The sequence below is a fragment of the Durotheca rogersii genome, assembly GCF_024521655.1.
Source record: "Durotheca rogersii strain YMJ 92031201 chromosome Unknown GGS23scaffold_3, whole genome shotgun sequence".
NCBI classification, from domain to species: Eukaryota; Fungi; Ascomycota; class Sordariomycetes; order Xylariales; family Xylariaceae; genus Durotheca; species Durotheca rogersii.
This window is the reverse complement of record NW_026251234.1, coordinates 463,562-725,441: the sequence shown is the minus strand read 5'-3', so window position 1 is coordinate 725,441 and position 261,880 is coordinate 463,562. Positions and strand designations below refer to the sequence as shown.

The 261,880-nt window shown below is 53.6% G+C and overlaps 71 protein-coding genes across 71 annotated transcripts; 37 read left to right on the top strand and 34 right to left on the bottom strand.

The window, feature by feature from the left end:
- Positions 1-20,842: 20,842 nt before the first annotated feature.
- Positions 20,843-23,074, bottom strand: GGS23DRAFT_593337 (uncharacterized protein; the record flags this gene model as incomplete). Its single annotated transcript, XM_051518025.1, has 1 exon — positions 20,843-23,074. The coding sequence occupies one exon, from the start codon at positions 23,072-23,074 to the stop codon at positions 20,843-20,845; it is 2,232 nt and encodes a 743-aa protein (XP_051375305.1).
- A 601-nt stretch (positions 23,075-23,675) lies between these two features.
- GGS23DRAFT_278504 (uroporphyrinogen decarboxylase) lies at positions 23,676-25,282 on the top strand. The gene is made up of 3 exons (XM_051512524.1): positions 23,676-23,974; positions 24,070-24,111; positions 24,228-25,282. Exons 1-3 carry the CDS (start codon positions 23,920-23,922, stop codon positions 25,229-25,231), a joined length of 1,101 nt encoding a protein of 366 aa, XP_051375304.1. The 5' UTR covers positions 23,676-23,919; the 3' UTR covers positions 25,232-25,282.
- On the bottom strand, positions 25,283-27,045 carry GGS23DRAFT_615149 (uncharacterized protein). The gene is made up of 3 exons (XM_051520702.1): positions 26,020-27,045; positions 25,874-25,950; positions 25,283-25,694 (listed from the first exon to the last, which is right to left on the bottom strand). The coding sequence occupies exons 1-3, from the start codon at positions 26,661-26,663 to the stop codon at positions 25,456-25,458; spliced, it is 960 nt and encodes a 319-aa protein (XP_051375303.1). The 5' UTR covers positions 26,664-27,045; the 3' UTR covers positions 25,283-25,455.
- A 453-nt stretch (positions 27,046-27,498) lies between these two features.
- Positions 27,499-28,343, bottom strand: GGS23DRAFT_615137 (uncharacterized protein; the record flags this gene model as incomplete). Its single annotated transcript, XM_051520701.1, has 2 exons — positions 27,820-28,343; positions 27,499-27,718 (listed from the first exon to the last, which is right to left on the bottom strand). The coding sequence occupies exons 1-2, from the start codon at positions 28,017-28,019 to the stop codon at positions 27,499-27,501; spliced, it is 420 nt and encodes a 139-aa protein (XP_051375302.1). The 5' UTR covers positions 28,020-28,343.
- A 1,119-nt stretch (positions 28,344-29,462) lies between these two features.
- On the bottom strand, positions 29,463-30,092 carry GGS23DRAFT_278460 (uncharacterized protein). Its single transcript, XM_051512523.1, has one exon. It carries the CDS (start codon positions 30,053-30,055, stop codon positions 29,558-29,560), a length of 498 nt encoding a protein of 165 aa, XP_051375301.1. The 5' UTR covers positions 30,056-30,092; the 3' UTR covers positions 29,463-29,557.
- An 879-nt stretch (positions 30,093-30,971) lies between these two features.
- Positions 30,972-33,107, bottom strand: GGS23DRAFT_278416 (uncharacterized protein). The gene is made up of 6 exons (XM_051512522.1): positions 32,512-33,107; positions 32,335-32,401; positions 32,202-32,281; positions 31,883-32,151; positions 31,529-31,826; positions 30,972-31,461 (listed from the first exon to the last, which is right to left on the bottom strand). Exons 1-6 carry the CDS (start codon positions 32,865-32,867, stop codon positions 31,185-31,187), a joined length of 1,347 nt encoding a protein of 448 aa, XP_051375300.1. The 5' UTR covers positions 32,868-33,107; the 3' UTR covers positions 30,972-31,184.
- Positions 33,108-39,543: 6,436 nt separating this feature from the next.
- Positions 39,544-40,129, top strand: GGS23DRAFT_278378 (uncharacterized protein). Its single transcript, XM_051512521.1, has one exon. It carries the CDS (start codon positions 39,639-39,641, stop codon positions 39,975-39,977), a length of 339 nt encoding a protein of 112 aa, XP_051375299.1. The 5' UTR covers positions 39,544-39,638; the 3' UTR covers positions 39,978-40,129.
- Positions 40,130-41,714: 1,585 nt separating this feature from the next.
- On the top strand, positions 41,715-42,309 carry GGS23DRAFT_278356 (uncharacterized protein). Its single transcript, XM_051512520.1, has one exon. The coding sequence runs from the start codon at positions 41,777-41,779 to the stop codon at positions 42,269-42,271; it is 495 nt and encodes a 164-aa protein (XP_051375298.1). The 5' UTR covers positions 41,715-41,776; the 3' UTR covers positions 42,272-42,309.
- A 2,544-nt stretch (positions 42,310-44,853) lies between these two features.
- Positions 44,854-51,148, bottom strand: GGS23DRAFT_278347 (uncharacterized protein). Its single transcript, XM_051512519.1, has 3 exons — positions 46,266-51,148; positions 45,114-46,211; positions 44,854-45,051 (listed from the first exon to the last, which is right to left on the bottom strand). Exons 1-3 carry the CDS (start codon positions 50,994-50,996, stop codon positions 44,935-44,937), a joined length of 5,946 nt encoding a protein of 1,981 aa, XP_051375297.1. The 5' UTR covers positions 50,997-51,148; the 3' UTR covers positions 44,854-44,934.
- On the bottom strand, positions 51,149-51,964 carry GGS23DRAFT_278339 (uncharacterized protein). Its single transcript, XM_051512518.1, has one exon. The coding sequence runs from the start codon at positions 51,787-51,789 to the stop codon at positions 51,301-51,303; it is 489 nt and encodes a 162-aa protein (XP_051375296.1). The 5' UTR covers positions 51,790-51,964; the 3' UTR covers positions 51,149-51,300.
- A 5,698-nt stretch (positions 51,965-57,662) lies between these two features.
- On the top strand, positions 57,663-59,236 carry GGS23DRAFT_278248 (uncharacterized protein). The gene is made up of 5 exons (XM_051512516.1): positions 57,663-57,779; positions 57,872-58,164; positions 58,217-58,364; positions 58,412-58,784; positions 58,832-59,236. Exons 2-5 carry the CDS (start codon positions 58,000-58,002, stop codon positions 58,866-58,868), a joined length of 723 nt encoding a protein of 240 aa, XP_051375295.1. The 5' UTR covers positions 57,663-57,779; positions 57,872-57,999; the 3' UTR covers positions 58,869-59,236.
- Positions 59,237-60,604: 1,368 nt separating this feature from the next.
- GGS23DRAFT_278280 (uncharacterized protein) lies at positions 60,605-61,546 on the top strand. The gene is made up of 3 exons (XM_051512517.1): positions 60,605-60,994; positions 61,076-61,184; positions 61,299-61,546. Exons 1-3 carry the CDS (start codon positions 60,853-60,855, stop codon positions 61,453-61,455), a joined length of 408 nt encoding a protein of 135 aa, XP_051375294.1. The 5' UTR covers positions 60,605-60,852; the 3' UTR covers positions 61,456-61,546.
- On the bottom strand, positions 61,547-63,974 carry GGS23DRAFT_615123 (uncharacterized protein). The gene is made up of 2 exons (XM_051520700.1): positions 62,914-63,974; positions 61,547-62,803 (listed from the first exon to the last, which is right to left on the bottom strand). The coding sequence occupies exons 1-2, from the start codon at positions 63,707-63,709 to the stop codon at positions 61,656-61,658; spliced, it is 1,944 nt and encodes a 647-aa protein (XP_051375293.1). The 5' UTR covers positions 63,710-63,974; the 3' UTR covers positions 61,547-61,655.
- A 919-nt stretch (positions 63,975-64,893) lies between these two features.
- On the bottom strand, positions 64,894-66,034 carry GGS23DRAFT_551187 (uncharacterized protein). Its single transcript, XM_051515331.1, has 2 exons — positions 65,175-66,034; positions 64,894-65,077 (listed from the first exon to the last, which is right to left on the bottom strand). The coding sequence occupies exon 1, from the start codon at positions 65,828-65,830 to the stop codon at positions 65,333-65,335; it is 498 nt and encodes a 165-aa protein (XP_051375292.1). The 5' UTR covers positions 65,831-66,034; the 3' UTR covers positions 64,894-65,077; positions 65,175-65,332.
- Positions 66,035-67,002: 968 nt separating this feature from the next.
- GGS23DRAFT_602884 (ATP phosphoribosyltransferase) lies at positions 67,003-68,261 on the bottom strand (the record flags this gene model as incomplete). The annotated part of the gene is made up of 4 exons (XM_051519390.1): positions 67,003-67,376; positions 67,442-68,032; positions 68,101-68,135; positions 68,245-68,261. 4 exons carry the CDS (start codon positions 68,259-68,261, stop codon positions 67,003-67,005), a joined length of 1,017 nt encoding a protein of 338 aa, XP_051375291.1.
- A 1,858-nt stretch (positions 68,262-70,119) lies between these two features.
- GGS23DRAFT_551175 (MFS general substrate transporter) lies at positions 70,120-72,845 on the top strand. The gene is made up of 6 exons (XM_051515330.1): positions 70,120-70,491; positions 70,568-70,593; positions 70,654-70,965; positions 71,033-71,104; positions 71,158-71,848; positions 71,905-72,845. The coding sequence occupies exons 1-6, from the start codon at positions 70,403-70,405 to the stop codon at positions 72,359-72,361; spliced, it is 1,647 nt and encodes a 548-aa protein (XP_051375290.1). The 5' UTR covers positions 70,120-70,402; the 3' UTR covers positions 72,362-72,845.
- GGS23DRAFT_277922 (ribosome biogenesis protein SLX9-domain-containing protein) lies at positions 72,817-74,241 on the top strand. The gene is made up of 3 exons (XM_051512515.1): positions 72,817-73,018; positions 73,070-73,761; positions 73,823-74,241. The coding sequence occupies exons 1-2, from the start codon at positions 73,016-73,018 to the stop codon at positions 73,667-73,669; spliced, it is 603 nt and encodes a 200-aa protein (XP_051375289.1). The 5' UTR covers positions 72,817-73,015; the 3' UTR covers positions 73,670-73,761; positions 73,823-74,241.
- Positions 74,242-76,858: 2,617 nt separating this feature from the next.
- GGS23DRAFT_602881 (cysteine proteinase) lies at positions 76,859-77,860 on the top strand (the record flags this gene model as incomplete). The annotated part of the gene is made up of 3 exons (XM_051519389.1): positions 76,859-76,997; positions 77,138-77,187; positions 77,255-77,860. The coding sequence occupies 3 exons, from the start codon at positions 76,859-76,861 to the stop codon at positions 77,858-77,860; spliced, it is 795 nt and encodes a 264-aa protein (XP_051375288.1).
- Positions 77,861-79,239: 1,379 nt separating this feature from the next.
- GGS23DRAFT_277729 (DUF1640-domain-containing protein) lies at positions 79,240-80,574 on the bottom strand. The gene is made up of 2 exons (XM_051512514.1): positions 79,967-80,574; positions 79,240-79,785 (listed from the first exon to the last, which is right to left on the bottom strand). The coding sequence occupies exons 1-2, from the start codon at positions 80,359-80,361 to the stop codon at positions 79,356-79,358; spliced, it is 825 nt and encodes a 274-aa protein (XP_051375287.1). The 5' UTR covers positions 80,362-80,574; the 3' UTR covers positions 79,240-79,355.
- Positions 80,575-82,357: 1,783 nt separating this feature from the next.
- GGS23DRAFT_277716 (clathrin heavy chain) lies at positions 82,358-87,976 on the top strand. The gene is made up of 4 exons (XM_051512513.1): positions 82,358-82,606; positions 82,684-83,055; positions 83,123-87,355; positions 87,416-87,976. The coding sequence occupies exons 1-4, from the start codon at positions 82,520-82,522 to the stop codon at positions 87,770-87,772; spliced, it is 5,049 nt and encodes a 1,682-aa protein (XP_051375286.1). The 5' UTR covers positions 82,358-82,519; the 3' UTR covers positions 87,773-87,976.
- Positions 87,977-88,544: 568 nt separating this feature from the next.
- Positions 88,545-92,367, top strand: GGS23DRAFT_615109 (uncharacterized protein). Its single transcript, XM_051520699.1, has 8 exons — positions 88,545-89,086; positions 89,180-89,351; positions 89,479-89,753; positions 89,854-90,038; positions 90,158-90,272; positions 90,438-90,763; positions 90,860-90,943; positions 91,044-92,367. Exons 1-8 carry the CDS (start codon positions 88,969-88,971, stop codon positions 91,998-92,000), a joined length of 2,232 nt encoding a protein of 743 aa, XP_051375285.1. The 5' UTR covers positions 88,545-88,968; the 3' UTR covers positions 92,001-92,367.
- On the bottom strand, positions 92,295-96,213 carry GGS23DRAFT_277569 (pyruvate carboxylase). The gene is made up of 6 exons (XM_051512511.1): positions 96,131-96,213; positions 96,045-96,076; positions 95,866-95,985; positions 95,742-95,803; positions 92,617-95,658; positions 92,295-92,557 (listed from the first exon to the last, which is right to left on the bottom strand). Exons 2-6 carry the CDS (start codon positions 96,055-96,057, stop codon positions 92,450-92,452), a joined length of 3,345 nt encoding a protein of 1,114 aa, XP_051375284.1. The 5' UTR covers positions 96,058-96,076; positions 96,131-96,213; the 3' UTR covers positions 92,295-92,449.
- Positions 96,214-96,446: 233 nt separating this feature from the next.
- On the top strand, positions 96,447-97,184 carry GGS23DRAFT_277663 (uncharacterized protein). The gene is made up of 2 exons (XM_051512512.1): positions 96,447-96,852; positions 96,879-97,184. Exons 1-2 carry the CDS (start codon positions 96,568-96,570, stop codon positions 97,077-97,079), a joined length of 486 nt encoding a protein of 161 aa, XP_051375283.1. The 5' UTR covers positions 96,447-96,567; the 3' UTR covers positions 97,080-97,184.
- Positions 97,185-108,157: 10,973 nt separating this feature from the next.
- GGS23DRAFT_277170 (UPF0041-domain-containing protein) lies at positions 108,158-109,297 on the bottom strand. The gene is made up of 3 exons (XM_051512509.1): positions 108,889-109,297; positions 108,561-108,633; positions 108,158-108,429 (listed from the first exon to the last, which is right to left on the bottom strand). Exons 1-3 carry the CDS (start codon positions 108,959-108,961, stop codon positions 108,189-108,191), a joined length of 387 nt encoding a protein of 128 aa, XP_051375282.1. The 5' UTR covers positions 108,962-109,297; the 3' UTR covers positions 108,158-108,188.
- GGS23DRAFT_277205 (Sm-like ribonucleoprotein) lies at positions 109,270-110,679 on the bottom strand. The gene is made up of 6 exons (XM_051512510.1): positions 110,573-110,679; positions 110,489-110,497; positions 110,336-110,407; positions 109,972-110,280; positions 109,833-109,920; positions 109,270-109,764 (listed from the first exon to the last, which is right to left on the bottom strand). Exons 1-6 carry the CDS (start codon positions 110,594-110,596, stop codon positions 109,634-109,636), a joined length of 633 nt encoding a protein of 210 aa, XP_051375281.1. The 5' UTR covers positions 110,597-110,679; the 3' UTR covers positions 109,270-109,633.
- A 280-nt stretch (positions 110,680-110,959) lies between these two features.
- GGS23DRAFT_277125 (ribosomal protein L5 domain-containing protein) lies at positions 110,960-111,948 on the top strand. The gene is made up of 3 exons (XM_051512508.1): positions 110,960-111,138; positions 111,195-111,333; positions 111,399-111,948. Exons 1-3 carry the CDS (start codon positions 111,136-111,138, stop codon positions 111,773-111,775), a joined length of 519 nt encoding a protein of 172 aa, XP_051375280.1. The 5' UTR covers positions 110,960-111,135; the 3' UTR covers positions 111,776-111,948.
- A 6,556-nt stretch (positions 111,949-118,504) lies between these two features.
- On the top strand, positions 118,505-119,654 carry GGS23DRAFT_615089 (uncharacterized protein; the record flags this gene model as incomplete). Its single annotated transcript, XM_051520698.1, has 1 exon — positions 118,505-119,654. The coding sequence occupies one exon, from the start codon at positions 118,505-118,507 to the stop codon at positions 119,489-119,491; it is 987 nt and encodes a 328-aa protein (XP_051375279.1). The 3' UTR covers positions 119,492-119,654.
- On the bottom strand, positions 119,655-123,278 carry GGS23DRAFT_277093 (DUF917-domain-containing protein). The gene is made up of 2 exons (XM_051512507.1): positions 121,346-123,278; positions 119,655-121,284 (listed from the first exon to the last, which is right to left on the bottom strand). Exons 1-2 carry the CDS (start codon positions 122,903-122,905, stop codon positions 119,818-119,820), a joined length of 3,027 nt encoding a protein of 1,008 aa, XP_051375278.1. The 5' UTR covers positions 122,906-123,278; the 3' UTR covers positions 119,655-119,817.
- A 1,587-nt stretch (positions 123,279-124,865) lies between these two features.
- GGS23DRAFT_277028 (NCS1 nucleoside transporter family protein-like protein) lies at positions 124,866-127,084 on the top strand. The gene is made up of 4 exons (XM_051512506.1): positions 124,866-125,150; positions 125,239-125,316; positions 125,387-126,652; positions 126,719-127,084. The coding sequence occupies exons 1-4, from the start codon at positions 125,012-125,014 to the stop codon at positions 126,922-126,924; spliced, it is 1,689 nt and encodes a 562-aa protein (XP_051375277.1). The 5' UTR covers positions 124,866-125,011; the 3' UTR covers positions 126,925-127,084.
- Positions 127,085-131,831: 4,747 nt separating this feature from the next.
- Positions 131,832-136,537, top strand: GGS23DRAFT_602872 (glycoside hydrolase family 13 protein; the record flags this gene model as incomplete). Its single annotated transcript, XM_051519388.1, has 2 exons — positions 131,832-132,061; positions 132,121-136,537. 2 exons carry the CDS (start codon positions 131,832-131,834, stop codon positions 136,535-136,537), a joined length of 4,647 nt encoding a protein of 1,548 aa, XP_051375276.1.
- Positions 136,538-137,997: 1,460 nt separating this feature from the next.
- On the bottom strand, positions 137,998-139,083 carry GGS23DRAFT_276983 (uncharacterized protein). Its single transcript, XM_051512504.1, has 3 exons — positions 139,046-139,083; positions 138,600-138,946; positions 137,998-138,517 (listed from the first exon to the last, which is right to left on the bottom strand). Exons 2-3 carry the CDS (start codon positions 138,869-138,871, stop codon positions 138,214-138,216), a joined length of 576 nt encoding a protein of 191 aa, XP_051375275.1. The 5' UTR covers positions 138,872-138,946; positions 139,046-139,083; the 3' UTR covers positions 137,998-138,213.
- Positions 139,084-142,777: 3,694 nt separating this feature from the next.
- Positions 142,778-144,298, bottom strand: GGS23DRAFT_602871 (HET-domain-containing protein; the record flags this gene model as incomplete). The annotated part of the gene is made up of 2 exons (XM_051519387.1): positions 142,778-142,804; positions 143,084-144,298. The coding sequence occupies 2 exons, from the start codon at positions 144,296-144,298 to the stop codon at positions 142,778-142,780; spliced, it is 1,242 nt and encodes a 413-aa protein (XP_051375274.1).
- A 1,767-nt stretch (positions 144,299-146,065) lies between these two features.
- Positions 146,066-147,743, top strand: GGS23DRAFT_276754 (alpha/beta hydrolase fold-3 domain-containing protein). Its single transcript, XM_051512502.1, has one exon. The coding sequence runs from the start codon at positions 146,336-146,338 to the stop codon at positions 147,476-147,478; it is 1,143 nt and encodes a 380-aa protein (XP_051375273.1). The 5' UTR covers positions 146,066-146,335; the 3' UTR covers positions 147,479-147,743.
- Positions 147,744-148,389: 646 nt separating this feature from the next.
- Positions 148,390-149,828, top strand: GGS23DRAFT_276736 (xylose isomerase-like protein). The gene has a single exon (XM_051512501.1). It carries the CDS (start codon positions 148,894-148,896, stop codon positions 149,782-149,784), a length of 891 nt encoding a protein of 296 aa, XP_051375272.1. The 5' UTR covers positions 148,390-148,893; the 3' UTR covers positions 149,785-149,828.
- A 535-nt stretch (positions 149,829-150,363) lies between these two features.
- On the top strand, positions 150,364-152,285 carry GGS23DRAFT_276813 (taurine catabolism dioxygenase). Its single transcript, XM_051512503.1, has 7 exons — positions 150,364-150,742; positions 150,796-151,072; positions 151,144-151,407; positions 151,469-151,590; positions 151,651-151,729; positions 151,794-151,820; positions 151,884-152,285. Exons 1-7 carry the CDS (start codon positions 150,490-150,492, stop codon positions 151,996-151,998), a joined length of 1,137 nt encoding a protein of 378 aa, XP_051375271.1. The 5' UTR covers positions 150,364-150,489; the 3' UTR covers positions 151,999-152,285.
- Positions 152,286-153,383: 1,098 nt separating this feature from the next.
- GGS23DRAFT_551098 (uncharacterized protein) lies at positions 153,384-155,578 on the top strand. The gene is made up of 2 exons (XM_051515329.1): positions 153,384-154,153; positions 154,233-155,578. Exons 1-2 carry the CDS (start codon positions 153,698-153,700, stop codon positions 155,247-155,249), a joined length of 1,473 nt encoding a protein of 490 aa, XP_051375270.1. The 5' UTR covers positions 153,384-153,697; the 3' UTR covers positions 155,250-155,578.
- Positions 155,579-155,759: 181 nt separating this feature from the next.
- Positions 155,760-157,746, top strand: GGS23DRAFT_276661 (alpha-L RNA-binding motif-containing protein). Its single transcript, XM_051512500.1, has 3 exons — positions 155,760-155,982; positions 156,111-156,569; positions 156,648-157,746. Exons 1-3 carry the CDS (start codon positions 155,947-155,949, stop codon positions 157,479-157,481), a joined length of 1,329 nt encoding a protein of 442 aa, XP_051375269.1. The 5' UTR covers positions 155,760-155,946; the 3' UTR covers positions 157,482-157,746.
- Positions 157,747-159,267: 1,521 nt separating this feature from the next.
- GGS23DRAFT_593305 (uncharacterized protein) lies at positions 159,268-159,826 on the top strand (the record flags this gene model as incomplete). Its single annotated transcript, XM_051518024.1, has 3 exons — positions 159,268-159,392; positions 159,490-159,581; positions 159,657-159,826. The coding sequence occupies 3 exons, from the start codon at positions 159,268-159,270 to the stop codon at positions 159,824-159,826; spliced, it is 387 nt and encodes a 128-aa protein (XP_051375268.1).
- A 484-nt stretch (positions 159,827-160,310) lies between these two features.
- Positions 160,311-161,714, bottom strand: GGS23DRAFT_276650 (terpenoid cyclases/protein prenyltransferase alpha-alpha toroid). The gene is made up of 2 exons (XM_051512499.1): positions 161,209-161,714; positions 160,311-161,113 (listed from the first exon to the last, which is right to left on the bottom strand). The coding sequence occupies exons 1-2, from the start codon at positions 161,576-161,578 to the stop codon at positions 160,488-160,490; spliced, it is 996 nt and encodes a 331-aa protein (XP_051375267.1). The 5' UTR covers positions 161,579-161,714; the 3' UTR covers positions 160,311-160,487.
- Positions 161,715-165,873: 4,159 nt separating this feature from the next.
- GGS23DRAFT_615085 (uncharacterized protein) lies at positions 165,874-168,979 on the top strand. Its single transcript, XM_051520697.1, has 3 exons — positions 165,874-167,013; positions 167,099-167,875; positions 167,938-168,979. The coding sequence occupies exons 1-3, from the start codon at positions 166,401-166,403 to the stop codon at positions 168,663-168,665; spliced, it is 2,118 nt and encodes a 705-aa protein (XP_051375266.1). The 5' UTR covers positions 165,874-166,400; the 3' UTR covers positions 168,666-168,979.
- A 394-nt stretch (positions 168,980-169,373) lies between these two features.
- GGS23DRAFT_276457 (ribosomal biogenesis regulatory protein) lies at positions 169,374-170,442 on the bottom strand. Its single transcript, XM_051512498.1, has one exon. It carries the CDS (start codon positions 170,130-170,132, stop codon positions 169,488-169,490), a length of 645 nt encoding a protein of 214 aa, XP_051375265.1. The 5' UTR covers positions 170,133-170,442; the 3' UTR covers positions 169,374-169,487.
- Positions 170,443-170,687: 245 nt separating this feature from the next.
- GGS23DRAFT_602864 (mitochondrial ribosomal protein) lies at positions 170,688-172,168 on the top strand (the record flags this gene model as incomplete). The annotated part of the gene is made up of 2 exons (XM_051519386.1): positions 170,688-171,315; positions 171,390-172,168. The coding sequence occupies 2 exons, from the start codon at positions 170,688-170,690 to the stop codon at positions 172,166-172,168; spliced, it is 1,407 nt and encodes a 468-aa protein (XP_051375264.1).
- Positions 172,169-172,897: 729 nt separating this feature from the next.
- Positions 172,898-175,643, bottom strand: GGS23DRAFT_602863 (DNA replication licensing factor MCM7; the record flags this gene model as incomplete). Its single annotated transcript, XM_051519385.1, has 5 exons — positions 172,898-172,975; positions 173,056-175,036; positions 175,096-175,220; positions 175,273-175,532; positions 175,595-175,643. 5 exons carry the CDS (start codon positions 175,641-175,643, stop codon positions 172,898-172,900), a joined length of 2,493 nt encoding a protein of 830 aa, XP_051375263.1.
- An 870-nt stretch (positions 175,644-176,513) lies between these two features.
- On the top strand, positions 176,514-180,331 carry GGS23DRAFT_593299 (AAA-domain-containing protein; the record flags this gene model as incomplete). Its single annotated transcript, XM_051518023.1, has 2 exons — positions 176,514-176,636; positions 176,729-180,331. The coding sequence occupies 2 exons, from the start codon at positions 176,514-176,516 to the stop codon at positions 180,329-180,331; spliced, it is 3,726 nt and encodes a 1,241-aa protein (XP_051375262.1).
- A 961-nt stretch (positions 180,332-181,292) lies between these two features.
- GGS23DRAFT_276411 (kinase-like protein) lies at positions 181,293-184,663 on the top strand. The gene is made up of 3 exons (XM_051512497.1): positions 181,293-181,320; positions 181,624-181,738; positions 181,969-184,663. The coding sequence occupies exon 3, from the start codon at positions 181,993-181,995 to the stop codon at positions 184,543-184,545; it is 2,553 nt and encodes an 850-aa protein (XP_051375261.1). The 5' UTR covers positions 181,293-181,320; positions 181,624-181,738; positions 181,969-181,992; the 3' UTR covers positions 184,546-184,663.
- Positions 184,664-184,977: 314 nt separating this feature from the next.
- Positions 184,978-188,251, bottom strand: GGS23DRAFT_615061 (telomere length regulation protein-domain-containing protein; the record flags this gene model as incomplete). Its single annotated transcript, XM_051520696.1, has 3 exons — positions 184,978-186,869; positions 186,923-187,357; positions 187,423-188,251. The coding sequence occupies 3 exons, from the start codon at positions 188,249-188,251 to the stop codon at positions 185,107-185,109; spliced, it is 3,027 nt and encodes a 1,008-aa protein (XP_051375260.1). The 3' UTR covers positions 184,978-185,106.
- A 480-nt stretch (positions 188,252-188,731) lies between these two features.
- On the top strand, positions 188,732-190,158 carry GGS23DRAFT_602859 (uncharacterized protein; the record flags this gene model as incomplete). Its single annotated transcript, XM_051519384.1, has 3 exons — positions 188,732-188,954; positions 189,038-189,334; positions 189,389-190,158. The coding sequence occupies 3 exons, from the start codon at positions 188,732-188,734 to the stop codon at positions 190,156-190,158; spliced, it is 1,290 nt and encodes a 429-aa protein (XP_051375259.1).
- Positions 190,159-194,025: 3,867 nt separating this feature from the next.
- On the top strand, positions 194,026-196,453 carry GGS23DRAFT_615056 (uncharacterized protein). Its single transcript, XM_051520695.1, has 4 exons — positions 194,026-194,503; positions 194,555-195,070; positions 195,125-195,515; positions 195,599-196,453. Exons 1-4 carry the CDS (start codon positions 194,030-194,032, stop codon positions 195,958-195,960), a joined length of 1,743 nt encoding a protein of 580 aa, XP_051375258.1. The 5' UTR covers positions 194,026-194,029; the 3' UTR covers positions 195,961-196,453.
- On the bottom strand, positions 196,454-200,250 carry GGS23DRAFT_615042 (muts domain V-domain-containing protein). The gene has a single exon (XM_051520694.1). It carries the CDS (start codon positions 200,035-200,037, stop codon positions 196,684-196,686), a length of 3,354 nt encoding a protein of 1,117 aa, XP_051375257.1. The 5' UTR covers positions 200,038-200,250; the 3' UTR covers positions 196,454-196,683.
- Positions 200,251-200,898: 648 nt separating this feature from the next.
- Positions 200,899-201,839, top strand: GGS23DRAFT_551064 (uncharacterized protein). The gene has a single exon (XM_051515328.1). It carries the CDS (start codon positions 201,107-201,109, stop codon positions 201,482-201,484), a length of 378 nt encoding a protein of 125 aa, XP_051375256.1. The 5' UTR covers positions 200,899-201,106; the 3' UTR covers positions 201,485-201,839.
- A 680-nt stretch (positions 201,840-202,519) lies between these two features.
- GGS23DRAFT_593291 (DUF221-domain-containing protein) lies at positions 202,520-205,282 on the top strand (the record flags this gene model as incomplete). Its single annotated transcript, XM_051518022.1, has 3 exons — positions 202,520-202,648; positions 202,710-202,874; positions 202,946-205,282. 3 exons carry the CDS (start codon positions 202,520-202,522, stop codon positions 205,280-205,282), a joined length of 2,631 nt encoding a protein of 876 aa, XP_051375255.1.
- A 717-nt stretch (positions 205,283-205,999) lies between these two features.
- Positions 206,000-208,027, top strand: GGS23DRAFT_615026 (uncharacterized protein). Its single transcript, XM_051520693.1, has one exon. It carries the CDS (start codon positions 206,157-206,159, stop codon positions 207,744-207,746), a length of 1,590 nt encoding a protein of 529 aa, XP_051375254.1. The 5' UTR covers positions 206,000-206,156; the 3' UTR covers positions 207,747-208,027.
- GGS23DRAFT_276237 (TRAM/LAG1/CLN8 homology domain-containing protein) lies at positions 208,028-209,364 on the bottom strand. The gene is made up of 2 exons (XM_051512496.1): positions 208,828-209,364; positions 208,028-208,689 (listed from the first exon to the last, which is right to left on the bottom strand). The coding sequence occupies exons 1-2, from the start codon at positions 209,167-209,169 to the stop codon at positions 208,309-208,311; spliced, it is 723 nt and encodes a 240-aa protein (XP_051375253.1). The 5' UTR covers positions 209,170-209,364; the 3' UTR covers positions 208,028-208,308.
- A 1,986-nt stretch (positions 209,365-211,350) lies between these two features.
- Positions 211,351-213,066, top strand: GGS23DRAFT_593288 (uncharacterized protein; the record flags this gene model as incomplete). Its single annotated transcript, XM_051518021.1, has 7 exons — positions 211,351-211,474; positions 211,557-211,629; positions 211,703-211,818; positions 211,892-211,934; positions 212,000-212,181; positions 212,256-212,508; positions 212,568-213,066. 7 exons carry the CDS (start codon positions 211,351-211,353, stop codon positions 213,064-213,066), a joined length of 1,290 nt encoding a protein of 429 aa, XP_051375252.1.
- Positions 213,067-213,525: 459 nt separating this feature from the next.
- Positions 213,526-215,486, bottom strand: GGS23DRAFT_276173 (carbohydrate-binding module family 66 protein). Its single transcript, XM_051512495.1, has one exon. It carries the CDS (start codon positions 215,213-215,215, stop codon positions 213,653-213,655), a length of 1,563 nt encoding a protein of 520 aa, XP_051375251.1. The 5' UTR covers positions 215,216-215,486; the 3' UTR covers positions 213,526-213,652.
- A 2,106-nt stretch (positions 215,487-217,592) lies between these two features.
- Positions 217,593-218,652, bottom strand: GGS23DRAFT_276114 (uncharacterized protein). Its single transcript, XM_051512494.1, has 2 exons — positions 218,229-218,652; positions 217,593-218,168 (listed from the first exon to the last, which is right to left on the bottom strand). The coding sequence occupies exon 2, from the start codon at positions 218,133-218,135 to the stop codon at positions 217,617-217,619; it is 519 nt and encodes a 172-aa protein (XP_051375250.1). The 5' UTR covers positions 218,136-218,168; positions 218,229-218,652; the 3' UTR covers positions 217,593-217,616.
- On the bottom strand, positions 218,642-221,652 carry GGS23DRAFT_276103 (uncharacterized protein). Its single transcript, XM_051512493.1, has 4 exons — positions 221,049-221,652; positions 220,955-220,979; positions 220,422-220,904; positions 218,642-220,333 (listed from the first exon to the last, which is right to left on the bottom strand). The coding sequence occupies exons 1-4, from the start codon at positions 221,513-221,515 to the stop codon at positions 219,089-219,091; spliced, it is 2,220 nt and encodes a 739-aa protein (XP_051375249.1). The 5' UTR covers positions 221,516-221,652; the 3' UTR covers positions 218,642-219,088.
- On the bottom strand, positions 221,615-222,279 carry GGS23DRAFT_551042 (uncharacterized protein). The gene has a single exon (XM_051515327.1). The coding sequence runs from the start codon at positions 222,043-222,045 to the stop codon at positions 221,791-221,793; it is 255 nt and encodes an 84-aa protein (XP_051375248.1). The 5' UTR covers positions 222,046-222,279; the 3' UTR covers positions 221,615-221,790.
- Positions 222,280-222,956: 677 nt separating this feature from the next.
- GGS23DRAFT_276092 (putative short-chain dehydrogenase/reductase) lies at positions 222,957-224,393 on the top strand. Its single transcript, XM_051512492.1, has 3 exons — positions 222,957-223,002; positions 223,076-223,982; positions 224,034-224,393. The coding sequence occupies exons 2-3, from the start codon at positions 223,203-223,205 to the stop codon at positions 224,079-224,081; spliced, it is 828 nt and encodes a 275-aa protein (XP_051375247.1). The 5' UTR covers positions 222,957-223,002; positions 223,076-223,202; the 3' UTR covers positions 224,082-224,393.
- GGS23DRAFT_276080 (FAD binding domain-containing protein) lies at positions 224,171-226,037 on the bottom strand. The gene has a single exon (XM_051512491.1). It carries the CDS (start codon positions 225,931-225,933, stop codon positions 224,308-224,310), a length of 1,626 nt encoding a protein of 541 aa, XP_051375246.1. The 5' UTR covers positions 225,934-226,037; the 3' UTR covers positions 224,171-224,307.
- A 2,331-nt stretch (positions 226,038-228,368) lies between these two features.
- On the bottom strand, positions 228,369-230,998 carry GGS23DRAFT_551037 (MFS general substrate transporter). Its single transcript, XM_051515326.1, has 6 exons — positions 230,081-230,998; positions 229,721-229,884; positions 229,629-229,649; positions 229,363-229,544; positions 228,886-229,308; positions 228,369-228,833 (listed from the first exon to the last, which is right to left on the bottom strand). Exons 1-6 carry the CDS (start codon positions 230,614-230,616, stop codon positions 228,564-228,566), a joined length of 1,596 nt encoding a protein of 531 aa, XP_051375245.1. The 5' UTR covers positions 230,617-230,998; the 3' UTR covers positions 228,369-228,563.
- On the top strand, positions 230,995-232,908 carry GGS23DRAFT_275774 (FAD dependent oxidoreductase). The gene is made up of 2 exons (XM_051512486.1): positions 230,995-231,930; positions 232,019-232,908. Exons 1-2 carry the CDS (start codon positions 231,168-231,170, stop codon positions 232,747-232,749), a joined length of 1,494 nt encoding a protein of 497 aa, XP_051375244.1. The 5' UTR covers positions 230,995-231,167; the 3' UTR covers positions 232,750-232,908.
- GGS23DRAFT_275796 (uncharacterized protein) lies at positions 232,826-233,886 on the bottom strand. Its single transcript, XM_051512489.1, has 3 exons — positions 233,460-233,886; positions 233,079-233,407; positions 232,826-233,015 (listed from the first exon to the last, which is right to left on the bottom strand). The coding sequence occupies exons 1-3, from the start codon at positions 233,647-233,649 to the stop codon at positions 232,902-232,904; spliced, it is 633 nt and encodes a 210-aa protein (XP_051375243.1). The 5' UTR covers positions 233,650-233,886; the 3' UTR covers positions 232,826-232,901.
- A 793-nt stretch (positions 233,887-234,679) lies between these two features.
- On the bottom strand, positions 234,680-236,197 carry GGS23DRAFT_275794 (uncharacterized protein). The gene is made up of 2 exons (XM_051512488.1): positions 235,519-236,197; positions 234,680-235,359 (listed from the first exon to the last, which is right to left on the bottom strand). Exons 1-2 carry the CDS (start codon positions 236,048-236,050, stop codon positions 235,022-235,024), a joined length of 870 nt encoding a protein of 289 aa, XP_051375242.1. The 5' UTR covers positions 236,051-236,197; the 3' UTR covers positions 234,680-235,021.
- Positions 236,198-236,709: 512 nt separating this feature from the next.
- Positions 236,710-241,370, bottom strand: GGS23DRAFT_602849 (Hydantoinase B/oxoprolinase-domain-containing protein; the record flags this gene model as incomplete). The annotated part of the gene is made up of 12 exons (XM_051519383.1): positions 236,710-236,833; positions 236,945-237,307; positions 237,398-237,540; positions 237,611-238,030; positions 238,093-238,454; positions 238,506-238,634; positions 238,685-238,743; positions 238,798-238,870; positions 238,928-240,334; positions 240,403-241,004; positions 241,059-241,267; positions 241,326-241,370. 12 exons carry the CDS (start codon positions 241,368-241,370, stop codon positions 236,710-236,712), a joined length of 3,936 nt encoding a protein of 1,311 aa, XP_051375241.1.
- Positions 241,371-241,612: 242 nt separating this feature from the next.
- Positions 241,613-242,664, top strand: GGS23DRAFT_276025 (uncharacterized protein). Its single transcript, XM_051512490.1, has 2 exons — positions 241,613-241,909; positions 241,976-242,664. Exons 1-2 carry the CDS (start codon positions 241,709-241,711, stop codon positions 242,327-242,329), a joined length of 555 nt encoding a protein of 184 aa, XP_051375240.1. The 5' UTR covers positions 241,613-241,708; the 3' UTR covers positions 242,330-242,664.
- Positions 242,665-243,002: 338 nt separating this feature from the next.
- On the bottom strand, positions 243,003-243,652 carry GGS23DRAFT_551004 (uncharacterized protein). The gene is made up of 2 exons (XM_051515325.1): positions 243,463-243,652; positions 243,003-243,358 (listed from the first exon to the last, which is right to left on the bottom strand). The coding sequence occupies exons 1-2, from the start codon at positions 243,523-243,525 to the stop codon at positions 243,131-243,133; spliced, it is 291 nt and encodes a 96-aa protein (XP_051375239.1). The 5' UTR covers positions 243,526-243,652; the 3' UTR covers positions 243,003-243,130.
- Positions 243,653-244,841: 1,189 nt separating this feature from the next.
- Positions 244,842-246,031, top strand: GGS23DRAFT_602848 (uncharacterized protein; the record flags this gene model as incomplete). The annotated part of the gene is made up of 3 exons (XM_051519382.1): positions 244,842-245,142; positions 245,241-245,718; positions 245,818-246,031. The coding sequence occupies 3 exons, from the start codon at positions 244,842-244,844 to the stop codon at positions 246,029-246,031; spliced, it is 993 nt and encodes a 330-aa protein (XP_051375238.1).
- Positions 246,032-246,546: 515 nt separating this feature from the next.
- GGS23DRAFT_602847 (DNA mismatch repair protein-like protein MutS) lies at positions 246,547-249,625 on the bottom strand (the record flags this gene model as incomplete). The annotated part of the gene is made up of 9 exons (XM_051519381.1): positions 246,547-246,989; positions 247,042-247,190; positions 247,235-247,509; positions 247,555-247,955; positions 248,015-248,102; positions 248,158-248,427; positions 248,478-248,518; positions 248,568-248,889; positions 248,939-249,625. The coding sequence occupies 9 exons, from the start codon at positions 249,623-249,625 to the stop codon at positions 246,547-246,549; spliced, it is 2,676 nt and encodes an 891-aa protein (XP_051375237.1).
- A 687-nt stretch (positions 249,626-250,312) lies between these two features.
- On the top strand, positions 250,313-252,320 carry GGS23DRAFT_593274 (YVTN repeat-like/Quino protein amine dehydrogenase; the record flags this gene model as incomplete). The annotated part of the gene is made up of 6 exons (XM_051518020.1): positions 250,313-250,534; positions 250,609-251,226; positions 251,284-251,738; positions 251,828-251,861; positions 252,022-252,060; positions 252,141-252,320. The coding sequence occupies 6 exons, from the start codon at positions 250,313-250,315 to the stop codon at positions 252,318-252,320; spliced, it is 1,548 nt and encodes a 515-aa protein (XP_051375236.1).
- A 4,446-nt stretch (positions 252,321-256,766) lies between these two features.
- On the top strand, positions 256,767-260,257 carry GGS23DRAFT_275558 (glycosyltransferase family 20 protein). The gene is made up of 4 exons (XM_051512485.1): positions 256,767-257,029; positions 257,271-259,254; positions 259,312-259,975; positions 260,031-260,257. Exons 1-4 carry the CDS (start codon positions 257,007-257,009, stop codon positions 260,069-260,071), a joined length of 2,712 nt encoding a protein of 903 aa, XP_051375235.1. The 5' UTR covers positions 256,767-257,006; the 3' UTR covers positions 260,072-260,257.
- The last annotated feature ends 1,623 nt before the right edge of the window (positions 260,258-261,880 follow it).

Here is a 261,880-nt window from a genome sequence, read left to right as displayed (position 1 = left end):
CGTTTATTTTACCTAGTAAGACCTAAGCCGTAGATAGTACGTACGCGCTAAAAGTTAATTATAGTTTAGGTATATAAGATCTAAATTAAGGTATCTAATTAAGACTAATATTTACCTTAGCTTAGATATAAGTAAATAAGACCTTTATATTATATAAGGGGACCTTAGGAAAGATCGGAAAACCTAAACCCGAGGTAGATAATTAGGCGTTTCCGTTTAGCGGCCGTTTAACTACTCCGTAAGCTAGTTAGTTATTATGTATCTATATTTTCGAACTTATCTTCGAACTTATTACGCCTTACTTAAGAGATAAGCTTACATTTTTCTTAAGCTTATAAAATAAGCTTATTATATTCTTTCTCGATAAACTTATTATATCCTTCTTTTTCGAGCTTAATTTAAGATATAAGTATTACCGTAACTTCGGTTACTACGTAATATTAGGTTCCGTATCCGAGTAAGCGTACGAGAACTTACTATAGAAAAGGGTTTGCCTTTAAATTAAGGCTAGATATTAAAGTAAACGGCTTTTATATACGGATTATTAGTAGTCGGCGTCGAGGTCGTATTACGCTTTAGTTATTTCTATATGTCCGAGCTATTTAATAGGTTCTCCGAGCTACCTAATAGGTTCTCCGAGCTACGTAATAATATCTTGGATATTATCCGTAGAGGATTAATAAAGGATAGCGTAATATCGCGATTAGGTTTCCATACTTACTTTAATATACCTATAGAATAGTTATATCTTTTTAATACCGCTTTAGAGGCTCGTAATAACGTCTCCGAAACGCTTTAAGAGTTTTCCCCGGCGTTATCGAGATCGAATCTCCTCGCGCTTTATTCCCCTAGGCTCTTTCGGAATAGGCTTATACCCGTATATTAATCTTACGCTTTTTTTAGTTCTTTCTTTAGGTAACGGCGTAGGCTACCGAGGAAAGTTAAAGAAGTTAAGAGGGGGCCGACTTATTTATTACCTTTTAAAGCTTAAATTAATAAACTTTTCGGGCTCGCCCTTAAATAGGCTAAATATATTATTTAGTATATTTATAGCTATCGTAAGAAACGATTACCGTTTACCGGTAGACGCCTTTCGAACCGAAGTTATAGTAAACGGAAAATATATAGCGTACGCGTAGGTCGATAGCCTTCCTAGTATAAGCGTTATTAATTAAAGTAGCGAGATAGCTTAATACGTATGGCTTTTTAAGTATAAGAAAAGGAGGAAAAGGAGGGGATAAAAGTACGGAGTCTTTTAGTAACGAAGAGCGCGCGTATATACGGTATTAGTTTATAATTTTATAACCGTTTAATTATTAAGAAAATTACCCGGTATAAATTATTCGCTATAAATAAACGTAACTTAGATTACTTCTTCTCGTACCGTTATAATGTCGTCGTATTATTAAAGCGGCGACGATATTATAACGGTACGTATTAAAATATAGATCGTTTTAATTACGTACGGCTTTAGTAATACGAGGTAACTAAGAAATAATAATACCGGTACCGATTAGATTAATAATAAGAGGAACTAGTATCGGGTATTCCGGTATAGCTTCGGTCGTTCTTATTCTTTAAAGGGTATTTAGATAGGGTTTCGTTAGTATTAGTTTTAGTATAATTCGTTAGGGGTTTATATATAGTAATTAGTAGTTTTTATAAGGGTTTAAAATTCCGCTTATATAAAAGATAAGTAATGTTTCTAGATTATGATCTAAACCTTACGACCCGCGGATCGTAGCTAGAAACTACTAGACCTATTAGGAGATAATTTCGTATGGTTACCCTAGGTACCTTAGTTTCGACGGTAGTAAGTATCTATTATTTAGGTAGCGCCTTAGGATAGGCTTTACTATATATCCTTTCGGCCTTCCTTAAGATATAAATTATTTTAATCGCGTATAGCTTTAGTAGTATAACTAAGTAATAATATTACTAGCGCCGATTAAGGTATAAAAGGTAACGGGTTTCGTTAGTAGCCTCGGTATAATTCGTTAAGGATTTTATATAGTACTTAGAGGTCTTATATCGGAAAAGCTCGTTTAAGTTAACGAGTACTTTAGAGACGCTAGGTCGTCTTTTACGGGCGGGATCTCTTTTTTATTAGCTTCGAGGATAGATTAATTCGCGAATCGTATTAAGCCGAGGCCTGAAAAAGATTAACCGGATAAAATATAATTAAGCTAGTATATACGGTAGTTATCGGGTAATCTAGCTATAGGTAAGGAGGGAAATGAGTTAGAGTAGAAACGGGAGGGTAGGTTAGTTATATATTAGGTTTACGCTTCTTAGGCGAACTAAGGACGACTTAGGAGGTAATTACGTAAAGTATAAAGAGGTAGGCGGTAGTAGGGTAGTTTAAAGTCTTCTTTTATTTAATACGCGTTTAACCGAGAGCGACTTAGGATATAAGTTTATCGTAAAACCTAAGATCTCCTCGTTATCTTCGTTATTTTATTTTCTTTAATACGTTAAGAAACTAACGCATTTACGGTATAAAGATAAATATATTCTACTTTATGTTAGATAATTATTATATTTTATTAATTTACTTACGTACGTTATCTTACCCTACGCGTAGATATTTCTTTAATTTATACGGTAGGTTTAATTAGGTAAGTTAAGTCTTTCTTTAATTAAGTCGCGATTCCTAAGCTAGATCTTCGTCCGTTTATAATTAACCGGAGAAGTTAGCGTTCGGATATATAGCCTTTAACTAACTAGCCTAATGTCGATAATAGCGACGAAATAACTATAATATGGTAACTAAAAACCCGCTAAATCGGCTAAGACTAGTTAACTATCGAAACGAAGGGGATATACGCGGGCCTCGTTATATTAGAATTTAAATATAGAGAAGTTAATTACGCGTAATTACTTTAGAACGATATCTAATTAAATAATAAGTAGTAATAGGCGTTAATAGCCTTATATAAAACGCTCCTTTATAAGTATTACGATTTCTTTCTAACTTCGTAATATCCTTCCGCGGATTAGGCGCTCCGGCGGTTAGTATCTAAGTATACTATACCGGTACGGATATAAAGGCATACGATATACTCCTTTCTCGAGCTATTACGCTACCGGCTCCCGTATTCCCTAGAGTATTTACTAACCTTTATTTACTTAGCCTATTCGATGGTCGCTTTATTATACGAAACCGTACCCGCTTTCGCGAATACGTAGATAAAGTATTTAAGCGATATAGGAAGATATAGAATAGCGATCGAAGGAGATATTCGGAATAAAGAAACCTAGATATCCGTATTTCGTTTCTGGTATTCTAAAGTATCCGATAAAGTACTTATTACGGGACGGATATATTATTACTTTGCGATTCTCGCGTATACGAACCCGTTAAAGTAACTATATTACTATATTAAGTTTCTTTACGTTCTTATTCCTTTCGGTCGTACTCGGGAGTTTATAATAATATTATTCGATTTAATTCTCGACCCGATTCCCGATCCGATAAACTCGTACTCGGGAACCGCGATTAATATATTTATAAAGGTATATGGGATTTTATTTAGTAATAAGTACTCGGATAACTTTTAATCTATAATTAATAGTTTTTTTAATATGCTAAATAATAAAATCGACCGGACGTAGATGGAATTAGGGTATGTTTTTCGTCGGTAGCTTCGTATAGATCTATTCGCTAATAAAGACTTTAGGTATTATATAGCTATCTCGAATTATTACGTATTCTTATCTTACGGTTAAGGCGATACCCCCGAGGAAATTACTAAGCTTTTAGAAGCCTTTAGAAATAAGCCTAAGTTATCGTTCGGAGGTACGGTTACTTTAATAAACGGTATATATAATATTACGCTCCGTAAACTTAAGGGCCTTAACGTAAGTATTCCGTAGTATATCGTAATTCCCTTAGACCTTAGTAATAGGTTTAGGAATACCTTATAAATATAACTTAACGTTAACCTAAATCGTAATTTAGGTACTTCCCTTTCTCTACGTAGTTATGGTCTTTATATATTACTTTATACTTTACCCTAACGCTATATTTATTAAGAAAACGAAGACTTTTCCTTAGAAGTTAGTTTTTCTTTAACTTAATCGTTTCTTTTTCTCGTACCGAGACTATACCTGGATCTAAGAGGAGCGGTTCCTTAAGTAAGATAAAGAGCCCCGCCCGTTACCCGAGGATTTCGCGATAAAGGATTTAGTTTAGGCCGATAAGTACTTCCCTTTCGATTAATTTTTAAACGAAATTAACGACGATAAGAGGTACCTTAAAGTAGCTTCTATAATGGATAATCGTAAGGAAAGGGTTTTATAGCTTAGATATCGTATCGCGAAGTTCGGTAGCTAGCTTATTTACGACGAGAATTCGTATTAGTTCGGGGTTATTCCTTAATATAATATTAGGACCGGTAATAGGAGCGGTAGCGACCCCGACTCCTAAGAACTTTTCTTCGGTTTTAGTTTTACGTCGACGGATAGCTAGATTCTTTTCGTAGAGGTACCGCCGATAAAAATTAGTAAATAAACTAATCTTTTATAATCCGTTATAAGAATAAAATTAGTTTCATTTAACCCGTCTAAGGAAATAACTAAGTTTTATAGTATTAATATATCCTTAGAGTTATTTATCTCTTATAGTTAGCTCCTTAAGGTACGCCCCCGGTAGGGCGTACCTTCTCTTTCTTTTTCGTATAGTATTATTCTTTTAATATATACCATTTTACCTAGCGAATAGCTCGTGAAACTATAATAAAGCTATACCTTAATTCCTTAGGTTCCGTTCGTAGGTAGGTTAAAGGCTTAATTAAATAAGTTAGTTAGGCTAATTAAGCGTCGTTAACGGAAAGATTTACGCGAGGTTTCGCGAGCGCTACTACGTCTCCCGACGTAAGGAATTAGGTTAATATATTAATAACGAAGAGTATGTATTTATAATATAGAGATATCGAGAATACTATAATCTTTATCGTACGATATTAGGCCTTCCGCCTTTCTTTAAGAGGGAAATCGCGTTAAAAGCGTTCGAGTTTATTAATACGGGCCTTCTTATAATAGCGTAGAGTCTATTTACTATAACTAGGTTAAAAGCGAAAGAAAGGGACCGCTTTTTCCGCATATAGCTACCGTAGGCTTTAAGAAACGCCCGTCGCTTTAAGCCTATTATAAATATTTACTAAGAAGAGGAGTTACGTATTAACGTAGACGTAATTTTAATACGCTTAGGTTTAAAGAGACCTCCCGATATATATAATCTTCGGCGTAGAGCTAAAAAATAATCGGAAAAGCTAATAAACTCGGATATTATCTTATATTAAAGCTAATTACGGAAGCGTTTTTATGGGAAGCGTTTCTATATCTATATATATATTACTTATCCTTAAGAAAGCTAGCTAATGTCGTAAACCCGTAATCTAATACTTTACTTCCGCGTTTCTAAATAGTCGCTTTAAGTTAGCGATATACCTACGCGATTTTAATTCTAGCTTATGCTAACCCTAACGGTATAAAATATCGTAAGTAAAAAGATAGATAATACGCGTCGTTAGTCCGCCCGTTAGAGGGAATTTATTTAAAATAATTAATACTTCTATAAAATATTGAAATGCCTTTTCCTAGCTAGACTTTATATATCGTAACTTCGTAACTATGATATATAGGCGTAATCTTCTTATTTTTAATAGAGTCCGCCGGGATATAACATTTAAATAAAGTTTACTAAACTTAAGGAATCGTTTTTAAGTAAATAAGGACTTTATTAGAGATAGTTTTAAAAGATATTTCGCCGAAGATTAAGCTAGGCCTTTACGTACGAGCTATATTCGGAGTAGTTATTTAACGCGTAACGGCTTATTAAGCTTTCGTAATATATCGGTAAGTTCGTATATTAAATTAAATAAATTATCGAATAAAGGGTTCCCGTATTAACCTACCGTATATTTCTCGAGGCATATAAGTAACCCTAGGAATCGGCTTTGAAACGGAAAAATCTTACCGCGTAAAATATATATACGGAAGTTTATAACCTCTTCGGCCGGCGTATTATAAAGCGGTTATTATATACCGAAGGCCTTTAACGCCGTACCTTATCGACCTTACGTTACTTTACTTAACTTACTTTACTTTACTTACCTTACTTTACTTTATTTACCTTACTTTACTTCGCTTACCTTACTTTACTTCGCTTACCTTACTTTACTTCGCTTACCTTACTTTACTTCGCTTACCTTACTTTACTTCGCTTACCTTACTTTACTTCGCTTACCTTACTTTACTTTACTTACCTTACTTTACTTTACTTACCTTACTTTACTTTACTTACCTTACTTTACTTTACTTACCTTACTTTACTTCGCTTACCTTACTTTATTTTACTTACCTTACTTTACTTTACTTACCTTACTTTACTTTTATACTTATATGGTATCCCTATCTATATTATTTATATATAGGCGGCCTTAGAAATAAAAGGCATATTACGTAACGAAATAAGGCTATATACCGAAGGCGTATTAGATTAATTATTAATAATATTCCTAGCTATATCCTAATAGCGTTACGTAGGTTATATTTAATATAAGTAAGTATATTACGTTATTACCGGTAGCGCTTCCTATCGATTTATTACTCGTTACTAGTAAACCTACCTACCGAAGAACTCCTTCGACTAGCTTTATAGTAGTACTATTCCTTATACTATCGAGCTCTTTAACCGAATGATTTTATCGTTAGATATACCGGGCTATAACTAAATATTTAAAACGCTTGGTTATTAAACCCGTATTAATTCCATACGAAATCTACTTATTAAATACTCGATATTACTTAATAGAAGTAATAGCTTCGATAATCCGTAGATTCGTAAGACGTAGTCCGTTAAGGCTTATTAATTACCTTATTACGTCGTACTTAACGTTTATTTACCGAAATATATATTTTTACTTACCGAAACCTATATTTTACCTAGCGTTATAGCTATACTATAGCGATAGCGGAGCTAGATAATATATGATCGAAATTCTTAGTTAATTCTTCGGTAGTTATTAATAGGGAGATATTAAAGGACCTTAGAATAATCGACATTATAAGCGGAAGCTATCGGCTTTAATGTAGTAGCTAAGCTTATAATATCCGACGAAATACCTTATAAAACTTAAGGTTTAAACGCGAACTTATTTATAAAAACTCTCGGAGCATTATCGATTAATTAAAGTAGGTTTTTAAGAGTTAGAATAACTAAGGAGATATTTATATTACCGAATATTTAACGAATCTTATTAAGGAATCGATTTACCGCGTTTATTTCGAAGAAAATGTTAAGTTATACGTACCTTAGAAGATTCTGGACTCTTTTTAGACTAGGTTAACGAAATCGGCCCCCGAAGTCGGTAGGGATAATGGAAGCGTTAAATCTTATCGAGTTCGATCGGGAGGCGATCTTAATTAAAAGGCGTATAATAACGTTAATTTATTACTACGAACCTTGGTTTACCTGCCGAATATTTAGAGGAATATAATAGCTTTATATATTTTTATGATTTCTTTATCGCGATTTATAAACTATCGGGACTATCGGATAAACTTTATCTTTCCCTTTTCTATCCTTATATATATATTATTATAATTTAATACGATAATATTTATTTTTAAATAAATATCTTACGGAACTTTATATTTTAATATTAGTTTACGCTTAGAAAGGGCTAGCTAAGCTATTACCGCCTAATAATACGTTATTTAAGGGGTAGTTCTATCCTACGATAATATATTATTTCGTTATTACTATATAGCATTTTAATATAAAGTAATACGTATTCTTAGACGGGAGAAATTAACGGCTATAGAATACCGGAGATACGTTAGAGATTCGTTTATATAGTTATCGCATTTAATGACTTAGACAGCCTAGTTACTCCTATATATTAGGGCTATAAGGGTCGCTTTAGACTTAGTTATAAGTCCTAAATAAGACGCCTTATCCTATCGATAAAAGCCGTTCCCGCTAATTTCTTAGCCTTTTAACCTTAAAGTATCGGGTTATTACCGAAAATTAACGTATAGTCGCTTTAAATGTAATAAATTTCCCCTAGGAAAAATGTTAGTAAGTAATTTAAGGAAAATACCGAGGCGGAACCTACTATCCTCGCTAGAGATTATTCCTTAAGCGCGGTACCCCGGTAGGCTAGCGGTCCTATCGAATATCTTATAGAAAAGTATAATAAAGGAATTAAGGATTAATAAGAATGCAAGGGATATATATATTTACCTTTCGTTTCGTCGGACTACTTAGAATACGTTATATAAGAGCCTATATAAGGTTCCCTTTCCGGATAGCTCTATTTATATATATACGTACTTATACTTTTATACTTTTATACTTACGTACTTACGTACCTACGTACGACTTAAATATAATTAATAAGAATTTAACGCCTAACCCCGAATCGTTTCCTTAAAACGGTACCCCGTATTCCGTATTATAATATACTAGGTTTTATTAGAACGTATATAATATCCCGTTAAACGTAGTTTTAATCTAGTAGTCGACCTATTAAAATAAGGATATGGCTAATTTACCTAAAAAGGTAAAGTAAAGTTAGTTAAAGTAAAGTAAAGTAAAACTAGATACCGAGGTAGCGATTATAAGCTTGCCTTTTACTACTTTACTACGTACGTTAGCTTAGCTTTAATTAACCTATTCTAGCGGCTTAAAGCGCTACGTATCCTTAATATGGTTCTTTAAGATCTCGGTCGTCGTATTAGCGCCTTAAACGATATTATCCGGCGCTTAATCTTAGCGAAAAGGTATGTTTAGTCGTTTTATTATCCCGTTATATTTACCTCTCGCCTTTCCTTCGGGCCGGTATAGCTTACGGTCGTATATAGGCTAATATATATGGCAGGCCTTTAAAGCTATGCCTAATAAGATATCCGGTACCCTTTAACGAAGGTATTATTTTAGTTTATATTAATTATTAAGAATAATAAGTCTTATGCTAGCTTACGTATAAAAAGAATATAAAGGATTCTATTATTATTTAATTATTAAGCTTAGGCTATATTCCGCCTTATTTAGTACGTTATTAGCTATACTTCCTAGTAATTATTTCTTATATTAGATTCTATTTAACCTATATTAAAATATAGGATCGTACGGGTTTTTATACTTATTAACTATGCTTAGGTAGGTACCTCCCTAACCCGATTAATAAACTATATATATACCGACTTATTTTTACTTTATGCGTATCGGCGCGCCGATAAACCCCTAAAGCTAACTATTATTATAAGCCGGCTAGAACCTAGGAAATTATAACATACGATTATAAGTATAAAGATAAGGACTTTTAATTAACTATTAATATTAATAGGATATAGTAATTTATATTACTAAGAATAGATTATATATATCGTAACCTATTTAAAATGCTCTAGGAAATAATAAGGGGAGAGATATAAGTCATCGAGAATAAGGTAGTTAGTTTTGGAATACGGGTAAACGCCTTAAACGAAATAATGCGATAATATAACGAAGGAATTACGGAACTAAGCCATAAGTTAGATTCCGTAAGAACTAGCCTAAAAAAATTTACTTTAGATATTATTACCTTAGTTAATAACGGTAATAGAAATAATAAGGAAGTAACGGAAGAGGGAATTAAAGGCCGATATATTAGTACTTCTTTTAATATAAATTAACTTAATTTTAAAGGCTTCTTTAGGTTTTAATATCTACCTACTTATATACTTATATATTTATTTACCTTATCCGCTTATATAGTTATCCCCGTAAGATATTTATATATAGGATATACTAAGGTCCTAAAATTAATAATTTAACTAGGCTTGAAAATATATATACGTAAGTTCTTCTTAGTTCCTATCGGGATACGAATATTAGAAGGCCGTAACTATATATTACTTCCGTTCTCGATCTCCGATTATTAATAAAGCGAGGTAGATATATCGAGAGCCTCGAATTTACCGATAGAATCCTAAGGCTTTCTCGATCCTTCTTTATTCTATATTCTTAGATATTTAGAATCGTCGCTTAAGCCTACGATATTTCTTACGTTTATAATATCCCTTCTTCCGCGATAGTAAAGCTTATATTACTTCCCGTCGAACGCCTCCGGATAAGAGGATAAGCTTAAGGTTTAGGTACTTATCGTTAGCGATAACGCCTTCGAAGTCGGTAAATTAATTAATTTAATAATAAGTAATATACTACCGAACGCCGGCGCGTCCCTTACGACGCTTAGTAGTAGTACGGCGCTTCCGGCGATAGCGCGGAAGAGGAAAAAGGCCGGGACCCGCGGCCCCGCCGCCGACGATAAGCCGTTCCTTAAGTTTATATAGAGGCGCCGGGCGTTAAGATAAGCTCGTTACGGGTTAGCTATAAGTATCCCCGGGTACGCTTAGTAAAAAGCTTAATATAAAAACGCTCGCTTTTATAATATACCTTACGTATCGTAAAATATTAAGTAAAAGAGTTCCTAGCGGCGTTTTTACCGAATTAGTTTTACTACCGTTTTACGATATTTAAATACCGCTTACCGAGTTTTATTTCTCGCTAGTACTTATCGAAAAGTATATAACTAACGACGACGTTATCGAAAGCGGATATAAGGTAGTAAATAACCGCTAGCCGTTAGTCTTTCCGCTTCTAATAGCCGTAGAAAGCGTAAGGGTAGGTTATAGTACCTATCTTTATTTACCTTTACTTACGTTCTTTTATTCGTTTGCGTTAAGTTATTAACGCTTATTTATAAATTATATTAAAATATTTTCCGTACGCGGTATCCTTTTTATTTTCGGCGAAAGCCTTCGACGACGCTACGTAAGGGATAATACGATTAAAATACCGCTACGTACCCGCGGCCCCGACCTTATTTCTTACGGCGAATATATAGCCGTATTTTTACGGGAGCCGGACCTTTATCGCTTGCGTTACGGGCTAGTAACGCGCGACGCTTAAGGGCGGCTAGCGGTATACGATCCCGCCGACGTTATTAATACGGTAAGCGACGCGGCGGCCCGGCTTTCTTAGAGTTACGGTATCGGCGCGTTACCGCCGTAAATAGATAAGTCGAGAAAAGGAAAGATAAGGTTAAGAAATAGGTACGATTCTTTAAATGATAGAATATTATATTACTCGACGCGGCGGCTATGGAGATTATATTCGTAGCGGCCGCTAAGCTTTCCTCGCGGAAAGAGGAAATTAAACGCGAAATTTATAAAATAAAGGAAAAGCGTTAAATACGACTAAGGTTAGGAACTAACTCCTAGTAAGGGTCTTTTAACGCTAGGCTAGTAATAGTTTACGTCTTCCGTCCGTTACTACCCGGGTATTACTTCGTATTTCCGATAGTAAACGTATTTTACGATATCCTTTATTCCTTTCTATTAAGTTCTTAAAAAATCTAGATAGAAACTTAATTAACCTAAGTAAATACTTCTTTATCCGCCTGAAATTAGGACCCTGGAGCTTTATTTCGTTTGCATTTAAAATTCGACGTATAATACTAAATATTTCTTTCCGATATTCCTTACCTAGTTTAAAAGAATAGGAAAAGAACGAGAATAAAATGACATTTAATATCTTATTTACGGGAAGTACGGTTTCCTTTTCTTTTATATACTTGCTTTAGGTAAGTACTTATAAGTACCTACTTAAGGCTAGAAACGGGGTAATATATTATATCGCGTAAATAAATATAAGTTTATTATAATAACGACTTTTATTAGTCCTTAATTTATCTTTACTTCTTCTTATACGATAGCGACCTATATATTTATTACGTTTTACCGAGCTACGGTTATCGGAGCGGTAGTCCTTAATATCGATCTTACCGAACCGTAGTAGCTCTATATTTCTATGAATACGCCGACGAGTTTCCGATATTATAGAGGTACTTAAGGATTTCAAAGAGCGTATAGAGATATAGGATAAGCTACTCGGTAACGAGAAAGAGGAAGACGGAAACGGCTATAACGACGAGGACGAGGAAAAGTAATTACTAAGGCTAAAATATAGTCTTAGTTTTCGAATATATATAATAATCTAATTTTTAGGTATAAGCTAGAGAATATAATTATTTTAATTACTTTTATACTTCCTTTTAAAACGAAATAATAACGGCTTAACGTTAAAAAATCGCGCTAAATGCGGCGCTACCTTAGCCCTAGGACCGGCTAATATAAGCGCCTCGGCGTTTATTCCCGAACCTTATATATTCGTCCTATACGCGAAGGGTTTAGCGTACCTTATACCTTATTTCTCGAGGCTAGTTAAGGGAAAACGCTTTAAGTATTCGTAGTAGGGTATATATTACCGTATAGTATTTTTATAGTAAACTTTTAAGATAGAAGTTTCGTTATTACTATATGTTACGTAAAGAGCTATCTATATATAGCTCCTTACTTTTTCCTTGGTTATTCGCTAACCTAATCTAGCTCTTAGTTCGCTTATATAATATAACTTATAGCTCCTTATTATCTATATATAGGTAGCTCGTATTTCCTTTATTTATTTCCTTCCTTTTTAAATAATTAGTTAATTTACCTTTTTCTTTTTATATTTTATTACTCTTAGAAGTAACCTTAATACCTACGTAGCTCTCCCGATTTACGTAATATTATATATATATATAACTCGAATAAGATCTCTCTTTTAAGGAGGCCTTCTTCGTTTATCTTTAAGCCGTCTACCCTTAGGCTTTTCTTTCTAATTATTAATCCGGGTATTGCGACGAAGTTTAGCTTTGTTTTATACTCGCGTTTTAGCTACTAGCTCTATTAATCCTAAGAATATCCGAGGTATTAGTTAAAGCTTAACCGCTTATTATATATTTATTCCTTTACTTCGCTTTTGCCTTTTGGTTATACGCTCTATAGGTTCGGCCGTGATTTTATTATCGTTTTTACGGCTCCGTTTCTTACTCGCTTTAATCCTCGTACCTAGCTTAGTTTTACTCGACTTTAACGCTTCCTCGGCCGAACGTATCTTACTTAGGACCTATTATACCTATAGTCGTTAATTAGCCTCCTTAGTTATAGCCTTTACGTATTACGATACTTTTAATATCCTTTCGTTTTCTAGTTACTTTTAGTATAGCTAAACGAACTTAGTAAATTCGTTTAGTTATTAATACTCGAAGTTAAAATACTCGATCTACGTCGTTCGTTTATCTTATTACCTAGGGTCTTCGAGGAGCTTAAATAGCTAAGTAAAACCGTAGTTAATAAGGCGGCGGTATATATCTTCGGTAAGCTTCGTAAATCCTTTATTACGAATCCCCTTAAGGCGCTTTTACTACCGCCGACGGTCGTTTTATTCCTTTTCTTATTCCTTACGTATAATACTTTCGAACTCCGGGTCCGTAGTAATTTAGCTAAGCCCTTTAGAGTCGAAGTAGCGCCGCTTCTCGTCTAAAAAAGAGGCAAAGTTATCTTCGCTCGTAATATTAACCCCTCGAGAAACCCGCTATCGTTTTCGAAACCCCCCTTAACGAATTAGCTATCGCGAAAATACCCCTAGGTTATTTAGAGTTAAGGCCGTTTTATTTCCGAGCTACGGTCGTAGTATGTTTTTATACGCCTTTAGGTTCTTATATATTTCGTTTAAAGTCTTTAGCGAATACGTTAGCTCGTTATTATCGTCGACGAGCTTATAATAATAATAAATCTAGTATTTCTTACTTATCCTAGGCTATAGAGAAAGCGATAGCGGCCTCGTAAATAGTAATAATATAACGGCGAAATTTCGTATCGTAGAATATCTTCCTTTAGTTAAGTCGCTTAGCTTAACTATAAGCGTAAAGAAATCTAAGATTCGCGAGGCTTTAGTTAATACGCCGGTATCGCTATATATCCGGAATTAGCTAATAAATACGAAAGGAAATAAGGCTTATTACCTTAGTTTTTTCTCGAGTTCCGTTAATTAAGTATTAAATATATAGTTTTAGTTTATAATTCTAGAAATATCGAATACGTTTCGGATATCTTAACTATCTTTTATAAACTAAACGAGCCTTAATTTATCGAGGGTTAGAATTCGTTCTACGGAATATTACGAGGCTATTAGTATATATTTCGTCGAGGTATATAGCGCGCTTACGGGGGAGTCGCGTATTATATAGGCGGGTATTTACGATAGAGAAAAGAAATAAAGTACGCGGGAAATAACGCGAATATTATATCGTTATAAAGCCTTAGCCCTTTGGTTTATAATAGCCTAAAGTACTTATATAAATACGTACCGTTATCTCTGGTTTTAGTTACCGTTTAAGCCTTATATACCTTTACTAACTTATCGTAGCTTTATTTATAAGGTATTTCTTACTTTAAGAATAATTATTACTACTATTATATTACGTATTTCTATTTAATTTATTATATTTACTAAAGCTATCGTATGTTATATGCGATAATACGTATATAAATTAGCGCTTTTAGTTTAAACTAATAAAAATAAGTTTTAAACTTTAATAAATACTAAAAAGGTAGCGTCGGTTATCTAGCGATAAAACATTCTATTCCGTAGCGCCTAGGAATAACTCTAAAGCTATTAATCCGTTTAAAAACCTTTTTATTTCTATAATGATTTTTATCCTAGAACCTTTAATCTAAGTTAATTTAATAAGTATAGGTAGTAAAGGGAAGTAAGTTAGGCTTATATTTTTCTCTTTTATAGTATTACGTTAAAGGTATTTTTATTTATACGAGGTAGCCCTAATAAGGGTAAAGTTAAAGGCGCCGGACCTTAAACTAGGCTAAGGTTTCCGGAAGTCGCGGTCCGTAACTCGGAGTCGTCGTTATTAAAGAATTAAGAGGCATTATTAATATTAAACTTCGCGAAGAAAGAGTTCTTAGGGTTAAATATTTTATCTAACGTAACGAATACCTCCCGGAATAACGATAGAGAAGATATACTAAACCTATAGAGGTCTTTTACGCTTATAGTTACCGAATTTCCGATCGATATTTTTAGTAGCGAATAAGAGAAGGGATAGCCGTTTATCCTATGGTCGGTTATATTACCGTTAATAATAATACGTAGCTACTCGCTTTTCGCGTACCGATTACCCCGGTAAACTAATATCGCTTCGCTATCGTTATCGTTCTTATTATAGTCGTTTTCGATAGAATCGAAAACCAGGAGATTAATTCTCTAGGTATCTCGCGAGCCCTCGGGTAATAATAACGACTTATTATAACATTCTTAAGCGTTCGCGCGTATTTTTAGCTTAATATATAATATCGTATCTAAAAATATACGAGCTAAATAATCTTACGTTTTCTCGAAGTACTTTTCGACTTAACTACGTATATCTTTATATTAAAGCTTACTATTTTTATCGTATATCTTCCCGCGGCTTAAATAACCGTATAAGAGCTTAGTAATTACTATTACTAGCTCTTAGATATCGATAGCCTTCGTATACTTACTCCGCTTCTTTCCCGAGGAGCCTTCGTCGAAGAACTCTAATAGGTAAAAGTACGGCGTCTTAATAATAATTTCGAACTTTAGCCTTTCTTTCGAGACGCTAAAGTCCCTTAGTTTAATATTAATAATATCGGGACCGCGATACTCGATAAGAATGTTTCCGTCGTTAATGTTTCGGTATATAATCGGCGGCTCGAGCCCGTAAAGATATATTAGCTTTAATAAAGCTTATCTTATAATTTAAATATATTCGAAGCCCGAGAAATACTTTCCTTACTTTAAATATTACTTAAGTAATTTACCGGCGAGGTATTCGAAGTATAATTACGAGGGCGGTCTAAGCTCGAAGTCGAGGAGCTTAACGATATAAGGCTTAATAGATTATTAAATTATAAAATAAACGCGGAGAAGGGATAAATATTAATATAAGAGATCTTTTCTATAAGTATAGCCTTATTCTTCTATGCCTTATAAGGCTTTTTTAATCCTTTTTTAGGCTCCTTAAAAGCATATAACTCCCGCGTTATAGCATTTTAAATACGATAGATTATTATATAGCTTCCTTCGCCGAGCTTTTTCTTTAATAAGACGTTATCGTTAATAGGCGTATATATCTTATTAAGGAGACGCGTTACGGAACGGATACCGAAATTATCGAAGGTTTTATTTAGGCCGGCCTTGCCGGTACGGAACCTATTAACCTTAACCCTAAAAGCTTCGGAGTTAATGTTAAATGTTTTTACGACGACCTGAAACTAAAGCTCTTACGTAACCTTAATTATAATTAGGCCTTTTTCTTTTAAAAAATCGTTTCCTTTAATAACTTAATTACGATTATTCCGCGCCCTTTAGTTCTTTCTTTTATATATAATAAACGTTCCCGCTTTTAATTCGAGGTTTCGTACGATAAAGTAGTAGTTATCGTTAAAGGTAAAAGAAATATAACGGAAGCTAACCCCGGGGATTATAAGAAAGGTAAAATCGGCCTTAGGGTCCTAGCCTTTAATAAGGCCGTAAAAGGTCGTAGGGATTTAGTCGAGGTTTATCTTTTAATAGGTTACGTATTCGAGGCTATCGTATTCCTTAAGCTCTTACGTCGCCTCTCGGTCTTAATAGTTATAGGCGAGCTAGGGTTCTATAACGGCTAAGGGCTAGCGCTTCCGCCTTTTTACGATATAACGATCGTTATTTACGCCTAACTTAATTACGAAGTTTACTACGTCGAAGCTTTCGGTTCCGATAACTAGATATATATACGTTACGAAGACGGTATTTTTTATCGTAGTAAGTAATTATAATTATAGGAATAACGAAGTAATTAATAACGGATAAGAAGGTATAGGCTTAAGGTAAAGTATGAATTCCTCGCTACTACTATTTCTTTTTATTCGCCTTTTAAATAAGTACGAATAGGAACTATAATTAAATACCTTAGTATCGTCGCTTCGGCGAATAAGTATTATTTAAGCGTAATAACGTAGCGCTTCCGAGCCGCCGGTATTAATGCTTTTATACTTAAGCCCCTGATTTCGGGACTTTATAAGTACCCCCGGATTTTCCCCGGATCCTTTCCTTCCGATAATATTCTTTTAAGGTAGGAACTAACGATCCGTAGCGTTTTATTTCGTCTTACTTACCTTTTATTATAGTTATAATTAGGTTATATAGGGAACGGGCGAATATTTCTTAACCCTATAAGCTCGTCGTTTACGGCTAATACGAGATAAGGAAAGCTAATCCTTTTAAAAAAAAGGACCATACGTATATTCCCTATGGAGCTCGAACGTAAGAATGTCGCGATATAGCGTAAACGACTTAGCGCCTCTTATTCGACGGCTAAGCTATTAGTAACTAAATGCTTAATAATATTATAATATATATACGTAACCGACCGACGTACGTAAAGGTATACGTTTTAGTAGCGGTTCCTTTCGTAGCCTCGCTACCTTAATCGTAAGGTACGTAAAACGAGTTAAAAGGTAAACCTAATTAATTAATTAAAGGTATAAAAACTAAACTATTAAATATACGCCTAAAGGATATAAAACGCTTTAGAGTAAATATCCTATAATTACTTATTTATTAGTTTATAAGTCCGTACGCTTTTATAAGCGCGCTTATTATGCTTTAATTAAACTCTATCCTTATTCCTTATTCCTCGCTTTAATTACTTTTAAGGCGTAGATACGGTAGCGAGAGATTATCGAATAAGTAACGGATTATTACCGGCGTATTCCCGTATCGATCCTTTAGAAAATCCAGAAAATTATATAGCGATAGCCGTAGGGAACTCTCGCGGGAACGCTACTCGGCGGGATCTTTCGTTAGGAGTTAAAGGTAGTATTTCGTCGCTAGAATTAGGTCGTTTAGTTTAGTAGTAATATTTTATTAGTTCGAAACGGCATTAAAAAAGGTATCCCGGCGTAACCTTAAATTCTAGCGTAGTTTATTAATCGCGTAAAGGATTATACCGATAACGTATAAGAAGAAGGTCTCGAGAGAGATTAATTTTAACTTAATTAAGATCCGCTTATTCTTTTTACGGTAATTATTCCCGATAATCGTATTAGGGTTTATCGTAATAACGGTTACTACCTTCGATAGCCTTTTTTCCTCGAGTTTATTAAGAGGTAGAAATTTATTCGAGAACCTCTTAATCTCGGTCTTAAGTACGGCGATAAGGCTAGCGTAATTAATAAGTACGGGAATAGACGCTATGGTAGGAAAATAAAGTAAGGTATAAAGTAAAATAAAGTAAGAAAAGTAAAGTAAAGGAAGAAAAGTAAAGTAAAGTAACGGGGTAAAGGTATTTAAATTAGGCAAATAATCTTAATAATATACGTAACATTAGGGCATAGGTATTATTAGTATAGGTAGTCCCGTAAATAACTAATAAACGATAAGTAATAATACGGGCCACGGAATTTTTTACGTATATTATCTATTTATAATTCGTTTCTTTCCTTTTACGTTTTAAATGGCGGAGAGATTTTATGTACTTAATTTCGTTACTAATGCTTCCGTTTTTAGTTACCTCCTATCTCATATACGAGTTATGTGGTAGGATAAGGATCTATCGATACTATATTAAGTACTATTCCCCTCTCTAGAAAGGATTACTATAACTAAAAGTATTTCTATAGTTATACTAAAGCGAATTAAACTTAAGATACGATATAGGTATAATATAAACATTATATTAATCTAATAGCTCTTTCTAAGAATAGAATAGCTATTTTATATAATATCGAAAAAGTAATAAATACTTACTTTATTAAGGTAATTACACCATAATACTTATATTAAATTATAATAAAATCCATATCATAACTTTTACTATAAGTACTTTATACTTATAGAAAGCGTTCGTTTATATTATATCATATGAAGGTCATGTTTATACTGTGTTAGTATTACAGACATAGTATCGATAACCCCCCCCCTTTCCCCCTATGGTATATATTGCCCCAACCTGGGCACGTAACGTTCCCGACTTGATATAGCCTACCTACCTATCTCCTACAACAGCGATGCGTGTCGAGACAAGCTGAGCCGATCGACAGCTACGTACGTCCTAGCCCGGTATAGGCAATATGCCCGACACTGAAGAAAGAAGGATGCAGATCGGCATGAGATAGTTCGCTACCTGCCTGTGAGCTTATGTCGTACGAGCGTGTTGACGCAGGTCTGCAGACAGGTTAGGAGGTTAGGTAGGTAGTCGACTGACTCCCCTTCCCTGGCCGCTTACTCGTCGGGTCCAGATGTGGATGGCAGCCACCGCGGGTCACCGGTACAGCGCCCGGGTTTTCCATAGCGTTGTACATACCTAAGGTACATACCACCCTAGAGGCACCACCGGTTGTGATGTTGTGAGGTGCTTACGGTGGTTCTGTGTCGAGGATAGAGCCGCCTCAGCTCTCTCTACCTTACCTACCTAGACCTAGCTACCTTTGGAGGTAGGTACCTATATGCTATCAGTACCTGGGATAAGGGTACGTGCAAGATAGGGCCTCCTGGTTTCCGGTGGGCGCCAGGTTGGGTACCTCCGAATACAACCTTATGTAGGTACGATGCCATGGACAGTCGGACGGGAGATCGACGAGCGATTTTCTTAGCCGTTACCAACCCTTCTTAGCCTCCTGTCTTCCAAGAACTCTGGTGGGGCCTTTATATATTCCCCTATCCGTCTTGTCTCCTCGCCTAGTCCTCCTCCTGCAAGCTTTCTCTCCGGGTCACATCTAGAATTACGTTCGCCAGGCCCATCGGTACCTTGGTATCTTAGGTACCTGGTAGGCATGTATGTGTCCAATACAAACCAGGCTACGTATACCTAATTCACGGGGTGCACGCCCAACACATGTGATTCGAAACCTGTACATGCCTACCTACAGGTAGAGGAGGAGGAGGTAGGTAGGCAGAGGGATGGATGGATAAAGAGTAGGCAGGTAGGGATAGTATATGTATACATACGAGGTACACGTAAGTACAGAGGGTAATTATGCGCGTATGCACGTATGTAGGCATAACCCTGGCTGAGTGGGCGCCACCCCTCCCGGGGACCCGGGTAGGTATCATGGGATCGTGGTAGGAAATATGTACAGAAAAGACGTACCGCCTCCCGGCCAGTGGAATTCTGTGGCGGGGGGAGTGAAAGTTGAGAAGACAAAAGGACCACCCGGCTGGGCGGTCGGCCTACCTACCCAACATATCCCTCCTCCGTTAGCAAATCCTACTGCTACACCGAGATCGCGCTGTCTGACTCGCATCGGAGTTGAGCCATCTGAGCGGCTGCTCATACGCTATCAGGTACGGTACTTTCGACCTCAACGTCCAACGGCCTAGCCGGCTGATCGTCCCCGGAGCCGCCGTCGCGCGCCTAAGAGTCCAGGTACATATACGACCTGACCTACCCGGTCGACGCGCGTCAACAGCACACGGGCTTGTAGCCTCCTCCGTGGCGGCGTAGCGTAAGCAGAGCACGGATATAGGCAGGCAGCAGACGGCTCTAGTTTCCTGTCGTGCGACCGACGGCGATGTGATAAATGTGCTTGTGTCCCTCGAATGGAAATAGCCTGGCCTGCCCCATCACCGTCGATCGCGCGCCCTCTTCGGCGCATATATTAGCGAGGCCCGGTCAGTGGACGCCAGACAGCCGACGAGCCAACCCGCGAGCGCCTGGCTCAATATATGACGTAGGGAGCTTATATGTCGCAACTAGCCTCTCCGTCGAGCCTCCACCGGTTGAGCCGTGCTTGCACGCAAGTACATGCGGGAAACGGCGTGGGCTGGCACAGGGGCTTCGATTGATCGGCGACCAGTCGGCCCTAAACACGCCGGCGATCTCAGAAGTCGGACACCTCCGCGAGCCCCCTCGTCGAGTACATACACACGTAGTTCGAAACCGTTCTACTACTGCTGCTGAAAGAGCAGACGCCGCGCGTTGGAGGCTCTCCATCGGTCGAGACGCTCGCTTATCCTCAACATCTCGTCGTAGCCGTCCCGCTGGCCTAGCAGGCGCAGATACCACCGTAGCCGTGTGGTTCTACCCGGTCGGCCCTCGTCGAGATCCCTGGTGATGTTGTAGAATAGCGCCTTCAGGACTAGAGTTGGCAACACCGGCCCACGGGTCCCCTGGAGGTGCATAACACAGCGCGTGATCAGTGCCAGCGCCGTTCTGTTTGTGACGGTCCGCGACTGCGCGAAAGCCACTGACAGTCTAATCACCTTGTGCAGCTGGCGATTCGTAAGACCTCTTCTCCAGTCGCGATGCCCTCTCACCCCACGTCTTCTCGGAAAGCGGGTGAATATGTATAGCACACCTAAGATTTTTTCGTGCCGCAACGATCGCGAACGCATGAGGAGCGCCAAGGCTTCGGATGAAAAGTTTGCCCTCCAGAAGTGGGATGAGCCCCCTTTGCCCTTCTCGCTGAGAGAATACAAGTTTATCGCTAGCACTGGGTCGCGTGCGCCGATGGCGAGATTGGCTAGGGGCCTAGCTTGGCTCCTCACGACATTCCTCAACCCTTGAGCGACACGCATAATATCCTGTTCTCGACCGAGGTCGTGGAGAAATTCGCAAAAGCGCTTGACATGGGCAAATTCTCCTCTCCGCCACAAGGAGAGGCATAACCAGCCGTACCGCATCGTATTGTCACAGCCTCGTACATCCTGGATCGCATTGTACAGACCAATCATATTCCCGAGGGAAGAGCGGTTCCGGACCAAGTACAACTCGCAAATCTCCCTGTTGGTGAGGGGGACAGCCCCCGTGCCGGCTTCGAGTTGGGAGCATACTCTCACCAGATGATCGCTGTCCACGCCTGGCAGTCTAGCTAAGAGTAGCAGCCAAGCTAGACGCATTTGGGCGTAGTCTTGCTCTTTGTCGCGTATGTATGCCAACAAATTCTCGTCTGTGTGTGCCGACACAGACTCATCTTCGTATGTCGACATATACTCATCTCTGTACGCCAACACATACGCGGTGCAGCTTTCTAGAATATGGAGGTGATGGGTCGAGTTGAGTTGCCTCAAGGGTTTGGCGATACGGTCGGCCTGCCGGACGATTTCGACACGGCTGCGTGTACGTTTCGCCGCCGCTATGTAGGTGTGCAAATTTGCTGTTATGCTCATGGGCATCCTGCCCAAATAGCTATCAGGTATGTTTCCCATGGCATTTGTAAATATGCCAATGGCGTTTATCTTCAAGTCGGAAATCCGGTGCAAGATATCGCACCAGACGATGTGGTCTAGATCACTACGGCCGTCGAATCCGTGGCCAGATAGGCCTTTGATGGTCGCCCGGAGCATTGCTAGTTTAGCCGCATCTGCTTCCTTCGGATCCAAACATCTCCCGGAATCAGATAGTTCTGTATCTATCCCCAATTGTATCGCATCCAAGATAGAGCAGATAGCCTCGCCAGAAAAGAGGAGACGAGAGACGCCGTCGCACCAGCTCTCGCAGAAATCCGCAAAGGATAAATTGGCGGGCGCCGTCGGGTCTCCGAGAATACCATCTAACGCCATCCTGACAACATCTTCCTGGGCAATTCCCGTCCCCCAGATGACCTTCGGGGCCCGGTGCCCGGCAGCCGCCAGCAGATTCCGCCAATGAACCTCGGACGTGACCCTGGTATCGACCACGGGCGCCGCTTGCGCAGCCTGATCCGGGGCTACGCTACTCAAGACTTCGCCTGGCGCTAGGTCTCCGTCGGGGGCGCCTCGAGCTTCCACACTGGGCCGATCCGCGGGAGACGCGGGAGGTACGCCGGATAGCCAATCGGTGACGATCTGCGTCAGAGTAGAATCTGACGAGGTCTTGGCGCGGCTTTCTCGAAGCCGCTCGCTTGGTGTCGGCGGCGTCCACTTCCATTGGGTCAGATCCGCAAGGCTTTCGAGCCCCCATGGGGGCGCGGCGCATTGCGGCTGTCCGAAATTGAGCTCCCCCATCCGTCTCCTTCCCAGGCGCCTCCTATTCTCCATCGGCCCGGGGACGGAGGAGCCGTGGCGGGCAATCTTCCTCGAGACCATACAAAAATGTTGGAAGGCGGCGCTGAGGAGGGCGTCGAGAGTCCATATTCCATCGTGTCGCGGACGGAGTTGTCGATGGGCAACCCGGCAGTATTGCGCGGCTAGGGAGGACATGGAGGGGGGGAGGAGGAAGGGCCGACCAGAATCTCTCTCGATTAGAAGGAGGTAGGCTGAGCAGTCCGGCTTGAACCATCTCGACCGGACCGGACGTGGGCCATATAATGGGGGGCTGGTTGGCCGGAACGGCGCAGCAAATTGCGTCGGCTGAGCCCTGGGGGGGAGGAAGAGATGGGAAGCGCACAAGTTGACAAGGCGGATGGAGAGTGGCCTTGCCTCATAAACACCTTTTTCGCCATAGGAACTTGACGTCGAGATGAGAGAAAAACCCATTCCCTCCGTCCTATTGGTGGACTGGGCTGAAATCGTGCCCCGCCTTACTCATACGGGAGATAAGATATCTTATTAGGTACCTTGTTATTCTGATATACCCTATCTTAGGTAAGATTCTGTAGGTCAGGTACTTGTGCCAACGAGTGTTCACGTATGCAAAACGATGTACCTAATGTGCCTACGCTATGTCTATCTATGTATCTCGATACTTGGGTATTTGCCAACCTTTCTACAGGCACCTTGGGCACATTTCATTCCACTAATGCTCCCCATGCATCCCCTACGCATCCCCTACGCATCCCCTACGCATCCCCTACCCACCCCCTACCCATCCCGGACGTACCCCTATAATTACACACCCCTGTATGCATCTACTTAGGTTCACAGGAGATCATCCCACGAAGAGCTTCCACAACGGCCGGTAGATCTGGACTTCACAAATAACCCTCTCTACCTACCTCCTCTCTCCGTCCATACCGTCAATACCTACCCTAGCCTCTTATCCCCCCCCTCCCCAAGTTACTTGCCCGCACCCCAATTGGGCTCCCACCGCGTGCATCGTCGACACCATGACCCACGAGTTCGAGCCGTTGACGAACGACCTGATCTTGAGGACGGCGAGGGGTACGCGTCCTTCCCACCCCTCCTTTCGCAGCCCGCCTTGGCGAAGTGGTGGCGTACGAAGAGCTGACTTTGAGCTCCGCCCCTCCCCCCAACAGGTGAAGATGTAGAACGCGCGCCGATATGGATCATGCGCCAGGGTGAGTATACATACCCATAGCCATACATGCCTAACCCCTCCCCCCCCCGGCCCTGGGGGAGGCATCGAATTGTATACGCATCGTCGGCGGCTGACGATGGACGCACTGCTGTGCAGCTGGCCGGTATCTGCCCGAGTACCACGAGGCGAAGGGGAACCGCGACTTCTTCGAGTGCTGCCGCGACCCTGAGGTCGCCTCGACGCTGACGCTGCAGCCGATCGAGCGGTTCGCCGGCCTGCTCGACGCCTCCATCATCTTCTCCGACATCCTCGTCGTGCCCCAGGCGCTGGGCATGGCCGTCGAGATGGTCGACAAGAAGGGGCCGCACTTCCCGGACCCGCTGCGGTCGCCCGACGACGGCCAGTACGCCCGCGTCCTCGGCCGGGACGCCGCCGCCGCCGCCGACGAGCTCGACTACGTCTACCGCGCCATCACCCTGACCCGGCGCAAGCTGCGCGGCCGCGTGCCCCTCATCGGCTTCTGCGGCGCCCCCTGGACCCTCTTCTGCTACATGGTCGAGGGCGGCGGCACCAAGTTCTTCATCGAGAGCAAGAAGTGGGTCTACCGCCACCCCGACGCCACCAAGGCCCTGCTCCAGAAGATCGCCGAGGTCTGCGTCGAGTATCTGGCGCGGCAGGTCCGGGCCGGCGCGCAGCTGATCCAGGTCTTCGACTCGTGGGCCGGAGAGCTCTCGCCCTCGACTTTCAAGCACTTCAGCGAACCCTACCTGGCTTACATATCGAAGAACCTGCCCGAGAGGCTGAGGGAGCTGGGGCTGGACCCTGTCCCCATGATCGTCTTCCCCAAAGGGGCCAACTACGCGCTGGACTCGATCTGCGACCTGGGATACGACGTTGTCGGGCTAGACTGGCTCATCGAGCCGGCCAAAGCTGTTGAGATACGGGGGGTTAGACGGGTGGTGTTCCAAGGGAATGCGGACCCCGGCGTGCTCTACGGCTCGAGGGATGCCATATCGGAGACGGTGAAGGAGATGGTGCAAGGGTTCGGAGGCGGCAAAAAGGGGTGGATCGCCAACCTTGGCCACGGCATCACGCCGCAGGTGAACCCGGAAGATTTACGGTTCTATCTTCAGGAGATCCAGCGACTGACTGCTAAATAACAAGTACTTCTATCTACAATCTAAACTCGCGAAACCCAAGACTGGTAAGATTAATTGAGAAGAAAATAGAGAGTTACTGGCCCCGGAAGGTCTTGTCAAGGTCTATCCTGCTCCTGCGTACGCTATCAATATTGCGCTACTTAAAGGCCGACGCGATAGAGTATATAGGGTAGGCACGTAACTAGGGGAATGCTGCGCATATACAAGCACGAGGGGGGGGAGACCTACCACGACACCGACCAGCCTATCCGCCCACCTAGGCTCCTGCAGACGGCCTGGCTGCCGGGGTTGTCGGGTGCGACGTCGGCCCAGCAGTAGTCGTCGTATTCGTCGTAGCCGTCGTCGGCGGCGGCCCCGTAGTCGCGCAGGCGGTCGCGTAGCAGCTTCGCGGCGACGGCCTTGGCGAGGCCCTGGCCGCGGTACGCCGGCTCGACGTGCAGGTTGCTGAGCGAGGAGTCGGGGCCTGTGCGCGCGTCAGCCCTCTCGTCCAGCGCGGGTTCAGGCACCGCGCCGCCGGCTACTTCCCTCCCCTCCCCCCCCCCCCCTTCAACCGCGCACAGAAATGCGGAGAGGTAGGCCAGCCACGCGCAGGGGCAAGACAAGAAAAAGAAGAACAGGCCTCACGGCACGGGGCCAACGAACCTAGAAGCGCCCAGGCGACGGGCTCGCCGTCGTCCTCGCGGAAGAGCGCCAGGCTCGGGAGCAGGACCACGGTGCGCCTAGCGGGGGGGGGGTAAGCGCGCAGAGCTACGGGGGGGGGGGGGGGCGAGGGTTAGGACCAGACGTACTCCTGGCGCGGGATGCTAGTGCGCGCGAGCATGAGGGGCACGTCGCGGCGGCGCACGGGGCCCCAGCGCAGGCCGGGCGGAGCCGCAGCCGGCGGCGGCAGCCCGCGCGCGCGGAGCAGCCACTTGTCGTAGAGGCCGACGCGGGCGAAGACGGCGCCGCGGGTGGCGAGCGCCGCGCGCAGCGCCTCGCCGAGCGAGCCGGCGAGCACGGCGGCGGGGCCGTCCGCGCCCGCGGCGTACGCGCCGTGCTGCCGCCGGACCTCGCGCAGCACGCGCCACGCGCACTCGGCCGCCTCCTCCGTCTCCGCAGGCGCCGCGTCCTCGAGCGACGCGTACAGCCACAGCTGCGTCTCGGGCGCGCGCGACACGTCGAGGTACGCGGCGGCGAACGGGGCGCCGTCCTCGCCCGCGCGCGCTTCTCCTCCTTCTTGTTCCTCCGTCGCCGCGGAGAAGCCCCCGCCGCAGTACAGCACACGCGCGTGCTCCGTCGTCGCGCCGGCGACCCGCGCCGCGAAGCGCAGGCGCCGCAGTAGTGGTAGCGCGTGCTGCCGCGCCGCGAGGCGCGCGAGGAGCGCCGGCGGCAGGGGCGCGCCGCTGGCCGGGAGGTGGACTAGGACGTCTGGCGTGGGCGGGGCCGCTGGCATGGTCGGTGGCTTCAAGTGGTTCTCCCTCGCTCTAGCGTTTTCAAAGGTGCCGGGAAGGGGGGAGTGGGGAGGACAAAAAAAAAAAGAGATGCTCGGCCCAGGAGGGGGGGGGGAAGGGGGAGAATACGTGAGCGTGGCCCAGATTGGGCAGTTGTGTGAGTCAAGAGGAGTGGCCGTGTCCGTATTCGGAGCTCGCAGCCCGGGCCTGGTGTATCTATCTATGGAGAGAGACGGGGAGATGGGGAGCCCGACGGGTCGCCGCGAACCCTCTATATCCTAATTTTCCAATATGCTACCTACTTGCACTCTCGCCTTTTGACGGGCCCTTTTCTTGTGCCACCCGGACGATATTTCTCTCTGTTAGAATGGATGAGTTAACATTGAATTGCCATCTACTCAACTTGCGCTCCTTTCGTGTGTAGGCATACACACCTACATATAATATAACTCGTCTAACCCCCCCCCTTCTTGTTCTGTTTTCCGCCTATCCGCAATACAACAGTCCATTGCTACTATAATCCCTCCTCCGACGCCAGGTATAAAAGGAAAGGCAAGGATAAGAACGCGCGCCGCTACCCCGCTCTCGCCCTCTCCTCTCATCCCCGTGGTATTCCGTCGCGGGATGTGGTACAGAAGAGATGGGAGCGAAAAGAAAAAAGGCAGCCGTGCAAGAAACCGCGGTCCGGTCTTGCGCACTCCTTGCCCCCCCTCCGTATTGACCGCTCTGCCCTTCGATTAGGCGCCCTCTCCTCAGCTGCGCCATACGCTACACAGAGGGGTTCGTCGCCGCCCCTGCTCCTCCCGGCCCCTTTTTCTTTCGTCTTCGCAGGGCCCCCTAGGCCTTCTTGAACAACTCCTTCGCCTTGGTGGCCAGACCCGCATCCTTCTTCTGGGACCCCGTGGCGGCGGCGGCGGCGCCGCCCTCGTTGCCACCGCCGAGGAGATGCGTCGCGGCCTCCTCTTCGCTGCTGGAGCCGCCGGTAGTCGTCGTCCTGACGACGTTGGCGGCGCCTCCGCGCCCGATATGGGTGGCGAGAGTAGGTGTACGCTCGACGCTGCGGGTGCGTTAGCGATACTACCCACACATACACATACCCAGATATATATATATATTATATATATATATACTTGTAGTCGCGAGAACGGGTCAACTTACGGCTCGACGTCCTGGAGTGCCCGAGTCAGGGCCGGGTCCACGTTGGGCGCCATATTGCCGGAGCCGCCGCGGCCGGTGGGGAAGATGGCGGTCTTGAGCGTCGGCGTCTCGAGGTCGGCGGGCTGGATCTTGGGGGATTTGGCCGAGTCGACGATGTTGCCAGCGCCGCCGCGGCCGGAGGAGGTCAGGTTCCCAGTCATCCTTTCCTTCTCGTCTCTTCCTCCCCCCCTTTTTTTCCTCTGCCCCCTACGAGGCCCTTGTTTGTTGTCCCGAAGGAGGAGGGGAGAAGGGAGCGGTACCGCGCCTCGGCTGACGATTGGTCGGTAGGCTTTGCCGGTAGGCTTCGCGAGTAGGCAATTGACGAGCCCTTGGAGACGGAGGAATAGGCAGACGTAGGCGAAAGTGAAGGCGAAGAAGGAGACGACGAGTGTTATGAAAGAAGAGGATTACCGAGGTGTCTAGGATAACAAAGGAGAGCCTGTTGCGTAATGTGGTTGTCGCGTTCGTGGGTGATAGGTAAAGAACCCTGACGGCTATAGAATGGCTGAGGGAGAATGAGCAGCGGACGGAGGTGGTCTGCGATGAATTTTCTGTATATAGTAGGCACCAAAGAACTCCTCAACAGCCGCCACTCCCCTCTCCGTGCAATATGGCGGGTATTTATTTTTTATTTTCAGTTTGCATCTCGCACTAGACTTCGCTGGAAAAAACTATGTTGTTATAATACACATACCTCGAACCGGCCGCGCTTATCTGCTTGGCTTCAGCTCCCGTCTCTCTCAGCCGCCGCTTTTTAGATCACGGGGCGGATTGAAATTTCCCGTTCCCACTCGACTAGAAGAAGAAGAAGCAGGTACATCTGGTATACATGTATGTATATATGACTATACATAGGTTAGGTAGGTATATACTAATACGTAAGTGACGAGGCGAGTATAGATAAGATAGCTGGGGAAATATGGGTTCGAAAAGAGGGACGACAACCTCTTAGTCTCCCCCGGATTGTTCTTGGTAGAAGCTGTTATGGTGGCACGTAACCAAGGCTCACTGCTGCTAAAGTAGTAGTATCGATAGAGGCGAGATGCAAGTATCCCATACAGGTATATACCAATAAGCAATCCCTCGTGGTGCCCCGCCGGGATCCTAGTTTCAATCAGCAGCGAACGCATCGCTGCGTAGCAGTGAGCTCTCCTGGGTGGCCCCGGCCTTGTCTTTCGTGCATTCATGCATCATCCCAGGTTGCGTCACTGGAGGCCAAATAGACGGAATAGCCAAAACGTAAGAGAAACATCGCCTTGCCGTGCTGCGCTGGTGGGCCGGCACGGGCTCGAGACTCGACTTGCCGCTGGTGCTGCATCCCTCCTCTCTCTCCTCTCTCTACTGCTAGCTGGTGTACCTACTTTTCCCCCGAGTGCCTTTATTGTCCGTATCCCTCCCTCTCCTGATCCGTTCCTTTTTTTTTTTCTTCCTACCTTCGATAGCACACACACACCACAGACACACACATATATATATATATATATATATGCACTTACGCGAGCTTGCTAAATTCGCCAATTGAGATGGTGCTCAATCGCCGTGGCACCTAAGGCATCCAGGCATCCAGAATGGAGCCCTGCGATTGGTCAGATTGAAAAAAAAAAACGCACAACTGTCAATTGACCTTAAAATGCTGTATTTAAGCTGTTTTCGAGTAGCTAGCTTAATTCCTTCAATTCAGCAACAACAGGTTCAGCTTTCAACACGTTTTGTATACCTTACAATTGAGGCGGCGAGGCCCTGAAAGTAAACCGCCAACACGCACATCGCCGAGGGAGATATGAGTGTATGCACTTCGTACCTTGTATGCATGCACAGACACACCTACCGCCCACAGGCACGTACATATTCCTATACCTACAGGATACACATATTCGTTAATGAATACCCTCTCTCTCTCTCTCTCTCTCTCTCTCTCTCTCTCTCTCTCATATGCTGGCCCAAACGGAACCAGCTCGGTGGAACAACCTGTAGGTATGTAGGTACCTAACATATGTAGGTACAATTTAGGTACATATCCCAGCATGTGCATACCGCAAACCCAGGTGATAGGCGGCCGCGAACATAGAGAGGCTGATATCCAGCGGAAGGGCACCCTATATGAGTTATGAGTTATACATTGGGTATACATAATAATAACAATAATGGATAATCCTATCGGACGCCTGCCGGCGGCAAACTGTGCCGAACAAGGCATATCCGATTGACAGGAAACCTTTCACCGTCTGAATGTCTCTACCACACGTAGGTGGTAGGCCACTGGGGTAGGGTCAGGCACCTTAGGAGGCGGGTTCATACACGAGGCACCTGCCTAGGTACCTAGGTACCTCCTAAGGTACCTAATACAAGGATGCAGGTATAACCTCTATATGTAGGTAGGTACCTACCTCTATGGCACGCAGGCGTGATGGTTGGTGGGCATGACATGTACCTGGGGAGGCACCCGTCGTCGCCCCTCAACCTTTCCCATCTACCTACACCAAAGTTCAAGATGCGATCGAAGAGGTCGGCGCATATAGTTTACTCTTCCATGAGACCGGATGATGGCTCTCTAGACAGCTACCGGTGTTCAAAGTACCTAATGTACCCCATATTACATACCCTCATCAGGAGGTCCATGACCCCAGTGCTCGGCGCCTAGTGTCTATTACATAACTCCGCCTCGACGGTGATTTGCTGAGATGAGGTGTCCCATCACTCCCACCCTAGGGTTTCTACACAAAGTGTCACAGTAGGTCGGCAACGCCTGCCATCCTGACCTCGGACGAGCGGGCTCGAGGATCGAATAAGGTCCTCGGCATACCGAACGTTACCTGACACGCCGCCGGGACGCCCGATTCGACCACACCCGAGCACGCACCCTGTCCATCGAGCGACCCCCTCCTTAGATAGCGTGTCCATCGCGTCGTCAGCTCAAGTCAGATTCATTCCGTGCCTAACGTTCGCTTCGTGTTGATGGTGGGTATATTGCAGAACCAATCCCTCGGTCCGCAAGCCTAACGCTGAAGTAAAAAAACCTAGCCATCCCAACGTATGTTGGGACTGAATTGAACCTCGCGGTCCCCCCCCCCCCCTAGGGTTACCAGATCCCTCCCCCGCTCTCACTCTTCGTACTGCAGTGTTAACATGGGACCCACCCTCCTCTCCTTTCCATATGTGGGAGCTGACCCCCTACTTTCCCGCCCACGAGATATCGAGGGGATGTCGGCGAGAGGAGACGCCCCAGTCCCGAACCTATGCGGCCGAGTCCGAGGATGGAGGGGTGAGAAGAGAGGGGCAACAGAGCTGACTTCGTCCTCCGACGCCCGTTGATTAGACACGAAGCTCTACTGGTCGTCCTCGTCGTCGGATCCTCGGCCCTTGGTTCCTTTGCCATCCTGGCCGTCTTTTCTGATCGGGATCTTGACGCCCTGCACGGCGAAGCACTTGCTGAGCGCGGTGCTCTCGCAGACGCCTGGGAACTTCTTGGCCGAGTAGACCTGGAACTTTTCGCTGAAGACTTGGGCGAGAACCGGCGCCCTGCCTCTGTTCAGGAGTTCGGCGTCGCTACCGCTGTTGGTGGTCGAATCCGGCCGTCGTAAATTGATAAACGAAAAACGCAACCTGCGGACATGTGTGAGCTTTCGCACGGAGGAAGCAGGGGCGGGGTTGAGAGGGCCGGGGGCATTACCTAAACCACCCCTCTGTTCGGACGCTGAGATCCTGCAGGATGAACCAGATGCCTATCTTATCCGTAGGGTCCGTGAGGCGCGACGCGCTCGCAGCCAGGCTGCCTATGAGATTCCTCGTATACATGCCATTCGGGGATTGCGTCCCCATCAGACGGCTGTGGTTTATCTGGTGCCCCGGTATGTCCTGGGAGAAGCGGGGGCCGAACATTGGTTGTGATGGCAGTTGCGACATGCCCATGTCGCTTCGGTAGTTCGTAGGATAGCCGTACGGTTGTACTTGTGGTGGATACCCGTAGCCTAAAGAGCACGTAAGAAACACGAATCGAGCACGCGTGGCGCGGAGGCGTGGTTACCTCCTGGGCCGTATGGGTCCGGCTGATAGGGGGGCATCGTGTGAGGATACCCAGCGCTAGTTTGCTGAGCGTAGTCGCGATTGGATGGCACAATGGACTGATATCCATAGCCGGCAGCCTGACTGCCTTCAATGACCTCCCGGAACGACGAAGCTTGCGTTGACGAGATGGAGGGCGACTGCTGCGAATGTTTGACGAGGTTGACCTCCTTGTCGCCATTTTCGGACCAAAGATCGACGTGCAACACGTAGTGTTGGTGCTCGACCTCGCTATCCCAACATTAGCAACGATCTCCGGCGACCGGAGGGGTCCGACATACTTGCAATCCACCTCCTTGCCGGTAGTCTTGTCCATCACGACTAGTCGAATACAAGGTGGAGGAGTAATAGGCCGTCGGTCCTGCTCGGCGTTAGGTTTCCGGCCGGCAGATATGTAGAATGGGATGCACCCACTTTATCACCAAACCCGCACATTCTCGCCCTAAGAGGTTGCTGGACAACTTCGAGTCTAACCCAAATTCTTTTCTTAGTACCGGAGACACGACAGACAAAACAAAGAGACGCAAGGAGAAGGGAAAGGGGGGGAAAACACATGCCTCAGGCAGAGGAGGTTGTTGAAGATCGACGTACCTGTATTTCCGCGTTGCATCGGTGCCTTCGATTGGTTGGGGAGCAGGCTTGTCCTTCTCCTCGGCCCCAGGCTTCGAGGTGAGCTGGTTGGAGCCGGGACCGTTGATCCCGTTCTCAGTTGCGACGAGCTCTGTGCGGTCTCTGGGACCAGGCATGGTAGGCGGGGCCATGTTGGTTCGGGGAGGGGGTATGCCGGCGCGGTGAGGGTTGGTTATGGAGTCCTGCTGGTAGTATGGGTTTGACGGCATGGGAGGAGGGAGTTGGGCATAGCCCGGATGGTGCGCGGAGGGACCCGACATCTCTGGCGGGAAGGCCTGCGAGTGGTGAATAGGCGGAGCCGGATATCCTGAGCTCATCTTGCCTTGGTGTCTTTTTTAATAGGTGTCGCCGATACTAGTTGTTGCCCAAACACGCTCTTCGAGCTCTGGGTAGCGAAAGCGGCCGGCTCAGGCCTTGACGTAGGCCAGCTGGGTCCCAGGAAGGGGTTGAGGCGGGAAGCGTGACCGTTGGGGGTGGAGGGTAGTCGAATAGTCGGTCTGAGGTCTTGGGCCGTAGGGTGAGGCAGACCGATTCAAGGTACGAGAGTAGCGTGCTTAAAAGTGTATAAAGGACGGAGCGTCTGTCCTCTGATAAGGATCCGAGCAACAAAAGATATATATATAAGGACGCACGACAAGCGGCAGAGTGGTCGAGGCGAAGGTCATGTAGTCTCAACGGTGGACCCGACAGGAAACCCGCATTCGAATTTTCCAATGGAACGGAGCAGCAGGAGGCACGCGCGCACAGGTGGGGAGGGAGACAGGCAAAAGAGAGAGGGAGAAAGAGGGAGGTGGGAGGGGCCGTGTGCGTGTGCGTGTGCGTGTGCGTGTATGTATGCGTGCGTGCGTGTATGGCTCTCGCTCTCTGGCTGAGAGGAGGAGCAGCAGTGGTGGGAGTGGTGGGTGAGGAAGAGCGAATTGCCAGCGTGCGGCCGTCCCCAGTTTGTTTACGATGCGATGGGTGGAGGGCTGGACTGGTTCGGTCTGGCTCGGGTTCGTCTGAATCGACTTGGTTCGGCTAGTTGGGACGGGTCGACCTGTCGCGAGGCCGGGGAGCGGTGTCGTTCGGGTGTTTCGCGAAACGTGGTAGGAAAACGAGAATAGAAACGACGGACGGCCAGAGACGTCAAGACAGGACGACGTGCCGAGGGTATGGCACGTATAGCAGGTCCTGCGATGTAGGTATGTCCTGATGTCGGCAGGTATGTGGGATGTATGCGGTGTGTGGGAGGTATGCGATGTATATGTATGTAGGAATATGCATGTAGGCGTATGTATGTGGGTATGTACGTGTAGGCAGGGTGCCTCCCCTGGGAGGTAGGTAGGTGATACTTAGGTAAGTGTATGTATGCCTATGTGCATGGAGGGCATAACGAGGCAGCGAACGTAGGAGGCGGGCAGCTAACGGCCTAGGTAGGTAGGTAGGTAGGTAGGTAGGCAGGCAGGCAGGTAGGCAGGCAGGCAGGCGGGCAGGCAGGCGGGCAGGCAGGCGGGCAGGCAGGCGGGCAGGCGGCACGAGAGAGCGTACGGCGTGGCGGGCGGCGTCGTGGCGGGTTTGTATGCTGCAGAGGTCCTCGTCGTTGCTATCGTCGCGTCACCAGACACCTTACTCATAAATCCAAGATGGGAATACCATACATACGGCGGCCAGTCCAGCAACCCACCGGGCTGTCTCGAGAAGGTAGGGATGCTGGTGCGGCCCAACGACGATGGGGGCGGAGACGAGGAGGAGGAGGAGTGGGCGAGTTGGGACTGGGTGCGCGGGTGCGTGTGTGTGTGTGCGTGCCGGGAAGGAGTTGACCTTGTGCCGAGAGAAGGGGGACAGACGACAGCGAGAGGCGCAAACCTTAATAAAGCAAGGGCGCCACCAGTCTATTCGCGGCAAGGACCGGGGCCGGTAAGGTGCATGTACCTACATACATGGGACGAGGCAGGTACCTTAGGTACCTACATTATGTATGAGTATAGAGGTACATACCCTCAGGTATGTGCGGCCCATACTCATAAGCATAGTACCTACCTCAGGTACCTACTCATAGGGAGGTAGTAGGTACCTAGGTGGGTAGGTGGGTACCTGCCACGGATCCCAGGGGACAGGGTAATGTCTGGTACGGAAAGGCGGGTACCTATCATATGCTGTGTGTATGGATAGGGTGGGGTCCTGGCCTGGTGGGGGGTGTGGGCCCAGCACGCCCAGAGGCGCCTAACCTAGCCTGACCTAGCCTGTTTGGCAGTATACGTACCTACGTATGCCCGTACGCGGTATCGATGCATGCAGGTATGCACATTACCTAGGTATGCATATACACGCACCTGCAAACAGGTCCATACTATACTCAGTAGCGTGGGACCTTAGTATGGAAGGTTTGCATGGGCAGACGAAGAAGCTGTGGAAAGTCCCGTAGCTCCTACAATATCTGCCTCCTACCTAGGTAGGTACCTACCTCTACCTCTAAGGTACCTAAGGTGGGCACCTGGTATCCAAGGTAGGCCTGCTGTCCTTCACGAGCCATCGCACTGGTCCCAGGTAGGCTAAGTAGGTGCACAGACAACTCAATATTTAACTACATGTATGATATAATACCTATATATATATATACGTGTGTATACAGGCATACCTACCTATATACGATACAAAAGCCATATATATATGTGTACATGTACTCCGTACCAGCATTGCTATTCTACGCCCTATGTACATACCTACCTACCTAGTCATCCCTGCAGCCCATCCGCCTGGTGCAGATCGCGATAGGTATGGGCACGGGATAAGCCCATTGCATCGGAGCTTTTGCACCACGATGGTGGGTTCGCAGGCAACCTCTACCTACTTGCGGTAAGGCAGCCCGCTAAGCGCAACCCACGTGTATGAGTAAGTGGTAGCAGATCACATCGAAGGCAGTATAGACAGTCTGGCTTGTGGGAAATATACTAGTAATGACAGCTCCCGCTACCCAAGTTTTTACCGGCATTTTAGCTCACAGCACTGCCGGGACTTGAGCCTGATAAGCTCAAGAGCCCACACATGCTGCGAGGTATTAGGCAGGTATCTGATGAGCATACGATGTGCTAATTTCCCTCGGCGAACGTGAGCCGCCACACAAGGTACGGCATCCAGCCACGCTTTGTTTCCTGCTTCTCAGGCATCTCTGCCCAAGGTAGGGAGGGAGGTACCTAGGTAGGTAGGAGGAGGGTAGGCGCCTACACCGGTAGAGATCGGACCTTGGACGGAGCCGTGTAAGGCGGGCTTATGTAGGTAGATCCCGCGTTGCTGCATCCCGCTGAGCAGATACCTACCTCTCGCGGCATCCCATGCGCACACCTGAGGCTCCTAGAAGATGCCTACATTAGGGTTATTGAGATAGGTAGGTAGCTAATGTGAGCGGGAGGTGAGGGCACCTACCTACGTACCTACCTACCCGAAGGCAAAGGGGGAGCTTAATGTACACCTAGGTATGGCATCCCGCACGATGTACCCGTCGTCCTGTTCGTGTGTAGAAATCCCGGTATCAGCCCTCCATGTGGCTGCGAGTTATAGGTAGGAGGTGCCGAATGCACGATCTTACCTTGCCGAATGTACGATCTTACCTAGGTAGGTATCTACCTATCTACCCGCTGGTATCGTCAAATACCTCAGGCACCTATCGAATCCCCTCGGCGAACGAACTATGAGTACAGACACACGCCGTATTGGAACACGTAGGTAAATCCGCTAAGACCGCTTGCGCCGGCGACCGCGAACCGCCTGCGCTATACTAAGCTGTTTGTAGACGTTGTTGAGAGCGCGAGCGCGCCGGCTGATTGGGTGCCGTATTCCCGGAGCCGACTGTGGAGGAGGATGACGGCTGCGATGCTGATAGAGGGTATCCCACTCTCCTCTCCGGCCTCCTTCACTAAGCGTGCTCCTGTCGCGACGGACGCATAGGTACCCCATGTGCTGCCCAACCCAGAGAAGCGATGCCTGCTGGTGCTTATGCTGTCAGACTGCCACTCCCCCATTGCCCATTCCGCAGGGCGTCGTAGGCCGCGCAAATGCCGGATCGTGACGCGACCGAGGAGGCCGGGGCGAGAGTGCGGAATGTGACGGAACATGACTCGCGGCACTGGGGAAGCGAGCACCCGGACTGCTAGGCAAGTCCATGTGCCAGCGTGAGCAGACGTGATGTAGGGGTATAAGAGCAGCAACTATAGCAATAATGATGATAATAATGCTATGCTATTATCAATAGTCGTATCATGCCAGGCATGTATTGTACAAATTACTACGTAGTATGGATGGTAGCAACGTCTCTCTCGCCCTCGCTCTCAACTCTCTTCGCACACGCGCTCTCTCTTCTCTCTTCCGGCATACCAGATGTGACGGCCAGGTTAACCCAAAACTGCCGGCTAAAATTAAGGCACGCTGCCGCCCTCACGCCAGACAGAACTCTCCAGCGGACTGACTGACTCACTGACTGACTGACTGACTGGCTGACTTACATGCATGCATGCACGCATGCATACACATTACCCAGGCATGTAACTCGTACCAGCCGTAGCAGCTCCACCGTCTCGACAAGACCCGTGGTGATGGGTGCGGGTTGTCTTTTTCTCGCCCGTACCAGGTATACATGCCTATTATATGTGGCATATATATATATATATACCCGTATGTATATGTATGCATTCCTGAGCGTTGCATCGCGTTGACCACATGTTTAAGCTCGCTCGTGGCGGTCTGCGTCTGCTTAGAAATGGGACCAGCATGGGTGTACCTATGTGATATACCTACCTATGTGTATGAATGCCCACCAATATACACCTAGATAGACCACCAATTTACGCACCTAGCAGATGCCGTCCGTCCCCCGTTTACCGCCAACGCTTTGATCCCTTTCCTCTTTTTTTTTTCCCCGGCAATTTTTTTGGGGGGGCGCTTTGAATTGTTCTCGCAATTGCTGCCTATGTAGTACCATACCATAGAGTAGAACAATAGAGAGTTAATTATAACCCTCTACCACTTCTTCTTCTCCTTTAACTAATTGCATTTGGGTTCTAATTTTCAGTGTCCAATCCACATGAACACGCAATGCCCCCCCCCTCTCTCTCTTCGCTTTCGTTTAAGCTGCCTTATGTATACAGCTTTAGATACAAGCTACCTCTAGGTGCGGTGGTGGTATATTATGTAGGTATTATACATGCGGTGGCGTACGGGAATGCGAAGGCGTCGCTGCACACGGAAACAGATACAACAGCTAGCTCGTGGGGTAGCACTGGCTCTCCGGTTCTATCCCCTTTCCAGCTGGCCCGAAATCGAATCCTGCATAGCATGACTCGGAGTTGACATGCCCAGAAAATGCGGTGGTACTCACTTGCTGCCTGTTTCTGAGACCCCTGAAGTTAGGTGTCGACCAGGTCGTAAGAGGGTTGACACCTAAGTGGGCAGTAACCTGGGAGACAGACAGACAGACAGAGAGAGAGAGAGAGAGAGAGAGAGAGAGAGAGAGAGAGAGAGAGAGAGAGAGAGAGAGAGAGAGAGAAGGAAGGGAAGGAAGAGGGACGATGCATCGTGCACAACTACAGCCTAGGAAGGCAATCCGTGTGTGTATGTACCTACCTACATACTCTCCTGCGGACCCTGCAATGCCAGGCACATATAGGGCATAGGGCATATATCTGAACTGCCTATCTGGACAGAAGGCGAACTACATACTCCAAACGTATGTATAGACCTGCCTATGTAGGTGGGAACAAGAGAACGACTTCCCGCTCCGTACTACGTATAGGCCAGGCTAGAGGCGGGAGGAGAGGGTTGGGAGAAGAAAAAAAAATGCCCCTCGTACGATATCCAGAGATTGTTTCGGCCTTTCCCCGAGCACTAAAGACCCCGACAGCCCGGACTTCTACCTCACCACGCAAGATTCCCCAGGATATTATACCAAGACGAGGAAAGGTATGCTGGGTATCTTTCTATCCCCTCCCGCTCTTCGTCCTTCTCTTCTCGCCTTCCTTCCTTCCAACGCTCGTCTGCTAGTTATGCCTATATGCGCGTATGTGAACATGAAGGCGAGAGGGGGAAGTAGATGTGTGTATGCACGCGTGCGTGCGTGTGGGGACAGCAGGAGTCGGTTGACCGACCGACCCTCTGGCCGAATCCTATGCTGATACAACACGGTAGAACGGCCTCCTCCCTCGCTCCCTCACCCCTGGGTTCGCTTGGAGGCCCGCATACATCAAATGCATCGTGCATACATCCATACATCGCATTACAACTCTGCGATACATCCCATCCTGCGGGGCTTGCCATCTGCTGTCCCCCCCGCCTCCCCTATCCTTGAGAAGAGACATGCCAATGTCGACCCGAGAACAGCTGGCCCGGTGGCGTCGCTGGGCGATTATGTAGGTACACAGCGACGCCGCCTTCTTAAGCCACCCGACTTTTCGGGACCGCTCATGTAAGCATGTGTGTGTGCGCGTGTGAATATGTATGTTGTATGTACGTAGCAGAGAACCTGGGTCATCGAATCTCTCCCCTTCCCCCCCCCTCTTCTCTCAATCCCCCATCCCCCATCCTCCCTCTCTCCTCTCCGCTCCTCCCATCCCATCCCATCCCCCTCCTTTTCCCTCCCTTCTTCCCTCTCCCATCAGCCAGCACAAGCCAAGCTTTATTTTAGGGCACGGGACTTGCTCGGCTAGCATCCCACTGTTGCAGTCGATGTCACCATGCTATCTCGGCCCTTGCCTACCGGGTGCCACAGCCTGGGGTCTTCTAATACCTAGGTATCGTCTGTCATTTTTCTCGTCTCCTGCACATCTTCATCCTCCCTCCTCTCAACTCCTCCCCCTCCTCCGTGAATAAGGTTTCCCGTCGCCTCCGCCGAGCTTCCGGCTTGTCGCTGCTCCCACATGCAGGGACCCAGGCAAGGGAGGACGGGTGAAATACTTGTACGTGCGGATAGACGATATACCTACGTATAAGCAGATGGGTAGGCAGGTAGATAAGGCAGGGATGTAACACTTTATCTTTTACAGAGACCCCCGAGAAAGTTCGCGATGTAGGGGGGGAGGGGGGTTGTTTTTCTTTCTTTTTTTTCATCGCCTCACCTGCACATGTCCCTGCTCGTAATAAGAATAAGCCTTCGGGTATCATTACTCTGCATCTATTTCTTACGAGGGATGTTCCCTACATACGATGCATGCGTGCTCACCCGTCGTCATCATCGCCATCGTCATTCACAGGTACAAAGCGCTCGTTGCCAACGTTTATACTCATACCCTACCATTTACGGAATACATACTCACTGGATGTGGACATACCGAACCTCCCCAACATCGCATTGCATCCCGACCCAGGCCCGAGTCTCGAGGGGTCACGATCCGTCACCGGGGCTAGCTGGGATCGAGTGGGGATCAAGCCGGGCTTACTTTACTGACGCTGACCGTCCGTGAGTCTGTCGTCTACTACGCACATTACCTGTCTGCTCTCCCTCGCTTTCCCATACCTACGTAGCCCACCCCTCTCGCCCCCTGTCTCCCGCCTCACGTTGGCGCTTTTTGTTTTTCTGCTGTGTTCCATATATCCTAGCGTCGAGCATCCGCACCAATGTAGTAGGTCATGTTCGTTGTCCTACAGAAACTAGGTGAGCAGGGTTAGGCATGCAAACGGCTGGATGCCGACATACGTACACGTACGCATGTTCTATAAGTATTATTGTGTGTAGGTAGATACCATACACCCGCACATAGCTATATATGTACCGACGGTACATGGCGGTCAAGTCGGTAACTGGTCGACTGCAAAAGACCTCGCCGACCGCAGATGGATGGACCCCGCCTCATGCGGGTATGTATGCAGATAGACGACCTGGGGTTGACGCATGGGACAGAGAGAGAGTCGGTATCCTCAACGCACACACCTATATGTACACACATACCCAGACATACCTACGTCCATATCACATATACCTACCTACATGCCTCATATGGCATGTAGGTATATGTATGTACTTACGTTGTATTCACATAGAGGAACCCTTTAGGCAGTGGTCCGTCTCGTCCACTGACAACTGAGTGCGTACGCTGTATGTGCATGCGAATAGCCATCGCCCCCTCAGGGCATCAGGCCATCAACCGCTTGGCATACATAGCAAAGCCAGATTTGTCATGTCAAACCCACGCGTTCAGATCGTCTCCATTTCCATTCTTCTTCTTCTCCGGCCTGCCCGTGCGCGGATCTGGTTTTCGCGAGTCGGGCGTGGACCGATCTGCCGCGGTAAGCCAGGTCAGGAGGTTACGCCGCCTCGTACCTACATACATGCCTACATACTTGCTATCGACTGTGCATATACATATGTACGGATGGGCGTACGTGATGTAGGTATGTAAACATATATGTGTATGGGGTGTGTTCGATGTGTGGCGCGTATGGATAAAGGGCAGGTATGATTATCCATGATTCTCTCACTTCTTCATCGCTCTCTCTCTCACCCCTGTCATCCGTCCAAAATGCTCGGCCGTGCCGTGCCGTTGGATTTAAACCCTGGAGGGTCGGTAGAGGTGGTGTAGTTCCGTGCATGCGGGTTGTTAGACATCGGGATCTTTCTCTCATTTTCTTACGTTCTTACGTTCCCACGATCGTCCTCATCTCAGCAGGAAAGCTTTCGAAAAGTAAGTTTCGTAGAGATTGTTCAGCCGCCTCGAACGATGCTTGAAGACATCAGACCATCCACGCACATACGTACGCACGCATACGTACACACAAGCATACGCAAATACACACAGTCGTCCCATTCGCTATGCCCAGTTCACCTACCCGCAGGGCTTAGCGGCCCGTTTTGGTCCTCAGTCCTTGGCGCGCGTTAAGACTACATGGCGATGCACTCTCAGCTACCTAGTTAGGCATGAGACAAGTAGGTAGGTGTGTGTTCATTAGGTACATCAAGAGAGAAGAGTCCATATACCTACCTATATGCCTACCTACGTATGCCGAGTATGCGGACCAACCAGGACTTGTAGGCTAGACCGACAATTACCTACTGGCGACAGTCCGCAAGCCTTCACACAGCTCATACGTAAAACGCCATACGAAATGGATACCGTAGATGGCCTAAGGCGTTATATGTATACCTATATGTAGAAGTTCCGGCAGCTAGTAGCGGGTCCCTCTAGCCTACAGCCTCGTTAAAGATCTTCGCTGCGCCTCACCGAAAGAGATCTCGATAGCCCTTTTAAGGTATGTTGGTAGGTGTATGGGGTGGTCAGCCTTACTGTCCATCTACACACCATGCAGTACAGATAAGATAAATTCCCGGGCACGGAATAACAAAAATAGTAGTAGCGTTGGCGACGACACGTTCAACCCAGCACCAACTCGACATGCCTACATAGGATGGCGGCAGGACGGAGCATGTTGGCATAGGCATACCTACCTACTACCTATTGCTACCTACCACCTCCCCAGTCACAGGGCATGTAACTTGCAGGGCACACATACCATACCTACAGGTAAGCGTGGAGAAGGTAAGCAATCCGGTAGGCAACCTGCCATTCCGCAAAGAAGAAGGACCGGAGAAGACAGGATGACGGTGACTGGGGGCAGCCGGAGGGGGGGTGTGGGAAGAGCAGAATGGTCGAGACCAACCCATATCCGTGCCATACCATCCCGACATCCAAGCCAACGGGATCAGCAGCCGCTACATACCCGAGAAGTCGGACAGAGACGATACCATCGATTCGGTACCTAGCCCGCTCAACCTAGCATGAGCCAAGCTTACTGCCTGCCGCATCAGGTGGGACGGCGACAGAGAATAACCCTCTTGGGCGTGCGAGTAAGCCCAGTAGGTAGGGAAGCATAGCTGTAACGTATAGGGCAGGCAGCTATGCCGTACATAGACCCAACACTACCGAGATATACTATAGGCACGTACGAAATGCAGCGACGGATCCTCTCCCTGCCTACCTCTCTCCACTTGCCCGCCCACCATGTCCAGTTTGACCTCTCTTTCTCTCTGTGTGTCTTCTCTCCCTCTCTCCGAAGCCCCCGGCACTGTGTAACGGGGGCCCTCCTTGCCCTCTCGGCAAGAGAGACGGTGCCATTGGACTGGGAGCTCGTCGCTGGAGAAGAAACCCGGCCATGCTAACGCACCGGCACTGCCTTCCTACGTGCTTTACTTAGTATGGGCATGGCGAGACAACGGGTCCAAAGCAAACATCACCTACATATCTGCCTCACCTACATACATACGCGCGAGCGTGCGTGCGCACGTCCATCACCCCATCCTCGCTCCACCGCGAACGGAGAGGGCCAGGACCAGGGAGGAAAGGGGGGGAGAGGCCGGCGTTGCAAAAACACGCAAGCAAACAGGGAAACAAACAGACAGGCGGGAAGCAGCTCGCTGCCCGGCAGGCCGCGAAGAGAGCAGGCTGCGGGTACGTGGGTATTGTCTGCCTGCCGAAAGCACGCCGGCCACAGCGCGTTGGGACGCGGGCGCGAGCAGCGAGCGAGCGAGGAGCGCGAGACGGGACGAGCAAGCCAGGCCACGCCCCCCCGATCGGGGAAGCCGGCCTCGCTCGTCCCGCCGAGCCTCACCCTCCCGTTTTTCTGGGGCCACGCGGCCGAAGGTCCCTCGCGTCCGCGTTGCCTCTCCCCCGCCTGTGCCTTTGCCTTGCCTTGCCTTGCCTTGCCTTGCCTCCTCCTCCTCCTTTCGCGCAGCTAGTAGCAAGTGATAGGTAGCTATGGCCGCAAGTACCATACATACGCAGTCAGTCCTCGGCCGAACCCCCCCGCCCCCTGTCTACCAGCCACATCCCTACTTCCCCTCCGCTTCTCTCCCCCCTTTACGCATATGTGCGCGCACATACACGTAACATGGCGACCTCTTAACACGTTCGCCTAGCCACACCACCACACCCCTTCCCCCTTCCCCCCCCGCGCCACTCACCGCCCTCCCGTCCCATCCATCTCGTCCAGACCGAGCCAGCCAGCCAAGCCAGCCCATCCCGTTCCCGCCCGCGGCGAGCCGGCCGAATTCGGGAGGAAGAGAGAGGGGGGAGGGGAGCGAGCCAGACACGAGGGCGCGGGAAGAAGCGGTGGGCCCCCGCGCTCGGGTAGACGCAACCCCCCCTCCCCCGGTTAACTTCTTGGTAGGTCAGGCAGGCGGGTAGGTAGGCTGCGCCGAGGAGACGTAGGTAAGGAAATTACCTGCCTACCCGCTCCCCCCTTACCTGCCTGGGTGCCTCACACGCACGCATACATACATGCTCGCAGCATTTACCGTAGACCGCCTGCAAACCCAGTTATGAAAGTCGCGGGAGGCGCGGGACGGAGAGAGAGCTAGAGACCGAGGGGAGGGGAGCACGTATATAGGTATAGGCAGAGAGAGACGTGTGGAGGGGAGCCTGAAGTGAAGGAGACAAGCGGAGAACTATGGAAGCTCTCGCATAGAGTAAAACCCGATACCGACGACCGTGTACGCTCTTTTCAAGCCTGCTACGCACTAGTCTTCCCCAAGAGGCACATTCTGGTGACCAGCGGGTCCTATGCGACACCAACCTGCTTGCTCTCCCTTGTCCTTACACCTTAGAAGTATGCGGGGGACTTTTCCAAGATGCAGGAGTTAGTAATAGCATGCCATCACGATTCCCTCTCGGAGACAATGGATATAGATGACTTATTATGAATTTTTATTAGAACTTTGTAGGTGCTGGGACAAGAAAGTAGCTTATAATATCGGCCACCCTGGACTGGGTCGCTGAGATAGAGAGCCCTCTCCCATCGCCTCCTAACCTCTCCAATTCCGGTCCCGTTCCGTTTTTGCCGCAAAAATTCCGCATCTAAGTGGTCAAAGGTACATAGAGGCGATCGAAACCGAGACCAACTGTCCATGCTCGCCAGCCGCCTATTGAAGAGGCAATGTGCCGCAATTGTGCAGGCTCTAGAGCTGAGGGTGCCGTCCTAAGAGGACGACAGCACGGGAAAGAAACGAAGTGTTTTTTTTTCGGGTAATTTTTTTGTCGCTGAGATCCCTTTCTTCGCCGTCCTTATAGTTTGTACTCCGAATCACGTCGTATCCCGTTGCGTCGTACAGCAATAGTAGTAGTAGATGATGCCCGACCAAAACGAAGAAACGCCATGCTCGCCCGCGCCTCGCCCAACAGTGCGCATTGCTGTCTGAGCTCTTGCCGGAGTTTTGTTACATATGAAAGTAGACTCAAGAAGACCTTTCCAAAGGGACTTCTCTACCATTTCCTTTTTTTGGAAAAAAAAAGGGGGGGGGGGAGGGGGGTAGTCAAATGACAAAATAGTGGGTGAGGACTCAGCCTTCGTGGTATCGCAAGAAGTGATATGAGCAGGAACCAACAGACGTGTAAGAAAATGTACGTGTAAGACAATAAGAAATCATTCGATCTAATCATCTGCCAACTTGGCGAAATGCTTGGACCATAGCCATCCGACTAGGTTGTTGGGGTCGTCCTGGTTTTTGGCGAGCCACAGCTCGCCTTTCTCAGCTATGACATCGAATATCTATTGACGAGATTCCCATTAGTGATTTACTTTACGGCAAATTTGGGTCTAGATGCACGAACCTCTCCCGCCTGGTACGTTAGGTAAGGGTACCCGGCTTCATGTTTAGTAGTTTCAATGTTAAATTCGAAGAGGGAGGCTGCTAGCCACAGGACGTTGTATCCGTTGATAGGTTGCCTCTCTCGGGAAGAAGCACGAGATGAGGCTTGAGATGGTCGCGGAAGACGTTCTTGGCTATCAGACGGGGGCAAGGCAGACTGGAACAGACCCGAGTAACGCTGGTTATCGGCCGGTTGATACTGCGAAGTATACGTGGAATTGGAATAGTGTCTAGAGTGGGGAGTTGACTCCATACTCTGCCTCGGGAAGCCGCTACTAGAGTCGTGGCTCTGCCCCGTCCCGGGACGGATGGACGCCGTACCAATAGATCGAGAAACACCGGACAAATCAGGAGTATGGGGTGAGCCGGAATTCGGTCGCCCCTGCATGTTGGCACCGGTATAATAATCGCGATAGTAGTACTGGTGGGGGCTCGGAATAGAAGCGGAAGTGGGCGAGATAGTGAACTGGCCGCTATGACGCTTCATGAAGTCGGGCGTTGGCAAACTCGGGGCGGCGTCGCTGCTCAGGGACAGCCCTCGACCGCGAGCGGCCAAGAGCTCGGACGGTCGCGGGCGGAGCCTTGCAAAGGACTCGTCCGTGCTGGTCGATTGGGATGGCCTGCCCTTAGAGGCCGGGTTCACGATGCCAATCGTATTGATCTGTTCGTCTTGAAACTTGTAATCGCGGTGGAACGTGGACAAAATATCGGACACCTCTGGCACCTCGGAGTCTTCGAGCACTACCCTAACCTTCTCTTTCCAAATAGCAAACCATTTCGCCTGTATGTTGACGAAATTCCCAAGGCAAATATTGCCCACTTTCTCCGTTAACGCAGAAAGCTTTGGCAGCTCCTTCTTCAAAGCCTCGTTCAAGGCTTCGTACTGCTCGATGAATTCAGAAAGTTGTTTGTCGATCTTCTTACCGCTTTTCTTTAGTTGGACCGACTTTTCATAGTCTAATCGGCGCTTGGCCCTCTTTTTCATAGCGAGGGACGGATTTCCGTACGACTTGATCACAAGCTCGAAAGGCTCGATGACCTGCTTTCGAACTTGGGAGAGCTAGGGGTGCTGGTTAGTCTCAACGGTAAACGAATGGGGCGGATTGTTACCGACATGATGCTCTAGGGCAACCTTTTCAATATCTCTCATAGATACGTTAAAGCGAACCCATTTGCTCTCGATCTCGGGGTGAGGCGAGGGCTGCAACCGCATGACGAGTTCCATTGAAGAGAGATATTGCAGGAACTCGTGGACGTATTCGGTCACCTGCCTCGTGTAAAATTCGACATCCCGTAACACAACCTGAAGTCGAAGGTAGTCGTCGCCGAATCTCTCGTGAAGTTTGAGGTACTCTGGATCTTCGGGGGGCTTGTGGGTTGCTTGTAGCTTGTCAACCCTTTTTCCGAATGCCCTGGCGAACCCGGCCCTGACGTCGGACTCTTTGCGTTTTCTACCCACTATCTGCCCGACTAGTTCGAAATTCTTCTTCGTCTTGTTGATTTCCTCTATCGCGTTTTCTAAGCTGGTCTTGGCGGACTCGAGGAACGGACGATCCGGGTGGTCTGTCGGCGTTTCGTGCAGAAGTTGGATGAGAAGATTTGGGTACTTGGTGATCCTCTGCATTGGTTTGATAAGGAGTGAATCCAGATTCCACGCCTTCGTCAAGTCCCTTGCGACCTCGTTGCATTCGTTCAACCAAACTTTGACCGTCGGGTCCTCCTGAATCTGAATGAGGCGTTTCGCAGCATGGTCGCTGTTCTTGAGAAAGGTCTCATGCGCCACCTTCATCTTCTCCACATTCCGAATGAAAATCGGCCCAAGCGATGTCTGTCGGTCCCTATCGTCGTTTAGTTCTCCCGTGAGAGGCGTCGATGCCGCCGGCGACGCGATTGAGGGGGCGGTGCCGTCGGATGGGCTCGGGGACTCTTTCGGCGGTGGGGTCCGATGCACTCTGGGGGTGTATACACTAGAGACGCCTTCCTTCAGTTCCACCAGGAATTCTGAGTGAAATTGTATGATTTGATCGGTGTTGCGAAAAATTAATTTGATCGTCTTGTCGTCGAGTTGGGGGCAAGCCTCTGCCGTCCCCTTGTAGATTTCTTCGACGATGTTCATGTCCCTGATGAAGAATGCTTCGGTGTCGATGAGCTCCTTGATGGTTTCGAGACGCGTGAAGAGGCGTTTTTTCTCCTTCGCCGAGAGTCCGGTACCGTCGTCGGCTTGGTCGATGCTGTCCGCCAACGTCTGGCGGCTGTCTAGAACAGAGCGAGTAGAGGCTTCATAGGAGTTGGGGTAAACGGCACGAGAGACTGACTCAGATCGGCTAAAATCCTCACTCTCCCGGTAGGTACCCATCGAGAACACGCTCTGGTCATCTTTCCCGCCTTGCACATAGCTGCTAGGCCTCGTTTCGTCGATGTATTCGCTCTGTGGGGCGGAACTGGAGGCATCGCGGAGAGAGACCTCATCGGGAGGTGGGGGCGGCGAGTGGTCTGGTAACGATGGGATAGAGCAGTCCTCATGATGGATATAATCTACGACAAATCCACCACCCGTGTTGAGCTCCGGAAGCTGGTGTGGTCTGTGGTAGGCTGCTTCTGGCTCTCCAGAAGGTCTACGAGGAGGCATCTCGGAGCTGCAAGATGTGTCTACGGAGCCTCGCCCCCCCTGGTATACCCGTGGAACGGAGCCAGACTCCGAGACCGAGTGGTCGCGGTAGGATGGGTCGAGATTGGGTAGATCCCGGTTCTTGAACTCATACTCCGAGTACGCATCTTGGGTGTTAAACGAGAAGTCGGTCCAAATCGTCGTTTGACTCGTTCTATTCGCGGAATCCGAAGTTCTGGGCACCGCGAGACTCGGGACCGTGCCCATAGTCTGTCGAGGTTCTGTGGAGAAACGAGGGTCCTCTACACCTCGTTTCTCCGAGTCTATACCATTGCTCTCCGGTATTTTAGGGCTAGAAGCTTCCGGAATATTTTGCGTGGAATCCTCGACGATTTGCCCGGCAAGAAACTCTCTAATCTCGGCTTGTTTGAGCTGCACATCTTTGTCTCCAAAATCTTGGGTGCTGGAGAAATTCGCGAAGATCGGTCCACTACCGTCTCGTGTGGAGTGTGGAAAACTCGAATCACGACCAATGATCGTTACTTTCGTTGGATACGGTTGAGATGGAAGTGGCTGTGGGGAGTACTCGTCGTCGTCGCCGTCGCCGTCTTGGTATGCGGTCGGAATCTCACGGCTCGTACCGGTCTCGTTCGCAGGTTGCAGCCTGGCCTCTACGGAAGTATTTAAGGAGACGTGAATTGGTATGGGTAGCTCGTCGTCGTCGGCGCATTCGTCCTCGAACGGAGACCGATATTCCGACTTCGGATACGTTGGTCTAGAGGGGCTGGTCTCGTTGCTAGTCTTGCTTATGTCTAACCGTATAGAAACGTTTTGCAGCGGAGGCTCCGTTTGTGGATCGATGTCAAATTCAGTAGTGTTCGAGATTGCCGAGGGCGGTGCCTCATCCTGATCCTCAGCCGTTCCGGGAGTTGGAAAACTCCCCGGTATACCGAATGTTGGGGAATCTTGCTGGACGAACCCGGGTGTTGCGGCCACGTCACCTGGGCGATGCTGCACAAGGTTCGTGGCGATGGTCAATGCTGCTTGATCGGCTTTGGGTGCTTCCGTATCTGTTAACTTTTGGACGTCATCACCGGCAAGCTCTTCCTGGCTCTTTTCATCCCGACGTTTCCGCTCGGCCTCTAATCCGAGCTTTAAAGCCTCGGCCTCCTCCTCCTCTTTTCTTCTCCTCTCCTCATCCGCCCTCTTAGCTGCTGCCCTCGCCTCGCTTTCTCGGATGGATTTCGTGTATGACCGCTTGATCTGGGCCCGTCGTGACTCGAAGTCGATCGGGCCCATAGATATCTTTCGTCGTCGGCCCTGGTCGTTGGATCTCGTCCCCGCTCTCGAGTCGACGCGCATCGGCGACCGGCCTCTCTCGACGGCCTTCATTCTCGAACTCGTGGTGGTCGCCGCAGATACCGGTTGGCGCGGTCGTGAGCTCCGCAGTGGCGGGGACGATTTGGGTGCCGGTGCTGAGATGTAAGCGTTGAGTCTTGTGCTACCGTTTGGAGTAACGGATCCTAGCCTATTTGGCCGTCGCGTTGTGGAGCTAGAGCTGCTGGAGGGCGTCTTGGTTCCTACGGTCGGTATCGGCTTGGTCATTTTCCCTGGGACGGGAGGGCGTTTGCGTGTGGCTGGTGAGCTCGACCGCGTCGACGTTGGGCTGGAGGAGCCCGAGGGAGAATTGAATTTCCGCACCGAGACCGGCAGTCTTGAAGCTGTCGACGACGGACCCCGATCTGTGTGGGGTTTTGAGCGCGGCTCTTGGGGCGCCTGCAACGGTGCTGGTACGAGACCCTGCCTCGCTACAGCAACGTCGCTATGTGACCGGCTGTGGGCCTTGGTGGGCCTCGGGGTCTTCGTATCGGTACGGTCATGAATCGCGGGTTCCCCTTTCAAACTACGGTACCAGTCACTCGGCGAGGGGGGTTCGACGTCGGTATGGGATAAGCTTCGCAGGTGCAAACCGCTCGGCGTGCGCAGGTTGGAGTCCGAAGTCCGCCTTGGTCGAGTGCGCTGGATCCCGTAACCTGCCGCTCCGGAATTTAGTTCGCCGGGAGCGATCTCGCCGAAGAGGAGAGCGCGGGACAGGGGCAACGGCGGGATCGAGGTGGGCGAGGTGGGCGAGGTGCTTGGGGATAGATTGCTCGTCGATTTAGACGCCTCGGGGTGCGAGCCGACCGACACTCGAGGCTTTGCTATTCGGCTGGCAAATGATTGGGAATTATTGGATAATTGGTCCTCGGACACTGATTTGTTCCTGTGTGTGGCCCGCGTCGCTGATGACCCTCCTGTTCCAGAAGAAGAAGAAGGAAAGTCACGCGTCACGGCCGACCGCACCGCTGCGTAGGATGGTTGGCCATTTGTCGGAGAGGAGCCACTGGCTCCACGGTACCCTGCGGATGACGAAGATGTTTCTCTGGTTGGAATGCGTGGGGCGGCCTTGCGGGCTGTAGGGTTACTGCTGGACTGCACCGCATTTTGGTCAAACCTTCGCTTCAGGTCCTTTACACTGGGCCGACGTCCGTCGCGGTTCCCGTGCGCCGCGGGGGCGGCTGCGGGTCTCGACCTAGAGGTGCTACCAGGAAGTCTATCGTCAACAGGCGCGGACACAGAGCGCATGGCAGGTTTCGGACCGGAGCGTGTCGAGACCGCGGGGGGGTGTCTCGGAGCGGTAGGGTGCCCGTTGGATCGCAGGGAGACGTTCTGCTCTGGCCTCTGGGAGACGGGCAGGGTCGACGCCATCAATCCGTCGTAGGCCGGGCCCGGCACGACAGACGTGTGGACGCCACGATAAGTCCTATAGAAATCGTCGGGATCTACGACGCCCACGGGCTCGACACTGGTCGCGTTCGCATGGGCGGCGTGGAAGTTGCGTGAGGCATAGGATGCGAATTCCGACGAGGGCGACAGGGTGGGATGCGGGACAAGATTTGGCTCGGGGTCGCAATCCTCGTGGTCGGAGGAGTCAAATGCTGCAGAATTAGGGTTCGAGTGGGCGTAGCGGTCTTGGTGGCGGTCGTGGTGGCGGCGGTGGTGCAGGTGTGGTTGAGGTGGTTGTTGGTCGTGGTCGTGGTCGTAGTCGTGGTCGTGGTCGTAGTGGCAGTCGTAGTGGCAGTCGTAGTCGTGGTGGTGATAGCGGCGTTGTTGGAATCCCGTCGAGGCTGGGCCTAACTGGGATTCGAAATTATGGGCTGCCTGTGTCGCACCAAGGGGTTCCTCCTCTTTCCGCATTTTCTCGACATCACCCAGGCATTCAGGCGCCGATACGATACCTACACACGCACACTACATCTACAATAACCGCGTGCAGAGGGAGGAAAAGTCGTGGGTAGGTAGGTCAAGCCGAGCAAGGGTTGGCTCGTCTTGCTTGCTCTGGTTCGTGGCGTGCCAGGCTACGTTGCCGAATAATCCTTGGGTTGGCCCGGACGCTTCTACGCTAGGCGACTCAGGCCGCGAGCTTCCAAGCAATTGGATGCCAGTCGACGGTGGTGAGGTAGCAGCGAGCAGTGCGTGTGTGGGGGGGGGGAGGGAGGCTTTACTCAGTAGGACGGGGTCGATGGGGTTGGACGGGGCAGACGGTGGTGCAAGCCGTGGTCGAAAGGATTTTCAGAGAGCCATTCGATAAGTCCCTGGGATGACAAGACCGGCCCCTGGCAAGCTCCAAAGCTGTTTGTACGCGTGTGGGATGTCGCCGGGCTGGATGTGCTGGCAGGCTGGCAGGCTGGCAGGCCGGCATGCAGGGTGAACTGGTGAGAGCGAGGAGAAGCAGCCGGACGCCAAAGCACTCGCTTATTTCCTCTCCCTCTCTTTTCCTCCTGTGTCTCTCTCTTCTTCCTCTCCTCCTCGCGAGAGGCCAAGGGGAGAGGGAGGGAGGGAGGGAGGAGGAGGAGAGGGGGGGAGGGCAAGGGAGAGAGAGTGGAGGACGGCAGACGGAAAGCTGGACGGCTGCAAGAGAAGCGGCACGGGATTGGGTATACTCATAATCACTCGATCCTGTCGCTGGTCTTTTCCCTGCGAAGGGCATGTAGGTATGACTGACTTTCCAACTCGCTCTATCCACGCTTCCAGCTTCCACCCGCGTCCCGGCATCCCAAGGAGGAGGAGGAGGAGGAGGTACCGAAACGCAGGTAGGGTACGTGGGAAGGCAAGTACATACCCGCAGTTGGGTACTTCCTCACGCACGGGGAACGCACAGCGAATCGGTGGTGGTGGAGGGCGGAGGGGGGATGAGCACGAGGTACCTAACCGAGCTGGCGGTACAAGGCCCGATCTGCAAATCGTCTCTCCCACCGACCCTACCGACCACATCGCCCACCTCCCACACAGCCTGCCCCGTACCTAGCATCTACCTGACCCGGGCCCCTACATAATATCTCCATTCATGCAATACAGCTACGTGAAAGTCACCTGCGAATCCGCCCAGCCTGCGACGGGAACTCCCAGCAGGTCCTTCTATACAGATGCCCCCCACCCTTGTCTCGCGCACACGCCTGCGCCAGCTGTGGGAGGGCACATCATCTTCGTGTCCGGCATATTAGCTACCCAGGTATGGCTAGGCCGCCGTCCGGCTTCGCTCTTCTCTAGCATCGGCTGAACCTGGCTACGTTCGGTGCCATAATACCCTACCGCAGGGTGTGAGGCAAGCTAACGAACGTCCTAACATCCTCCACACCCAACCTACTACACACTACCGTAGGACGTACATGAACCCCCTCCCCTGTCTGCCCTACATCCTTAACCTGACCCCCCTACTGCTACTACGTTGTATGGACATTGGGAGGCGTGGTGCGTACAGGCAGGGTTGCAAAAAAAAGTTTTTAAGTTAAGTTCGGGCCGAACTTAACTTAACTTAAGCAATTTCGAACTTAACTTAAACTTAACTTAAAAAAAAAAGTTTTCTAGAAAAAAAACTTAACTTAACTTAAACTTTTTTAAGAAAAACTTAAACTTAACTTAAAAACTTAAAACTTAACTTAAAAAACTTAAAAAAAACTTAAATTTTAATAATTTTTTAAAAAAATTCTTTTAATACTAATTATAATTATAATTATTATTATTATTAATATAAAACATTTACTTTATTTTTATTATATATTTCTATATTTATATTATTAAAAAAAATATTTTTAAAATTTTAAAATTTTATATTTATATATTCATTTTTATATTTTTATATTTTTTCTTTTTATTTTAACATTATATATATATATTATAACTTCATATTATATTTTAGTAGTTTAATATAAGTAAAATAGTATTAAAAGAATCTAATAGTAAAGTTTTTTAAAAAAAGAATTTATAAAAGAAATTTAAACTTAAAATCTTAATATTAAAATTTATAATTAAAAATCTATTAATAAAACTTAATATTAAAGATAAATAAGTTTTAAGAAAGGATTTTTAATTAATTAATAATAATAATAAAATTATTTCTTTTTTATATTTTTTCTCGAAATATATAAAAGTATAAAGGTATAAAATGCATAAATGTATAAAAGTCATAAAATTAGTGCATATTTCTTGCATAAAAAAACTTAAAAAAAACTTAAAAAACTTAAAAAAACTTAAACTTAAACTTAAACTTAACTTAACTTAAACTAAAAAAAACTTAACTTAACTTAACTTAAGTAGAAAAAAACTTAACTTAACTTAAGCTGAAAAAAACTTAACTTAAACTTAACTTAACTTAAAAAACTTGAACTTAACTTAAAAACTTAAACTTTTTTTTACAACCCTGCGTACAGGCCTAGAGTACAGAACCCTACCGGTCTCGAGGGCTGGTGAGGTTGATTCAAGGCCAGACTCCTGTGTGTGCTGCCCACCCTTGTCTCCTTCCCAGCCAGGTAAGGTACATGGCATCTGCGATGTGCCAGCTATATGGAATTTACCTCTATCTACGTGCCTGCGAACACCCCTAGGAGAAATTAGGTGTCCCTGTTATCTGCCTTCCATCGTACCTCGAAAATTACGAATGCGAACTTACCTGTACGGATACCCGGGCACGCCCAGGATCATAGGTGTAATCGTAGGTTTACGGATTCCGAGAGGTCCCTCCTAATCTATGAGTACACACCCACGCACACATGAGAGAAGAAGAGGAGACTGAAGAGGAGGGGATGGAAGGAAAGAAAAAACGCCTACACCGGTAAATCGCTGCACAGTGCATAGTAGGCCGGCTACATACCTCCGACCTAGGTGCTCAACCAATTCGCGCGAAGCATGGAACCGCGATGCCCGCCGTGACACATAGGCGCGGGTGTACGTATTGGACGTCTCTAATACGTATATCTGAATCCCCGTGGTTCGCCGAGCGGGTTCTATATTGATCGGGTGGAATCGAGGAATGGATGTATCGAGGCTGTGAGGAGACGGCCCGTCCTCCTGCAAGCCGATCGAACCATCGGAGAGCCTCTGCCGGAGCCACAGCGGGATGGCAAGGCGGATCTACATACATGGCCAGATACAGTCAGAAGGTAATCCTAAAGGGTAGGCGATCGTGCCAAATGTCCACATACGTGCCCGCCCAGTGGACGTTTTCGTTGGGATCAACACCCACCGACGTCTCGGTTTACTACCACCCGCATACGCTGCCATATGCATAGGTAGATATTATGTCGGACGCCACTCGGTGAAGCATCCCGTTTGCAATTTCGAGGCGGGGAGAGTGCCAGAGCCAACCAGGGTTGGGACGCTCGCACGGTGAGCTTGGATGGGGAGGGGGAGTACCACACAGTATATGCCTTAGCTGATCGACGAGATGGTTATCTTAGGTAACTTGCACAGGAGAAGTAAAGGTTGCTGTTAGTATCAGGTGGCAACCCGCCGGTAACTCCAACGGGCTGCCGGAAGTTCAGATGAGGAAATTCCAGCCAACGGAGCATCACCCGAGAAATATAGGAACCTAGGGGTATACCAGCCTTAACGTATACCTACCTAAGATATATTAGGCAGGCTAGGCAGGGCATATACCTGTAGGTACCCTACCCACACATAACATGACCAGAGCGGCGGGAAATGCACTCATACTGCGCTAGGTATTCGTAGTCGGTTTCTTTAAACTCAACCAGACTGTCCTGGCGATAGGTTCGACCGATCTTCAGAAGAGATAGAGATAGAGGCATCCCTCCACCCCCTCCCCCCTCCCCTCCAAAAGGGGAGCCAATCTCAGAATCTTTAAAGGCCTGGTATGTTGAGCCTCGTAACGGCACCACGCAACGAGCCAGCCATCATCGAATGACCCCACAGGCAGGCGAACAATAAGCGATCGGCGCGTACTCTATTTCGTCTTATTCTCCGCCGTCGATGGGCATTGGGTCTTTTGACGTTGGGTGTGTCGTACTGGGTGGTATGTCGGATCGCGATTGGTGCCTAGCAGACGGGGAGATACCTTTTTTTCCTGGGAGAGCGAGTGGGAGAGCGAAACAGAAATCAAGAGACAAGAGAAACCTGGCCAGCTGGCGGTGGAAATACGGCGCCGGATCAGACAGGAGTGCATGCAGCTTGCAGGATTCCGTCCCATCCACTCGCCCGCCCACACTCTCGGAGACTTCAATCAACGAGGTGCAAAAGCCATAATCTACACCAGACCTGTCTCGTCCCTTGCCACGGCGAACCTGCTATCTCGATGGCTGACTTGACGAGCAGGACACGCACGGGATCCATCGCACCACTGGTGTCGGCCGCGTGCCGTGTGAATCAAGCCTCCGTTGTAAGAGGCTACTAGTACTACCTACATACCGGGCCACCTCTCAGAGGGGAGAGAGGACTGGGGATAGTAACGCTATGCCGGACCCCTACGATGGCCGGAATTGAGAGATCCCATTCGCCCGCTGCCGCTGCCGGTTCTGTCTTCTTTCCTGTTCTTTTTTTCTTTACTCGGAGCCAATCCCGACGGATATTGGCAATTAGCACCGGCGCAATGCCCTCGTGTCTTCGTGCCTCTCTCTCTCTCTCTCTCTCTCGCCAGAGCGAGCCTCGGTCGTCATGTGCACATCCATTTACACGCGCATCTCAGGCGTGGCTTAGTCCCGGCCAACGCAGGGCAGCGAACCAATCTGGTATAACAGGCGGCGGTTGGCAATTGGTTCAACGACCCTACGCGATGAGTCAATCAGCTCTTCCTTTTTTTCCACCTCGATGTCTGATGTGAGTCTGGCAGTTGTGATGGCGCCCAACCCCAAATGTGACCAACATGTCGCCAGGCAGAGAGCGAGTTGGCTACCACGTACGTAGTATTGCCATGTCCCTAGGCCAGCAAAAAGTGACAGCCGTCGGGGCTTACGTAGGTATGTGCTCGTGTACTACGTGGTATTACATATTATAGGACGAGTAAGTGAGTGACAAGTCGAGATCGATTGCGTCTGTCCTCTTCGTCGACATGGGTCGAAGCCGGGCACCGGATGTCGTAAATATCGATTACCAACACCCCTACGTAGGTGGCCCTCTAGGAGGTGGTGAGATGCCATATAAATACATCTCTATAGGAGGTATGAGGTACCTGGTATACGTAGGTATATACGATATACCTCTTAGGCACCTTTATATCAGAGGGAGGTATACACACCCCTGTGTATCATGTAGGTCTCTCACGCCCGTCTTCTCGCTCCCGTTTAAATTGACTCGTCGGGACTGAGTTGCTCACATGTGCGGGCGAGCAGGGAACTGCCAGGCTACGCGAGTAATGGCAAATTACACACCTGCCTACTGACCTGGCCGCGGAGAGAGACAGGTATATGGGGTGAGTTATATGGCTTGTGGTGCGGCCGCGCGAAGTGACTCTGCAACTGGGGCGGGAAATGAAATGAGTAATTCCCGCTGTATTAAGTCGCGGGAATGAGGCCGGCCAAGAAGAGAGATTGCGGTTGGCTGCTTGGAAGAGAGCGGAAGTTGTCCCTACGCGACGGCGTTCCATTCCCCGAACTTCTTGATAAGCAGCACATGTCGATAGGACCTCGAGGTACGTTCTATGTATCTAGGTACATCTATGCGGGAGAGGTACCTGGGTGCCTGGTCTTGATACCTGTAGATACCAAACTCTTGCCTGTAATTACCTGGGTAACCCAGGTACCTGACAAGTGATAGAAGTAGGTACCTAACGTATTGAATAGCCCGCGGTGCCGTTTGTAATTTCACGTAGGTGAGTGCAACCGACGCCTACGCCTACGCACAGCCCACTGGCGCCAAAACGGGCAGATGGGCACAATACGGGGCCAAGTCCGTATCTGGACCAAAACTGCCGACCCTAACGAGTCACGCGTATCCATATACCTCTTACACGCGTAGACCACCGTCGAGACCAGGAACACAGCATCAACTCGCCGAAGCGGATGAACTCGGGGTTGATTTATGCGCCATCCCATTTGAAAATTGCCGCCTAAACCGGTAGAGCGTGCAGAGGAATCGCCGGGAAGCTAATCGTTCGATCCTAGTGTCCAATGTCCCTGCTGGACTATCAGATAGCTTCCTCGTCCCGCGTCGTCTAGCGTCTCCGACCGGGACATGAGCATCCACCCGCGTGGGTGGATGGGAGGGAACGACTGCGGCTAGCATACGCGACGAGACTGCCGAATGGCCCGCCCGAGGAAGAGGAGACGCGAGAGCCTCGGGGCCGGCTTGGAAGGCCAACCGCCAGCCAAGAAAGGAGGCACTCATCCCCACCGTCCGACTGAGAAGGCGGCGCCCGAGCACGCCCAGCACTCAGTATTGAACCAGTTCCACTCCCGGGTGTTGACCTTGCGGGAATATGTCCTCGAGGGGCTGCCCGCCGCCTCGAGGCTTCGGAGGAAAAAGGTGGCTGGCGTCGGCGTGGTCGGCAAAGCCCCAGGCCTGCCTGTCTCGGACGTGGAGCGTTCGCTGGGCGCTCTCCTCGACAGCACGCTCGTCGGGATCCCAGAGGCGCTGCAACCTGTTGGGGATGGTCGGTTGGCCCTGTGGAAGAGCTTCTCCCAGCAAGGCGATGACTCCCATGTCACTCTATCGAGCGGCGTGCCGGGGTGTGTCGAGACACAAGCACATGTACGACCCAACCCCTCGCCCTTGCGTCGAACCGATGCGTGCCCGCCCGCCATAGGTGTGTCGCCGGTGAGCTAATATCGAGAAGCTGATAGACTACGTCGTGAAAACGCTGTTCTCTGGGGCGAAGGCCAACACGTGGCCGAAGCATCTGCTCTGCGACGGCTACCGCAGGAACTGTGGCTTCGGTCTGCGCGTCGTTCGAACCAACCCGCATGTCGAGATGCTGAAGGCGCCGCCGTGGCCGCAACTGTTGGCCCTGATGGGCGACTCGGGGGAGCGTATCATGATAGACCTGCTTCTCGACTGTGCGGTCTTCGTGCCCCTGAAAGCAGGCACCAACAATTTCTGCCAAATTAGCGGTACGTCGTCCAAACTGCTAGTACCGGTACGGTCTCCTTACTCATCGTGAGCCAGGGAAGCCGTTGACGGACGTCAAGATGCACCCTCTGGAGAAGGTAGAGGAACGGCCGTTAGGTGACATGAAAAAACCGCCGTCTGCAGTTATTTTCATCCGTAGTCGTATGCTTTATGCAAAAGCCGCGCTGAATGCTCGAGGATTTGTGCATTTTGGTCTCAGGCATATTCGTAAGTCACTGTAGCATCTCATCATTCGCAAGTACTCACTGCGATAGATGTCTTAAATCGGTCTCCTTATGTGTGTCCCGACGAGGAGGGGGAGCAATCGGCTGAGAGCAGTAAACTCATGGCTGCCCAGAACGACGCTCACACACTAAGGGTTATGATGTACATTTTCCCGCGCCAATTCGGACTTCACAATGCCTTCACCTCCAAGGTCAATTTCAAAGAGACGTCCCAGCAGCTGAAAGATTATACCCTGCGAGAAGAAGAAATCCTAGGCAAGTTTGGCAGGCTCAATGATCCGGATACTCGAGTTCACGTGCCTAAGCGGTTAAGGGGGGCCGCCACAGAGTTGGTCCGGAAACTCCAAATCCTACACCAACGCTGTTCTTATTCAGAACTGTTCCAGCATTACTGTCCGGTAAGGTGTCTCAGCCGCGATCGCGACACTACAAGCTGCTGACTGTGTGAAGCTTCACGAGTCGCTTGATTATCGGGAAGTCGAGTTGACAGAAGCTAGTGGCGCCGGCAAAGCCAACGGTAGTGTAAATGCACAGCGAAGAAAGATAGCATTGCAACTTCGAGGCCCATCTTCATTGCCGAGGAAGCCGGTGTCGTCCGTTTTTGGCCTGGCAACCCCATTAGCGAGCGTGTCCTCTTTCTGTCGGTCTGTGTTGAAGAATATCGTGCCCAGGGGTTTTTGGGGGACCGGATCTGCCGCAGCAGACCACGAGAGCAGGTTTCTCAAGCAGGTAGACCATTTCATAGCGCTGAGGCGCTTCGAAGGCATGTCGCTCCACGAAGTGATGCAGGAAATGAAGGTTAGAATTATGGTCGCGTGTCTGCTGGAAAGGGACGGACAGGTCAAGCTAACAGTCGACAGGTAACAGAGATAGACTGGCTCGCGCCGCCGTGCCTCAGGTCGAATAAGACGTCCCGAACAGACCTTGGAAAGCGTCGGGAGCTCTTTGCCGAGTTTCTGTATTTCCTCTTCGATTCTCTCTTGATACCCCTGATTCGTAGTAATTTCTACGTCACGGAGTCGAACAACCACAAGTCTCGACTATTCTTCTTCCGTCACGACGTGTGGCGTTATGTAGCAGAACCCGCGATGGCGACATTGAAAAGCAATATGTTCTCCGAGGTTTCCCTCGCTCACGCCCGCGAAATCTTGGGCTCCCGGACATTGGGGTTTAGCCAGGTTCGTTTGCTGCCAAAGCAGGTTGGGATGCGGCCGGTCATGAATCTACGCAGGAGAACCGCTATGCTGGGGAATCCGAAGGAGTTGGGTCCCAGCATCAACAAGATTCTTACCCCGGCACACACAATTCTGCAACTAGAAAAGGTATGATTGCGTTCAATCAACGTCAAACCCGGCTGTCTAACAGGAACAGGCTATAAACCCGGGGAGGCTGGGGTCCGCCCTATTCGACATCGGCGACATCTACGAGCGAATCAAGTCTTTCAAGGCGAGAATAAACACGCTCGGCGTGAAGAAGCTTTACTTCGCGAAATTGGACGTCCAATCTGCCTTCGACACTATTCCTCAGGCCGCCATCGTCGGCTTGCTCGAGTCTATCCTGCAACAAACGCAGTACCGAGTCTCTACGTATGCTGAAGTTGGGCCCGACCGGGCAAGGCAGATTGCCGACCTGTCCAAAACGAAACCCACGAAGAAGTGGCCGTCTGTGGCGACGAGCGGTGGCGACGGCTCCACGCTCCTACAGTTGCTCGATGCGGGGCACGCTGCTACGAAGAGGAACACGGTGTTCGTCGACTGTTGGAAGAAGCATTACGAGACCAGCGAAGTGCTTCAGCTCGTGGCCTCGCACATCCAACAGAACCTCGTCAAGATCGGCAAGAAATTCTACAGGCAGAAGCAAGGCATCCCGCAGGGATCTGTGCTGTCCTCCACGCTTTGCAACTACTTCTATGCCGATCTCGAAGCGCGCGTCCTCTCGTTCCTCGACTCCGAGGATTGCCTGCTCTTGCGGCTGATCGACGACTTTCTCCTCATCTCCACGGACGAGCCCAAGGTCGCCCGCTTCGTGCAGACGATGCACCAAGGAGTGCCCGAGTACGGCGTAGCGGTGAGTCCTCGCAAAACTCTGGTCAACTTCGACCTCCGGGTCGGCGGGGAGCACATCGCTAGACTAGAGCCCGGCCAGGGCTTCCCTTACTGCGGGGCCTCTATCGACTGCGAGACGCTGGACATGTCTCGGAGCCAGGAGAAGAAGGCGGGGACCGGTAAGCCGTCATCAACCCCATCGTTTGCCTTCGGACCCCAGCAGCTAACGTCGCCCAGGTATATACGACTCGCTTACCGTCTCATTCTCCCGAACGCCGGGACAGCTGTTCCAGCGGAGGATTTTAAGTAAGGCAGACACGCTCCTCCTCCTCCTCCTCCTCCTCCAACCTTGGGGGCCGTGCCAATGTTCCCGACTAACACGCGTGGCGCGTACGCGTAGATGCTTTCCGGATCCAGAGCCAACTGATGTTCAGCGACTCGGAGCTCAACTCGGCCAAGACAACGCTGACGAACCTGTACCACGCGTTTTCCGGCACCGCGACCAAGATGTGGGCCTACGCCCGCTGCCTGCCGCCATCGAAGCAGCCGCCGGCCGCGCTAGCCATCCGTGAGTTTATGCTCTGCCAGGAACGGGGGAGACGCCCCTCGGCTACTTCGCGAGGGTGCGGCGCGGCTAACTCCTCGGCAGGGACGATCTCGGACCTGGTCGCCGTCGCCTACCAGATGCTCGTGTCCAAGACGCGCAAGGCGCGGCACCCGGGCTACGCTTGCGACATCAAGAGGCTCGAGATATGCTGGTGAGCTACGGACCCCCCCCCCCCCCCCCACCCCTCCTTTCCCTCGTCTAGTCTAAAAGCCGCGAGACGCGCCGCTCGCCCGGTCCGCCCGCGAGACTAACCTGGTCCGCGTAGGCTCGTGTACAACGCCTTCCACGCGGTGCTGGCGCGCAAGCAATCCAACTACGGCGAAACGCTCGCCTGGCTCGGCGTCCAGATCGGGAAGCTGAGACTTCGGAAGGACATCCGTCACGGGCGCGTGGTCCAGCTCGTTGCCGGAGGCTGTATATAGCATGGGAGGGAAGCAGGGTGTTAGCCGGCCATTTTCGTGTTATCCATTGTTGTACACTGTGTCTACCGTCCGATGCCGGCGGGATGTATGGCAAGGAATACCCATTGAAGAGAGATCAAAATACCTAATTATTAACCGTAACTACGTTTCGCCCCACCCGATCCTATCCTATTCTACCCTACTACCCTCTGCCGCGCCGCTCAGATCGCGATGCCGGTGTCCCACCAGTGCCCGCCGGCATGCCAGCGGGGGCGGAACCCGGCACCGTAGCGCCAGGCGCGGCGGTCGGCGCCGCGGGGCGCGAGGCCGAGGGCGCGGACGGCGGAGAGCGGGACGGGCTCGAAGAGCCAGAGGCCGCAGCGGCCGAAGTCGTCGGCGAGCGCCCAGCTCGTGAGCGCGAGCCAGCCGGCGGCGAACGCCAGGTTGCCCGCGCGCCGAGCCCACCGCGGCGCCGGCCCCCGGAGGAAGCGGCGGCGCGCGGCGGCGCGCGACAGCCGCGACTGGAGCACGGCGCCCGCGCCCGCGAGCAGGAAGAAGAGCGGCGGGTCCTGCCACCGCGTGTGCGCCGGCACGGTGCTGTGCGACGCCGCCGCGTGCAGGAAGCCGGACTGCAGGAACGCGGAGGCGGCGAGGAGGTAGGCGCGGGTCTGCGGGGCGTAGGGGGGGTTCGTGCCGCTCCCGTCCCTACCACCACCGCCGTTGCCGTTGCCGTCGCCGCCATCGTGGCCGTCCCGGCCCTCCCAGCGCCGCAGGAGCCAGCGGGCGGGGGCCTCGAAGGCGAAGCGGAAGGTCTGGTGCCACCAGGCGCCCCAGAAGCCGGCGAGGCCGCGGTCGAGAACCTGGGCGAAGGAGCCGTCGATGCTGGGGTAGTGCCAGGGGTCGGCGCGGAAACCTAGCGCCCAGCGCAGCGGCGGCACGACGGTGAGGGCAAGGGTGGCGATGCCGAGCGCGAGGTGCAGCGCCGCCAGGATGCCGACGAAGGAGAGCGCAATGCGCGACGCTCCGAGCGCCCACGGCGGCAGGGAGGCAAGGTGCGGCGGCAGGGGCACGTGTTGTCGGTGGTGGGCTGCCGCCCCAGGGGAGAGAGCGAAGGGGTGGCCGAGGTCGTGCTCGGGCCCGAGCACGAAGTACGGGTCCGCCGTCATGTAGACGGCGCAGAAGTCGACGGCGAGATAGCCGGGGAGGATCGCCCAGCAGAGCCGCTCGCTGAGCAGCCCGGCGCGCGTGAGCTGCCGCGTGAAGCCCTGGCGGCTGCGGTGCGGGCCAGCCGAGCTCAGAGGTAGCTGGTAGCCGCGGAGCTTGAGGGGCGGGGCGTAGGGCGGCAGGCAGGAGATCGCCCAGTTCCAGCCTAATACGTAGGTAAGCACACCGGGATTCTGACGGGGAAACTTTCGCTCCCAAGGAATATGAATGACCGCAAAGAGCGCGGGTTGAGCTCGTAGCAGACGAATCTCTTACCTGTCATCCGGAGGTTACCGACGAGATCGAAGGACCAGCCCAACCGCGTCCAGAAGGAGGCGTCGGCGGGGAATTCCTGCCAGTAGTACTCAAATTCCTGCTCAGCGGCAAGCTTGTCGAGGTAGGCCGCCGTTAAGACGCCGTTGTTTTGCAGTTTCAATGCCGATATCGCGTCTAAGACGGCTTTTCTAGGCTCCTCCGACATGGCGTCTAACTCTACGGGTAGTTCTACGTCGTCGTCGCTGCGGTCGTGTTCCTGTCTCGCTCTTAGGCCATGAGGTGGGTTATCATCGACAGTCGTATGGCCACTTAATTCTAGGCTAGACACTCGAGCAGAAATCAACTCCTTCCCTGGGCCATCTCCCGCCAGGCCTCGGCCTTGGCTCTGGCCGTCCTCCTTGCCGTACGCCTTCGCTTCCGTCTCAACCTTTCTCCTGATATTCACCCTCCTGGCGTCCCACTGGGGTCTCGTCCAGACCAGCAAGGTGAAATTCCAGATGATGCCCCAGGCGCCGAGCAGACCGGCGCCATAGGCGGTGGCAAAGTTATCGCTAGAAACGTTGAAGATGGTATCGCAGTTCAGAAGCACGGCGAGGGCGAGAACGAGCCACCTGGCTCGGTACACCCACGGGCGATTCCTGTGCGGTACGGCCAGATACAGCGTCGGCAGGATCCAGACGCCGAGGAAGCTCCAGGGGATCAGGAATGGCCTCTTGGCACCGGTCGAGACCTGGTTCCAAAACTTTGCTCGGTAGATGTGCCGGTATGCCTCCGCTATATCTAGCGGATGGGCCATTATCTTCTTTGCGGGGACTGTGTGGCAAACACGGATCCCTCCCCAGTCGATATACGACGTAGCAAGATATGCCTACCTAGTTTTTGCCTTGCCGCGCCCGAGCCTGATACTCTTAGCTAGGCAAAGGCTGCAATTGGGCCGGATTTGGGGAGGAGGGGAAGGTAGGAGACGTGAAGAAATGAAATAGAACCCAGAAGGGAGTGATCAATGGTGAGTAGGCGGTTCTCGTGATCGGTGACTGTTATTTGTAACGCGGCTAACACTCCGGGATACCTGGGGGCGGGATGGAAGTCGACGACAGGCCGAGAGAAGGAATGGGAAACCCCCTGGGTATCTATTCAGGTACTGGTTAACGAAGGGAAAACATTTACGGCCCCGACCTCAGCTATATACATAGCCGGTAGATAGGCAGGGCCGCTGGGATGTTGACCGAGCTGAGACCACGGCATCATAGTCTCGAAGTGACGGTGTAGGAGGAATTCTGAACATACAAACGGGAGTGATTTGTGTAGACGAATTGAAGCTAGGAGGTACTGAGGTACCTACCCGGGTGCAGGTGGTCAAGGACCTCAGGTAAATGCATAAATACCTAAGTAGAGGTACCTATAAGTAGGCTACCTGGGTGCTAATCGTAGGTTACCTCCTCTAAAGGTATGCGTAACTCGAGGTCGGTGGTAATTAAGAGGGTTAACTGGCGTCAGTAGTTGTGGAAAACAGGGAAAGCTGTTTTTTGGGATCTCCACGGCAAATGCCGTTAAAGGATATATGCTCTATGCAGATAGGGGGGGGGGGGGGGGGTGCTCGGTGCTGCTATAGCCCCATAATAGCTCTTTGTGTCATTCCTGGGCATTTTTAAGCTCCCGGCCGCCATGACGTCAGGCCCATCGCCCCGGGTCTGATGGCACTCTCTCGTCTATCCCCGTATCTTGTTCGCCAGGTTGCAGTGGCGGAGGAAGTTGGCTCTTGGGAGATCTGTGTCCCGGATCATCGCAAGGTCAGGCATCCGTCATCCATGGCGGCCAGCCTGTTCAAACCGCTTATCTGGAAGGCTATGCACTGCATGTCCCATATGTCTACTCGGGAGACCCCTGTGTCCAGATGCAATGGAACCCTGGAGAGGGCTGAGATATGACGATCGCGGGAGCAGCGTTGTATAAACGCCTGTGTAGCCCACATGTTAATCATTGCTAGCCATGACGTAGGCGAGCAGACATCCGCTATAAGATCTAGATCCGTATCACAGTATCTCTCCGTTGCTTGCTTTATATGCCCATACCAAGGCCGCCTAGATGCCCGTAACGAATCGTGGGTATTTTTTCATTGTACTCCATCGCCTCATTAAAAGAGCGAATCTCAGGACCGTATTATGTACGTACCTACATAGTAGAGTATTAATTCCACCAACCGCTTTCCTTTCAGTATGCACTCAAAAGACGAACTAGCCCACTGATGCTGTGGTACGTAGAAAGGAGCCCATCCTTAACTCCCCCCTCCCCCCCTTCTCCTCACCTGCCCGTTCCCGACATAAAACATCACAATGCCGCCTACGTGCCCTGACCGGGCGTGTCTGCCAAATTTCGCAACAAGGCCCATTAACCATTCCCCCCTCCTGCCACTCTACGGTTAGTAGCATGCGTTCACCTCGCCCCTCGCCCGGCTCCTCTCGAACGGCGACGACCGCACGTCGCTTCTCGAGCCGAGGACCAGGCGCCACACCCCCCACGCGGCGCACAGCAGGAGCCCGCACAGCGCGAGCAGCACGGCGCGGCGGAGCTCGAACGCGTCCGCGGCCTCCATGCGCATGAGCTCGCGCTGCTTCGTGTGGTAGAACCAGCGCTCGGCGTCGGGGTCCCCGGTCGGCGCCCCCGCTCCCCCGGCGCCTCTGCTACCAGTATTGCCGCTGCCGCTGCCGCTCCGCGGCGAGACGGGGCGGTCGCGGTCGACCCAGCGGTACGGGTTCGGGGCCGGCCGGAAGAGCAGCCGGCGCAGCCACGCCGGCAGGAGCCACGCCGGCAGCACCCCCCGAGGCCGCTCGGCGTGCTCGCGCACCCGCCGCTCGTGGTACTGGATGTCGACGAGGTACAGCGACAGCAGGAACGTGACGAAGTTGATCGGCGTCATGATGGCCTGGGGAGAGAGAGCCTTGGTGAGCGGGAGAGGGAAGCGGGAGAGTTAGTGCGCCGGGGAGGGGGCGTGTGAAGGGGACGGGAGGGTAAAGGTGGACGCGCGTCCTCGCCATCGGGATGCGCCGAGGTAGGCCGGAGGAGACAGGGCAGGCGAGCCGGGAGCAATATTCGACTGACCTGGTATATTCGTGACTGTTTCTCCCCACCCGCTGCGGCGGGCCGTGAAGGCGTCTTGGTTGCCGCGTTGGGTTCCATCCGCCCTCTTCTGCCGCCCGGAGGTTTAGGTTCACGAAGGGCGTGGGTAGGGGTTTCTGAGCAAACGTGTTCGGGAGTGGGGTGGGGGACGGGGGGTTTTGCCTGAAAGGTGTACACAAGGTCCCTCTCGGTACAAGGGCAACATGTACGGATAATGAGGCCTATGATATTATCGGAGCGGAGTAGATTATATCGCGTAGCTTCTGAAGAGGAAAGAGACAAAGGAAGCGCAATGTTAGGTAGTGCTGGTACGGAGGTAGGCAGGTAACTACCTAAGGTAGGTGTCCCCTATCAGGCACAATGCCGCTACTTTAGGTATCAAACGGCGAGGATTAAAATGCAGGTATTAATAGGTATTTTTGGAAGTAAATAAATAAAGGAACCTGATAGGACTCAGATTTCTCGAGTCGAATTCCCCGGCTAAACGGATACGGCTGGATTACGAACACCTATCATGTCCGGGTGGTGGGCGATGTTGAAAGCATCGTCTTCGATTGGGTACCGTTGTCGACCCCCGTCATGGTCCCCCAGTACCCCAACTATCCGCGCCGTTTCCGCGTGCGGCGCAACGCTCACAGGACATAGATCAACCTCGAGTAAGGTCTCTCGACATCAATAATCCCAGGCGAAGTAATCGGAAGCCTCACTTTAGAATAGCACGCATTCGAGACACCACCGCCATAATGTAGCTTCGCCTGTTTTGCGGGGTTTTCTCTTACCACAGAAGTCCGTACTCAAAGGGGAGGCAGGTAATTGACACTTGCTCAAGCGAGACTTGCTAGCATCGAGGTTGAGAGATGTCGAGGGCTCGGTAATAGGCCCCCATGTCCCTTTTGACCAACCCCTTTCTACTCTCAAATAGCCACCTCCCTGCAACCTTCCCCCCAAGCTTCCCTCTCCTAAATGCTTCGATCAACATCGAGTATTCACGATGTCCAGCACCAAGATGTCTGTCGCGCCAACGAGAGACAGTTCGTCCATTATCGGCGCGAGCTTCTTCTTCTCCACCATAACGCTAACGGCGACCCAACCGTCTTCCTCCAGAGACGTCACCGATGGGGCTCGTCTCCCCGGCGCAATCTTCGTCGTCGCGGCGAGCTTGGCTCTCTCGACGTTGTATTGGCAGATGACGTACCGCTGGGCTGTGATGACACCGCGGATCCGGGCAGCGATGAGATCGACAAGGCCGGGGTTAGACGGTCTCCGCGATTTTATCAACCTCGCCGTCGTGTCAACAACGGTATCGATCGGTTTCAGTCCCGCGGCTTTCATCGTCTCGCCAGATTCTGCGAGGGTCAGCGCCTAATTATAATACCGTCTCCTGTTCCCATTTTGAATCCTTATGACTCACCAACAAGATCGATAATTCCGTCGGCCACGCCGAGGGCGCAGGCAGCTTCAACGCTGCCACTCAACTCGATAATCTTGGTCCGCAGCTTGCTGGTAAACTTAGCCGGGGAGCCATTCGGCTTCTCGCTGGCCGCGTCCACTTCCAGTTCTAGGTCGGCGAAGTACTTCTCTGCCAAGTGGACGAAGCTGGTCCCAATGTTCTTCCCGATCAGGTCCTTGGGCGAATCAAAGGCGCCCTTCTCTGGAACCTGAACCTGCAGCCTGCAACTGCCGAATTCAAGGTCCATGACGCTTTCACATCCCGAACCTTGGGAGTTCCGCTCGCTCTCTTCTTCCGGAGTGATCTCGCCCGAGAAGCGCCGAGCGCGGTGGAGAGCTCGGACACCTGCATCGTGCTCTAGTACCTGATCCCACCCGGTGATGCCCAGGTCGACCCGGCCCTCTCCTACGAAAGTGGGTATGTCGGCGGCCGGGAGAAAGACGAGAGCGATGGGGAGGTTTTTGACCAATGCTATGTCCAGGCGATTCTCCCGTTTGAATTGTATGTCCGCGCCCTCCAAGAGGTTGAGCGTGGCTTGGTTCAAACGGCCCTCTACCGGGTGCGTCAGTCTCATAGGCGAACCCGGCGGGTGGAAAGCGTGGGACGGCAACACAACCTACTCTTGGGGACAGCGAACAACAGCCGGCCTTCTAAGCTGTTGTCGAGGGGCGCGGAGTTAGTCATGGCGAATCATGACGGGAGGAGAGAGAGAGAGAGAGAGAGGGAGAGAACGAAACAACAAGAAACAGCTGGAGGGGACAAACTGGTTAACTAGATCCATGGCCGGGCCCGCGCGGGAGGTAGGCAGACGGAAAGAGGAAAAGGGGGGCGGGAGAGACGAGGGAGAGATATGCAAATATGCGGTGGAGATGTAGACGGCCGCAGAAGCCTTCTGGTTACAGCAGCATAGATCGGCCAATGGAATAGGACTACGTCGGACTTCTAGATGGCGTCAATCGTCTCCTTGCAGCCGCGGTGTCCCACCAGCAAAGAAACTCACATGTTGGCGTGCGTGTGTACCTGTGTATGGCGTGCAAATAAATGGTGAGGTGGTATGCTTTCGCAAGAGCCTGTTCTCTTAATTCCACGCTGGCCTTCGGGGGGCCATACTCGTGGAGGGGGGTTATTTTGTAGATATATTTTTTATTTGCAGCTCCAGAATGATGACGGGTAGGTGTATTTTCAAATTTGTTGAAATGCTTGCTCAAACCCCACGTTCCTGAATCGGAGGTGGGTGGGAAGAGATACGCGGATATGCACATACCTAGATGTGATGGATGGCGGGGCATACATATGCAGTTATGGCGTATGTGATGTGGCTTATGCACGTAGGTACCTCCTGAGGTCCATAGTAGTGAGCAGTACATACTGTGCTGGTTCAACTTCCTCCACCAAGTCACAGTCTCAGATCTACCAACGTGGCTTCTGTCTCGGAGAGCGCGGTAGATACCCTGATTCCACACGAAGGGACCAATGAGATGTGCTATACCGGGCACCGGCGAAAGGAAACGAAGGAACACCTACTACCTAAGGTACCTAGGCAACTTGCCTGGAGGCACCCACCTAATGGTATTACCTAAGGCTACCTAGAGATACCTTGAAGGCAGAGGTTACGTTAGGAGGTGTCTAACCCCTGGAATGATGCCCTACTCGACCCACGCGGGCGCTTTGCCTAAGGCACTGACCTAACGGGTAACTGTCCCTTAGTACTGCCTGTACTGGAGCCACTAGGTGGCCCCCTTGACCTCAGTATAGGCCCGCAAGCGGTATCTGAGGCAGCGTAGCTTTAAATGGGTTACGAGGTTAGGTACCTCCTAAGGTACAGGTAGGTACCTACGTGTACGTACGGGCGGGTACTTGGTACCTTGGGTACGTTAACCGACCCCATTGAGCTGCTGCCTCACAGGCCCCTAAGGACGGACGACGGGCAACCAAGGATTTCCGGACCGATAATAAGTCTTCGTGAGTGTGAAGCTCCGTGACGAGTGTTCCAGCTGCCAATCCCTTGGGTTCGTATATATGAACACCCAAGTGTCCGCTGTTTCGTCCGTCCCGAAGGTACCTTTAGTAACCTTGGAAAGGAGACATCTGGATGGGAGCTCTCAGCTTCACCTCGCTAGAGGTTGCTTGTTTCTAAATATACCATCTGCGATATACCTCTCACATCCAGTACACTTAAGTACCTCTGGTACCTCGTAGTGCCTATCGTAATCGAGATGGGCCAGCTTTGGATAACATAAGACACGTACAGGTCTATAGTATGATAGGCTACGTCCGGCACCACCGCAGCCCGCCCAGGCCTCAGCATTGCATTATTGTCCCCTAACAGTACGCATACTAGGAGAAGGAGAGAGAAAAGGAGATTGGTGTCCTGTCGGTGAGGCCACAGGTCGACTTCCGCTGGCTCCTTTTCTCCCAGCAATCTCCTTTTATGTAACGCCAACTTACGTATGAGTACAGCACAAAGGGCAAGACTCGGCCACCTAACATAGGTATGTAGCACCAGAAGGGCTCCTTATGCTGCCAAGCCACAGTGGGGTCGGTCTTGGTGGCCCGTAGAATCCCTGTCTACCTAACATACCCCTAGCCATATTAAGCGTTGCCAATAATTATGGCTGCGTATTACTTCGTACTCATACACTCCTCGCTCCTATTAAATTGAGCCTACTTCGTGTGCCTTTCGTGAAGCTCACGACAACCCGAGAAGCCCGTCCTCTTCCGCTTCATAATGGTTGCTGCGCCGCCAGGGTAGCAATTAAAAAAAAAAGCAGCGTCAATTCCTCCTCGTCTCACCTCCAGGGATACATGCCTCTGTCCGAACGACGCATCGACGACGCCCTGCCGTTCGCCAACCGCGCCCGGATGCTTATTTCGATCCCGTCGTTGCGCACGGCTGGCTCCTAGCCCGACAAACTGGACGACATGGCGAGATGGTCGGGTCAGCCCTCTATCAAGGGGAGCTCAGAGGCGGTGCGGATGGCCTTGCTGACCCTTAACACCGTCGGCATCACGTACGTTGGCACCCTCCATCGGCGGCCGGGGTAGGCATAGGCGAGCGCTTGCTAACGGGGCCGGGATCGCATGCAGATTCGTCTGGGGCGTAGAGCAGACTTGTGAGTGTTACGATTCCCCCCACCTCAAAGTCGACGACTGACGCCAGTGGCTGCATCCAGACTGCACCCCCTACCTCCTCTCCCTCGGCCTGACGAAGAGTAAAACCTCGTTGGTATGGATCGCCGGCCCGCTCTCGGGGCTCATCGTGCAACCGATCGTGGGCGCTCTCGCGGACGAATCGACGTCGAAATGGGGGCGACGGCGACCCTTTATCATCGTCGGCTCCATACTGTCGGCTCTGTGCCTCCTCGTGCTGGGATTTACTAAGGAAATCGTGGACTTCTTCGTCCCTGACAGCGAGGCCGCGCCGACTCTCACCGTCGCCGCTGCCGTGTTGTCCATCTACGCCGTCGACTTCGCTATCAATGCTGGTAGGTAGCAAGCACCGGCTACGATTCGATCCGCTGCAAGCCGTATTTTTACTGACTGCGCTGCTAGTCATGTCCGCGGCGAGGAGTCTGGTTGTCGACACCCTGCCGATCGAAAAGCAACAAAGGGGGTCAGCCTGGGGTATGGGTCACCTTTCCGCCGGTGTTGTTGTCGTCCGCTAATACGATGGATAGGTAGCCGGATGTCGGCCATCGGCCACGGTATCGCCTATGCGACTGGAGCCATCGACTTGCCTTCGCTCCTGGGCACGTCCCTGGGCGACACTCAGTTCAAGCAGCTGACCGTCATTGCCGCGATCGGCCTCGTACTTACCTGCGGCGTTACGGCCTGGGCGGTGACGGAAAGGGTCCTAATCGCCACGAGACACGATCCTCGCAAGGACGATGGGGGCTTCAAGGTCATTGGCCAGATCTGGTCGACTATTGTCAACCTGCCGCCACGCATACGGGCAATCTGCATGGCCCAATTCTGGGCGTGGATCGGGTGGTTCCCCTTTCTCTTTTACAGCACTACGTGGATAGGCGAGACTTACTTCCGCTATGATACCCCAAGTGAGGCGAAGGACTCGGGGGACGCTTTAGGAGAAATTGGCAGGGTCGGGAGCGAGGCGTTCCTCATCTATTCCATCATTACCTTCTTCGGCTCGTGGATTCTACCCATGGTCATTAGATCTCCTGACGATGAGAGCTACACGCAGCGACCTCCGCAGAGTCTTCGGGGCGTCCTGGAGAAGTTTAATAAATATAAGCCAGACCTTCTGACTGCATGGATGTGCGCCCACGCAACCTTCGCAGGCGCGATGATCTTCGCGCCTTTCGCCAGGAGCTTTAGATTTGCGACTGTACTGGTTTGCCTCTGCGGCTTGTGAGTCTTCTCCGTATCCGTTGCGAGATACGCGTTGAATCTAACGAGTCTCCTAGGCCTTGGAACATAGCGTCGTGGGCACCGTCCGCCTTTCTCGGCGTCGAGGTCAACAGGCTGAGCGGGGCAACGGGATCTGTCGCCTCCCACCGTCGCTCATCGCACGACTCGAACGCGGAACTCGAAGAGATGCACGAAATATCCAGTCCTACCTCCCTTCTAGACCCCGGTAGTCCCCATGCCGCTTCGAAGTCGAGCACGACAGGTCAGCTTTCCGGCGTCTACTTCGGGATCCTGAACATCTACACGACCATCCCGCAATTTATCGGCACCATAATCAGCACTGTCGTCTTCAGCATACTTGAGCCGGGAAAAAGCCCAGAACTGGCGCACGGCGCACAGCCGGAAGAGCAACACGGTACGGACGGTCCGAATGCGATTGCCGTATGCTTGTTCGTGGGAGCCTGCAGTGCCGTAGTGGCCGTATTTGCGACTAGGAAGCTCAGATACCTCTAAGTCTCCCTGTATCAACATTTTCAAGCATCATCACGTAACGTTACGGCATTGTCACCGAAGCACCAAGAAAAAGGAAGAGGGGGGAGGGGGGTTGGCGTGGATATTTTGAAGAGGTAGAGGAAACTTATAATGATCGCGTGGGATTACGTTCTGAAAGACTAAGTAGACGGCGGCGGCGGCGGCGTTTAGGGGGATATGGTGTCAAGGAACAGGTCGGCCAAGCATAGAATGGATTGATTTTCGGGTCGTGTTGATTGCTTCGTATCTTCTATGGCCGTTCCTATCTATAAAAACGCCCCCCGAGTGAGAGAGGACGAAAGATGCGTATCTACTCATAATAATTAGGAGTATGCAACCCGGTATCCTACCTATATACGTAGGTATTAGGTAAGTGCATAGCTCCAAGTACCTATGGTACTTACCCCATAGGAAAAGCACGTATGCATGTAAGTAAAATTGTGCAGCAACTGGCTTTAGGTACGGTCCCACTAGATTTTTGCTCGCCCACCTCTTAGATGTTAGGTGGGTAGCTGCAATTTATACTACGAAAATCCCAGATATCCAACTCGCGACCTCCGACGGGCTTTCCATCTCGACCTCCACAGACTGCTTCTAGTTCCTCTGCTATCTTGGGCGAGGAAATTTGCGGTCATCATGGTTCGTCCCTACAGTTCCTACCACCCAATGCCGTGCTCACCTCTACATTAGGCCCCGGTGGCTCCCTCCAAGCGACGGTCGCTCCGCGCAAAGCTCACCGCCCGGTCGAATTCGGAGCCATACGCGCCACGCAAGGCGCCGCGTCCTGGCGCCGCCGAGACAAGCGACTCGTTCATAAATTCGAAGCGGGACAAGCGGCTCATCAAGCACTCGGCCTTCATATCGCGCATCGAGAAGGCGCATAGCAGGGCGCCGAAGCGGCGGCGGCCCGGCAAGAAGCTCGTGGCCAACCTCGACTCGCTCGCCGAGGCGCTGCCGGACCTGCTGGCCGACGGCGAGACCGAGGAGGGCCTGCGGCAGCTCCGCGAGGGCAAGATCCGGCACAAGAGCCTCCGGTCCCGGAGAGGCGCGCTCAAGAGGAAGGAGAGGATCGTCAAGGGCGAGGTCGAGAGGTTCGGCGTCAGCCTCGCGAGGCTCAGCGCCGTCGCCTCTCAGGGTGCGAAAGCTGGGAAGAGCGGCCCGGGAGAGGAGGGCGAGGCACCGACATCGGCGGCAGAATCGGCTCCGGCCTCGACGGCAAACCGGTGGGCAGCGCTGAGAGGCTTCATCTCGGCGACTATGGAACAGAACCCCGCTTTCGTTGCGAAATAGAGTCGCAAGCACAGCAAAGAGCAGAAAGGAGCCATAAACGCAAGCAAGTCCTGGGTCGTCGAAAGAACTAGAGGAATCTAGGTTAGGATAAGGTAAGACCCGTACCCTTACACGTATCGCCTCCTGCCCATACCATATTTTAACACTCCACAGACGTACCTCCACAGCGATGCCTTAAGCCGCGCGCTCTAGGTTAACAAGACTAGATCCGCGGCACGGTCGGAGTAGGGGCTCTGTGGTTTGGGGTTATGTATCTTGGCCGACCTTAATGGTCTCTCCTGGTTGACGTGGCACGACACGATTCCTTCCTGCAATGGCCGCAGGCAGCGGGACTACTTCTGTAGAGCAATCCCATGTCTCACATATAGACGGTTTGTCTCTGTGGCCGAGAAGTTAAGGGGATGCCTGTGGTTGCGGCCCATTTCTAGGGGACCTGGAACACGTCGACCCTCCCTTTACGGGATGCAAGGCGGGAGGGAAGAGTAAGTCTACAGCTGTCCTTACTCGGGCATCTTACAGGTACCTACCGAGGTAGATATCTAGCAAAAATGAGTATTCAGGTACACAATGGCCCAGAGTCACTACAGTGCTGTCCGAAAGCGATATAATGGAGGACGAAGGGGTCGAATTGTGCTCGCGCACCTAAGGTCGTAACATGGAGAGGCCATGGAAGGGCCATAAGAAACAGGCCGGCGGTCTCGTATCCCTGCCCCGCACCAACGCCATCCGCCCTCGACGCCGGCTACGCCACACACGGACTACCTACGTAGACAACCAGAGTCTCAGAGGGCATTCGAAAAATACCCATGTGAGAAAAAGGTTTGGGGATTGGCCAGGGAAAGAGGCGCGCTCATCTGCAATCTCTTTTCGGTAATCTTCCCAATGTCCGCAGGGAGGGGAACACTATTTGATGCCAAGCTTGGATGCCGAACGCTTGATTTGTGGGGGGTGATGTTGTGTTACTATCGGTACTTGTGTACCCCAGAGAGTTAGGTTTTTGTGTAATATATATAGGCATATAAGGAACCGAGCCTCTGCTTATGTGCCCGTAGGTCTGAGATGACGCATTACTGTCCGGAGAGAGCCTACCGTTATACTCGTATTGAGCTGATCGGGGGCGCCTTCGGGTTCTTCTGAGACGAGAAATCGAGGTGTTAGATGTGTGGGAGAGGTAGCGCCATTGACACGTGTAGACCGGCCCACCAACCTACCCTTCTATTGTCTCTTGACAGGTATCGCCCTGGGTACCTACCTAACCACAATGGCGTCTGTCCATTCAGCAAGGTTAGGTACCGAGGTACCCAATGGAGCAAAGCCGAGGTTCCCCAGCGCCTCTGTTTTACTCATATGTGCTGCGGTGTACCGAGAAAAACAGTGCGTAGGAGGCAAAGAGGCAGAGATATACATGGTGGATCAAGTCCCTGGACATGGCTGATGAAATGTGACGTATTGCATGGGTGTTATCTGTCGGGGGCGCATGCCTGCGACGTTTACAAGCTTCGAGTAGGCCTTGGGGTTACTTGATGCCGATGGTCTGCCGGCCGCAGAGGGTGGCAATGGGACTTTGGTGTTGCTGCTGCTGCTGGCACTCAGCCTCCACGATTCGTCATCTTGCATGGACAGCCTCATCTCCTGGTTCTGAAGGGGAGTAAGGGGGGGGGGGGTTACCTACCTATGTAGGGCGGCCTCCACAGAAGATACGTGCAATTACAGGAGCACCACTCGCTGTCACGGAAGGGGACCGGACAGGGCTGGCTGGCACCCGACCTCTGGCCCTTGCCACGTAAGTACATGTGAGGCGTCGGTGTTGGTGTCTGGCGTGTGTGTGTGTGTGTGATATATTTTTCTAGTTCGTGTCTGCCTGGGTTGGGTGTCGTCGCTTTCTTATCGTGCTTGGCATAGGTGGGCGGCATTCTCCAGGATGCGGAGAGCTGCCTATATCCTAGGTAGGTCGCTACCTAGGTAGTAGGTTAGATAGGAGGTAGCTAGTGGGTTCGGTGGCTAATAGGTTAGCTAGCAGGTACTTAGCTCACTACGATAGATTTCCGGTACGGGTGTGATACTGGCTAGCAGCATACCCGTCGGGAGCACGCAACCATCTGCGGGTGCTTAATATATGGGCGTGCTAGGCGTAATATCGGCCAGCCATGTACCTAATAGTACACTTCCGTCCGGTACAGCCGCCTTTTCTTGTCGCTTTGTCCAAGTCCCCTCTCCCCGCCGTTCCGGCCTCTTTCCCATCCTATTATTGAAAAATCGGTCTGGCTAATATCCATCCCCTTCTCTGCCCCAGTTTCGCTTCCGGGGACCATGAAGTTGATTACCTGATCCGATTTCTCGCCTACCGCCCAGCCTGACCTGGACTCCTCCGTCTCCATATCCACCCTTCCCCCTGCCGCCGCCTCAACTTAAACCTACATCCTTCTCCCGCTTTTTCCAACACCTGATCAGCACACACATATCTGCCGACAAACAACAAGACAACGCGGTCGGTCGGTATCGTGTGTGTGCTCTGGTCAACCCCAACCTGACCTTGGAAGCTCCCTTTCCCCCACTCAAAAGGGAGCTTACTTCGCCGACTCCTTTTTGCCCTACCACTCCGTGCCTCCCGGCATTCTTGCTCGCGATCCCTCTCTATCCGCCTCCTGCATTCCTCGCATCGCGTCTTGTCCCCAGCCCGCTATCCCTACACGGCCATTCCCAAAGCTCGCCTGTTGCCATTTAGGACAGGCTGTACCTTCGTTTTTCCTTACCAGAAAAAAGACAGCACTGCAGCCTACTCGCGAGGAGAGAGGACAAATACGCCTACACAAACTCGCGGCGGCATCCTAGAATAACCCGCGGATTACCTCTGTAACATCCCTGCCTACTCCTAATGGTCTTAGACCCGTTTGTTTAACGACTGTCTCTAACGTATCAGTTATAGCATTAACGCCTCCTCGTGTTTGCGATTAATCATAGAGATACCATCACTATACCATCACCGCATTTCCTCGACCACACACCGAAATCGAAGCGCACCCTACAACCCCACATCCTCGACGTCCCGTACCTTGTTCTTCTGACAAACAGGCCTCGTGCCTGGAGAAGAGAACCGGCCAGTACGCGAACCTAAGAATTGGGCCATCGCACTAGAACACGTTCGCCAACAACCTTCCACAAGTGTACATCAGTCACAGGTCTTTACCCATGACGCTTCGCCAGAGGTTTGCTCGGCGTCTGAATGACAGCGTGAGCCCCCACCATAGAAGAAGCCCTTCTCGCCGATTGCGCTCAAGAAGAAAGCAGCTATCGCCATCGCCCTTGCCTACGCAGCCCTATCTATCGTGTAAGCGTCTACATTCTTGCCTACCACCTTGCTCCCGATGCGTTTGCTAACTAGAGACTTCCTAGACCACGATATCCTCCGTATGCCTCCCCTGGTAGCTCAGGCTTGACCCACGATAAAAACTAACTCGCGATGAAAAGTAACTTACGAAGATGTCAAGGCGCTGAGGAACGACTGGTTAACTGACAATGTATGTCTCCCCACGGTGAAAACCAGGCCACCTTTGAACCTATGCTAACGTAAAGCCTCCGGTGTAGAACATTGCTTTCTGGGAGGAGTTTTTGGAACGAGAGGTGCTCGCGAAGTACCCCCAGGCCCACATCGTCTTACTGCGCCCCTCAATGACATTTCTTCTTATGAAGAACAAGGACACGGAGATGGTTAGGACTGCCCTACCTGATTTTCGACAAATCACCCACATATTTCTGCCTATCAACGACAACCGGAATGTCAGCCAGGCCGAAGGCGGTAGTCATTGGTCACTGCTCCTCGTGAGTATACTCGATGGCGTCGCGTTCCATTACGACTCGCTTGACGGGGCGAACATCGCTGAAGCCTGGGAGGCATCGAAACGCCTGTCCAACGTACTGAACAAGCCCCTGAGGTTCCACCATCTGCCCGATTGTCCACAACAGGAGAACGGAAGCGACTGTGGAGTTTTTGTTTGCATAATAATGCGACATCTACTCATCAAACGCCTCCTATCCGTTAACGCGGGGCAGAAAATCTCCATGAGCATGGCCCACAAAGCTATCGATAGTACAGGAGCTCGAAAGGAAATGCTTAAGATAATCGAGTCGCTACGCAAGGAGGGAGAACGGCGACGACTAACCCCCAACGGCACTCCACCACGAATCGAGTAGGGCACTGGATTGGAGAGAGAGAGAGAGAGAGAGAGACACACACACACACACACACACACGATTAGCGGATACTCGACATGGTAGTGCCTCACAGCATAATAACCCATCTTTAACAGGGTCCCCGTCTCTCCTAGATGCGGAAATTTTAGCAGAAGAGGAGTTTCCGTTGGGCTGGTATGAATGCGTTGGCTGCGAAAGGTCGTTTTGCGGTCGTTTAGCGGTCATCCCCTTTACTATTACTATGTCCCTTCGTCTTCCCCCTCCTGTTGCTGATGGAACAGGTCTGCTCATATGTGCAGATGCGTACGGTACGACGAGCCGAAGGAGACTCATCCCTCTACCTGGGGAGGAGGGAAAACCGAGTTGAGTCTAGACTTTCTTGTGCGGGTTTCTTCCCGCTTAACGAAGTATGAACGATCGCATAGGAAATCCGGTAGTTCTAGACAGTTGTTGTTCATTTACGCACATACAACGCGCGCCACACGGTTCACGAAGGGGGACGAAAGGCATGATGGAGAGCGGAGCTTCTGGAAAGATCTGGGAATAGCATTCGTCGTCTACTCTTGTTCCTTGGGAACTTTTTGATCGTAAGAGAATTTTTTGCTCCCACTCATGTTAGTTTTTCAAAAAGTAAACGATAGTTGTCAATAATTGAGCGATACCAAGTCCCAAATCTTGCGTGGCCGTAAAGCTCCGTGTCTAAATGATAGGTAAGCTTGTGGTCTCCGTAGGGAGTGATCGCCGCGGCCCTCTCCGGGCGTGGATAGATAGATGTGGAGGGAGGAGAACGAATGTCCATCTCCCCCTTCCACTTCCACCGCCAGGCGTCCTTCCGGCGGGTTAGCGTGGCGTGCTTCTAGGTAGACAGGCTAGAGATATAATAGCCCACTGGCTAGCCATGCCTGTTGGCGTATGACGCCGGATTTACGAAGCTCACCTTGGGTCATATTACTAGGTGGGGTAAGGGTAAAGTGAAGTGAGAGGGGATACCGGTAGCTAATGGTCGAGCATGGGATGGCGGTGTGAATGAAGCGAGGAGTCAAACGAGCGTAAATGGACGAGAGATGAATGAATGATTGCCGATAGTTTGGATGGAGGCCTAAAATTACCACGTGGAATAATTGATCCGTGGATGGAGACATATATACACGACTACAAGTGCGACGGATGCTAATGTCGTGTTCACGATGCAGCAGCCTGGCAGCCGTAACGCAGATCATGGGCATCAAAAGGTGTTTGTTTATCGGCAATAGGCATACCTAGGCGTGGGTATGTCTAGACGTGCAATTGATGATACGCTACAAAGAACGCTTAACATTCCGCCGCCTCTTAGGGCGGGCTCCGTTGGACGCGTAAGCAGGCAAGCACATTATCTCCTCTCCCTCTGGTTAAAGATGGCGCGGTGTGTTGATGCTAGCGATCCTCGCAGAAAGGCTCGCCCCTTACCGGAACTCTTTTGGTCGCTCGGCCTCGAGAGCAACTCCCGGGCCGAGGATCACATGAGCAGCCGCCAGGCGCCGAGCAGCAGGGCGGCGAAGCCGGTGCAGACGCCCATGAGCCACTGGAGGGTCTGGAACTTGACCTGCTCGAGCTTCTCGCGGAGGGCGGCGACCTCCTGCTCGATCTTGGTCTCGGTCTCCTTGATCTTGAGCTCCTGGCTGACGGCCTCCTCGCGGATGCGGCCCTTCTCGAGGTTGAGGTCCAGCCGGACCGACGCCTGGGTCCGGCCGATCTCGTCGCGCAGGCGGTTGTTGAGCTTGGTGATGTCGTTCGTCAGCCGCTCGTACGCGGCCCGCGTCGCGTTCGACTCCGTGCTGTCCGCCGACAGCAGCTCCGACCGCAGCTGCGCGAAGTCCACTTTTTGCGTGTACGTCGCCTTCGCCGCGTCCTCGCGCAGCACCATCGTCCGCGTCAGGTTCTGGATGCTACACCCGCGATCGTCCCCCGCCACCCCGGCACGCGATAAGCAAGGGCTTTTTTGGGGGGGGGGACTGTGACGGACGGGAAAAGGGGGGGAAGCGGTTCCGCCAGCCGCAGAACGGCGCGGCGGGATGATGTGGGGGAGAGGGGGAGGGGGGGGAGGGGAGCGCGCGGTGCGGTACCTACCTCTCCTCAATCACGTCGTTGAGCACCTTCATCATGGCGACCGACTGCTCTTCCGTGAACCCCTCGCTCTGCAGCCGCTGGACGAACTTTAGCGTGTCGAAGTGATGATCGCGGCCCCGCGGCGCCGTGGTGTGGAATGCCCGCCTCCAGCCTAGGTTTCGCAGGAGCAGGGACGGTCCCGCCGCCGCCGTTCTCGGAGTGCACTCGGGGAGCTTGGGGGACGAGTGGAATGGCGAGGCTGTCCTGCACGCCTGCCACAGTCGTCGCCTCTGCAGAGGCACAAAAGTCGCGGCCCGAAGCGCTGGTGGAGGCCCGATCGGACCTGTCGTCCAGCTTAGACGCGGGAGCAGGAATTTGGGCACTGATAGAACCGCATTTCCGGTGACGCCCGCCATGTCTAGCGTCTCGTGTGTCGGAAAAGCGTGCGAAAAGTTGCGATTATTTATTGCCTTAGGGCGGCTCGTAAGTTGGGCGCGTTAGTTATGCCATGCGGGATGGCTGGCCGGAAGGGTACGGAGGATGGGGGACCGACGGGGCTTGCGGCCTCGCGATGCTCGGAGCTTCCCTGCACATGCGCTAAGAAGCATCCTAGGTAGGTACCCGTGTAACTTTATTGGGCTAGGTACCTAAGGTACCTCTTGTGGCTTGCCTACGGGGCCACCAACCTGTGGCTGGGCAAGCATGCCCCTCTGGAAAAATTTCTGATATTCTTGTTCGCGGGACTGGGGATTTCCCTCTCCTCTTTTCTCCTCTTCATCCAAAACAACGCAAAAAAACTTCACATTCTCGAGACGCGATATTTGGTGCGAGGTATCCTGTCTCTTAACGACGCGGCGGCCCACGACCACCGAAGTTCTCGGACAGAATGGAGACCAAACTCCTAACGAGCAATCTGGGTGCGGTGCTTCTCGACCCTCTCGAGGGCGATGGGAAGGAGCGCAATGATTGAGCGTACATACGCGCACGTTGTATACGCGGCAATTCTTTATGAGCGTCTCTCGACTGGACCTGTCTGGCCCGAGTCACGCCTCTCTCTAGGACTATCATGATTGCTATGTTCGGTAGCGGGTGCTCGTAGCGATCGTGCGGTCGTTGTGGGTGTCGAGACTCTCTACGCATGGGTATCTGGTGCTGGAAGATATACCAGTAGGTATATGAGGCGTTGATTTATTTCGAGCGCCTCGCCAAATGTTTGATTGCGCGAAGGGAGAGCGGCCCGGACTTGCTACCTCCCTACTTTCCCGCATATCGCCAGAGGCTCTCGTGCTGGACGGTCAGCGGCCTCGTCCCTTGCGTTGGGAATGCTGCCTGCTAGGCACTGCCGTATCGGCACATGGCATTGTGTGAGCAAAAGTTGTCTGCTAGTAGAGAGATAGGTACCGAGCCTCAGGTGCTGGATGTGTATATGGATGCATGGACCTGCGTAAATATCTGCCTATGCAGAGCTGTAAATTCTGTACATGCAGTAGCCTTTGCATCCCTGACCTGGTCTAATCTTGCTTACGTTGATGTAATCAAGGATAATTACACATGAAAGTTCAGAGGGACGTTAGGGTACCTGCCTGGAGGTAGTAGGTACCTCTTACCTGGCATTCTCACCTTATGAGTAGGTACCTACCTAGGTGCCGTCCATGGGATGGACATGCCGCTCCATTGAATCAAATCTTCAGGTCAATAGCTGTAGGGGGTTATAGGTGTAGGTACCCAACCTTGCAGGCTTCGGTCGTTGTTGTCATCGTCATATACGAGGATGTACCTCTTGTTCGTCTCTACGCGTCTTATCTCTATGTGGTGGTCCGTGCACCGCGCTTAAGCTATACTCTATACCTCTGCTGATGCTGAGTTGCCGCTTGAGGTAGGTAGGTGCTCCTTGCGAACAGGTAGCCCGTAACTTCCCTCGAGGAAAAAAAGAGGATCATGGCAAATTACCTGCCTGCCTGCCTGCCTGCCGGCGTCTCCAGCGCAGCTACGAGGGGAGGTACCTAGCCTTAGGTACCTCCTACCCTGGACTGCATCTGCACTGTGTGTACGCGCTTCCCGCACTCATCCGCTTGTCTCCTCCTGGAAATTCTCACAACCACCGCTGAATCAACCACCTTTCCTTCTTTTCCTCCTCGCCCACCTGTCTTGACCCGACCTAACCAGCCTACCGCATCCATCTCTTGTACTATACAATACCTGCTTCGGCCTAATCGTCTTGTACGATCGCCGCCCGTCCCAACCGTCATTGGCAATTCTTATGCGCCCTGCCATCTCGTCCCCCTATCCGCCTCTGCTTCTCGGCCACAATACCGATTCGTCCCTACAGGTTTCTTCTACAGTACGGCGTCTTGTCGAATACCTTCATTAACCCCCCCTTTTCTTCGCACCTCTGGCGGGTTTTCCTACTCATCCACAATCGTATCCACCGGGCAGCACTCGTCGCCAGACCGAAACGTAGTTGCACCACTTCTGGCATATCTATCCGTCCTCGCCCCCATCGTCCCTTGGGCATCGAAACCGCGTCTGCGCTCCGATAATCACCTTCCCGACCGACCCATGTGGCCTTGAACCATGGCGCCGCTTCCCATCTCATTCCAGGAGGTGTTGATGCTTCCCAGTGTCGGCGTCGACAACTCTGCCATCGGATTCAACACCTGTGTAAGCTGTCCCTGCTGCCGTCGTTGCCGTTTTCCCCTTCGCCGTGTAGGTGTCGAGCTGACCTTCATCCCCGCCAGACCTTGGAATCCGACCACTTCATCTGCATACGAGAAAAGAAGAGCGAGACGGCGCAACCCGAAGTCGTCATCGTCGACCTCAAGTCGGGAAACAATGTCACACGCCGGCCGATCAAGGCCGACAGTGCCATCATGCACTGGTCGAAGCAGATCATCGCCCTCCGGGCCCAGTCGAGGACGCTGCAGATATTCGATCTGGACAAGAAGGCGAAGCTCAAGTCGGCAACGATGAATGAAGACGTCGTCTTCTGGAAGTGGATCAGCGACTCGACGCTGGGACTAGTGACGGACAATGCCGTGTTCCACTGGGACATTTACGACAATAGCCAAACTGCCCCCGTTGAGGTCTTCAAGCGCAACGCTAACCTGAACGTACGTGTTCCAGACACTCTCACGTAGACAAGCTTGCAATTTGTGCGCTGACTTCCTGCCGCCTTAGGGCTGCCAAATCATCAACTATCGAACCAATAGCGAAGGTAAATGGATGGCAATTGTTGGCATTTCCCAGCAGCAAGGTCGCGTCGTCGGTAGCCTGCAGCTTTATTCCAAGGATAGAGGCATCAGCCAAGCGATAGAGGGCCATGCCGCTACGTTCGGCACCCTCAGGTTGGAGGGCGAGCCGGCTGATACCAAGGTCTTCTCTTTCGCTGTTCGGACCGCTACTGGCGCCAAGCTGCACATCGTCGAGATCGACCACCCCGAAGGCAACAAACCGTTCCAGAAGAAAGCTGTCGACATCTTCTTCCCCCCCGAAGCCACCAATGATTTCCCGGTCGCCATGCAAGTATCGCAGAAATACGGTATCATCTACATGGTTACCAAGTACGGCTTCATCCACCTCTACGACCTGGAAACCGGAACGACCCTCTTCATGAATCGGATCTCGAGCGAGACCATCTTCACAACATGCGCCGATACTGAATCCACCGGCATACTCGGCATTAACAGAAAGGGCCAGGTACTCTTTGTGTCAGTGGACGAATCTACCATTGTGGATTACCTTCTCCAAAACCCGGCGAATACCGAGATTGCCATCAAGATGGCCTCCCGAGCCGGCCTTCCCGGTGCAGACCAACTCTACTCCCGGCAATTCGACCAGCTATTCAACTCGGGTGACTACGAGGGTGCCGCAAAGGTCGCGGCTAACTCGCCTAGAGGTTTCCTGCGAACTACGGAGACGATCAACAAGTTCAAGAATCTGCCCCCGGCCGGCAAGGTGTCGTATATCCTTCTGTACTTTGGCATGCTTCTCGATAAGACTACGCCGCTCAACAAGACCGAGACCCTGGAGCTCGCCCCGCCGGTCTTGTCGCAGAGTCGCAAGCATCTTCTCGAGAAGTGGGCTAAGGATGGGAAGCTGGACTTTTCCGAGGAGCTCGGCGACCTGATTCGACCATATGACGTGAACTTTGCTCTAGCCGTTTACCTCAAGGCCAATGCTGCTCACAAGGTAGTCGCTTCCTTTGCGGAGCTTGGCCAGTTTGACAAGATTTTGCCTTATTGCGATCAAACTGGCTACCAACCGGATTGGATCACCCTCCTCCAGCATATTGTGCGGACGAATCCAGAGCGCGGTGCGGAATTTGCAACAACCTTGGCAAACCACCAAGGCGGCCCCCTGGTCGATATCGAACGCGTGGTCGACGTCTTCCAAGCACAGGGCATGGTTCAGCAGGCCACGGCATTCCTGCTCGAGGTACTGAAAGATAATCATCCGGAGCACGGCCATCTACAGACAAGACTTCTGGAGATGAATTTGATGAATGCCCCCCAGGTCGCGGACGCAATCCTTGGCAACAACCTATTCTCTCATTTCGACAAGGCTCGGATTGCAAACCTTTGCGAACAGACTGGCTTGTTTCAAAAGGCGTTGGAACTCTACGAAGACTCCGCAGCGATCAAGCGGGTTATCGTTGGGATTCCCGGCACTGCAAACTTCAACCCGGACTGGTTGGTCAACTATTTCGGCCAGCTTTCCGTGGAGCAGTCTCTGGAGTGCTTGGACGCGATGATGAAGGCTAATATCCGCCAGAACCTTCAGTCCGTTGTCCAAGTGGCTACGAAGTATTCTGAATTGCTCGGCCCCACCAATCTCATCGATCTCTTCGAAAAGTACAAGACCCACGAGGGCCTGTTCTACTACCTCGGTAGCATCGTCAACCTATCCCAAGATGCCGACGTCCACTTCAAGTACATCGAGTCGGCCACTCGGATGGGCCAGTTCAACGAGGTCGAGCGGATTTGTAGAGATAGCAACTTCTACAATCCGGAGAAGGTCAAGAATTTTCTCAAGGAGGCCAAGCTTACCGAGATGCTTCCTCTGATTATCGTCTGCGACAGGCACAACTTCGTCCACGACCTGATCCTGTACCTGTACCAGAACCAGCGTTTTAATGCGATCGAGGTCTATGTTCAGCGCGTGAACCCTACTAGAACTCCCGAAGTCATCGGGGGTCTGCTTGACGTGGATTGTGACGAGGCGGTGATCAAGAACCTGCTCACCACCATCAACCCCGAATCAATTCCTATCGACGCGTTGGTGCAGCAGGTCGAGTCCCGGAATCGCCTGAAGCTGCTGTTGCCCTTCTTGGAGGCTACTCTCGCTTCCGGTAACCAGCAGCAGGCCATCTTCAACGCGCTCGCCAAGATCTATATCGACTCTAACAACAACCCCGAGAAGTTTCTCAAGGAGAATGATCAGTATGATACCCTTAGCGTCGGAAAGTACTGTGAGAAACGAGATCCGAATCTCGCGTTCATTGCGTACCAGAAGGGGCAGAACGATCTAGAACTGATCAACATTACGAATGAGAACTCGATGTATCGCGCTCAGGCCCGCTACGTCCTAGAGCGTGCGGACCGGGAACTGTGGGCGTTCGTCCTTAGCGAGAACAATATTCATCGCAGGTCTGTCATTGATCAGGTCGTCGCGACTGCTGTGCCTGAGTGCACCGACCCAGGAAAGGTCTCCGAGGCCGTTGCCTCTTTCCTACAAGCCGACCTCCCGGGTGAGCTCATTGAGCTTCTCGAGAAGATAGTCTTGGAGCCTTCGCCCTTTAATGACAACCCGAGCTTGCAAAACCTACTTATCCTCACCGCAGCTAGAGCCGATAAGGGCAGAGTTATGGACTATATCCATCGCCTGGACGCGTTTAATCCCGAGGAGTGCGCACAGCTATGCATTGACGTCGGTCTTCACGAGGAGGCATTTGAGACATACAAGAAGGTTGGCGAGAAGACGAAGGCTGTGGAAGTTCTAGTTGAGCACGTTGTTAGTATCGACCGTGCCAGCGCCTTCGCCGAGGATGTGGATATCCCGGAGGTCTGGAGCAAAGTTGCTAAGGCTCAACTCGACGGTCTCCGTGTCGCGGATGCAATCGAATCATACATCCGGGCCAACGACCCCCAGAACTATGTGGAGGTCATCGAGGTGGCGACACACGCTGGTAAGGACGAGGAGCTGGTTAAATATCTTCGCATGGCGCGAAAGCACCTCCGAGAACCCCCTATCGACACCGCTCTTGCGTTCTCCTATGCTCGTCTTGATCAGCTAGCCGAGCTAGAAGATTTCCTACGGGGTACAAACGTTGCTAATATCGAAGAGTCTGGCGACAAGGCTGCCGAAGAGAACCTTCACCAGGCTGCAAAGATCTTCTATACTAGCATTTCCAACTGGTCGAAGCTTGCCACAACATTGGTTCACCTTGAGGACTACCAGGCAGCCGTCGAATGTGCGCGCAAAGCCAATAATATCAAGGTCTGGAACCAGGTTCACGGGGCATGCGTTGCTAAGAAGGAATTCCGGCTCGCCAGGATCTGTGGTCTCAACTTGATCGTCGATGCCGAGCAGCTCCAAGCTCTCGTGAAACAGTACGAACGCGAGGGCTACTTCGACGAGCTCATTGATCTTCTTGAGCAGGGTCTCGGCCTCGAACGGGCCCACATGGGGATGTTCACCGAATTGGGGATCGCCCTCTCGAGATACCATCCGGACAGGCTCATGGAGCACATCAAATTGTTCTGGGGCAGGATGAATCTTCCCAAATTGATTCGCGCGTGTGAGGAGGCCAACCTGTGGCCGGAGCTGGTCTTCTGCTATTTCCACTACGACGAGTTTGATAATGCGGCGCTGGCCGTGATGGAGCGTGCGCAGAACTCGTGGGAACATCAGCAGTTCAAGGAGATCGTCGTTAAGGTCGCTAATCTGGAGATCTACTACCGTGCTATTAACTTCTACCTGGAGCAGCACCCCTCGCTCTTGACCGATCTCCTCCAAGTCCTTACCCCTCGCATCGACGTCAACCGTGTCGTGCGGATGTTCCAGAAGTCCGACAACCTGCCGCTGATCAAGCCTTTCTTGCTCAACGTCCAGACTCAGAATAAACGGACGGTAAACGACGCCATCAACGATCTATTGATCGAGGAGGAAGACTACAAGACCCTGCGGGATTCGGCTGAAAATTATGACAACTACGATGCTGTCGAACTTGCCTCGCGTCTGGAGAAGCACGACCTGGTCTTCTTCCGACAGATCGCAGCCAACATCTACCGCAAAACCAAGAGGTGGGAAAAGTCCATCGCTCTGTCGAAGCAGGACAAGCTATACAAGGATGCTATCGAAACCGCTGCCATCTCTGGCAAATCGGACGTTGTCGAGGAGCTACTCCGTTACGTAAGCCTTCTCACACCCTCCCAAGAACGCTGCTTATTAATACTGACCAATTCTACGTAGTTTGTCGACATTGGTAGCCGCGAATGCTATGTTGGTATGCTCTACGCATGCTATGATCTCATCCGGCCCGATATAATCCTAGAGCTCTCGTGGCGTCACGGGTTGAACGACTTCACCATGCCGTACATGATCAATCTTCTCTCCCAGCAGACGAAGGAAATTGCAACGCTGAAGGCAGACAACGAAGCAAGGAAGGCAAAGGAGACTGCCCAGGAGAAACATGAAGATGAGACTCCGATTCTTGGTAATCGATTGATGATCACTGCTGGACCTGCAGCTAGCACTGGAAGAGCATCCCCGGCGCCTTTCGGACAGAGCAACGGGTTTGTCCCTCAACCTACCGGCTTTGGCTTCTAGATGGTGTCGTATTAGGTGCCATGCTATGATCATACCGCTGTCCCCGATAGTTCGGGATATCGCACTATCTGAAGCCGCAAGACAAGTTAACCCCGTCTTCTACATTCTTCCATTTAAGCCCGGCTGTCTAATTATTGCCGTACGGGTGGCACGGCTGGACTACTAAGGGTAATCTTGACGGGTTCATGGAGTCGTCATGGAGAAAAAAAAGTTGGTGGAATTTACGGTAATATGCGAGTTGGCCCACAGGATCTCTCGACTGAGACCAAGGGCGAGACCTCTCTCATTGCTGGAGGATTTGCTTGTAACAGACGCAAAACTAAGGCTAATGTCCCGACAAATCCCCCAAGTCGGATATCTAGCCATCACGGGATCACGTTATTTGTATTTGTATGATAGTACAATGAGATGTTGGTGCCAATGTCGAGTTGGCGGCTTACACATGCGATGAGTAAAAAAAATGTAGCTCGACTACACACGGGTCAGGACCTGCTCTCTCGCAGGTCTGCATCGTGGATTGGAATAACACAGGTAAGTCTGGAGGCTCTTCAGACCGTGCGAGGAGAAATGATCCATTTGTTCGACTTTGTTATCGCTCGACATTGCTGCTTGGGAGAGCCGGATTCAAGAAGACTGGGCTTATCAAGGCTATATTCATACGAATTTACCCTCTCGTCATAATATCCCTGCTCTCACCCCCATATACTACGACCTTGCAGGGTGACGGCAACGTTGGAGAACGGCATCATTCGACTCCGATAGGCTCGCATATCCGGCGTCTCGCGTTCCCCTCGCCTTATCTATCACGCTGCTTTCTTCCGAGGCGGGCTTGGATCGTCCATCACTCACTGCTGCTGTTGGTGCTGCCGTGCTGTGCTGCCACCACCTACATGTCGTATACGCGGGCACGGGGTCAGGTGCCGACTCGTACACCGGCCTGCGAAGCCCGGAGGGAGAGAAGAGGCATGAACCTACCTATCAATTTACGGATTCGGTAGGCGGCTAGCAACTGGTAGATACACGCAAACACACACACATATATATAATGAGGGACTCAGGCGCCCTCTGGCTCGAGCATCCAAGCGGGGAGACGTAATGCAGCCTATGCTCCTCCTACCTCCTTTTGTCCCACCCTCTCCTCATCCTTGTTCTGGGCCTCCTCTACTTCCTGTGCTTGCTTCTCCCTGATATTCGGCATGGTGCTGCTTCTCAGATCCGGCGCCGCGGCGCTCGTGGTGGCGGCTGCGGCTGGCGAAGTGCTCGCTTCTGCTTCTTCTTCCTCTCCCGGGTCGACGTATCAGAATGGGACGACTCGTACGTAACCTACCTGGCGTGGTTATAGGTTGTGCGGTGTTCCCATAGATCCCATCTGGCTAACCTTACCATCTCTCCCTCCCTCTCTCTCAGTCACGCAGCCGGTGTTCCGGACACTCGACTTGGGCTCCATCAAGCCCCTGGGCTGGTTCAAGGACCAGCTCGAGCTCGCGGCCGCGGGGCTGTCGGGCAACATGTTCGACTTCTACCGCTTCGTGCACGACTCGCGGTACATTGGGGGGTCGACCGAGTACTCGGGGCTCGAGTAGGTGTTCCCTGTATTTGGGGGCGAGGCCGCCTGTCTCCCCTGGGGCGCCTCTGTCAGCCCGAACCGGTACCGGGGTTTGGGCTGCTACCAAACTCAGACTAACGACGCGGCCACCTGCGAGCAGCGAGGCGTCGCCGTACTGGTTCAATGGGGTGGTGCCGCTCGCGTTCGGGCTGGGCGACGCGCGGCTGCTCGGCCAGGCGCGGTACTACCTCGACTACGTCCTCGACCACCAGCAGCCGGACGGCTGGATCGGCTTCGAGACGACGCGGGCCACGCGCGGGCTCTGGGCGCGCTGCCTGCTGCTCCTCGGCCTCGTCCAGTACGCCGAGGCCGACCCGGCCCAGACCGAGCGCATCGTCGACGCCATGCACCGCTACGTCGTCCTGGCGCACAGCAGTGAGTTGTTCCCCCCCCTCCTCCTCCCCTTTGTCTTCTCGCGCACGGTCGCGCGGTTGTGGCTGGGCCGCTCACTCTGTCGCGTTTTTTTTTTTTGCAGTGCTGAAGAATAACTTCACCGGCCTCCTCGTGCACGGCAACGACACGTTCGACACGGCCGGGTTCGGCGTCGGCCGCACCCACGAGATGCACATCCCCCTACAGTGGCTCCTCGAGCGCTACCCGCGCAACAACTCGCAGGTCATCTGGGAGACCATGGAGCTCATGATCGAGGGGGGCGTGCTGGTGAGTGATTTCGTATTATCCTAACCCGCTCCCCCTTTCCAGTTTCCCCTCTTCGAAGTTCCTTTCGCCCGAGTTAAGAGAAAAGGAGAGAGGAGAGACTAACTGGGTATGTGTCGCAGTGGGGAGCAGACTGGAGGACGTTTTGGACGGAGGAGGCGTTCCCGAAAGTCTTATACGACACCACTCCGTACAACCTGAGCTGGGTTTTCATCCATGGGGTGAACATGGCGCAAGGTGAGAAACACCGGAAGAGTTGAGGGGGGGTGAAGATATGAAAAAAAAGAAGAAAAGGCAGGGGACGCAGGATGAAAAATGCTCAAGGTCTTGGAGGAGCCTGTCCGTCTGCCCAGTCGCTGACCTCTTGCCACCAACCTCCGACGCGCGGACGAGCAACGACAGGCCTCCGCTACCCTCTCGCGCTGTACCGCAACACGGGGGACCCGGCGCTGCGGCGGCAGACGCGCAAGGCGGTGGACCTGGTGTCGGCGCACCACCGGTCGCTGGCGGGCACGATCGTGGCGGACGAGTACGTGTCGGACCGGAACCCGAGCCGGGGCGCGGAGCTGTGCATCGCGGCCGAGGTCATGTTCTCGGCCGCCTACGTCTACCACCAGCTCGGCGACAACGACGTCGCCGACTGGGCCGAGCAGGTCGCTTTCAACGCCTTCCCCGCCTCCGTCGCCCCCGACTGGTGGTCCCACCAGTACGTCCAGCAGGAGAACCAGGCGCGTTTTCCTTCTTCTTCTTCTTCTTCTTTTCCCTCTCCCCCTCGGCACGCCCCTCCTAACACCCGTCGTACGCATGTACGAGTACACATACAGCCCTGGGCCCGCAACCTCAGCACCAACGAGCTGTGGTGGGACGTCGACTCGTACGCCAACGTCTTCGGGCTCGAGCCGAACTACGTACGCACCCCTCCCCCCCCCTTTTTTCCCCCCCCTCTCGGTCTTCCTCTTCTCCCTACCCCCTTTCCCCACTAACCCCCGCTCCCGCGCGTCCGGACAGCCCTGCTGCACCGTCAACCACCCGCAGGCGTACCCGAAGTTCCTCGCGGGCGCATTCGTCGCGACCGACGGGGGCGCCGGGCTCGCGCACGTGTTCCTGGTCCCAGGCAGCGCGGGCGCCACGCTCGCGGCGCCGGGCGGCGGCAGCAACGCCGTCTCCGTCTCCGCCGACACCACCTACCCCTTCGGCGACACGATCACATACACCGTGTCCGCCGAGCAGCCCTTCGACCTGTACGTGCGGATCCCGGGGTGGGCCGACGCGGGGCGCAGCAGCGTCAGCGTATCCCCGTCGTCGTCGTCGTCGTCGTCGTCGTCGCCGCCTGTCCCCGTATCCCGCGACGCGCGCGGCCTCCACCGGATCCCCATCTCCCCCCCCGCCGCCGGCAACACCACCACCACCACCACCACCACCGCGACGCTCCGCCTCGCTACCGCCCCGCGCGTCGTGCCCCGCGCCAACGGCACCGCCGGCATCTACTACGGCGCGCTGCTGTACGCGCTGGCCGTCGAGCCGGCGCCGGGCGCGCCCGCGCGCTCCCCGCTCGAGTACCGCGCCGGCCGGCCGCTGCCCCCCGAGACGCTCGACGCGGGGGGCCGCGCCCGCGACCACGAGCTGGTGCCGCGGGACGGCGCGGTGTGGAACGTGGCCGTCGACCCGCGGCGCATCCGCGTCGTCCCCGCCCCCGGCGGCGGCGACGGCGACCCGAGCCGCCTCCCGAACCCCGTCTGGTCCCTCGGCGCGCCCCCGCTCGAGCTCCGCGTCGCCGCCGTCGAGATCGGCTGGCCCGTCGTCCGCGACGCCCCCGCCGACCCCGGCACCTTCGACGTCGTCCGCGCCCCCGGCGCCGCGCCCTTCGAGGCCCGCTTCGTGCCCTACGGCAGCAGCAAGCTGCACATGGCGCTGCTGCCCGTCGTCGAGTTGGACGACGACGACGAGATCGCCGGCCTGGAGTAGCGAGCGCCCCGGCCGCGGGAGCTTTCTACGTCAGACCCAGCCAACGTGTTCTGCGCGTATGTAACTTAGCCTACTCGCTCACTCTAGGGAAGGAATACGTGAAGAGGCAAATGGCGTGGGATAGTTGGTTAGACCGATAGTAGCAGCACTAGGAGCAGCTATTCCCAAGGCACATGTTGTTACATTTGAAACTCTGTCGTTCCCGCCATAGCACTCCTAGTTGGGCGCCTCTTTTTTTTTTTCTGGCCAGCTGCTTTTCAGATACCTAGCTTAGGCAGCTTTAGGCTTATGCTGAGAATTCACTCCGACCCGAGTATCTCTTGTCATAAACCGAAGATCCTCTCTCACCACCCGTAAGAAAAGAAAAAAAAACCTCTTCAGTCAATGCCATTGCTCCACTATTGAAATTCGCCAAAGCTACAGGAAAACGATCCCCCCTAGCCTGCTTTTCAAGATTTCGTAATCTTGCACACTAGATCTGACCCGTCGACAGAATCTCCCTCTCGGACCTGAAGGTTTGATACCTTGCCGTTGTGCGGAGCCGATATGACCATTTCCTATTAAAGTAAATTATTAGCACACTCCCAGTTTTCATGTCAGCGATTCCTGGCCTCACCATTTTCATGGCACTGAGAACGGCGAGTGGGTCTCCCTTCTTAACGTCGGAGCCCTCGTGCACTCTCAACTCCACCAAGACACCAGCCATCGGGGCGCCGACCTGGCTAGAATCGCCGAGATCGGCCTTAGGCCGGCTAACATTCTCCACGCTGGCCTTCTTGTCGTCAACGGTAACCTGTCGCACTTCGCCGTTCATCTCGTAGAAAACCTCTCGCTGGCCGGTGTTCTCAGACAGGGGCCCAACGGCTAACAGCTTCAGGATCAGGACCTTGCCTTTTTCTAGCTCCACATGGAATTCCTCGCCGATTTGCGGTGCCGAGAGGAAGTATTTGGTTGGCAAGACGGATAAGTCGCCAAACTTCTGCACGAACTTCTTGTAGTCCTCGAAGACTTTGGGATACATGAGATAGGAGGCCAGATCAGTCTCGGAAACGTGACCCCACTTCTGGGCGAGGTCGCTGCGAGTCTTCCTCATGTCGACAGGGTTGAGGTAGAGGCCAGGCCGCTTGTCGAACTTGCGACGGTTTCTAAGAGCCCTGGAGCGTAGAGGCTCGGGGAATCCCCCATACGGCTGACCCATCATGCCCTCAAGAAACTCAAGGACGGAGCCGGGGAAATCGAGCTCGCCAGCGCGATCGACAACGTCCTTGGATGAGAGCTTGTTGGAGACCATGAACTGCGCCAGGTCGCCCACGACCTTGGATGTCGGCGTAACCTTGACGATATCTCCCAGTAGATCATTTGCGTGCTCGTAAGCTTTCTTGGTCTCGGCCCACTGGGAGCCGAGACCGAGCTGGGATGCTTGGAACATCATGTTGGTCAGTTGACCGCCAGGAATCTCGTGCTCGTAGACTTCGGGGTCGGGACCGACAAGGTGAGCCTCAAACGGTGAATAGACGAGGCGAAGTTGCGACCAGTAGCTGTCGAGGGCGCGAACATGGGCGGGGTTTAGACCGGGATCTAGGTCGGTACCCTCGAGTGATGCGATGATAGCATTTATGCTAGGCTGCGATGTCATTCCAGACAAGCTATCGGTGGCGGCATCGACAGCGTCCGCGCCGGCTTGAGCACAAGCTACCATAGAAGCAACACCAGTACCGGCAGAGTCGTGCGTATGGACGTGGATCGGAAGGTCGGGGTACTTCTTGCGGATCGCGCCAATCAGAATGGTGGCAGCACGAGGCTTCAGGACGCCGGCCATGTCCTTGATACCGAGCACGTCGATGTCCAGCGCGACTAGCTTATCGGCCAAGTCCAGGTAGTATTCGAGATTGTACTTCTTCTTGGGGTTGAGCATGTCTCCGCTATAGCAGATAGTTCCTTCAGCCACACCCCCGGCCTTCTGCACAGCTTTGATGCCGACTTCCAGCTGGTTGATGTCGTTCAAGGCGTCGAATACTCGGAAGATATCAACGCCGTTCTTCTTGGCTTGCTCAACGAAATGGTCGATGGCGTTGTCGGGGAGAGAAGCGTAAGCGACGCCATTCGCGCCTCGCAGAAGCATCTGGAAGGGGATGTTGGGCACCGCCTTGCGCATCTTTCGGAGGCGGTCCCATGGGTCCTCGTAGAGGAAGCGCATGGCGACATCGAAGGTGGCACCTCCCCAGCATTCCAAACTGTACAGATTGTGTAGAGCATGGCTCGTCTCCTTAGCGATCCCCAGCAGATCAATCGTCCGGACGCGGGTGGCCAGCAGCGATTGGTGGGCATCACGCCAGGTAGTATCCATCAACAGACAGCCCTTGTATTGGCGAACTGCCTTGGCGAAGGCCTTCGGGCCCTGCTCGAGTATGATCTGTCTCCATCCCTTCTGAGACGGCTCGGAGACATCAATCTTGGAGCCGTTGTCATCCAGAAGCTGGGGGAGGATGATGTCGCCCTTGAACTTGGGCTCGCCAATCTGGCCCTTGATACTACTTCCATTGACGGCTACGTCGCCGAGATAGGCCAAAAGCTTTTGAGCACGGTTCTGACTGCCGATGAGATCGAATAGCTGAGGGGTATCGTCGATGAACGTGGTCCAGCAGTTTCCATCGATGAAAACCGGGTGGGTGAGCAGGGACGCGAGGAAGGGAATATTGGTCTTGACGCCGCGGATACGGAACTCGATAAGGGAACGAAGGATCTTTCGGCGCGCAATCTCGTAGGTTGAGCCGTGGCATGTGCACTTGACTAACATGGAATCATAGTGAGGCGTGATGACCGCGCCGGCGAAGCCATTGCCGCCGTCGAGACGGACTCCATTGCCGCCGGCAGATCGGTACACCTCAATTTTGCCGGTGTCGGGCTGGAAATTTTTGGCGGGGTCCTCGGTCGTGATTCGGCATTGGATCGCGTAACCTCGCGTGGAGATCCGGTCTTGAGTCAGGCCGAGCTGCTGAAGGGAAGCGCCCGCGGCAATTTGAATCTGAGCGGCTACGATATCAATACCGGTGATTTCCTCGGTAATGGTGTGCTCGACTTGGATACGGGGGTTGATCTCGATGAAATAGTAGCGGTTCTGCTGGTCCACTAAGAATTCGGCAGTACCCGCGTTTCGGTAGTTTACGGACTTGGCCAGCTTGACAGCGTCGGCCAAAATGGCGTCTCGGGTCTCTGCGGGAAGATCCTTGGCGGGTGCGATCTCGACTACCTTCTGGTGCCGCCGCTGAACCGAGCAATCACGCTCGTACAGGTGGACGACGTTGCCTTGGTTATCGCCGAGGAGCTGGACCTCGATATGCTTCGGCTTGTCCAAAAAGCGCTCCACGAAAACTGTGCCGTTTCCGAAGGCAGTTTTCGCCTCCGAGGTGGCTCTGTCGAACGATTCCTTTAGGTTCGCTTGGTCGCGGACCACCCTCATGCCCCGGCCACCGCCACCAAAAGCGGCCTTGATGATGATGGGAAATCCATATTCGTCGGTAAATTTTTTCACCTCTTCAAATCTTTCAACCGCCCCCTCGGTTCCGGGTACCACTGGGACCTTAGCGGCAATAGCTAGCCTTCGAGCGGAAACCTTGTCGCCGAGAGCGTCGATAACATCTGGTGATGGGCCGACAAACTATTACCAACCGGCATTGTTAATCGAGGTTCTACCTGTGCAGAGTGGCGCGCGTTTATTGTGAGCGGCGAATAGTTACTTACGATGAGGCCGGCCTTTTCCACGTTTCGTGCGAAGTCGGCATTCTCTGACAAGAACCCGTACCCTGTAAACGTATCCAGTTTAGAAGCCATTGCCACACATGTTGCCGCTAATCATGAGACCTACCGGGATGAATCATCTGAACGCCATGTTGCAAGGCAATATTGATGATCTCGTCCCCCGCCAGATAGGCCCCGACCGGAGTATATTGGCCTCGTTTACCGATAATGTAGGCTTCGTCGGCCTCTGTACCCCAAGTTAGCAATGGAACAAGGCCCCCATGGCATGGATGCATGTATACGTACTCTGCCTGTGCATGCTAAGGCGATCCTCGAAACTGCTTGAATTAGCCTCCGCCACACAATCAACACGACCCTGTCTCCGAACCCACCTGTATACCGCGACAGTGTGAAGAGATAATTCGTGAGCCTGGCCGCCCTGTTAGTGTTGTCTCTTTCCTTCCCTCGAGGCTCCGTGACACCTCGCACCGAGCGTCGTGTGCTGCCAACATACCGTTCTAAAGATCTACGACGTTGAAGAAACCCCCGCAATTAGTCGTTAGCAGTGTGCAATGCATTTGAGACATTGGCCTGAGATGACTTAAGGGGCCATACACGAATAGCTGTAGAACGGGTTAGTTAAAAGACCGGACATCTCGGCCGCGACATCGCTCTACTTACGAATTTCTCCTCGGTTCGCCACTATACGCAAAAAATCAGAGAGCGATTAGCGAGCTTCACGGTCGCGACTGGGGGAGTCGTAAATCGAATTTCGGAGGCAGTAAGAGACGGGGATCACGACGCACCAAGCAACTTCTTCAAGTGCATAATGGTACTATTTGCGCGAATATGGTGCGTCGTCTTGGCCGGCTTGGGCGCAGCACCCTCCTCGAACGGATCCTCGTTGTCACTGAGCGCGGCCTTGCGGGCTGCCTCCATGTCCTCGATGTCCTGGAAATCCATGGTAGCCATCTTGAAGAGCTGGGAATTTAACGGGCGATGCTCTGTGGCAGGTGGTTATGCCGTCGAGAGTCGCGCGAGAGCTCGTCGGAGTGACGTAGGAGGAGGGGGAGGGGCAGGCTTGTTGAGCCTGACGTCGACGACGGACGGGTTGGTGGGGGAGGGGGCTCACGACCGGAGTGCGAGCTGCGGCTTAATCCAACTCCCTCTATGCCTCTCTCTCTCGCGCGCGCTCTCGCTCTCTTCTTCGTCCACGCTCAGATGTGGGAATTGCCCGTAGATGAATGCAGCTACTACGTAGGTAAAGTAAGCTCAGAGAATAGGAATGAGTGGGGTGCGATGGGGCCGTGGAGCAGTCGCAGTAAATTGAAATACCAGTGACCAGCAGACAGAACACATTACATTGGGATATATCCGACTGGGCATATATATCCGGGAGGGTTTCCTTTGTCTCACCTGGGCAGTATGGTATCGCGCCGGCGACAGCGAAGATAGAGGGGCTAGGAGGTACGTGGGAGAGGGGAGCAAAGGCGAAAGGAGTAGGGAAATTTTGAGGAGCTCTAGGAGCAGAACGACCCAGAAAAGAGGAGACTACGGGCTTCTTAAGACTCTGAGGGCCAAGACTCTCAATGCGGTTTTGAATAAGCTGGGTCGAAGTCCGGCGCTGGTCAGGCGGCACCTCGGATTGAGAGTCTGGGAGGTCGGTAGGTTAGGGGACCTCAGATAGCTGGTGATGCCGTGCCAACTATCTCCCCTTGGAGTATAGCACCCCTGCACAAGGCAACGCACATTAAGGGTAAGCATGCTACCTAGACCTTGTGCATTATAGGTATGAGGTAGGTGGGCAGTATAATGAAGAGGTACTTACCTACGTAGGTACCTCCTACCTACCTTAGGTACCTAAGGCACCTCCAGGTCAGGTAGGCGGAGGGCACCCACCTAGAGGTACCTACAAGTCAGACGGCGGGGGTGCATGCATTCCAGGTACCTGCCGATGGGCTAGGAGGTACTTACCTAGACGGAGGTCGGCGTCGACACCAACGGCTGCTTCCACTACTCCATGCCGTCCGAGGCTATCACGTTGTCACAATGCCTACCTACGTATACCTGTCAATTGCCTCTATGAGCCTAACCCAGGTACTTAGCGGACATAGATAGACGCTACGTGGTGGCAGGGCGAGAGCTACTTATATATAGGTACCTGTGTTTTTTTGGTCCATGTGTGGCAGTCCATACTGTAAAAGGTGTTGAGGGATTACTCCCCCCCCCTCCGGTTTTCGTCTCATCCTCGCCGCAGAGGATAGGCAGTTTTCCCCTCTCTCTTCCCCTCCCCGCCCCCCCAACGAAGTGTTTGGTCAACAAGGTTCCACTAAAGGCACGTACCTTGGGTGCTCAGCTGGGAGGTACCTAACCCAAGGTGAGCGCTTTATCGGGTGAGGTCAGTTCGAGGTGGGAAGCATCGCGAGAGGGGCGAGGGGCAAGAGAGGTAGACATGTGGAATAGAATGACGGATGTGGGGGGGAGAGTCTAGTTGGTGCCGTCGATAATAATAATAAACACATCACAGAAAGGACAATATAAGAAAATAATTCGACTTCTCAGGACTAATCGTCTTGGTACTTAGGATGAAACAGCCAATACGGCTTCCCAAAGTCAGTCCGAGTTGGCCAAATAGGGTAACCTCACATACCTGGAGGCTGCCGATAAATGTATGCAAATGTATGCAACTCTGGGCCTCGGGGGTGAGACCCTGGAAATGCCGTCTGTAGGTAGGCGCCTACATAGGTACCTCCCACCTCCTCCCCCTCTGGTACATTCAAAGAAAATCCGGTGTTGTGGGATATTGTGGAAGATACATTCGCAGGATGCTCAACGGAGTAGACATCTACAACTTATCTCTAAATAGCACACAGCAATTTGTTATATAGTATCATCATGCATATTGCTCGTGGTAGTTGAGGCTAGTGCTTAGGTAGGTGTGCATAAGGAGGTATATAGCATGCGGGTGAAGAGCGCATCACATCTGCCAGTAGCCAGGGGTGCGCTTTGCGACGGCAGAACTTGACACTAAGTATACATCGTAGGTATTGAGCCAAGGCGAAAAAAATTAGTTTGTTAGACCAGACCGGGGCAAGGGGATCGGGACGCCACAATGGACCACCGCCTGGCCCGCGGACGCTCGCAAATTCGTTCGCAGATTCCAGCACACTCAGAGGTGGTTACCCGAGGGTGCAGAAGATGCTCCCCAGCCCAGACGGAAGATAGACATGCCGTAGAAGATGCGGAGGCAATACAACATCTCCTTATCAGCGGCAATCCCGGTGACCTCGGGGGAAGAGATACATGTGGATGGCTACGGTGAAGGGGAGAAGAAAGGGGCGGGGTTTGGCGGGGTAGAGCGGGAGGGGTGTTGCTCGCTTGGATGGAGGGCTTTGAGAAAAGAGGTAGGTACCTACTTGCTGCGTACCTAAGTAGGTGAGGTGGTACTACATGGATGTTGGTGGACACCTTATTTACAACCGCAAGCTTCTGAGCTATTAAGTCGCAGCGATACCCCCCCTGTCTAGAGCGTGCTCAACCTCCGCGGCTCACCACCCACCCTACCTCACCTGCGGAGTGGAGCTGCACTGTCACAGTACCGAGTTCGTCTGCAGAGGGAGACAGCGTATGGTATAAGCGGATGGATAAGGTGGGAAAGCCGGAGCGAGTGTGTGCCCATACATTAGGTACGGAATGAATGGGGGCTGGCCGAGGTGTGCGCACCCGCCTGCATCCACCCAGCCCCTTCGTCGGCCTGAGACAACTGGGGTAAAAGTAGGTTGGATACAGGGTCAACTACTGTCGTGCTCACGCACCACATAGTAAGTATCCCTCCGCCGGCCAATCAGAAGAGTCGGATAACCAGTTGCGCTCAACCGACTTTACAGCCTTTTCTAATGGCTGCAGCGGCCTATAGAGAGAGAGATATTGCCATAGTAACAGTAGCTCGAGAGCGCCTCGAGATGACGGGCCCCTCCTGGGCACATTGTGTTTGCTGAGCTCGGCTACAACACCCTCGTCGGTATATTGCCTACCTATATCACCGGCCGGTATGTAGCTCGCTACGTCATCGCGGGTGCCTGGGTACCTAGCTCGTATTGTCTCTCCACACGTATGGAAAGACGTTTTATGGCTATCTAAGGAACGGGTAAACAGTTAATTAAATTACAGTTATCTACGTAGCCTTTTAAAGCCGTTTTACGTACCTTTTATATCCCGATTAGCCCTCGTTAGGGTAGGGCTTACCCTATGGCTATACGTAACCGATTACGTACTTACGCGCCTATACGCCTTCTTAGCCTAGGTAAGGTTATCGTTAGGCTCTTAAATAACGTAAGGCTTTAATTCCGTAATATTTTCCCTTGTTTTTTTATCTATATGCCTATTTTATTTAAGGCTATTACGGGTCCTTTAGATATAGTAACTTAATAAACCTCTAATATTCCTTCGCCTCTAAGGGCTTCGTAAGCCTATTAGCTACGTTCTTAGCTAATGGTACGTATCTTAGCTTAACGTATCCCTCTTTTACTTCTTACCTTACGTAATAATAGTCCTTTCGGATATACCGCTTTTATTTATTTATCGTAGTTTCTTTTACCTACGTATTCGCTATCGTATTATCGCATCGTAAGGTAATAAGGCCTACGGGTATTACGCCTAATTCCGTAAGGAAATTACGTATTTACGCGGTATCTACTACCGCCGTCGATAAAGCTATATACTTAGCCTTTCCCGAGCTTCGCGCGACTACCGACTAAAGCTTCGATATTTATACGATCGGAGCTCCTGCTATAAAGAATACGTAACTACTCGTTAACTTAGCTATAGAGATATCTTCCGCGTAATTCGAATTTACGTAGCCGTAGAAACCTATTTCGTTATATTCTTTATAAGGGTAATTCTCGTTTAATTACCGATACCGGATCCCTCGGCTTACCGTTCCCTTAAGATATCGTATTACGCGCTTAATTCCCGTTTAATATTCTTATGAAAGGTTATTTATAAAACGCGTTTAGGTCGAGGCTACGTAATTAATATTAGGCTTCGTAATATATACCGGAAAGTTCGCTTTTCTTACTAACGAAGTATACTTTTAAATCTCTCGTAAGTCGGTTTTATCGTTAGCTTCTTTCGGTACGACCGCGTTCCGATTCTTCGGGTTATACGGTAACGGATATGGCTTCGTATCGCCGTAATTAAGTTCCTTTAAAGCCTTTTCCGTATATTATTATTAATCGAGCCGGACGTCTTCCGTAAGAAACGATCGTTTTATCCGGACCCCGAGAAATTAGTTAGCGTTTCTTAGGTTAATTACCTTAACATCCTCTTTAATTATATTCGCGAACTTATAAAGTCGTTCCTTTTTAGGTTTAAATAATAGGAAATCGTTTATATACGAAGCGATTACGTTTCTTATTCCGGGTTTTATATAAATAACGTCGTTTAAGGTTAATAAAACGTAGCCGTATTTCTTTAAGATACCTCTTATACGTTATTATTACGCGGCTTTAGTTTATTTTAAGCTATATAACGGGTTAATTAGCTCGATAATCTTCGATTCGTCGTAATTATAAGTTTATTTCTCTTTCTTATAAGCCTCGAAATATTCCTTTAATATAGGGAATTACTTTATAAAGATTTTTTCGTTTAGCTTTTCGTTAAGGTAAGCGGTAATAAAATCGATCTAAAGGATATATTATTAATAAATAACGGCTAACGCTATTAGCATTTTTTACGATGCTATCCTCGCCGTTATCGCCTTAATTTCGTTATAATCGATGTCTTTTTTCTATATAAATCCTCGGGCGTAAATCCGTACCTTTAATTTATCGAAATTTTCGTTAGATAGGAACTTCTTTTTTAAAATCCATTTAACGTCGATAAAATAGCCGTTAACTACCTCGCTCGGCTATATAAACTTAAACGTATTACGTTTTAGGTTCTTTCGGATCTTTTTAAAAACGGCTTAGGTTTAAAGATTACGCTCTAGTCCTTCTATTACCTCCTTAAAGAGCGGTTCGTTCTCGTTTATCTTAAATAAGCCCGCCGTTATTAATATTATTTACTTATGGCTTTACTTTTACGATACGGTAGTAAGCGTATTAGTATAATATAGCTTCTCTCGGGACGCGATTTTAGGCGTATCTTATTTGCCTTTAAATACTTCCTTTAATTCGCCCTTTTACGAGCCGCTTAGCGCTAAGGCGGAGCGTACCTTATTTAACTTAGGTAGTACCTCTAGTATATAAATCTAAGGTAGTTTCTTTTTCGGGCGCCCTTTCCGGGGGCGTATCCTATCCTTATCTTTATTTATAACGTCCTCGTTAACGATATTATTATCCTTATTACGAACGCTAATCGCCGCGATCTTTTTCCGATATCGTAGCCGTTTCTAAACGTACTTAGGTAAGGACCTAACGACGTTCCTTAGGTCGGGGGCCCCTTCGGAATTTCCTAGTTCTTCGTAAAAGATAACGTAAGGCGTTTTTAAGAAACGACCTCCTTTTACGAGCTAGACTAGGTAGTTATATTCCTCTTCGTAACCTATAAAAACGGCGCGGATTTTACGTAGTTTTATTTTCTCGGAAACGACCCGATGATTTTTATCGATATAAGTTACGTAACGGCTACCGACGATACGTAAATACGCGTTATTAGGTTTATAGTTCCTTTCTAGCTCTATATCGTTTATAAATCTCTCGTATAACGTAAGCTTCTTTACGAACGAAACGTTAGTCCTATTAATCGTATATACCGTTATTACGAGGACGTAGTCCTAAAAGTAAGTAAAGATTTTTATTTAAACGTAAACTACTTTAATATCGTCCTATAGGAAGCGTATATTCCTTTCCGTTACGCCGTTTTAATATTAGTTATTTAACGTAGAAGTATCTAACGTAATATCCCTTTCGTTATAGAATTATTCGATAGCGCTTATACCGAACTCTCGGCCGCCGTTAAGGCGTAACATTCTTATCCGTCGCCGGCTCTCGTCCGGGACGCTCGGTAATACCTCGAGTAACTAATAAACTCGGGTAAGGTAAGTTATTAATACTTATTAAGCCTTTCCCTTAGACTTATGCTAGGTAAACTCTTTATTTCGGCTATCGTCGTTTACGATTAATATAAAATAACGGTAGTTCTCGATCGATAGAAGCTATAACTTTCCGAGGTCGTATTAAATAATCTCCCTAAGGATTTAGGTACGCTCCTAAAGGTCCTTTAAGGATATCCTAATAATCTTTATCCGATTATACGCGTAATAAGGTACCGTTTTTATAAGTACTAGGTCTAAGTCGATTCCTATCGACCTTTTAATAGTTTATATAAGTCTCTTCGTATTAGGGTAATAAAGGCGGCGATACTATAGTATTAATTACTTTATAATATTATCGTTTAATTATATTAATATCGCTTATAATATCTCGCTAAGCTTACCGAGTTAGTATTCTAGCGCGTCCTTTTAATACCGTTTAAAGGGAAGGAGTTTCGGCTCCTCTTTCTTATGTTCCTATAATAAGAAACCTCGTTTCTTAGGGTTTAAGGTCGTTAGAACGGTTCCGTTAGGGTTTATAATATTATTCTTATCTAATTAGTTTCCGTTACGATAAAATAACTTTCCCGAGAAAATCTTAATTAAAAAGGAGCTAATAAATAACGTATAATTTAATTACGCTCGGTTATATTTCCCGTCGTCGCCGGTAAGGTAATAAGTAACCTTACTTATCTTCGTAACGTTTATAAGGCCTCCTTCCGTATTAACGACGTAACCCGGTAGTAACGTTACTACCGTTCTCGGGTTTAGATCTTTTAAATCGTTCGTAACGTAAACGTTAGCTCCTATATCGAAAAGTAGGTAATCCTTATAAGCATTAGCCCTTGCTCTATAGTTAATTCTTAAAGGCTTTACGGGCCGCTCGCCCTTTAGCGGGTTAGCTATAGTTAGGTTATTACCGGGGTTAATAAGGATAGGCTTTTATTTAAGGTTCTTCTTACGGCGTAATTCGTTATAAGCGCTTATTAGCCTAAAGAGCTTTACCGTATCTATCTTCGTTCGATATATCCCGCTTTCGTTATCGTAATAACCGAATTAAGGTAACGTATACGATACGTACGTAATATATTACGTCGACGGTTATTTTAAACCGCTCCTTAATTCGCCGGAGGCGTTATCGCCGTTATTATTACCGCCGCCGTTACCCTTGTCCTTTCGTTTCTTTAGCGGTTTTAAGTAGTTCTTAGCCTTATGCTTATACTTCTTATAGTTAAAGTAAAAGGACTCTTTTTATTAATTCCACGAAGGCTTTTTCTTTTTATCCTTTTCCTTGCCTTAAGCGTTATTAACCTAATTATTATTACCGCCGTTACTCTTATTACCCTTATACTTATTAATTTTATTACGGAACTTTCCGCGGAAGTTATTAAGTACGTTTAATAGGTCTATAGGTTTCGTTTTAATTATAGTATTTACGATCTTAACCTAGTTAGCTACCTTATTTTATATATAGCTAAAGAATATCGTAATTTATTATTCTTCGCCGATTACGAGGCCGGTATTTATATACTAGCGAACGGTTAGTTATTATTTAAACGTAAACTCTATTAGGTTTTTACCGTCGTATTTTATTTTAATAAGTTATTCCTATATCTCCTACTAACGAACCTTTCCTATAAAAATATAAGTTTAATCGAATATCTTTAATATTCTCGTACCTAAACGTACGTCCGTTATTAACTATAAAGGTTAGCCCCGGTAGGTTCCGGCGATTACTTTCGCTAAGAATATTTCGTTTTATTCGTCGAGTTTTATCCCTTCTTTATATCTTACTTCCTTTATAAAGAATATAAGTATATCCCGATATAGGCTTTAGTTTAAAATTCCCTTAAAATAAACGTCCTTATCGGGGTTAAAGACGAACTTCTTCTAATTAATTCTACCGTTCTTCTTAAACGCGGTATCTTTATTTCTCGCCTTCCGGCTACGTCGTTTATCGTAATCGGAGTTATTATCGAAGGAGCTTCCTAATAGGCTACTTAGGCTACGGCCCCGGCGGCGGTAGCTCTTACGCCGGGCTAAGCGCGAGGTACGATAGTAGCGGCTATCTTCGCGGCTCCTACGGTAGTCCTTACCGTAGATTCGTTAAGTCTCTATAACCGACTTATTTAGTTTCCTCGGAGTCTTTAGGTCTTTAATATAAAGTTTATCCTTACCTTCGTTAGCGTCGATAAAGTCGCCTTTTTTTATTAAATCGGCGACGTCTTACTAAGGTTAGCGATAGCTTCCTTACCGTTATTCGCTTATTATTTCTAGCTTAATTATTATCTCCCTAAGGAAATACTTTACGGTATTTATACGCTAGTTAATATACTCGGTCGTCTTACGTAAGCCTTCCTATAGCTCCCTACGTATTTCCTTACGGAGGTCTTTTAATACGATATCCTACGTAATCTCTTATTCGGTTCTTTCCTCGGCCGCTTTATTTTATAATCTCGTAGCTATTCTCGTAGCTATCCTCGCGATTTAATCGTTTAACTTATCGATAACCTCTCTTTACCGTTAATCGTAATTATACGATTACCCCGGGCCGTTCGTTTATCGGAACTTTCGTTACTTAATTACCTACGTAGCGTAGGTAGTTAAATAATAATAAAATAACGTAATAATAAGCTTACGAAACGTAAGAGGTACTACTATATAGCTATCTAAGAAACGGATAAATAATTAATTAAATTATAGTTATCTACGTAGCCTTTTAGAGCCGTTTTACGTGCCTTTTATATCCCGATTAGCCCTCGCTAGGGTAGGGCTTACCCTATAGCTATACGTAACCGATTACGTACTTACGCGCCCACACGTTTATATTATACATAACTACCTACGTAAGTACTTACCAGTAGGTTAGGTACCTAGTTAATTCCCGACAACTTACCTGTCATGATAACCCCTCTACGCGAAAGCTCACAATTGTGCCGCCCCATGCGGTAATATTATCTACTAGGAGTTAAGTTGCAATTGCGATGCCGCACCGAGTTACAAATGCGAGGCCCGCCTGCCCAGGGAGGAGGAGGGAATTTCCCGCACACCTCGCATTCCAATAAAGGAATTATAAAAAATAAATTGCATACTGACGTGTCTGTTTTAGACGAACTAGAAGGACAGGTAGATTTACGATAGATGCTCCGGGGAGGATGGCGGTGAAGACTCGGCTTTTGTGACTGTCTGGGTAAGTAGATAGATAAATTATTAGGTACTTCTCGGGTAGATATCGCCAATATTCCAAACGTAGTAGCGTCCAGAGACGAGGCCGAGGCCTCTTGCGTACGCACACCCATACTTGCCTACATACGTAACGTAGGTACTATTGGCCCGCAGTTTGCTTAACCTCGTAAATATTCACCTGTAGTCAATACCCTACCTTTCTCTCTCGTCTCTTTGCGTTTTCTTGGCTTTACTTGTCCCGTCTCGGCTGCTGCCCCAGGCTGAGATGCGATGCAGGTTGTAAGCGGACGAGGCAGGGTTGTCCCGACGCGTAGGTATTTCTATATGTAGGTACATCCCATACCGTGCGTAGTTGTAAGTATGGCGTCTGAGTCCGTATCGTGTCGTCGCAGTGCAGCGCCAACTTTTCGGCACTGAGCTACCACTTCTCTCCAACTGTCAGTCTATCTAGATTGCGCCATTTACTGAGTATTACTCGTTAGTGGCTTGACGATCAGCATCATGAGGCTTTTTGGACCTATTTCTTTCCCCTCTCTTGTCTAGTCCGCGCCTAGGTGCCAAGCCAGGTCTCATGCACCCAGCCGTCCTCCCACTGCACCTCGCATCCGGATCTATTATTCTCTAATCAGATCTCGATGTTACTTCCAGGCAAGACAACGGGGACGCGGTCTAGCTGCTGCAAATAACTTGGCATGTCGCCCGTAGCCCTCCTCTGGAAATGAAACTCTGCTTGTTCTTTTCTTTTTCTTTTCCCCATTTCCCTTTCTCATTGTCGCTATTGTCGTGCAATACACTTAGTCTCGGCATAATATAAACCGAGATCTACTCATAGGTTAGTCTGCGCTCCGGCCTAGACGCTACCATCGCCTTGGCTGCGTGTATAGTCGTGCATAGCACACATACAGTACAGGTTTATCACAACTGGCCGTGGTTGGCTACGATGTTTCACCTGACACCCTACATGTCGAATGGAGTACGAGCGCCTCATCTTCGAATATCCCTCGCATCGCTTCACTGGTCTATTCATCTGCATAGCGAGTTTCACAAGAGGAAAGTACAGCCGCGGTTGCCAGATTCTAGCTAAGGGGCGAGATGGAATCATATTCTTAATGCACGCCCCAGCACACCGTCTCGCAGGAGAATGAGGATGAGGCGGACGAGGATGTGAATTTTATGGTGGCCTGGATTAGAGAACGCTGTCAAACTTTACACGTCACGAACCCTGCCGAAGAGGGCGATTCGGTCATACGGAGGAAGCGCCCGGGGGTAGGTCTCTACATATGCACATCCACATAGGAACCTACCTGGTTCCCTCGGATCCTCCACCAAGGATCTACGAGACGCGTCGTCAAAGGGAGCATGTGACCGAGCTGCCGTACTCAAGTTGGTTCAAGCGTGGCGGTTTCCGTCCCGCCATATGCGACGGTCAGTGTCCCCCGATGAAGTTTATCGAACCATCCAACTTCTATTGCTACTCGGGTGAACCCTTCGGCGCAATGCTGCTCAGCAATTATGTAGGTATGCCATCAATATCTCTGGCTTCTCGAAACGGGAAACGAACCCCTAGTTAGGTATAAAATAGTGGCCTTTTCACATGCTACAGAAGCAACGTCGGCTCTGGGCTGATTTGACAGCCTTTGGGCAGAAACTTATTTCCGAGGGAAATGTAAGAGGGCCCTTCATATAACTAGCTACATTGTTGATTTATTTTTCCTCATCTTTTTCATTCATTTCTCACCACTTGTTACTCCAGTTCGTGACACTCGATTAACCTGCTGATCTTCAGCCGGCATCTACTCGTTATAATTCGAAGATAGGTGGCTTGGTGTCGACGACTCTTACAGATCAACAAATCGCCAAACTGAAGACATCGCCTGAGAGGGCATATCGGGGAGCATCCACAGGTTCAATACGCGAAGCCGGCTCACTGACTCATGCGGTTTATTGCTTGTCGGGCGCAAGCATGTGTTAAAACCCCCAGTTAAAAATGACGATTCAGCCGGCTCTCGCACAAGTAATTTCGGCCCATCTCGATGCAGTAGCCGTACAATACCATCGCACTTCGTGTAAACCTAACCCCATCCAACACCGCCTTCAACCCACGCGCCGAGAGACTCAAGGCCGCTCTATACGTATACCTGCTATTCCTCTAATCGAATATGCGATATGACCGGTAATAGGTTGTACGAGAAATATAGTCGCCTAAAAACACGCCGATGCTACGAAGCCATTCATTTCGAGGAGGCCTCTTTAATCTGGTTGTTCGGGAGAGCAGCGCTTGCCTTAGCCTCCGCCTTCTCCTTGCCGCCCCAATGGTACCAATCCAGGTATCGGTAACCTTGCGTCAACTGCGAGCCCTCGTTGACAAAGTGGCAGAGGAAGAGGAGGTAGTTTTTGGGTGTCACGGCGAGGGCGTATCGCATGAATGTCGCCGAGTAGATGGTAAGGGCGAGGGTCATTTGGCCGGAAATTCTGTGAGATGTCCGGTCAGCTTTGGGGCATGCTTACGACAGCAAGATGCAAGGGGATGCCTCGTAGGTCTAAGCCTTCCCAGTGCGCCGCCGCTGACAAGATGCGACAGGGTGGACAAGTTGGTAACATACAGTTCAGGCGACTTCTGCGCGTCCATGACGGCGGCAACTGGAATACCAAAGTTCGACGCTGGTCCCCAGAAGTCTGCGAGCCAATGTCGTTAGCACCGATTCTTATCCGCCGTGGTAACCACGCATCGAGTACACACTGGAGCACCCTAAGGGGCGCCGGTTATTGGGGACGGGACACATCCGCCAGCGGGCCAACACGACTTCATGCTTCGCCTGGCACAGCCTAGCCAGGCTGATAGCAGCCGGTTGATCCCATCGTGAACCAACACCGGATATTACAGGAGTAAAGTCCGGACACCCGACACAGAGGGGGAGAGAGGTCACGTACGTGTCGAGCAGAAGTAGCTCACGGTCGGATTCGACCGAATCTTAGCGTTAATTGCTTTGACGAAGGCAGCCATCTCGCGCGACCGCCAGGATTCCGCAACGAATCGTAGAGAGGGCGGGGGATACGTGGTGTTGATGGAAAGTTCGTCGAAGTCGCGCACTGGGGAAGAAAAGGGCGGGTGTCCGGACCGGAGTATACTCCCTGTTTGTGACGGATCTTATCGAACCAACTATCGCCCAGCCGTTGTCAGCTGGGGCCCGCTTTTCCTTCTCCCTTTCTCGGAATTCGCAGGCCTGTATGTTGGGTACGTAAGGTACCCGTGGGTACCCAAGCAAGCGCTTTCCGTCAGGGAGTTACCCGGCAGATACCGCCGCAGGGAGTCAGGTAGGAGGTAGACAATGCTATTACTAGGTACCTCTCAGCGATATCACTCTACGATGCAGGATGCGACACATGTGTAAACTGGTCTCAATATGACACGACATTCTCAACATTGTTGGTGCTTTGGGGGCGGCAATTACTACGGTTGTGACTGAACGGCTGCGACCCTTGCAACGGCTCCGGGGCTCTTGCGGCGCTGTGCTCTTGCAACCTTTCTGGTTTATGACAGATACAAAATACAATCTTCTTCCCTTTTCGGTGCTCTCTGTGGTCCGGCTAGCATCCCTGAACGCCAATGGTATCTATAGCCGTTTTTCGGTAGGACGTCTGTTCCTGCAACAGCCAACTGGCCTTCATACGAAAATTATCTTCGAGGGGGAGGGTTGAATCCTGGGGGAGGGCCACCACCGGGATTGAAACCCGGGGGTGGGAACTGGGCGTTCTGAGGGAAGCCCGGCGGTGGAAACCCGCCTGGAGGAAACCCAGGGGCTGGGGCTGGGCCGAGTTAGCACACAATCCCAGACGTTCACGAAAGAGGAGGCAAGATTCTAAGAATTACTTACGACCCCCTCTGCCAGGCCCAAACCCAGGTGCCCCGCCAAATTGAGGGAAAGGAGGGGGAACACCACCTCCCACGCCAGCGGCCGGGCCCTAATGAACATGTTAGTGCTTGATTCCCTTCGTTCCGACACATCTGCTTACCGCAAGAGCCGTTGGAGCCGCTCCACGTCCAGCAGGGCGAGCAACGCCCGACCCTGCGGCGAGGCCACTCTGTAAGCCACCAGGCGTACTCTTCCCAAGACGCGTACTGGGGTCGGCCGGTGGTGCAGATTCGACGGATAGCGATACGATATGCGCGCCACGTAAGATTGTCAATCCCAGCGTACGCTTCTCCTCCGTCTCGACCGTCTGAGTTGCACCCGAACTAGATGCGCCGGGGGCGGAGGGCTTCGCTTGTTTTCGTTTGACGCGTCGGAATTCTTCGGTATCGGCCAGCACGAGGTTCATGTGCTGTAGCATTATCAGCAAATGCATTCAAAGCATGTGTGGATACAAAAGAGCCAACCTTGTCGAAAGCAAGCATCTGCCCTACCATCTGGCGGCCATCCACCAACGTGACCCTCATCCGGTAGTTGATCTAGCAGTGTTAGTAGATGCGAACGGGTCACCTATGGCAAATGTGCTCCGTGTAGGCACGCGATCACGGGGGTATACATACGTAACCGGCCTAGAGCAACCAAATTTTGTCAGCCTGTGATGTCAATGTCGAAGCTATGAATCGGTGAAGGGGGAGGCGGCTCACCATTTTGCCTTGTTTGTTCGCCATCTTGGCGATGAACCAGCTCCAATGGAGCTCGAATGGTTTCGGGAATTGTGCTCTGCTTGAAATCGACGTGTCTTTGGGCACTTGAGATATGGTGCCTGTCGAGGCGTATAGGCGCGCGTGTGAACTCGAGAACCAGGCTTTGATAGGGAAGATCTGGATAGGGAGCTCAGCCAACGAAAATTGAACGAGGTAGCCTTGGAGGCAACGTGCAAGCTCCACAGAATTGGTGCAATGATAGGCTGATGTACTCAAGCTGCACTAGTCCAGAATGGGGGGACCTTAAATGCCCTGATTCTCGAAACTCGGACCCCACCAAAGCACGTGTCCAAGTCAGCCACACTTAGCATCAGCCACAGGCCGACACCCCACAGGCGCCCACAGACAGGTGTAGGGCAGGAACCCTTTTACCACCGCGGACTGTGAAATTTCGGAGGAGTCTTCTTTTTGAGCTTCACTCTCGCCAAAATTGGAGCCGAATGATAACCCTCGTTCAAGCCTACAACCACGATTAGTACTAACATCCCCCCCTCGTAGCCACAATGGTATGTCGATTTTGAGTAGACCAGCTGGACTTTCCGCTGCTAATTACTCTCAACAGTCGGAAAAGGCCCAAAACCCCATGCGGGAGCTCCGCATCCAGAAGCTCGTTCTCAACATCTCGGTCGGTGAATCTGGCGATAGATTGACGCGTGCTGCGAAGGTCTTGGAGCAGCTGAGCGGTCAGACTCCTGTCTACAGTACGTCGAGCCCTCTCTATAGACAGGGTGACATCCGATCTCCCCTAACCACGGGAAACTCGCAGGCAAGGCTCGCTACACCGTCCGAACCTTCGGCATCCGACGTAACGAAAAGATCGCCGTCCATGTCACTGTCCGTGGGCCCAAGGCCGAGGAAATCCTGGAGCGTGGCCTCAAGGTAAAGGAATACGAACTGCGCAAGCGCAACTTCAGCGAGACCGGCAACTTCGGCTTCGGTATTAGCGAACATATCGATCTGGGTATCAAGTACGACCCGGCCATCGGCATCTACGGCATGGACTTCTACTGCTGCATGACGCGCCCTGGCGAGCGAGTCACCCGCCGACGACGATGCAAGAGCCGCATTGGCTCCGGCCACCGCATCAACCGCGACGAGACCGTGAAGTGGTTCAAGCAGCGGTTCGACGGCATCGTCCGGTAAATCCTTTCCGAGACCTTGGGCGACACGGGAGGGAACTACATGGCGTTGTTGGCTGGATGCATTGATTCGGGGGAATCTGGAACAAAAAGATTCATGGATTTGTACCTAGTGAATTCTGGCGAGTTGCTTCGTCATTCTGGCATGACTTGAATCAAGTCAGCTACGGCCTCAGAGACCGACCGGCACCTTGCCGGCTTTCCCACGCCCCGATGGATTATATGGTGACGGCAGTCGACCTCTCGGTGCAGCCAACTCCAGCCCTTCTAAGACCATTACCCTAGTGCTTGTTAATGAATATAGAGAATAGTATGCAAGCCACGGGCCTGCGCACGAGGTCGAGTTTACGATGGATGATGCTTCATTGACCAGCCATCTCACACCGTCGCCACCCCCCTACACGTCAGCTTTCCACCCCTATATATACGTGCCAGTCTTGGCTACGAAGAGCTTTGGAAGTTCTCACATCGTCTCAGGTCCTTGTCGCAACCCGCGAGGTACGTAACCACTCCCCCTAATATGGGGGTCGATAGCTAAAGTATGCACATCTGTACAACACTTATTCATACGTGTGTCCCGGACAAGGAGGAGGTATGGATATGTACAGTGGTGATGTCTACCTAGGTACCTAGGGGATTAACTTGGGTGACATATGGGCATGGCAGGTACTGCAAGATACCTCTGCTAGGCCGCGTAGCTCCTGTGCCTACATTAAAGACGGGTTGTCTGTGCCTTCCTGGTGAGCGAAGGGTCGAGCGCGTCGAGATGGAAAGCGCGACCCGTGGCCTTTAGAGAATTGGGCAGGTATTAGAAAACATACCTAGTCGTAGGGGGTCGTACCTCCTATAGTTGAACAAATGAGCAGGAGACCACTTCTTAGACTGCTCGTCGCCCCTTGGAATTTTCACTTTCCTTCATTTTCCCAGCATCGTCTCTATGCCCATACTCGGCACCTCGAAATTATAAAGAAGCATCTGTAATATCCCCCTACCCCCTACCCGGTTGAATTTAAGGCTACACGTATACCCATTTGACCCTGAATCCCTTGATGGGTGCTCCGCCTTTGAAATACCATTTTCATCTCTTCACTCGCCGCCTGGGCCATCTCACCGCCGGCATACTGGCTAGGCAGTTGTCGCAGTTAGTTCTAATACTCAGGAAAGAGTGTTATCTACTCCAACAGTTGTGCTTTCAACGTACCCGTCAAATATTCAGCCGGTCTCTCGTACTCTCCGAGGTTATCGACCGTGTTCATCGAGGTCCGCTAGCAAGTACAGAGGCTCCTTCGTTTCAAGCAAACCCCTCAATACATATCTGATATGCGACTGCGTGCTTAGTTGGTGGTATGTGGGAAACCGTGGTTCGGATATAGACACTAGTCAGTAGGCCATCCTCCTCTAAAATAACCTCTAGCATGAGAGAAACCGCCAAAATGTCTATAGACTTGGTTCCCATAGCTCTTCCCACACATCTGTGTTAGTTTATGAGCTAATTTTACCAATGGCGAAGCTAGTAAATATGTCGTGCGAGTGGAGACGTACATCTACCGATCGTTGGGAGATTTCTCAAAGCAATCCTGCCTCAGAGCTTGCGCATGACCCTATTGCATCTACGAGTTCAAACCCGGACGAGCGGTCATCACCACCGTGTAGGCGAGCTCAGTGCACACGAGACTCTCAGCGTCAACGCAGTCACGCAAGCCAACGCCAAACGACAGAGTACACCAATCTACAAAATGACACACTCCCTTCTGATCCCGCGGAAGCTGAGACCGAGTCGATGCCCCTACATGGCCAGAATTCTAATCTGGAGCATATAGCGATTTCAGAAACCCCTCTCCAAGCATCTCCATGTCAAAGGGGAAATCACCTACCACACCAAGCTACTTCCAAACGAAGACCCAACTCGACAACATCTCTCACGTCCGATATTGATGATTATGTTGTCGCCTTGGACACGGAGGAAGCAGAAATCTTAAAGCCTCCCGAGTCAGATTCCGAGAGCATCATTCCAGGCACTGAGGTCACTGGTGCCGTAGAGCTAGACCCGTACGATGTTAACACTGTGACGTCGGGATGTGATCGGCGGGATACGAAGGGTTCGGACGGAGGAGAAACAGGTCGACGGAAGGGGAAGAGAAAAGGGTCTAATAAGAAGGTGCCCGGCAAGAATACCAAGAGTACGCAAGCCACGCTCACGGCCACTGCGCAAAGCACAGCAGCATCTGGCGACAAGTCTGGGCATCATATTATTTCGAAAGGTTATCTAGAGAAAGGGAAGGCAACATCCAAGGGGACATCGAAACGTCCTGGCCAGGCTGCTCACACTTTGGGTAATGCACAAGCATCGAATGGCCAGGTTCTCCCTAGTTCTAAAACGACGCCTGCCCAGTTATCGCATGGTGGCCGGAATCAGGGAACAAATGAGTCTAGGAATATTGAAGACGAAATTCCAGATTCGCAGACTCTTCGCTTCCAGAAACAAGGAAAGCGGAAACCGAACGCGAGACTTCCGAAAAAGTCATTTTACAATGAGCCGGGGGATGGCCCCTCTCCTTATGCGGAGAAAATCGGTGGAAAAGACAATGGAACTCGGTCTAGCCTCGACAAGAAGGCAAAGGGCGTACAGAGCTTGGATGGCCAAAGTCTCATTCATCCTCCTATCTCGGCGAATGGCGATAGCGAGGTCTTGGATTTGCCAAGTGATGTACTTGAAGGGCGGGAGCAAGGTATGCAGAAGAAGAATCGAGGTGATAAGGGCGCTGCCCTTCATGATGCTTCCCCCTCAAAGGCATTGGTAGGCCCCGATTCGGAGAAAAGGCAATGCCTAGCACAACACCCACAGAATACCAAGGAGAGGGGCCAGACCGAGACGCAGACTATCAGTGAAATAATTTCCTCGGAGATGGAACTTGACAACAAACTTTCTAGTGAGCACGAACCGAAGAGCAGAGCTACTCAGCGAGAAAAAAAGCCCAAGTTAGCGGCACCCAGAATGCGAGAGCACAAGAGAGTCGAATTCTCTGGCGATAATGAACCCAAAGGAATAGATGTTTCCGGTTATGTTCGCAAAGAGAATGGGCGAGCGAGAAAACAGATATCTCCTCGGGCGAAGACTGATGGCCCTGTATCTGAGGTAATAAAGACGACGGTTTCACATCATGCAGCTCGGGCGAAAGATGGGTCTCCAAGGCCTACACAGGACCCTTTGCTTCCAAGACTCCCAGGGGCTAATACCCAGAATGACTCCGTCAACCAGCTCTGGGACTCATCGTCTGGTATGAGAACCTCCAAGCCTATCATAAGACAAACAATGGCAGAATCCCCAACTATCCATGGGGCTGCTCCTGAATCAAAGGAGGCTAAGAGGGTCCATAAACATCAAACTAGTTTATCGGAAGGTTATTCAGAGGAAGAGGCCCCCTTGAAATATCAGCCCAGGGCCAAAAATCAGTTGCCCAGTATCCAGAACGTCATTGGAGGAAGAGTTGACTTTGACGAAGAAAAGACTGAGGGGTTGCCCGTGTTGTCCAAGCAAAGCGAGCAGTCTTCGTTAGGTCACATTGGCCCTAGGGAGAGGGAGGTCCATGGTAATAAAGACGCACAATGGGACGCTGGCAACGTTGACATGCATGCTGACGGGTCAGCTAAGGTTCCCATGTTAGAAAGGGGACATAAAAATGCGCTTCGGAAACAGGAATGCCGATTGCAGTGTGACCCTGTTACGCCCATGCACAATCACACTCGTCTGGTGGTTGATGAGTTTGGCAGCCCAGTAAAGCTGTCGAAGAAAGGGGCAATCGCAAATGTCTCAGCCATCCACGAACAGAACCTGCCCCAGCAACTGCAGCAACCTACAGTTGACGAAGGAAACTCGAGTAAACCAGAGAAAGAAGAGTATTTATGTCACCCGAACATATTCTGGCGTTCACCGGTACCACCAAGATCCATGTCACGATCGTTGAAAGAGAACGATGCGGTACAGATGGCCAATGTACGTCGACATATGGAGAGGGGCATGGCCCCAGAAGTGCCGGGTAGCCACCGACTTACATTTGGCACGTCCTCGGGAGAAGAAACTTTGATCTCATCTTTGAAGCATCGACAACGTATCATGAATCAAAAAGAGTCTACTTCTCGGGCTCCTCGGTCTCATTTAGAATCGGTAAATGTTGCTCCCAGGGACCTTCGAGGAGAGAAGCAGAGAGAACATGTCCCAGGCATTGGTCAAGATAGGCGGGATGCAGGGCATGTCGATCGACAGGAAAATAGACCGCGGTTCTTAGAACCAAAGACCGAAACTGAGTTCACAAACGACGTAGAGCCTATATCTCCTAAACCAGAACGGCCCGTGGCCTACGGAGAAAGACGTAATAAGAATTACGTCTTCCACTCACATCAACAGGCTGCCAAGCTTAGTAATGAAGAAAAATGGAAGAACGCAGTTGGTGAGGCATCTTGCGGAATAGTAGATACCCTTCACCGGATATCTACGGTGAGTACTTATTACCAATCAATGCTCATTCTGCAATGGCCTCCTAATAAGAAGTACAGGGACTTCTTGAACACCTAAGAAGTAGAGAAGAAAGCATTTTCGCGACTGTACACGAGTATAAACGCGACGGGACAAAAATATCGGGGAAACTAGCAGGGTATCATGCACGGGAACTGCTCAGTTTATCGACTGCGGTGGAGAAGAAGTGCCTGGAACTTTCCAAATTGTATGGCGACTTGTCTGATGAAACACAAGAGGTCCGCAATATGTGTTTGTCGAAGCGTCGCAATGAAGCATATGTGGAGTGGCAGCGACAGTTGACAAAAATGAAGAGTGCTCTGCGCAAGGCTAGGGACGAGATGAGTGCGGACTGAGTAAAAAAAACCTAGGCTTTTTGTTCGGGATGTTATTTGAAATGGAGAAGGGGTATGTGTTTGCTAATGCTGTTACGAGGCGCACTGCAAACTTGTGAGAGAGCATGAACTTGCTGATGTGTTAATCGATACGAATTTTGCCGTGTACTTGTTGACATGATGAGGTCGATTGGTATTATTAGCATATTGGAACTTATTTACCCCGGAGTTCGAACCAGTAGCTAATGGGTAGAGACGCGCAAAGTAGCCTTAATAAACAGGTAACTTGTGAATCCTCTCTATATACCTGCTCATGCCGTCACAGGAAAATGTGCGGTTACACAACTCACCCTGCGGAGTCCTTTTCATCTTCGCGAGCTCGGACGCGATGCGGCACTGGTGGTGGCCGCGGCAAGGTCGGAGAGGCGCGCCAGATGGAGGAGGGTGGCGAGGAGCTGGGCGAATACGACGGCTTGGAAGACGCGGATGCCGAGGGCGTCAGCGAGGGCGCCGAGGGCGAAAGGGAGGAGGGAGCGCCGCCGAGCTGGCCGAAGGGGGCGGCGAAGGCGACCGCGGGGACGTGCAAGGGGCGGGGGAGGAGGCGTGCGACGGCGACAACGCCAGCGGGGAAGAGGGGGGGCCGAGGAAGAAGCCGAGGAGGGCGAGAGTGGTGAGAGCGACGGAGAGGAAGGCGTCGTCTTCGGAGACTTCCCGCGGGCTGTCTCCGAGCGAGCCCGGTCTCCTCCGCTTCTTGGCGGCCGCGGAGGTTGTCCGCGCGGCACGTCTCCGCGTCCTCGAAGCGCAAGGCGCAGGACAGCGCGGCGGCCTCGAGGAGCGAGAGGCCGAGCTGGGCTTGGCCGCTACAGGGTGAGAGTCTGTGGCATCGGGCCTCCCGCCCGCAGTCGGGCGGAGGCTCGCGTTTCGTCTAGTGTTCGGCTGCCGCCAACGTCGGGGGTTGGGCGCGGGGCACGGCGGCGATTGGCCGGGACCATCGGGTGCCTCTTCCAGTCTCAAGATACCTACCTATTGGCAGGGAGAGCGTGTTTAGGGGGTCATGGATGAGAGGGGGATGAGAGGGAGATGTGTCGACTGGGCCGGGCTAGGGATGGCGGGATAGTGCATGCATAATGTATGCATAGTATACACGTATGTACCTACATAACTATATGCACATGTGCGTAACCAAATATCGGATCACCTGACCGGGCCGCGCAAAGCCACAGCAAAGCCACATCAAAGCCATTCCTCACCCCCTTTTCAGTTACCTATTAGGTATGCATTTATTTACGGCTAATCCTTGTCGCCCCGGAACCTTTCCCCATCACCCATCGACGACACCCACACCCCTTACCAAGACTTCACGCATTCACTTCTATGCAGGCGAGATTCCTTAGGTGAGTATGCGCCATCCGGGGGTGGCGGGGACGGACATGGGGTCGGTAACACCCAGCGCCTACCCGTCCCGGGATTGGATACGCGATACGCCGTATTTCCTCGTCTTACCGTCAGACCGATCGCCGCCGCCGGCTTGGCTGTGCCAGAGTGGCATTGCCACTCCTCAGCCGCACGCGACAGCGAGGAGAGAGAGAGACAGCTCGTTGCTTGGGATTACGGGCGGCCTTTCCGCTGCCGTGATTTATCAGCCTATCCCGAGTCTAAATTTGTATTGCCGGGGGATGGGCGATAAGGGCTTCTTCCCATGCAGGCCGGCTCTTCCCATGATGTCAGTAGGTTAGTACGGATGCATATAGGTATATATAGGTGGGCAAATGATACCCGCCCCAGCGTCGCAGCGTGGTCGTATGCCCGAACTCAACGGTGCCCTTCTCTCCACCGCGCATCGAGCAACGAAAACGAAAACCAAAACGCGAGACCACACCTGACGATGCAGAATTCCCAGCACGGGCGGCCGCATTCCTGGCAGCCCGGCTACGGGCAGCCGCAGCTGCACGGCCACCCTCCTGCTCAGCGGCCCGTTTCTCCGTACTACGGTAACTACGCGCCGCAGCCCGCTCTCCGGTACCAGCCTTATCAGCCGGCCTACGGCTACCCGGCTCCCGCCCAGGGGAGCTACGGCGGACACTTAACCCCGCCGCCGCGGCAGCAGCCGTACCAGCCGTACCAAGGACCGCCGCCGCCGCCGCCGCAGCACCCCGTGCTCCCCCTGAGGCGCGAGAACGGCGGCACGACGCTCTCGCTCTCGCTGCACGGGCAGCCGCTGTACCTGTGCGTGGCGACGGAGCGGTCCGCGCTGTCGTCGAAGCCGGACTTCGTCGTCACGCACGCGCCGTCGGGCGCGGCTGTCGGGTCCCTGCGCTACCACCAGTGGGTCAGCGACACGCTCGACTACTGGGAGGTCGGCGGCGCCGCGGGCGGCGCGGGGCAGTGGGCGTGGCGGCTCGCGGGCGCCGACGCGCGGCACGGCCGGTGGCACGCCTACCGCGCCGCCGACCTCGCCGGCGGGCGGAATCCCACCGCCTGCGCGCCCGCCGCCGCGCTGACCACCGACTGGGCCGCCGACCGCGCCGCCGTCGAGTCGGCGCGCCGCGGCCACGGCGGCGGCGCCTTCGGCCGCCTCGAGCTCTACGACCCGTCGCTGCTCCCGCCCGGCGCCGCCGCCCGCGCCCGCCTCGACGAGCTCTTCGTCTCCGCCGTCGCCACGCTCGACGGCGCCACCCGCGTCGTGAGCCGCGGCCCCGACGCGAAGAAGGACTGGGCCAAGGTCTCCAAGACCCTGGGGAAGATCGCCGAGCTCGGCGGCCTGTTCCACCACGGCGATGGGGGCGGTGGAGACGGTGGAGGCGGCGGTGATGGCGGAGGCTCTGGCGGAGGGGATGGAGGAGGGGGCGGAGGAGGGGGTGGTGCGGTGTAGGGGAATGACGGCCGGTTGGGATGGTGCAAGACAGGGGAACGGACTGGCGATACGTTGTTGCTACATACCCAATTGGTAGATTGCTAGAATATTTGCTGGACCCGACGCTACTATTGCTTCTTTCACCTCCCGATACTATGCTCTGATTTTCGCAGCGCCAACCCTGGGTATATAGTATCTAACCCTACGTCGACATGCGTGCGCACGGTTGTATATTCCGCCTAGCCCTCCCTCGTTTCCTTGCTTCGCTCGCAAAATCTACTCCGCGAGCGACGCTCAATATGCACACGCACATGCCCTACCCGCACGCGGACAGGGCCTCTTATTCACTCGCTCACGTCGAACTCATCGATGACGCTCCGCGGCTTGACGAACTTGCCCAACGGCTTGTACGTCAAGTGGTCCATGCCGAAGCCGGCAGGACCGCCGAGCTCGATGCCGCGCGGCGACGTCCAGCGCTCGCTCGCCGTGATGCCGAGCACGATGACCAGCAGGCCGTACCGGTACTCGGGCGTGCCGATCGCCTCGCCGTTCTGCGCGTCGATGACCGTGATCAGGTCCGGAACGAGGCCGAGCACCTCGTCCTCCGTCTCGACCGTCTCGCCGTCGGGCCCCGGCGTCCGCGTGATCCGGATCGCCGCGATGTTCTCGTTTTTGAAGGGGATCTTGATCGTGCCGCGGAACTGCGGCTGCGACGGTGCTTTTGCGGCGGCCGGCACCGCGTCGTCGTCGACTACGTCCGCCCCCTCGATGATGCACTCGCCGTAGACGTGGCCCATCTTCAGCGTCCGCTCGACGCCGACAATCTTGCCCTTCCACAGCACGCTCCCGGCCTCGGGCCCGCCGCACTCAGCGAGGATCGTCTCGGCGACGGCGTCGACGCGATTCGAGCGCCGCGCCCTGGCGACGGCCCGCCCGATGCGCCACGACTGTGAGATGGTGTGCTCGACGGCCCAGCGGCGGCACTCGGCGCCGGTGACCGGCGGGTCGGCGAAGCCGACGCCGGAGCCCATCTGGCTTAGGGCGGCGCGGAGGATGCGCTCGACCTGGAGGTCCGAGGTGGCGGTGGGTATGACGACAACAGCGCCATTACCGTCTGTCATGGCGACGGGCGACCAGATGAGGGGGCGCTCGTTGAAGACGACGGGCGTCGTCTGCCACTTGGTCGGGTACGCGCGGCCCATCCAGTCGCCGTCGACGGCAGGCAGATCCATGTTGGTGCTGGCGCCGATGATCATACTCTGGAGGCCGTTGCCACCGCCGATCTCGACCGAGATGATGTGCGTCGGGCGGTGGCCGGAGATCTTCGCGAGCTCCTCCTGCGCCTGGGTCATCTCGTCGCCGCCGAACTTCTCGATGCCGACGGTCGGCGAGCCCGCGTGCCCACCCGTGCCGACGGCCGCGTCGTCCGGCAAATCGTCTGGACTCACAACCCGTACGACGTCGCCGCGCCGCAGCATCCCGCGTAGCCGTATCATCGCCGAGTACGGGCTACCGCCGCCGCCGGTGCCGAGGATGTAACACCCGATCGTGATCCAGCTGAGATCAGTCTCGTTGATATACCAGACGCGGTTCTTCACCGTTGGCCGGTAGCCGTCGATATCGATCTCCTGCTTAGACTCCGGCCGCACCTTCTTCTCCTGCGCAGCTTCCCCCTTCTTCTCGTACTCGCCCATCTCAACCTTTGTCTCCTCCTCTGGCGTCTCCTTGAAGTGCAACGTCGAGAGATCTGTGCGCGAGTAGTCGAAGTCACCGGCCGCTCGCACGGTGAAGCGAGATTTGTTGGCGATGTACTTGGTAGTATCATCAGCAGACATCCGCGTCGAAGGGCGGGGAGGGGGGTTAGCTACTTACTGGCAACGGTATTGAGTCCATTTCCACGACCCGAGCGGTTGGTCTCGATGCGCCACCCGCCACCACCCGTTCGATGGCATCCTTGCAAATCTCATCCATTATCTGCTTCGTGGACTTGGCCTCGGTGGAGCGCACCGTGTCGACGACAGCGCTGACTCTCGCGATCGCGGCACCGATGGCGTTGGCGACCCCCGACCACTTGGGCTTGAGCACTTTGCTCGCACCCTTCAGCTCATCCGGTGCGATTACGGCGCCGCCGCCTACGAGGAGCACCGGGAGGTCTTCTGGTGAGGTTTTCATGGTATCTATGATCTTTTCGATCTTATGTTTGACGGCGGCTCTGAACTTTGCGATCCCTTTGTCGTCTAGAGAGCCATTCGCCAGCTCTCGGTTCCCAATATCGAGCGTGCTATCGGCTAGCACCGCGCAGTCGGTGGCGGTCAGGACCTTGCCGCCGAAGACCTTGGCTTCTTGTGTTATTTTGTAGCCGACACTGTCCGGGCCGATCGTCAAGTTCTCGCCGTCCCGGACGATCGAACCGCCGCCGAGGCCGATAGATTTGACGTCCGGGCACGAAAAATTCATTCGTACGCCTGCTAGATCGCTGTAGGCGGCCTGCTGCCGCGGGAAGCCGTTCGCGAGCAGAAGACCGACGTCGGTTGTCGTGCCCCCGATGTCGACGACCATGATAGCCTCGTCGAGCTCTCTCTGCACGAGGAAGGCGGCGCCGCGCATGCTATTGGTTGGGCCACTCGAAAAGGTCCGGATGGGTAGCTTTGCGGCCATGTCTCCAGACAGAATGGTGCCGTCGTTTTGGGTGATGAAGACGGGGCAGGTTAGGCCGAGACGCTTGATGGGCTCCTGGAACGAGCGGATGGTCTTGCGGGCGAAGGCGAGGATGGACGCGTTCAGGATAGTGGCATTCTCGCGCTCCAGGAAACCCAAATTGGCGACTTCTTTGGAGCACACGACGTCGACGCCGGGGATCTCGGCGCGGATGATGGCAGCTGCGCGCTCCTCCTGCAGCTCGACGGTGTCGATGGGGCTGAAGATTCCAGTGGCGACGACGCTCTTGATGCCCTTCTCCCGGATGACGGCGCACTGGGCCTTGATCTCGTCCTCGTCGATGTCAGAGATGAGGAAGCCATCGACCTCGAGGCCGCCCTTGAGGAGGGCGTAGTAGCCGAGGATGAGCTCGCGCATGTCGTCGGGCCAGTCGACGCAGGGCGGCACATGTTTAGAGAAGGGGCCGCAGAGCCGCAGCACGGCGACCTTGGACAGGCGCGCAGCGTCCCTCTCGATGACGGCATTAACGAAGTGGGTGGTTCCGATGGTGACGCTGGCGACCTGGTCCGGGCGGATGTTGGCGGTCTTGAACATGGTGGTGATGGCGTCGTTGATCCCGAGGCTCGGATTCGTCGTGGTCGGGGCCTTGTGCCAGGCGATGATGCCCCTGTCCGGCTCGAGGGCGCGCGTCGGGTCGAGGACGACGCCGTCGGTGTTGGTGCCGCCGACATCAACGCCGATGCGCAGGCTCCTGGACACGACGGTGGCTGCCATGCTTTCTTTTTCTCTTCTATTTCCTCCCTCTTCAACACGTCGGCGAGGTGTGTCTTCGTTTTCGCGCAGGAGGCGGAACGTGAAAGCGGGAGGCAGAAACAGAGGCAGACGCAGACGCGAGGAAGTACTTGCCTACGTAATGCGACAACATTTTGATCAGTTGCTGCTTCCGCTGCTGCTGTCGTCGCTTTTTCCAGAAATATTACCTGCTCTCCCGCGCCTCCGCCCCGAAGCCGGCCTCGGCCTCGGCTTCGGCCCCTTACCCAAAGCAGAAGTCCCAGGCTGAGACGGGAGCAGAGAGAGAGAGAGAGAGAGATGAGATGGAGGAGAGGAGAGGAAGGGGATAGACGATAGACCCAACAGGTAGCAATCTATCGGGATGACGATCCGAAGAAATTCCCACTTGGCTTAGCAACTTACCTGTTTATCGCGCCGTCGCTGCGGGAATTCCGGTGCTCTTATCGCGACCTTGGTGTTCAGGCTTCTTTTTTTTTGCTTCAGGTGCAACTAGTCTAAATTGTTCAAGCCCTCCTAGTCTTCCCTTCTAATATCTTATCAACACACAGCGAAGGGGTGCATGCAATATGACAGACAGATCCGACTCTTATCTGATCCTGCCTTCGCCCGACGGTAACCGGTTCACGTAGGTAATCATGTATAGCGACACTGAGAAAAATACTTGATATCCATCGATATGGCGTGGGCGATCGCTATGTACCTAGAGGAGAGGCAGGCGGAAGAGGTACCTTAGATAGGTAGAGGTAGGCTAGGAGGTAGAGGTAGGTAAGCAGCACAACGGAAACGGGTACCGCGGGTACCAGGGCGTACTGTCGATGAAGTTACCGGTGCGGTATTATCATTCCTCTCTCTCTCTCTCTCTCTCTGTGTGTGTGTGTGTGTGTGTGTGTGTGTGTGTCCCTCTCCCTCCCCCTCCCTGTCTTTGTCTTGAGGTGTGGGTGTGTTCAGTGTGTAAGTAGGTAGGTACATAATCTAGGGTCTTCATCGCTTCCGTATTGACGTACTATGTAGGTATACCCGAGTGTGTAAGGCAACTTACCGCCGACTAGGTTGTTGGGCCAAAGCGATGCCCATGCAATGCAATGCAATCGGCGCCGGGATCGCATCGGCAAATGATACATTCGCGGGCGAGCAAGACGGTAAGCGGCTTAGGTACCTACGGCATGCCGCACACCTCCACACATCATGTCGTGGACTATTATACGCAAGATGCATCCATGAAGAGTGGCACGATGCTACCTTAGCAGGAGGTGCCTACCCACCTAACCAGGTAGTTATACTGCTATATATTACCTCTCGCTGCCCTTACTACCCTCCCTCCATGCCGGCCAGGGTTCCCGCTCACCTACGTACTATGCTTCTTTCCCCAGAGCACGCGCACGCTTACGCGCAACCCATGTAGAGAGCCATCCGCAAGTCACGTAAATCGAAGGCATTTCGCACGTTAGCAGCGTCTGGAAAAGCGATGTCGGATCCTACTCCCTCCAGCTCTCCTGACGCCTCGTCGCCGCCTGCGTGGTTAAGATCCCCGTGAGCCGTTTCTGTCGCCAATCAGGCCTATTCGGGGTCGAGACCGAGGACAGTGACAAGGTCTCGGGAGCTTGGCAAGCTAGATTGATAAGAAGTCGAGACAAAACCTATCACGACCGCTCGACACCCCCGGACGACAGTGCCTATCCCCGACGTGGGGTGTTATACCTACAGGGAAACTTGCTGGGCCCCTTGCAATCGCACGCGTCCATGTCTTGGCTGGCCTAGCCAGATCTGCCGCCTCTCGTGAGGAGAGGGACGGCATCGTGGCGTCGTCATCCCATTCGTTATCAAATGCCGCCTTCCTTCGGAACAGGACAAACCTAGCCGGGCTAGCGAGGCCTTTGTCTCCTGCTCGGGGGTCGTTGCCGCTGCCGTAATCACGGTCGTGGTCTTATGTGCATACATACACACCTCCACTACGTCCGCTGTGTGGCCTGAGCCCGTCTGTGCCACCGTCGTATAAGTATTATCTGCCATGACCGCGTCCGAAGCTGAGTCGAGACAGCTCGGGTCTCCGTTCCCACCACGCCAAACTCGGATTGAAGCGCCCAAGCCATGGCTACCGGTTTAACGGACCGCTTCGAGACTCTCAAGCAGAAGACTCGCCTGCACGGCGACGAATCTCAGCACGAGCAGACCGACCGATGGAGCAACCGTGATCTCATCCCCTTACCGCCGAGCCGAAGAACATGGGGTAGGTCCGCGCCACGATGACGGCTGTGGTGATAATAGTGGCGCTGCTACTACTATTATAACTCCGCATTAGCTGACGGAGCGAGTAGGATGGTTTCACTTTTTCGGCTTCTGGACGCTGTCTTCGTTGAACATTGCCAATTGGCAGACGCCAAATAGTTTCTTGAGTAAGCTCCTCATTCTGCAAGTGCCCGAGTCGTCGTCGGTCGTTGCCCGGTTCTGACGAGTCGAATGCAGCTCAGGGCCTGTCCGTCCCGCAGTCAATGGCCGTCATCGTCGTCGGACGTGCCTTGATCTGTTTCTTCGCGACCCTAATCGCTTGGTGCGGACTGAAATGGCACGTCGGCTTCACCGTCCAGAACCGATACACGTGGGGGATGCGCGCAAGCTACATCCCGCTCCTGCAGCGCATCCTACTCAACTTCATCTGGAATGCGATACAGTGTTGGAACGGAGGACGGCTTGCTGCGGTATGCCTGACGGCTATCTGGCCGTCGTATGCCCGGATGCCCAACTTCTTGCCTGACACCATCCCGGCCACCGGCGATCAGTTCGTCGGCTTCATCATCTTCTGGCTCTTGTCGACGCCGCTCTTGTGGATCCCCCCCGAGAAGTTCAAGATCCCCTTCCTGTTTACGTCCATCTATACTGCCGTCGGTATGATTGCTATGATGATTTGGGCGTTGGCAACCGCGGGTGGAGTCGGCCCCCTGATGAGCACCGGCGTGGCCCTTCCCGAGGGTTCCAGGTGGAATATATCGTGGGTCTTGATGGCCACGATCAATCAAACGATTGGCAATGTCACCGCTGGTATCACCAACGGGTCCGACTTCTCACGTTATGCGAAGAATCGGAGGTCCTATATCATCGGAACGATCACATCTGGCTGGATCACGGGCGTCATCGTGTCCGTCTTGGGCCTGGTGACCACCAGCGCGGCCCAGAGGATCTACGGCCAGGTGTACTGGAACCCGCCGGACCTCCTCATGGTCATGATGGACAACGGGAACGGCTCTTCGGCAGCTCGGGCGGGCGTGTTCTTTCTCGCTTTCGGCTTTGGGCTGACTAACATGTTTGAAAACGTCTGCGGGAATGCAGTGGCCGGCGGCATCGATCTGGCTGGGCTGTGGCCTCACTACATCAACATACGGAGAGGTGCCATCATTACTTTCCTCGCCGCATGGGTCGTCCAGCCTTGGCAGCTTGTCAACAGGGCGATCACCTTTATCCAGGTCCTCAGTTCGTTCTCGGTATTCCTGTCGCCCATGATTGGCATGATGGCGGTCGACTTTTACCTCCTTCGCGGACGTAAAATCCGCCTTAGCCACCTGTACTCCGGGTCACGTTCCTCCTATTGGTACTGGAAGGGAGTCAACTGGCGAGCGATCGTGGCGTGGCTGTGCGGCTGGGCACCAACCATCGGTGGTCTCGTCGTCACTGTACGAAATGATGCCGATGCGCCGGGCGCCTTGTTTCAGCTATACTTCATGGCCTTCTTCATAGGTAAGAGCAGACAACCAATGTTAATATATAACCTAGGGTCTCCTCTGACACCACATTGGCATATAGGCTTCTTTATTAGCGGAGGCCTCTTCTTCGTCTTGAACAAGATCTCCCCTGTTGCAGGAATGGGAGAGTTTGACGAGGCCGATATGTACGGTACTTTCACCGCGAAGGAGGCAGAGAGGTTGGGCGTCGTTACTGCGGAATTTCATACGGATATCTATGACAGCGGCGAAATTTCTACGGCTCGGGACACACTTGAGAAGGAGTAGAGGCTGCGACCGAGAGTTTCACGAAGATGACGCCGATACAACAGCCCCGACCGTTATTAGCTCAAGTCCACTCACCACCTAAGTGATATAATTTGATAGTCGTCTAGACGCTCATGTGGGCATCTTCGGCGTACCTGACCACGTAGAACTTTCAACACAGATCTAGACCCTGATGTTGTGTGGCAGATGACGCTCTTTTTCCGAAGATGATCTCATTCTCGCTCCCCTTACATGTTGAGGGCGCGAAGTCCCGATAAGATAGCATGATTAAACTGGTATAGATTCGTATATCACAGATCTTGGTGGGGATCATGCGGCGATGCGTTCTTCCAAGAAGGACATGCGTCATCTGTTCAGTGGCATAAGAGAAGGGTGCTACGACCGGAAGTTCCACTTTTCACGGTTCGCGGTTCTAGAAGCTCACAAAGTCTCGTCCGCCATGAGCGTCCAAAATCCGGATCGGCCAAGCACCAGACCATCTTGACACTCAGCCTCTTCTCGCTAACACCACAATTGGTTTAACCTCTCCCAACTGGCGGCTGCGTCATTCATCTGGTCTAGACGCCAACCGAATACCCTACGAGTGGGCACGAGATAAAGCGGTTCGGCTGCCCTCCCTGACGTGTTACGGCGCACTCCGTGATTGTCCACCTTTCGCGTGTGAGCTACCAAGAATCGTGTGGGGCGTGCACAATGTGAGGTTCTTCGGGTACAACACCTCTGCTCGGGTCAAATTATGTTACAGCCGTCGAAGCTGATCGTTGACATGACAGGGCCTCAGTGCGTCCAGGGTGCCATGTGTCGTTAGCGCGATGACGCAGCGGGGGAAGAGTGTTTCACTATCGCTCGGTGGGACACAATCTGGCAAGGGAACCATGGAAGTAAGATTAGACAAGAGGCGGCTATAAGATAATGTTGCTCGGTATGTTCCTTTGACTCGTTGGGCTTATCGGGTCGTGGTCTACAGTAATGATATACTTTTGGCTTTATGGTACCAGTATAGGACATGTTAACGGAGTGCTGTTTCTTCCTGCGGGCACCTATGTCAAACAGTGTCTTAAATCGGCCCGCGCGGTTGAAAGACGGTGGAATGGCCTTCCTGCCTATTTACACAGCATCTTACCCCCAAATACGCCGGAATTAGCGATAATGCCACGGTACCGATAGCCTTAATCAATATACTAAAGTGCCCAGTCCATGAAGTGGTGGCTCGTGAAGAGGCAGGCTAGCTTACTAGATATATTAATGCGATCACGGATACCTGCCTATGTGAGCATTTTAATATCGGCATACTACAAACCACGCGGGGCGCCTTTTATACACGTGTACTGCCCATAACCAGGATGTCTGGTAGTCTGGATACTCCTTTTAGCTTCTAGGACCTTGGCTCCTTTCTGGGGATATTGACCCCTTGCTGGGACGAAATGGTCCCGGAGGGTAATCGACTCGGAGGAAGTGAAGATTATGGAAGAGGTGCGCCTAGCATCTCTATTATGTTCTTCGCCCGTGAATTCTGAAGTAGCATACCTAAGGATAGAGCGTGAAATGTTGGCAGCACCCCTGCTTGTATTACCACAGCTACATTATCCCCTGGGTGGTGTGTTCGGATCGAGACAGTGTCAGGATCAGGCATGCGCATATTAGAATGTTGTGCGATGTCATCTCCTCCAAATTTTTTCTCCATTCGACGGTTAGCACAAGTTAGGATGGTGACAAACTGTTGGGCATATCGGAAGCTGTCATGAGGAACATTTCGAGTTTCCGAGGCACCGATAGAAGCCGTATAGTAGACAAGGAAGTGTTCCAAGTCCACTACTCTAGAACGCCACGTATGGTTCACAACTGTTTAACAGCCACACGTCTTACCTAGCTCGAGGCTGTAGCGAGATCTATCACATTCAGGATCGTGGTGGTCCTCCCAGCTACGTGTAAACAAGTGATACCTACAGGGGAGGTAATACGTTCCTTGTCTCTCAATATTCTGGTCAAGCGAGGACCTCCACAGCGCCGCCCCGGCACAGACGCACACCCCCCGATAGTGGCCACGTGAAGTAGGTGAAAAAGTCTGCAGGTCAAACTCGGCAATGGAGGCAAATGGCGGTGACAATTCGGGACCTCACCGAACGCCTCCGCTGGGTGGCTCCCACCACAAGCCGTCAGGCCGTCAACGTTGTGGACGGTATGAACACATGATGCTACCTATTAATTCACGTTGACGCGTCATCGCCCACACTTAAAGGCGAGATACTCTACAGCGCGGAACGCTGGGTTATAATGGGACATAAAATGGGATATATAAAGACAATGTGTTTGGGGGGTTTTCATTGCCACACTCGGTTCAGCAAACTTAATATATATTGCAATAACTCTAGGTAAAACACACACATATGGGTATATATACCTTCACTCGGATTGGTATCTGTCGTCTGGCTGACGATGAGCTCGGCAGATCCCTCCAGCAGCTCCCCAATGGATTCTCAACCCGGCCAAGGACCCAGGAGTCCTCGAGGTGCGGGAAATCCTGCTGGAATACTTCGAAAGTTGAAACTAATTCTGCGTAGGAAACACCGATCCTGATCGGTCTGGGGATAAAACACCGATGATTTTCATTCCTCGGGACCGGTGGACGCACCCGACAGGCCGGGTAGATTCAAAATCCGGCTTCGGCGATGGCGAGACTATTGATGCCTGGATGAGGGACCAAGATAAAGACGGTCCGTATCATGCCGTGATGGGGGTCAAGGATTTGGGGGCACGCTATCCTCCTAACACCAAGATCGGAGATGCGGCTCTGTCAGCGGCAACGCAAGGGTCCACGTCCCCCAAGACGCCACTCACAGCCCACCACCAGGAGACCAACAAGGGGAATGGCGGGGAAAGATCGAAGAAGTAGCCGCTAGGTACGGGAAGTGAAGCTCTTCTATGGTCACGAATATAGCTCTGAAGATCGGGGTGGAGAGGCAGGTTTATGTTTCCGCAACACTGGGTTGAACTTGCCAATCGTTTTCTCAGACCTGTACTCGTATTACTGGGTCTTCCGTTTCACTTGCCTTGGCAGGCAAAATATCAAAGTAAAAGCAAAAAATTAAAAGGAAAGGGGGGAGAAGAAAAGAAAGAAAAAAGGAGAGGTAGCGAACAAGAACAACTTCGTCTAAGTGATTTGGGTGTTGGACAGATAAAGTGGGGCAGGGCTTTACAATAGGGGTTTCGGCTGAAAAGGGGAAAAGGGGAAAAGGGGAAAAGGGGAAAAGGGGGAAAGGGGGAAAGAGGGAAAGGGGCTAGGTAGTGATTGACCCAAGATTGTTAGATTCACCTAGCCGTAGTTTCTGCTCGTTAATGCTACGGCACGGAATACAATCTCCAGGCAGATTTCAAGAAACCGTTGTTCGACTTTCCACGAATACTTACCTACAGTTTTCCGAGTGCTTGGTCGGTTCTCTAGCGGGCAGTCTTTGGCTGTGCAACGTCAACCCCCGACGACGGCGCTTCCTATAGTTGCAGGCACTGCTGCACCAGGAACCCCTAATCACTACATTACGTTGAGACGAGTTAAAGAGCGCTTAACTCGACCTCGACGGTATCGGTATAGTGGCGGTTGCCCGAGCTTCGACCATCGCGCTGGAGAAGCGATAAAACGTGAAGGGGGGTTTTCGGGCCACGCTCAGTTGCCTGGGCGAATGCGGCCAACGAGAAGCCAGCGGTATAAGATGGACTATCTCTGGTTATCCGTACCGTACCAGAGCTACCTATCACCGCATGCTCAGCCTCGAAGCCAACCCTTGCGCCGGATGCAGCCCCTAGTGCCCTCGTTGTGCTGCCAACCAACGGAAAAAGGCGTAAATGCCCGACTGGGTCTGGATAGGTACCTAACGCGCTCACGCATAGGAGGCATCTAAGCGTGGGATTCGTCCATACTACGTAGGGAAGAAACACCTATGGCGTTGATATTAATTGCTTTCATTAATTGCTTTCCCGTTGAGATATTGTCTTCCTCGTATTCTCCCTTCTTCGGCTTCCCTTAGGCCGGCACCGCGCGGGACAGCCGTCGCCATCAGACACATCGCACAGAGGGGCATAATAGAAAGGACGTTGGCAATCGAGCGATGTCGTGTCCCATCGTCTCTGCCCCCCCGTGCCTTCTTTGCGGTCTCCCCTCTCCACCTCCCCCCTCCTCCTTCCCCCCCTCGGCCCACAACTGCCTAAAATCTGACGAATCATGACGTCAGTACACCACAGACGGCTCCTTCCCCTCCACTCGAGCGCAACTTCCGACCTGGCGACAAATCGCAGTTTCTCTCTTTTCGCACCAGTGTACTTGTAGGGCCTATCGCCGGCTACCTGGCCTGCTAGTGCCAGACGCACACGTGTCCGATGTACCCCCCGGTAGGAGCCAGGCGGAGGGCCGAAGTACCCCCCTCCTGCTGCCATTGGGAAACAACATTAATTACTTACATGGCAGGTGGGCCTTGGGTAGCTCCCCGCCTGCACCTGCTATACGCACATATACAGCACGTCCACGACGTGGGCCCATCCGCCTCGAAGCTCTTCCCGCGCAACCTATCGGCCGGTGCAGACCAGCTCTGGATCTGGTACGCCTCATATAGACAGGTTACAGGTTAGGTATCCTCATCTACTCCCAACCTACGCGCAGCCCGTCGTCTTTCATACCCGCAACAGATAGATCTGCTCCCTCCTCCCTCCTTTTTTCCCCTCCATCATCCGCTCTCCTCGTCCTCTTGGCCTGTCTCTACCCAATACGCCATCTCAACTCATACGATACCAAAAAGCCCACGCGTACCCCCCTGTTGTGGCCACACACGCACCGCACCGCACCGCACCCCTCCGCTTGATCGGGTTCCATGCCAGTTCTACGATTCTAGCGGAACAAGCAGGCTACGACCGTAGTGATGATCCCTAGGACGGTGATCTCGGACGAGGTCTACGTCCTCCCCCTGAAGGACGACGGCTCCCCCGACATCCCGGGCGGGTATGTGTACATAGCTCCGAGATCGAACGACCCGGTAACCGTCCGCTTTTCCATCGAGGGCACTTCGTCCATATGCCGCCAGGGCAGCTTATGGGTCAATATTCCGGAGCGAGGGGCCGAGTTCCGTAGAGAGCGGTTCCGTGAGTACAAGTAGGCTAGCTAAAGCTCTTCGTCCAGTGGCCCAGTTGCCGTATTAATCACCCGTGTAGATTAAACCCCGACTTCAATCGGACCATCGAGATCTCCATCTCCATCTACGAGGCCGGTGCCTTCGCTTTCTACACTACCTACGCTGAACTTCCAGACCTGACCTCGGCTCCGATCCCCGATGCCTCCAGCCCCGTAGAGCCCAAACGGACAGAATTGTACTACATCGATGTTGCTCCTCGCCTGACGTTGGATGGCGGGCCGTTGCCGCTGCCCGCACTATCGATATTTTCCGTCATCAGCAAATTCATGGGTAAGTATCCCACGGACTGGGAAAGACACCTGAGGGGGATCAGCGGCCGTGGGTACAATATGATACATTTCACCCCCCTCCAGGTCCGCGGCGGCTCCAATTCTCCCTACAGCCTGTACGACCAGCTCGGGTGGGACCCCGAGTGCTTCCCCCAAGGAGAGAAGGATGTGCAGCAAATGGTGGACAGTCTAGAACAGAACCACTCCCTTCTCAGCTTAACCGATATAGTCCTCAACCATACCGCGCACAACACCGGGTGGCTCCTGGAACACCCGGAAGCTGGGTACAACCTAACGACTGCCCCTTGGTTAGAGTCGGCGTATATTCTCGACACTCAGCTTCTCCTCTTCGGTTCTAAATTGGAGGAGCTGGGCTACCCGACCGAACTTAAGACCGCCGGTGACATCATAAAAGTCATGGATGGTATCAAAGAGCACGTCGTATCCGAGATTCGCTTGTGGGAATACTATGCGCTCGATGTCGACAGGGACGTCGATGCCGGAGTGGAATCTTGGACGGCAGGGAAGCTGACCGTCCCCGACGGGTCTGTTGAAGGCGACTTGGATACCCTCAAAGAAGCTAGCGTTAAGGAACAAGCTGCGTTCTTGTTAAAGAATGGCCTGTTGGGAAACGACAGGCTCGGGGAACGTTTTCGACGAAGTATCAACCCCTCGGTTTCAGCTGCCCTGGTCGCCACCCTGTTTGGGAAGTATAAGGACGAGGTAGACGAGGCGGCCGTCCGCGCCAAGTTGACCCAGATCCTAGACATAGTCAACGTCCCATTCTACGAGGAATATGACAAAGAAATTGGGGAAATTCTTCAGCAGTTATTCAACAGGATTAAGTATGTCCGCCTCGATGAACATGGCCCTAAGCTTGGTCCCATCAACGAGAAGAGCCCCCTGATCGAAACTTACTTCACTCGCCTCGACAAGTCGCAAGCATCCGATAAAGCGAAGCCAGAAGACCTAGTTGTTGTCAACAATGGCTGGGTCTGGGCTGGGAACGCGCTGGTTGACAATGCTGGTCCTCAGTCCCGGGTGTATCTCCGGCGTGAAGTCATCGTCTGGGGCGACTGTGTTAAGCTCCGGTACGGGAGTGGCCCTCAGGACAGCCCGTGGCTGTGGGAGCACATGACCAAGTATGCCCGGATGCTCGCCAAATACTTTGCCGGATTTCGGATAGATAACTGTCATTCCACCCCCATACATGTCGCGGAACATATTCTTGACGAGGCTCGCCGTGTTCGACCGAACCTCTACGTCGTGGCTGAACTTTTCACTGGTAACGAGGAAATGGATTACGTCTTCGTGAAGAGACTCGGTCTAAGCTCGTTGATCAGAGAAGCCATGCAAGCTTGGAGTACAGCAGAGCTCAGCAGATTGGTGCATCGGCACGGCGGACGTCCTATCGGAAGCTTCGAAGTGGACGAAATCGCCAAGAGCAGCGTTGGAAGTGCCCCCACCAGCCCTGGACTTAACGGCTACTCGAGCAGGGAAATCATCCGCAAGATTAAGCCCGTGCCGGTTCAAGCCCTGTTTATGGATTGCACACACGATAACGAAGTTCCGGCGCAGAAGAGAGACGCAAGAGACACGTTACCGAATGCCGCTCTGGTATACATGTGCGCCAGCGCCACAGGGAGCGTCATGGGATACGATGAAATATACCCGAAACTTGTCGATCTCGTCAACGAAACTAGATTGTACACATCTGCGTCGTCCTCCGCCGAGGAAGTCACGGTAGGCGACAGGAAAGGTGGCATCGGCGGGGTTAAGAAGCTGCTCAATCAGATCCATACGCTAATGGGTATGGACGGTTACGATGAGACACATATCCACCACGAAGATCAGTATATCACCGTCCACAGAGTGCATCCCGAATCGAGGAAAGGGTATTTCCTCATCGCCCATACTGCCTACCCCGGTTACGGAAACGGCAACGGAGCGTTCAACGCCGTGCACCTTGGCGGCACAAAAGCGCGGCATCTGGGTAGTTGGATGTTGGAGGTCGACACGAGTGACGAGGCCAAGAAGGAGGTCGAGAGCGACAAGAAATACTTAAGAGGCCTTCCAAGCCGTGTGGTGGATGTGCCTGGCGTTCGATTGGAAGCCAAATCCGACGAGACGATCATTACGGTGCGCGACAAATTCCCTCCCGGCAGCATTGCGTTGTTCGAGACCTGGATCCCAGCGGCGGAACACTCTGCTGGCTTGGACACATACGTCACATCCGGGGCTAAAGAGGTCATGGACGAGCTGAACTTTGCTGAGCTCAATTTCTTGCTGTATCGGTGCGAAGTGGAAGAGCTCGACGCTAGCGATGGCAAAGACGGTACTTACGACATCCCGAACCACGGCAAGATCGTGTATGCCGGTCTCCAGGGCTGGTGGAGTTTACTGAAGGATATCATCAAGAACAACGATCTGTCTCATCCGCTCTGTCAGAACCTTCGTGACGGCAAATGGGCCCTAGATTACATTGTTGGACGCCTTGATAGAGTAAGTAAACAGCCGGAATTCTCTGGCCTCGCTATGCCCGCCGCCTGGCTCAAAGGGCGTTTCGATGCGATTCGCGGCATTCCTAACTTTTTGCTACCGCGTTACTTTGCGCTTGTCATGCGGACTGCCTATAAGGCTGCTCGGGATAGAGGCTTGGAGCTCATGAGCGACAAGGTGCGAGGTGGCCAGTGGTTCCTCCAAGAATTGGCCATGGTCAGCATACAGATGACTGGGCTGCTCAAGTCTGCGTCTCTGTGGCCGACAAAGTCGGTCTCTTCTCTGGCTGCTGGATTGCCGCATTTTGCTATAGAGTGGACTAGATGTTGGGGCCGCGATATTTTCATCTCCCTTCGTGGTCTCTATTTGGGGACTGGCCGGTTCGACGAGGCTGCGGAGCACATACTCGCATTCGCCAGCGTTCTCAAGCATGGCATGATCCCGAACCTACTCAGCAGCGGGAAACTGCCACGGTACAATAGTCGGGACTCCATCTGGTTTTTCTTACAATGCATCCAAGACTATACTCAGTATGCGCCGGGCGGATTGGACCTCTTGAAAAGGACAGTGAAGCGACGTTTCTTACCGTACGATGATACTTGGTTTGACCACGAAGATCCAAGAGCGTATTCAAAAGAGAGTCTAGTCCAGGATGTCATCCAAGAGGCGCTTCAGCGCCATGCGTCTGGCTTGAAGTTCCGCGAAGCGAATGCCGGCCCAGCCATCGACTCACAGATGCGTGATGCGGGGTTCAACATCGAAGTCAACGTTGACTGGTCGAACGGTATCATTTTCGGTGGCAATCAGTCCAACTGCGGTACATGGATGGACAAGATGGGGGAGAGTGAGCGCGCCGGCTCTAAGGGCATCCCGGGTACTCCTCGTGATGGCGCCGCCGTTGAGATCACCGGACTTCTCTACAGCACCCTGAGATGGCTCGCTAAGCTGAACACCGAGGGGAAATACTCGTATAAAGGGGTCAAAAAACCAGACGACTCCGAGATCACATTTTCGGCTTGGGCGGACCTTGTGAAGTCCAAATTCGAATACTGCTACTACGTGCCGGTGAGCCCGTCGGACGATGCCAAGTACGACGTCAATCCAGGCGTCGTCAATCGTCGGGGTATCTACAAAGACCTGTACCGCTCCGGAAAGGAGTTTGAAGACTACCAGTTCCGGCCCAACTTTGCGATATCGATGACGGTGGCACCGGACTTGTTCGACGCGGACCACGCGATGGGCACTCTCGTGCTAGCGGATAAGGCGCTGCGGGGACCGACCGGGATGGCGACGCTTGACCCAGCAGACACCAACTACCGGCCGTACTACGTCAACAGCGAGGACTCAACGGACTTCACGACGTCAAAGGGGCGCAACTACCACCAGGGGCCCGAGTGGCTCTGGCCGACGGGCTTCTTCCTGCGGGCGCTGTTGCGGTTCGACCTGGCGCGACAGTCGACGCGCGAGGGCCGCGTCGAGGCTTTCCAGCAAGTAACACGCAGGCTCAGCGGGTGCAAGGACATGATCCGGAGCAGCCCCTGGGCGGGGCTGACGGAGCTGACGCAGAAGGGGGGCGAGCACTGCGCTGACTCGAGCCCGACGCAAGCCTGGAGCGCGGGGTGCCTCATCGATCTGTACATGGACGCTGCCGAGTACGGCATGGAGTGAATTACTGGGTAAGCGAGGGGTAAGGGTGTGACAAGGGCCTGTGAAAAAACGAAGCTGGACATCGAGTTGAGGTATGATGTATGGAAGGCAGGGAAAGTTGAAAAATATCTCGTCTGCGAGGTGGGGACTCTTGAAACATGTCGGCCGGTCGAGGTCATGATATTATATACGCAAGCGGATTTACTTGGATACTCTTGTTTCCTTCTTCTTCTCCCCCTCCCTCCTTAGCTATCTCTCTAACCACGATGACATGGATACCACGATATATATACCTACAGACGAATACGAAAACGGGTAATTGTTGTCGCACGCACCTCTTCTCGTCTTGATACTGCTCCGTGTTAGTCGTACCTATGTATGGCCCGCGGGCGAGGCGGGCACACATATCCCGCTCATCTGTTATAGGGGTAGCCGGGCGAGGGTAAGGCGAGGCATGCGTTTTCCAGGCGGTGCTCGGCTCGCCGACTTGGCTGCGGGAGGAAGCGGGCGTGGTTCTCTAGAGCGCCGGGCAGAGGAGGCTGAGAAACGGACCGGAACGAAAGGAGGTATTACTGCGAGGGAAAAGGGGGGAGGGAACAAGTCGCCCGTGGCGGTGGTACGCGGGCGTCGGCGCCGAATACGTACGGGGCGGCGAGGCGCGCTTGGGGTCAGCGAGGACCCTGCGCTCGCTTTAATAGGGGGGAAGCGGAGAGGACATGGCTCGTTATAGCCTCCTACAGTAGAGAAAAAAGGGGGGGGGGGGGAATGTTCCCCCGTCTTCCCTCTCATTTCCGCCCCTCCGCCGTATCTCCCGAGGACGCCCCGTGTGCGACGGCCAGGCGAGAAGGGCCGAGACAGATGGGGTGGCCGGGCCTGCTACCAGGCAGGCAAGCAGGCACCGGCGCACCTACGAGGACTGGCAACCGGGAGAGCAAAGAGCCCAAGAGGCAGATGAGGTCGTGGGGCGGCGCATCAGGGGAGGAGGAGACGGAACGGTTTGTGCAGAATTAAGCATTGGCTTGCCCATCTCTCTCTCCCCCCCTCTCCTACCACAGAAGTAAGGAGGAGGGGTGCAGACGAGAAATGCGGCGACGGCCATCTTTATTTTACCCTCTCTTTAAGCTGCGCTCGCGCTCGTACTTCCCGGGAGACAGACAGATACTGGACGACAACCCTTTGTAGGGCCGACCTCCCCGCCCTCTCACCACCGCCGTATACATCTCCCTCCCCTCCCTATTACCCATAAGGGAGACTCGACTATACATAAAAAATACATCTAGATCCCGTCTGATCCATCGTGCCGAAACCTCCCGTGTCCCTCTGGTCTATCCAGAAACCAACCCTGCCGGCACGCCTTTCAAGAAACAGATTCACACATATACATGTGAGATATATATATATATATCGAATATACTCCGTATCAGTGGGATATATCGCAGTGATCGCCCTTTCCGCCCGTAAAACGCCCCTAATATCAAACTCGCAGCCGATGATGGTGACAATGTGTTAACGAGCGTAATCCTACCATGTCGGTAGGGAAGAATCGACGTCCTAGTCGTCGGGTTTGGTAAGGATATTTGAAAGATGATAATATGCGAGGGTTATCTCGGTCCTTGTTTCCCTTTGTAGTAGTAGCAAAAAATTGAGGTAGATGACACGGCGCCCATTCGTCCTCATTCTACTGCGGCGGTGCTGGATCACGTTCGTTGGCCCACCATCCACCTCTTGCGCTCCTTTTTTGGCTTTTCGTAATAACCACCTGCGGAGCCTGACATAAACATGCCGGGATTGTTAGAATAGTGACTGTCCCTGGCACCAGGACCCACGAGGTTCCCTTGGGTGTTGATTGCGACATTGCTTGGTAGGCCTTTTCCGAGCTCGTACATGCGATCCTTCTTCCTGAGGTACTTGCGACGCCATATGCACGCTCCGACCCAGATACCTACGATGCCGACAAAAATGATAACGATCATGACAACCCATTGCCAATGCGTCGACAGCCTGCCAAGAAAATAGTATCAGTCTCCCAGAACGAGTCGCATTTCGAGGTAGGATATACACACCAATCACCACCGCCACCTGCCTGGTTGCTTCCTCCGCTCGCACCACTTGTGCTTGTGCTCGTCGACGAGGTGCCGGTTGTCGTCGTGGCCACTGCAGCGTTCTCGGCACAGAAGCTCGTGAACCAGCCCTGGATTGAGGATAGGCCGGCGTTGTCTGCCGAACACACATCGCCGCAAACGCCTGAGGTGCCTTGCCTGAATGGTTGAAGGGTATCGTAGTCGCAGAAGCATCTTGCATAGCTACTCTCATCGCCAGCTGGTGCGGCAGGGGGGACGCAGGCGCCATTCGCATCGTAAAGGGGACCACAATTCAGCGCACAGGAAGGAAGAGACGCGAAGGGTATTAAGGTTGTTGTGGGTGCTTGAGCTGCAGGCCGGTGTTAGACGTCAGAATTAGTTCAAAATCACGCCTAGAGCCGGGCGTCCGGCAACAAGCGGACTGAGCAGCACACGAAGGAAAACATACCCATGGTGAAGCGCTGCTATCTATCGAAGCCTCACCGGTGGCGCAATGATCAGGTTATTAGTTGGCAATAATAACTTGTTGCCGAGCCCGACTCGTAGGTGAGACCGAGTGTGTTGGGTCGTTTGTTGTTTTGGCTGGTGTTGCGCGATGTGATGCAATCCAGGACGGGCCAATGTGTCAGGGATAAATCGAGATCAATTAAATCGGCGATTCAAGTAGGATTAGCAATGTGCTGCAAGTGCCTCCTTCTCGACGTTGTCAGCGCAGCTGTAGTTATTGTAACGGTGCGAAGGAGGCTGTCGAGAACCGAAGGCGGCCGAAGCGAGAGACGAGCGAGGGCGAGGTCGAGGGAGTCAGGGCGGGTAACCGGCAGGGCAGGTTGCGTCTTGTGGTGCCAGTCACGGAATGCGGAATGCGCCAGGGAAAAGAACAAAAAAAGAAAGAGGGGATGGGTGCGGTGGTGTCTTGGCTGGCGTCCTTGTCTGGTTCAATCGCTCAACATGATGGCGCGTCTTTGCTGTGCTAGAAATCGGGCCCAAACGAGTGTGGTGGCTGCTGGTGTGCAATCCGATGCCTTCGCAAGAACCTTCGCACCCACCGGCAGCTCTGTAGTGGAGCAGAGGAAAAGAGAGGGGAAAGAGAGAGAGAAAAGGAGCGGACAGACGGGAGGGCGAGGGGGGAAGAGAGATTGGACGTGTATGTAAGTGAGCGCCCGTCTGGGTGTCGTATGGTGGTGAGATCCAGACCAGGCTGGGCGCGTGTGACTGGTCGAATGGGGTGAAAGCGTTTGTTCAGATCTGGCACTTTCAATAGGCACGAGCAAGACAGATAGATGGTGGGTGGCACACGGGGGGGACGACGAGGAGGGAGAAGAAGCGAGGAAAAAGGAACAGAGGACGGAGGAGGGAATCCTGGTAAATCTTGAATTCGTCAGCCAAGTGCGGCCATCGAGTAGAGGGCCCGGGATGTACCAGGGTATATATGTGTGTGTGCTCTAAAGATGGTGCCAGAGATTAACGAGCGAGGAAGCCAGCAGCAGCCACTTACTTAGGCACCTAACCTGCCTCCTGCTACGCGTGCTACGTAGTACGTGCCTCATACATATACACACCTGCCTCCTATATAGAGGTAGGTACCTAGAGTATACCTTCTCAGTGGTACTAACAGCAGATGGAAGTTGGGTTCGCAAGGTACCTAATATTGTGCAGAGAGCGCGTAGGTAACCCACCTCCAGGTAGGTAGGTACGCGGGATACGTCGTGATCATTCAAGGCTCCCGCAGTACCCGGAAAGTACCGAGGTACCTTCTTCATCGGCAAGAACGGCGCTTCTGCAACTCCGGTAACGCCTTGAAGCGAGTGGCCACGAACCTACGAAGTCGCCTGCCTCCACCAAGCTAATACAGACGGGACCTAGACCTACACGTAGTACATCCTAGATAGGCTCCAGGCGGTGGCTACCATGTACATATGTGCATACCTTAGGTAGGTAGGTACCTAGGCTAGGTGTAGGTAGGTACCTCCTAACCTATCCTCCTGCCAGCTCGCTACAACGGCGCCCGTAAGGTACCCTCTGTGTGCCAGCAGCTGGTATGTACAGCCACAGGCTCGTCGCTGCTAGGCAACATGACCTCGCCCAATGCAACACGCCTCGCATAATTCACACGCAGTGGTGCACGCGCGTGCGTATACCTGCATCGATGCAACACATCGCGGCACACCGGGTCATGATGATGATGATGATGATGATGATGGAGAATCTCGAGCCCCAACTCGGCCGGCCGAGATATCCGACGACACTGCCTACCTCCGACCTGCAGTATCTAATGTCTTTATGAATGTGAATATCTGCAGACACCTAACTTGCCTCTCCTAGGAGGTATCAGATAATACTTAGGAATTGTCGTATCGACATGTGCGGGAGAAATATGCAGGCGATAAATTCGGATCTAGATTCCAAACCGATGTACCTATCTACCTAGGTACCTTTACCTACCTAAACTTTACTCATAGCTAGGCGCCCTTGTACCTACCTACCTTACCCACCTACCTACCGCTTAAGGATCCAATAGCCAGAGGCAAGGAGGCGCCCTCGGGTCCGGCTCTGTAAGGCGTGGACGTGGTATGATCCGTCCCGATTACCCGCATGACAAAGCAGGTACCATTTTGTATTCGCGTCCGCCCACCAGATAGGCAGGTATAGGCCCCGTACTACGACCGGCCCTCCCATCTCAAACTGCGGGATGCCCTCAGGCGGGTTTCGCGTGCTATGTTCGGTACCTGCTTACGTAGGTCTATAGACTCAGCAGTTACAGAGTTCCTATGCATTCTACAAAGGCATGGCACGTGTATGTACCTACAGGTTAGGTACCCAGCTTCGGATTTGCCCCTCTAACCCTGTATGGACGTGTCCCCCTAGATGTTTTGCTAACACAAGTCGCTCGCTGCCGGGCTAGTCGCCGATTTGCTCTACTACCTGTATAATACCGCGCCGACATTGCGACCCATGCACTAAATAGGTTAGGTGCTTATAGCGTATACGAGAATTTCGATTGCTGACATAGGCCACACGTACTACTACCCAACGTCTGTCAGGCAGGTAGGAGGTAGGTAGGTAGTATGCGCCTATGTGCCCTGCAGACAAAAACGCTAGGCATTCGATGCCAAGGCGGTCCCGAGTTCGTGTTGCATCTCGAATTCCATTCCCGCGATTCTGTAAGGGTCGCTGGGGGCATTTATCGGCACGCGCGCCGATGCTTGGCTTATACCGGCAAGGCGTTTTCCCCGTTCGGGTAGTCTGGGCAGACCGAAGAGGATATAATACCTCCTGTATTGAGTACCTGAGTACCTTACGTATACGTATACTTCCACAGCTACATGCATAAGGTACCTAACCCACAGACACAGGAAATTACCTAAGATCAATGCTGCTGTGCGTAAGACGAAAGCAGTCATACCTGCGCTCCCACCTCCTCGACGGAGACGTCTCGAGTTTCTAGAGCCGTTCCTTCATTACTTCATCATGTACCTATTTTTGCCATAAGGTATGTGGGAGGTATACACAAAAACCAGGATCAACACACGTGCCAGCCCGCCTACAGATCGTCGACCCCGAGCTGGACCGTTCTGAAAATAGCTAGTCCCAATCAGCCCCGAGGATGGCCCAGAGATCACAGCACATATTTGGAGGAGGGGGCGGCGTACCTCTGCTCATACACCCTCACGGGGGCTTATTCGAATGGCGACGTCAGACGTCAGGATGACTTTCAGTCTCTTCTCTCTCATCCACTTACTTTCCGTCACGGCCGGAGCGCTTATTATCACGGTGGTCCACGTTTAGGTACCACCTCTACTTCTATGAGGAGGTAGATAAGATGCTGTGGATAGGCACTTGTTGTACAATGGATTTCCTAACACAACTGGATATACCGTTTCATTTTTTTTTTCCCTAATGATGGTGAGAATTGAAGAGAAAGCATCAAAAACACAGGCGCGGGTCAACTAGACCTTTCGGCCGCCTCACCCGGCCGAGCCTACATCTGAAACACCGAGGCCAGGGCACCCAAAGCCCTCCCGAACCTACCCTGGACCGTTACTAAATGCCCTTATACGCGTGTTCTTTACCTACTTAAGAGGCTTGTCGTGAGAAACCTCGCGTTGTGCGCTGCCGTTGCGACGCTTGGCAAGTCATTGGTGAAGGCCTCAAGGCTAAGTCGTCGGAATAACTGTTATCATCACTGGAAAAAATTGAGACGGTATGTCTAGTCGTGTTAAGAAATGTATGGTATAACAAATGCCCACAGCATCTCATCCAAGTAGGAATAGTATAAGTAGATCACCGTAACGGTAAACAGTATCGTCGCGATAATAAGCGCTCCGGTCATGGCTACACTCTGCGGGGTGAGAGGGCCCGCGAGGCTCGGAGAAGGTTGAGGAACCTGACCATGCTGTTCTCCTGCTGCTCTGGTCGTTCCCCCCTCTCTTCTACCCTTTAGCTTTCGTGCCGGTTTACGTGAGGGACGTTTCGTTATTATCCGGACCATATCGTACTGTTTATCCTCCAAAATGACAAGCTCCTTATAAGAGTAGCAGGCAAGCTCTTCAAACGGCACTGTGACCCACTCCAAACATCGAATTCTACGATAGCCCTGGCAGGTCTGACCGTTAACATGAAAGGATGAATCAAGCACTGGTTCTAGAAGAACCATGGGAACCTGCCACTCCCCCGACCGCACTTCAACGTCGCACCATACGGCAGCGAAAAGCATGTCGTCCGGTAGCTGTGGGTTACCCGGTAGCTTTCGGTTGACTACGAGGTGGCTCGACATCTCACTAACCCTCGTCCGAAGGGCGAGTCCCATACTCGTCATAGAGAACGATGTGTCAGATGGTAGGAGCAAATCCAGAGGGGGTATACTCGCAAAGTCGGCGGGCGACCGGGCGAGGCACCCGCTGTTCGCGTAGTCTGCGCGCCAGGCAAAAATAGTCATGTCGAAAGAATTCCGTATGATCTCAGTTTGCAATCTCTTGAACGCGCCCACTGCCCCTTCGCCGTAGAGAATTGGCATGCTCACATTAAAAATCCCCATCAGACAATACGCGATATCTTCTTCGCGCGTTGTTTCCCGTTTAGATGCCCACTTCATCCGCTCGGCGATACAGAACTCAGGCAGCAGGTCCCTATCCTGAAGCATTTCCTGATTGATCGCCGAGGCCTCGGCGAGCACGTTAAGCAGATCGTCTCCGCCTTCGATCTCAATCCAGTCCGCGGTCCAAAAGCTACGGCGCGAAGGCACGAGTAGCTCTTGCAACGTCCAACCTCTCGAGAACCAGCGCGAAGCCCGTACGCTGGCGAGTAGCTGCTCTCTCGTCGCCGGTATCGCGGCATTCGACGAGTTGCTCCCCGTCGGGACACAACTTGGTACGTCTGCCAAGTATATATAGCATACTGCAGCATCGTAGTAATACTTATACATGGAGTTGAGTGCCTCGGACAGCTCGACGCTGCTGCGCTTGTCGATGCAACATGTGTCCACCCAAGCGTATGCGAATCCGTGGTCCAGTGCTAGGGCGCAGAAGCGTTTCACTTTCAACCATCCTTTCTTCGTTTGTATGGCTGGTTGGCTCTCTTGGACCTGTTCGAAGAGTACTTCGTCCGTCTCCCAGACGTGGGAGAGAATCACATAGGGATGTGGTGGTGCTTTGGTCGAGGTAAAAAATTCAAGGGTTAGTGTGGTAGTGTTGAGAAGCCACATCAGGTCAGAAGTCCAGCTGAAACTTGTTGTGAGAGGGGTGGAATATGCCTCGGGAGGCAGTCTCATCCCGCCCTTGTAGGATGGGAGGGCATCTCATTTTGAGTGTTTACAGACATGACAGTAGGCTGCATATCAACACCTACGTGTCGAGTTTAACGGGGCGGCACAGCCGCTGCCCATTAGGTATGCAACCTGATTGGTAGCCGACGGAGCTGGCCTGCAGCGCCATGTTACGAGATGGCATACACTTAGTATTCGATGGGACGGGGGGGGGGGGGGGGGTTGAACGCACGTCGGCGCTTCAGCAGTAAGGATGTGCTTGGCGCTTCCACGACGCGGTGGCGGTAGCTAGGGCTGAATCGCGTCTTTCCTCTCGACAAGATCACCCAAATACGAAAGTCAAGCCAATGATTTCAGCGAGATCCTCGCCGCGTAATATGCTCCGACACGGAGCTGCTAGCTGGCTAGGGCGTGCAGTGTGGATGCTTGTGGATGCTCGATTCTGGGATCTCGGTGAGCATTCCCCCGTCCTCGGCCCCGTACCACCTCCTAGCGACATGGCACGGACGGCCAGCCCGCCTAAGCTTTAAAGACGGAGAAACAGGAAAAGACACGTGGGTTGCGAACGGTGGGCAAAGACGATAGGTATATTTCCTTCCCCTCCTCTAGGCTGGTCCATAGTGAATGCGAATCGACACCTAGGTATCTAGACCTGATTCATCCGTGTACTCGCAAGTCGATGTTCACGCATAACCTACCATAGGATTCCAACCCGGTATCCCCCCCCTGAACCTGCCTATAATAACCCAACGGCCCGAGGCCGCTGCAGACCCTGCTGAGCAGCCCTAACCCTAAGGAGAGACCAGGAATGCGGGGCCGTCCGATGGGCCGGTCGCCCAGCCGCCCAACGTTGAGGTGGTAAGGGAGAAGAGATTGATGGGTGGGATTGACCAGGGGTTCCCCAATCACTTGGCAGTACCGGATTGAAATATGAACGCGAACAAGAATCTACGCTGCCATGTAGGTACTCTAGAAATGTGACGGGCAGCTTATGACAGTCACGACAAGGTATCGTCAGAGTGTTCCCTGGTTCTCTACGCCACACTACTTGGCAAGTAGAAATGTGTTGCTTAGGTAGGTAGTTGATTGATTCGTCATTTTAACAGCCAACAGTCACCGGTTCACCTACAAGACTACGTTACAGCTGTTGATAGGTGGTTGCCACAATGCTACATAGAGCCTATTATACTTGCAGCGTACCACGTGTGTGGTTCCACCCCTAAAAGAAAAAGAGAGGTAATATAAAAGTCCATCAACAAGAAAGAGACTCTTCCGAGACAATATTACCAAGTCGTATCTCTGAAACTAGGTAGGTACGTTGTTCATAGCGCTCTACTCATACACAAATATCCGGAGACGTTTAAGGTATTTTATAATGGCTGTATTATTAGCTCAGCGTAGGTTCGCAACTAGAGTTGACGTTTGGCTAAGCCAGTAATAGCCGTATTTTTTTTTTATTTTCGGTACCCAACCGTGTGCGGCCTATTACCTCCCAGAAAGCTACCGACTCTCAATTCATATAAAGCAACGCAACCAACAGGCACCCCGGGTGTGCCGAGGACGAGAAGTGCCTGTGTTACCTGCTGCCCTCTTGAGGGTCCGTCACACCGTAGAGAGGACTCGTCGTCGATTAATCTACTCAACTGGCATCCAAGCTAAGGGGGGATGTCCTGGTGATGTCCGCATTCCTGCTGGACAAAGGCTCTCTTCGACCAATATCAGCCGACCGAAGACCGTAAGACGATGCAGAGCCTCTGACGTCGACACTTCGGCCTCCAACCATTCGCTTACAGGCGCTATTAACGATACCTACATGCAGTGCGCCATGGCTCTCGTAGCGCTTATATCCTGGACGAGAGCTCCTTTGTCTGCTCGAAGCTCGATAAATACCTCGACTTCGAAGGTAGCATTGACTCTATCGGTCTCCGCGGGACACCCCGACCGAACAGCATTGTCGTCACTTTCATTCCACCCATCATGGCTCCGCTGTGGTCATCGCAGCCCTTTAAGACCATCTACACGGCGGGTTTTCTCCTCTACACCGTGCCGCACCTGTTGTTTCTCTTTGCCCAGTACCTGGTAAAGCCTCTGCGTCCCTGTCCGGAATGGAGCGCGGCTGTGAACCTCACCAGCGCCATAGTGCGCAAGTTCTTCTGGTACATCACAGCCACCCGTTCCCAACGCACTTTTTGCGCCGAGCCCGAGGAAGCCGGGGAGCGGTGCTCGAGAGTAGATCCGCCCGCGAGCTACTTCTTCGCCGGTGCGCTAGCGGCCTCGGAGGCCGTCAAGCCGGGGCCCGTCGACGCCGTCTGGTTCCCGACCCCCCCGCCTTCCCGAGGCGATGTAGCCGAGCTGAAGAAGCAGAAGATCGTCCTCCATTTTCCGGGAGGCGCCTTCGTCATGGCTCTGGGCCACAACAACAAAGGACACGGTACGGCAGACCTCATGGCCAAGGGCATGAGGGCTACCAGGACCGTCTGGGCCCAGTACCGGCTCGCGGGCACCCCGGAGACTTGCTTCCCGGCCCCGATCCAGGACGCGGTGACATTTTACCATTACGTCGTGTCCCTCGGCGTGGACCCTAAGAACATCATCTTGTCGGGCGACTCTGCCGGCGGCAACGTCGTCATCGCGCTGCTGCGCTACCTGGAGGATTTGCGGGCGCGAACGCGGACGCCGGAGCAGCTCCTCCCACTGCCCGGCGGCGCCCTCGTCTTATCGCCCTGGGTTCACGTCGCCGCCGACGCCGGGAAGCACTACGACGAGTCGAGCCACTCGCAGTCCGACTTCCTGCTCGGATCCTTCCTCCAATGGGGTGTTGATTCTTACCTGCCGAAAGAGGAGCTCTCGAGTGAAGCAAAGGCGTACATCTCGCCGCTGCACCGCCCATTTAAGCTGCCCGTGCCCCTTTACGTTCACGATGGAGCCGCAGAAGGGTTTCACGCCGATATAAAGAGCTTCGTAGATGAGATGGTGGAGCTGAATGGCGACCGAGTACGGTTCCGCTCGACGGCTCTCGCGCCGCATGACCTGCTCGTATCGCACCAAGCCTGGGGTATGACGGGGGAGGTGGATGCTATGCTTGAGGAGGCCTGTGGCTTTTTTGAGGAAGCCGAGTGAAGCGAAACGATATTTTTCAGTAGAAGGGTAACCATGCGTTGATCATCCCGAGATGAGATACAGACATCTGCGTTCGACACAGACGTCTGACTCACCAACCCAATGTACTTACAGAGGGATAGCATCGTAATGCTAGTCACGTCTTCCTGAATTATGTTCCATCGGTATTGTCCGTAGACGTCCGAATGCCTCCACACAAGCCGAAATAAAAGACCAGATGAGAGAGAGAGAGGCAGAGAGAGAGAGGCAAGAAAAATGATTGAAGCGACGCCACCAACCCCAGCGGCGAAGACCCGGCGCCTCGGGGGATGTCATGGCGCGCACATATAACTGCTCGGCGCGCATATTTATCTTTTCTGCGATCTCTCTGCTGCGAGAATAGCGTCAGCTGCGATCCTAATTGGGCACTAACGCCAATTGTTATATAGAAGCGACACCGGAGGTATCTTGTAGGCGCTGTTCAATATCACATCCATCCATCCATCCATCCTTGTGGGCGACAAGGCGGATCGAATCTGCCCAGTCACCTTTCAGCACGGAGATAGGCATTCGGGCGACACGAGTACGGCCTCCGAAAGAAGCGGCCGCCACGTCCCGGACGGAGAGCGAAACGCGGGGAGTCGAGCGAAATTCTTACGTGCATCAGGAGTCATATGGGGATTGACATCGAGATCGGCGCGTGTCACGCCGAAGATTTCCAAGCCGATCGTCGGCGAGTGAGCGCCAAGGAAGAAGGGCTGACGAAACTGCCCGCGAGAGTCGGCAGAACTCATAGGCATGATGACCAAAAACTCCACCCCCGTTAACGCATCCCAGCCCGGCCGTCCAATGGCTTCATACGACATATGACTGAGACGGGTCGATGGTCGCGACGGCTGGTTGGCCAGAAGCCCCCTACCTCTCCCCCCTGATCCGCCGAAACCCCCATGCCGCGGCGTGCGATGCGCTTCTTGCTCTCCTTTACGCGTCGCGAGCTCTCGCCACCGGGCTCCATATCACCGCGATCCTCTTGTAACATTCGCGGTTTTCTCAGTATCGGAGAGTTTTCCCCCTCTCTTCAACTTTTGGTCTTAGGTATAGGACATTCCCATGACATCTGCTGAATATGGACTTAGTGAGCACCCCTGCTAGCCATGTCTGTATTCGTAATTCATCGGGCTGATTCTACGAACACGGAGAGCAGGTAAACTTCCTTTTCCACTCGCTTGTGCGAGAATCGGAATCTCGCAATGTCTCGTGGGCAACCAGAGAATGAGTTAAACCGCTAAGGTAGATCCGTATAGGTATAAGGAGGGACCGTCCGCCATAGTTGAAGCAGTTCCTCCATCCCAGATTTTGGCATATACCTATCCGTTAGAACCCCCTATAAACCCCTATAGAGAATCGTGCCAAAATCCGGAGCTAAGTTGTCGACAATGCATCTCTCAACGCACACATGGATGCGCCCCGAACCCCTTGAGCTCACGCTCAAAAGGGCGTCCTCCCTTGGCTACAAGTCGATCGAACTAGCCGGCGAGCCGTCCCGCTATTCCGTCAGCGAGACGAAGGCTCTGCTGAAGAAGTACAACCTATCTTGCTGGGGAGCCGTCACCATCATGTACGGGTCCCGAGACTTGGTCGCGCCAGAGCCGGCCCAGAGGGAGGACACGATCCGGTACATGAAAGACGTCGTCGATTTGGCCGCAGGGCTAGGAGGGGAGATCGTCACCGTGGTCCCGTCCACCGTGGGCAAGCTGCAGCCGAAGGCGAGCCCCCGGGAGGAGTGGGGATGGGCCGTGCAGGGTGTCCGAGCCGTAGCTCTACATGCCGAAAAGAAGGGACTCCGTATCGCGGTGGAACCTCTAAACCGATTCGAAACGTATCTGATCACCAATACGTCCCAGGCGCTGCAGCTCGTCGAGGAAGCCAACGTATCGAATCTTGGCATCGCCTTCGACCCCTTTCACCTCAACATAGAGGAGCCCGACCTGATCGCCGCCATCCGCCAATCCGGTAATAAGATCTTCGACTTCCACCTCGGAGATAACAACCGTCTAGCTCCCGGCGATGGAACTCTAGACTGGCCCCTGATCATCCGAACATTGCGCGAGATCGGCTATGATGGCGCTTTAGCGCACGAGGCCATGCCACCTATAGACCGGACTCCTCTCGGCAACTTTGGTTCCAAACAGCTCGAGCCTGAGCCGTGGGACGTCGACGAAGGGACTCTACAGTTTCTGAAAGACCACGCCAGTGGCGTGCCGAGGGATGACTATTACACGGTTGTGCTGGCGCGTACGGTGGAAACAATCCAGCCGCTGATTTAGATTGATAGATGCGAGACGGGCAGGCTCTCGGAATACACCTAATAGCTCGATGGTCATCCCACTTATAGAATCACGTGTGGATTGTACCTACCTACCCTTTAATAATGGTAGGCATGCCGTAAATCGGAGTTGAATCAGGAACAGCGACATCCCCCGTTTCGTAAATTTTCGCCTATCTGGGATGGTTGGCGTGAAATTGTGACAGGGACGTCTCACGGTAGAGAAGACAACTGCCGGTTCGTGTTTGTCTCGAGTACAGTTACGCGCAGGTGCTGAGCCCACGTCGGCGCGGCTCGAGTCGCCGGACGAATGATACCGTCCCCAGAGTGCCATGGAACTACCACCCCCCTTTTAAACGTGTTCAACTTCATTCGCTGGTCTCCAAGGGCGAACACACCAACGAGCTCACCACCCAGCTTGACGCCACTGGCGGGGTATCTGATCTCATTTGGAGCTACCCGTTATTGCGCACTGTCAATTCGTCGAAGATAGCGAGGCCATTGACGTGATTCTGGTCGACGATTGAACCAAAATGCTACTCTTGGCATGTGAGTGGAGTCTTGACAAGACGGCTGCGCAAAGTACATACCTATATATAACTATGATGGAACTTCAAGAGGGCATATCAGAATGCAGCGGCGTCCAAGACATCTCGTTTCACATAGATAATACCGTATCAATAAGTTCTGGAATTCCTTTGTCGCCATGGCTCCTCCTGCGGCAGATGTCGATGTAGAATCCAACGCGGCAGTCCCGCAAGTCAAGAAGTCGGTCGACGGCGCTCTTCCCGTTCGGTTATCGACGAGCTCCAAACTCGATGGGCCTCTGAAGTACTCTGGGACCCTCGACTCGTACGAGCAGTTCGATGTCACCAGTGTCATCGGCCGGGAATTCCCCAAGCTCCAGCTGAGCGAGATCCTGCATGACGACGCCAAGATCCGTGACCTGGCTATCCTGAGTAAGCAGAGAGTACATTGAACAATACAAGTGGATTGATCTAACTATCTTAAGTTTCCGAGCGAGGTGTTCTCTTCTTCCGCAACCAAGATATCAATATCGACGACCAAAAGCTCTTGGGTCAGCGGCTCGGGGAACTCACCGGGAAGCCCGACTCGTCAAAGCTCCACCGACACGCCCTCTCAAATAGCAAGCGTGGCATCGCCGTCGACGAGAACGGACGCCTAGACGACGAGGTGTCCGTCATCTCCTCCGAGCAGAACCGCAAGTTCTACAAGGACCGGTTTACCGCATTCTCGAAGAACATTGCTAGCAGCGGCTGGCACGCGGAGTAGGTGGAGAAATAGTCCCAACCGAGGAAAAAAAAAACAGGATTTGGAGGGGTTCTAATAGCTGCCGCAGTATCACGTTCGAGCACATCCCTTCGGACTATGCCATTCTTAAGATAGTCGAACCTCCCTCGGATGTGGGCGGCGACACGCTCTGGGCCTCCGGTTACGAGGCCTACGACCGGCTGTCTCCGCCCATCCAGAAGCTGGCAGAGAGCCTGACCGTCACCCACAATCAGCCGGGCTTCGTCAAGGTCCAGAACGACTTCGGCGAAGAGCTCATCGCAGAAGACCGCGGCTCTCCGGAGAACAAAGGTCTCGATTTCAAGGCGGAACAGTAAGTGGAGAGCTTCCAGCCCGGGTACCGTGCAGGGAGGCGTTCTGGCTGACCGATGCAGTCCTCTCATCCGCACCAACCCGGTGACGGGATGGAAGAGCCTCTTCGGCGCGGCGGCGCAGGTCGAGGCCGGGTGGATCAACGGGGTCACCGAGCGGGAGAGCGAGATTCTCAAGAGATACTGTAGGTCGATTCGCGGTTGCGGCTCGGCTCGGGAACAGGTAGCTAACAGAAGTCTTTCAGTCTTCCAGATAATCGTCGAGAACCACGATCTCCAGGTCCGTTTCCGGTGGAACAAGAATGACCTCGCAATTTGGGACAAGTGAGTTGGCACCGAGTGCAGGCACCCTTATCACAGCCGGCTGACCCATGACTACCACAACTAGCCGCTCCGTATTCCACACCGCTACCAAGTAAGTCGCACACCACGATGTCGCCTGATGGGGAACGGGAAGATGCTGACTCGGTGGGATTAGCGACTACGTCGGAAAGCGCCAAGGCAACCGAGTGGTCTCGATCGGTGAGAAGCCGTACTACGACCCGAACTCGAAGTCGCGCCGCGAGGCACTCGGGCTCGTAGGCGAGAAGTAGAGTAGGGGTCAATTCGGGGGCAAATCCAGCGCGCTGCAATCCTTCTCAGACACCTGCGTGTGCGCTAGTTCAAGTCTGAAGGCGTCGAGTGCCTATAGTGACGGGACTCGTCAACTGTGTCGTCCTGGTTTTGGGGGGTGGCAGGGAGATTTATTGGGCTAGAGTGGGGTGGTTCGGTTCTGGGGAATCTCGTGGTGTTATTTGACAGATACCTGCACCACGGCGCCGAGCTACAAGTAATCCCCGTTACCTGCCTACCTAGGTACATAGGTGCCCACCCGAATTACCTAATGGTACGCCAACGGCGGTGTCAAGAGGGGATGATCTATGGGCAGGTACTGGTTTTTATGATACTGAAGTAGGCACGAAGAGGTTAGGTACCTATAGGCCGCTACCTAGAGGAAGGCGTCTTAGGTGGTAGGTACAACACGCGCCCGTCTCCACCGAGCCGCCCGCTATCGTAGGTAAGTGAGGGGGTGGACGCAGCGTCTGTAAAAGCTTGTATAGGTACTTGGAGGGGTGATCGGGCGGGTGAGCCACGGCCGCTGGAGGAGGGGCACCTGGGGCTGAGTTTCAGAGCGGAGAATGACCCGTTCCCATTGGCTGCCACCCCATATGAAAAAAAATATGCAGCGCCCCTAGTCCACGCCCAACCGCCTGCTCCTGCACAGAGTGTGTGCCTGCGTAGTAGGAGGCGAAAATATTGTATATAGGATGCGAAAAAACAGAGGGGAAATTTTATATCCTCGACCCTCCAAGACGCTTTACACTAAGCTTTACTCATGTTCCTTACAAAGAAAATAGAAATTTCTTTTTAAATATATTTCCAGCTGTTGTAAGAAAGCGTAATTAGTAGAATTTTTTTTTTATGATTCAATGTTGTTTCAAGAGCTATTTTGAAGGAATATAATATGTAGCGATAATGCTGCTAAGTTGATGGTAATATCAATATACTGACAGTAGTAACAGTGGTAGCAGAGTCCGTTTTAGAGGTTATAGTGAACTTAGGCTGGTTTACAGGGGGCTTAAGTTAGTTCACAACCTTGAAAATAAGAAGTCTTAGGAAACATAGTTACCCTCCTGTTTCTTGCCATCCTACATACAATATTTTTGCCTCCTACCACATACCTATTTGGACGCTGAAGGTACCTACCATTCCCATTGCAACAATCGCCCAACCCGCGCGCTCGCTCTCTCTGATCGCTGTTTTGGCACTTTACTTACGTACACATCGCGGACTGTTACCGCGTTTCCCTACGTGCGACCGCTACGGGGGCCGTCTAGCCATTTCCGCCTCTCGCGTGCAGCGTGTCGCCGCTAGTGCTGCTAGTACCTACTCACAGTACCTACCTACTGCTGGGGGGGCGCCAGGCACCACAAGCTTTGCTGACTCCTCCGCCGGAGCTTCCCATCGACGCTGCCCCGCTAAAAAATATCTTGCGCCGTCGCAACTCCCTCGCCAACCTCGTGCCTAGCATCTTTTCGCACTTCACCTCTTCACACAACACAACCCGACCTTCCCTTCTTCCCCCCCCCCGCTCTCCCTCTCCCTTCTTCATCCCTACCATCGCGCACGCCAAGCTTCATCGATATCTACTGCAACTTCGAGTTGCCAGAACACAGCTCTTCTCTCTCCTCACCGTCCTGTTTTGAAGCTGCCGGCAGTTGCCCGTGCTCGTAGCCTCGTCTAGTCACCACCATGAGTGACCAGGACAGCAAGCCCGAGTCCGGCGTTGAGACGTCAGCCGAGACCCCCGCTCCTGCCCAGACCCAGAATCTAGAGAATCCCGATGTTCAGACCGAGAGCGATCTCAAAAACGAGGACAGCAACCCTCCGGATGCTCGCGCGGCCGAGGACCAGAAAGCGTCCGACGCACCCACCGTTGACAAGGACGACGCTAAGGATAGCTCTAAGGACAGCTCCAAAGACGAAACCAAAGATAATCCCAAGGATAATTCCAAGGATAATTCCAAGGATGATGCCAAGGATGATGCCAAAGACGAGACCAAGCCAGATGCCAAGAAGGACATCCCTTCGATTGACAAACCCCCTCAGGGAATGCTGAGGGTCAATCGTAGGGGCCATGAGGCCCGGCAGAAGTCGAATGCCTCTGTCCTTCCCGAGTCCGACGACCCCGATGCGATTCGCAAGCAGGTGGAGAGCCCTTTCTTTACCCCTCTCACCCCCGAATCCATAACTATTGCCTCGAGCCATCCTAATACCCAGGTTTCAGGTCGAATTTTACTTTGGCGATAGCAATCTCCCGGATGACAAGTTCCTCTGGGGGAAGGTCGAAGGGACTCAGAATAAGCCCGTGCCCATCTCTCTGATCTGCGAGTTCTCTCGAATGCGCCGATTCAAACCCTACGCAGCCGTCGTCGATGCCCTCAAGGCCAGCAAGCTCCTAGTTGTAGAGGGTGCCGAGGGCGAGGAGACGATTCGCCGTAAATTTGCCTATAAACCCGCCGAAGATAAGCGGACCCAGATCGACGAGCGAAGCACCTATACCAAAGGGTTCGGCGAGGAGCAGGCTTCGACTCAGTTCGATATCGAGGCCTTTTTCGCCCAGTATGGACAGTTCAATTCGGTTCGGCTTCGGCGTGTGGACGTGCCCGAGAAGACCTTCAAGGGCTCTGTATTTGTCGAGTGGGCTGACAAGGAAACTGCCGAGAAATTCATGGCTCTGGACCCCAAGCCTACGTGGAACGGCCATCCGCTGTTGATTATGTGGAAGCGCGACTATACGAAACAGAAGACTGAAGCTATCCGCGAGGGCAAGATTAACATGAGCGGCAATTGGAACAACTACGGGCGCTCCAACCGCGGCAATAGGGGCGGCAGGCCTGGTAGAGGACGAGGTCACCACAACGGTCTTGACGTCGACGACTGGAAGAAGCGGCGTGAGGAGGACCAGCGTACGGGCTTCAACAACCGCCGTGGCAGCCGGGACCAGCACGGCCGAGGTCGGGGCCGGGGCCGCGGTCGAGGTAACTCTCGTGGTCAGGATAAAGATCGTGCCGAAAATGGGAGTGGAAGCGCCGCCAAGGAGGAGCAGGGGACAGATTCCCGCGACGTCGGACCTCCAAAGATCCATGTTAGCAAGCAGGGACGGAAGATCACGAAGGAGAAGGAAGGCGACGCAAGCCCCGAGGTCCAAACCAACGGGAAGCGTGCTAGAGAGGAGGATACTGCCTCCGAGGCCCCGCCTGCTAAGAAAGTCGACAGCAAGGACGTTGCCGAAGCTGCGTGAAGCTTGTGAAGCAGGTTCGTGTTCAACATACAGTTTCTTCTACCCCCCAGGCACCCCCTCTCGATTTCGCGGGTTGGGCCTGTTGTTGAGCGGTTCTTAATGGCATTGGCCGGTGGTCACGTTGACATCCACCGGGTAAGGCGTTCGTAGACACCCATGGAAAGGTGCCGGACAGATGTGTTTAGTGTAATCAGAGACTGGTACGGGTTTCCGGAGTTTGCGTGTTATATTGCTCCCGCTTCTCGGGCGATTGATACGATGCTGGGATGTAGGCTATATCGATTACTTGCCAGTAATACTAGACAACTAAATACCAGCTACTGACAGAGCACCGCCCGTCCGTTCACTGCGCAGTTTAATTGTCCTCTGTCTAGTCACTCATTACCTTGTAGTATACCTCTTGCTATATCCGCCCTCTCATTGAAAGGGGGCGCTTATGTACCTAGGTACCTAGGAGGTCTACCGAGGGGAATTAGTGGAAGATAAGGAATAGGTAGGTACTTATGTAATGTAGGAGCTCCTGAGGTTGGAGCACGTGACGTTCGGTCCAGAAATTTTTGGTACCTACCTAGGTCAAAAGCTGGACGGGAGCACCAGGAGCTCCCGCAGCACACGCGGATCACCTACCCCGGATATTCTGTGTATTTCGGCGAATTCGACGCCCGAGTTTCGCATCGAAGCCCGACGCGCAGCCGGGATGAGGCCCAGAAGATTTCACGGTCTCAAGAGACCAGTAAGTCAGGCTCTCTTATCTATCTCTAGCCCGCTCCCGAGCCTCTCCCCTCTCCTTCGACGTACCCCGCCAACAAACGGCGAACCACTTTTGCTGACGAATGCCTCTCTTCCTTCGTGCCCGCGCAGAAACTGCGCCAGACCTGGAACAAGTACAACCTCTACAACATCCACCGCTTCGCCAGCCCCGACATCTCGAGCTCGCCCAACGACCACTTCACCTTCTTCCAGAAGAAATGGAAGGCCAAGGGCATGCTGCGCGCCTACCACGGCGAGCACGTCGTCGAGCGCAAGTGGGTTCGCATGTTCGACCGCCGCCTCCTCGGCGTCGCCAACATGGACGCCAAGTCCATGGCCGAGAGCGACGGCTCCGACCTGGCCGCCGGCAGGGGCTCCGGAAAGGAGGCGCGACCCAACTGGGACCTCACCAACATACCGAAGCGGACGATCACGCCCTACATGCAGATGGCTTTCGCCCCGATGGAGAGGCGGTTGGACATCGCCGTATTCAGAGCCATGTTCGCGAGCAGCGCGCGCCAGGCCAGGCAGTTCTGCGTCCACGGCGCCGTCAAGGTTAACGGCAAGGTGGTGAGTGCCATCTCTTGCTCCCCACGCGCGGGGGATCGTCAGGTCTTATGCTGAGAAGAGACAACCCTATGTGCCTAGATGCCGCACCCCGCCTACCGTCTAAACCCCGGCGACATGTTCCAGGTAGACCCCGAATTTGTCATGTACGCGACCGGCCGGCCGAAGGGGCAACCGAAAAAGAAGAAGAAACGGTCGGCGAAGGCTAGCGAAGGGGAGGAAGAAGGCGCCGAGGACGCGGAAGCGGAAGCGGAAGCAGAAGAGACGGAGGCCGCAGCCGCCGAGGACGCGGAGGCCAAGGCGGCAGAGGCCGAGCAAGACCCCGATACGACGGACGCGCCCGAACCCACCAAGGTCGACATGAAGCCGACGCAGAAGCAGATCCAGACCTTCGTCAACAAGGCGAAGGCGATCCTGGCGGACGAGGACACGCTCGGCGCGAAGCACAAGCAGATGCTGCGGAGCTTCATCAAGGAGACGCGGTCGCTGCTCTCGCGCACGGGCCGCGCCGACGCCTCGCCTGCCGTGATCATCGAGGAGCTCACGAACATGGTCTCGGAGCTGGACCTAGGCGGCGACGCGGAGGCGGCAAAAGGAGCGGCGCCGACTTCGGACCCGACCGAGGGGCTGACCAAGAGCGAGCTGAAGAAGTTCGAGCAGCGCATGGCGGAGCACCTGCGCGAGGAGGAGGAGAACCCGTACGACCCGACCAAGCGGTACCGCACGCCGTGGCACCCGCGCGACTACATGGCGCCCTTCGCCTTCATCCCCCAGTACCTCGAGGTCAACCAGAACGTCTGCGCCGCCGTCTACCTCCGCCACCCCGTCGCCCGCCTCGGCAGCGCCGAGGTCCCCACCCCCTTCCCCTACGACATCAACCAGCTCGCCTACAACTGGTACCTGAGGCGGAGGTAGAGGCGGCTGATAATAATAGGCAAAAGGCCCTTCCTACCGGGCCTTTTTCAACCCAACGAAAAAAAAAGAATATTAAAAATTCAGTAAAAATGTCCGGTGCGCTGACGGATGTCGGACGCATTCGAACCTCTCGGACGAGCTCTGCCCGCGGAGTGGTGGGCGCGGCCCCGGTCGGATGTAGTAGATACCCACCCTGTCCTCCCCGTCCTCCCCGCCCCCCCTTATCCTGACATATATGCACGAAACAGGGGACGGAAGAGAGAAAGGAGGGCTCAAGGTGATGGGATTGTACAGTAGGATTAGCTCGCGCGATCTAGAGGGGCCAAGCTGTCCACACCCACCCGTTTGAGGTCACGTAGGAACGGCGGGCGAACCGGGGTGGGGTTAGAGGAAAAACTGCCCCCCCGCCCCTCTCCCCCGCCTTCTGCTCTCCGTTCTCCTCCCTGCGCATATATATTATAGGTGCGCATGTACTGGAGCTACCTACCTACATGCATATCTAGAGCCCACGTGTAAAACAATACGACGTCTACACATCATCACACGCGGGGAGAGAAGCGCTTATCAGCTTCGCATGATAGATATCGGCGGCATGCGTGAGCCCCGTCTTAGTTTTGCCGTGACTGGTTGCACGTGTGATGACGGGAAGGTACTCTGTATCCTGGCACGAGACCGGAGGCCACGACGGCCGCCAGAACCTCGGTGTCGGGACTCGAGAGGGGGGGGGGAGGGGGGCACCAGCACGACGGCGTTGTTGTGCGCACATCTAATTATCTGAGGTGTTTGGGGCTAGGAGAGCTGCGTGCCTGCTTTGGTGTACGTCTTTCGACGGCAGCCCACGACGAGGAGGGGCCGGCGGAGACATGTGCGCGAGAGAACTAGCGGGAGCAATACAAGGGAACCCGGACAATCCCCAAGCGGCGCCGTCAGAATAGGTGTGACGGCAAGCTCGGAGCTAGAGCGGCGTAGTGCGGCCTGGCGCTCGAGCAGGCGAGTATACATCCGGCGAGGGTGAGCTCGGCATGAATTCACACCCTGAGCACGTGGTGCACCGCATCTGGCAAGTCCATGCGTGCGGGGGCCGCTGGGAGCCCATAGGTGCCGCGCCGCAAGCCCGAGCGACGGTGGCGACCCATTTGGAGCAGAGGCACACAGCGCGGAGCCCGGGAGGTGCCCATCAATCGGAGCGCGCGGCGTCCGCGATAAGGCGCGGCGCCAACCTCCCCCTCTTTACGTAGCGAGAGCAACACCCGCGACACGATGCCGAACCATCTCCACCCAATCGGCGTCGGGCTGGGCCAGACCTGGGAGCTTGAGAGATAAGTAGATGCACGAGGCGGACGGCCAACCCAACCTAGGCTCAACAAAGCCGGCGACCTCTCCGTAAACGGGAAAGGCTCTGGCGGGGGACGCCCCATCGGTCGACAGGATGAGATACAAGATGTTGCACCAGCGCGCTGTTATCTCCTGACCGGAGGCGGGCAGGTCGCGTCGGAGAGGTCTAGTCTGGCCGAGCTCGGTATGTGTCGGGACGATTGCGTAATGCGCGGTCGATCTAGGTCGATCTTGGGATGCCCCTCGATTCGGTCGTGTCCTCGGCATATATAGGTATATATACGTGTGTGTGCGTGCGTGTATATAAATGCATCGACCCCGTCGTGTTTCTCCTCGCGCCCAGTTCTATCACGGTACCCCCGCCCCAAGACGCCAATCCATTCCTGCGCGCCCGCCAGCACAACTAGACCGAGACTGTCTGCATAACGGTAGAGAACTTGCCAGCTACGAGATGGCGAGCACTGATACCCCCGCGTCCGCCGCCCCGATCGCGATGAACTACTTCGCCAAAGCGCAGAGCGTCAAGCCGCCGCTGATCGCGAACGAAAACGCCTTTCTCGGCGACGTGGCCTCCAGGTACGTTGGGCCCTTTGCGTGTTGTGCCGACACGACGTGCCTTTTTGGCCGAATTGACGAGTCCCACCATTGACCCTGCGTGCTCACATGGCAACAGTGATAAGATCGACCCAGACAAGCCCATCTCGGCTGGGTTCTATCGCCTCGAGAAGGGGACGCCGCTCGTGTACGAATACACGTATCATGAGGGTAAGCCAAGCCGGCTCCTCTTTCGCCTCCTCCCAAGCGTCTTGACAACAGTTCTAATCGCCCTCGGCATTGTAGTGAAAGTCATTGTCGAGGGCAGCTTCGACATTAGCGACGAAGCGGGTAACAAGGTGCACGCGGTCCCTGGCGACGTCTTCTACTTCCCCAAGGGCTCCAAGATCACCTTCACGACGGATGACTACGGTCTCGGATTCTATTGCGGGCAGCGGGCTCGGAATGGCGCATAGACGCGTTGGCGCGGGCCTGCGGAACTGTTCTCGATCAAGGTCTAGTTGGGATGAACTTGGGGAAAGCGGCCCGGTATCGACACTAGGTGCTGAGAAGTGGGCGTAGTAGAGACACACCCCTGATCATCTCTGGACTTGCGAGAAACGGTGTGATGGGGGGCGAATAGGTATAACCCATAGCCATGATTACTAGGACTCTCGACCTCGTAATCGGTTCGGTAGTCAATGCTTCTTGTATATAGGCGCGATAAGATGACTCGACCTCAAGCTGTATATCACTGCCAAATCGTAGTAAAACCAAGTTCATCGGGATCGAGCTGTGAAGTACATCATCTAATGGAATAGGATATATACCTGAGCACGATATCCCAGACCCCAGCCGTGCGATGAAAGTATAAGCGTGGAAGCAAGGGAATTGGGTGGTTTGGCGTCAACCTGCTCTCGTCTCTTGATGCCGAATGAGCTGGTAGGACATCCTGTTGCAAGCGAGAATGAGCCAAGCTACTGGGCTCACGAAGTTACCTCGAAAACAATTGAGTCGCAAGAGTCGCTCCCGCAATCTGCAGAGGAGCGAGGGTAGTAGAGATGGCGAAATACATGGATATACCGAGTCATTAATAGCGTTTTGAAACAGATCCATGTTGAGAAATTTGTCGTTTGATCACGCCGACTTGCCAAACACGCGGTCGGTTGTAGATTTTGGTAGACAATACACAGGATCGATGGCATCCACATCAGGGTGCTTGAGCAAGCTCAACCCCGTGAGGCCAAACAGCGTATGCCAGACATCGACCATGTTGCCGGGCCGGTCTGCCAAACCGCCGTTCTCAGTATCCTGGCAGGTCAGGATGAAGTGGACGAGCTTCTCCCGATCGATCCAATGCGTACGGCCGATCATTTCTAGGCTGCTCAGCACCCACCAGCTGTAGCAAACGTCTTCTTTCTTTTCGGGTCTGCCATTCAGGCCGCCGCCAGGCACCTGTCTCTCACTCAGCCAGGCAGCCAGTCTGTCGACGTCGATCAGGTCCTTCCGGCCGGCGATGGAGAGGGCAGCCAAGCAAGTAAATATCTGGCCGGAGTGGGACTCGGCGCCGGGGCTAACACCGTAGCCGCCGTCGAAGTTCCTGCAGGATGCGATATGCTCAACTGCCTTCTCGACGTCGACCAGGTGCGTCAGACCGAGGAGGGAGAGCGCATTCAGGGCGCCGTACAAGAACCGCGTATCTTCCTCTCCCCATTCGTCGCCGCAGAAGGTGCCGGTTTCGCGATTTTGAAGGTCTGCCATGACTGGACGTTGCCTTAGCATCTCGGCCCACGGTGGTATTGGTCAAAGTAAATGGAGAGGGGGAAGGCAGTGTGGTAGGTATATTAGGTTAACTCACATTTGCCCACTTGGGCTCTGCCACTCCCCTTGCCGCGCTTGTCCAATTCGTCCAGGGCATCAACTAGGACGAGGATCTGGACGGCGCTGACAGTGTAGAGCATATGGGCGTCATGGCCTGGTGCGGCCCCGAACCCCCCGCTCTCCTGCTGGCACGAAAGGACAAAGTCAATGGTCTTGTCTCGAGGCAGGGCGTCGGGATGTCGCAGAAGATGCAAGGCCACTAGCCCCCAGTAGAGTCCATTCAGGCGGAGGTGCTCGGTAAGCCAGTATTCGTATTCATCCTTCCTCGTGTCGAGGCTCTGGATGTATTTGACGTGCGCCGTCGTGGCGAGTTGGAGCTCGTCGGGTAAATTCCGAATGCCTGACATCTGTTCGGTGTGGCATAGGTGAGGTAGGCGTCCCGCGATGCTTAGCTTTCCGCTGGATAGGTAAGCATTGGGAGAAATGGGTTTCGGACGGAAGTAGGCAGGCACCTAACTTCACGTGGCCGCATAATGTACCTACATCAGGTTACGTTCACTAAATAGGTACATCTACTTGTCAAGGCACACCTTACATAATGTGTTTTAGACAGCCGCCAGAGCCTGCCTAATGGATGAGTCACCGGGTAAGAGGGGCAGAATCTCACCGCCCAGGGGAAAGACTATATAAGCCGGGCTTCCCTCCAACCCAGCACACCTGTTCCCTTTTCTTCTTTTCTTCTTCAGCTCTCTTTGCCAAATGGCTTAGATCAAGTGTAGTATCTGTTCTTGTTAGTTTAATCACTGATATGAGTCTTACTGGGGCTCAGTTCTGATTATTCTAATTTTTTCTCACCCTGGTGCGCATCCTCTGTGCTCGCACATGATCGCCCCCACTGTGTCCCTGGTCTTACACTGCCTCCAGGTGGCGCGAACCGGTCGCTGGTTTTCATTGCTCTCTTGGGGTTTCCCTGGGAAGTGAAGAAGACGCGGTGTGCTTCTGCAAGTGGTCCTGGCCCGGTGGATGGACCGCATATGAATATTTCGGTATCCCTACGCCGTACTGTTTACGACGGGATAGGCTAGGATCGTGTGCGTGCCATGTGGCGCTCGACAGCAACGGAGTGCTCGAGAGCGAGTAATCTCGACAAATCTCTTGTATATTCCCATGATCCCCTTTCCCCGGCCCGGGCTCTAGAAAGTAAATATGCGACATCTCGCCATTTGTTCGATCTCCTTCTGTTGCATTTCCGCTTTACACGCGCATATGTACCGGAATGCTGATCTAGTTGGAACGCAACGGGCACCTCGTGCCAGAGCTGGAGAGATAGGCTACATTCGGCTGGCTTCTGCCTATACCTACCGGAAGAAGACTCATCGAGCACCGACTTGTCTACGCCGGGGAGCCTGGTAAGATTACCTACGTAGTCAGAAGTCGACGACGCGCGTACTGCCAGCCTACACCAAACATGATGGTAAGGGTTTACCGTCGTCTTGTGTCGGTACTTGTGGACGCGATAATCCCTGCTTATCATATATAGAGTTCGGAGAGCGCCATCTTGGCCGCCTGGAAGGATAGGATATCTGACTCTCAACTGTGTCTAAATAACGAGGATATATCGATCATGATCTAGTGTGCTATCCACGTGTATCTCGGCGGAAGGCAGGGCGATAGTTCCCGGATGAAACGAAACGCCCACGTCGCACGATGGCTGCTGTACTCAATATCCCCCAGTGTGACAGCAAAGTGCGCGGCTGCCAGCTAACTGAGCTGACTGCCGGCGCCGCATGTTCCCTACTACCTAACCTAACCAACTTAACTGCAACCGTCTAGGAAGTTTGTCTGAAAATGTGGCGTCGTGTGGTAGGCAGATAGATATAGGTGCCTACCTATCCAATATGTCCGTATCGGTATCGATTTGGGTGGGGGAGATGGTAGGTAGTTATTGCTGGATACCCACCTATATACTAAACATCCGATGGATCGAGTTGAAGCCCTGTATTTCTAACAGCCCGTACCTACTCATACATACACGCATATACCCTCCGCAGCTTCTAGTAGGGCTCCCGGACCCAACCGACCGAATGCCTACGTAATAATGGTGGAGGGAAAATGCGGGCAGAGAAGGCGGGGTGCTTTTGTGTGTGTGTGTGTGTGTGCGGTGGGTATGTTGATACTGTCCGATGGTGTGGTGGGTGGTGATTTGTGGTGATTTGTGGGCGTTGTTGTTGTCCGCTGCATGGCGGAGCCGTTTCAGAATTTAGACTTGTGTTTCGCACCTGGTGAGCTTATTAGGTGCTAGGAAATGGATTTGGTCAGCCCCGTTATTCGACCTGCATTTATGTACGTGTATGCATGCGTGTACTTATCTGCCTAGGAGGTAGGTACCTACCTATCTGCGCTAGACTGGCAATACAGATATGTCGCTAATTTCACCCTCCCACCGCTGTGTACGGACGTATGTACATCATAGCCTACTAATCCCATCCAAGATTATATCTTACGTAGGTAGGTACCTGTATTACAGACCTAAGATACACCAATGCATAGGTACCTTCACGGACGCATTGCAAAAGACCCGGTGGATGTCGGTGAAATAAGGGCCCGCTTGGCCTTGTATTTAGGTGCAAATTAGGTTGTGAGTCCAGGCAAGTATGTGTAAATATACACGTATTACCTTATATACCTACAGGATACCTCCTATCTACTATACATTTCCCGTCCACTTACCTGTTCCGTTCCCGCCCCCCGAACAACATCCGAGGCAGAAGAGGCGAAAGTGAAGAAAGAAGGAATATAAGAAAGTACGGTGCTTATTGGCTCGGAAACCTGTGAGGGTTGACGGATCCCCCTGCCAAGCCAAGATTGCGCGCTGAATACACGGTACTGGAAAACGCCCACCAGCTGCGATTGGATATGCAGGTGCCGATGCAGATTGTCCTCCGACAGAGCTGAACAGGTACGTAGGTTTATATACGTAGCAGCCGCAATTTACCAGATGCGAGCTGACCCGCTCAAAGAGGCAGACATATATATATATATATCCAGGATACGATCCAGGCCTAGGCTCCTCGCAACTGATACGAAGGGAAGGGAAGAAGAGAGCTTGTGGGAAGAAAGAGTTAGCTTTGGTCTTCATATCGCCGATCCCGTCAACTAGTCCTATGTATGAGCCACAGCCTCGTACGGGGCCAAAACGATATGTAATGTGCAAGATCCCCCCCGGTCCGTCATGTGTCTAGTGCATTAGGAACCTGTAATTCACGCTTCGGATTGCAAGTATCTCGTGGGTGGGCACCTAACGTATGGAGCCTCTCGAGAGACAGGAGATCTGTCACCACGACCTTATGACCGAGTCTTATGTAGAACGGACACGTCGTGTTCTGGTGGATTGGGAAGCATCCTAGGCATAGGCATAGCCATAGGCATATGTGCATTTATAATAACATCGGCACAGCAAACATCCCACTGCGCTCCGGATTCTGTATTCCTGCTACGTAACAACACACGGCACACACAGCACCCACAGCGACGGATGCACGCTATCATGCGCGGAAACTACAGAATGGGAGGAGACACGCTAGGGAATTTGATTAGTGAGATCCGTGCTAAAATGGGTCTCATCTCTGCACCCAAGAACACCTGCATCATGTACGTAAATGAGATAGTCTGAAGTGGTTGTGCTAGGGATTACAGGGCATCGTACGTGTACGTCTTTGCACCGCAGGGACTAGCTTCAACCCTGGTGCCGTGGTGCGGCCAGCCTCGCCCCTGAGATGACCGCCTGCGTTGACCTGCCCGGGTGAACATACATATATACCTAGGTACGTTGATTCCTACCTACCTCCTACACATACCTGCATGGAGCCAGCGCGATTCAAGTATGGGCAGGTCGACGCCCGCGATGTGTACCTGCGCCGTACGTATCGATACGCATGGGGTACCTACGAAACCCGCCGTCCCATGCCATCCCATTGTACATTCCGGCTTGCATAGATACTGCGCCGTCGCGCGAGAGAGAACCATCCATAGTAAGGTGCCGCCGCATCCTTCTCATGCTCGCTCTTGACAACCTACCTTGGGTACCGAGGAGAGAGAGGTACCTAAGAGGTGCCTAGGAGGCGTAGGCGTGTTGGAGAACGTACGGACGCATCTGTGCTATGGACCTCCACCTGTAGGTTAGAGGTAGGTACCTAATCTCTACCTGAGGTGCCCAGACTACGACGTGAGATTGAGGGTTTATGAAGGGTACCTCCTAACCTTCCATGTACCTCTTCAAGTGTTGGTACCTGGAATCACACGCGACTTGGGACTCAGAAACAAGGTTCTAAGTTTTTCCCGACTAGCAACAACGCCATTACCTGCTTGGTAGCGCACCTACCCCATCCCTACCAGCGACGAGGGGGGGGTGTATGTACACACTCGCATTTTGGCGAGCGCGTGTGGATACCTACCTACCTAGGTACCTACCTACATAGGTAGGTACCTAGGTAGGTAGATCCCGCGCACTTAATACGCCCGTGGTAGGTACCTGCTGCGCATGCCGCTGCATGAGGTACACTAGCAACAGCCTTGATTGGTAGGTAGTTGGAGCCTGGGTACCTGCAATACCTTAGGTACCTAGTAGGCACGCAGGTACCTACATTAGGAGGTAACCTACCTAGGTAGGTACCTCTAATGTATGAACCCAGAGGTGGACGTCCGTATGTGCATGTCCACTTCCCCTGTCGCTCTCTCCCTCTGCTCTCCGTCGTCCCAGAGGTCAATTCATCAATCATCGATATTCCGTCCTGTTTCGTCCAATTCAAACCGCCCCCCTCGAAAATCTTCGGCTTCCTTGGGATAGTCCCTGTTACCAACTATTGGCGCCTCTTTATGACCAGTTTTCTTTCTTGTACAATGCCGCATCTCGTCATCCTCGCCCATAGATAGCCCTTATTCGATCTTGTTACCGTGCTCGCTCGCCGGCTGGCGTCCCTCATCGCACACATTTCCCTTGCCCTTCCGCACATCCCCCATGCAACCTCTCAGCCAATCCTTCCTGAGACCGGTTTGATACTTCTCTAGCACCCCGATATCTGATACAGCATTCCACGGCGCCCTATTCAGCCTGTCCTCCTGCTGCAGCGCACGAACCAGACCTGTCCCTGAGATTCCCTGATTCGTCATCGAGCTGGAGGGCAGCGGGCGGAATAGGGGAACGCTCATCTACACCCACCACCGTCCACAATGCGCCGAAAGCCAGCCCCCAACCCGTTGTCCCTGTCTGACGATTCCGATTCCGTGGGCGAGCGGTCCGCTGCCAATGCCAACACCACCCTTACCTTCCCCGATCCCACCGCCTTAGAGATAGACAGGTCGAGCCCGCGCCCTACCCTCGCCAGCGAGAGCAGTCTTCACGTCGTCTCGTCGACATCGTCCAGGTCGCCCAAGTCCCCTCGCTCCCCTCTGAGCAAGTTCAACCTGGCAAAGACGGCCCAGGCGCATGCCGACACATACCAGCTGCCGCCACAACTCCCCGACGAGGCGCACATCGCTCAGCATCGCCAACACGAAGGCCCCCATTACGCCGACCCAGGCTTCCCGTCCCTGAACGCCGCACCGCCGCCATCCCACGCCCCGTCCGCTTACTCGACTACGTCTGCTCGTTCGGCGAGAGAAAACGAAAAACATTCGAGAAGCGCCAGCCGTTTCTTCAACTTTAGCACCAAAGTGACCAGGTCTGCCAACCAGCTCCACCATAGCCACTCCGAAAGCACGAGCATGGACGAAGTCATATCCCGTGGCGCAGAGAATCCTGTCATATCAGATAAGGCGTCGAGCAAGCATTCTAAGAATTCAGGTACGTTAAGTTGGGTCAAAGCGGGCGCCGCTACGTAATATCAATCTCCTGATGCTAATTCTTTGTTGTTCAAATCACCAATTAGACCTGTCCTCTGTCGATCCTCCGAATCAGAAGTCAGCCCCATCTTTACCATCCAGGTCAGATGTCTCATTGGTATCGACTAATGAGCAGGATTCCAACACGCCCAGGAAGAATAAGCCGAAACCTTTTGCGCTCCTCGGCCGCAACAGATCATTGAAGGACAATAAAGATGAGCATAGCCCGAAAGACCAAGTCACGATCAAGCTGAATGAGGCCGAGGGGGATACGTCCGTGGTGGGCATGCAACCTTTGAAGACGGCGCCCATGAACCCAGACGGCTACGAGCGGTCTTTCAGACACATGATGAATTCAGGAGCGCGGAACCACTCTGCCGACAGGGCGCCTCGAGATGCACCGGGACACAAAGAACATCGAAACGATAAAGACCGCGACCGGGGCCATCCTTCTTCCTATAAGGACAGTAACGGTTCCGCATTCTTCGCCGGCCTCAAAAACTCGGGTAGCCGAGCCGCCGACATGATCAGCAAAGGATTGTTTGGGAGAGGCGTACGAAGTGCCAGCACCACCGAGAGGGATGCGGTCGACGATGAACACTACTTGCTGAAGGTCATAAATTTGCCCCTGGTCGAGCAGACGCGATTGACGAGGATATCCAAACGGCTGGAAGATTCTCGGGACAAGACTGAATTCTGGATGCCCGCCTTCCCCTGGAGAGCGATTGACTATCTCAATCTCAAGGGAACCGAGGTCGAGGGTCTCTATCGGGTACCTGGGAGTGGTCCTCAGATCAAGAAATGGCAAAGGAAGTTTGATGAAGGTAAAGAGGGACCCCCTTCCCGCGATCTGCTTTGTGTGATCTGCTCACTGAACTGGTGAAAGAATACGACGTCGACCTATTCGCGCAGGATGACCTTTACGATATCAATATCATCGGTTCGATGTTCAAGGCCTGGCTCCGCGAGCTTCCCGACGAGCTTTTCCCGAAGGAAGCCCAGGAGCGCATCGCTCGAGAGTGCGCCGGGGCGGAGAGGGTGCCCCAGCTTTTGATCGACGAGCTTTCCAACCTATCGCCATTCAACTACTACCTACTCTTTGCGATCACATGCCACCTCAGCTTACTTCTCGCACATTCCGAAAAGAACAAGATGGACTTTCGAAACCTCTGTATCTGCTTCCAGCCCTGCATGAAAATCGACGCCTTCTGCTTCAAATTCCTTGTTTGCAATTGGAGGTCGTGTTGGCAAGGGTGCAAGAACGAAGCCAAATATATCGAAGAAGAATACATGCTGTTCCGACAACCGATACCTCGAGGGCTGAGTTCCGATCTGCGAAACCAAGTCGGGGGCGAGACGCAGGAAGACCGGAACCTGTCTTCGTCGGACAGCAGCAAGTTGTCGGCGCCGCCGGTCGAGCAGCGTCACGGAAAAGTGAGGAGGAAACCCCTGGCATCAGGCCACTCAAACGGGAGTATGGCATCGAACTATTCGACTGCGTCAACATCCCTGACTGTGAACAGCGAGCAGGAGACACCACGACAGCGGACCGGAGAACGAGACCTGAGACCGCTTTCGCCGATCAAGCCGCTTTCTCCGATGAATTTCTCTTGACGATTATACTTACGCTCCTGTATGCACATCTATCTAGAGGGCAAGGGGAGGGCGTTAGTCCTGCATCGGGTATGCCGCCCTCCGACTCGATAATACCACAAGGGGGTCACTGAATGCATCCCACGCCATCTGCTCTGGTGGTTGGTCCTCTTTGAGACGACATTACGTTCTGTTACGATTTCTCTCCCACCCTCCCTCATCTTTTTTTTTGAAGCCTTCTACCATTGTCGCCCGAGCTCGCCGGCGCCGAATTAATCGTGCCCGCCTCGCCCCACCCGCAGAAGCACATGCGGATTTCGGCTCTCTATCCTGGTTGGGATATTGTGAGACGGGTCTCGCCGGTCGAGCGGTTAATTCCGTTTCACGGGAACCACCAATGCTTGCGCGTTGACCTTTCTTGACATTGTCCTTTTGAAATACCCCTGTGTCACGGCATTGCTTCTAAAGTGTTGTGTAGTAGCATTACTATTGCCTTGGATGGTTCTTTTATTATAAGACGGAAGACTGTGCGCAAGAAAAGGAGAGAAAGGAGCGAGGCCGGAAGTCGAGCGAGGCCTAGCGATAGGAGTTGGAATCTGGAAATGAGAAAAGACATGTACTATACATGGTGGGGGAGTCCCGCGATGCCAGTATAAATGAAACTGTTCGAACCACCAACTTCTCTCGTGCATTGAATAACGCCCAACGCCGTACCCGCACGCATGCAGATTTTTCGTAGGGCCAGGATGCATGGATATCAAACTAGCGGCCCCACGGTACGCTCCGCGTCGCCGAAGAGCCATCGTCGTCCATTCCCACCAGCCTGCCTTTCCATCTCCGGGCCTAGGTCTTCCCCTTCTTCTTCTTCTTCTTCCTCCTATCTTTTTCCCGCGCCTCCTTGTCCTCGCGCTCCTTCTTCTCGTCGACCTCGACGAGCCAGTCCGGGGGGACGGCGCCGTCGCGGCGGCGGGGAGCGTGGGTGCCGGCCCTGTCGTAGCCCCAGGTGCGCTCCCAGCGGCCGGCGGCCTCGTTGTACCGCAGGGCCTTGGCGCGGCGCTGCTCGCGCGTCTGGGGCCGGATGCCCTTGCGCGCGGCGAACCGCTCCCACTTGGTCGGCTCCTTCGGCGGCGGCAGCCGCTTCTCGCGCGGCAGCGGCGTGCTCGGCGCCGGCAGCGACAGCAGCACCCCGTCCCGCGTCGCCGCCAGCGGCACCGTCGTGAGCAGCTGGTTCACTAGCGCCTGCGCGCCGTCGCGCGCGACGGCTGCGAGCAGGGCTTCCCGGCGCGCCGAAGCCGGCGAGAGGCCGGCCGCGCCCGCGGGGGCCGAGGCGCTGGAGGTGGCACCGTCGGCGTCGTCGTCGTCGTCCGACAAGGCGCTGGCAGAGGTCAAGATCGGGTTCGGGTCGTTCGCGAGTAGTAGTCCCAGGTCGAACGTGTACGGCGTCGGCTTGCTGACGGCGACGTCGAGCTTGGGCTTCGGAGGGGCCATGGCGGACGGGTGCTGCCCGGACGAGCCGGTGGTTTGCCTGCTTTATTCTTCTTCCGGCTGGTCGCGGCCTGGGGGGCAGGAGCTCGTGTAGGATTGCAGAGCCGCGGTTGTGTCGTAGAATTGGCTGGTTTGGTGTGGTTCGGCGATGTTGCTGCTGACGATGGGTTAGGGCAGGATATCTGCTGCTTAACTGGTAGTCAAGAAATTTTGGATGCTTGGAGGGAAAATACTTATCGATAAGTTGGAACTTGTAGATATCTTTTATCTCTCATCTCCTTTCTTGCTCGCTTATCGATTGCTGAGCATCTCGGTAGTGAGGTAAATCAGGGGTGCGTGGCTTGGTGAATGCATACTGGTAGCTAATGTAGTTATCAGAGGTACAGCCCACCACCAATTGCCAATTTTTAATTGGGTCCCGAATCTGCTGCGATCTGCTGCTTGTCGCTTCGGGTTGCGATTCTGCTGTCGGAGTTCTCCTGAGATCGAGTCCCAGATCCCTTGACATTCAGGCCCCTGCCGGGAGAGAATTCCCCGGAAATTCGAGTCGCACCGGCGATGGCGAGCGCGAATGGCTGGAAGTGTCTATCACGGCCCTCTCGACGGCTTCTCGTGCCTCTATTCCCGGCACCATCCTCGTCCTCGCCCACGGCCGCGTTCAGCACCTCGCTACCGAGACGGGCCGGCCCGCCGAAACCGCCAGAAGGAGGATCATCGAGACACGTCCGTATTGGCAAGCAGTTGAGCCTAGGGAGTAAGAAGAACCGACAGCCCGACAAGTTCAAGCCGCCGTTACCGGGGGAGCGAAAGGCCTTCCGAAAGCGCATCCAGCTCAGCAACAACAATGCCTTGGAAGTGCCGGGCCTCGAGGAGCTGACGGCCGAGAATATCGTGGACTTCAATTCTGTCGGCAAGGTGGCCCGTCTCTCGGACGCCGTGATCGACGGCTTGAGGGCCGTCGAAGCTTTCAAGCCGACGCAGACATGGAATTTGTTCAGGTCACCGCATACCCTGATCAGGCATGAGACGGTGGATCTGGTGAGGCAACTTTCAGACGCCATCAGCAAGCAAGAGACGCTGAGGCTGGTTATTACTGGGGACAGAGCCTGCGGGAAGAGTATGCTCGGCTTACAGGCCCTGGCGGCGGGGCTCATGAATCAATGGGTCGTTATTAACATCCCCGAGGGTACGGAAGACCACCTCGGGCGCCTGGCAATGCGACGGTGATGTCGGGCATTCTATAACTGACTTGTCGTGCAGCGCAAGAATTAACCACGCAAGCGACGGAATATTCGACGATCCCTCACTCCGAGCAGTACTCCCAGCCCATGTACATCATCAAACTCTTCCAGGCCATCGATAAGGCCAACCACCACATCCTATCCGGTTTCAGGGTCGAGCTGGACCACATACACCTGCCCGTGACCGTAGCGCGTGGCTCGAGTCTCTCCTCCCTCCTGACGGTGACGAGAGAGCCCGAATTCGCGTGGCCCGTATTCCAGGCCTTCTGGAAGGAACTCACGCTCCCGGGGCGGCCGCCGATCCTGTTCACGCTGGACGGGCTGAGCCACATCATGCGCGTCAGCGACTACCGGTCGCCGGCCTTCGAGCTGATCCACAGCCACGACCTGAGCCTGGTGCGGCTGTACACGGACGCGATCGGCGGCGTGACCCGGTTCCCGAACGGCGCGGCGATCGTCGGTGTCTGCACCAAGGGCAACGCGATGCTGAACCCGTCGATGGACAAGGCGCTCGAGCAGGCGGCCGCGGCGCAGGCCGGGCTGCCGCCCCCGCCGCGCGACCCCTTCTTCGCCAAGTACGACCAGCGCGTCTTCGACTCGCTGCAGACCGTCAAGGTGCTCAAGGTCCGCGGCGTCACCAAGCCCGAGGCCCGCTCGCTCATGGAGTACTGGGCCGCTAGCGGCATCCTGCGCCTGCGCGTCGACGAGAAGACCGTCAGCGAGAAGTGGACCCTCGCCGGCAGCGGCATACTCGGCGAGATGGAAAGGGTCGCCCTGTACGACATGAGAATGCCATAGCGGCAGAGAGAGACAGAGAGAAATGCTCGTCTCAGATGCCATCGCGCGCGTGCGATGGCAGGGCGCTGTCGACAACAACGTCTACGGATCTGCCGGCCCCTAACGACGGGTGGCCAGAGGGATTGCCACGTGAGGCAAGACCGGCCTCCAGGCGGCCGTGTGTATAATGTATAAAACTGGAAAATATATAGCTGCAGCGGAAACGAGCGCGTATACACGTAGACCGGCTTAGAGGAAAAAAAAAGAAATGAAGAATCGCGGATGAGCATAGGGGCGCAATTGAGATACCTACGTGTGTTCTCTGCAGTTTCTAGGGACCTTACATGGACCCCTCCCCTTTAGTTATATTCGCTCTGTGGATCGTCCGCCTCGTGATCTACGGGGTACGGCACGAGATCTAGAACAATCGACTACTTCTAATTATTCGGACCGTAACTTGCTCCCGTTTCTGTACCCGACGGCCGATGTAGGCAGATGCCTCCCCGGACACGCATGTGCAAAACACGAGATCAAAAGTGAAGGCAAAAGCTAAGAACTCTTCATCATCGTCTATGAACCGGTCTCGGATCCGGTCTCGGATCCGTAATGCCGTTACTCATTGTTGTTTGGCACCCGCTCGGGGATGCTTCTACAGAATAGCCCAGCAGAGCACGCCGTTCCTCCACGGCTGATCGTGCTATTTAAATAGGTAGATTTCGGACCTATGTCTCCACCCCCATCCCCCACACGCTACTCGTCCAGATCGCCGGCGTCGTCGTTCGCCGTGATGAACACCAGCCTCGTGCCGTTGCCCGCCGTCTGCCAGATCTATTGCGCCGCAGCGTGTTAGCGACTCGGTATCCCGACGTCTGCTGGAAAAGAAAACGATATAAAAAAATAGCACGTACATCTAGACTCGTGTACTCGTCCAGGGCGTTGAGCCACTGGTCCTCGGTGAAGCCCTTGCCGAGGACGCGCTCGCGGACCTTGCGCATGCTCAGCTCGACGGTCCCAGCCTCGTCCTCGTCGTCCTCATCCCCCCCGTCGGCGGCGCGGCAGGCGCCGCTGTCGGCGAGGGCCTTGACGAGGTTGTAGATGCGGCTGGCGGCGTTGAGGGTGCGGCGGCCGCCGGCGGCGAAGCCCTCGTGGGCGGCGAGGCTCTCCTTGCTGGCCTCCATGAGGCGCAGGGCCTCGTCGACGTCGTCCTGGTTGACGGCGCTGCTGAAGCGCAGGCGCGCCAGCGCCTGCGACAGCCGCACCACGCCCAGCAGCGTCCGCGGCGTCGTGTGCGCGAACTGCTGGCCGCGCTTCTCCGCCCGCCGCTGCGCGTCCCGCAGCCGCACGTACGTCCGCGTCAGGTACTCCGTCACCGACTCCGGCACCGTCGGCCGGAACGTGCGCGCCTGCGCCACGTACGCCCGCACCTCGTGCGGCGTGAACACCACGCTCGCCTGCGCCTCGCCCTCGCCGTCCGCCGCCGCCCCCGCGTACAGGTCCGGGTGCCTGTTGTGCATGTGCACGTACGCCACGTGCTTGGCCAGCTGCGCGTCGCCGTCGCGGGTCGGCGTGTCGAGGAGCAGGAACAGGACGTCGAAGCGCGAGAGCAGGGCGGCGGGCAGGTTGATGTTCTCGACCGGCGAGATGCGCGGGTTGTAGCGGCCGTATATGGGGTTGGCGGCCGCGAGGATCGACGTCCTCGCGTTGAGGGTGGTCGAGATGCCGGCTTTCGAGATCGAGATGGTCTGCTGCTCCATGACTTCGTGGATCGCGGTCCGGTCGTTGTCGTCCATCTTATCGAATTCGTCGATGCAGCAGATGCCGTTGTCGGCCAGGACCAGAGCGCCGCCCTCGAGGACCATCTCGTCGGTAACGGGATCGCGCATCACCGCCGCCGTCAGACCGACGCCGCTGGAACCGCGGCCGGACGTGTACACGCCACGGGGCGCCACCTTCGAGATATACTTCAGCAGCTGAGATTTAGCCACACCGGGGTCGCCCATCAAGCAGATGTTGATATCTCCGCGAATTCGCATGCCGTCACCCATCGTCTTGGTGACACCGCCGACAAGAAGGAGGAGCAGAGCCTTCTTGACGTCGAGATGGCCGAAGATTTCCGGCGCGATCGACTTTGCGAGCATCTCGTATACGTTGCCGGACTGATTATAACTATTGATGCGCCTCTGCAACTTGTCGTCAATGGTCATCTCTTCGTATGCCTTCTTGTGCTGAGTGATGTGATGCGCCTCGAGATATGTGTCGGTCAGCAGGCCGGCTCGCATCGCTTTGAACCCGGTGTATGGGGTGGGCAGGAAGATGCCGGATATATCAACCACGTCGCCGGGGTTGATCTGGCGGACCGCGCTACCGTAGCACATGACGGTGAGCGTTCGAGGGATCTGGCCGATAGGAACCTGCTCTGCTAGTTCTTGAATCTTGACCTCTTGGAAGGGTAGGAACTTGGATGCGCGCGAGGACTGGAAGAGCTGGCCCTTGGACTGGTTCGCCTCACATTCCTCCGATGGGCAACTAGTGAGCGGCGAGAATTGCTTGTCGCTTACGGGCTGGAAGATCTCGCATCCGCAGCGATCGCACGTATACGCGCCCACCTGAACAATAGGCTTCACGTCGGAGACCCGAGTGGAAATACCGCGGATGGTAATGAGATGGCCGAGGTGATCCCCCCGCACTTCTCTAACAGCGAGGGCTTTCACCGGCTTCTCCTTAGTAGACGTCCTCGGCTTAAAGACGAGCGTATAGCGCCTGGTAAGCTGCGCCGGGAAGGTCGACTCGAGCAGATCGGGGTTGTTCGTGTTGGCGGCCGCTTCAGTCAGATCGCGATTCCGGGCTTGTCTCCTCTCCATTATGACATCTAGGACATCGTCTTTGAATCTAGCCGGGCATTAGCAAGCGAGGGAGGTATAGAGAGCCTGTAGGGCTTCCAGCCGTACGTTACCCCAGTCGTCGGAGGAGGCATCTTCTTGTCTATGGCTCTCGACACGATCTCGACGTAGTGCTTAGTGTTTGCTTCGACAGACTCCACTAGCTTCAGTCCCTCGCTATTATCATCCTCCCACTGGTTCTGGTTAGCCACAGGCCGCTAGCAGCTATGATGTCGGGGATCCCACAGAAGCAAGGTCGTCTAGCTCTATTAAAACTTCATCGGTAGCGCGGTCTGCGAGTTTCTGCATTATGTCGGCATACTTGTGCTTTGGCAGCTTCGAAGAGGCCTTCTCTCTCCGGCGCTGTTCATGCGCCTCGTCGTCCTGATCCATGAAATCATACTCGTCGCTTAGGTCATCCTCGTAGATGTTGATCTGGCCGATGGCGTGGGTCAGGGTCTGCTCGGGCGAGGTCTTAAACTTTTCAAGGAACTCCTCAAAGGCGGCTGGATGCGGCGAGACGTGTTAGCCCAGGCGTCGAGGTGGGAATAAGCATTGGCAGACTGACCTTGTTGCGCGCCGTAGTCGACGATACTTCTGTATTGAAGGAGGGCCATGGTCAACCAACTACCCAGGCGGTGATCGATCTTGGTGTATTTGTGCGTGTGCGTGTATGTAAGTGGAAACGCGATGCCTAGAGCGTGTGACAGCAGTGGTCGGATCGCGACAAGCTTCGAGCCGTGCCGGGTCCTTTTGCGTGTTCGCAGGGCAGAGGCTTCGCCAAGTTAGATCAGGGAAGTTGGAGGCTGGACGTTGCTGGGACCGGCCGGAGGGTGGAGCGGGTATGAAGTGCAAGCAGCGGCGCCACGGAATAGCAACCTTGGTACCTAAACACGCGTTGACGCGAATTTTCGCGCCTCTTGTCAGCCACACGCTCTAATGGGGTTCCAACGTGGCTGGTGCGGTGTGTCTGTGGGCATAATGGTACCTTACGTAGACAGGTCCCTAGATACCTCCTGATGTACTTCCGTCTTACATATTGGTCTGAGCTAACCTAGGAAGGCTAGCGCAATTGGAAATATCGATAAGCGAAAGGGAAAAAAAAGACGGCAGAAGGGTTATCTAATCTTATCGGTTAAGTCTTACGCATCCATCCAAATGCGTAGTGGAGCGGAATGCCTCGGTCCACGCAGCCACGGCACAAGACGACATTCTCTCGTGGAATCAACAAGTTGCCGGAGTCGTGTTTCTTGGCGTGACGTTTTAACAACACTCCCATCTCTCATCGGTCATCCTTTCGTCCCGCCCCTGCCACCCTCCGTTTTGTTATCGCGGTCGTGCTACGGCGGTGGCAATCACAAATCGTCGGTCGAAACGGCCAATCTTCGCCTATCTCCCTGCCGTGCCTGAGTCGGGAGCTGTCCCTATCGCACCGTGTCAATACGAATACCTCTTATGCCCCTTCATATGTAAAAATACCTGCCAGCATGGCTCCAGCCAAACGAAAGAATGCACCGTCCACCGCTGCTGAAATTTCCCTTACGCACTTGAAGAACTGCCTAGTGAATCTTCCAACGTCGCTGGTTAACTTGCTTGTGAACATCAATACCGTGAGTTCCCCTGTGGTTGATAACCCTCCCTTCCTCAGGCCACACATAGACCAGCTCTCGACAGTCCCAATTGACCAAACTCTCTCCTATAGCCGGTCCAAAATGTCATCGTCGAGCTTAGTTACCGTGTTCCCTCGTCCGCGAACGGGTCCTATTCCAATGGCTCGCCATCACCCCAGCGGTCGTTCTATGTTGGGTGGACGGGAATGTCCAGCAAGCGCAAGGTAGCTCCGATAGTCGATCGTGATGGACTAAATGCCATGCGTGGCGGCGGTAGAGACCAGGAGGTAGCCTGCGTCGAGATGGACGCGACGCTAGCAGCAACATTAGGGCTTTTGGACGGCCAGAAAGTCGTGGCCACTATACACATCGACCCCCCCCTCGCGCATACCGTCAACATCGAGCCGCTAACACCAGAAGACTGGGAGATCATCGAGCTGCACGCTACCTTCTTGGAGTTGAACCTGCTCTCCCAAATTCGCGCCTTGCCAAATCCAACCTACGTCTCCGCCCCAGGGCAGCCGCCTAGCCCGCACCCCCTGACTCTTCACCTCTCGCCAACCTCTACGGCAAACATCAAAATTCTGTCGCTCGAGCCGACCCCTCCTGCGGACGTCCCATTCGTGAAGATTGCCCCCGATGCTGAAGTTATCGTCGCGCCAAAGACCCGATCAAAGCCGTCGAGAGCTGGTCGTGAGGATCGCAGTGTAGGTGGCACATCGAGGAGGAGCGGCAAGAGCTCCAGCACCATCCGTAAGAAGAATGTGCGGGAGGAGAAAGAGCCGTCCCTATTTTTAAGGGGGGTAGACCGCGAGCTTTGTGACGAATGGTTTGACGAAGAGCTCGCGCTGCAGGGTCTCAACGTTTGGGTCGATCGGGATCTTTTATCATCGAACGATTTCCGAGGTGTTACATGGGTTGCCGTCAATATTGTCAAGCCAGCCGGGCTTCAACCCCCCATGGATCCCCAGAAGCAGCAAGAAAATGCGGCCAATACCGACGTAGTGAAGGCTACTGAGAAGGTTGTTGCACAGCTGCGCCCGTGGGACGACCCCCCCACCACCCAGACCGCCGCCCTCTCCACTCCTCTTTGCGCAATGCTCGGTTGTCGAGGGATTGTAGGAGGGATTCTCAAGATCGAACCAGCGCCACCGCCGTTGTCGCGCAATGCCCTACAAAGATTGAAGGTGTTTCCATTTTTGAACGACGGTTCGAGGTCCCCAGACGGCTTGAAATTCGGGGGGGAGTCCAAGGCCGAAAAGGAGGAGATGTCTAAGAAGATATCGCAGATTTATGGCCAGAAAGACAAGGCGCATGGCCTTCTGCGTGGTCCGTTAACCGACGGAATGGTGCTTCCAGTTTACCAGAGTCTCGAATCCTCACCAGGCTGGGAGGGCGGTGTTGTGAAATTGGACGGCACGGGATTGGATTCAGCCTCTAAGGAGCATTTGAACTGGTATCTAGGGTCTGAGAAAGTGGTGCCAATCGAGATCCAACCGTCGATTACCGCTCCGGCGTGGTTGGAGGATGATGAACTGGGCGAAAATACCCCCCCGGGTGACGCGGTCTTGGTTGGGATTGACTCGCTGCTGGCGAATTTAAAATCTCACCTTTCACACATGTCATCTGTCCTCTTATCTGGCGCTCTGGGGGCTGGCAAGACCGCTGTCGTACAGTCGCTGGCCCGTACATTACGGGACGAGTTCTTGTTCCACACCATCTACTTTCCGTGTCGGAAACTTGTTAACGACGAAAGCAGAATTTCCACTATAAAAGAGACTTTGAATAGGGTGTTTATGCGTGCCAGCTGGGGTGCAAGACTGGGTGGTAAGTCGCTTGTTGTTCTCGATGATCTCGACAAGTTGTGCCCAGTCGAAACGGAGTTGCAGGTAGGGAACGACAATGGTCGCAGCCGACAGCTCAGCGAAACTATCTGCTCCATCGTGCGACAGTACTGTGGGCGTGATAGGGGGGTAGTTCTTCTCGTGACCGCCCAAGGCAAAGAATCGCTAAATAATGTGATTATTGGAGGCCACGTTGTTCGGGAAATTGTCGACCTGAAGGCGCCCGACAAGGAAGCACGCAGGCGGGTCTTGGAGACCATCGTCCGCCAGCGTACTCTGTCTTCTCTCCCGAAACGTTCCCCCGAGTCAAACGAGAGCCGCCCTAACACCGCCCGGGGGAGCGTATCCGGGGATGATGCTGGCGGCTGGATGGACGGGCCGAGCCAGCACAGTCGGAGCAATTCGATCACCAAACCCGAATTAGACGGCTTTCTCTTGGACCCGGAGCTCGACTTTCTTGACCTGGCAGGGGAGACAGATGGGTACATGCCAGGAGATCTTATACTGCTCGTTTCCCGGGCTCGAAACGAAGCGTTGATAAGATCGGTTAGTGAGGGCCCGGCGGATAATTTGTCGGATATCATTCAACTCAGCCGTGCCGACTTCGATAGTGCTCTCAAGGGGTTTACTCCCTCCTCCCTCCGCAACGTTCCCCTGCAGACCTCTACGACGAAATTTGATTCGATTGGTGGTCTGAAGGAAACGCGGCAGATCTTGCTAGAAACACTACAATATCCCACTAAATACGCGCCTATCTTCGCCCAGTGTCCTCTCAGACTTCGTTCGGGTCTCCTGCTCTATGGGTACCCCGGCTGCGGCAAGACTCTTTTGGCAAGCGCGGTGGCGGGCGAATGCGGACTCAATTTCATCTCGGTCAAAGGACCAGAGATCTTGAACAAGTATATCGGCGCTAGCGAAAAGAGCGTGCGTGATCTTTTCGAGCGGGCCTCAGCCGCAAAGCCCTGCATCCTCTTCTTCGACGAGTTCGACTCTATTGCGCCGAAGCGTGGGCACGATTCGACGGGGGTTACCGACCGGGTAGTCAACCAGCTCCTTACCCAAATGGACGGCGCAGAGGGATTGTCGGGCGTCTATGTCCTAGCTGCTACGTCGAGGCCAGACCTAATCGATCCTGCATTGCTTCGCCCGGGCCGTCTGGACAAGAGCTTGCTTTGTGGCTTGCCAAACCTGGAAGATCGCGTAGACATTTTACAAGCCTTGGGCAAAAAGGTCAAACTCGATGGCGACGTCCTGTCTTCGGAAGAAGGTCTTCTCGAACTGGGCAGACGTACCGAAGGTTACTCGGGTGCCGATTTGCAGGCGCTCATGTCGAATGCGCAGCTGGAGGCCATCCACGACGTCCTTAATGACGCAGAGCTGCAGTCTTCAGGCGACAAGCGTAATGCTGCTGGCTCGCGGGCTAAACTGGATGCGTCCGGGAGACCTCGGAATTTCCTGCAGTTCCGCTACGGCGCCGAGATCGCGTTGGCCGAGGCAGAGGAGCGGGCGAAGAAGGGGTACAACCGGTCCGCCGAGCTGGCAGAAAATGCGGCCATCGCAGCCAAGCTTGGGGAAATCAAGGCGGCAAGGAGGCAGGCGAAGATGGCCCAAAAGGGCGCGGACAACGGCGGGCTAGAGAACAACGAAAAGGGGAAGGAGAGCAAAGAGACGGAAGTGCTCATCAGCTGGAAACACATGATGCAAGCGCTGGAGGTTACGCAAGCCAGCATCAGCCCTCAGGAGAGGAACAGGCTGGAGCGCATCTATCGAGAGTTTGTAGTTGGACGTAGCGGCGAGATGCACGACGGGCAGGGCAGCATGGAGATTGGCGGGCGGAGCAGCCTTATGTAAACCTGCATAGGAGTGGTTTCGCATGTATGCATGCACCTATGCATTATAAGCATTCTACCGGTACTACGGAGTTACCATGAGTTCTCGATGACGGGGGGGGGGGGCTTGTATTAGATGAACCGACATTTCCACACGCTTGATCAAGATATACTACTAGACATACTCTCGCAGAGCAGGAAAGTGTTCTTGTGAATATAAATAGCTTGTGAAGGCTCTAGAAACCTCTAGCTTCGGCGATACCTACCTTGGGCTGGGTACTTACTGAAGCTTATAGAATTGGTGCAGATAAGGAGAATAGACTCGACAAGCGGCGTTTACAAGGCTAGGTTAGAATAGGCCGAGGTGCCCACGAATTCGGGTGCCAACACGGTGAGGGCATATAGGCACCTGTGAGTATATGTATGAGTATAGAGCTATACCTTGACAAGCATGTATACCTATCTCCTATTGTAACTCCCACGCTGTCATGAATATATGCGTATACCTACATAGCACCCAGGATAGGTCCAATCCCTCCCGCTCATCCCGGTTAGGATTAGCGCGCCCTGTCCGGTCGAGATCCGCCCGGAGCCCGGATCTAGCATTTCCGTACTTGCCTCCATCCAGTTGGGTGGATTTCGAGGTTGGGGGGGTCCACCCGCATTCCGAATGGGCATCGCCAGGTCCCAATGCCTCCATCGACAACTTTACAGCACTAACAACACCAACGAGTCAGACAGACGACCCAGAGCTGCGCGACTACGGCCCTCCACGATGGATCAATGCTAGACGCACAACGAAACTCATGGAGTAATACCTTTAGTACTTTCTTCGCCACAGTCCTCATCCTCTGTCGCTAGGAAGCGCCTGGTCTATATAAAAGGGCATAGCCCAGCTAATGTTGGGTTGCGAACTCATGAGTTAAGAGGTTTGAGAGCTTGGTGAACGCGTCGCTTCTCCGCCAACACGTTCCGGATTCGAAACTCGACTGATCCCATCGGAATTTCTTGGTAAGTACAGTGTGCTTGTTTGCTTTCCCATACGCCTTCAATTCGTGCCCTTGTTTTCACTTTGTTCCCGTCACCCCGCTACCATCATCACCATCATCATCACCCTCGTCGTCGTTACTCCATCCCGCCTTCGGCAACCCCCCATGTCTTCCAGCACTTCCAGCACTTCCACCACCAACCCTCCCAACCCCTGGGAAATGGCCAGCCTGGTTAGCTCCACGCAAATCTCCGACCTAGATTGGCGCGCTCGTGGGCCTATGGACGAGACCCTCTTCCTAGATAGTGAGCTCACGCCCCATCAAGTCTGTATCCCGCTCGAGCCCAACCCAGGTATCCGTGGCGGCCCATACGGCGTCACTCTCGTCAAATTTGAAGGTTGCCCAGATATACCCCTCAGCGTTGAGGATCCAGGCCCAAGGCGAGTATGAAGCATACCATACATACTTCACGATGAAATCATACCCTGTTGATGCGTGTCCCACCTTTGTCCACCCTCACTTCTCCATGCCATGTATAACCTGCTAGGTTCACCATCTGTACTCTGTTGCTCCGTTCTACGCGCGCCGTCGTTGCTGGTATTGCGTCTATGTCCTGTCTCGTCTGCGTGTTTCTACACGGGCTCGGGCTGCGAGCTAACCGGATGCCTAGTCCCGGTGACCTTCCACAGACACCATGTCAACTCTTCAGGTTTATGGCGTCGGACCTACGACGACGCGTCAAAAAGCTGTTGAAGATGCTCGAAAAATGCAAGAAGCCGTCCAAGAAGAATGCTCCGGATCAGGAAACCCCGCCCCCCAGTACTCACTGATAGAATTAATCGGAAAGGGAAGCTTCGGTCGCGTGTACAAAGCAGTCGACTTGAGAACTACGGGTGTGGTGGCCGTCAAGATTATAGATGTCGACGAAAGTGACACGGTACATCCCAAGCTCGCAGATACATACAGTGAGATTCTCAAAGAAATCAACGCTCTGCATCGGTTGAGTCAATCTGGTGCCCAAAACATCAACCATGTCATCGAGGCTCTCCCAGTCGGCAAGGCTATGTGGATGGTGACGGAATACTGTGCGGGAGGAAGTGTCGCGACCCTCATGAAACCGACAGCGCCCGGGGGACTACAGGAGAAGTGGATTATCCCCATACTACGCGAGGTCGCCGTGGCGATTTATTGGGTTCACAAGGAAGGTATCATCCATCGTGACATTAAGTGTGCTAATGTTCTGGTCACCGAAACTGGCGCAGTTCAGTTGTGCGATTTCGGGGTTGCGGGCATGATGGAGACGAAGCTCGACAAACGATCCACGTTCATCGGAACGCCGCACTGGATGGCACCGGAATTATTTGACCACAATGCACAGTATGGAACCGAAGTTGACATATGGGCCTTTGGATCGATGGTTTACGAGATCGCGTCGGGGTTGCCACCGAATGTCCGGGCGAACATCGGTCTGCCTCAGCTAGGAGATTACCTTAGAGACCATCTGCCGCGTCTAGAGGGTGATCAATATTCAAACGAACTCAAAAGTCTGGTTGCCTTCTGCCTCGAAGAAAACCCGTCGAGGCGCCCCACCATTGAACAAGTTCAACAACACCCATACCTTTTCAACACCACCTCTAGGTATCCGACGTCGTCGCTGGCAAGCCTCGTCAAAGCCTTCAAGCTCTGGGAGGAGCGCGGCGGAAGCAGGAAGTCCCTCTTCTCAGCCGGGGGCGCGCAGGCGCCTGCTGATCTAGGTTCTACTTCGTTGGCCGCGGACGAATGGAATTTCTCCACCACTTTGGCCTTTGACGAGCAGCTTCACGATGCCTCGGACGGCATCTCCGAGGTGGAGGCTGTCCGGAATGTTTATGGCTCAGCTGTCGATTTCCCCACTACCTTCGGCGAGGACACGGCTCGCCCGAAGGAAAAAGGTCGACGCCGACCGCCTCCCCAGGCTTTAGCTGCGATGAAGGTCAAGGCCCCTCTGGAGAAGGTATTCGATCCCAATACTATCTCGAATTACGACGAGAATTCCCGCATGTATTACGGTCGTCCTATGCCACCCCCGGCTTCAGAACCGCCTCCGCAAGAGTTCTCTCAGTCCGACCTCCCACTACGCGACGATTCGCTTCACGCCACGCTTAGAGAGTCCCTGATAGATCTCGATGCGTCTCTTGGCGGCGCAGACCTCTCTAATTTCGCTGACATGGGCACAATTAGACCGGGGCCACTGGGACCTGGACCGAGCCTAGGACTCGGTCCGCGGGCATCGATGGATAACAACTGGTCCTTCTCGTCAGCCACCTCAGAGTCATCGGTGCAGGATAGAGCGCCTATAAGCGACCCTTCGGATACGGACAATGGACGCCATCACGCACCCGATTGGTCTTGGCCCACTAGCATTCCTCCCGCCTCTGCTAACCCGGAGATGTCGCAATTTACATTCAACGATGATCATATCTCAGACTTTGGCAGTGACACACGCCCAAGGCTCCAGCACCATGCCACTGAGTCAGTAGGGCTGTCGTCTCAAGGTTACGACATGCAGGGTTCACATACATCGAACGATCGGATGTCAATGACCAGTCTAATTGACCTTGACATGAGCATGCCCGAACCTAATCTCCCGGAACTTACGCGACCATCCACTGCGAATTCAGATATCGGGTCTATTGCAGGCTCCGAGATTGGCACACGAGAGCCGTTCGAGCTCGAGCGTCACGCATCCGTATACGCACCACCCAACCTCACCAGCCGCGAGCCCTCCATATACGTGTCTGACGGCTCGGAATTTTCAGCTCAGATAGCCAGTAAGATCACTGAGGTGTCGGAGCCCGGGATCGTGACGGCAATCCGCGGCCCCGGGTTGAACGTGTCACAGCAGCAGCTTCAGTATAGAAACCAGTACCAAGGCCAGGGTAACGGAGAATTCACGGAACCCAGCCCACCGGCGCAGGCGTACATTGACCAAGAGGACACAAGCGGATTCCGCTCGACCCCCGACAGCGACGGATCCCAAGGTTCTGGCCCCGCGCGACAAAACCAGCACCGGTACCATTTACAACACCTACCGCCCGTCGCGCCGCTGTCGTCAAGCGTCATGGAGGCGAGGGCCACGGCGGGAGACGTGGCGAACGAGATGCGCCGCCTGATAGGCACCCTCGGCGACCACCTATCGTTTATCGGCGAGCGCGTCGCTAGGATGGAGCCCCGCCGCGCGGGGCGCAACTTTGAGGGGGCCGAATAGCCCGTACCTGACGTCGAATCGAGAACGACGATCCTTTTTGCTGTCCGACGCAGGATATGGCGGAAATTGTACACGAGGAGAAAGAGGAGGCAGGATAGCTTTGTTGTTACCCAGATAGTCATTTTTTGCTACCGAGATACCACAGTTGGCCCGAAGATAACACAATCGAATGGAATGCCCTCGAAATACAACAGTAGAGACTTGTGCTTTTCTATTTCCAACCAAGGTGAGTCTGACCACTTCGTAAGGACAAGGACGGATATATATTTTTTAATCTTTATCTGTTGTTCCGATTCCCCGCGTACGCCAGTACGTGCAGGTATCTTTAATAGGTTTAAGTACCATTTTAACCATCGGGTAGGGGCCTAATCATGATATCGATGAAAGGGGTTCCCTGTAAGACCATCCTTCTCCTTTTGGTGTGTGGTTAGGGCGTAGGAACACGCAGAAACGAGGGACCAAGTCCACCTAGGTAGGAACCTATCCATCTACCCATCTACGTAGCACCGAGAAGCGGCCAGCTCATTCTCCTTCGATTCTCACCCGCTCCCAGCCTCCTGCTTAGTCTCGCGTGTACCCGATCAAGTCCCCCATCAGCACCGCCTGGTACTTGTCCACGGCCTCGCGCAGGCGGATCAGGACGCCGGCGGCCAGCATCTTGAGGTCGTTCTCCTCGGCGGCGCCGAGGCCGGCGCCGTCGCCGCCGCCGCGGGTGTTCTCGAACAGGGCGCCGACCCACTCGGCGGTCTCGACGAGCTCGCGGCCGTGGCGCTCGCACAGGCCGCGCATGTCGCGCTCGTTGACGTCGAGCAGGGCGACCAGGCCGAGCAGCAGGGCGCGGGCGACGCCGAGCTCGCCGGCGGCGCCGCCGCCGCGCCGGTTGCGCAGCGCGAGCAGCAGGTCCCACAGCTCCGCCGTCATCTGCGGCAGCGGCAGCGTGCTGGGTCCCGCCGCGTGCAGCAGCAGCGCGAGCGTCTTGACGTACAGCGCGAGCAGGTCCGGCTGGAACAGCACGCCGCCGGCCCGCGTCGCCGCCGGCGAGCGCGCCGCCGCCTGGAACCGCGACGTCAGCGGGAAGAAGAACGACGACGCGAGCAGCGAGGCCGTCGTGTTGGGGATCGCGCGGGCGCGGGGCCTCGCGACGGCGCCGTCCCCTCGCGGCCCCGCCGCCTTCTCCGCCGCGAGCCGCGACGTGAACGACGAGAGCTTGAGCGCGTCCGGCCCGGTGACTGCGTCGGCCGCCTCGGCCGACAGAGGGCCGAGGAACGCCTGAGAGAGAGACTGGGCGAGCGTGTCCAGCGCGTTGGGACCGAGAGGCTTAAGCCTGGACGCTGAGGACTCGAGCCGGCTCGACGGCGGCGCAGATGCGAGGTAGCGCCTCTCGATCTTGGCAGGGAGCGTTTTCGAGGGAAATTGCGCCGCCGGGGTGTATTCGGATATCTCGAAGCCGGCGATCTCGCGACCGCTCAAACCCAGCGTGATGAGAATCGACGCGCGCTGCGACAGCGAGTAGTCGCCATCGAAGAACGTCTTGGCGAACCACGGCGCCATCTTCTTCGGCTGCGCCACGACGACAGCAACCATGCCCTGAAGCCGCAGGTTGTCGAAGTCGTCGAGCTCGAACTTGTTCTGCAGTCCGACAAGCTGCGTCGCGAGCTCCTCGGCGTGCGAGCTGACCTCCGTACCATAATTTGCCTTTCGACGGATCAGGGCCGGAGCCGTGGCCAGAGCGAGCTTCTGTCGGTCGTAGCTCTCTGTATCCCGGAAGTATGCGATCAGGTCTCGGATATAGACAGGAGCTTTGGGCTTGTTGCGATTGATGAGAGTAGGGTCGTCATCCGAGTCCTCGGCGTCAGAATCTGGTTTGGAATATGGCACTAGGTCTGGATCTTCATCCTCCCCGTCTTCGATTTCCTCGATGATAAAACCTGACTGAGGAAGCGGTTTCGCTGGCCGGCTAGCTGAAGCTGCAGTAGGCCGTGCTTGAAATCGCGCGCCGGACACGGATTTCGGCGTAACGGCGATTTCTTTTAATGGGTCTAGAGGGCCAATGCTGTCTGCTACCAGGACTAATGATTTATACCATCTTGCTTCCTCGGTGTCCATCTCGTCCATTTTGAAGTCGAGCTTGGTTTCTTTGCCGTGTACGAGCCCTGAGAGGGCCTCGCCGACTACCATCCCAAGGAAGCGGGCCCGTGTTTGAGACGCGGCAATGCGGTTGGATATGGCATTCAGGTAAATTCCTGATCGTAGCAATATCGTTAACTTGATAGGCGAGAGCCTGTGAATATACCCGGCGCTCAGAAGTAGTACTTGGGCGTGTGCTTGTTCCTCCGGTTAGCATTTCTGAGCTGTGCAGTAGAATGTCAGGCATTACCATCTTGTTGGAGCAATGGAGCGTGTTTGATGTACAGTTGGTCACCAAACTGACATAAACTTCTCTCTACGATGGTAGCCATGGCCTCCCTATCACCGGAAAAGACAGCAACGGCGGCCCGTCTGATACTGCAGTTCTCGCCAATTCCAGCCCCGGATGCGCCAGTCAACCAACTCACCAGGTTGTTCTTCCATGTTTCATCGTGTCCCGCTACCGCTTTCAAGGCGCCAGACGCAGCGCAGATAACAGGTGAACTTTCTGTTACATCGCTGCCGTCTGTGTTGTTTAAGTATTTATCTGCGAGAACGGCTAGGATTATATCGAGAACCTTTCGCTGCTCGAGAGCCGGGAAGAGTCCTAGAATCAGCTCAAACTTTCGCTGGCTCTCGGCATCATGAAGCAGCAGTTCTGTGAATAACGTGTTGATGAGGATATCTGACGCACCTGTAAGTATTCCTATATATGGGATACATGAGTTGAAGATGAAGAATAAAACGTACCCGGGTTCCCCAACCGCAGTGTTCGAGCTGTTATATCAGCACACAGCTGAAGGTCTTCCTGGTCACCCGAGGACCGAGCGCATGTCACCACGTTTCGGCCCAGCCACTCTACATACGCCTTGGTGCTGCTAATCCAATAATCATCATTCGACTGGCCCGTTTGTCGGCATATGTCTTCTGCCTCGGCGGATAGTGATGTGATTTTTCCACTCGTGAACAGTGAGAAAAGCTCTTGCCGCATGGGCCGTGTTTGGGCTGGAGTGTCCAGTGAACGGATGCCGCTCCAAATATGTGTGATTACATGGTCGCTCTGGAGCAGTTCAGAAAGCAACTCCAAGGAATATGTCAGATTGAAGCCGACGTGTGAGTTTTTGAGAGCTTTTGAGTCGGATTTCGCTTCCTTCAGCAGGGCACGCAGGCGGGCGAGCACAGCGTTGATGCCCGTGAGGCTCCGCAAACAGGAAATCAACGCATCGGTATCTCCTTTACTCCGGCCGGTGGACGCGTCTCGTATCACAGCCCAGTAGTTGGGGACAATTTCCGTAATTAGAATGTGAACGACTTGGGCACTCTGGGAGGTGGGCCTCCTAACATCGAATAGATGCTTGCCTTGCACGCCGTCCTTTAGATACTTGAACGTAGAGAGGAGGGTGTCGTAGCTTGGCTGGCTCCTAAGCGCGTCGATAGCCTCTTCCGGGGATGAGACGACGAAAAAGTCACGACTCCTCGCTTCCGGCACCAGACCGGCGGGATTTGGTATCGTCGACTGCTCATTGTTCTGGCTTGGTTTACGGTAAGTCTGGCTTACTGGGGTGAGAAGTTCTTCCATATTGCCTATTACCAGCTGGAGACCTCACAGCTTTAGACATCCACACCCATCAAGCTACACCCATGGGACTTCGGGTGATGGAAGCATTCGGTATCGTCTCTCCTCGGTAGGTCTAAGAGATGTTCTCCTGGGTAGAATAGAGGGTAGGCATTGATTCAATAAGGACCCAAGGTACTTCGATCTCGTATCGTTCTAAATACACTTCGGATCGAAGCATTACCTAATATACCTATGTACCTATAGTACGGCAACATGTGCCTACATTTAGGCAGCGCGTACCTGCCCTGCTTTAGCCGGAGGCGCTAAAGGCCCCACCATTAGTGCCCCGATACAACACTATCGCGATAAAGGATGACATCAAACACAAAACACTTCCCCTCTCCACCTGCCTATCCATGTCCAGGCGTGCAACATATCCACACATTATTACCAACCTCCAAGCTCTCTCACACTCGCGATCAACAACAAGAGGGGATTAATATGGCGATTGGGAACACAGGGTCCGGGGCCTCGAGATGGCGATATCTGGACAGGATTCGCCGGACCCTCGGCCCCTTTAACCAGGATGCCGATGTCAGTGACGAAGCTCTGGCTGCCCTCGACCAGGCCAAGATATTGGTAATCGGCGCTGGTGGGTTAGGCTGCGAAATTCTGAAGGACCTCGCCCTCTCTGGGTTCAAGGATATTCACGTCATAGATATGGGTACGTGATGGATATCCCATATTGGACCCAGTCAAGCCTCAACCAATGCAAGCCAGGCTGACCGGCGCGTGCTCTATGGCTAGATACCATCGACATCTCCAACCTCAACCGCCAGTTCCTCTTCCGCAAAGCCGACGTTGGGAAGTTCAAGGCAGAAGTCGCAGCAGCGTTCGTCGAGCGCCGAGTCAAAGGTGTCAAGATCACCCCGCACAACTGCCGAATACAAGAGTTCGATGAAGACTTTTACATGCAGTTTCAGATCGTTGTTTGCGGCCTAGATAGTATTGAAGCCCGGCGGTGGATCAATGCGACACTCGTCAATATGGTCGATATGGATAACCAAGACTCCCTGAAGCCGTTGATCGACGGCGGGACAGAAGGTGATATAGAGTCCCGTGCCTATACTCTCGATCAAGCTATCTAACTGTGCGTAGGGTTCAAGGGTCAAACCAGAGTCGTATTTCCTACCCTAACACCCTGTATCGAGTGTCAACTAGATCTCTATACTCCGAGAGCGGCGGTGCCCTTGTGTACTCTTGCTACTATCCCGCGACAACCCGAGCACTGTATAGAATGGGCCCACATCATTGCATGGGATCAGGAGAAGCCGTTTCCCAGCCTGGATAAGGATGATCCCGAGCACATCACGTGGCTATACCAAAAGGCGCTGGCTCGGGCCCAGGAATTTGGCATCACCGGCGTAACCTACTCGTTAACCCAAGGCGTAGTCAAGAATATCATCCCGGCCATAGCCTCGACGAACGCCATCATCGCCGCCAGCTGCTGTAACGAAGCCTTGAAGATCATTACCTCTGCCGCGCCCGCCCTGGGGTTCGAAGAGAGCTACATGATGTACTCTGGCGATGACAGCATATACACCAACACCTTCAAATACGACAAGAAGGAGGATTGCGCCGTGTGCGGAAACTTGGCCAAGCCGCTGCAGGTCGACCCCACCTGGACGCTGAGGGAGCTTCTTGACTCGTTCGCGGTGAAGGCCGATTTGCAACTGAAGAAGCCTTCAATTAGGGCCGAAGGAAAGACTTTGTACATGCAGTTTCCTCCGAGCATCGAGGAACAAACGCGAGGAAATTTGGACAAGACCCTGAGAGAAGGGCTGGGCCTAGAAGTGAACCACGAGATCGCTATCACAGATCCAGCATTTCCGGCGCTGACCTTTAAATTTATCCTCCGCTTCGCATGAGCCTCTGAGAGGTGTTATTATCACTACCGAGAAATAATACAAATCCCCATCAAGCCAACGAATTCGCCGGCAGCCAAGTCGCAATGAGCCTAACGTGATAAGGCTTCCGTCGGAATTGGCCATTGGTCAGATGAACATTTCTCATCTGGAAGGAATATGGAAGGAATATTTGCGAAGGTTGCCACAGCGACGTTATCGCAAATGCCTTGATTCACGTCCCTAGCCCGCTCTTGTTACCGCTGCCACGGCCCCAGAGTCAGCAAGGTCCTACCGAGTACCATCGGATGAATTGCACACCTGGGCAGGAGCGTATCTCGAGTATGGCCGTAGGTAAGCTACGAAGGTTGACCCAAATTACCCACGCCTTTCTACGGGTATGAAATGGTAATCTTGGCTACCGTTTTTGGTGTTAATCCACTACCGCCATCCCACGGTTTCGGTCGGGACCATAGAAAAGGACTCCAAGGACTCCTAACAAGGCATTCTAGCCAAATATATTACCTCTTTCCACGCGTAGAGTCGTGTTTCTGCGGTTATCCGTTAGGGTTTGTGCTTGTCCATCGAGGCCTAACAACCACCAGCCACTGGCCTTTCTATAACCCTGTTGAGAATCTATTATTAACTCCGACGAAGCCGGCTTAATATTCAACACCGGCCCGGCAGAGCTGGGTGAGGCCGATGTCGGCGCAGCCACGCTCGCGCGTGAACCATAGCAATACGTTGGTGCCGCTATGGCTACCAGATCCGGCTCGCCCTCCGTGATCCTGAGGCTGGTCTTAAAGCCGAGGGCGAGTAGTTTTGTGCAGTCGGTAGCGTTGATGATTTGAGGATGCCTTGAGAGTTCTGCTCGTGGTATGCCTTGGCTCGGAAGGCTCTCTACAGCTTACGTGGGCGCATTACTCAATCCATTCTTTATCTGCAAGGTGGCCCCTGCCCCGTCAATACCGAAGCGTTGGTTCGGAAGATTCCCGCTTTCTGTTTCTGGATGGCACAAGCCTCTCATATTGCTTAGTATGCACGAAACCATCGGGTGGGCTATGGGGTCGCATAGATACAGGGATTGTTTGATCTAACTGGTTTAAGGGTTGGATATATCGTCTATGATGTTCCCGTATCCCGTGTGGAAGGCTTCAAGAGGAGCCGCGCGATTCCTAAAGCCGTAAATACCACTTGACTTTGGCAAAGCACAATGGCCGAGTTGCCTAGGCAGGGTAGGCGTGTTAAAAGTTGTCAGATCTAAGCTTGTAGGGGCGGGGGATGTGTGTATCAGCTCTTACCAGTGCAGGTACCTCTTAACTCTCTGGGTACATACTTAGATTAAGTAGAGAGTGAGAAAATACCTTCCTCCATAGCAACCTAACAGCTCAACTAACAACGGCTTAATTAACGGCTTAGTTGCGGGCTCAGTAGAATACATCCTACGGGCAGTCTGTCTGCCAAAAAGACATCGACCACTGTTCTTACGATCCGGTCCAACACGGATACTAGCCAGTTCGGTTCGACGCCCGATTGGTCCAAGCTTTAGGCTACTAAATGTGGGACATCACAACTGCGCTTCATGCTTGAAGCTAAGGTGATGGGGCACAGGTTCTAGCCTTCATCGGCTCTGTTGGGTAGGTCTTCGTATGAAAGAAGTTGTCGGCATATTATTCCATTGCAATAAGCCTTCTCTAATACGTGGCGCGTGGCAAGTTATAGGTATAGTCCCACCTCGGCGCTTGTGGGGCAGTACAGAGTTAGTTATGCCAATATGCCGTGACATAAAGCAGAGTTAAGCAACCACAATTTAGACTTGATAGCGCCGCTGGCCATGTATCTTAGTAGGTAGTAGAACAGGCGTTGTCCCTTGTGGAAAGCTGACGAGGTATGTCATTGTCTACTATGCATAACTATATTAGGTATTATGTCTTGATGTTATGTAGCTTAGCATGGTATGCATTGTAGCGCTTCCTATAATACCTACCTACCTATCTCAAGACACTCGAAGCCCAAAAGGTCCAAGGTCAAATCAAGGCAATTGGAGGAAATAGCGGATCTCCGCGGTTGTCTGGGTACCTCCCCACGATACGATAATACCTGCTCGACACCTGTAACAGGATTGTTAGCTACGCCGGGTAAATATATAACGTATTTCATCGCCGCCTTTCCCAACGACACGTCTATACACCAACCACCAGAGGAGCAAGCAACTCATGGGGTATACATAGATAAATGTACCGGGACTACAATAGGTACATACCCTAACGCATCATAGGGCTTCGACTGCACAAATCCGCGGACGTAGAAATCCAGGCAAGGTCTAGAAGCACATGTACCCGATACGTTCCTTCTCATCTGCACCTATATCGACTAGTATGTCGGAGCAGTGACGACTATACTCAGATGGAGACGGCAGCCACGACCGACCCATGTGACACATCTCAATACCACGCGCCTGCGTCAAATAATCTCACCCGCCATCCCTTCCCGTCAATTCTAGATCGGCTTGAATTCATCCCGCTCTCAGCCACCCTCACCTTACTTGCCTGCCAGCCAAGCCTCCCTAGCCGGCCTCTTCCACCTCTCACACCTTCAATGCCTCGATACCGACTCTCGTTTCACCACGCTCATTGATAACCTGCCTTATTCACATCGCATCCGGCCAAAGGGTGGCCAGGTCCTCCGAGGACGCCGTCGCCTTGTCTCCCTCGTTTGTTCTTGTGGCCAACTAGGGCACCGTTATCGACAACCTCGCCTTCTCTGCTGCCTCACGGAAAGAATCCACCGTCTCCAGAGGTAAGCCACCACTTTGGGTCGGCGGCCTGCGTTTTCGCGTCCCCTTGAACTGTCCCCATCTGCCGACTTCTTCCCTCCCGCGGGGGACTTGTCTCCCAAATCTATGGCCTGACATGGTCCGGCATACCCTTCGGAAGCACCATCCTCGATCCCGCCGGCCCACGTCCACCGTATATTGAGGGAAGGGTTCCCGGCGAATACAGCACTCGGCATCGCACGTTTAATATCACACACCTTGTCTTAACACTGCCTGGCAACCCTCTCCTGTCAACGCAAGCCGCGCTTGGCAGGATCCTATACCTTACCTTCAAGATCACCTCCATCCTAACTCAGAGGCACCATCACCATACTTCAACCTCTATTCTGAAATGTCATCTTGGCTTTCCAATGTCCCTTTCGAAATCATCATCTAGAAGGCACATATCTCATCCGACGTCATACACACCTTGCCATCCTCCTATGAAAAACTCTAATAGGACCATTAGCAATCAGGATAGCCCGGTTCTCGTACCCACGCGGCATCCAGGCGTTATCTACCATATTCGCACGCCGAAACACAGGACCTCAGGTCGTGGCGTCGTCTTCTGAACTTCGAGGATCCGCAGCACGATAGGCAGTCAGCCGTCGGATACTACAAGTTGCAAGAGTTCGATTCTCGAAAATTAGCCGTTCATCACCCGGCTCCCCAACCCCGTCGGACTGGAACCTTGGAGTTTCGAGAGCCAGATGATACAGAATTTACAGAATTCTTCTCGTCTCCTTCGTCTCCTTCGCTAACTGCCCGGAAAACCCTCAAAGTTCGTCTAAGGTCAAAATACGGTTCTCGAAACTTGCGCCTTGGTCTTCATTGAAGGACGGATCAGAGGTATATTCCTCCTACAACGAAGCTTTCTGCTCGTTGTTCCATCCGTACTTTTTCTCTGGCAAACCTCAACCCTCATTGATGCTTTGTGTACCATGAAATCCTTTTTGAGTCGACACTGGCGAAATTTAATCTTTCCTATAACATTAATATCCCTGGTATTCTAGTCTTTCCCATGCTGGCCGTTTTCCAAACCTGCCCCGGGTTTCGTTTATTAGGAAGTTTGGCGTGCTGATGATTCGGATGATGTTACAGAAAATGGCGGCATATCCTATGGATGTGACCTACGCCACCGGAGGCCACAATGAAAATCTCCAGGAAGTTCATGCTCACGCAGAGTCTATTAATTCCCCGTACCAGCCGGAGCGATCGGGAGTACCCCTTCTCTGCCACATCTGCCCCAAGAATTCGACGTTTTCCGATGTCTCCCACCTTTTAACTCATATCAGCTCGAAAGGCCACCTGTCGCAGTACTTCAACTTGTCGATTGCCAGAGAGACCGATGAGCAAGCCTCTTTCGCGCTTCAGGAATTCGACGCCTGGTTCGATACCTACGGAATTGGCCAACTGCTTCGTGTGCGCAAAGCGGCGAGAGCCGAGAGAGGCTCTCAACAACAGCGCCGAGGCCAAGTCCTTAGAAATGCAACGCCAAATCGATTGACTACGCAGGGTGGTAGCCGTCGGGCCCGTGGCCATCGAGGAATCATCGTGAGTAGAAATTTTGGCACAACATGGCATTATCTGACGTGCTTACGCCAGGGTTCTCGTGGTCGATACTCCCAGGTGAACGATTCCATAGAAGTCAAGGAGGAACCGGGAGAGGGTCACAGATTGTGTCGAAGCTACGGCGGACCGGAGAGCCCTCCCTTTGGTTCGTGGGAAAGCAACCTCATGACGCTGATTCATCAGGGCGATCGGAGCATGATACCACAAGCAAACTTTGGTGACTTGGGAGACGAAGACGATTCTTCGAAATACGAGGGGTCCGAGGGCACAACTTTCCCGTCGGAGTACATCATGGAGTCGACAGGCATGACTGAGGGAGACGCGGATTCTCTTACACTCAAGGGCGTCATCTACCCAGGCATGGGTGGCTTTGACGCCGCAAGGGAAGAGCAGCGGCGGAAGAGAAACCAACGCAAGCCTGACGGTGTGCTCCAACAACTCGAAGTAAACTCGGCCTTGGTTACAACTGAGGAGGTGGTGCTCGACCCTGCCCTCAATTATCAACGGACACGAGACGTTTACGACGAACCATCCGTAGATGGCAGCGAGGTTAGTTAAAATGGCGGCGCATACTATTGATTGATGATGCTTATCCGTGCACAGGATGACGAACACGAGGAGGCGGTGGAAAAGAAGCCAAAGCGCCGAGGCTCTCAGGCCACATCTAGCACCAAGAAAAAGGCGGCTTCATCCCAGCGCACTACGCGTACTACCCGTTCAGCTACCCGTGCTTCAGGAGCCACCGAAGCCTCTCCGAATCAACCTGTAGCACTCGAAAAGGTGGCTAAATCGTTCGCTGAGTGTAGCCCACCGTCGCAGATACAGTTGCCCCTACATAGCCACGGATTTCAAGGACAGGAAAGCATATACATCGGCCACATGGGCATGGACAATGGAGGTTGGACACACCTTCCATGGGTTACCGGAAACATTCCGGCTAATATTGAGCAGCAACGAGCCGTGCCGACACTCCCTATGATAGGGGAGGACGACAGTGAGTTCACCTTGCTCAATTTGCCGATGACATATCAGGGGCTCATGTTCCCCCTTACAGACATGACCGATTACCTGGACTAGCTTTGAGACCAGGAAACCCCAATCTTTCCTTCACATCCACGGGCCTGGAGATGAAGAAATCTTCGCATTTCCCCGGCAAAGAGAATAACCATTCGACGCTGAAATCTGCCGCCTTAGCATCTCATCCCTACTTGCATTCGAACGACTCAATTCAGGGTGATACGTACAATCCTCTATTCATCCAACCCCGAGACGGGCTGGGCTTTCAGATGTATCCGCAATACGATGACGATGTGAAACCCGTGACGACTGGTTTCCAACCCATCAACGACCACGGGGAATTTAATTCGATCCAGATGCCTGTTCATCACAGCTCAGCTTATCACTCAACCCAGGGCGGCAGTGGCAGTTTCAACCTTTAGGGATCACAGGCGGCCTGTCTTGTTTCCGCTTGCATCTTCCCGCATTCCGAATTCCATAATTTTTGGGGGCCCTGTATTAGGACACGACGACGACGATCAGAATCATGGATTCATTCAGTCTGCAGCTTGCTTGCTGCTCGTCTACTATGATGCTTTTCTTCGTATTCCGACCCCACATCATCAACGGCGGCTCTTATTTGGACCAGAGGCGACGCTTCTTGCCTTGTGGCCGATTTCTCCTCAACACTGGACTGAGAAAGTAACATGCCAGTGTTGACACGACTTATCTCGGTTACACGGTCTCTAATGCCGCCTTTTCCGTCCTGTCCCCTATCATCCCGTTAGCTTGCTAGGTGCGTTTATCTGAGGTACCTTCGTTATCTCGTTGTACTTTCGCTGGCGACTAACTATCTGTTATAGGTAGGGTTGACCTCCTCCAGTCCGCATTACCGAGCCATCTTCATACCTGAACATCTCATTCTGGACCCGGCACGGATCACTGAACTGTTCTTCAATTAGGTTCGAAGAAGAAAGCCTCCGTATTCTTTGACGATGGAAAACCGTGGTTACATCAGGTTTAAGGACAAATTCATCTTAGTCATTTTGACGGTTGGCCTCAGCATTGCGCCCACATGTAATATTAGCACATAGCTAGCATCTTGGTTGCCGCACATTGCATCAAGATGCCAGGGCATAGTTCGCATATGCAACGGGATTCATCATCTACAGCTGTTCGACACTCGATACGACATGATCTAATTGACCCAGGTCGTTCCGAAACACGTCGGCTAGTAGTCTCACTGCCCCATTTAACCGGCGTGTCTTAATCTCCAATTCAAGCTCCCTGGACTTCCTTGCTGCCACGTCGAGTACCTTTCTGGGGATACGGGCGAGCCTCGCTACGTTAAGACCGTAGGACCTATGAGCCATGCCCTCGCCCACCTCGTACAGAAAGGTAATGTCCTCGTCGCCCTCGAAATCGTCGTCTCCTTTCTCGTCGCCGCTGCGGCCTCGGGTGCCGTCGCGGCGGGTCGCGGTGAAGCGCATATGGAGATTGGTGCAGGCGCCGCCGAGGCCGTCGGCGACGCGGGCGAGGTTCTGGTAGTGGGTGATGAAGAGGGTGAGGCAGCGGACGTCGCGGACGACGTGGTGGAGGACGGCGTGGGCGATGGCGGCGCCGTCGTGGGTGCTGGTGCCGCGGCCGAGCTCGTCGAGGAGGACGAGGGAGCGGGGGGTGGCGGCGCGGAGGATGCGGGCGGTCTCGGAGACCTCGACCATGAAGGTGGACTCGCCGGCGAAGAGGTTGTCGCGGGCGCCCATGCGGGTGTAGACGGCGTCGGCGAGGGTGAGGGTGAGCGCGTCGGCGGGGACGAAGGAGCCGACCTGGGCGAGGAGGACGAGCAGGGCGACGGCGCGGACGAAGGACGACTTGCCGCCCATGTTGGGCCCGGTGACGAGGTGCGCGAGCGGCGCGGGCGACGCGAGCGCGGCGGTGAAGGGGATGTAAGGCGTGGTGAGCGTCTGCTCGGCGACGGGGTGGCGGCCGCCGACGACGGAGACGCAGGGCGGCGCGTCGGCGGGCAGGAAGACCGGCTTGGTGTAGCCCGGCAGCGCGGCGACCTTGGAGAGGGAGAGGAGGCAGTCGAGCGTGGCGAGGGCCGAGACGGCGTCGCGCAGCGGCTGGTACTCGGCGGCGAGGGCGCGCAGGAGGTCGGCGAAGGCGGCGTCGCAGGCGGCGGAGAGGGCCTCGCGGTGCTGGTCGCGCTCGGCGACGAGGCGGACGACGTCGGGGGTGTGGAAGCGCGAGAGCTTCTTGGTGCCGCTGACCTTGACCCAAGACGCGGGCACGCGGCGGAGGTCGGCGTTGGGGACCTCGACGAGGTACTCGACGCCGGCGACGGCGACGTAGGCGACGGGGCTCCTGCTGCCGAGGGTGGCGGCGGCCTGCTGGCGGTGCGCGTCGAGCTCGTGCTCGACCGCGGCGATGCCGAGCTTGTGCTCGGTGATCGCGGCCGTCTCCTCCGGCTCCCGGAAGAAGGCGTACTTGTCGTCGCGGCGGGCCGCCTCGGCGTTGACGCGGTCGAGGTACGACAGTACCGTCGGCAGGATGCGCGGCAGCGAGGCGATGGCGGCGCCGATGGCGGGGGCGGCGAAGCCGCTCTCCTCCGGCCCCCCGACGCGCGAGAACTCGGTCGCGATCCTCTGCAGCGTCTGCAGCACCGCGAGCAGCTCCGGCCGGGTGCACTTGCCGTAGTAGATGCGGATCAGGCTGCGCTCGAGGTCCGTCTTGGTGCTCTTCAGCAGGCGCTCCAGCTGGCTGACCTTGGCGGTCGACGCGTTCTCGAGCAGCTCCTCGACGGCGGCGACCCTCGCCTCGAGGCAGTCCTTGTCGAGGAGCGGGCGGCCGATCCACTTGCGCAGCAGCCTCTGGCCGAAGCGGGTCAGGGTCTTGTCGAGGGCCCAGAAGAGGCTGCCCTTCTCGGAGAAGTCGGTCTGGTTGCGGTAGACCTCGAGGCTCTCGAGGGTGGTGCCGTCGATGAGCATGTGCTGGCGGGTGCCGAAGGGCTGGAAGTACTTGGTCAGGTCGAAGATGTGCTCGAGGCCGTACTCCTCCAGGTGCTTGATCATCGAGGACAGGCAGACGGTGACGGGCTCGGGCAGCTTGAGCACGGCGTCGAGGAGCGTGCTGGCCTGCTCATTGCTGCCCTCGGACGCCTCCTTCAGCTTGGCCGAGTAGAACTGCGCGACGTGCGAGTAGGCCTCGGCGGCGCAGGTCTTGGACTTGGGCGCCCGCTCGACCCGGCTCCGGTCGCCGAACACGTTGGTGGCGCTGCCGGAGAGGTGCTGGATCAGCTTGTCCGTGGCCCGGGACAGCTCGCCGACGATGAGGAACTCGCACGGCGAGATGTGCAGCAGCCGCGTCTCGATCTCGCTGCGCATGAAGCCGTCCTCGAACCGGTCGTAGATGATGTCGCCCGTGGCCGGCTGCACGGCGATGATGCCGACCTCGACCTTCTCGTCGGTGCCGGAGCCCTTGGCCCTCGACTCGGTGATGCAGAGCAGGTACCCGCCGGCCGAGGCGCCCGGGCCGCTGCGCTGGTCGAGCTCGCCGATCTCGTCGACGTAGGTGCCCTTGGTGTAGACGTTGGTGAGCTTCCGCGTGAACGGGGCGTTGCGGTTGTCGCCGGCCTTCTTCAGCGCCGCCGTCTCGATCTGGCGCACGACGCCGACCTTGTGCCCGGCCGCCACCAGCCGCTTGGCGTGCACCGGGAGCCGGTGCACCGGGATGCTGGCCGACGCGAACCTATCTAGGTGCGCCTCGGACGGGTGCTCGTCGTACCGGAGCTTCCCCGGGATGCAGACGATGCTGAGCTCCTTCGACGCGACCCGGGCGTCCTCGCCAAAGAACTTGAACTTGTAGCCCACTTCGACGATCAGGATCGTGTCCATGTGCTTCCGCTTGATATCGAGGAATTGCACCTCCATGGGTGTCAGTTTCCCTGCCTTGCCCCCTTTCTTCTTTCCCTTGGTAGGTGGTGGCGCCGCCTCTTCCTCCTCCTCGCCGTCCTCGCCACCGTCCTCCGCAGCCTGGTTGTCGTCGTCCCCGGGCCCGCCTCGAGGCCTAGCGGATAGAATGCTGTCCGGCCGCCCGAGCTTCTGGACAAATTTGCGGTGCAGCTCCTCCCTCTTCCGCCTCTCGCTGCTGTCGCCATCGCCTAGACCACTAGGGCCGTCCGGTTGAGAGCTGGCGCTATTGAAGATATATTGCTCGGTCCGAGTGCCGGGCCTGCTAGGCCTGACAGGCGCTAAGGTGGGCGACTTGGTAGGATTCGTCTCAGGGGTATCGGCCGGGTTCTCTTCACGGTCTCCCTTTGGTCTCTTCTTCAGGGGAGTATTATTTCCGTGACCGGTGTCCTCCTGAAGCGGCCGCTTTTTATTGCCCTCGGAGGAATCGCTAGGGCTGTCGGGATTTGGGGCCTGGGGCTTTTTAAGAGATGCCGAGAGGCCATTGATGGTTCTCGGCGTGAAGAAACTGGTTAGGGATTGCTGTTTCTTTTCTTTCGGTTGGCTAGCCATCCCGAAATGTAGCGGTGGTCGGTCGACCACACTGTAATAGCTCCGGGGCTAAATGTTAGGGTGGTTGAATAGGCAGCAATTCGAAGGGCAGGTTTCAGTTATGATGTAGGCACGTAGGAAGTTGGAGGTGTAGAGAGATGTTGAGATCGTCGGTCGGACGCGTCGAAAGGCAGCGGACGCGTTAAGTGTGCAGCCGCACAGACCAATTTGCTGCAGAAAAGGGATGTAAGTAGGTACCCAAGGCGAGGTGGCAGTTGCGTCTTTCATCCTTGCCATATACCCATCTGAGGAGGTTAGGTAGGTACCCGGCCCAAGCAATGGGTACCTGCATCATCTGTGGATGCACAAATGAAATAGAGGTGCGCAGAAGAGATCTAGACTGACTGTGAGATTGCTAAATGTGTCTATGTACACAGCCATAAGGCCTCAAGGCGAGGATGTGGTAATCGAAGTTCGAATAACCCCCTGACTCCTAGAAATACATGGCATTAAATCCCAAGCGGGCGCGTACCTAGGTTCGTTGTGCAGTGGCGTGTTGCCGTTGGATGATCCGGTTCATGCACCCGCTGATATACTTATTAAGGCGTGTAGCCAGTTCTACTCGTATATCTTCCATGGCAGGTACCTCCTGAGGTACGTAAGTACCTACGTCATCTGAAATCCATCACACGGATACATTTCGATACCTCCTCTACTGGTACGAGGAGCTGAGTGCGTAGAGGTACCTACTTAGTATGGCCTTTGACGGACCTGCGAAAAATGATGCTCTAGCGCCGTTGTCCGGTCTGCTAGCGCCCAAGTACCTGCCCGACATTGTGTAGGTCCGGGACGCGTCAGATAGTCTTCATCTATGACGTTACCGCAGACTTGACTAGGGTGTCACGCAGTCGTTGAGCCTCACGTGGCCCCCCCCCGATGGATATATATATGTGTGTGTGTGTGGTTGGTTTTCCTCTCAGAGGAGACGCTCATTTGCAGTCCTTCATGATGCAAACGGATATACCTACACGCCCACGCCACAGATCACCAATTTAAAGAAAGAAAACGGCACACTGCCAATTCACACACCATGTCATCTAGCAAGAACGGCACGAGCAACTATTCCTCCAGCTCTTTCGTCTCCGTCTCCTTCTCGCAAACCACCAGGAACGGGCAGACTACCGGGGCCCGATACGCATCGCACACGGCAAGCGACCCCCAAGGCACCACGACATTCACGGGATCGCAGCGCCTGGGCGAGCCCGTCTACACGGAACGCCGCGACTACGATGCCTCGGGCCGTTTGATCTACTCGGACCGAGGCACGGGTGCCGGTGGAGGGGTGGACTCGAGTCGCCGCATCGAAGAGGCCTCAGATGGAGACGAGCGACGCAGACAGCGGGAGAATGACAGGCTCTACGAGGAACGCATCGAGGACGAGTACGCGAAGCGCGAGGGCGGGGCCTAGACTGGTGAAGAACCTAGGTATGGTAGGAAGAATGGCTATACTGGGGAGAACCAACCTACAGGAGAAGAATCAAGATGGCTTGAGACGGAGAACTCGGCTCACGGCGGAGGTAGGTAGAGGTAGGTAGGTGCCCGCCCAAGGTACCTAGAGTAAATGTCTATTTAATGTCGAGTTTGGCGACGGAGACTCGGTATCAAGGCAAATTGTCGGAGGACAATATGGGCTTCCCCATTTAGCAATCTAGGCCTGTGCGGCTTTCTGCGTAACGAAATTACAGTCGCCTAGCTGCTGTCTTATGTTCGGCGCTGCATTGCGCGTATGCCTTCAACATAATATAATACCCTATGGATCTGGCCGCCCTTATGAAGACCTCTATACCTAGAGGTAGTTACGCACCGTAGATAGGCACTGATGTACATGCCGTGCCGTGCGTCTGAACTCGTGCGGCTCCACCTCGGAACCCTTGCAAAACTGCGGTCGGCCTGCCTTCAAGTTTGACAATGTTTCTCGTAGGTGGGGGCATGGCTTTCCTCCTGACCCTTAGGAGGTACTTAAGGTACGGTACTCCCTCGTAGTTACAGGTAGATACATAGGTTGATACTTACGTAGGTACGTAGGTGCCCAGTCTATGCGGGCAGTTTAGGAGGCATTTGCAGGTTAGGTACCTACGTCACTGCCGCAGCACTGAAGTCATCGATTCAACACCCGTATCCGTAGTAGGTACTTGATAGTCGCTCTGCACTGATGTGCCCGAGTATGTACATCTACATGCACCCCGGCATGCACATATGTGGCCCGGCCCAAGTACCCTAGCCGTTTTGACGGAAGTTGCTAACCGCAAAATGTCGATAGCTTTGCTGCCCACCATTTTAGGCCCTCGATGCTACCTCATCGTTCGCCAGTACAGGTACCTTGTGATAATCTTTCATAATCTTTCAAAATGCGCCCCTACCGCCTTTCGTCCTAACATGAGTATTCCTCCTCCTCTTCTCTCCTCTTCCCCCCTCGCTGGTGTCGATGTCCTACTCAGCAACCATGGGTGCTGCTGGGGATGCGGATGACAACTGCTATGGCGAGAAAGCCGCTGGCCCCGGCAATAGCGACATCTACGTCCAGCTCGTCATCTCTCTCGCTTTGGGCACGTCGGCCTTCGTCGCCTTTTGTGTGAGTTTGGATCCGCCTCGGCTTCGCGCGACGCTCTAAGCTAATCATCACCGCCCGGTAGATCCTCCGACCGAGGTGGAAGACGCTCTACGCCGCTCGAAGACGGCACCACGATCCTCAAATCGCGATACCCCTACTGCCCGACAGTTTCCTAGGATGGATCCCAGCACTGTACAGGGTGACCGAGGAGCAGGTGCTGGCATCTGCAGGGCTAGATGCCTTTGTGGTAAGTTGGTTGTGTTGACTATCGACACGCGTCTGATACTAAAGACAAGCTGCTGATTGGCGCCTTTCCAGTTTCTATCCTTCTTCAAGATGTCCCTCCGCTTGTTCGCTACCATGCTCGTCTTCGCCGTCGCAATTCTTTGGCCCATACACCATATCTTCGACGCCGATGCGACGCCGCGACCGCTCCCCGGCGACCCGTCCGCAAACGTCTCGGTATATTTAACCTTCACGCATCAGCCCGGGACTCAGACCAGCATCGCGGAGCACCCGGAACCCGAAGATAAGAGTGGGACGTATCTACGGGCCTACCTGGTTTTCACCTGGATCTTTTCCCTCCTTACATTGTATTTCATGAATTCAGAAACTGTCAAAGTCATCAAAGTAAGACAGGAGTACTTGGGGACCCAGTCGACGATAACCGACCAGACCTTCCGATTGACGGGTATTCCGGCCGATCTCAAATCGGAGGAGAAAATCAAAGGGTTTATCGAAAACCTGGAAATTGGCCACGTTCGGAGCGTCACATTATGTCGAAACTGGGCCGAGATCGACGCCTTGGTGGCCCAGCGGCAAAAGATTCTGTGTAAACTTGAAGAGGCATGGAGCGCGTACATTGCTCAGCCGTCAGCCACTCGGTCTGGGAACGATGCGCAACAACACAGGACAACGGGTGCAGATGAAGAAGATGTCGGCGACGAGGGAGAGCCTCAAGAGGATGACCAACTCGTCGCCGGCGACCGCCTGCGACACCTTCTCACGGAGAGGGAGCGGCCTAGGATTCGACTCCGGTTCGGCTTTCTCAAGATGAGGAATCGCAAGACCGACGCCCTTGATTATTACGAGGAGAAGTTGCGCCGCCTCGACGAGAAGATTCGCGCCGCGAGAAAGAAAGACTACGTGCCCGCCGATACAGCATTTGTGACGATGGATTCTATCGCAGCGTGTCAGATGGCTGTTCAGGCGACCGTGGACCCGAGGCCGGGACAGCTTCTCTCCAAGCCAGCGCCGGCTCCGTCCGACGTGGTCTGGAAGAATACGTACGCCCCGCGATACAAACGGCGACTGAAATCCTGGGCTATTACGATATTTATTACCTTTCTGTCCATCATCTGGCTTCTTCCCGTTGCGCTAATGGCGCAGCTGCTCAGTATTTGCAGTATCTCGAAAGTTGCCCCGCCCGTCGCGGATTTCCTCTTGCGGCACGAAATCACCAAAGCCCTCGTACAAACGGGATTGCCCACGCTCGTAGTCTCATTGTTGAACATCCTGGTCCCATATCTATACGATTACCTTTCCAATTCCCAGGGCATGGTATCGCAAGGTGAAGTGGAACTATCCGCGATATCGAAGAATTTCTTCTTCATCTTCTTCAACATCTTCGTCGTGTACGCCGTCTCCGGTAGCGCCGCGCTCGCCGAGTTCTGGACGATAATAAGAGATTCTCTCGTCGACACGAGGACGATCGCAAAGCAGTTGGCTATCTCTATCCAGAATCTGAACAAGTTCTACCTCAACTTCATCATGCTTCAAGGTCTCGGCCTGTTCCCATTCAAGCTTCTACAGTTTGGGAGCATTTCGCTTTACGTCATCTATCGGATGGGGGCGAAGACGCCACGAGACTTTGCCAAGCTCGTCCAGCCCAGCCTTTTCAATTACGGATTCTACCTCCCCACCGCCCTGCTCGTGTTCATTCTCTGCCTGGTATACAGCATCCTGCCGGGCTCACACATCGTCTTAGCCCTCGGCCTTTTCTATTTTGCGCTTGGGTACTTGGTTTACAAGTATCAGCTGCTGTACTCGATGGACCAACCACAACATGCCACGGGGGGTGCGTGGCCGATGATCTGTAATCGCATAATCGTTGGGTTGGTTACCTTCCAACTCATCATGGTCGCTATCCTGGTTCTCCGTGCCGCCTTCATAGCCGCCTCATTCATTGCCCCGCTCATCGTGTTGACGTTCTGGTATAACGTCTATTCTCATCGGCGCTTTACACCGCTTACCCAGTTCATCGCGCTGCGCAGCATCAAGCGGACGTCCGACGCTGACTTGGAGACCCGCCCCGGTCGGGATTCGAACCAAGCGCCAGGACAGAGGCGACTGACGAGACGGATGAGCACCATAGACGAAGATAGGGAAAAGGGGATGAGATTCGTGAACCCGAGCCTTGTTGTTCCTCTCGAGCAACCGTGGATCTACCATGATCCACCACCACTTATCGACGATTCAACTCCCGACTCTGGCTCGGTGACTACTAGCGGCAATGATAGTAGTAACGGCAGGGCGCCGTTAACGACGCCGTTAACGACGCCGCTGAGGGCTCACGGCGGATTAGTCAGTGTTTCCAGTTCCTTCAGTCTCGGAGATACCCATATTTGGCGGGACGACGGCGATGGCAACGTATAACGATTAATGGGTTGACTGACTTGCTGACTGGTGGGCGGTAGACTGTTTCTTGATACGTATGCATAGGAAGCCAGAGAAATTGGAAATATTTATTGTGCGAAGCATCGATTGGCGGGAAAGGTCGCATATTATTGTATAAATCCACATACACCAGCGGTGATTGACGAGGGTGTATTAAACTCACTACGAGGAGAGACAGTCGATGCAAGACTATGAGGAGAAAGTCATCGGCTCGACATAAGTTAAGGACATTAGCGCGACTACGAAAATGGCTTCATAAGCGAGAACACCGACCGAGCCAAGACTCCGTTCAGGAAACACCGGTATTACTATATATACCACCCGCTCCCGGAATCCACGACGCGAACCAACAACGGCATAGATTAAATTCCATCCCCCTCCCCCCCTTCTTCTACTCAAGACTAACTCCCGATATTTCCTAAACCACTCCATGCTAGGGCTTCGAACATCGATGCCGATGGCTGAACCCTGACACGACGGTTGGCATGACGTTTGACTTCCTTTCCCCGATTCACCCGATGCAACGTCGAGTCTCCCCATGCGGCGGGTGGCCGAGGAGCTTCGGTCTGCCTCGCTCCGCAACTTTCCCAAACCAGTACTCAGCGCTGGCAGACCGAGGGTTTACCCTCCAAAGTTGGACCGACGAGAAGGGTGCCAGGTATGCTGGCTAGCAGGCGGCCCTTCGAGTCCCTCGCTATCCCGACGAGATGCCCCTAGACTGAATGGCGGTATGCTTGGTTCCTTTCCTGGGCTGGGGAGAGCGTAAGAAGAGCCAGAGGATAAGGAACTATGCCATAAAATGATACCACCGCCTTACCCTGCCTACAACATCTAACACAGACTCGATGCAATAATGTCTGGGTACTGGAAGAAGTCTTCGAGTATACGGCGACGGACCGTCGTATTGTCTCTTGCCTGTTCGGGTTTGTTACTGCTGTTTCTCTTCCATGATCATATGCTGCAGAGCCAAGATAAACCAATTCCCGTACCCGTCACCCCACCGCAGTCCCCTTCCCCAGGCTCACTCCTCCCCGGACAGCATCAGCATCAGCGGCAGTACCACGTATCCCCTCATCTGCAGCTGTATTACCACGAGGACGACGCCGACATCACCTCGGTCGATCTCTCCAGCCCCCGCGCCCCGTTCATCGCCTGGCCGCTGCGCCGCGTCTGCGCCGAGACCACCTACGTGCCAGGGCTGACCTTCGTGTGCGACAACAACAGCGGTGGGCCGGGCAACATCCGCAACTACATCCTGACGTGCGTGCGGTACGCGATCGACGCGGGTGCGACGGGGCTCGTGCTGCCGCGCATCCGCGCCCGCAGCCCCGACGACGCGTCGAACCTGTTCCGCAACCACCGGCCCTTCGGCTACATGTTCGACGAGCCGCACTTCCGCGCCGCCCTGGCCGCCGCTTGCCCGCGCGTCGCCGTCTTCTCTACCCTCGACGACGTCCCCGGCGCCCGCGACCCCGACCTCGCCGCCGTGCGCGAGGGCCGCCCCGGCGCGCGCGGCGCCGAGCGGCTCGTCGAGCGCGTCACGCCCAAGGACTTTGGCGGCCGCCGCGCCGGCTGCGACGCGCGCGACCCCAACCGGCACACTGACCGGTTCGGGCCCGCGTTCCGCGCGTGGCTGCGCGAGACCGCGGCCGAGCGCGGATGGACAGACACGCCGCCGTCGGGAGTGAAGGGGAAAGAGCTCGGCATCCCGCGCATCATCCGGTTCTCGTGGGGCGTGCTGTGGGACTGGCCGACGCACCGCGACGGGCCCGAGCTCGCGGCCACGTTCGGCGGGCTGCTGCGGTTCCGGGCCGACGTGCTCGACATCGCGGACGCGGTGGCGGAGGCGATGCGCGGCACGGCGCGGCGCCTCGCCGTTCCCGAAGATCCCGATAGAGCAGCAGCGTCGGTCGCGAGGGGCCGCTTCCTCGGCGTACACCTGCGCTCGGAGGCGGACGCGCTCGCGCGCTGGCCCAGCTACGCGAACCAGACGCAGGCGTACCTGGGCGAGGCGGCGCGGCGCGGGTTCCGGGGCGGCGCGGCGTACCTGGCGTCGGGGGACGCGGGCGAGGCGGCGCGGTTCGCGCGGGAGGCCGGGGCGGCGCTGGGGCTCGCGGTGCGGACCAAGTTTGACCTGCTCGACGCGGCGGAGGAAGAGGGAGGAGGAGGAGCGGGCGTCCTGGCGCGGCAGCTGCGCGCGCTGAGCTGGGACCAGCAGGCGCTCGTCGACTTCGCGGTGCTGCTGCAGTGTGACTACTTCGTCGGCGTCAGCCCGAGCAGCTTCAGCGTTAACGTGGCGCTGCGGCGGCACCTGCGCGACGAGGGCCTGCTCGCGCGGCCGTGGCGTGTCGGCGGGCCTGGCGACGGCCGCAGCTGGCTCGTCGGCCGCTGGGACCGGTACTGGGACGACTGGCTGTTCATGTTCGACGGCATGTGGCCGTGACTGGGGGAGGAGGATCTGCACGTTGGCCTTGCGGTGTTCGTTCGTTTTATGGGCGCGATTCTCGGGCGGGTACGGATATTTAAGGTCCAGATTGTATCTAATTCCTGCCACGCTGAATGCTAGCTATCTCGAGGCGGTAGGCCGTCGCGCGGCAAATCATCTCGGGTCTCGTGCGAATTTGGCTCTTATTATGATTACAGCATTAGCACATTACGGACTCGCCGAGCCCTGTATCTAAGTCTACGGTTGTCCCTCGTGTCGTCGCTCCTCGTCTCAAATGCATCTGTCCGCGTCCGTCTAATGAGTCGTCCCTCACCATCTGGGGATCTCTGTAAATCACCCCTTACTTAGCTTGCGCTGGCTCCCTCGACAAGGGCCGTCTTTCCCGAATGATCGACTGCTCGAAAGCGTGTCGAGGTCTCGAAGGGAGGAGACTTTAGCCATACCGACTAGGCTCCATGCTCTCGCCATCGTGTGCGCGAGTAGCCGTGAAAATATGTGCGGTTTGTTTTATATACAGCCACCGGCGGATCCGGGGTGCAATATGCGTCTTACCGAGGGTCTAAGGCGATCGTCCCTTGTTCTCGACCGCGGGGTCTAGGGGAGGGGCATCCCCAACCTCGGCCTCGTCTTCGGACCGGTCGTCCTTGGCGACGCCGAGGACGATGAAGCGGTACGCGCTGCGCAGCAGGCAGTACAGCCAGAACAAGTTGAGGGCCTGGAGCGCGGCGAGCAGCGAGAAGGTGACGGCTTGGGAGAGCGGAGACTTGAACTGCTCCTTCTCCCAGTCGAACTCGTAGGGGCCGACGGTGCCGAACTCGGTGAGGACCGAGTAGAGGATCCGCAGGTTCAGGTAGTGCCGCAGGTACGTCCACATGACGATGCACAGGGCGAAGGACGGGCCCTGGAGCCGGCTGCCGACGTAGTTGAGAGACTTGGATATCTGCCACGGAAACCACGTGTTAGCGCGAAGTGCTCCGTCCCACGATGTTGGGGGCTAGCTCTGTCGGTGGGGGGGGGGGGTGGAGGGGGGGTGGCGCGACAAGACTCGGGACGGGTATAGGCGTGTCGTGCAGCTTACGGCGAGGAAGAAGTCGCTGATGTCGTGGGTGATGTAGACGGCGAAGCCTATGTAGGTGAAATGGAAGCGGTAGCTGAGGGCGATGAGGGCGATGGTGACGACGTGGTGGAGGACGAGCTCCCTGAAGTCCCTGCGCCGGCTCTCGATGCCGAGCAGCATGACGAGGGCCTGGTGGGCCCAGAAGGCGGCCTGGAACAGGTAGTAGAACTTGAGCGCGGCCGGGTGCGCCGTGTGCGGGAAGGCCTCGTACATGGCGCGCGTGTCGAAGTACCACACCGGCGTCTGGCGCATGCAGTACAGGCCCAGCGGCCCCACGGCCGCGACGTACACGGCCACGTACATCTGCTCCGCGAAGCGCGCCTGCTTGCCCGCCGCCCGGATGCCGCACGAGCGCGCCAGCGGCCCCAGCACCGAGCGCGGACAGAGCTAAGACGCGCGCGTGCAGATACGAGAGGCCCCGGGAAGAATCGTAGAAGCAGCAGCAGCAGCGCCGGCTCTATTTCTGCGCCCCGGTTCGGGCGATGCTGGATAGGGGGAAGCGCTCGCGGAACCCGCGGACGGCGGGGCGCGGAATCGGGTTCATCTCAGCTGCGCCGACCGAGGCTCGCGACGTTCGCTGAAATTGGGCCGACGGGATCGTGCCTGAATCCCATCTCCGACGACGCCGCGGGGGTTTTCCTTCCCGAGGGCTTATTTGCCGCTCTTTCCTCTTCTCCTCTGCTTCTTTCTTTGGTTATTCTAATTGCGGCTTGTGTTTAGTAGCGTACCTGTATGTACATAGGTACATGATACCCAAGGCAACCCTTTTAGGCAACCTGATGTCATGTATTATGTAAATATGTAAGTAGGTTAGGTACCTAAGGCAGGTACCTGGGAGGTACCTATAGCAAAGTATGCCTGGGGTGGGCATGCCGCGGTGACATGCGCTAGGGCTATTATTGACGGCCATGCCCGATGCTAGCAACCAGGAGGATCTGGACTTTATAATGTCGGTTAAAAATCGATGTTTCGCATATTTGTAATTAGGCAGTCGTCTGCATGGGCAGAGAACAGGACCCAAACCGTCTTCTACTCATACAGGCCCAAGTCTATTTTGGTCGAGACATTTGAAGGGACAGGATCCCGTTTGTCGCGGTCTGACCTCTAAGTAGGTTAGGTGAAGACCCGGCTTCCATACCAGCGAATGAAACCAAGACACATCTGGGGAACGGGCATCGAGCGAGACTCGGGGGTGTCGGCGGTGAGTCGCCTACACGCCTGGACATGCCAATGGCTCGATTGTCCGAGTTCGCAATGCAAGGGAAACAAGGCAAGGGATACGGGAAGAGAGGGGGAGGGATGGCCAAGCAGGTGGCTCGGTGAGACAAGACTGACCGACGCGATCTAACCTAACCTAACCTAAAACCCCGGTAGTTCGGTTCGATAATCTCGAGGCCCTGTTAGGTCCGAAAGGCCCTCGGATTGTTGTTGACGGGTTGTTAGGTGCTATTCGATGCTACGGGAATAACCTCCTAGGGTACCAATTCCTACTGCACCCAGCGTGCGGGCCCGGTCTCCGTGCCACCCGGGGTGAGGCTCAGTTAAGACATTGGGTGCTACGTAGCATCGGATGGACGGTCGGCGGACGCCAACCAGAAACTCCGAATCTCATCGGCTCTTAAATTACGTAACTAAGCCCACAACTGCTCGACGAGTCTTTGCCGGAAACAACAATAGCATAAAAACAGACGTGGGTGCCAATTCGTATCAATGAGCGGGAGGCTGGCTGGGGGGGGAGCAGAGAGTAGGTATGTCGGAGATAGAGAACATCCCGTATGAGTATTTTACGAAGGTGGGGGTGGCGGGATAGGGATCCGGTTCAGACCAGGTACCGATATGTGATGATGTACCTAACCTACATCCCACGCTATCATGGTAGTCGCACCGGGCATGGGGGTTGCTTGTAGGGCAGGTCAGGTAGGTAAGTACCCAAGGTAGCTAGCAGGTACCTACCTACCAACCTGAACCTTTCCGTGCCCCAGATACCCAGGTACCTGTCACGTCGGCACGAGCAACCGCACAGCAGCTAACGCGCACACCAACGTGTCCCAATGATTCGCCGGTGCGTGCCAAACCAGCACCTTCCTGCAGCGTCACATCGAAGCCACTTTTGCGCCAATCCCACGATCGAGCCTGCCGCCCGATTCCTGCAACCAGCTGACTGGTCAAAATGGTCTTGTCTTGCCGTCCCTGGTTGCACAACATGGCGATCCCCTCGACTCGTCCCAACTCTTTTTTTTTTTCCCTGCTGCGAGAAAATGTCCACCGGCCTGCTCCGTCCGGCCGCAGTCCTCGCTCATATCCAGTCGCTCCACGCCCACACCGAACCCCGCCTGTCCGTACCGCGACCTCTCCTTCTGCTTGCCCGCCGTGCACGCCCCCGTCCCCGTCGTCGTCCCGCCGTGCTGCTTTTGTCCCCCCGTCGCTAATTTCCCTGCTCCCTCCAGGTCCTCCGAGGACGGTTCCTCGTGAACGCGTGACGGTATGTCTCAGCTGCCCGAGGGCACGCTGGGAGATGCCGTGGGCGTGCTTATATACACCTTCATATGCATGTTCTGCGATATCCTGCTCATATGGCTCTACTGGACTACGCGCGAAGGCCTAAGCTGTAAGTCTGTCTGGCTGCTCTCGCGCTATGCGCCCCGTCTCGAGATGGATCCGCCGACTGACGATCGACCCGGTCTGTGAAGATGTCGCCTTGATTGCGTACTTTGCCCTGCTGTGCACTATAAGCAGCATCATTCAGCAGATATACAACTACACGTACGCGTTGACGCCCCCCTCCCCCCCTCCCCCCAAAAAAGCTCTCGTGACCGGTTTCTCACCGGCCTCCAAGATTCTGGAACGATATCATGTGGGCCCAGCTGCACTATATCCAGGCAAACTTCGAGAATGCCGACGTCGCCTTCAACAATGGCAACTTCGGCTTCATGCGCGCGTTGGCGAATATCCGTATGTGAAAGACCCGCAGTCGTGCCCGCACACCTTCTTCCCCCTTCGCGCCTCGGCCACTTACACCAGCCAGGCTTGTTCTGTTACATCATGGAAGCGAGCTACTTCTTGTCGTAGTAAGGAATCACCAGCATCGCCTCCCTCTGGCCATCCTGTATTTAATGCTAAACCACTCGCCCAGCTCTATCCACGTGACGGCCTCAGTTTTCGGCTACTGGCTGATGAGGCGACGCGCCGAACGGATTTTCTCTCTGGCTAGCAAAACCGTGCCTCTTCTGTTGGCTGGAATAACGATCGCCTTGCTGCACACTAAGCTCGTTCAGAGCAGTTTTCTGACTTACATGATCGTGGCCAACGTGCAATGTAAGCATAGCCCACGACTGTTCTGCTCGAGAAACCACCTGCCCCAACCCTTCGCAGCGCTAACTCGGATATAGCTGTCGTGAGCTGCGCCATCAGCATCGCTCTCATCCTTGTCATACTTTGGAAGTATATCGAAATGAAACGCTCCTTCAGACGTGTGGACACGACGCAACGATTGAAAAACTGGCGGTTTCCCTTTGCCAGCAAGGATAACTTGAGAGCGGACGCCAATACTGCCAGTATCGGCCGAGACAACAGAGTTTTGCCAGCGGTGTTTGATAACAACTGGCTGGTGATCAGGTTGTCTATCGCGATCGTCCTCATCTCGTGGGTTTCCATCAACGCATGCCGTGTAGCTAGGTGGGTGGTATCGCTAACGATTCTAGTGGGTTTGTGTTAGCAAGTGTAATCACACATTTGCCTCAGCGCGAAAACGTGGCCAAGGACGCCCAAGCCGAGGCCCCCGACTTGAGCGTGGAGCGGGCCAGGTCGAATATCGTCGGCTACACATTCGGGGTCACCCCGGGTCTGGCCATATGGATCGTATTCGGCCTGACTAAGGCATACCGGCAGATCATGTACGAAAAGCTGCTCCCTCGCAAATGGCTGGGGAGGGCATCGCGGCGGCCATCACTACCTAAGAGCGCTTACAACTCGACCTCGGAGACCCCGAATACGTCCAAGACGTCGAGACCGAACGCGGACCGGTTCGAGACCGATGTTGGACTCCAACTAGACGATTTCGGCCAGGGCCTGCAAGCTTCGAGGTCAAATTTAACCGCCATGCCACTGCTGGTCTATAGTTCCGGCGCAAAGTCGACGGGGACCGAGCGGCCCATTGGCACCGTGGGACAGCCTTTTTACCCTCACGACTCGCCCGCTTGAAGTGGCGGGCACCCGTATTCGTCTACTAGGTTCCCTGCGTGGGGCAACCGTTACGCTTTCCGACGATTCCGCGATTGCGGTCAACCGCTACGAAATTTTGTCGTGGTGAGACGAGCCACTATTTACTCCTCAACATGTGGTCGGGTTGTACGTTGGCCCATTCGTCGACCAAGATTTGCGCACTCCCAGCGGCAGAAACGACGACCAGGCCGAGACCGCTGGGAAGCACCGGGACAAGGGCCGTAAGTCCTTGCGCCGCATTTTTCTGCTTGTTCCTTCGGCCGGTGTTCAGGAGCGTCATGTATGTATATATATTCACACGGACCAATCATAATTTTGTGGAAAAAGTCCGAGGAGACGATGTATTTACGTTATGCGTTATTGGAAATAATGCTTGGTAATGTTACGGCGGAGATATCCAAAAGTGTTTGTACACGGGGATTATAACAGCGGGCCTCGCATCGGGGCCATGGACAAAATATGTATTGAACCTTCGTCCTTTGCGAAGTATGTACGATACCACCCCACTCGGAGACGGGAGAGTGTTTTGGGAAAAATGAGATACCCCGCGAAGTGTTTTTTTTTATTACGCTTCTGCCACGGAAACGCTCCCGAAGCGGGCACCTGAATTGCGGGCCTGGACGCCGTTTGCGCCGCTAGCGAAGGACTCGTCGGTGGCAGTGATCTTGGCCTGCGCCAAGTCGTTTACGAACACGCTGATTTCGCTGCCGACAGCCGTGACCCGCAGGTTGTATTCCGCCGCCGCGGCGATGTCCAGACTCGCCTCCTGCAGCAGCGTCCACGTCCCCGCGTCCGACTTCCCCAGCGCCACGGTGCCGGCCGGCGAGATGCCCGCGTAGTACCCCCGGAACCCGTCGGCGCCGGCCGATAGGTTCGTGGCGCGGAACACGAGCCCGGCGTCGCCGGTGCCCTCGGCGACGGCGACGGTGGCGTCGAAGACGAGGCTCGAGAAGTTGGTGTCGAGGAAGGCGCGGGCGTCGGCGTCGGCGGCGGCGACGGCGAGGCGACGGCCGGCGACGGCCCAGCGGCCGCCGTACGTCTTCCAGTTGAACATGCGGCCGTCGGCGAAGTTGTCCTTGACGAGCATCTTGACGGGGCGGATGGCGCCGTCGCCGTCGAAGTACATGCGGTCGTAGGCGAGGACGCGGTGGTTGCCGTCGGCCTCGGCGAGGGGGCGGCGGTGGTAGACGATGTACCAGACGTCGGAGCCGGGGACGCGGAGGACGGCGTTGTGGCCGCTGCCGCGGGCGACGGCGGGGTCCTGCTGGAGGACGCGGGCGCGGCGGACGAAGGGGCCGAGCGGCGAGTCGGCCACCGCGTACGAGACCGAGTAGTCCGGCCCCGTCCACCCGCCCTCGGACCACATGAAGTAGTACGCGCCGCCGCGCTTGAACATCTGCGAGCCCTCGACGTAGTTCTCCGGCGTGATCTCCCGGAACTGCGTGCCGTCGTCGAAGGTGCCGAGCGACACCATGTCCGCGTTGAGCTTCGCCACGTTCGCGTGCGAGTGGCCCCCGTAGTAGATGTACGCCTGCCCGTCCGCGTCGTCGACGAACACGTCCTGGTCGATCGGCTGCGCCCCGTTGTGGTACTCGCCGATCAGCGGCTTGCCGATCGCGTCGACGTAGGGCCCCTCGGGCCGGTCCGCCACCGCCACCCCGATGCCGCCGACGAGGCCGCGCTCCGGCTCGCCCTCCTGGATGTCGTTGGCGCCGAAGTACAGGTAGTACTTGCCGTTGCGGGCGACGGGGGCCGGCGCCCAGATCGCCCGCGTCGCCCAGGAGACGTTGGCGGCGGTGAGGACGTTCGGGTGCTTCGTCCAGTGGACCAGGTCCGGGCTCGAGAAGGCGTCGAGGTACGTCTGCTGGTCGTACGGCAGCGACGACGTCGGGTACACCCAGTAGAGGCCCTCGTATATCGCCGTGTCCGGGTCGGCGTACCAGCCCTCCACGAACGGGTTGCCCGCCTCCGACGTGGTGTAGTCGGGCACGGCGCCGCGCTCTACCGGAGCCGCGCTTCCCGTCTCTGCTGACATGGCGAGGCCGATTATGAGGTTGAGGAGGGATGCACCCGCGCTAATATCCAGGCTGAATCCGGCAAGGGAGGACGAGGGGAAGGACGACACCATGGTAAGAAAAGAGTGGCACGCCAAGCTCGGCCAAACCTAAAGTGCGGGTGCGGGGGGGGAGGGGGTTGCTCGGGAGAGGCCGAGAGAAGAACGGGACGCCGCCTTATTCTGCGAGAGACGGCCTTAGCAAGGCGTCGATTCGAAGATATCCTCAAGAATAACAGTGAAGATCTGTTGCCGATCGTGGCCGATTCATCTAAGGTTCTGACCTGGTGATACGCATAATATTTATCAACTTTCTTTTCTTCCAGAGAAGGCGCGCTGGCATCGACCACGCGCAATTGACCGAGCCCATAGCGGTCAGTTGCCCGGATCCCACCATGCAGTCTCGAGTGCCCCAAAGGCTTGCCGGCCGGAAGCGCTGCAGAAGCGGGTGCAGTCCCGAGCATCGTGACGGGCTGGAGGCGTGGAAGAGAGGCGAACGTGGGTGACATCGTGGTGCTGGCTGCGGGGGAATCGGACGCCATTGCTATCTGAACTTCCTCATACAGCTGCCATGCTCCTCCAAGCGTCCCAATGAGCGGAGTTGGCCCCGACTGACGATGGCACGTTACCTTTTACCACGCTCCTGGATTCACCTGGCTGCGAATCCGGGTTGGGAGTTTGCGCAGGTCAAGCGCAGACCTGGCCGAGAGGATGGATCTCGATGGTCTCGTGGGAGGACAATCAGTTCTTGGAGTGAGGAGGGGCAGATGCTACTTTGGGTCGTTCAAGATAAGGCGAGTCCAGGTGATGCATCCGCATTTGGGCAACGTGACCGGGGTCGGCTCAGGCGCCGCTCTTCTTCTCTGTCTCTAGCGATAGGCCTTTGTAGGTCAGGGTTGGTGGCCGCCTCGACCCTATCCGTGGTAGCCTATAATCCGCAAAGAGCAGAACAAAGCCGCGGCGTTAACGCTGGGCACGCGAAGGTGTCCGGCCGTTCGGGGCCTCCTGACAGGCGATCCCTGAAACATTTCGCCAAAGCTCACAAGCGGGGAAAAGAAGCAGAAAGAGAAGAACCGGCTAGTGGGCCGTTAGAAATTGCTTTAGAAATAACTAGTGATAGAGATGGGCTGGGACGTACGCTGCTCAGTAATAAGCCATGCAGGCTTCTTCGCCTGCGAGGCGGGCCGATTCGTACAACGAACCCAGGTTTCCCCAAGCTTTGGCTGCTTTTAGCTGTTGGAATAAACGAATAATATATATTATACCTACCTACAAGCCTTTTTTACCTGTGATGCGAACAAGTTGTAGCCGGAAGAGGTTGACTTTTGGGTATGACGAAAATGACGTAACCGCCGTATTAACGAGTTGGAACCGGCCATCGATAGGTACCTACCTAGATGATCTCAGGTATTCTCAACCCCCTACATACCCGCCCCAGCAACTAGGTGGGTACTTAAGGTAGCCTGGCTACGGGAGATTATACAAAACAGACGTGCCTATAGTGATAGAGGCACCTAGATACCTAGCGTTCGTAGTAATCACCTCGCCCCCCTTACGTCGAGAAGGAGCACGCGGTTGCTATCGAGACGGCCGCGCTAGGAAAGGAGGGGAATAATTACGTGTACAAAGCCATGGGGAGATCCGGCGTTATGCCGCCATGGGCAGGGGCGCATCGCTAGACGGATCGGAGTGTGTTTTGGCCTTCTTAGCTTCATGCTGCCGTCGGCGCTGCCTCGCTACATCGTTGCCGACCTAGCATAGGTTCTGCTTCCTCGCTCGCACTCGTCCCCCCCACGAGCCTTACGGGCCAAAGCTTTCTTGCGTGGTATGCGTACGCCATGCCCTCGGCCGTTTCCAGATAGTTTCCCGGTCCAGCTGCGCTTTTTCTTTCTTTCTTTCTTTCTGGGGGGGGTTTTTTTTTGGCCTTATTGCTCCTTTTCAATGTGGCTCGCGTAGTTAGAGACCTGGGTATTTGGCTGCGTGGGAGGGGAAAGGGGGGGCGAGATGCTGCTATTCCTAAGTCTTCAGGCGGGGTAGTAATAGAGACTACCTAGGTAAATTAGGCCGTTACCGACTGTCTGGGTACCGTAATTTGATTGGCGTGCCATCTGCTGAGGGGATGCTACCGGTACCTGTTACGCTTAGGTGGGTAGCTTAAAGGGACAAATCCAACCCGCCGCCTACTATCCAGCCCTGTAGGTACCTAAGATAGTGCCAGGTATAAGTAACTTAGGTAAGTTCTTGTACGCAATCACCTGGTATCGCAGTTGCGCCGGCTACCTTAGGTACCTAGTAGGTGTGCAAACGGTATCATCGGTATCTACCTATCTACCACGGTACCTTTGATAACCCTAGAGGCCATTCAGGGGTATATTTCCCGTTTAGGTTTAGATCACATTACTAATCTCATCTTATCGCTTCCCCCTTCCCCCCCGCTCCCCGCTCCCCGCTCCCCGCTCCCCGCTCCCATCTTGACTTAGCTAGCTTCGGCACGAGTTGGTAGCGCCGCGGCCGCTGCGCAGGGTTCGATGTCCGGCGGCAGGCGGAAGATCAGAGTGCCGATGGAGTCTTGCAGGCCGGGATGCAGCGGTATGGAGCGCAGCTCGCGGCGCGTGAACCACTGCAGACGGACGGACTCGTCGTTGGGCGTCATGTCGCTGATCTCGAGCGGCTTCGCTAGCGCGGCCAGGATGGTGGTGTAGTGCCAGCTGCCGTGGCTGTCGTCCACGACCGCCCCGCCGGGCTCCAGGTACTCGCGCGCGTCGACGCCGAGCTCCTCGCGCGCTTCCCGGAACGCGGCCTGCTCCGCCGTCTCGCCGCTCTCTAGCGCGCCCCCCGGCAGCCCCCAGGTGTCCCCGTGGTGCAGCCACGGCGCCCGGAGCTGAAGCAGCATCTCGACTTCCCCCGACGCCCCGAAACGGTAGATGAGGAGCCCCGCCGCCCCGTATCGACCCCAGTGCTCGTGGCCCAGGGTGCAAGTGACAAAGCAGCTCATTTTTTTTTTTTTTTTTTAGGCCAGCGGGCTTTCCTGGAAAAGATGTCAGTACCTATGTAGAGTACCTAACGTGAGATATTGCTAGGTACCTACCATGTATGTATGTACGAACGTACGTATGAACGTACTATATGCTTGCTCTCTCTCTGCTGTCTGCTTAATACCACAGGATGGTGAACATATATAGGTATACGTCCGTGACGCTAACAATGGGGTTGTAGTGGATTCTTGAACGGTAGATAGCCAATTAAAGAATGCTGATGCTGTGTGTTTGTAGACCCTGGCGTAATCTCGGGACTGTTTCCGTTCATCACCATTCTTCGAGAACGCTTGCCGGAGCCTGCATGCATAATTAGATATACAGAAATCAGATCTCTGAAGGTGACCTTCCAAGTTGATATCGACGGACGGACGGAGACTGTAAATGCGGTTGTGTCGATATCTGCCCGTTCACTGAGAGGAGCGGTTAGGTGTGTTAATAGACGTGGTTGCTTTTAGCAAAGCTTCTGCTAATCTCGCTGCGCGCCCCGGCGGTGTGACGAACGTCGAGCAGTGAAGCGCAACACGATAGTCTAGGAACGGACCTCCGGGCGAACGAAGGAAGAGACCTTGGCCGTTTCTTCCATGATCTCCGTCTGGGGCGGGGCGGAGGTGTAAGCCGTTTAATTACCTATGTGTGTGCATGTACCGGGGAGCATGACTGGAAAAAAAGGAAAATATCTCGAAAGAGAACAAGAGTGAGTGGTTCGCCCTAGTGGCCCGATAGCTAAGAGCTGTTAATTCTTCTAACAGAGCAGCGAGTTCTGCTATGGCATTCCTCTCCTCGTATCTCGTATACCCACAGGTAAGGCCGCCTGCGTAGATTGCCCTTCTACGGATATTCGCCTACAATTAGTTGGGTAATGACCGCCTTGCCGGTAGAGAGGCTCGGCCGCACCACGCCACCGACTCTCCTACCCCCCAAACCCCCAGCCCATGGCAGGCCAATTGCCCGGGTTCATCTCCTCCGGCGGCGTCTGCCCGAAGAGCCCGGTAAAGATCCCAGCCTCGGTCCCGCCGTGGCTGCCATGCCCCCCATTGCTCATCTCGGACAATAGACCGTTTATACCAAGACTCGTCGGCATCGACACGGAAAAGCCAAGGTCATTCATATTTGTACCATTGCCGGGTTGCTGATCTGCTCCTTTTGGAAAGTACCCGTCTTGCGTACTCTGGCCCATCTGTACCAACCCTTTTCTAACTTCTATTACCATCGCTGGCGGTGTCAACGTCTGTCCTGACTCTTTCAACGCCGCCTCGCGCGCGTCCCAGGCCGGGAGCACGGTCGTGGCGAAGACTTTGAAGAGTGGGCTGTGGTACGTAGATGTGGTGGAAAGGCGTGCCGCGAAATTTTCGTCCATCAATCCCCACGCTCGTTCCGCATGCTTCCCGACAGGGCATCTTCGTAGCTCTTTGATGATTTGGAGATACGCGGGGAACGGGAAATAGAAGTTGTATAGCCAAGTATACCCTCTCGTGGTCGGCTGCGTCATGACCTTCGTATCGCACTCAAGCATCGTGAATGCGTGGGACATCGTCGCGTCAACATTGGCTTCGGCAGCGGCTTCGTTAGGGGTCGAGCCATCGTGTTTCCAATAGTGTTCCACGAGCCGGTGTTTTGCCATGTGTCCTCTTGTCATCCAAATGGTCAAGAAATGGAGGGGGATGTCGGGATCACAAAACTTGAGATACTTTTCCTCGATCATCTTCTCCAGCGCCGCCAAGTCGGGCACTTCAACCCGCTGAGCGTCTCGAGCTACCGCATGCAAGGACGGGTCGGTGAAGTCAAGGTGGAATTTGGAGTGCCTGATAAACTCCCCTATCTGAGCGCGAACTACAACGTGCGTCGCGTCGGTCGAAAATCCGCGAGCTGCTGGTGCCTGCTTCATGTGTGGCCAGAGGTCGGAATCGTTCACGTTCAGGGGTATGCTGCAGTCCCAGGTAGGGCCGAGTGATGCGCTCTTGAAGTCGGCCATCCCGCCCATGCGGTCGTCGAAGAGAGCGAAGGACCACCAGAGCCGTCGGCGCATTTCCGCTTCGAAAGGGTCGTGTTTCCTGGTGATCCCCTCGTTGTGGATGCCAATACGACGGGCGATGCGATGAGTGATGCCGAGTATGGAGGATAGCGTCACGGGATCTGTGCTGAGGCCGATCGACATCTAAAATTGTAAGTACGTGCATTCTAGATTCCGTCGTGTCCGAACACGCATCCATCCATTCATCCATCTCGATGCGACATGTGCTTACACTGTACAAGAACAACGAAGTCAAGCATTCGCGGTCGTTCGTTCGTAAAAAGCGGGAATTCAGTAGCGCTTGCTGGCAGCCGTACTGGTATCTCGATAGGAGATATTCCCTCGGGCAGTCGAAGAAGGTCTGGCAGTCTTCTTCTGACAGACTCAAGACGGCCATGGAATAGATGCTAAATAGGAGAGCCTCGAAGGGGGGGCTGATCTGTCGAAGATTGCCCATGGCCTCGATGATGCGCCCCTGCGTGCTCGGGGGATGTATGACCTTGATCAAGGGGTTGACATTGTCGAGGTATACTTGCCACAATCTAAAGATCTGGATCGGTTCGGGATGTAGGTGAGAGAGGTTAGCCGCTGTCTTTCGAGAGCCGAGAATGAGGAGGATGTTATCCCCAGATAACTGCTCCCAAGCCTTCTTAACCATAGTTTCACGGTCCTCGTAACTCGGACAGTTGCTTTGGTTCTCGATATCGTCCCGAGACTAAGGTTTACCTGTCAGTCGAGTTTTATTTGAGGATTACAAAGTCTTACCTGGTTCATGGCATGCCAGAAACTCCTACGACAATTAGTTCGTTGCCGAGCCAAGTTTCTATTCGAGGAGAAGGGGGCAGGGGGTTATGCGCACTTAGTCTCGTACGACAGTCCTCTTTCCGACTTGGCGGTTGCGGAGGGAGACGGTGACTCCGTCCCATCAACAGGCTCTGAATTCTCATCATCGTCCGAGCCGTGGTCCACTTCCGTGCTGAACGACGTCTCAACCAGAGAGGAGCTGTCGGGGAGCGATTCAAAATTAATATTGCTCCGGAGGAGCAGCTCCTCGTACCGACGGAGACGCTTCAGCAGGTCTCGCTTGGCGATTTGGCGCCTGGGACGACGCCGGGCCGGCACGGTGGGAACGCACTCCGCTCCTGACTTGATGCAGTTAGAGCAGGGAAAGTTGTGATCACATTTGACCTTGCGCTGATGGCAAAGCGTGCATGCAAGTACCCGCGGTGGCTTTGACGATTGAGAGGACGGTGCAGACACGACTGGAGATGATAACGGTGCGTCTGAGCTGCTTCCTTCTGGCATACCCTGCGCCGCCCTCGACATGGCCGAAGCACGAAGCCGGTGACTGAAGGAGAGGATTGCCGAGACGAGGTGCTGGCGCTGGACTTTTGCGAGAGTCCGGATTTCACAAGCACGAAGACGGAATATCCACGACCGCGCCGGCGAGTTGGATCGAGCAGGAAAAAAAAAAGGCGCTTATCGGACAACAAAGTAGGCCGAGGGGGCAATAAAGGAGACGAGAAGAGGAGACAAGAAACTGGGATCGAAACACAGATGACCGGCCCTCGTATCTCATATTGGGTCGTAGAGATGCTCTCTTAGTGCTCACTGGAGACGGGAATGCAGCACCGCATTGTCAACCAATAAGGACAGGGGTCAAATTGCCCGTTACTTGGATGTGAGGGTAATCTGGGTCCCAACGCCCCCAGTTGCTCTAGGTAGTTTCGGACATCGTGTGCGCCGCCTCGGTCTCGTCCAGAGTCCGAGATGGGACCTGGCCCACGCCAGGCCGCCGACAAGGCGGCAACCGAGACTGCAATGCACACACCGACTACGTAGCTAGACAACCACATGCGCCGGTTTCTTCCTGAGTTACCATCTCTCGCAGTTACAGGCCACCTATAGAGGTATATCGGTGGAACTACAGCATATACAGATACGTGTATAGGTATAAGGAGGTATGCATCGGATCTGAGCCTCTCGGTTCGGGCCTCTGAGCACTACCTAAAATACATTGCGTCCCCCCCCAAGGCAACCAGCGGAGTGGCACGAACCCCCCCTCCTCCCCCTCGCACTCGACCACCATGGCTAGGATTCTAGACGATTTGCCTGCCTATTAGGGGCATAGTAGGGTGGACTTCTATCGGCTTACGCGCTTTACTGCTACGAGGTAAAAGAAAAGGAAAAATAATGAAAAATGAAAAATAACACCATCCCGTGATTAAGTGCATGATGCCTTTTGCCGCGTTCCCTCCAGCTCGGTCCCGAAGACTGTTTGGCGAAGCAGGTTAGGATGGAATTGGCCAGGCACCGTTTCGCTTAGCATCCCGTACGTTGCCAAAAATGACACCCTCCTATTTGCCTAGGCGGATGCCCTCCGTTGCCTGAATAAAGCTCGCGATCCCTCCCCCCCGATTGGCCGCCGGAACCCCGATGTCCAGCTCACGACAGTGGTGAGGTTGTTGGCAGGATGATGGCGGGCTTGTCCGGAATACGACGCAGGGACCTCTCGAGCTGGGAATGCCGCTGGATACGACTGGACGCAACGCGTCGCATGCCTTAGGTGCCTCCATATTGTTCGGAGCCGCATACCCTACTACTTATAATTCGCTCCGCGTGGGCTGACAGATCCAGCCGGCGCGACCACGCCCCCTGCTGCATTTCGGACGGCCGTGGGAAAGAAACGGAGGGGTAGAAGGTGTTTACAACCTATCTGTCACCACGCACAGTTCGAGTGGCCACAGGCAGTTTGTATGAGCAGGCCTTAGCTGGGCCACCCGCTGGAAGCTAGGAGGTAGGTACCTAGGTAGGTAGGTCACCTTGGCATTTATTGCTTACCTAAGTACCTAATTAACCGAACTTGTACCGCTTCCACTTCCATAGTACATGTAGGACCCCTCAATCTCGCAGCACTACCGAGGTACCTATTTTCGAAAAGAAACGCCAGATAACAACCCCGGCTCCACGGGATAGAGAGATCTCCGGCGACAAGCCTGCCAGCGTAGGGAGGATGCCGCCGAAATCTGTCCTCGTGACCGGTTGTAGCGAGGGAGGCATCGGCGCCGCCCTGGCTGTCGAGTTCCAGGCTCGGGGTTGCCGGGTATTCGCGACCGCCCGCGACCTGAGCAAGATGCGGTCGCTCTCGCGCGACGGTGTCGAGAGGCTTCCCCTTGACGTCAACTCGGACGCGTCTATCGTCGCCGCCGTCGAGTCTGTGCGCAAGGCCACCGGCGGGTCTCTGGATTACCTCGTAAACAACGCCGGGGTAAACCACGTGATGCCCTTCACGGACGCGAAAGTCGACGACCTGAGACGCGTCATCGAGACCAATGTTGTCGCCGTACTGGCCGTCACGCACGCCTTCCTACCGCTCCTGATCGAAGCGAAGGGCGTGGTAGCCACCGTCGGCAGCGTTAACGAGGTCTTCTGCCCTCCGTACCAAGTGGCGTACAACGCGTCCAAGGCCGCCGTGCACGCCGCTATGCGGACTCTCCGCGTCGAGCTCGCTCCGCTCGGCGTCAGCTTCGTCACCATTATGACAGGCAGCGTGCGGACGAAGCTGTTCGATAATGCGCCGACCAAGGTCCCCGAGGACAGCCTGTATCACGCCGTAGCGGAGGACGTAGAAAGGCGGGCATTTCTCAGGGAAGCCCAGTGGGTTGAACCCGATGTGTTCGCCAAGCAGGTAGTCGGCGACTTGCTCATACCGAAACCGAAGTCGAATGTATGGCGCGGCGGCATGTCAACCATCGCTTGGCTCCTCTCGTGGTTGGGGTGGGAGGGCATGCTGGTAAGTTCTCCTCAGTTCGATCGGATGGGAAGAGAGCTGAGACAACCATAGGACGCTGCCTTGATCCAAGGTAATCAGCTCGGCAGGGTGCACCGCTGACGGTGATTTGTCGATTTGGCTTCCGTTGACGAAAGCCTCACACACCCGTTGGTGTCTTGTTCGGCCCGGAGTGTAAGTGTCTGTGTATCCCAGTGCCGCGTACCATCATGACCACACCTCCGATTGGATTGGGATATTGTGTAAACGTGATAAAATTTGGAGCTACACACGAGATTTCGGTGGCGCCGACACCTAGAAGTACAAATTACGCCAAATATCTACCTACTCAGGAGATTAAGCCCGACTCCCGGCACCCTAACGATTCCAAGAACGTCCCTAGTCCCGGAAGCGGCCCGATGTGTTCCACGTAGCCGTCCGGCCGGATGTACACGTACGAAGGTCTCGGAAGGCCAAACTCGCTATGCAGCCGATTTCTCACGTCAGTGTATCCGGAAGCTCCGTGTCTGTCCGCGCCGTCGCCGAGAATCATGTGCAACTTCGCTCTGTCCGGGTTGTGCCGCTTGAATAGAAATTCGGCTTTTGAGAAGACCTCTTTCGCGGCAGCAGCCGCTTCGACTCCCGAGAAAAGGACCAGGTGGTGTGTTTCGGCGGTGAGGAGGTCGTGGAAGTACCTCTCCTCTCCGGCGATCTCGATTTTGCTATCTGGAGCCCGGTCGCCTCCCCTAACCGGCCCCGAAAAGTTGGTGGCCGTACCGACGATGAAGCTTTTCCTATAGCTAACGCCAAACTGAGATATGAACTTGAAGATCTTAGCACGGCGGCTTGGACTGCTCACAAACCAGGGCAATGCCCAGGTGAACAAAATGTTGCGAAACAGGACGAAGAGGGGGTTCAGAGAACACCCCCAAGTGAACATCTTGTCAGACGTCTCGAGCAGATACTGTCCGATTGGTCGACGTTCAGAGTCGTAGCTGTCGAGAAACGAGCTGGGCCGCTCGCCGCGTATTACCTTGGCCAACTTCCAGCCCAGGTTTATGGAGTCCTGTATGCCCGTGTTCATCCCCTGCGCCCCGGCTGGGGAGTGGATATGGGCGGCGTCGCCTGCGACGAATAAGCGGCCGTCTCGGTAGCTATTCACTCCTCGGTGATGCAGGTGGAATTCGGTGATCCAAGTGGGGTCATACAGTTCCCCAGCACCCGGGAGGAGTTGGTCCAGCATCCCTTGGAATTCCTGCAGCGTCAGGTTGCCGTCCTCTTTGGGATAGAGGCGCGATACCACGACTCTGCAGGTGCCGTCTTGGAGCGGGAAAAAGGCGAGAGACCCTCGCCCCATGCAGAGGGAGAACCGGTTCCAGGACGCCTTCGGGTTCCGGATGTGCGCGTCGCACAGGATGAAGTCCTGAGGATACGCGGCACCCTGGAATGTAAACCCTTTTGAGGAACGCCGCACGCTGCTGTGCGCCCCGTCGGCCCCGACGACGTACTTGGCGCGAATGACATCTCGAGAACCGCCCGGATTGCTTACTTCGACTGTCACGCCTTTGTCATCCTGGACGAAGGACCTCGCCTCGACCCCACGCTCCACAGCACATCCGTGCTTCGCGAGACAGCCGTCTAGAAATGCCTCGGTTTCGCACTGAGAAGTGATGAGGATGAGTGGAAATTCGGCGTTCCCCGCCATGCCAGATATGTCGATGTCTGCCATCTTCTTGCCGTAGAGGTAGAACGTAGCACCGCCGCTTAGGTTGCCCTGAGCGACGAACTCGCCGACATTTCCGTGACGGCTCAAAAGTTCGAGGGTACGAGGCTGGATAGCCAATGCTCTGGATTTGTCTGACCGCCGAAGCTCTTTGTCGATGATGCGGAACGATATCCCCTGGACGGCGAGCTCCAGTCCCAAAGTCACTCCAGTCGGCCCACCACCGACAATCAGAACATCCGTCTCCTGCATCCTCGTGGTATCCTGTATGTTCCGGCAGAGCTTGTATTATCGCTCGGCAGAGCCGTTGTCGTTCATTGATGCAGTCTGGCTACGATATTATATTCGTATCGGGGTCTGGGGTCGGGGTATAGGTGGCATTGCTATATATTTGTCGTAAAGCGCCCTCCCCCCCCTAATCATCTATCACCGCGTCGGTGTGGGCGTCAACCCTCCAACAATGCCTCAGCTTTCTTTGCCATCCCGGCCCAAAATCCCGCATGACGCGTCGATCTCACGTTTATCTCTTCAGTTCCTCCTGTATCGTGGCATTCTAGATCAAAGAATCTCAAATCAGGTACATGGCGTGTTTGCTAGCCTAGCCTCAGAATTACCCCCTGCGAGACCGGGACTGAGTGGCCCTACATTGCCGACAAGGACACCATGCATCCCTACCCAGGTGTCTGTAAGATCGTGCATGGAAAATCGTTGCCATAAGTTCTGCGGAGGGCAACTGAGGGGACGGCGGATCAGACGCGGGTGACTACACACGCCTATCGAACCAGAAATCTCGGGCCATAAATTCAAGGGGGTTCAAGTGCAACACGAGATCTATCGTATTTGCGCGCTGCTGTTCCGGGTAGAGACAGGGTGAGCGGGGACGGGTATGGACAATATTTCCATGCGATCTCCCGCTCTACTCGAACCCTCAGGATCCCTACTCACGCAAACCATCGAGCATTATTAAAGAGCCAGGCTGCACAATAGTGGGACCCGAAAATTTCAGGAACCGCAACTCAAGGGACACTGGATTTCGCATGGTTAAAATAGGCCTCCGAGGCCTACGGTGCCAATATGCGTTTGGTGGGGTGAAGATCTATCGCGCTCAACAATCTAGCATCGAATAGGAGTTGGCGAAACGCCTCTCTGTTTCGGACATAGATACGTGGCAGAGCTTCTCATAACGGGCCTTAAGCTTGATAGGTTACGTCGATGGGGGCTGCTGGTTCCATCTGACGCCACCGACATGTCGGTTGACCGAGCCGAAAAATCGCCAGGCCCGGAGTTATTACTACCATTGGATCCAAGAGCGCCGTGGTGAGACATTTTCTAAGTCAGGCTTATGGTAAATGTAGTGGAGCGATACGCCCATCTATCACAGATTGACCAAGTCTAGCGTGTGCATATCTACCGTAGCCAGTCAAGACCCGAGAGGGGGCTTCGTTGGAATGTGGTGATATTAATATGCGGAAACCCTTTGGTAACCGCCAGGCTCGTCTCGCCCCCAAGTCCACCGCCAAGTCTCTCCAACGATGACGGTATCAGGCCGTCCATGAATCAAACAAGTTCGCAGATTTGCTGTACGGTGGCACCAGAAGACGATGGAACGAAGAACGGATGGCGGAGCCAGGTTTCGTCACTACATGTCGGTTCAGTGAGAATGCGCCTCAAAAACGCTCGGCCAAAGGGGTATTGAAATTTGGGGTTGATATTCTCCGAAGGCCCTTGTGTCTTTCTTTTCCCCCTAGAGAACACTATTATGTAGACTCCAAACAAAGGTCTTCAACCTTCGCATGGAGATCCACACATATTCGACTCCAGAATAAGCAAGGCAACTAAGGCGATCCGTACGTTGGTCGTCAGAGCGTTGAATGCGACAATATCTTAGCATGGATAGGATCACGCCCAATAATAATCAGCCATCTCTCACCGCTGCCCAGTATTATCTACACCATCTTGGCAAAAACGCCCACCGCCCGCAACAAGCTGCCGTGACATTTGCAAATACCACAGGGTTGGGAAAAGACTTAATGCATACCGTATTATTATCAGTGATGGCTGTCGTCTGCACTTACGAGAACACGACACATAATAGAAGCTCTCACAATGCCGCGTACGCGACGAAGCAGGTAGGAAACCGCAGTGTCAGTGTCTAAACTGACGTTCCCATTGCACCGGGTGCTCGTAATGGGAACAATAAATTACAGTACTCTGTATGCCCCCAAAGCCTATCCACTGTCTTACGAACCTGTCTATTGGTGTAGCATGGTCGGGATTACCAGGCTTCACCCAAAGGAAGATGTTTATTCAATTACCAAAGCTACAAGTTAACTATTTCCACATTGGTAATGTTGTATTGCTAGTTTCAACTTACAATTCTCTTGTAATTTCTATCAAGAAGAGCTATGTCGATGCAGAGCCAACGTAGTGACTACACGAGCGTCTTCGATTAATGTTGGCGTAAAGGATACCATTCTAGAAAGGTATTGTTACCCTTGGAAGTGGAGCCAACACACGTAGCCAGCCTTAAAGCAAACTGTTTCAACTTGGTGCTTGGAATATAACACCACGAGGATAAAGAGATACGGAGCTCGAAGCCTCAACTGTGACGGCAACGAGAGAGGCCCCTAGGGAGTATATGATAATAACGTCGTTAAGCGACTTAATAATTTTAACTATGTCACGTTTACGTATCAGCTTTAGGTTATCGAATCGAACAAAACTGATGTGCATCCGTGAAGAGGCTCCAAACTGAGCAAATTAAAAAGATACATATTAATTTACGCATTACTGTCGTCCTTTTCCTATATGGAACTCCTCTGTAGGCTTCACCTACGCTGACATCAGTGTAAATATAGGACCTCCTTCAGGGCTATAGACTCCTAGGCGGTAATTCCTGCCTCCTCCTTTTTGTGCTCAGCCAGGTTAGGTGAAGCACCTTGCTTGTTCAGCGATGCTGTTCCTTCCTCAGCGTCATGGATGGAGCTCTCGATAGCTTGGCCGCTGATCGTTGCGTTCTTCCTCTCCTGCCTCTGTTGTCTCCGGGTAAACCAAACGACGACTGGTAACCAAGCCGCTAGTGCTAGCGATGCGGCAAGGCCGGCACGGTAACCCCGGTGAAAGCGAGGCGCTTCAACGGTCGGGACAAATACCTGATGAAGGACCAGTCAGCAAAACCACCGGACGAGTAGGCGAGAAACCCACCTGATTCCACCAAGTCCCCTGAGCCAACCCGATCGAGTTCAGCGCGCCGATAACGATAGCTCTCTCTTCAGCATCCGCGGAGCAGACCATGTGTGTCCAGCTGACGATGATCGGGAAGAGTGACTGAACCGTGCCGGCGATATAAAACGCGAAAAAGATGGCCGGCTTGCTCAGATCCCAAGCAACTAACATGGATTCCGAGATGATCTGGAGTATGCAGATCAAGACGACGCTCTCCAATTGAGAGTTTCTCCAGTCGTTATAGGTTCCAGAGAACAACATAAAAGCGATCGAAATGGCGGAATAGACGGTAGGCAAGTTGTTGACATCCGGTACCGAATACTTCTCGGCCTTCAACCATAGCGCCATGGTAGAAGTTGTCGGCGCTTGGTAGACGAAGTACATGAGATAAAACCATGTGCACTAGAGAAACCGGGTTAGATAAGCCGAATCGCAACATCTTCCGAGGTGGCTTACCAGGATCCAGAAATGCCACCTCCCAAGCAAACGTTTGAAAAGGGACCGGTCAAAGTGGCCAAGAGGCTTGCGATTATCGGCCTCTAGCCGCTTCATACACATCTGGCGCTCCCTCTCCGTCATCCACCAAGTGCTCTTCTCGAATAAGGGGTTGGGGATAATGACAAGCCCGATAGCGACCACTTTGTATATTGGTCGTCAGTCGTCAAGCAGCGTGACTGAAGAACATGAGACCACATTTTCAAGGCAAGAAAAGGGAACCTTACTAGGGCAAGTAATGAGGAAGTCTGATAACAAATACATCAAGATACGTTAATAATCTTCACGAAGGTGAGTGGAGAGTTCGGCTAAGTCTCACCAATAATGAAAAGCCATCTCCATCCTCTTATTCCCAGATGGCCGTCTATCGTCTGGTAGATGCCGGCTTGTATGTAACCGGAGAACATGGTGGCGGCAATTCCGGAAGCCGTAAATATGCCGCTCCTCTTGTTGATTTCGTGGTTGCGATACCAGGTTCCGATCTGCGCCAGATCGGAATATTGTGTTAGAATATGTGCATTCATCAAAGGAGCTAATGTGTTGAGTTGCATAGCCAGATGTGGGATAATAATATTATCCCGCGTTTGGATGCGTTACCGAAGATTCTCCCCTACTAATATGGCAATATTAGCATCCGCGTACCACATTGCGAAATGAACTTCAGACTTGACGCATACCCATGAAGTGCAGACCAGGCCAGCTAGCAGCTTCGGCGAAGCCAACGCAGAACCTCAGGGCATAAATCTGTTCGGGAGTCTGGCACTTGTGCAGGAAAAGCACGAAGAAGGCCCAGAGAAATTCGGCAGCCGGGAGATACCATCGCGGGGAGATCCTGGTGAGCAGGATCTGCGACGGGATCTGACCAACGATGTATCCGATCTGGAACCAGGTTACCATCCAGTTGAGTTCATTGCCATATAAGTTCAGGTCCTCCTTCATGCCGGAGACGTAGGCATTATTAATGTTGTTGCGGTCGAGATCCTTGGCGAAAAAGGTCAAGCAGCAGAAGACCAGAACGGTGAGGTCGAGCTTCTGGACGAGTTTTCTTTCCTCTTCCGACGTGCCCGGCCGGTTCCAGAAGTAGAACTTCTCATTGGCCTTGGAGGAGATGACTATTACATCGTGGGGAGTTGTCTCCGTTGCTGGCGATTCCGCTCCGTGCTCGGTGGATTCACTCTGTTGGCTCTTGTCCGACATGCGCGCGAAGAAACCCATCGCAATTACGTAGGTACAGAGAGATCAGGTCTGGCGATATTACTGGTATGATGAGGCCGGTTACCGACTTCGGATGGAGAAGGAAATTTGAGATGAAATACCGAATTCCACAACTGTCGTATTAATATAGTCCTACTCTATCTCGATCATGGAGACTCTTATACCGAGTCGTTATCAAATCGAAGCGAAGTAATATTGATATGATGAGGATCGCAGCGACTCCCTAATATCGTTTTTACGGTTCCCATGAATGATTGCTATTCCTATCCGTTCCCGACTGGGGGAACAAATTGGCGTGGGGGGTTACTGAGAGGTTGAACAACGATAACTCGGGAGATAACTTCAAACCCATGTCTTATCACGGAATGGGTCGTGGTTACAGCGCTTGGGGCCGATGGCGGGGTTGGGGATGGAGGGGGCTCTGACGGCTTGTTCCGACTCCATAGCTCATGTCCGGGTAATATTCAGCGACAATCGCGAGGGGAGATGAGCAAATAAGTGAAGAGGGCCTCTCCATCAGCGCCAGCACGAAAGCCAACCAATCAACTACCATGGCGTCGGCAAGATTAACCAAGGAATGCCCTATCATCATTGTGGGTGCGGGCGTCTTCGGGCTGTCGAGCGCGTTGCACCTCTCGCAAGCGGGCTACAAGGACATTACCGTCTTCGACAAGCAGCCGTACGCCGAGAATGAGTACTCGACGGCTCGAGGCGCCGACGCGGCCTCTGCCGACTTGAACAAAGTCATGAGGATGAGCTACGGCGAAGAGATCGAGTACCAGCGCCTCGCCTTTGACGGCGTCGACACGTGGAATGCCTGGAACCGGGAGATCCAGTCCTCGAAGCCCGAGGACCTGCCGCGGGGTCTCAAGCCGTCAGATCTCATCTGGAACAACTGCGGCTTTCTCCGAATGAGCACTGACGGCCGACTGTCCGCCATGGAGCGTGCCACGCTCGGGAACATGACTCGAGAGGGGCTCCGGCAGACGCAGTTTGTCATCGGAGACCCCGAGGATGAGGAGAGGGCGAGATCTCACTTCCAGCCCGGCGAGTGGGAGAAGAAGTCAGACCCGTTCGGGCGCAGGAGGCAGGGCAAGGAACTCGTCGGCGTCTTCGACTCTACTGCTGGGTTTGTCGAGGCTAGTAAGGCCTGCACGTGGGTGATGCACCTGTGCCGCAAGAACGGTGTGCGATTTGTGCTTGGCAAGAGAGATGGTCAGGTTGCCTCCTTCATCAAGGATGGAAACGGTAAGACGGTTGGTATTCGCACCGTAGGCAGCGCCGAGTACCGTTCGAAGCTCGTGATCTTAGCTGGTGAGTCGACTTATATCTATTCCTTGTGGAGGAGACGGGGACGTGACGTAATGGGATTCGTTCTCGCTAATCTCCAGCGAACTTACAGCTGGTAGCTGGACCCCTTACCTGTTCCCAGCTGTATCTTCGCTTCTGGAGACAACCGCTGGGAGCGTTGTATTCTTCCAGTTACCACCGAGGGACCGTGCTCCTGATCTCTGGGACAGGTTCTCTCCCGAAAACTTTCCCGTCTTCTCCTACGGAGGGTGGTCAAATGGGCACGGCATCGGTGGCTTCCCCCGGACCGAGAACGGGATAGTCAAGATCGGCTACCGAGGCACTAAGTATACCAACTACGAAGACGTCTTGGACCCTACCACAGGTAGGACACATCGAATCAGCGTTCCTAAGACGGCGTACTGGCCGCAGACATACGACCCGGCCGTCACTAAACAGGCCGTCGACGCCATCAAGGAGGTGGTCAAAGAGGCCATGCCAGAGCTTGCGGCAATTGGGATCACGGGCTGTAGGAATTGCTGGTACACCGACAGTCTCGATAACGGATTCCTTGTCGACTACGTGCCGAACGACGAGGGCATGGTCGTCTGCTCGGGAGGTTCGGGCCACGGTTTCAAGTTTCTCCCCACGCTCGGGCGCGAGGTGGTCAAGATTATCGAAGAACCCGAGGTTAAGAACGACTACGGGAGGCTCTGGCAGTGGCGGACTAAGGAGGGGCCGAAAAACGGGCTGGAGCAGGGGGAGGCTGGACCGAGGAATTGGAAAAAACAGATCATGGCTACCAAGGAAGACTGGAAATTCGAGGAGGCGTCGAGGATCTGAATAAGAAACAGAGAACGGCCAAATCCGGGCACCGAAAGGGCCGCCGGGTTTGCTATTATATTGTAGATAAATAATATTTATGTATTAAGGAGTGGGGGGTGCCGTGACCCTCATGTCAACTGCATGATACGTGTTCGTCCTCTCGTATGTCTTCATAGGGGAAGCACTTTGAGATCATTGGACACCAGCTGTGTCACTTCAGCGAGACCATCGACGCTCTTGGTAACCTCTTGGCGTACTGTGGCGCTCTGCGTAGAGTTAAGTTCCTTTCCGGCATCCGGGCGTTAGCGAGGTGGTCTCCTGGGGGAGGTAGCATGTATGGCACTCACCGTTTCGCTCGGGAACACTCTCAAGACAGCAATCTTCTTCAGGGGCAGGTTCAAAGAGCTGCCGTATACAGCGTCCGCGCCCCCGGCCTTCTCCAGGCTCGACTGCACCTTCTTCGACAGAGCCAGGAGATCCTCGTCGCTCGGTGCGGTTTTCGGGCTAACTAGTAGGATTTCCAGCGTAGAGCCCCCGGTGAAGAGACTCGAGGCAGGGTTGGTCTCGAAGATGTTGAGCTGCGGCGGGCCGTCGAGGAAGGGCTTCAGAAGACCCGTGTAGTTGGCGAAGGCGGGAGAGCCAACGAAGTCATGAAATGCAGAGACGGTCGGCCATTCTAGTTGAAATTAGCAACCCAACACGAAACTCGGGTCACCGGTGTCTCTCACCGAGAACGAGAACTTCCCTGGACTCTGATGTTACGTCTCTACCATTCTCGGAAGCGAGGAACCCTTGGGCCACTCGTAGAACGCCCGCGTTCTTGAATGCTTTTATTCCAACAGGGAGGGCCTTTAAGACAGCCTCGATAACTCCCGGGTCTTTCTTGAATTGAGGGAAGACGACTTCGATAATAGCCATTGTGAAGGGATATTAGGTGGAACTGCGCGGTGAGACGTAGTAGGCTGTGAAGTCACAAAGGCAATCCGTGGCTTTTCGACCCCGAATAATCTGCAAATACACACTTCTAGTAAAGCTATGCTATCTGCCGGCTCTTATACTTCTTGACTAGCCGTAGATTCAGCATGGCAAGTACTTAATAGCGCAGTTGTTTCTGTGATGGGCTTCCGTTGGTGGTAACAGGTTGGTGGTAACAACCACGAATGGCTGGCTTAGTGCATGAGTAGCTATTGTCGTTGCAGATATGTGGTGGAGGGGACACATCGCAAGAGATCGCGATCCGTGCTCCTTGTATTAAGCTTATTATTCATTGCATAAGGATGTGCTGGCGGCACTGAAAAATCTCAACATCCAATCGCGAACCTCACTTCAGACGGTAAGAGTCGCTATTTTCGCTGCCGTCATATTAAACGACCATTCTACGTGTTTGGGGGGATTAGTTTCGCCGCAATCGAGGGGATCGATTTCTAATCGTGTAGACGGGAACGACGTAGAGTATAGGTCCAGTGCCACCGCACGAGACCTCGTTTGCGCGTATCGGTGAGTTGAATCCTCGGCCAAGTTCGCCGGAATGTCTTCGTGCTGACGCTTCGGGCCTTGGCTCCGACTCAAATGACCTCAGGTCGGGGATACTGAGCACTGCGGGCATAAACGCCGACGAGTCATGAGCACCGTCTTCGCTCCGCTACACCCAACGTGATGCCATCGTTGCTCGCGCAGTCGGCTTATCAAGAACCCCAACTCGAAACATAGGTGGTCGGGTCGATCGGTTGGCGGGCTGGCTATCTCACTCGCACGGATGATCCGGGTTCTTCGGAGGCATCCAAGGCGTACCGCTTTTTTCTATGATGAAGCCACACCCCGCGCAACGAGCTGCGAGTAGCGTCCAGGGAGCAGCACGGCTTTCCCGCCCTAGGAATATTTCGGGTGGTGTAAAGACACGCAGATACGCACGGCGCACCTGACGGTCTTTTCCCGCCGACGAGCTGCTATCCGCACCTATCAAGAAGCCCCGTGATTACCGGATGGGTCTCGCGAGTTGAGACGAGAAATGTTCGACACCGGAAGGGGAAGCGAGCGCCGAGAAACATATGGATTATCCTCGTATTTGATATCCGAAGGTTTCCGCGGACAGAGCCGTTGGGCCATCATGGCTCTGCCATAGGTACCTCTAGTTATCCCCGCGTAAGCACGGTATGGCCAGAGGTAGGCAAGTAGGTAAGTACAACAAATCAGAAGCCTCTGGACAGTCCGTGATTCTCCGAAAACGGAATATCTGGTCAGCGCTCTGGCGGAGAACCCGCGTCTGCCCGCGATCCCCGCAATGCCACACCTACGGCGCTTGGTAATCTACGCCCTCTCCGGCAGCGACCGTCTTTCGATTCGCTCTGGCCCCGGCATGGAGAAACCAGAGCCGTAGGGCCGTCAGGACGGTGACGAGCGCCCAGCGCTCGCCGAGGGACCCCGACAACGCGTCTCCTACGAACCGCAGGTCGAAAGGGCGCATCAAGTTTGTCAGCGTCTTATTCCACTTGAACACCGCGACGACGTCGTATCCGTCCTCGGTGGCAGCTGCCGGCTCCTGGGAGGGAGAGGCGGCGACGCTCTCCGGGTCTCGCCGCGAGGACAGGCGCAGGAGTTTAAACCCGCCTTCTTTGAGCTCGCCGTCGGCTGCGATGTCAGGAGCAGTTAGCAGAGACCCTTCATCCGTAACCCAAGCGTCTGGATTATCGACTATTTCCAAAGCCCTCTTCCCTCCATAGCCAAGGTACGGGCAACTGGGAATTGTCGAGCGTAGGGATACGAGAGGCGGTTCCCGGGGTTTCTTACCGCCCTTCTTCACCTTCCTCCACTCGAATTTCTCCCGCACCAGCTTGGCGCTGTGACTGACCTCGATGGAGAACTCGTAGCCGACTCCGGTTTCGCCAATGGTGTGGGCTCGCATGATCTCCGTGGCCAACTGTTTAGGATCCGCACTAGGCACGACCGGCGGCAGTTTCACGATGCTGTTGGGAGAGTACACGTCGAGTCTCGTCACCGTTCGCTCCTCGCAAGAGAAGGCGAGAACGGGGTCCTTATCGCTGGGGCCATTATGAAGCACGATGCGCGGCACTTCCCCGTCCCACCCCGCGTGCGTGGAGACGGCGAAGAGGCGGTCGTCGGGCCGCTCGCCGCCGCAGAGGTGGAACGTCGCGGTTATCTTCCATTGGTAGCGCGCCTGCATCTCGGGGGGAAAGGGGCGGTAGAGGCGGCTCGGGCCTGTCGCGACCGCGACATCGTAGTCGGGCGGCGCTTCGGCGGGCGGAAGGCTGGTCCCCGATGCTTCTCGGCGGTTTAGGTCCTCATCTGCTGGATTTCCCATATTCGCACCCGAATTGGGGGGTCGAGAATGGAGAACGAAGCCAAGGCGGTCTTGCGACAACCAGTATGAGGAGGGAGCGCTGCCGAGCGGGGCGGAGGACCCTATCGTCCAAGAATTGCCACGGAGAGGTGCAGGACCACAGGACTATTTGTATAGCGCCACGTGCAAATGTAGCAGCCCACACTTCGCTGGTGGGCGCTGTAAGGTTATATAGGCCTGTCTATGCAACGCATAGTCCTGTAGCTCGTACCTACAGGTGGTGACCAGGTCGATGAGCTCGATGGCACGCTGTTGATGGTGCCTAAATGTTCCCGCTCCATCGGCTACTTTAGCACAAGTTGCCAGGTACCAGAAAAAAGAAGTACCTACAAATATCCACTCCTCAGGTACCCAAAGGCACCTATAACCGGCCTAGACACCTATTCTGCCTCCCTACGCCTTCGTCCTCATTTTATAGTCCCCCTTACTCTGTGTTAGATACCGCTACAAGCAGCTTTGATCTCGTCTAGGGCGTCTGCGTAGGCGCTGAACTAAATACCTACGTGACGAGCCGACCCTGTGCACGTGTGGGTAGGTACCTGGTAGGTACCTCCCCTTCTGCCCCATCGGCGCTGCGCCATGCCACCGTAGACGAGTGGGACCGGGGAGGAGGGGTGATACTAATAGGGGCATCTAGGGCGATAGTGGTTAGGGGGCTGACTTAACAACAACCACTTCTTGGATGGCACAACACACACCTCTCTAGTCCACAGAATTTCGAAATATCCCGAATGCGCAAACACACTGGTGTCGTCTATTTATGAGCTCCCGTTGGCATACCAATTGACGCGTCCGTTGTCGAGCCCGTTGGAGTGCCCGTTGCCCTTCTCTCCTGCTGCGCCAGAGCCTCCCCACGCGCCTCCACCGGGAGTCTTGACGATGAATCTTTCGCCGGCCTGCAACTTGACCAGGCCACGCGGGCCGAGACTGACTACCCTCTCCCTCCCTTCAGTCTTCCTAACGATCAGATTCTCGCCCGGGGCCCCGTCCTCGCCGCCGTGGAGACCGTACGGCCGACTGACGCGCCGCTCCGATATCATCGAGAAGGTCAGCGGCTCCCGGCACTCGATCTCTCGCACGACGCCGTCGCCTCCCTTGTACTGTCCCCGCCCGCCCGAGCCGTGGCGGAGAGAGAACCGCCGCAGAATGATGGGGTAACGTTTCTCCATTACCTCGGCGTCCGAGATGCGGGTGTTAGTCATGTGGCAGTGCACAGCGCTGTGAGCCGGCCGGCTGGTTAGCATGCGTTCCGGCTAGTGTCGCCTCCCTTCTTTCTTCTCACTCTGTCGCGGGTCGCTTATGGCTTACCTCGCGCCGTTCCACCCGGGGCCTGCGCCCGAGCCACCGCAGATGGTTTCGCCGTACGCGAACTTGTAACCGTCCTTGGGCTTTCTGTCGCGGCCGCCGAAAAACCCCACGCTATTCATGCATCCTTGGCTTGCGGCGCACGCCTGGGAATAATACACGTTAGCTTTGAGTGTAGGCGCGGGCGAGCGATGCGGATAAGAGGCCAGGACTTACGTCGAATGCTCTGAGGATAACATCGACGATGCGCTGACTCGTCTGCGTGTTCCCAGCGTAGACGGCCGCCTGGTCGCTGGGATTCAGGATGCTGCCTTCGGGATTTACGACTCGGATTGAGGACAGGCAGCCCTGATTCAATGGTATTTCTTCGTTGATGAGACAACGCAAGGAATAAATAATCGCAGACAGGCAGATGCTCTTGGGTGCATTGTTGTTTCCGACCACCTCGGGGCCCGTGCCCGTGAAGTCGAAAACGGCGCTGCCGTCTGGGTTGATCTGGATTTCGAGCCGTATGCGAGTTCCGTTGTCTAGGCTGTCTACTGCGCTCAGATTCCTCCCACCCAGCCGTTCCGAGGTCCTTTGGAGGAACTTTCGCACTGCAACCTCTGCATTCGCCTGGATTCGGTCCATATAGAACTGGTGCCCGCTTGTGATTTAGCCAGAGTCAGGCCGGCCAGCTACCACGAGTACGCACTCACCTGGACAGTCTTGCGCCCGTACTCTCGGAAGAGACTTTCGATAAGTTTCGATCCCTTGACATTCGCGGCGACCTGGGCTCGCAAGTCCGAAAGGTTGTCGTAAAGGCTGGATGTCCCGACGCAATCAGGGAACTGTCCCGGCTCGTTGACGAGTATCTTCGTGATGCCCTCCTCGTCAAAACAGCCATTCGAAACGAGCTTGAAAGACACAATTCTCGCACCCTCATGGAAAAGGGAGGTAGCATTGGCATTGCCAGAAACACCCTCAAGACCACCAATGTCTCGGTGGTGGCCCCGAGAAGCGGTGTAAAATATAATCTCTTTACCACTAGGGTCAAAAACCGGCGTAATAACGGTGATGTCTATTGGATATCAACCGGAAATTCCGATAGCGTCGCCTCTTTGGTCCTTACCTGGCAGATGTGTCCCCCCGGCAATCGGGTGGTTTGAAACTAGGACATCGCCTGGTCGAAGTGCGCCACCATATCTTTCGTGTTGATACTTCACGGCATAGGCCATGCTTCCAAGATGAACCGGTACGTCTGTCAGAATTCGTTAGTAAGGACTACGATATTGCCCAAGGCCTCCTTACGTGGCGCATTTGCTACTAGGTCACCGCTAGGGCCGAATATCGCACAAGAGAAATCGAGCCTGGAGTTTGTCAGCGCACGGGGGGGAAAAACAAATGAGTCGACAAGTGTGCACCTTTCTTTGATATTGATGCTTACCGCCGTCTTCTGCAGTGTCCTACCCATTTGTTCGGCAATGGACATGAAGCCTGTTTACGAAATAATGAGCTCAGGGGCTACGGCCAGGGGTGGGGTAAAAGTCCTACGATGGCCAAATATGGATAATTGAACTGGATCTGGATCCGTCGATGACAAAGACTGGGGCACAGCCGTTTGGTTCTGGGAACCAACAGCGAGGACAACATGCTCCGAGAGTACCTTCGCGGTTGAGAACGGAGTCACGACAATCGTCTGTGTGTTGTCGATGATGATTCCCGGACCTTCGATCTGAGCGCCTCGTTGGAGATTTCGCAAGAGGAAGATCGGTGTATCAAGCCACCCGACGCTGGCAAAGCAGGCTTTCGTCAGCTTCTCGGGGGCTGTAGCTGGAACTGCCATCGTGTCGACGATTTCTCTGTACACGTTATGGGACGGCCGCTCGAATTCCTTCGCGATACCTCGAACACGAATGTCGTCGACGACGATGCTTCGCGACGGCAAAAGGAATGAGAACTCCTTTTGGTGAAGGTCTTCAAAGGCCCGCCTAAAGTCTCCATCGTCCGGCAGCGGCACCATCATTTGGGTATCAGTGCCCTCGTAGCGCAGATTCAAGAACTCTTGGGTTTTTATGTACTTCACAGAAGAAACCCCCTGCTGCAGAAGGCCCTGTGTGGCACGCTCCTTCAAAGTCTCAAACCTCTCCAAGATCTCGGGCTGCGATGACGGTTCTAAGGTAAGGGAAGAAGGCTCCTGGGCTTCTTCTACAAGGTTCGCGAGGGCCATTCCGTATGCCGACAGGATACTCGAGTATTTGTGAATAAGAACGGTGCCGATGCCTAGGTTTCGGGCAATGGAGGCCGCGTGCTGCCCGCCAGCTCCTCCGAAAACGGCGAGGTGATGAGCAGAAGTGTGATAACCCTTCCCTTCCGTTAACGCGCGAATGGGTCGACACATGGCTTCGTTGGCCACGGCCAAGAACCCGAGTGCGACCTCTTCGGGAGTCTTCTTGGTTGCCGACGCGGAGTTGATGGAGTCGGTCAGGTCTAGAAACTTACTCTTTGTGACTTTGTGGTCAAGGGGGAGATTCTCGTCAGGTCCAAATATAGCAGGGAAATACTCTGGAAGTAGCCGACCTAGGAAAAGGTTGGCATCCGTTACGGTCAGCGGACCACCTTTCCGATAGCACGCTGGACCCGGATGAGCCGATGCACTCTCCGGTCCGACAGTAAAGAGTCCATTCTTCCAGCCAAGGATGCTCCCTCCGCCAGACGCCACGGTGTTGATGTCCAGCTGAGGAGACTGTATGGTAACCCCGGCAGTTGTAGTTTCGAAAACGTGGCCGAGCTCGCCATCGTAGCGACTCACATCCGTCGAAGTGCCTCCCATGTCGAAGCCGATGACCGGCGTAGGGTCGTCAGGATGCCACGATGTTTTGGCATATCCAACCACGCCGCCAGCAGGTCCGGATAAGATAGCTCGCAGACCTGAGAATTTTTCAACGTCAACGAGCCCGCCTAGGGAGGAGTTACATCTCAGCCCGTGTCTGCGTGTATGGGAGTAACAGAAAATGGTTGGAACGAACCATCGCTCTGCATGAACTGGCATCTCGTGCTGCAGAGTCCATCTTTGAATCCGCGCCTGAAATTGGATACATATCTCCTGATCTCGGGGGTAAGATACGCGTCGGCCGTGGCGCTCATGCCGCGCGATATCAATTTTATCATCGGGATGAGACTTGCGGATGCAGATATGCTGGTGAACCCGACCTGTTGGGCAATGTCGCGGACAGCGTTCTCGTGGTCGGGGAAACTATAGCTGTGTGCGAGACATATACATATGCTCCGATACCCCTTCTTGTAGAGCACCTCGAGGGACTTCCTCGTACTGTCAATGTCAAGGGGCTTCAGAATGCGGATGATATCACCACTCTGGCCAACCCTCAATGCCGAGTCAGAGTTGACGTCGATGATGCCTTGGAAAGGATCTTTCGTCGAGTCTTCCATAGTCACTCGTTCTTCGACCTCGACGACCTCCGAATAGAGAACTTCAGGCTTGTTGATGGCGAGGTCGAAGAGTTTCGGCCGTGCCTGGTAGCCAATCTCTAAAGCATCACGGAAGCCCTCGGTGATTAACAGGGCGGAGCGTTCCCCCTTTCTCTCGAGAAGCGCATTGGTGGCAACCGTTCTGTTGCGAATTGTTAGCCGGAAGACCGTTCCGCGTGTTGAAGAGAGCACTCACGTCCCCATCCGGATGATGCCAATGCAGTCGGAGTTGAGCTTGGCATCTCTTGGGTGCGGCCGGCCCGTAAACGCCCCCAAAATTCGCCGGATGCCTTCGGTGGGTGCATCTTCGTAATTAGCGGGATCGACAGACAGCAGTTTTATCACTATGTCACCCTGGTCGCCGGCCTGGGGGATGCCGATGCAGTCCGTGAAAGTGCCACCACGCTGGATCGCGAGCCTAGCTTAGCAGACCAGGGGCCGTCGCGAGAATGGGGAGACTCACATCGATGAAGATATCGATCTTAGGCGCCGTCGTCGTATGTGACATGATGTTAGTCTGTTCAACAAGCCCAACCCCAGGTAGTTTTCAAGACTGCCAGGCTTGGCCAATTCCAAAGACGAAAGGCATCAAGAACGAATCACCGCGGAAGGCCCTCGAGGCTTCAGGCAAGCGCACTCCATTGTGTCTATAGTATGGGAACCTGATATAAGCGACGGGCACCTCCAAGACCCATATTGCTGCAACCGCCTATCTTCGGAAGCACCGCTACCTGCACCACTGCTCTCGTTATCTCGTCGCCCCTCGCTCCGGTCGAGTTAAAGCGTCGGGGTGTTGGGGTATCTCCTACGATTGCTTGGCGTCGGCTATCTGCGACGCTAAGTAACATGCCAGCCTATCCTCACACTCAATCTCATTGGAAGCATTGGGTCATCTTGCTGTTTTGGCCTTGGCGGAGTGGTATGGGTTGGGATTCTGCCATGAAGGAGACTCTCTGCCACCTCATAGCCCCAGCAGAGTATCGTCAACTCGGCTCAGCAGAAGCACAAATGCCTACCTACGTGAGATGCCGCAGGAGGAAGCAACGGGTAAGGCAACCAAACCCCGTCACTCCCTAGCCAAGGCAAGCTGAAATCCGGCCCGCCTGTTCTCAGTGCGACCTTCGCTATTTAAAATGTCCAAGTTGTGAGGCCGTTCGTGTGCTGTGTCTGGCCTACGATAGTGAGAAGCGCACTGAGGTTCCGCGTAATTACGGATCGATCCTCGAGGAGGTCGGGAGGCCCAAGTTCGAACTCGACGAGCTCAGGAGACACCGCACGTCGAAGGCGATGGTGCTCGCATGCGTCAAGGCCGACATCGCGATTCTGGCATCGCAAAGTCGTGCCAGGGGTTCGCTTCGCATGGCAGCGCCGCCGTCTAGCATCTCCTCCTCTCTTCCTCCCCGCCACGCGGCTAGCACATCTCAGACGTCTACTTCTGCTACTGAACGCCGCACGCGCCCATATTGACGCGATCTTAAGTCGGGGAGGTCTTGGGACACATTTACGACGCGTTTGAACCGCCGTACTCGGACTTTTCTGGAGTCGCCGACAGAGATCTATTCATCGCCAACATATTTTTCCCCGTCGGACTCTATAGTCTGCCAGTGACAGCGGGGGATAGACCTCCTCGGAGCGAGGATTGCTTTAATTCGGCTCTGCAGTGCCTCGATAGGTTGCTCTCATACTCGCCCAGCGTTCTCGAGACCCTGACCGTAGTCCTACTTCTAGCCTAGTATATTCCTCTAAATCCGTGTAAAGGAAACCTGTAGCAACTGAGCAGTACAGCGCTGCGCTTATGTATCGACCTCGGCTTGCATTGGGGGACGGAAGCCATCCTGGCCCTGCCGCAAAGCGTTCTTGACGAGAGGCGTAAGCTGTTCTAGCCGGCCTACCGTTTTGATCGCATCCTCGTTACAACTCTGCATCTAATATGGACCTCGGTTGAAGCGTGTCCATCGAAATACTCCGAATAACAGGAGAATCTCCCACCGCATACGTGGCTATCAGGTAACATTCAGAACATCTTGGTTTACTATGTCATTTTAATCATAATCCTCGTCGCTCACGGGACCGGAACCTACATAGCCTGAAGACATTATATCTTGCTCAGATGTCTAGGTTGCTAATATCTCCAGGACATAGTTTTATCTGAAAACCCGGTTCTCGGTCGAAATCCCATTTCCCTGCCCTTCAGACCCCTTCGGTAACGAGCAGTTACTCGGATTACTTTCCCCTTCCGAGAGGCGCGGACGCTGTAGGCAAGCTATGTTAATTTCTGTCTACAACGGCAACCTCTCCTTCCGACTTCCTCACAGCGCCACCCTCTGCTCCATTCGGCCAATGGACGACCGCCGGATACTGGCGCTTCTCAACGGCATCTTCGCCCTCAGAGAGTCTGAAGGATTTTGGCCGATACTGGGACCTCTTCACAGCATCATCTGCTCCGATATACAAGCCTGACCTCGCATATTGGCGCTCGGACAGCCCCGATGGGACCTAGAGGCGATGCATCGTTAGACTTGGAAAATCCAGCGACGGCGGGTAGACGGCACTTGGGTTACCACACAGGGAGAGGAGGGGGCGGGGGAGGAGAAAAATACCTCAACGGGAGCCGCCAGGGCAACAGTAGCTAGGCTGGTCAGGAAAAGAGCAGAGAAACGCATTGTTACTGTACTTGATGAAGGTTATAGTAATATCGATGTTGACTGGAAGCTTGCTCGACAACCAACCTCAACGAGCGGCGGAAATACGGCTTATTATACACTTCCGTCGACCGGACTCACAGTAGAGATGAGGTCGAGGCGATTACGTGAGTCGTGAAGCCCTCCGATCCGGCAACTGCCTAAAAGTTCTACATACACTTTACCCCTCGGTGCTTAAGCATCAGTTCCCTCAAGGAGCACAGTTGCTCTTAGGTGCTACCTAGTTACTGCCGTGATGCGTAGATCCTTTCTATACCAGCTATCCCAGCAAGCCCATAACTAATCGCCACATAATACGGCGCTGTCCACGGTTGCGTCGGGTTGTACACGTCCCCCCTGTTGATGGAAATCTCTTTTCCTGTAACTACCAACCCACGCTGGGTATCTGTTCGGACTCTCCTTTCCCAAGCAACCGCCTCACACGATCTATAGATCTAGATCGATCTGCGTAATGTTGCTCTGAAAACACAACAGCAGATGCAGGTGTACGTCCTAGAGGAGGGATCTTTTTGTGAGAACAAGGAGGGCGCTGCATAAGCCTGGTATAGTTGCATTCATATCACACTTTCCAGGAGGGGTGACGGAGAGGTTCCCACAACCAGGCAGCACGTTGACGCAACAAACTAAACATCAACAACATGCCCACGTGGAATGGACCGCGAGACTATCCTACGTAGGCGTCCGCGGTCCTCTTCGGTATCCCCGGGCGGTTTGGCATCAATCTGGTGTGGCCCCTCCTCCCTCCGCGATGTCCTCCCCACGCCCGCAGAGCCATCCCCGACGCGAGTCCCGGACAGAGAGAGAGCTCGCAGGACTGATCTGACGATCGCGCCACACAGAGATGCGCGGATCACCGCGGTGCAGAATGGCGATCCCCGGAAACCGGATCCGTACGTAGACAACCTATGCTCGGTGAGCACAACCAGCATCCGAGCAGGCCTCCGGAAATGCACTGCTAAGACACTTCCTCACGTACAACTGGAAGACGCTCCTGGTCTATTGGCCGCGGGGAATGTTGTCAAACCCTGAATTCCAGTCTGGACGAAGAATCCAGACCGTTCTCCTCGTCCAACGTTGCAGCGCGGTCCGCATCGTCGCCGGTTTTGCCTCCTCCCTCGAAGGCATCGAGATTTCGACGTCTATACCTCGAGTTCCGGTCCCAGGACCCACCGGGGAGATTTCTAATCCTCAGACCAAGTAGCCGAGGCCATTTTTAACTCCGCATCCTCCTTGTTTGTCGGCGGCCCTGCTTGACACTCTCTATCGACAAACGAAACATGGCGTCTTCGAAGGTGGCATACGAGCCAGTACGCTCCTCGCCAGATGGCGGCGCCTCGGGCATATCTTTACCGTCGCCGTCTTCTCCCTCTGCCGCGGCCGGTGAAGGGGCCGAAGGGTTGTTGCGAGAGAAACCGCGGGCCCGCGGGGGGTTCAGTCGGCAACGTTTATGTACGAGTGGCACGCTCGTAGTAACGCTCCTGAACGCCGCCCTGTTCTCGGCATCACTTGTGCTCTTCCTCCTGTCACGGAGCGAGAAGAGTATACTGAACGCCGGGCTGCGGCAGGCATCTACATTCAGTACGCGTGTCCCCCTCCTTTCCAAGTTTTGGTCCGAAAACTCTCGTTTTCTTAGCGGAATTCCCAGAGGCGGAGAGAGACTTACCCCGTGGCCATAGGTCCGGTCTTCGACCGCATCGACTTAGAGATGCGGCCGCGTTTTATCCAGGGAACGTTGTTCCCAGCGCGGGAGGGCGCCTCGATTGCGCGGGAGCTGCCGAACCCGGCGGCAGATGGGCTGTGGGAGGAGTGGGAGCTGAGCCAGTTCTACCCGTTGGCCTGGGACGAGGTTGTGCGCATGGGAAAGGACCCGTCGACTATGGCGAAGCTCGAGGACGCCGAATGGGGTCTCGGCGACGACGCCTACGTCGGCACCCTCGACCTTTATCACCAGGTCCACTGCCTCAATATGCTGCGCCGCCAGGCCTATCGTGGCTACTACAACCTGAGCGAGCGCAGCCACGAGACCCTCGGCCTTGCCGAGGTCCACCTCAACCATTGTGTCGACATCCTCCTGCAGGCGCTCCAATGCGGCGGCAACGTAAACTTCATGACGTACCACTGGATTGCCGGCCAGGAGTACCCGCAGCCCGACATGTAAGTCCGCAATTCTTCTGGTCCACGGTTCACGGCACTCGGTGCAACTGCCATCCTCTGCGAGAGAGAGAGATACTAACCGGCGATCCCGGGATTCAGGTCGGTCAATCGCCAGTGCATCAACTTCGACAAGCTCACGGCGTGGAGAATAGAGAAGGGACTGGACCTGGATAAGTATGTCAAGGTAATGAAAAAGTCGCTACACCCAGGCGTCAAAGAATTGCATCAAAGCGATGCGTACTACAAGTACTACAATAGGACCAATCCTAACCATATCAATGGCTCTAATCCGGGAGAGGACTTTAACTTGTAGATGAAAAGACGGAATAGCCATGGGGTATATATATATATATATAGGCATTTCGCCGTTAACAATCCTAGTGGACAATACGTTATCGACTTGGACTGTGAAAATCTTTGTATTTTATCAACACATCCGGCCGAGTACTCTTTCGAGCTAAACCGGGCGCTTTTTCGAAATACGAAGCCACAGATAGGAAATACGGGAATAGACGTACGCGAATCTTGATGGCCATCTCTGGGTAGGAGCAACGTTGCTTCCAGGATTATACCGGTCTCTATATTTGTTCATTCACAAAGGAATATCAAATATATAACCCTACCTAATCCAAGTTGGAGAAGTAGGCGCTTACGGTTTCACTTGTGACAGTTCGGCATTAGTGGCAGCGAATGGGTGTTAGACCATGAAAACTCTTCACTCCATTAGGAAACTCAAACACGAAACTCACCTTTAGGCTTCCGCAGTCGAATTGGGATTTTTTTAACCCAATTTTTTTTCTCCTAGCCTCTCTATGACAGTCATTTTAATCAGTTCCCATCTTCACTTCCTCGGCTTGCGCCTGCTTGTGTGACACAATCAATTTCATCCATCCTTGAAACGAACTCATCCTGGAGCCTCTTCAGATAGCTACCCAGCGTATCGTCGTCCATGTCTGATTCTCGTAGCTGGAGAAGTGTATCGTGTAGGTTGAGGATGAGTTTCCGACGCCGGAGTAATTTTCTCGACTGAGAGTTTTGCTTCTTCTTCTCGATATTCTCTGCAAGAGTCTTCGAAACGTCTCCCGCAACCTTAATGAATCGTTCCGGAAAGCCGATGGCGCGTGCAAGGTTTAGACCATAATACTCTTCCTGTATGTGGCCCGATGTGATTTTGTATAGCATTGTCATCTTGGGATTGCTGCCATGTAAGTCATGGGTCTCAGTAGCGAGATGCAAGTTCAAGACCCCTGGTCGGTTACCCAAGACCTTTGCTATTTGATTAATGAGGATGTATTCCGCTAAGAGAAACGGAAGTCGACGCACCCAGTTGCTGGAAATGGGTGGCAAACCATATCAGGGCATTGCTCTGGACTAAGGCTTCCGATATCGCCAAAGCAATAGCTAGCCCATCCCTGGTGCTTGTCCCACGCCCAAGTTCGTCAATGATAGCCAGACTATGCCCATCAATGTTCCTGCATATAATTAGGCTGTGTACTCAATGTTTCTGGCTACTTACCTGAGTATAAATGCCATTTCTCTCATTTCCAAGGAGAATGTGGACATATTAGCTTCAATGCTATCATCCGTCGACATTCGTACGAAGAGCTGTCGAAGCACGGGGAAAGTTGCGTACTGGGCCGGTACGAAACAGCCAATCTGGGCCATTACTTGCAGGAGGGCGATCATCCTGATATATGTGCTTTTGCCGCTCATATTACAACCCGTGATAATCTGAAACCGATGTTGTTCATTGGCGAAGACATCGTTAGGGATAAATCTCTCCGGGTTGACCTATAACAATCAGTTTTGTTGAGGGTTCTCGGCACGCAAACGTACCCGCTCGCAAATAGGGTGCCTCGCACCCCTGAGGGCCAGCACTTGACCAATCTCAGGACGTACGTAATCTCTCGTAGTAGCAGCCTGACCGAAAGCAGCTATCATATCAAGCAGAGCGATGCTCTCACAAACGCGAAAGAGATTCGGAACGTACATTCGGATGGCATCAAAAAGCTCCTGGATAACCTTGTCGCTAAGCATGATAGCCTCGTTATGTGAGTCGGTAATGCGGTGGTTCAGTTGAACCAGGACCAACGTCTGGCATTCCAGCCAAACGCCTTTGTGGACTTTGTTGATGAGAATATCGGGAACTGATCTGTCCTCAAAGTCACTCTGCCTAAGCCGTAGCCAGTACTGCCGGTTACGATCAAACCGGAGATCCGCGGTGAGTTTGTGATTCCCTGCGAGGTCAGGCCGGATAAGTCACGCATTATCACGGGGTTAAGATAACTAGACTCACTACTGATATCTTCGACGTGTTGGTGAACATCATCCGTTGCCTCTTTGTATGTCTGACGGGCGACATCAAGAAGGCCATGGACCCCAGACTTCGAATGAAACGAAATTAGTAGAAAGCTGTGAAATGGGCAGAAAAGCCAGTACCTTGACTGCATAAGTTCTCTGATGCCTCATATCAAGGGGTGATTTCATGGCTGTGACATCCTCGTTGATCCCAGCCATAATGAGATCTATGACTGGTTGAGTAAGCTCCGGACGGCATATTTCGCGAATCCTACAGAGTAAGTCTGCGCGTGCGGTACTCAATGCCCCGTAAACGGAAGAGACAGCAATAACGAAGGCCTTGATACCTAGGAGGTTATTGATAGCCTGTTCCGAAGCATATATTGATGGCTGGTTTGGTACGATTACGAGCTGAAAACGTTAGCTGTGGTGCCCATCATACCGTAGATCCGGGCATGTACAATAGTAAGAAGCTTTTCGACATCCGTGAATCCTTTTAGCGCTATACAAAGTCAGCGGCATCTGTGTGAGACAGGGTCACCGGCCCGAACCTTTACGTATCTCGAAGAACATATCCTCCTTTACAGTTATCTCATCTAGTGCATCGTAGCGCGGGATAAGGGTACCTTCAACCTGGCATGAAGGCTGCAAAATGTTGCTCCGTAGCATCCTCGAACCCATAGGGGTCAGGGTTTCGTTGAGAAGACCGAAAAGACAATCTCTCCGTTTTGCATCATGCAAATTCTGAATGAGTTCTAACGATTGGATGGTGGAAAGATCGATCATCATCGTGTTTTCTGACGGCTGATACCTAACACGAAGCGAATGAGACATGATGGATATGCGTCGGGCAAGCTCTATATACTTGACGGCCTAGCAATAATAAGACTAGATCAAAAAATCGATGAGATGTTTCGCTTACTGCGGCGAAGGAGCTTGTAGCATAGAAGTTGCCTCCAATGGCCACCTTGATAGCCTCGAGGTCTTCCCTAAACGCCAGTGTCTGGATGAATTCGAGCCCAGCATTCTCAGACCAGTACTTCCGATCTAGTGCTTCTATTCGCGTCTCTGGGACCTCTTCCTCGACAATGGAGAGGAGACTTGACTTTGGATGCGGTGGGAATGCCGTGTTGACCATGAGAATGCAGGATGGCTCATACATCTGGATCTTATGAACTGTCTTGACATAGAATTGCGAGTCACAGATTTGGCTTAGGATTGCTTCATTGGTGGTAATATTGATAAAAGCTAGGCCGACGGTAGGGGACACGCCGCGAGACTCAGTAGCAGCGCAGACAATCTCGTGGGATTCGGACCCCCAGACAGACGAGGCCGAGCGAGATTTGCGGCCAGAAGTAGTGCTAGCACGGCGGTGGTGCCGGGAGGAACGGGACAGACATGTTGCAGAGCGACTATTGCTATTCGAGGTAGATGACAATTGACTCGCAGAGGTGGGTGGTCTAGAAAGAACGCCGGGCAAGTTACGAGGATAGGGGGTTGAAGACGTAGTCCGTGAGCTAGAATGATTGGAGGGAATCTGGGCTGAATGTGAAGGGGGCTCGTAGGTCGAAGACGCTTGGAGCTCTTGAGCGCTTGGTACCGATGGCATTGCAGAGTGCTGTGGAATATGGCCGGTGGAGAGGACGAGATAACTGGAGGGAACTCGGACGTGTTGGCTGTCAATACAGGTCAACGGAACCTAATAGGGGGAACTGAAGAAGTCCAGATTGCTTCTCGAAACGAGCTGGGCGAGATGATGATGAGAAGAACACCGACAGATATCTAGGTGGTTTGAGATAGCAACGAGAACACGTTGAAATACGGGAGAACGACGGGTGTCTATAGCTCCGACCCGAGTTGCGACTTCCTTCTTTTGCGTTGTGGATTTGATGTCGTGATGCCGTCCTGTAACATGGAATGTAGATTCGCCCTCCCTCGATCTTAGGGGAACACTCAGATCCTGCATATGCATGTAGTAAGAAATATGCAGGTATGTGTGTATGGGAAACCTGAGCTTCTCCACAGCCACGCTTCTTAGCGCCTCCCTCGAAACAAATACCTAGGTGAAGATGAATAAGCTATCGATAAGATAACGATAGGCGGAACTTCAACTTTTCATTATCGAAGCATTGAATGGTTTATCGCCCCGCGCTGCGCGTAGAAGCCGACGAAGCTTATAGAGGGAGGCCGGCAATCTCCTGTGCCTGTTTCCAGAGAGAATTCGGCGCCATCATCTGAGCGAAGCGCAATATTACTGACACCTTACCTACCCGTCTCATAATTCCGACCGCGACAAATGGCCACTCTAGTCCCGCCGCCCTCGAAGCGACAGCGGCGGGAGGCTCTGGAGCGTAGTCAGATACAGCAAGATGTCACGTCTCAGGCCATCGACGCTGGGTCGTTCAAAGCTCGCTTCGTGGACACCGACGGGAACCAACTGGCGGAGACGATTGAGGTGCCCCTGGCCGACGCGACGGAGAAGAACGTGTCCCTACTACTCAACACACTATTAGGAAGGGTACGACCATTGGCGCCGTTCCCAATATCGCGTGCTTGGAGTGGCTAAGGGCTGAAATATCAGCTGTCATTTAGGAACGAGAAGATTTTACCCCTTATCGCTTCCGTATACACGTACCCAATTCCGACGTGATAATCGACAACTATCCCACACCCTCCGAGTTTCTGGCTGTCCTGCGCAAACATGGAATCGAAAACCCCTTCGAGACCACCATCACCTTAGCCGCAGAGCCCCAAGCTGTCTTCAAAGTACAGGCAGTAACCCGCATGTCAAATCGGATACCGGGGCATGGCGAGGCTATCCTGGCAGCACAATTCTCCCCCAAGACGAGCAGCCTTCTCGCGACTGGCTCAGGCGACAATACAGCGAGGATATGGAACACGGATAGCGGCACGCCGAAATACACGCTCAAAGGTCATTCGGGCTGGGTTTTAGCGGTGACCTGGAGCCCCGACGGCCAGAGCCTCGCAACTGGCAGCATGGACAAGACGGTCCGGATATGGGACGAGGCAGGCCAAGCGGTTGGCAAACCGTTAAATGGCCACTCTAAGTGGATCACGAGCATCGCCTGGCAACCCTTCCACCTATGGCGCGACGACACACCTAGACTAGCGAGCGCCAGTAAGGATGCCACAATCCGGGTATGGATCGTCAACACGGGGAGGATCGAGCATGTTCTATCGGGGCACAAAGTGAGTGCTGACCGGGCCACAGCATCGGTACCGGTGGGAAGCTGACATGGCGCAAAGGGTAGCGTAAGCTGTGTGCGATGGGGCGGAACGGATCTTGTCTACACTGCTAGCCAAGACAAGACAGTGAAAGTCTGGAATGCGGCAGATGGGACGTTGAAACACACGCTCGCCTCGCACGCTCATTGGGTGAATCACCTCGCGCTATCTACAGATTTCGTGCTCCGAACAGCGTTCTACGACCACACAAGAGACGTGCCGGCAAGTACGGAGGAGAAGCGGGCCAAGGCGCGAGAGCGGTTCGAGAAGGCGGCGACGCAGCAGGGCAAAGTGGTCGAGCGGATCATCTCTGCCAGCGACGACTTCACCATGTACCTCTGGGACCCGTCGCAGGGGACGAAACCTCTGGCGCGACTGCTAGGGCACCAGAAGCAGGTGAATCACGTTTCGTTTTCCCCGGACGGAAACCTGATTGCGAGCGCTGGCTGGGATAACCACATCAAGATATGGGCCCGGTGAGTCACCAACGCCAGCGACTCCTATTCCCTCCCCTCCACCAGACTTGCAGGGGAGGATCCCAATCGTAAGCTAATACGATGTGCAGCGATGGAAAATTCCTGACGACGTTGCGTGCTCATGTAAGTCAGCCTGCCTTGTTCCCGATCTCGTCATTCAAGATTGCCGGCATTTTTCTGATGTATCAAACTCTCTCACTTTTTTTTTCCTTCGGGCCGGCTCGGGTCTGGGCCCGCTTCTCACATTGCTTGGATTGATCGAATTACTAACACCATGGGGCAGGTCGCGCCGGTATACCAATGCGCTTTTTCGTCTGATTCGGTAAGTGAGGGATTATCGAGATGACGGAGTTGCGTTGCTTGCTTGACAAAAAATCGCAAGGCTAACATGTGATATCTAAGCGCCTTCTCTGTTCCGGGTCGAGAGATACGACGCTGAAGGTTTGGGACATGAGGACGTTCAAGCTGTCGGTTGATTTACCCGGCCACGAGGACGAGGTCTATGCCCTGGATTGGTCTCTGGACGGTCGGCTCGTGGGATCCGGCGGGAAGGACAAAGCTGTACGGCTCTGGCGCAATTGATCCCATCGCCCAGGACAGGTGGAAGGAAAAGGAATAAGCTGCACGCACATCGCTTGTACAATGCAGCTATGGGTACGAATTTGTTGCCGGAGCCGAGCCCATCCCATCCCATCTCACGGTACGAATTCCAATGCATACATACCCCAATCGTCGGCTTGTTCTCCATCTCGAGGGAAAAGCCCAGACCCATGTCCGTGTCACGGCCCAACGCCGTGGCCTGTTCCCACCCTCGTTGTTGGAGTGTCACGAAACCGACCTTCATAAACCTGCCTTTTTCTCCCTCTGCGTATGCACACACACACGTCAATCCGCGTATCAATGGTAGCAGATAATTAATCGCCATGCATATCCGCGTGATATTTGTCGATAGGCAATGGGAAAAGTCGCGGGTGGGAATGCTGGGAATCCATCCAAACAACAATGTCCACGACCAAGTATGGGGTTTATGGGGACGCCCAGCGACGACTAATGGTAATAGATGTGCACTTCCAAACTTCATCATCGAGTACCACGTAACACGCTACACGCTACATACATACAGCTAGGGCTGCCCGTCCGCAGGTTGTTTCTGGGACATGTCTGTCCGCCTGTCTATCTACCCATTCCTTATTGAGTAGACCAAAGTACACAACACGTATATATATCAGGTACCTTATGTACCTACAATAGGAGGTACCTAAGCTCCTACCTCTAACGTGCTTTCGCACATACCTCCTCCAGTACGCCGAAATGCGGGCCGTTCCTGCATGAGGTCCAGTTGGGCGAACGAGTTGGGATCCGTTGGTCCCTCTCCCCGGTCGTCTCCTCGCGTCTCTCTCGCTCGCTCTCGGTAACATTGTCGGGGAGTGCGGCCGAGGGGTGGGAGGGAGACGTACCGTAGATCCGATTTCCACCCCGAGCCGTGATGCGCATGGTATCATCACGCATGGAGCTAGGGATATGCCTAGCTAACGCGCCTACGGTAGGTATCCACCAGGACCAGTTCGTCCGCCAGCGGGGGGAGGGGTGCTGACTCGCGGTGGGCGGGCGGCGTCGACTTCGTCCTTCGACGCGTCCTGGCTGCTAGCTGGTAGGAGTATCGTCCTAAAGATGTAGCACGAGGTAGGTAGGTAAAGTAGGTGTTGTATGTAGGCACGTACGTACGTGTACCTACGTGTGGACGTAGCCGGACGGACGTCTTATTCGAGCGGTCGTCAGGTTATTCCACCACGCTACCAGATCCCCGAGATCGTGATGGGCCGCTTCGGAAAGCGGCTTCGACGGCACCGCGAGTTTCAAATGCGGGTTGTACACATGGAGACTAGGTCTCGTTACGAATCCGTACGTTTCCATGTGCGTATGCCTGGTGGGGCTCATCACGTTGCATATAGTATGGTTCGGTGACAGAGTCGACTGAGGTGGTATGTAGGTAGGTAGGGAGGGAGGCAGGGAGGGTGAGCCAACCTCCTTACTGCGGGCACGCAGGCGAGACAAGGGGTGCTACACAGTAGAGGCCAGAGAGGTAGAGGGAGACGGAAGCGAAAATAGACTGGTCGAGGCGCCGCACGCCAAGAATCAGGTATCTATTGGAGATGCCATTTGTTTCCCGTCGACTCCGAACATATCGTCACTACAGGTGAATATTTAGGGGAGGAGGAGGAGGAGGAGGGGTTTCCTCCTAGCTATCTATTGCTCTCAGGTGTCGTATCGGATGCAAAAGCAGGAGCGCCAACAATCCAGCCAATACGTGAGCTCCACATATAAACGAATTGCTTGTTGATATGTAGGTAGTTATTGCTTGAGAACGTGTCCCCGCTCGTGGTTGTGGTTGTGAAGAGGGGCGCTATCGTGGTAGTTGCTGGCGACTATCCTTCCTCCGCGTGACCGGGACAAGAGCCTGAAATGTCTGCGCTTTTCTTGGCGCGTAAGTGCTTTACAATGAGCTGGATCTGATAGGTGTGCGTATCGGGTGCGGCAGCTCGGTCAGTTGGGACAGAGAGCTCGTGGAGGGGTTCGCGGATGCCTCCCAATCAGGTTTGCCTGTGAAGAAAATTCGCATCTTCTTCCTGCAAGGGGATCCGGCTCGAACCAGGCTGTCCGTACCGGCACATGAGGTCTGTTCCCAGGTTTGGGATGTCTTACACTGCAACTTTCTTGGATGTCCAGGAATTGCCAAATTTGGAAAGCCGCACTAAGAGCTGCATGCATCTGCATATATGTTGCGGAAAGTTCCAGACTCTACGAGCATCTCCAGGTTTCCCGTACAATACGTGCCTCTCCTATGCTCGTTGACACGTTTCGATACGGGGCCTAGTGGGGAGCTGTGGGAAGAATCTACTGAGATGATGCGGCTTAAGAAAAGAACCCAGATGTCCAAGCATTACCTCTCTAGCAGGCTAAAAGACACCTAGCAAGATTGGGTACTAGGTGTGCAGTGAATCCAATTCCGCCGAGTTGGTAGGCTAGCGTGTTAGTTAGGTTGGTAGGCAGCAGGGCCTAATATTAGATGATAGAGAGACAGCGGATAGCCACCAGGTGGCTGACGAGATCTTGGGGTTGGGGGGGGGTGGCCGAGGGTATTTACAGGGCCGAAGCGGTCCCGCCTCTGGAGGTTAGGGGCCGCCCGTAAACACCCGACGTTGCATTGCGGGGGGTATCGGTGACTTAGTCTAAAGTCGCGCCGGGAGGCCATTTCGACGGCCAATTGAATCCTTCGAAGGGACAATGTGCTTGGGATCTCGAGGATGGTGGAATGAGGAAGTTGGTGCTCTAGATGCGCGACGGAGACGAATCGCAAAGCGAGAAGATTGGCGAGCCGGCCTGCATGGGAATGCATGGAATTGCATGGGGAGAGGAGAGTGACCGAAGAAGATCGAATTCATCTAGCTAACTCGGCCAAGCATCTTGGTTTCCAGGCCGAGCCCTATTCGCGCTCTTGGACCAACTCGGCCTATGTGGAAGCTCGCAAATGCACGAACGTGTATGGATGCATTACGTACGCGTTTAAGTAGGTACGTGTCGGTTGAATGGGAGATAATTTGGCGGTTCTTTTCGGACCAAAGCCTCCTGGGTAGGTGGCGGAGTTTCTGGAAATGTCTATGGCTGTCTGTCTCCTCATAGGGCTGTGATATTCATCAAGTCCCCAATTCCTGGGTTGTGACACACCTAGGCGTACCTAGGTGGGTAGCACCTAGGCGGTACTTGATGTAACGAGGGAAAATGTCAAGTAAAGATTCCGCAGAAATGACAGAATTCCGGGGGCTGTGAAGCTGCTGGAGAAGTACGGAGCATAAGGAATTCATGGCTACATGATCGGCCCTCTCAAATTTACTCGCTGGCTTTCCCGGGGGGAATTCCATTGATACTGAGGAGCTCTCTCTAGCTGCGATTGAAAGCTGGGTACTAAGTACCTACCTACGTTATGCACCCCCTGGTGAGTGCCTGTGCCCGGGGTACTCGGTACCTAGAAGGTAGGTGCTCAGCTGTAATAGTGCGAATGTAGGTACAAATTCCATACCCTCGATCTATGGAGAAGCGCGGGCGCTGGTGAGGTCCGGCGGGAGTCGAAGATATTCTACGAACGGTCGAAATAGATGGATTGAAGTACATCAGGTAACTCTACGTGTTTACGCGTTCTTCCCTGGTATCGGTTTCTCCTCGTCGAATATATAGGTAGGTATGTGCCTACTTTCCTGCCTGACAGGTGCCCAAGTCCTAAAGACCGTAGGTACCCGTTACAGGTATAGGTAGGTATATCTACCTAGGTAACTACCTGTAGCGCTAGGTACTGTAGGAGGCAGTGCTACGGAGGTGCAATTCTCCCCCCTTCCCCTCCCCTGCCTAGGTATCACAATTTAATAACTACCACCTGGCAAGTACGTCATCAATCTCCTATTCGCCTTGGGAAGAGGCCGGTCCAGTCCTTTGGATGTCTCAGCACTCATCGAGAGCACTCGTCGAGAGAGAACACTCGGGCACCTGAGCGTACAGTGCCTGTATGTACCTTGCTCGTATGCTCATGGCTGTAGGTACCTGACCTGGGCAATAATAGATCTATATGTATGCGCTGACATCAGTTTGAATTCAAGGGTTGTCGAGCCCGGCTCTGTGTTGTGAATCTACCTCTACCTATTCACAGGCATTATGCGAGATACTATGAATTCTCCAGGCGCAAATTCCCGCCTGCCCGCGTCAGCTTAACCTATCATCGGCCTTGCGTCGCATAACTTAATCCTTCCTCTTCCTCCGACTAACCGCTCCCGGTACTATCCGTAGTAGCCGGGTCCCATCTCCATCCCCTTCCCCATCCCCATCCACCCCTCCGGATCACTGCCCAACTTTTAAAGGGAGCATGTCCGATCCCCAAACTTTTTTTTTGATCGAGACCTCGCCGCGTGCTCTCAGCTCCCTATCCAGCAACCCGCCGATCAAGGCGTCTCTCCGATCCCCAGTTAACGGTATCGGCTTCTTTCTCGTCACCTATCTTTACGTCTGCTCAACGCACTAAACACGAAGCAGAAGGAAAACAACTTCCCGACAACACAGAGGAAGCCTTCCCTAATGAGCTTGTTATTATAAGCTTCCCAGCTATCCCCCTCCCTTATACGGGCCTGCTCTGTCGGATTTCAGCCCGGGTTGTGTCGAGACCAGCCTCCTATCCAGCGCTCGCGTATACACGCCGTATCCGAACCGACATAATTTTTCACCATGACCATCTTCCTGGCTTCGTTGTAAGTTTGAGCCCTTCGTCGTTGCCCAACCACCCCGCCTTGCCCTCCCCACTTGTCTCCTTGAGGCCTGTCCCACCAGGAGCTCCCCCGCCCCCAAGCTGTTCGCCAACCAACCCCCCCCCCCCCCCCCCCCAGGGTGCGCGTTGCCACTAATTTCAGCTGCAAACCCGCCCTGGCTCAAGTTGTGGCATGATAGCATGACGATGGCCCTGCATGATTCCTGACCTCTTCTCTTCTCTAGATTCCTCCCCAAGACGGTTTATTTCAAGCTCCCCGCTACTTCGTCCTCTCGGGAGCGGAAAAGCCAACGTCAGAGCGGCAAGAAGATCTCGAAACGGCCGCCCCTCGAGCTTCGTACCAGTCTCTTCCCCGACCCTACCATTACGCCTCCAAAGACGCCTGATGACGAGGAGGTCCGCATTGACGATGCGCTCTTCGTGAATGAGGACGGGCTCCGTGTAGTCAACGTTTCGGACGACGAGGAGTTCAGGGCTCCGACAGATGAAGAATCACCGAAATGGGGCGGCAGACCCAACCAACCCAAATCGCAAGCGAATCTGCCACCCCCGGCTTCTCTCTTGGAGCATGCCAGAACCTTAGAGAAAGCCAAAGAGCTAGGACGTCAAGGCATCATACAACCTCGCGTAACCCGAAGTGATAGTCACGATCGAGTATTCGCACACGCCGATTGGCGCATCGTGAATGCTGACCAGGGAAATGGTGGTCTCCGCAATGCCGCCGAGGCCGCGGCACGCGCCGGCTACCCAGAGGAGTACTCGTGGGTTGGCACCTTGGGAATGCCTACTGATGCCCTCGAAGGGACACAGCAGAAGGAGGAGATCAACGATAGACTGGTAACCGAATTCAACATGTACCCCGTCTTTTGCTCGGACAAGGACTTCGACGGGCACTATCTACATTTCTGCAAGCAGATCCTCTGGCCCGTCTTCCACTACCAGATCCCCGACAACCCGAAGAGCAAGGCGTACGAGGACCATTCCTGGCAATTCTACGTCAATCTCAACCAGGCCTTCGCCGATAAAATCGTCAAGAATTGGAAGCGAGGTGACACGGTATGGGTCAACGATTACCACCTGCTGCTAGTGCCCGGTATGATCCGCAAGAAGCTCCCGGACGCCAAAATCGGCCTGTTCTTGCATGTGGCGTTCCCTTCATCCGAGGTCTTCCGGTGCCTCGCGGTTAGAAAACTGCTGCTCGAGGGCATGCTTGGCGCGAACTTGATTGGTTTCCAGATCCACGAGTACACTCGCCACTTTCTCCAGACCTGCAGTCGTCTCCTCACTGTCGAGGCGACACCCGATGGCGTGCAGCTGGAGGACCGATTCGTCAATGTCATCAACCACGCCATCGGTATCGACCCCCTCAGCCTCGACGCCCATCGTAAAGACGAAGAAGTCACGAGATGGATCGGCATCATGAGAGAGCGATACAAGGACAAGAAGATCATCGTGGCTCGCGATAAGCTCGACCACGTTCGCGGTGTTCGGCAGAAGCTTCTCTCCTACGAGCTGTTTCTTAATAAGAACCCTCAATGGAGAGACAAGGTCGTTTTGATTCAGGTCGCACTATCTACCGGCGAAAAAACCGACCTTGATGCCGCCGTTGGGGATATTGTCACCCGGGTGAACTCGAGCTGGGCCAATCTGGCTTACCTCCCTCTCGTATATCTAAAGCAGGACATTCCGTACTCTCAATACCTCGCGCTTCTGACCATCGCCGACGCTCTCATGATCACCAGCCAGCGCGAGGGCATGAATCTCACGTCTCACGAGTTCATTGTTTGCCAGGACGGTCAGTTTTGCGATCGCAAGCACGGATCCCTCATCTTATCCGAGTTCACCGGCACTTCCTCGCTTTTTGGGGGGAAAGAATTGTCGGTCAATCCCTGGAGCTACCGACAGTGCTCTGACGCCATAAAAAAGGCACTCGAAATGTCCGACGAGGAGAAGGCGGAGAGATGGCAAGGTCTTCGTGACGTCATCGGCCATCATACCGGGGCGCAATGGTTCTCAAAATTCTTGGCATCTCTGGATCACGTCTACGAAGAACAACATCGTCACGATCAGACGTCTGTCCCCCGACTGAATCTTAATGTTCTTGGCCAGCGGTATACCCGAAGTCAGAACAGGCTCTTCTTCCTTGACCTAGAGGGAACCTTAATTCCCTATGGCCCGATGAACGAGATCATCCCCATGAACCCCCAGGTAGGCCATCGTAACATCTCCTCTCGTTTGGGCACATTGTATACTAATCGTCATTAGCGCACTATGGATGTACTGAACGATCTTGTCGATGATCCTCGCAATACTGTATATGTCATGTCTGGGCGCAGGCCGGAGGAGCTCGACCGCCTTTTCCGCGTGGTCCCCAACCTGGGTCTCATAGCCGAGAATGGTTGCTTCATCAAACTCCACGGTAGGGGCATCTGGACTGAGATAGCTGATCACGATCAAGTCGCGTCCTGGAAGGAGTCGGTTCAAGGTATACTTCAATACTACCTCGAACGTACGCCCGGGTCGGAAATTGAAGACCGAAACTGCTCCTTGATCTTTCACTATAAAAATGCTGACGACTTTGCCAATGCTGAACGGCAGGCAAGCGACTGGACCGGCCATATAAACGAATCCTGCGAGGAGCAGCGAGTCCACGCCTTTCAGCTTGACAATTGCGTCGTAGTCGAATCAATCGACTGGACCAAAGAGACGGCTGCGGCCCAAGCCTACGACGCCACAAGCAAGGAAGTTCAACAAACCCGCGGAGGCGCCGTTGATTTCCTGATGGTCATCGGCGACGGCCGCGAGGACGAGAAGGTCTATAGGTGGGCCAACAACCTGAGGAGCAACGGAGAGGTCAAGGAGGTGGTGACGGTAAGCCTGGGCAGCAGAAACACCGAAGCTACCTCTACTTTGACCCAGGGCGTCAGCGGTAAGCAAACCCACCCTCGGAGCCACCTGACAACGCGGCCTAATGCGGATTACAGGCGTTCTCGTGACGCTGCAGAAGCTTGCGGGGCTTTTCTAGGCGGAAAAGATCGCGGTCCCAGAGTGGGGCACGGAGCCGTCGATGTTTCCGCTGGGCGTCTCAGTTATTAATGATTTTGCTTGCTGGTCATGGAGTTTATGACACGGGCTCACGCGATGCAACGGCGTTAAGCGTAGCGGGTTATTAATAGGTGGCGCCCGCGCTTTGTTTGCATTTTTTTTTCTTGTAGCCGAAAGATCCTCTTCCCCCTCGCGCTGCCAAACGCATCATTCTCCATTAGAGCAAAACGCACTGAGAAGAATCTGGGAGGGGGAATACGCATGCGGGCGGTGTTAATAGGAAGGGGGAGGGTTCTACGGGTTTCCCATGTTATATCTCTTCTTCGCGCTGCCGCGCCTTGCTTTCCACCTTTTAGACATGCATCATGGAACCCATCAAAAAAAATGGACGACCGAGAAGACCGAAACGGCTAAATGAGTGGGTGATCTGGATGGATGGAGGCTGGAGCTCAAAAAAAAAAAGGGGGGGGGGGGGGGGGGGGCGTGTACACGAATCATCACACGATAATTTTCATATTACTTGTCACTTCTCAGTTGTTTAAAGCTATCATTCTGGTAACTAACATCGGATGGCCCGCTGGTGGACTACCTACATTTGTATCTTCTTCATACCTACTACTACTACTTACTAATAAGCACAAAGGAGGTTGAGCAGAATAGCTGAGCCAAGAGAGAGAGCTGCACATATATCATTGTGTCCCGCATTGTATAATACCAGGTAGAGAGATGTGTACAAGTAGCGAAGCCGCGAAAATAGCCGCACGCTTGGGGTGCGAGCCTTTGCCTATCGTTCTACGGGAGCGATCCCGAAGGCGCTTACCTCGTATCATGCGATAAGTAGCCGACGAAGAGGGAGAGGAGGAGGGGTTACGGGTCCAGCTAGAACCAAGGGAATTCGTGCAGCTCGAATAGCCAAGGTACTTGCTTGCTCCTCTCTCGCCGAAGGCGTATCTGTACATACAGAGCTGCGTACATTGCCGACGCGGGTGGCACGATCAGGAAGAACCCCGCGTCCCACGCGCCGAAGAACCGCTCTTTAGACGTCGCTCAAGAATGCGCAAGTCGCCAAGTAGGTTAGGTTAGGTACATAGCCTAACGTAGGCCTTGCTACTGGTCGTGTGATGTTCGGCAGTGCCGGGGGAAAGCGGAGGGCGATCGTCGAGGTCGTGCCGGAATATCCCCCCCCCGCGCCCCCCCCCGCGCGCGCGAACTCATACCTGCTTACCGTGCTTATTTCCCCACAAGCCCCAACCGAGTTAGTTACCCGTAAAAGTTAGGCCGGATCGGAACGGGTTAGGCGGGGGGAGGTGAGGCCAGGTAAGGCGCGGTGAGGCGAGGCGAGGCGCGCCTTATACCGACGACGTCGTCGGCGGGTCGGCCAGCGTCGACGCGGTCTCGCTAGGTCGTCCCGGGGAGCCGGGCGGGCGGACGACGGACGGGTGGACCGAAGGGTGGGGATGGGACGAGCTCGTCTGATGTGCGCGGAGGACACCTTCCCGCTTCGCCCAGAACGACTGACTCTCTGGCGGCTCACTCCGGGCTCCCCACGGCTCGACTGGTGAATCTGACGATGGGACTAGGCTGTGGACGTATAGACCTCAAGTTCCCGGTTTACTGGCCAGCGAGGTTGTATTTTCTTTCTCTTTCCTCCCAGGCGTCGCGGTCCTTAAGCGGGAATGTGGATGCGAGCATGCCACGCGCATAGGCATGAGGGTAGTTGGATACCCTCCCGGATTGATTGTCGCAAGGGTCGGGCCCCCAAGTTCGAAGGGCTCGGGGTTATCCGATT

Coding starts and splice junctions, on each gene's coding strand:
- GGS23DRAFT_278356 (XM_051512520.1), top strand. CDS start 41,777: ATGGGGTGGTCAGCCTTACTGTCCATCTACACACCATGCAGTACAGAT.
- GGS23DRAFT_551004 (XM_051515325.1), bottom strand. CDS start 243,525: ATGCGTTTCTCTGCTCTTTTCCTGACCAGCCTAGCTACTGTTGCCCTG. Junction 243,359..243,462: donor CCCTGGCGGCTCCCGTTGAG/GTATTTTTCTCC, acceptor CATCGCCTCTAG/GTCCCATCGGGGCTGTCCGA.
- GGS23DRAFT_276813 (XM_051512503.1), top strand. CDS start 150,490: ATGGCTCCTCCTGCGGCAGATGTCGATGTAGAATCCAACGCGGCAGTC. Junction 151,073..151,143: donor AGCAGCGGCTGGCACGCGGA/GTAGGTGGAGAA, acceptor TAGCTGCCGCAG/TATCACGTTCGAGCACATCC. Junction 151,591..151,650: donor CGAGATTCTCAAGAGATACT/GTAGGTCGATTC, acceptor GAAGTCTTTCAG/TCTTCCAGATAATCGTCGAG.
- GGS23DRAFT_551098 (XM_051515329.1), top strand. CDS start 153,698: ATGAGTGACCAGGACAGCAAGCCCGAGTCCGGCGTTGAGACGTCAGCC. Junction 154,154..154,232: donor CCGATGCGATTCGCAAGCAG/GTGGAGAGCCCT, acceptor CCCAGGTTTCAG/GTCGAATTTTACTTTGGCGA.
- GGS23DRAFT_276457 (XM_051512498.1), bottom strand. CDS start 170,132: ATGGCCCCTCCGAAGCCCAAGCTCGACGTCGCCGTCAGCAAGCCGACG.
- GGS23DRAFT_276983 (XM_051512504.1), bottom strand. CDS start 138,871: ATGCGAATGGCGCCTGCGTCCCCCCTGCCGCACCAGCTGGCGATGAGA. Junction 138,518..138,599: donor CGAGCGGAGGAAGCAACCAG/GCAGGTGGCGGT, acceptor TTTTCTTGGCAG/GCTGTCGACGCATTGGCAAT.
- GGS23DRAFT_276650 (XM_051512499.1), bottom strand. CDS start 161,578: ATGTCAGGCATTCGGAATTTACCCGACGAGCTCCAACTCGCCACGACG. Junction 161,114..161,208: donor CAGAGCCCAAGTGGGCAAAT/GTGAGTTAACCT, acceptor GGCAACGTCCAG/TCATGGCAGACCTTCAAAAT.
- GGS23DRAFT_276173 (XM_051512495.1), bottom strand. CDS start 215,215: ATGGTGTCGTCCTTCCCCTCGTCCTCCCTTGCCGGATTCAGCCTGGAT.
- GGS23DRAFT_275794 (XM_051512488.1), bottom strand. CDS start 236,050: ATGGGAAATCCAGCAGATGAGGACCTAAACCGCCGAGAAGCATCGGGG. Junction 235,360..235,518: donor GAGGAAGGTGAAGAAGGGCG/GTAAGAAACCCC, acceptor CTGACATCGCAG/CCGACGGCGAGCTCAAAGAA.
- GGS23DRAFT_276103 (XM_051512493.1), bottom strand. CDS start 221,515: ATGTCGAGGGCGGCGCAGGGTATGCCAGAAGGAAGCAGCTCAGACGCA. Junction 220,980..221,048: donor GGACTGTCGTACGAGACTAA/GTGCGCATAACC, acceptor TAATTGTCGTAG/GAGTTTCTGGCATGCCATGA. Junction 220,905..220,954: donor TCTGGCATGCCATGAACCAG/GTAAGACTTTGT, acceptor GGTAAACCTTAG/TCTCGGGACGATATCGAGAA.
- GGS23DRAFT_277093 (XM_051512507.1), bottom strand. CDS start 122,905: ATGGCAGCCACCGTCGTGTCCAGGAGCCTGCGCATCGGCGTTGATGTC. Junction 121,285..121,345: donor TGGACTCAATACCGTTGCCA/GTAAGTAGCTAA, acceptor GATACTACCAAG/TACATCGCCAACAAATCTCG.
- GGS23DRAFT_276025 (XM_051512490.1), top strand. CDS start 241,709: ATGCCAGCCTATCCTCACACTCAATCTCATTGGAAGCATTGGGTCATC. Junction 241,910..241,975: donor GCCGCAGGAGGAAGCAACGG/GTAAGGCAACCA, acceptor GCCTGTTCTCAG/TGCGACCTTCGCTATTTAAA.
- GGS23DRAFT_277569 (XM_051512511.1), bottom strand. Junction 95,804..95,865: donor CGTTCAGATGATTCATCCCG/GTAGGTCTCATG, acceptor ATACGTTTACAG/GGTACGGGTTCTTGTCAGAG. Junction 92,558..92,616: donor TTCTCAGTGCCATGAAAATG/GTGAGGCCAGGA, acceptor TTACTTTAATAG/GAAATGGTCATATCGGCTCC.
- GGS23DRAFT_551175 (XM_051515330.1), top strand. CDS start 70,403: ATGGCGAGATGGTCGGGTCAGCCCTCTATCAAGGGGAGCTCAGAGGCG. Junction 70,492..70,567: donor CTTAACACCGTCGGCATCAC/GTACGTTGGCAC, acceptor GATCGCATGCAG/ATTCGTCTGGGGCGTAGAGC. Junction 71,105..71,157: donor ACAAAGGGGGTCAGCCTGGG/GTATGGGTCACC, acceptor TACGATGGATAG/GTAGCCGGATGTCGGCCATC.
- GGS23DRAFT_551037 (XM_051515326.1), bottom strand. CDS start 230,616: ATGGGTTTCTTCGCGCGCATGTCGGACAAGAGCCAACAGAGTGAATCC. Junction 229,885..230,080: donor TGGCCTGGTCTGCACTTCAT/GGGTATGCGTCA, acceptor CGATCTGGCGCA/GATCGGAACCTGGTATCGCA. Junction 229,545..229,628: donor CTTCCTCATTACTTGCCCTA/GTAAGGTTCCCT, acceptor CAATATACAAAG/TGGTCGCTATCGGGCTTGTC.
- GGS23DRAFT_615056 (XM_051520695.1), top strand. CDS start 194,030: ATGATTCGGATGATGTTACAGAAAATGGCGGCATATCCTATGGATGTG. Junction 194,504..194,554: donor GTGGCCATCGAGGAATCATC/GTGAGTAGAAAT, acceptor TGCTTACGCCAG/GGTTCTCGTGGTCGATACTC. Junction 195,516..195,598: donor TATGATAGGGGAGGACGACA/GTGAGTTCACCT, acceptor TACCTGGACTAG/CTTTGAGACCAGGAAACCCC.
- GGS23DRAFT_615085 (XM_051520697.1), top strand. CDS start 166,401: ATGCGCCGAAAGCCAGCCCCCAACCCGTTGTCCCTGTCTGACGATTCC. Junction 167,014..167,098: donor CAAGCATTCTAAGAATTCAG/GTACGTTAAGTT, acceptor ATCACCAATTAG/ACCTGTCCTCTGTCGATCCT. Junction 167,876..167,937: donor GCAAAGGAAGTTTGATGAAG/GTAAAGAGGGAC, acceptor AACTGGTGAAAG/AATACGACGTCGACCTATTC.
- GGS23DRAFT_615123 (XM_051520700.1), bottom strand. CDS start 63,709: ATGGCCCATCCGCTAGATATAGCGGAGGCATACCGGCACATCTACCGA. Junction 62,804..62,913: donor CGGTAACCTCCGGATGACAG/GTAAGAGATTCG, acceptor CCTACGTATTAG/GCTGGAACTGGGCGATCTCC.
- GGS23DRAFT_551187 (XM_051515331.1), bottom strand. CDS start 65,830: ATGACGCCGATCAACTTCGTCACGTTCCTGCTGTCGCTGTACCTCGTC.
- GGS23DRAFT_277125 (XM_051512508.1), top strand. Junction 111,334..111,398: donor CGGTCAGACTCCTGTCTACA/GTACGTCGAGCC, acceptor GGAAACTCGCAG/GCAAGGCTCGCTACACCGTC.
- GGS23DRAFT_276411 (XM_051512497.1), top strand. CDS start 181,993: ATGTCAACTCTTCAGGTTTATGGCGTCGGACCTACGACGACGCGTCAA.
- GGS23DRAFT_278460 (XM_051512523.1), bottom strand. CDS start 30,055: ATGCCTTGTTCGGCACAGTTTGCCGCCGGCAGGCGTCCGATAGGATTA.
- GGS23DRAFT_276114 (XM_051512494.1), bottom strand. CDS start 218,135: ATGAGCTGCTTTGTCACTTGCACCCTGGGCCACGAGCACTGGGGTCGA.
- GGS23DRAFT_278378 (XM_051512521.1), top strand. CDS start 39,639: ATGTCCCTGCTCGTAATAAGAATAAGCCTTCGGGTATCATTACTCTGC.
- GGS23DRAFT_615026 (XM_051520693.1), top strand. CDS start 206,157: ATGTCTGGGTACTGGAAGAAGTCTTCGAGTATACGGCGACGGACCGTC.
- GGS23DRAFT_275774 (XM_051512486.1), top strand. CDS start 231,168: ATGGCGTCGGCAAGATTAACCAAGGAATGCCCTATCATCATTGTGGGT. Junction 231,931..232,018: donor GAAGCTCGTGATCTTAGCTG/GTGAGTCGACTT, acceptor GCGAACTTACAG/CTGGTAGCTGGACCCCTTAC.
- GGS23DRAFT_276661 (XM_051512500.1), top strand. CDS start 155,947: ATGAGGCCCAGAAGATTTCACGGTCTCAAGAGACCA. Junction 155,983..156,110: donor TTCACGGTCTCAAGAGACCA/GTAAGTCAGGCT, acceptor GTGCCCGCGCAG/AAACTGCGCCAGACCTGGAA. Junction 156,570..156,647: donor TCAAGGTTAACGGCAAGGTG/GTGAGTGCCATC, acceptor CTATGTGCCTAG/ATGCCGCACCCCGCCTACCG.
- GGS23DRAFT_277170 (XM_051512509.1), bottom strand. CDS start 108,961: ATGGCTGCCTTCGTCAAAGCAATTAACGCTAAGATTCGGTCGAATCCG. Junction 108,634..108,888: donor GAGCTACTTCTGCTCGACAC/GTACGTGACCTC, acceptor ATTGGCTCGCAG/ACTTCTGGGGACCAGCGTCG. Junction 108,430..108,560: donor GCGCAGAAGTCGCCTGAACT/GTATGTTACCAA, acceptor GACATCTCACAG/AATTTCCGGCCAAATGACCC.
- GGS23DRAFT_278416 (XM_051512522.1), bottom strand. CDS start 32,867: ATGAGCTCAGGATATCCGGCTCCGCCTATTCACCACTCGCAGGCCTTC. Junction 32,402..32,511: donor GATGCAACGCGGAAATACAG/GTACGTCGATCT, acceptor TACTAAGAAAAG/AATTTGGGTTAGACTCGAAG. Junction 31,462..31,528: donor CGAACAGAGGGGTGGTTTAG/GTAATGCCCCCG, acceptor ACATGTCCGCAG/GTTGCGTTTTTCGTTTATCA.
- GGS23DRAFT_276080 (XM_051512491.1), bottom strand. CDS start 225,933: ATGCAGGAGACGGATGTTCTGATTGTCGGTGGTGGGCCGACTGGAGTG.
- GGS23DRAFT_278248 (XM_051512516.1), top strand. CDS start 58,000: ATGCTGAAGGCGCCGCCGTGGCCGCAACTGTTGGCCCTGATGGGCGAC. Junction 58,365..58,411: donor TTTTGGTCTCAGGCATATTC/GTAAGTCACTGT, acceptor TCACTGCGATAG/ATGTCTTAAATCGGTCTCCT. Junction 58,785..58,831: donor CAGCATTACTGTCCGGTAAG/GTGTCTCAGCCG, acceptor GACTGTGTGAAG/CTTCACGAGTCGCTTGATTA.
- GGS23DRAFT_275558 (XM_051512485.1), top strand. CDS start 257,007: ATGACCATCTTCCTGGCTTCGTT. Junction 259,255..259,311: donor TCATCCCCATGAACCCCCAG/GTAGGCCATCGT, acceptor AATCGTCATTAG/CGCACTATGGATGTACTGAA. Junction 259,976..260,030: donor TTTGACCCAGGGCGTCAGCG/GTAAGCAAACCC, acceptor TGCGGATTACAG/GCGTTCTCGTGACGCTGCAG.
- GGS23DRAFT_615149 (XM_051520702.1), bottom strand. CDS start 26,663: ATGCCAGCGGCCCCGCCCACGCCAGACGTCCTAGTCCACCTCCCGGCC. Junction 25,951..26,019: donor ACTAGCATCCCGCGCCAGGA/GTACGTCTGGTC, acceptor CCCCCCCGCTAG/GCGCACCGTGGTCCTGCTCC. Junction 25,695..25,873: donor CGTCGCCTGGGCGCTTCTAG/GTTCGTTGGCCC, acceptor ACGCGCGCACAG/GCCCCGACTCCTCGCTCAGC.
- GGS23DRAFT_277729 (XM_051512514.1), bottom strand. CDS start 80,361: ATGGCGGGCGTCACCGGAAATGCGGTTCTATCAGTGCCCAAATTCCTG. Junction 79,786..79,966: donor AACGACGTGATTGAGGAGAG/GTAGGTACCGCA, acceptor TCGCGGGTGTAG/CATCCAGAACCTGACGCGGA.
- GGS23DRAFT_278280 (XM_051512517.1), top strand. CDS start 60,853: ATGTTCAGCGACTCGGAGCTCAACTCGGCCAAGACAACGCTGACGAAC. Junction 60,995..61,075: donor GCCGGCCGCGCTAGCCATCC/GTGAGTTTATGC, acceptor ACTCCTCGGCAG/GGACGATCTCGGACCTGGTC. Junction 61,185..61,298: donor AAGAGGCTCGAGATATGCTG/GTGAGCTACGGA, acceptor TGGTCCGCGTAG/GCTCGTGTACAACGCCTTCC.
- GGS23DRAFT_551064 (XM_051515328.1), top strand. CDS start 201,107: ATGTCATCTAGCAAGAACGGCACGAGCAACTATTCCTCCAGCTCTTTC.
- GGS23DRAFT_277205 (XM_051512510.1), bottom strand. CDS start 110,596: ATGGCGAACAAACAAGGCAAAATG. Junction 110,281..110,335: donor AGATGCTTGCTTTCGACAAG/GTTGGCTCTTTT, acceptor ATAATGCTACAG/CACATGAACCTCGTGCTGGC. Junction 109,765..109,832: donor TGGGCCTGGCAGAGGGGGTC/GTAAGTAATTCT, acceptor AACTCGGCCCAG/CCCCAGCCCCTGGGTTTCCT.
- GGS23DRAFT_615109 (XM_051520699.1), top strand. CDS start 88,969: ATGGTGCTGCTTCTCAGATCCGGCGCCGCGGCGCTCGTGGTGGCGGCT. Junction 89,087..89,179: donor GTATCAGAATGGGACGACTC/GTACGTAACCTA, acceptor CCTCTCTCTCAG/TCACGCAGCCGGTGTTCCGG. Junction 90,273..90,437: donor TGGGGTGAACATGGCGCAAG/GTGAGAAACACC, acceptor GAGCAACGACAG/GCCTCCGCTACCCTCTCGCG.
- GGS23DRAFT_278504 (XM_051512524.1), top strand. CDS start 23,920: ATGACCCACGAGTTCGAGCCGTTGACGAACGACCTGATCTTGAGGACG. Junction 23,975..24,069: donor GATCTTGAGGACGGCGAGGG/GTACGCGTCCTT, acceptor TCCCCCCAACAG/GTGAAGATGTAGAACGCGCG. Junction 24,112..24,227: donor GATATGGATCATGCGCCAGG/GTGAGTATACAT, acceptor ACTGCTGTGCAG/CTGGCCGGTATCTGCCCGAG.
- GGS23DRAFT_615042 (XM_051520694.1), bottom strand. CDS start 200,037: ATGGCTAGCCAACCGAAAGAAAAGAAACAGCAATCCCTAACCAGTTTC.
- GGS23DRAFT_275796 (XM_051512489.1), bottom strand. CDS start 233,649: ATGGCTATTATCGAAGTCGTCTTCCCTCAATTCAAGAAAGACCCGGGA. Junction 233,408..233,459: donor CAGGGAAGTTCTCGTTCTCG/GTGAGAGACACC, acceptor AATTTCAACTAG/AATGGCCGACCGTCTCTGCA. Junction 233,016..233,078: donor GAGTGTTCCCGAGCGAAACG/GTGAGTGCCATA, acceptor GATGCCGGAAAG/GAACTTAACTCTACGCAGAG.
- GGS23DRAFT_277716 (XM_051512513.1), top strand. CDS start 82,520: ATGGCGCCGCTTCCCATCTCATTCCAGGAGGTGTTGATGCTTCCCAGT. Junction 83,056..83,122: donor AGCGCAACGCTAACCTGAAC/GTACGTGTTCCA, acceptor CTGCCGCCTTAG/GGCTGCCAAATCATCAACTA. Junction 87,356..87,415: donor TCGAGGAGCTACTCCGTTAC/GTAAGCCTTCTC, acceptor AATTCTACGTAG/TTTGTCGACATTGGTAGCCG.
- GGS23DRAFT_276237 (XM_051512496.1), bottom strand. CDS start 209,169: ATGTACGTGGCCGTGTACGTCGCGGCCGTGGGGCCGCTGGGCCTGTAC. Junction 208,690..208,827: donor TCAGCGACTTCTTCCTCGCC/GTAAGCTGCACG, acceptor TTTCCGTGGCAG/ATATCCAAGTCTCTCAACTA.
- GGS23DRAFT_277028 (XM_051512506.1), top strand. CDS start 125,012: ATGGCTACCGGTTTAACGGACCGCTTCGAGACTCTCAAGCAGAAGACT. Junction 125,151..125,238: donor GCCGAGCCGAAGAACATGGG/GTAGGTCCGCGC, acceptor CGGAGCGAGTAG/GATGGTTTCACTTTTTCGGC. Junction 125,317..125,386: donor GACGCCAAATAGTTTCTTGA/GTAAGCTCCTCA, acceptor AGTCGAATGCAG/CTCAGGGCCTGTCCGTCCCG.
- GGS23DRAFT_551042 (XM_051515327.1), bottom strand. CDS start 222,045: ATGTGGTTGTCTAGCTACGTAGTCGGTGTGTGCATTGCAGTCTCGGTT.
- GGS23DRAFT_277663 (XM_051512512.1), top strand. CDS start 96,568: ATGGTACTATTTGCGCGAATATGGTGCGTCGTCTTGGCCGGCTTGGGC. Junction 96,853..96,878: donor CGTCGACGACGGACGGGTTG/GTGGGGGAGGGG, acceptor TCACGACCGGAG/TGCGAGCTGCGGCTTAATCC.
- GGS23DRAFT_278339 (XM_051512518.1), bottom strand. CDS start 51,789: ATGCCCTTCGCAGGGAAAAGACCAGCGACAGGATCGAGTGATTATGAG.
- GGS23DRAFT_278347 (XM_051512519.1), bottom strand. CDS start 50,996: ATGCGGAAAGAGGAGGAACCCCTTGGTGCGACACAGGCAGCCCATAAT. Junction 46,212..46,265: donor AGGTTGCCCTAGAGCATCAT/GTCGGTAACAAT, acceptor CAGCACCCCTAG/CTCTCCCAAGTTCGAAAGCA. Junction 45,052..45,113: donor TAACGTACCAGGCGGGAGAG/GTTCGTGCATCT, acceptor TCTCGTCAATAG/ATATTCGATGTCATAGCTGA.
- GGS23DRAFT_276092 (XM_051512492.1), top strand. CDS start 223,203: ATGCCGCCGAAATCTGTCCTCGTGACCGGTTGTAGCGAGGGAGGCATC. Junction 223,983..224,033: donor TGGGGTGGGAGGGCATGCTG/GTAAGTTCTCCT, acceptor AGACAACCATAG/GACGCTGCCTTGATCCAAGG.
- GGS23DRAFT_276736 (XM_051512501.1), top strand. CDS start 148,894: ATGCATCTCTCAACGCACACATGGATGCGCCCCGAACCCCTTGAGCTC.
- GGS23DRAFT_276754 (XM_051512502.1), top strand. CDS start 146,336: ATGGCTCCGCTGTGGTCATCGCAGCCCTTTAAGACCATCTACACGGCG.